Source organism: Sebastes umbrosus, chromosome 8 (assembly GCF_015220745.1).
Source record: "Sebastes umbrosus isolate fSebUmb1 chromosome 8, fSebUmb1.pri, whole genome shotgun sequence".
In the NCBI taxonomy this organism is placed as follows: Eukaryota; Metazoa; Chordata; class Actinopteri; order Perciformes; family Sebastidae; genus Sebastes; species Sebastes umbrosus.
In genome coordinates this window covers 23,315,604-23,555,288 of record NC_051276.1, presented here as the reverse complement: position 1 = coordinate 23,555,288, position 239,685 = coordinate 23,315,604, and the positions used below count along the sequence as shown (strand labels likewise).

The 239,685-nt window shown below is 40.9% G+C and overlaps 5 protein-coding genes and 2 long non-coding RNA genes across 7 annotated transcripts; 5 read left to right on the top strand and 2 right to left on the bottom strand.

The window, feature by feature from the left end:
- Positions 1-5,698: 5,698 nt before the first annotated feature.
- si:dkeyp-14d3.1 (transmembrane protein 132C) lies at positions 5,699-170,884 on the bottom strand. The gene is made up of 10 exons (XM_037778985.1): positions 169,921-170,884; positions 136,093-136,981; positions 87,945-88,091; positions 54,459-54,645; positions 35,379-35,522; positions 26,406-26,614; positions 14,105-14,378; positions 10,694-10,885; positions 6,384-7,519; positions 5,699-6,305 (listed from the first exon to the last, which is right to left on the bottom strand). Exons 1-10 carry the CDS (start codon positions 169,964-169,966, stop codon positions 6,266-6,268), a joined length of 3,264 nt encoding a protein of 1,087 aa, XP_037634913.1. The 5' UTR covers positions 169,967-170,884; the 3' UTR covers positions 5,699-6,265.
- On the top strand, positions 10,090-14,220 carry LOC119493556. Its single transcript, XR_005207985.1, has 5 exons — positions 10,090-10,347; positions 10,466-10,592; positions 10,712-11,358; positions 11,463-11,522; positions 14,089-14,220. It is a non-coding gene; the product is annotated as an uncharacterized LOC119493556 (long non-coding RNA).
- On the top strand, positions 68,890-70,415 carry LOC119493557. Its single transcript, XR_005207986.1, has 3 exons — positions 68,890-68,983; positions 69,039-69,093; positions 70,244-70,415. It is a non-coding gene; the product is annotated as an uncharacterized LOC119493557 (long non-coding RNA).
- Positions 170,885-181,782: 10,898 nt separating the features above from the next.
- On the top strand, positions 181,783-189,841 carry asb6 (ankyrin repeat and SOCS box containing 6). Its single transcript, XM_037778670.1, has 7 exons — positions 181,783-182,046; positions 182,580-182,721; positions 183,824-184,005; positions 185,808-185,914; positions 186,297-186,405; positions 186,500-186,586; positions 188,995-189,841. Exons 2-7 carry the CDS (start codon positions 182,612-182,614, stop codon positions 189,714-189,716), a joined length of 1,317 nt encoding a protein of 438 aa, XP_037634598.1. The 5' UTR covers positions 181,783-182,046; positions 182,580-182,611; the 3' UTR covers positions 189,717-189,841.
- A 20,206-nt stretch (positions 189,842-210,047) lies between these two features.
- On the top strand, positions 210,048-211,704 carry LOC119492269 (immediate early response gene 5-like protein). The gene has a single exon (XM_037776601.1). It carries the CDS (start codon positions 210,746-210,748, stop codon positions 211,625-211,627), a length of 882 nt encoding a protein of 293 aa, XP_037632529.1. The 5' UTR covers positions 210,048-210,745; the 3' UTR covers positions 211,628-211,704.
- Positions 211,705-212,661: 957 nt separating this feature from the next.
- On the top strand, positions 212,662-221,342 carry zgc:154046 (uncharacterized protein LOC562075 homolog). The gene is made up of 14 exons (XM_037778209.1): positions 212,662-212,856; positions 215,090-215,359; positions 215,497-215,615; positions 216,770-216,823; positions 216,947-217,112; positions 218,136-218,310; positions 218,457-218,635; positions 218,723-218,823; positions 218,901-219,020; positions 219,114-219,236; positions 220,150-220,285; positions 220,373-220,435; positions 220,525-220,662; positions 220,772-221,342. The coding sequence occupies exons 1-14, from the start codon at positions 212,830-212,832 to the stop codon at positions 220,985-220,987; spliced, it is 1,887 nt and encodes a 628-aa protein (XP_037634137.1). The 5' UTR covers positions 212,662-212,829; the 3' UTR covers positions 220,988-221,342.
- Positions 221,199-239,325, bottom strand: adamts13 (ADAM metallopeptidase with thrombospondin type 1 motif, 13). The gene is made up of 29 exons (XM_037778208.1): positions 239,165-239,325; positions 238,823-238,877; positions 238,506-238,639; positions 235,180-235,263; positions 234,886-235,010; positions 234,656-234,802; positions 233,277-233,411; positions 232,281-232,431; positions 232,080-232,184; positions 231,829-231,980; positions 231,652-231,715; positions 230,897-231,023; positions 230,129-230,277; positions 229,896-230,016; positions 229,693-229,773; positions 229,431-229,612; positions 229,127-229,277; positions 227,169-227,298; positions 226,910-227,089; positions 226,595-226,793; positions 226,414-226,516; positions 226,203-226,332; positions 225,899-226,075; positions 225,611-225,815; positions 224,051-224,318; positions 223,835-223,978; positions 223,361-223,540; positions 221,771-221,946; positions 221,199-221,682 (listed from the first exon to the last, which is right to left on the bottom strand). The coding sequence occupies exons 1-29, from the start codon at positions 239,240-239,242 to the stop codon at positions 221,527-221,529; spliced, it is 4,089 nt and encodes a 1,362-aa protein (XP_037634136.1). The 5' UTR covers positions 239,243-239,325; the 3' UTR covers positions 221,199-221,526.
- Between the last annotated feature and the right edge of the window lie 360 nt (positions 239,326-239,685).

Genomic DNA, 239,685 nt, shown 5'->3' with positions numbered 1-239,685 from the left:
GGGAATCACGGATTGTGCCTTTTAGAGCCTCTGTGATTAGGGCTACGGTTTGTCGCTCCTGAGGGAAACCCAAAGTAGACTGTGTGTAAATGATTTATATTACAAAAAACACACCCAGTGGCAGGCTGTTTGGGAAAGGGTTGCAAACACAGAGGTTTAAAGCATCATTTTGCATTCCCATTGGGGTAGGCAGTATATTTCTTCTTAGTTTCATCAGACGCAGATTGAAATCAACACGTCATCATAGATCATTTTTTTAATGCAAAAGCCCTCGCAGCCACGAGGCTCGGGGAGGGCCATTTCCTGTTTAATTTGGTCAGAGAGCCCACATACCCGTGACTGAGCAGACAGCTTGATGTTGGAAACCAACACAATGCCCTCAGGCCATAATTCCAGTGTGGCGGCTTGTTTCTCATGTTGAGAGGAATTTTCTGACACGTGGAAGTGGTTATGGAGGCAGAATTGCGAGGCAATAACATCGAGATATATAGTTTTGGTACTGACCTCCAAATATTTTATGTTGATTTATTGGCCAGGATTTAGGAACAGAGAGCACCAGAGAGCACCAGAGAGAACCAGAGAGCACCCCCAGCACACATTTATACCTGCTACTGGTTTTGTTTTTTTGTTTTGCTTTTTTAAGCATGATGGAAGCCAAGGTAATGCATTGCCATTCAAGTTTATAGAGTTCTAAATTGATAGTACATACAGTGCCTTCAGATGGGGTCGTGCTTAGAGTGTTCATGAGAAGAGTCCATATGAACGCCCCCTCAAGTGCTATTCACGACCTCGTAAGTGGAAGTTTTCTGAAAGGTCCGAGTTTGCGACTTGTGACGTGTTGACGTTGTCAGAAATAAGTTAATACATTGTAATTAAGAAGACGGCAAGGTAAAGCAGGGAAAATATTCTAAATATAGCGTACACTTAAACTGATATACATTTTTTTAGGTAAGCTTTTCTTTTAAGTGGCTAAAATAAGTTTTGCCGCTGGCCCCGTCCACTGCAGTACATTGCTTTGCTCCCGTGCGGTAACTCCTGTCTGCTTCTCCAAACTGGCGGCGTGCCGACCGTCATCTACTATAGGTAATACACTAACTATGAATATGTACCTCATACAACCCCACTTCAAAACACCCAAACTATCCCTTTAAGCAGAAAAGTTTTAAGAATTAAGAAAAAATGAAGTTGGTATCTCCGTGACATAGATTTATTGCTTAATTAAGACCATTCTCCATGCTGCCCCACTTTTTAGGGTCCTGTGTCAGTCTTACATAATCTACAAAATACTAAGCTGCTTTTAATTGTATTACTGAGTCTTACCTGTGTAATGAGCGACTGGCAGATGCTCCAGAAGATGCTCCTCCAGTAATTGGAGGATTAGGAGGTATCATCGCATGTTAATTAAGATAAGCTAATGCCGACACAATGTCTAAGAAAACGGCCAAGCAGACAAATCGCCCATCTCTAAGTACTAATCATCCACATTTACACAGACCTAATTATCTTATCTGAGCTGTCTTTGTTGGTCGGCATCCTGGAGCCCTTTCCGTGCGAAAACGGACAGTGTTGGTTGGACAAAAGACAAGTTGTTTAAACTCAGGGTATAATCTATCCAACACACTATCCCCCAATGAAGTCATGCTGAGAATATGAGCAATGGAAAAAGAAAACATATGTAGAGCCTCTCACAATCTCCTGTTCCAGATAGTGTCCTGGTCTTGTCACTTGAAAGACCGTTTTCTGTGGGATTGAGCACGTCGGCGGGGTTAAGGCTGTTCATTCAGACGGATGATCTGTGAAATAAGCAACCGTAAAATGCGTTTAACGGCGTACATCCATCTGGATTTATGGCGTCAACCTCGGTTGTTATGTGCAGGCCCTGTGGTTTAGAGCGTCTTAGTTGTACAGGATGGGGCTTGACTCCCATAAAACAGTACAGGTATCAAAATCAATTTTTCACAGCCACACTGAGGAATAGCATTCGTGCTAGGCGTATCTTGGTAACCCTCTGACCTTTCTTTTGTTTTACGGCGGGTGGAAAAATGCCCCGGCCCTGCTGATATGTCGCTCCCCTGTGTGCGGGTGCTCCGCTTGTCCTGCTGGGCCGATATATCTAGATGACATGGTCGGGCATTCACCTCATGCTGCTGAAGGGCTTCACCTGCTATTGTTGTTTCTGCCTTTTATGTGGTGCATACGTTTATACCGTTGTGTGTGAGTTTGTATTTATATCACATTGCAAGAATCAGAACCTGATTGGTGTTGTTTATATTGAGGGACTTGGATTTAGGGTTAAGGTTAAGGGTTGAGGGGATAAGGCTGGTTGTATTCTATATTTTCTTACTGTCAACAAAACAACAAAACAAACAATGAATTGATGTCCTCAAAGTCTGATATATTTATTCCTCTCTGCCATAGACTTCCATTGTTGCTCAAAAACTATTAAAGGTGCAGTGTGTAGGATCAGACGGCATCTCGCAGTGAGGTTGCAGATGGCAACCAACTGAAACTTCTCCCGTGTGCCAAGCGTGTAGGAGAACTATGGTGGCAGACACGAAAACATGAAAACGCAAACGGCCCTCTCTAGAGCCACGGACTGGATTACAGACTAAAGAAAACATACTTATTACCTGATCAACTTCAAATTTGGTCAGTACAGTTTTAAGACCTCTGTGATGAAAACTTGTTCAAATGGCATCAGGAAGTCAGCGTTATGTGACAAACATCATTCGATTTACATTGTGTAATCTACACTTGATATAGAGCAACACAATGCATGTTTAACGTGTCTTCTCTAGCGCCATAAAGTGGACACAGGAAGTGGTGCAAAATTTGCAATCTGTCATTTCCTCTGCCACTCAATCCACGCAGGAAATAACATCTGACTTGTGCGTGCAGTGTCCGATGGTCACGGAAATGCACATTTGCTTCAACCTGTGGTGTCCCGCCAGTATCCCCGATGTGCGCAAAGGTGCGAGGGCCCGATCATCGCTGCTTGGAGCTTTAATTAATATTATATTCCATTTATGCTAATAGATCCCCCTAAATGTAACACACTGTTCCTTTAAAAACATGTTACACTGGTTAACATGTTCCTTTATTATGATGAACACGGGCACTGTAGTTTAACACTGTATTGTTGTTGTAAATACTCACCGGAGCACCAGATGTGTATTAATCCACAGCTAAAAACAGTCCCCGTCAAATGCTCTGTTAACTCCTGTTTGAGAAGTGTTTGCTAAAAACTATAGAATAATGCCAGCCTAATCCTGTAAGGGGTTGAGGTAAAGACTGAGGTAAGGGGCTAGGTTGAATGTACTGTAGTCAAGAGTCCAAGAGCCGTTACAAGGCCAGTGAGACATTGTGTGTGTGAACATTTCTGTGTGTGTGTGCTCTGGAATTTGTCTTCCCACTGTGGCACGCTGGTCAGGTGGGACATTGTGTTTACAAGACAAAGATTGGCCACAAGGGTGTTGTTTATGAACGCTGTTGTCTTTGGTTCCCTGTGGCTCCATCTGTAAAAAATTGGTCAGACCGGAATGTCAGACTGACCTTGTCATTCCTCTGAGACGGCGTGTTTAGTCGCTGTAAAACTACTGTGAACTGATTTAAAAAGGAATTCAAAGGAAGGGACATAAATCAAGCAGCGAATAATCATTTGGAAATTGCAAATACAGACCCGGCACATTAGGACCACAGGGAGCAGTGCTAACCATTAGTGTGAGTTTGTTGGTCTCACATCATCAATTTAATTAAAAATCCATTTAAGATGGAGGCCTGGGGAAGGCGTTTTCTTCTCCTTTCAGGGAAGTCAAGACATCAAGGCCAACGCAAATGAGTCTTGAGTTACCGTGCTCTGAGAATGGAAGCGAATACAGTCTTTATACCTCCTGTGCCACAATCCCAGCAGGTGTGAACACATGTCTGAAACCGGAGCCCGGGGGAGGGGGGGGGGACGGTGGCTCTTTTAATGGGCTCCTACCTGAAGAGGCTGAAGCCACCGACGACGGTCACGGTAAGAGAGTCACAGTGGTGTTTTAATTACACGGGACCCTCCATCAATCATGCCCCTTGTGGCTGACAGTTAAATCCCTCCCAGACCTGCACTGGCTCTCCTCGCCCTTCACAGTCCACAGGCTGAGCACAGCAGCCACGGTCCCAGCACACAGAGCGCACGCTGCACATGGATGGAGCCGCTTCAATCCCCTGCAGCCACCGATAGAGCCACAGAGGCAGGAAAAAATCACACAGGAGACAGCACAAAAAAAAACACAAAACAATTCAGGACAGTAGAAACAGAGACAAAAGAGTGAGCAGGGAGAGTTCTTCCTCTGTGTGTGTGTACGTGACTGTGCCAACAGCTCATTTAACAGTTAAACTGATGAACTGTGGATTTAGTCTTTATAAGTAGAATGGCTAAGCAGAGGTCGTAATATATAAATATATTAAATATATAAATGCAAGTCCATTTAAACTCAGTTTAAAATACTGTTACACCAGAAAATATTAGTTTGACATTTTTGGAAATACGCTTTTATGCTTCCTTGCCGAGAGTTAGAAGAGAAGATTAATACCACTCTCATAATTGAGAGTGGTATTAATCTTCAAAGAAAACAAATAAGCACATTTCCCAAAATGCAAAAATACTCCTTCAATTATATGACTAACTATCATGACTTCTTATCTTTCTATTTGAAATCTATTGATTTCATTTTCGTGTTAATTCAGTGTCTGAGCATGCAGTGGATCAATAGCGGCACCGTAGAAGTAGAAAAGAGAATCAGGCGACGAGCTGCTTGAACTGATTAAATAAAACTAGAAAAAGCCGGTAAACTTCCGTACAGGTGTCTGGAGGGGCTCCATTCAGCGCTGACTGTTGACATAACCGACCTAATCTAAATTGCATCCCATAATTACACTCAAGGTGGTGCTACCAGTCGCTTAAGTATCTCACCTCCCTTCTTCCGGGCGAATATTGCGAGCGTTGCTGATTAACAATCTGATCCATGCCGCAGCAACAGTTAACACAATGTGAACATTTCTCTGCTTGATGGAAAATAATAACACACAAAAAAAACGCAATCAGCCAACACCACTGTGATGATAATAACGTTCACTGAGCAAAATGCAATTTTTCAGCCGACTGCCTTTGTTTGGGAAGTTTTCAGCGATGATTATTATTTGTGCAATTATCCGAATAATAAAAGATCCATTTCCGAAAAGGAAACGTTTCCCACCTTGCCTGTAATTATCCCCCTTTGTATCTCCGCTGACTACTGGAGAGATGGAGAGCACATTTCATCCCGGTTCGTCCATCAGTATGCTTTTCCTGGAGGCTATGGGACGGAGGTTAACGAGACCTTAATTGGCATTTTCTTCAAAGCTCACTTAACTTTAAACTTGGGGGTGGCGGTAGGAAATGTCACATTACCATGTTGTCCAGCCATTTGGTTTTAGAGCCCCTTCATACACCGGCTGTCATTTTAGTGAAGTGAGTTCTAATATACGAGTTGAGAGTATTAATGGCCACTGCCTTCCTCCGTTAAAGAGGAGCAGATTGTGTTGCTTGTGGGTAAATTGCATCTCATAAAACACTCTTGATACAAAGATGAATGTGTAATTGGCTCCCCTTCCTCAACCACATCCCTCAGCTGACTTGAGAAATGATGCTGTGGTCAATAAAAGCTGATACACGCTTTTGACATTGTTGTGTATTTCTTAAATGTTATGAAAAATACATTATACAGAGCAACAATACAATGCTTTGGAGACTGTTCGGTATATACATAACTGGTCTTCTGCCGTGTTAAGGAGGATGATGAATGAACCGGAAAGTTGTGCCTTGTTTTTTTTTTTTGTTGTTCCATCGACATGCAGACATCTTATCGTTGCTTACTTTGGCCTCTCCAGAACTCTTCCACAGAATAAGGACCTGGCGTATAAGAAATTAATATCCAAAATGTTACAAAACTTTCCAAAACCATTTAATGTGCACACACATTCGGAACATCTATCTAGTCGTGTTACTGTTGGTTTTTTTAAAATCTACATCTCTGAATATTACAGGTCATAGTCCTGGGATCCTTCTAGCGAAACCCTGTTGTAATAAAATGACAAAAAGGGAATCATCCGATAAACAAATGAACAAAAACCTGACGTCCTCATTCATTGACTTTTACTTCGTTAGCGATCCATCATCAGTCTCTTGTGGAATATCCTCTTTAATTTAATGACCCTTTGGCAGTTTGGGGGGATGATTCTGAAGTCAATTTCCGGGTCCGGTTTCTGTCCAGACCCACTGTCCTCTGAAAGGCATAAGGGTGAGTTTGTTACAAGAGCACACACTACATTATGCCACCTCTTTTAAAGCACTGTCATTTAACCTTTCCATGTAATTGCGCAGCTCCTTGGAGTCTCCCAGCTCCATGTCCTGGCACACCCACTTAATGTCCTGGCTGTGGCTTCCAGTCAGTGTGTTCACAGTGGGGTAGCTACTGTCTGAGGGGATGGTGGTGAACGTGGTGAACTTGACTCGCTTCCTCTTGGTGGTGGGGGAGTCTCCTTTGCTGTCCTTGGCTACGCACCCCGTGTCCGCCGCCCGGTGCACTTGGCCCTGCACGTTCTTCTGGGCCGAGCCTCCGTTCAGCAGGTGGCTGCCTTCCTCGAGCCCGCTGCTCGAGTCCATCATGGAGGTCTGCTCCTCCTGCTGGGGCGACAGGCTGATCTGGCTCTCCAGCAGCTCCGCCTCGTTCCCCAGCCACACCCAGTCGTGGGCGTGGTTCATGTTCTCCTGGCCCTCGATCGACAGCTCCTTGTGGCGGTACTTCAGGGTGTAGGAGATGCAGTTGATGAGGAAGACCAGGATGGCGAGGCAGAAGACCCCCAGCAGGGCGTACATACCGATCTCCAGGTCTGTGAGCCCGCGAGCGGTCTGGATGAGGTCGTCGTCCATATTGCGGCCACGCGGCAGGTCCACTTGAGCAGGGAAGTCGGCAAAGTCGATCGGCATGTTCTGCCTGCCGTCATCTGAAAGTTTATCTCCATTGGGTCTGCGCATTATTGCGCTTCTAGTGGTGGTGGCTCTCCTCAGCACCCCGTCCTCCATGTCAGAGATGGAGCTGCCGTAGTAGTGAGTGTCAGGGCCGGTCCTGTCCTGGGAGGGGGAGAGCCTGCCTCTGCTCTCCATATCGTCTCCATCAGGGCCGTAATCGCTGCCCCCTCCCCTTGCGCTGTCACCGTGACCAAACTTCACCCTGACGTTACAGTTCCCTGCCGCCAGGACGCTGCGGCGCTTGAACTTCTGGCAGACCTCGCAAACGGTCATCTCAACCCTGACCAGCAGGCCTTGGCCCTCCGCCTCCGTCACGATGACGGGCCATTTCCAGGAGGGGTTCTGCTGCACCGTCACTATTTCCTCGTCCAGGGAGGTGGCCGTCAGGACAAAGAAGTCGGGGTTATACAGGTCTAGAGGAGCCACGGAGCCGTCGCTGAACTGTAGCCAGGCGCTGATCAACGCCTCCTGCGAGAACACAACAACAATATGCAAAGAGAGAGAGAGAATAAATAGTCAGTGACACATAGACAACTTGTTGTGCTTTCATATTACAAAGAAATGGAGTGCAAATTACTAGCCTCACTACATGAAAACAAACTGGAACAAATTGTTTTCAATGCACTGAAAGTGTTATGAAATTGCAAGGCCTCTTTGTTGGGCAGTTAAAGCATCAACCAGATTTTGTTCAGGTAATATCCCACTGCTTGTTGCTACTGGCTTTTACTCTCAGGAGTGCAGTGAATTGGTAAAAATGAGTCACACAATGATAATTTGCATTTAATGTTCCTTTTGTCCAGGCCAATTAGACTGGGCTATTAAACAGACGTTATCAGTCGCTATCAGCCCGATAGAGGTAAATTTGTAGTTTTGTTGCCTAAACCTAAAGATGTCTTTTTGTTTGTGTTCAAAATGTTAGAACGAGTTGGTTTAAAGTTTCACTTTCACTTTTACAACATAGTAGGCGTAGTAGGCCCCTATTGACCCACATCTATGGCTTATAGCGACTGATAACGCCTATTTAATGGCCTGATAACAGTTGAATCGTGTGCAGCGTCAATGCACCACATAGACTTAGAATAAACATGGAGCTTTCTAATTGTGGAAAACACTGTAAGACCAATACCAGCTCCTATCTCAGCGGCTATTCTCTCTAAACTAAGAGGGGATACAGAATAAAAGATGGACTGAAAAGATCAAACAGTAACATTAAACATTGTTCATCGGGTGAGGATTTGCCATACATAGGCATCTCAAGCCCTTCTCCTACTGCGATTCCACAATTTGCCTTTTAATGTTGCCGAAGGACAAATCCCCAAAGGCGCACAAGTAGATCCCCGCAGTGGTCCGTCAACGCTCCCTAATTACTGACACCAGAGGACTTACAGTGCTGCGCTGCCTGCTTATCTTCACAGTTTGCCGCTGGAGATAGGGGAGATAAATGGTCTTCCTAGCTTTCCTTACTTGGAGGAAGAAGGGGGATGTAAAGGAGCAGTTCAGAGAACTTGTGAGGGGGCTTGATGGGCAGATCAAAGGGGCCACAATGAGAGTAGCCAGGGCAAATGAGAAAAGGGAAGCAAAATATGAAAGTTTGGGCTGTAAGACAGCTGTGGTGTTGCTTTTGCATGCTCCCAGATTAAGCTCCCGTTTCTATTAGCTGCCCAAGGAAACACGTTCTGTCACACTCTAGCTTTCAGGCCTTGGAGTTAAGAGGGTTAGTGATGGTGTGGAGCAAACAAACAGACACGTGTACACGAGCACACGCACACTCGCGGCTTTCTTTGATTGTAAAATTGCTCATTCAAGGACCCTGATGCTGTGAAATAGAATCTGGAAGTAAGTCTTTTGTTTTGAAAAGCACAGTAACCAAGGCTGCAGAATGCACATCTCTTGGCCTCAGTAGAAATACAGTACAGTATAAAAGTCTGTCTTTCATTGAATGGCTAGTAAAAAATGACTGCTGAGAGATAATAATTACTAGTGTAAACTAATTAACATAATTCTCTGTCTTAATAATCAGACAGCGCTAAATTGTGTTTGCAAATAAGTACTGGTCTTTGTTTTTAATCTTTTCGATTAGAGGCTTCGTATTAAACCGCAACTAAGAGAGACAAGAGCTAATTAAGCATAACTCTATTCAGGCTTAATTTCTATTTCAAACTTTACCTCAGGTCTCTGAAAGAGCTGCAACAATTATCTTCATTGTCTATTAACCTGCTGATTATCTTCTCAATTCATTCATTAATCGCTTGGTCTATAAGATGTCAAAAAAATTTGAAAAATGCAGCCTTAAGTGATGTGAAGGTGATGATCAAAGTGCTTGTTCTATTTGACCAACATCTCCAAACCTATAGATATTCAATATACTATCAGATATGAGAAATAAAAGTAGCAGATGATCATATTTGAGAAGCTGGAACCAGTAAATGTTAGGATTTTTTGCTTGAATGATGACTAAACCGATTTAATCGGTCAATAAGGGCTGTCAAAGTTACGCGATAATAACGTGTAAACGCAAATTTGTTTTAACGCCACTAATGTTTTTAATGCATTAAAGCAACTTGCGATTCCGCGATTGTAGCAGGCTCCGTTTTAAAGCTAGAGGGAAGATACTGGCATCATATGAAACTATAAAACCTATACCGTATACATAACGCTCCAAACGTTTTGGAGAGGACAAACTCCATGGCCATTTTCAAAGGGGTCCCTTGATCTCTGACCTCAAGATATGTGAATGAAAATGGGTTCTATGGGTAACCACGAGTCTCCCCTTTACAGACATGCCGACTTTATGATAATCACATGCAGTTTGGGGCAAGTCATAGTCAAGTCAGCACACTGACACACTGACAGCTGTTGTTGTTAATTGATTTCCAATAATTAATATAAACATACATTTGCATAAAGCAAGCATAATTGCCCACTCCCTTGGTGATAATCTCCCTTTAAGGTACATTTTGAACAGATGAAAGATGTGCCATTAATTGCAAATTAATCACACATTAATTATGGACAATCATGTGATTATCGCAATTAAATGTTTTTATTGAAAGGACATATATATACAATCCCTCCTCCGTGACACCTGCATGCCTATTGTTAGTGTGTTTTTGTTGTTTCCCCCCCTTGCCTTCTCTCTTTCTCCCTCTCCCTGCTCACCCGGCCATGATCTGCAATCAACACTCCTGCCCGTCACCTGCAATCAACACTCCTGTCTGCCAATCAAGCCTGCTCCTCTTCCCTACTAAAACCCTGCTCCGACAGCCGGTCTCCACCGGATTGTTGTGCCATCCGTGGTTTGTCAATCGCTTCCAGCCCTTTAACTAGTTTAGCTTGCCAGTTTGACTTTTCTGTCAGTTCGTTTGTTTGTCTGCCTGCTCGCATAATCTTACACCTCTGCTCTCTTCTCTCCAGGAAAACCTGCCTGCCTTCCCTGTTTGTCAAGCCCGCCAGCCAGCTCTCATTTCTGGACTGCCTCTGCCAAGCTTTCTCCCCTGGATCCTGTTTCCCTCACCTCAGCCAGCCTCCATCTCACCTTACTGTAAATTAAGAGGCTTGTTTCTCACCTACCAGTCTGTCCAACGTCTGCATTTGGGTTCTGCCTCATAATCTGTGACCTACAGTATATTACAGTATCCTGACCTGTTTGGGGTTCTGCAGGATCTCCTGTGTGGTCGTGGTAGCCAAGATGGCTCTGTTGCTTCCCTGGCTGAGCTGCAGACTCATGGAGAGGCCCGTCACCAGCTGGACGCCCAACTCTGTGATGGTCACTTTGTCGTCCACCACTGTGACGGTCTTCTCTGCCAGGATCGAGTCTGACAATGGAGACAACACCTAGGAGGAGCAAAAGTGACATTTCAGATTACGTCTGTGACATTAAAGGAATTTTAAAAGGAAAAGATGAAGAATTAGATTTTCTTCCACAACATTCCCCTCGAATACGTGATTATCGAGCAATAACCTGTGACATTCTGGTGTGATCAATTACGGCTGTGCTACTCCACAATAGCGACTCAACCTATTGTATACCCTGTTCATGAAAGCTTTTTCATTTCCTGCTCTAAACACCCAGGGTTGGGGAGGTCTTTCCCAGGAGAAATCAGCAGCGACAGCAACAGAGAAAAAGAGCACTACCTAAACTAAACTTCATCAACAGAAAATCCAAGCAGGAATAAGTCAACGCTGGTCACGCCGCTTGATTGACAAGGGATTCCTGGCAGGTGGAACGCAAACACATCCCATCAATGAGCACTTAGCAGTAAGAATGTCGCGGACACGAAAAAAAAGCGGATTACCACGAGTTATAGGTGATTTAAGAAAATGTCTTTCCAAGTGTTTCATCTAAACATAAAAGGCTCACAAGCCCCTGCGCAATATGCAAAAATACTTTTTATTTTATCTCTTTTCTCAGGCTGTGTGGATCAAACAACAACTGGACTTGGCTGCCATCCAACCCCAACACCTCCTGTAGGTAAGAATCCATTCCCTTTGATTAGTACTAGTAACCCAGAAGAAAGGCTCACTTTAACCCCAATTCAGAAGAAGGAAGTACTTAGGCTATACCAAACATGGCATTCATCCTATGTGTAACTTTCTCTGCATGCATATCTTTACAATCGTCTCCTCGTGCATCAGTCTGTTTGGCGCGTCAGCCGATTAGACTACTGTCAGGCTATTAAATAGGCATTATCAGTCTCTATAAGCCCCATAGATGTGGGTCAATAGGGGCCTACTACAGCCACTAGTAGGTTTTATCATCTATTCACATGGTAGATCACCGAAAGAAGGTATAGAAGAACATGACAACAACCGTTGTAATTATAACAGGAGCAGAAGCGGAAGTCAGGCGTTTTACTATAGACACTATGAAACTTAATAAGGTGTGGAGGTTGGGGATGATGGATGGGACACAAAACCAGGGTTTTCACCCAGGAGACCGGAGTTTGCATCCTGTGTGAAACCAACATTATGTAGTTGTCTTTGTGTTCGTAGTTACTTTAACCAAAAACGCAAGTGTTTTTTACCTAAACCTAAAGAAGTTGTAGTTTTGTTGTCTCAATCTAAAGAAGCCTTTTTGTTTGTGTTCAAAACGCGATGTTTCATTCAGTTTTACAACATTGGATGGGACACAAAACACAGACACGCTGTAAAACAAAACAAAACACGTTGTAGTTTTGTGGCCTATACTTAAAAGGAATTGTAGTTCTATTGCCTAAACCTAAAGACGTTGTATTTTTATTGCCCTAAGCCTGAAGAAGTTGTAGTTTTGTTGCTAAAATCTAAAGAAGTCTTTTTGTTTTGTGTTCAAAACGCGACATTTCATTCAGTTTTTTAGAACGTGTTGCTTTTAAGTTTCACTTTCACTTTTACAACATAGTAGGCGTAGTAGGCCCCTATTGACCCACATCTATGGCTTATAGCGGCTGATAACGCCTATTTAATGGCCTGATAACAGTCAAATCGGGTGCGCATGTGGCACAGGTAGTCACAGCTGTCAGACCTTTGCTTGTTTTGGGAGAGAGTGGATGAGTTTTTTTGCAAAGGTGAAGACACGTCTGCACACAGACAGACAGATGAGTCCTTGACTCAGGGGAGCAGATCCCACTCCCACTCAGATGCCATTAGGAGGCTGATATTCATCCAGTTAGCCTGAAGAGCATGACAAACCAAAAGGGCCGAGGGGGAGGACCCACTCACTCTGAGAGCCCGCAGTGGTACAGGCTGTGACACACCAGTGAGCACCTATCTACACTAGACAAAAGGGGGTACTAGTCAAAACGACAGCAGTGGCATCTGTTATTGTCCCTGGAATATACCATATGTTCATATTCCTACGGTAGATTATTACAACATGTATTTGTGTTGACAGCAGGTACTTTCATACATTTTTTTTAATATCATATTTCAAATAATTTTAATGTTCCCAATTTGGTGATACTTTATCAGTAATAAAAACATTACCATTTTAGAATAATTGCCACATTATATTCTATAATTACTAAAACAGGCCTTTGCCCAGACCATTGGAAGCCTCCAGTGCCCTCTGCACTGCATTTCACATCATCAAATTTTGGCAGGAATCTGTACTATAAGAAGCAGGCACCGATCTTCTAGCGCACACGTGACTGAAGCTTTAAGAGATTCTCGCAATGGCAGATGGTAGAATCATGACTGAATATATATATTCACTGTTATAGCAAGAGCTGCTTCTGGATCCTCTTCTTTCTTTTCACAAAGCATTGACGGGGAGAAGGAGAAGTGGATCTTTGAGACAGGAAGCAACAGGGTTCACTTTGAAATATGGTTTTAATTTGGGAAGCGATGGCACAAGTGAAACATTAAAACTGCTAGTGCTCCCTAGCACCTCTATAATTAACAATGTTACTAGCATGAGGCAAGAGCTGGTGAGAATAGTTTGGTCTTATTTTCATAGTTTTCACCATCATTTCTATCAATTATGACATTTTACTCACCAAAGTGTGCTGGAAAAACATTCGGAAAGTACAGTAAAAATTGAACCAGGAAGTCTGTCATACTATGAGAGATATTTGCATTTACAGTTTTGCAGAGGTGTGGACTCGAGTCACATGACTTGGACTCGAGTCAGACTCAAGTCACAATGGTATTACATTTGGTGAAGAGCGCATTATGACTTGTTTAGGACTCGAAGTTCAAAGACTTGGGACTTGACTCAGGACTTGCCTGTCTTGACTTGAGACTTGAGTGCAAAGACTTGAGACTTACTTGTGACGTGCAAAACAATAACTTGGTCCCACCTCTGCAGTTTAGGTCATAATAATAAATTTTGGCTAACCTGAGAGTTTGTTTACTGACTGTCGTATCAACTTCATTTTAGCAATGTCGCAGCATTCCCAGATCTCAGCAATTACCTCGGTGAATACAATTGTGTCATTACTAATAGTAATGATGTCCAGCGCTATGAAAATAAGATCCTAGCTGTAATAAACTGGAATTATTATTTAACAGTAACTGTGATATTTCTAAATGCTACACATGAAATCCTTTCTCTTTTAAAGCTAAAACGTGGCCTACCTGGATCGTGGTCATCCCCATGTCCAGTCCCACCAGTATCCTCCTGTCCAGTAGCTGTGCAATCTGGGGGTCCTCTACCTTCAGGAAGTCCCACACCAGCTCCGTGATGTCCACTTGCCAATCAGAGCCCAGCATGAAGCTGGTCTGGCCTCGAGGATCGGCTGACTCGGCTACGAAATGAGTCAGGACTCTGACCATGGCGTGCTGGTACTGCAGTGTGCAGCTTCGTCCTCGTCTGTCTTCGTCGTCCTCGTCTTCGCTGTCCCGTGTGGACCTGGAAATGAAAAATAAAAACCTGATGTGTAAACTGGGAGTGAATTCAATCAGTTTTTAGCTGTGCTTGCGATGGGGCTAGAGGGATGGTAATGTTGGTTGGTCCAATACTTTGGTCCAGACTGACAGTTATTACTGAATGGATTTCCAAGAAGCTTGGTACAGACATTCATGATCCCCAGAGGATGAATCTTAATAACTTTGGTGATCCCCTGACTTTTCCTTTAGTGCCACCATGAGGTTGACATCGTGGTTTTGAGTAAAATGACTCAACAAATATTGGATGGATGCCATGAAATCTGGTACAGACATTCATGTCCCCCTCAGGGTGAACTAGAGTAACTCTGGGGATCCTCTGACATTTCATCTAGCGCCATCATCAGGTCAAAATTTGAATTGCAAAACTAAAGACATCCCACCCCCATTTAATAAGATTTGGCTTCAATCCATCTGAAAAGATTTAGTTAGATATGATGAAGACCAGAATTCAAGTTGTCAACTACAGAGAACTGTGGAGGAAGTGAAACCGATGATCAGTATAGTCACTCTTATGACTCTTACTCACATTGGACTCACTTCTATAGTGAATCAAATAGTGAAAATAATATTCCCCATTTTTCTGGGGACCTCCTGGAACTCCGTCAAGGACCCCTTTGGGGTTCCTGGATCTCTGTTTGAGAACCATTGTCTTCGAGCAAGTTAGCATGCTGACATTAGCATTTAGAGACTTTTGTTCATTATGTATGCTACTATACTTTAAAACATTATAGAAAGTTCTATTGCTATATTACAGTCAAACAAAGGCAGAATCTAAAATAATATATATCTATATATGTGTGTGTGTATGGTGTATCTATAAATACAAATATAGTGAATAAATATAGTACACTTAAAGGTGCAATGTGTAGGATTTGGCAGCCTCTAGTGATGTGGTTGCAAATTGCTACCACCTGAGTACTGGCTCGTTGTATTTTCAGCAGGATTTAACTTAAACTGATCTCCATCAAACGTTCACACAGGGATGTTTACCGGACCAAGATCAAGCAATGATGCAATGTTGTTGATTAAACCACAAAGAGAGGATCAATGGCTATCATTTTTCTTTCTCCGTGTCTCCCCTTCACTATTTCGGAGCACCTGGTCGGGGTTGTGAATGTGCATACACCTCCTTACTGCTTTACTTAATAGGCTCCCTCATTGCTCTGTTGCTAGGAAATCTAATTTTATTACTTTAGGCAACAAATCAGCCAACAGAGGCTCAGCTCTTTCAAACCAGGAAAATTGCTTTGAGTATGACAAACTGGGCTTAAATGGTAACAATACAGCTGCAATATCATTACATTTTGCCCATAAATGTGTTTTTTTATTTTGCTTCAACAAACAACAGATGAAGCAGACTATAGATGTTGAGAAAGCAATGTTTGAACGGTTGATCTGGGAGAATAAATGCTGCTGCAGCTCTTCAGTCGTACACTGGGGCACAGTTGGGACACTTTCAAAGAGGAAAAGTGCTTTGTCAACAAACCTACTAATCATATACTGCACTGTAGACTTCACCCTTTGCATCATCATTTGTTCCTCTGTCTTTCTCACACACAAAACGCACTACAGCAAAGGTTATGATCATGATAAAGGGGAGAAGAAAATAAATTAATCTCTCAAACTGTTTTTCTTGCAATTATGTGCTCTGCTCGTCTCCTTTCTGTCTGAATCCCCCGAGAAATCTGGCTGCACGCGAAGCCGTGGGAATAAAGATGTTAGCTGCACGCTCCAGAGAAAAGCCCAGAGTAGCTACAGTGAGATTTGGAGTTAAGGGCTTAAAGCCTTCACTGGCAAGACCAATTTCACATGCAACTGAATGACAGCCATTCACAGAGGAAATGATTCGACTGCGGATATTGTGGGATCACAAAGAGAAAGCCTTTGGATTTGGATTCAGGATTCAACCAGTGATGTGCGGTAAGGGTAGGCAGTACCTCACCACAGTTAAAAAGAAATGTTGAGATTACATGATGGTTGTATTTATTGATAATGTCTTCATATTCATAATTTAATGAATTCTCTTTATTTATTTAATTTTAAATTTTCATACAGGTTAGGTTAATTGTTGACTTTAAATTGCCTATAGGTGTGAATGTGAGTGTGAATGATTGTCTGTCTCATGTGTCAGCCCTGTGATAGTCTGGCGACCTGTCCAGGGTGTACCCCACCTTCTCCCATTTTCAGCACCCCCATATCCCCAGATAATTTAGTTCAATAATTCAGATGTGCAATAATCTGGATTACTATGGCGTTAACACTGCATTTATTTAAACTAATATTCTTATTTATTTATTTATTTATAATATTCTTGTATTTTTACACACTTAATGATAGATCCTATTTTTCACCATTATTATTTGCACTGTTGTTAAATTTCTGTTATATATATATATATATATATATACTCGATTGTGATTGGTTAATCACGGCGTTCTGCGGTCTGTTATTTCTTTATAGCATACCCTTGCTATGGGCGCAGTTCTGATGTCGGACCATTTTTATGTCAAAGTATTGATTTCTTCAGTAACTAGCGTGTAATAAGCGGGATAATGTACAGCTAGTGGGTCATTGTTGTGAAAGCAATCCAACCCAGGGGTCAGCAACCTGCGGCTCCGGAGCCACATGCGGCTCTTTAGCCCCTCTCCAGTGGCTCCCTGTGGATTTGTAAAAAAATGAATGGAAATGTATAACGGTTATTTTTTAACATTTTTATTTGTCATTCTTAAAGGTCTATAGCAGGGGTCTCAAACTCGCGGCCCAATTGCAAGACGATATTTTGTGGCCCCCACCTTGATATGAAAGTTTAATGTTAGTGCGGCCCGCAAGTTTTTTTTTGGGGGCATTTTTTCATTTTTATTGACAGGACAGTGGATAGAGTCTTGAAAGGGGGGAGAGAGAGAGTGGATGCGGAAAGGGCCACAGGCCGGATTCGAACCCGGGCCGCCGCGGTCAGGACCAAGCCTTGTTATATGGGCGCCCGCTCTACCAACTGAGCTAACCACGCGCCCTCAGCCCGCGAGTTCTATGTGAATGGCAGTTTGCCGTTGGAAGGTCCCTTTGTTGCGCGAGCCCGAGCTGAACGAACCTACCAATCACAGCGGGGTATATGGCTCCCGGGGGCGGCAATCAGCCGGGCTTGATGCAAGCAGAGAAACATTTCACAACTATGGCGGCCCGTGTAACATCGCATAAGCTTGATTAAAGCTTGATTTATACTTCTGCGTTGAATCGACGCCGCAGCCTGACGTCACCTCTCCAGACATGGAACTACACGTCGCGGCGACGCAGACCGCAACAGCTGTGATTGGTCCAGTCTCTCAGCGACGCTGAGCGGCCAGGACCAAGTTCTACTTCTCTCTGCCTCCATCTGTTCAATGTTTGTTCACACAGATCCACTCAGATATATGTTCTCTTTTCGGCGTTGCAGTAATGTCAGTAAAAGTTCTGTGGTTCAACAGTTATTAGCTCCAACTGCGCTCAGTTTCTGTTTGGAGTACAAGAAGAAGAAGAAACTCATAGAGACGCCGCCGCCAACTAGCGGTTTGGTGGTGTAACTGCAGAGCAACACAAACACAGCAGGCACAACTTTATTGCGGAGTGACACCAAGTGGAATGAATATATATCTTGTCTTTTTCAAAGCCTGCAGTGAAGAGAAAGGTTGGTGACGAGCACAGACAATTTCAGGAAAAGTGGGAGACGCAATAGAGGCCATGTTCAGAAGAACCGTTCATGTTCTTCAATGTTCCATTCATGTTCAGGACAGTTCATGTTCAGAAGAACCGTTCATGTTCAGAAGAACCCATTCAAGTTAAAGAATTGTTAATAATGACGTTTGAGAAGATTGTTTTTTTTTTAACAACGCTTTTTTTGTGGAATACCTGATGCGGCCCAGCCTCACCCAGACTCTGCCTCCAGCAGCCCCCAGGTAAATTGAGTTTGAGACCACTGGTCTATAGGGATTCCTACAATCTCCAGTTGCAAAAATCTGTAGCCTATACACCGAATATTTAAAAAAAAAGAATAATGTCAGTCAACCAAAATGTGTGTCAACTACGGCCTGGTGCCTTATCCTCTAATTTTGCCGAACCTCAGCAGCTCAATAGGCTGGCTATGGATTCTAAATCCCCAAAAAGACAAGTCTCGGAGGAAAATAGAGAGTTTAATAGTCTGTGGACAGATTCGACAACAAAAAAAGTAATTGAAAGACATTTCCAGAACAAGCACACTGGATTTGCTGAAAAGCCAGCAGCAGCTTCCAGCCAAATGTCCTGAGATGTTTCTTCAATGTCCTCCCTTTCATTTGCACTTTGTTTCCTCACTGCATTAGACTTAATAGGCTTCATCACAATGCTCAAATGTTTTGTGGCTCCAGACAAATTTTGTTTTATTTTATTTGGCCCAAAATGACTCTTTTGATAGTAAAGGTTGCTGACCCCTGACCTAAATGAACTGCAACCGTTTGGGGGGCATGTCCTGAAGATCACGCTGCCTCATGTCACGTGACATCCACTCCCTCTCGCTCGAGCTAAAGGGCTGCGGTCCTTATTTCTTACTTTAAAAACATTTCAACACTGTATTATGAAGAAAAAAGAGATGTGGTCGCTAATGGGAAACTAACGGCGGAAGAGGCAAAAGATGACATGGACTTTATCTAACAGAGTGTTAGGGAAAGAAGGAGCGGCTACAAGTTGAGTGGCTAGATGGCACCAGACTAGCAAGCTGTTTTTGTTTTTCTTGCCTCCTATAATATATAATATCAGAATATGATTTGGATGTATTGAGAGGTATGATGGAGCTGCAGTGTTCCTGGGTACCAAAAATCAAAGCGAAAGTGCCTGATTTACGCATTGCTATACACAAACTGAACCATGGCTTCAGGATTTGATCTCTGGCTCTTAAAAACATCCACCTGTCTGTTTTTCTCCTGGTTGCATTGTAAACTGACAGATGCGCTGTTTCGTCTCCTTCAAAACAAGGATATGGATGCCAGGGGTCAGAAACCTTTACTATCAAAAGAGCCATTTTAGGCAAAAAAAAGACCCAAAAACAAAATCTGTCTGGAGCCGCAAAACATTTCAGTATTGTGATGAAGGTAACACTGTTTATAGTCTAAGTATATAGTATATAAGTCTAATGCAGTGAGGGCCAAAGAGCTAATCTACTACGGAGTATTAGGGCCACATTGAGGGAAAAAACATCTGAGATTTACAGAATAAAGTCATGACTTAACGAGAAAAAAGATGTAATATTAAGAGAATAAAGTCATAACTTTACGAGAAAAAAGATGTAATATTACGAGCATAAAGTCATAACTTAACGAGAAAAAAAGTCGTAATATTACTAGTATAAAGTCATAACTAAACGAGAATAAAAGTTGTAATATTACTAGTATAAAGTCATAACTTTACGAGAATAAAAGATGTAATATTACTAGCATAAAGTCATAACTTTACGAGAATAAAAGTTGTAATATTACTAGAATAAAGTCATAACTTTATGAGAAAAAAGTTGTAATATTACGAGGATAAAGTCATAAGTTAACGAGAAAAAAAGTGGTAATAGTATGAGAATAAAGTCATAACTTTACAAGAAAAAATGTATTATATTACTAGTATAAAGTCATAACTTTACGAGAAAAAAGTTGTAATATTACTAGTATAAAGTCATAACTTTATGAGAAAAAAGTTGTAATATTACTAGTATAAAGTCATAACTAAACGAGAATAAAAGTTGTAATATTACTAGTATAAAGTCATAACTTTACGAGAATAAAAGTTGTAATATTACTAGAATAAAGTCATAACTTTATGAGAAAAAAGTTGTAATATTACGAGGATAAAGTCATAAGTTAACGAGAAAAAAAGTGGTAATAGTATGAGAATAAAGTCATAACTTTACAAGAAAAAATGTATTATATTACTAGTATAAAGTCATAACTTTACGAGAAAAAAAGTCGTATTATTACGAGAATAAAGTCATAACTTTACAAGAAAAAAAGTTGTAATATTACGAGAATAAAGTCATAACTTATCGAGAAAAAAAATAATAAGTAAAATTACTACTCTATAATATTATGACTTTATTCTCATAATATTACGACTTTTTTCTCGAAATCTCAGATTTATTTTTTCGTACCATAGACCTACAACAATGATGAATAAAAAACAGTTCTTCATTTCCATTTTTAAAAATAAAAAGAAGAGCCACACGTGGCTCTGGAGCCGCAGGTTGCAGACCCCTGGCCTATATGCTCTGTGCGCGTCAGAGACACCCTGTGTGCTTTAATCAGCGAGTAGTTTGACAGTTTTTATGATCGTTTGGAGCAGAAAAGTAATGAACTAAAACCCGTCACAAAACGTTTAGAGCTGGCTCTTAACCAGCATATACCTTCTACCATCGGATCTGTGGAGACTAGAGGACCTTTTCAGCGTCAAAGCGCATGAAGGCCAACAGTCAGAACAGAATGGAAACAGCACAGGCTTTCGTCCTTGGCTCATATTTCCATTGAAACTGAGGAAAACACCTAACAAAGAGGACTTTTACAACAAGTCATTGATATCTGTGTCCAGAGGGATAGGCGCATGGACTTCTTCTTCTTCTACTTCGTCTACAAATAAAGTAAGTGCCTCCTATTATGTATTTTTTTAAAACCCTCTTATTGGCATTGTGTATAATACAAAAATGTGAGAACTGCTTTAACACTGCAACATGTTTTAAACATGTACTTGGTATCTGTTCTGTATGTACAGTATGTCTCTGTGTACAGAAATCAGCACAGTGCAAATGGTCAGTGCAGGAATACACAGGATTGACAGTCTTCATGGTGGTTTTATTCCATTGGATGCACTTTTCCTGTCACACAAATGTTGCTGCTGTGTTTTTCATATTGCTGTATTTCCCCCAGCAGGTGTACGTTTTTAGTTATAAGTCATGTTTTCAAAATCTTTTGTGATCTGTAGGATGTATACAGTATGTCTCTGACGTCTTGCTACAGTTGGCAGGTAGATAGTTAAAAAGTGCAGCTTGGTTTCCACCTTATGTTGTGTGCAGTGCAGTGACAAAGGTTTCCTTAGTTTTGGGTCGGTCACAGTGGTCAGGTATTCTGTCACTGTGTATTCTCTGTTTAGGGCCAAATAGTATTCCAATTTGCTTTGGTTTCTGGTTGACTTTTTCCAATGTGTCAAGTAGTTTTTCTTTTTGTCTTCTTATAATTTTAGTCTAATGGGGCCTCTGTCTGGGGGCTCTGAACAGAGTCCTAGAACCAGCTGGCTTAGGGGGCATTTGTGTCTCTAGAGTCTCTCTGTAGGTGAGGGCTTTGTTGTGGAGTGTGTCAGGGTCACTTTCTTTTAGGTGATTATAACTAGAGATGCACCAATCCGACTTTTCCAGTCTCAATACTGACAGCGATATCTGGGCTTTGGGTATCAGCCGATATCGAGTACTGATCCGATACCAGTGTTTAATCAATAAGCTGTTTGCCTCACTGTGTGGAAGTGACTAATATCATTCTTTTATCGCCTATTACTTGCCATTTAGTTTCATTCCAGATGTCCATGTCGTTATGAAAAATATCTGTGTACTGGAATGATCAGATGAGATGAAGATGATACTCATTGGCTTGCTTTCCTCACGTCCATTTCTCTTCCCTTGCACTGATTCGTTCAAGCTGAACAACCAATTGGAGTGATTTCTCTCACCGAAGAGCACCGCCGCCGATTCAACATGCTTAATCTCCCAAAAAAAAACTCCATTACGGGCGGCCTAGAGCTGACGGTGTGGGACACACTGCAAAAAACTATAGGCCTACAGACACTCACCTATGGCCCCAAACTGTCTGACTGCCGGCCGTCGGCTTGGTGTGTCAGGGCCTTTAAAGCTCCTGAAAACTTCATATCATATTTCTCCTTAATATTGAATATTCATGATGACCGAATAAGCAAAAATCTAAGTTAAAATTAAACAAGACTTTAACAAATTCAACTTTATAAATAAGGACACGGTCAGATTCATTGTAGTTTTGGGAGCAGACTACAGGAAGTGGAGATGAATGTGTTTGCGGTTGTCTTATCACTGAACCAGACTTGGGTGGATGTCTGCTGATCAGTTTGTAGATCTGATGTTTGTCCTTTGCTTAGCACAGCTGGACACGTCTCTGAATTGTGTTTTCAGAGTTTCCTTTTTGTCACTTCTTTAGAAATGCTTGTAACACCAGATTAAAATAACAGATCAGTTGTGCCTAAGCAGGCCCTTCATGACACATTTAATGCATATTCATGAATGCTAACTCCTCCACTTAGGATTGTAATGTCATTTTCCACACAGAAGTGGAACACTGCGTTAAATTCCCATGCAGGCGAGGATGTTTTTTTTTTAGTCCTTCTTCTGGTCTGTAATATTTTGAGTTTTATCAAACACATGGAGCTTCCTCTCTGGGTTATCATAGTCCACTATGGCTAATGAAAGGCCAACCTTCGAATTCACATATAAATAAAAGAACCACCTTCTGCATAAAATGCAGCAATTCCTCAGATACCTTGTTCATTTCAACTGACTAACAAGGTTTGTGATTCATGGATTTGTGATCAAACATCCATTTTAAAACTTATCCTCTCATAGATTCATGTTCTCTACTGTCTCTCCGCTCATTTACATATTACATGTAGAGGAGAAAACCATCTGCCAATGATTTCAGTCACCATCTCCCAATTATTCCACCAGCAGTAATTGAAAGTTTCTCACCGCTGACTGCTTTGGTTAAATCCTTTTGGAATCATATTGTGTTTTGAGCGTAAACAGAATTTGTTATTTGACATTCACGGCCAACGAGTCGACGAGTGGTGCTGATGTTACAACAGGAGCATGTACTGACACATTGACTGAATCAGCGTTTAAACAGTATATTCATAAGGACGTTCATACACGCAGGTATTAGTCAGATGTAATGGATTCAGGAGTAAACAAGCTGATAGTGAAGTCCGACCGTTTTAGCTCTGGTATGAATCTGATATGCCAGTGTTTGTGCAGCCATCACAAAATCTAATCTAAGGTTAATCTAATAAACAAATCACACTCAGCGCCGAGAACAACCTGCTTCACAAAGCAATTTTCCTTTCCGCTCCGTTCACTTTCAAGCCCAGTTCTGACTTCAGATGAGACGGCTGCATATTAATGTGCGTGTGTCATGCTTATTTTCGTTGTGCCCCGTGGATCGTGTGCTGTATTTGTTTTGGCATTTCGCTGCATTTTATTTTCTGCTACAATAACATGACGAAGGTCATTTGGACGGAAATAGGCAGTTCTATATATACACAGATGCAGCTCCGTCTTTTTTTTATTGTTTGAATCTTGTGTGGAATTCAAGTACAAGTTTGTTTTACAGTAGAAAGAGAACACTCACACAGTTTAAGCCAACTCAGTATAAAAACAACATTAAAAATTGAGTATTAAGAGGTAACTGCGGGACATTTTTGGAAACACTATAAAACAAGGGGAGGGAAAAAAGCAATCTACATATCTTGAAAGACGTGTTGTAGGAGTGGTGCATGTCTGAGTGCTACACCTACACTTAGGTTTGCTGTCTGCGAAGGCTTATCTTGTCCCTGTTTTGACAGGGCTTAGGGAGGGAAGAGGTGAGCCATACAGGCGGTGCCAGTCAAAAACTGTGCGAGGAGGAGTGCTTTTGCAACTCACTAACTTACAGGCCTGATGTCTCTTTATTTTTCATCCCCCCCCCCCTCCAATGTGGCCCCGACTTGCCAGCCTGGCTGATAGAGGAAGGTCCCGCCACTTGCTATTGTCGCTCAGTGGCTCAGTTCCTTTGTGGGCTTATGGACAGTGGAGCAGTGCCCATTCTCGCCAACAGGCATAGTGCTACTTTGCAAGGTCACGCCTGTTATCCCCTGATAAACAAAAGACGAGTGGAAGACAGGGAGAAGCAAAGCTCTCTGCTGCCCATCAGCAGTGGCGCCGGCGTCCAACAATGACAACACAGCTCGGCTGTCCCCGCTGATAAAGGCGTACCAGCAGCAGCACACAGCTGGGAAAGCAACATCCCCGACAAGCCACGGCATTAGTCGAACACTGTACCTCTGTCACTCAAAATAAGAGGGGAGCAGCGATAATTAGAGCAGCCACACTGGCGCGTGGGATGACTCCAAGTCCTAGACCAACCTCGACGCTTTTCCAGAAGTAATTACCGCAGGTAGGCTGATGGCTTCTCCATCGGCTGATGGATTTCAACAGTTGCAGAGAAGCGCTGCACAGCGGCGTTGGCAGAGGTGCTGCCGGTGATGAGGCTCCCCTGGGAATGGTCGGATCTCCAGGCAGCTCTAATAATGTTCGGTTCTACTGATGACTAAGAGTCAAAATGGCAGGCCACCTTAAGCAGGTCGTAATGACAAGCTGTAATGCACAGGTCAGACATTTTGTTATCAGCCAAGAACTGTCAGCAGGACTGAAGTCAGGAAGAGACAGGCGGAGTGGTGTTCAGTCACACGTCTCATCATTATCTTATCTAACGCTGCCATGATCGAAATCGAATACATCACCTGGAATAAAGGCCATTCGTTACCCTCTTAAATGAAGCTAGTGCTGCTGCAAAAGTGGACAAAGGGCTCTGACCGTGAGCATTTATGTGATGCCGACAGGAAAAGCTAGAAGCACAACACTATTGTTAGAGAATGGAAAAAACAGATTAAAGTGAATTTATTTATCAAACTCGAATCCACTCAAATTCTAATTTGCAGCATGACTCTGATGCTGTTTCATTGGATAATTGGAAGTTTTGCCTGTATTGCACTTTGCACAGGAGATGACACAAAAGTATTTCAGGGAGAAAATGAGCCCTTGGCAAAATGTTGTAACTGTAAGTAAGGCCTGAGCCAAATTATAGTCAGCCCAATTAGCCAAACAAATACCTTCCAATAGGGAGAGAAATCAATACAGTATAGTATCGCAATATTTTGCGGGGGAATATTGTATCGATACACGGACGTCAAGTATCGATATTCTATTATTAGGAGTGTCAATTGATTAAAATATTTAATTGCAGGATTGTCCATCATTAATCGCGATTAATCGCAGATTTTTTGTCTGTTCAAAATGTACCTTAAAGGGAGATTTGTCAAGTATTTAATACTCTTATCAACATGGGAGTGGACAAATATGTTGCTTTATGCAAATGTTAGCATAAAAATGCGCTCAAATCATAACATGGCAAAAACTCAAGCCCAACAGGCAACAACTGCTGTCAGTTTGCTGACTTGACTATGACTTGCCCCAAACTGCATGTGATTATCATGAAGTGGGCATGTCTGTAAAGAGGAGACTCGTAGGTACCCAAATAACCCATTTTCATTCACATTATCTTGAGGTCAAAAGTCAAGGGACCCCTTTGAAAATGGCCATGACAGTTTTTCATCTTTGACAGCCCTATTTATTACATCTCAGTTTTAAAGCTAGAATGAGTGTATCATATGAAACTAGAAAACCTAAGGAATCCATTGGTACCAACCATGTCCTGTTAGCTACTCGGGAAGAACGCTAAATAACGCTCCAAAGTTATGCTAAAGTTTGGTGAGGAAAAACTGGCATGGCCATTTTCAAAGGGGTCCCTTGACCTCTGACCTCAAGATATGTGAACAGACGTTGACAAGCTGCATAATTTGCAGCTGAAAAAATGTAATAAATTGCTAAATATTGCAATATATCTTATCGCAATACTCAGCTAATCGCAAAATGTTTAAAATCACAATAAGATGGTATCGTGATATTGCATCGTGGTGATTCCTACCCCTACCTTCCAATTGTTTTTATTTCTCTGGTTTAATCTCATCCTGACAAATCCAGAGAAATGGTGAATAAACTACAAGATACTTCATCATTGAGTGTGTTAAAGGGGAAGACCTCTGGTGTATTCTGATAAATCTAGTGTGTTAAATAAGAGACCCATTGCCCTGTAGCTGACGGACACATGCAGCACTGTACCTCTGACTGGCAGCCATGATGGGCACCCGCCACCCTTTGATCTGGCTCAGCTCCGTGTCGGACACCTCAATCTGGAGGGGGAGTCGAGGGATCCACACGTTGAGCTCCAGCTGAGCGCTCAGGTATCCGTAGGTGAAGTTCACCATCATCCTCACCTTGCCCTTCATCTCCTTGCCATTCACGAAAACATAGTCGCACCTGTCTGACACCTGCGTGAGAGGAAAGGGGAGGATTAAGAGAGACGACGTTAAGCCCTTCTAGACGGTTGCACTAGATGACTACACAGTGAATTACACAAGTGCAATATACAGTACGGCGTTCACTGTAGCCCAGGCTCTCCAAGTTGATTATAAGGTTTACACTCCCCACTGATGCAGGATTCCTGTAACTACTTTGAACAAGATGAAAGGTCCTGTATGTGCTCCACACTCAGGGAAAGAGGGAGCGAAGGGGGGAGACGGCGAGGACAAGTTTGAACCTGAGGGAAAACAGGTCGTGGTCTGCTCTTCTATTATAGTTCTGCCTACAGCTAAAAGAGGAACCAGCAGATGGAAACTAGTAAGAGGAGAGCACTTGTCTCTTGATAAAATGACCAAACTCAAAGCCATCTGTTTCATAAAATTGCTTTACAAAAGGAGCGAGCGGGCCAAATTTGAGAAAGACACAACTCCTTGTTGCTTTAGCTCACTCTCTTTGAACCCCCAAAGCTTCTTTCTTCACTCGTACCAGCGTTTGATTAATGTCCAGAATCCTCTCTTTCTCAGTTCTCGCTTCAGTTTGAAAAACATTATGGTATGGCATTGCAAGCAAAACAAACACATAACATACACAAAAAGCCAAAGAGGATCTCAAGATGGATATCAAGCAGAGAGAGAGACACACACACACTCACGGACGTTATTAATCAGTTTGTCTTAAACAGAGATACCCTGTTTTTTTCCGGGCACTTTGTCAATCCTATTGATCCCATCATATAGTCGGCTACCACGGCTGGAACCAGATGGAATTAGATGGTCTGGGGAAATATCTTTTTTTTCTACTTCCAAGTTATATCTTCACAGCGAGATAAAACCAAAAACAGCCATTAATCATGAAGCCGCGGCAGGATATCCTCTGTGACCAGGAAGACAACTTTGTGTGTGACAGATTCCTTGTGTGAGCTCCCTCCACGCCACATCACCTCTAGAGGAAAGCCAACAGAAGGCGTTCAGAGGGAACTAAATTTATACATAAAAGCAGATATTTGGAGATTTGCTGCATTGATTTTACACTCTGTACTGTGGTCCTAAAGAACCAGTGTGCGGTTGAACACAAGTATCATAGTTAGGGTGTGAATCTTTCAGTATCTAACAATTTGATTTTGATTCTTGGGGTCACGATTTGATTCAAAATCAAGGGACTTTTACTTTGGAAAATATCTTAAATTAATACAGTAAAAATGTTGATTTTCAGCAAGTATGTAGTCAGAAATGTCCTGAAGTCAAATATATCAGTTATTGTCAGGCATTATTTATTAATTTTATTTATTTATTAACAACCCCAAAATCAAAGAAATAAAGACATTTCCCTCACAAATTAGTGGTATTTTCTTTTTAATTTATAAGGGTCATGTAATATTTTACACTTCTGGTAAATGTAATCCAATCAATCTTATTTCCATGTATATACAGTTCCCTTTATTAACACCTTATTTTGAAAACCGCACATAATCACATGTGTATACTTTCGCTAAGTTTGCCAAGTCCGTCTCTAGCTCTCCTCATCAGCCCCGTTCTCTTTAAACATCTATGGTCAGCTCCATCGGGGCCGTTTGGATGCATTTAACATAAAGCGATCACAGCAGAAAAAATAAGTAAAACTTTAAGGATATTTATATTTATTTCTTAGAAAAAATGCATTTTAATTTCAGTTCGGCTTTAAACTTATTTTTTTTCCAATAGAGGTGGCCATTATTAAATGGTACAAAAAGGTTGCAAGCTTACAAAAGCAGGATACTTATATCTGTGGCCTGAGCACCAGACAAGAATCTCTAGGAAGCCCTGTGAGAAAGCTGAAAAGCTCGCTGCAGGGCATCCTTCAAGGCTACAGCCAACCATCAGAGAACTTGTGTTAAGGACTGCACAAGCCCTGCATCCTCAAGTGGACGCACGCTGGATCAGTGGATATTTGTTCTATATTATTACAGCCAATAAAAAGAACACAGCATAAAAAGTAGTACATTGCTCATGCACTAATGCCGCCTGACCACAGAAATAGAATAGGAGTAGAACGTAAATTGAACTGTTTTCTGTGGTCATTTGACGAGTACAAAAGAAAATGACGATGGTTGTTAGTTGTTATGACGACAAGACATGTCAGTGAGGCCGTAAAGTGTGGTCGCAGCCCGCCGGGAAGAGCGCGGACGCAGCTCCAGAGACGGATGGCTGACTAGTTAGCTAGGTAGCTTGTCCCTCTACGGAGGGCGGGGAGTGAGGCGGAGGGACCGTTAGACCAGCTCTAGCCAGTTTGCTAATTCCATCATGCTTTATTGGTTTACAGAAAATGAGCCGGAAAAGTTGTTCTCATCTGGTGACAGCAGTCTGCTTTCCTAAACTGTGACTAGAGTGTGTGGATGAAGCAATAAGTTGTTAAATTTAGCTCATTAACTCTGGCTTGCTATGCTTCGTAATGTTACTGCTTCACTGCTGTTTTAGTTGTTACTGCAAAACCTCACCTCAGTGAGTCCACAACTTGCCGCAAGTTGGTTTAGTTTGTACAGAAGTTAGCACGCTACAACGGTCACAATGGCAATGGTACACATAAAAACGGCCGCCACTCTGACCATCCTGCTCATAAACTGTATATAAGAAGTGGACGTAGTCACCGTGACGTCACCCATTGGTTTGTGGACTGCAGTTTTGAAGCCTTGAGTTTGGCATTTTTGGCTGTCGCCATCTTGGTTCTTTGCAACCAGAAGTGACACGAGAGGGTGGAGCTATGTACATCGAACGCTGAGTAAGATATTTTTAAGCGACTAAAAAGGTTACAATTAACTTTCATGAACTGAAAAACACACTGTGAAAGGGTTAAAGTTGTAAGATGAAAAAACAGACAACTCCCAGACCGGACGATGCCGTGGTAACAACCTGTCAGTCACAAGGTAGCCACGCCCTAAAACATACCCTGCTTTATGGTCTATTTGACTCTAAATGGGACCATAATTTAGTAAATGAACATCATGCTGTATTGAAGAAGACTTGAAACTAGCGATTGAGACCATAAACTCTTGTTTACAATGTTTACTGAGTTAATAAATCAAGTGAGAAGTAGGCTCATTTTCTCATAGACTTCTATGCAATCTTTTGCAACCAGAGGAGTCGCCCCCTGCTGGCTATTAGAAAGAATGCAAGTTTAAGGCACTTCCGCATTGGCTTCACTTTACATACCCGGTGGGTGATTTGAATGGGGATGTCTGTTCTACTCCTATTCTATTTCTATCCGCAAGACATTGCAATGAAACAGGGACAGACAGAGTTGCTTAATGAAGCCTTTACACATTTCTACAAGGGCGGTGGCGCTCCCCTGACTACAGTCAGTCACGGATCAGATTGGGCTCCGTCAGGGCTCCCAGTGTGAGAGTGTGTTTGAACTGATAAAGATGTCAGAGGAGTCCCTGCTCCTTATCAGCCCTCATTGTTCGGCTCTTTCTCTCTCACTGCACTCAGTCGGCTGATACTGAAGTGCCTTTGACAGCCCGTTTCGTCTCCGACCTCTCTCACAAGTCGGGGCCCTGCAACCTGTCCGCACAAGCATTAGCTTGCAGGCTAAACAACACCATCTGACTGGGCTCCATGTGAGGCTCATTGACCAAATCTAACCGTGATAAGGATGATCAATAAGATGGATGTTGCTGACAAATACGTTTATCCTATCAGTCTTATTTTTCTTGCCGCATTCACAAAAATCTGCAGGAAGTCAGTTCACCCTTATTTGTTGTAGGAAAATAATCTGTAAATGAGTGTGGGATTTATTAACATACGGTCTGCTACAGTATGTCCCATGACAGGCAAATAAACTGCCCGCTGGCATTTCTCTGATCTATTCCCAAACAATCTCAGCAGAAACAATTATAGCAAACATGGCAGCCGACTTCCAGCCATCCCAACACATTACACTGACATGCTTAAACCCTCCTGCTGTGCTGTATCATCGGCCGACATGGCTCCAAATCAATATTTTAACATAAAAAGACACCCCAAATTAATCAGCGGCCCCTTTAACCCCTCGTGCACCCTGCCAGCGGTATGTGTGTTGTGGCGGACCGAGGGTGGGGACTGTCTCTGTGAATTACACACTCTCCGTCATTCTGATTCACAAAGTATCATAAACGTCCAGGAGGATCCTCTGCCACATTAATCAGACGCATTAGGCAGCTAACGGGAGAATACTTACAGAGGACATTAAGGCTGTCTCTGGATCTAACCCAGGAAATTAACAACTCACCAGACGGATACAATCCACGGCAGATATGAGCGATGGGAGTAGGGAGCATGAAGGTGGGGTGAGCCTGTCTCTGGCTTGTACACAGAGTTGGCTTGACAGAAGCAATTAAGCCGCTCAGACTCCTCTGCATAAGCTACAGGACTCACTTCAATGCAAGGCGAAGGTCTGTACATATTCTAACAGCCCTGCTCTGTGGAAGCAGTGGTTATGAGAGCCCACTTATAGCATGACCTTGAGTAAGTAGAGTTCATGGCTAACAAGTAGTCTGGAGGTTTGCTCTGGGAATTCATTAATACATAACGTAACTGTGGAACGTGTTTGTGCTGTTTATTTTGCGGTTTCAATATTCTTTTTTTTGTGTGTGTGTGAGCAATTGAAATATTTTTCCTATAAAAAATTCCGAGAAGCCAAAAGTAAATTCTGAAAGGTGCTTTATGCCCGAAAATGTAAACACAACGTACCTGGAGAATGTTTGGACCTTTCCATTTAAAGAACCAGACGGACAAAATTATGCATTTAAAACTCATATCTAACTGAATTTGAAACCTGCAATAACCAATTGACTGAACGCTGGCCCACACTAAACATTTTCAAATCTTAACAGATTTTGAAAATGCAAGAGACCCCACACATAACCACATGTTATGTTCAATTTAACTGTTTTGTTCCTTTAGTGTGTGGAGAGCAACGATTTGGCCAAAACAGCACAACACACACTAACAGATTCATTCATGAACAACAAGAGTCCTGACACTCAAAACCGTAAATCACGCAAAATCACTCGTGATCAAAAGTGACTTTAGTATAAACAAACATGGCGGACGACAGGCAGGAACAATTAGCGATGTTAGTTTTTGGCACATGGGAGAAGTTTCAGTTGGTTGTAATCTGCAACCTCACCACTAGATGCCGCCAGATCCTTCACACTGCACCTTTAAGGTGATATGGCAACGCTGTTAGCTAACAGTTGCTTAATTACACATCTGGCCGATACAGAGCAACATTATTGTTTATTTGGAGTCCTGTGTCAGTCCATATTCACTCCGTTTTAGCTCTGTTTTTGGCCTCTACCAACTCCTGACGGGAATATCTTGACCCATAGCTGTCCAGGTTGACAGTATATGTTTGCTTTATGTCTTTGTCCCTTTTGACTCTAAGATACAATAGTGTTGAAACGTTGGTCTGCGATATTATAGGCTGCAAATCAATCGGTGGGCTTCAGTCCCTCGTTCTCACTTGCGTCTTGAAACTTCTGTTATAACTTGATGCTATATAAAAATGAATTTAATTGAATTTAACTTGCTGTCCTTGACCTGAGACCCCTTTCACGTACAAGTAGAGATCCATTGTTAATATAAAGATATTGAAAATGTCCTCACTGTACATGCAGCTGCTGCCCATTCACATGCACCCACATCTGACACAGTCCATACAGTGAACTAAGCTTTATGCATTGGCCTTAAACTGAACTGTCAAAAAAACAAATCCAGGAAGTGCAACATGTGCACACCAAGTGATGGAGACAGAGCCTTATTTCAGCCTGTACTGTACGTGTCATACAAAGTTTGTTTAAACACGACAAATCTCCAAAGAGGTTTAAAGAAAAAGCATGTGACCGGAGGTATTTATTTCAAATTCACTGTAATTATAAGGCCACGAGTGAGTAGAAGCATCATTTGATGTGCACAGTGATTCATTATTCAGGTTTAATGTCACTGTGTTTACTTCTCGCTTATTCCCCAGCTCAAAATTAGATGAATTAGTCATGTTTACATACATGATCGCAGGCTATGATCAGAGTGAGTGAGCACCAGTGAGCATACAGGATGGATGCTCTGACCAAGAGATGTCAGCGGCAGAGCTGTGGCTTTTTAAAAAAACGTCTTTGACTGCTATTTAATGTCTCTCTGGAAGACTCTTAACCATCCCTAACTCACGCATCAGACATGATAAAGTGAATCCATGCGGCAAAATATCCTCCTCTATTTTAGTTTTTGATTTTGTTTCATTATTTACACTACACTCTTTAGTGTACATTACATGAGTTTAATTTGCTGCATCCTACTATCCTTTCTGATCTTGACAGATTCGTGAGCCCTTTGCACAGCAGGGTGCCGTTTCTAGATACCGAGCAACATCTCAGCCACTTAAATTGGATACAGACCTCAGACAGATGTGATTTATTTCTCCGGTTTTTCATTGAGTCGTTCCATAGATTATTAAGAAGGCATTGGGATTCTGTTGGAGAGTGACTTCTCTCTTTTATTTGGAGAGCAAAGCCACTGATACCAGGGCTCAACTTTATAACACTGTGAGGGACTTTTTCCTCTGTTGTGCTTGGTGCCCCAGGTTTGAAAGGGGCTCTAAAAATAAAGGAACACTTGAGCAACCTGTCAGCAGTCACTGCATATCAAACACATACTTTCATGTTGTTTGTTTATCCTTTCTGGAGGATTTATATAGACGTGCTAAACATAGAAAATCTTCTCATCTGTCGCAATTTTAATATTCACAGTATTGCTTTCAAATAAGCTCTAATGCAGTGTTTGTAAAACAATACCTGCATGGGGTCACTGAATGCACATATTTGTTTGTTTTTCAGTTCAATTTGATATTAACTAGGTATTGCAATTAGCAGAGCCTAGTTCTGCCCAAGGTTTCTACCCATTAAAGTTTATTTTTATTGCCACTGTTGCACCAAATGCATTCTCATGGAGGATCTCTTGTTGGGTCTCTAAATTAAAGAGTACGGTCTAGAGCTGCCCTATAAGAAAAGCACTTGAGACAACTTCTGTTATGATTTGACGCTATATAAAAATAAATTGAATTGAATTAATATTGCTCTAATAAACAAGATAGACTTGCAAACAGTCTATTATGGTAAATCCAAGTGATTGCACACATTTTAAATAATACATTTATCAGTATTTTAATTAATTAAATATAAATCAATTACATGTGTTATGCAGGCAAATGTACAAATTTGAAACAAATTACCAGAAAATCTGATCAATATGCATTCCCATCGGTCGGCTGCCAATAAAGCATTTCAGAAGAAGACACATTTCTGTTTGTTTAATGCATTAATTTGAGGAAAGTTACAGTCTTCTCATCGCTCCATCTGATGGTTTCGTTGCTGCTATTTCTTGTCTCTTCAGTGGACGTTTAAGTCACATGCTTCATGCACGTCATGACTTGGTTGCTAAGTCTGTTTCCATTGCACTTAATGCAGTTTTCTTTATCAATACACCAACTTTTCCATCTCAACCAAATGTAAAACCCTTTTTGTGATATTTCAGGGTTGTTGTTTTTTTTTTTGTAATTTTCCGCATCTCCACTCAGGTTTTGTGCAAATTGAAAATGTATATATAAACCAGTAGGCAACCTCTGGGTCTGAAAAAATTAATCATTGTAAACATTGTAAACATATGTTTATGGTCTCAATCTCTAGTTCCATGTATTCTTCAATGCAGCTAAGCAATAAACTCTACTTACTCAAGGTCATGCTATGAGTGGGCTCTTATAACCACTGCTTCCACTGAGCAGTGCTGTTAGAGTATACGTTTGTACAGACCTTTGCCTTACAACTGTACATCTACAACCATGTTACAGCTCCCCATCTGCATCTACAGTGAGGACATTTTCAAAGACTTAAAGCAGCTACAATCAATATCTTTATATAATTAACAATGGATTACATGACTACTTCACTACTACTATGTGAAAGGGGTCTCAGGCTCAGGACAGCAAACTTCCAAGTGAAAAAAGGGACCGAAACATACCGATTGATTTGCAGCTTATATTAATGAAAACAGACAAACGTTTCGACACTACTGTGTTTTAGAGTCGATATGAGTGGGCTACCTCGGGGTCTGAATAGTGATGCCAATACAGAAGTGCCTTAATCTTGCATTCTTTCTAATAGCCAGCAGGAAGCGACTCCTTTGGTTGCAAAAAGAAGTCTGATTGTATAGAAGCCTATGAGAAAATGACCCTACTTCTCACTTGATTTATTACCTCAGTAAACATTGTTAACATGAGTTTATGGTCTCAATCACTAGTCTCAAGTCTTCTTCAGTACAGCATGATGTTCATTTAGTAAATTGTGCTCCCATTTAGGGTCAAATAGACCATAAAGCAGGATATGCTTTAGGGCGTGGCTACCTTGTGATTGACAGGTCACTACCACAGTGTTGTCCGGTCTTGGAGCTGTCCATGTTTTCCTTTTACAACTTTAACCCTTTTACAGTGTGTTTTCAGTTCATGAAAGTTCATTGTAACATTTTGGTCACCTCAAAATGCCTTGGTTGCTAAAAGCCAAGATGGTGATGGCCAAAATGCCAAACTCGAGGCTTCAAAACGGCAGTCCACAAACCAATGGGTGACATCACGGTAAATACGTCCAATTCTTATATACAGTCTATGATATAAACAGGTTGATTGAAACTTACAGAGGCTCGTTTCTCTTTCAATATCAACATCATTACTGACCTTGACCACATCTTCATCTGTAGAGCGACACTTCACTGCTTCGGAGACGTCAGTGACAGAAGCGTCTATTCCGATGGTCACCACCTTTACTGGAACAGCCACTGTCTTCCCAGTCAGCACGGCGGTGTTCAAAATCTCGGAGTCCTAGAGACACAAAGAAAGAGAGAGAGATCAGCACAGCAGTGGTCGAAAGCCTGGCAGGTCTCTAATCCACCCAATAACAGACAGCCAGTGATTAGTAGCTCAGAAACAATGGAAAAGGTGCAGGTAACAAGTGCGTTGTATTGAAAATGTCCTAAAGAGGTTTTTCACAATCAGCGCTCAATACGTGATTATAGGGAAAAACTGCTGTGAAATAGAACCACTGCTGGGTGGAAACAGCTAATGACTGATGGCAGCTGGTGAGCACATTGTCCGGGACAATCTTAAAGCAGCTAAAAATACATGTTTTTGTTATTTAAATTCGATTGTGCCAGGTCCACTGTACACCTTTGGTCTCCTGGAAATGATTTCTTCACCCTTTTAAAGGTGCAACGTGCAGCGTTTTGTGTGATTTTTGAATCGCTACTTTTCAGTTTCTTAGCTGAGTTGCTAAATATAAAATTAACAATAATAACCATAATTATTCAGGGGTTGTTCTAATTATTGTGAATGCAATTATCAGGATAAACACAAAACGTTCCCCTCACTGCCACGCTCTTCAGCCAGCTAATTGATGAATATAATTAGGATAACATTGTGGTTGGCTGGTCACCAAAATTACGGATAACGTTTTGATTTTACTTGATTATCGACAGGAGACAAATGAGAGGCTTAAAGAATTCTATTTCATGTTGGGAGATTATTCACGCTCTATTACATGAACATTTTTCTAGGAATCATCTGCGTCTCTTCTCAAACACATCATCACGTGAAGTCACTGAAGGTTTCTGTTGCCAGGGTCGATCCGGCTTTCATTCATCCTGGATCCACAGCAATTTGAAGGCACTCTTTGCAGTCTCTGTGGTTGTTGCGATTACCCTCCTCTCTTATGCATGTGTAATTACCTAGCCATTTGGCCAATAGGTGGAGCTGTAGCAGCATCATCTAATGAAGGAAGGAATCTCTGTCTGTCTGGATGTGGTATGTATATATGTATATATGATTGTCCTTTGCATATCTCAAGAACCTTTCATCAAAATCAACTTCACACTTGGCGGGTGCAAACATTGTCCTCGACAATGCTGCAAGTAGCACTTCTGGGGGCCAAGCATCGGCCCGTTCCAGACGGGCACGCGCTCTGAATGGTTAGTAAAATAGGCACCAAAAATTCAGGTCTGATCTCATGTGTAGTTAACTAAATGTATATTTACTGTATTTTGGCAGAATAATACAGTGTATTAAATGTCTTGATGAGGCTTAACCTGCCAGGACTCTGTCCTGTGTAAATTGGTACTTACTGGCCAATCAGCCTTAACTAGACTCTATAAAAATCATCAAGGCTGCAATTTGCCACTGGGCTGCATTAAAGGTACTCTTAGTGAGTGACCTCAGTGATCCAGACAGCCTTGGTTCTTTAAGTTCGATGGCGCGGCTTCATCGCTCTGAACATAAATCTTAACCTTTCATTATGCACACACACCCACACACCACTATTGTCTCAGAGGATAATTGGGGCCAATTAAGATAAGTCTGAGGTAACTTTTTCTCTCTAAAGTCACACATGAACATTGGTTTGAAGAAATTGCTTCACAATTACACAGATTGTTAGGGAACCCTGGGCAGCTCAGTAAATAGCTGCCATTGAGGTCAAAGTGTACACCTCAATACTTGTACTATACGGCGAACATGGCTTTCTTGCTATTGGGGAACTGAAATGACTTTCTTTAGCTAATTGCTCAGCGCGACAAAGGCCTCTCATTTTAAGCTGCTGCCATTGGGATGGTCTCACACGAAAGCCCTGCTCTGATTTCTTTAATTTCAATGGACAGGAACCCTAAGACACCTTTTTTTTGGGCACTGTATTGAAGCTTTGCCAGCACTGAAGACATTTCATTGCTTTTCTGTTGAGGTAGCTACTATTATTTTTCTTTTAACAGAGAAATCTAACTCCGGAGCGATGCCTGTTGAATAAAATGTCACATTTGTTTAGAGTAATATTGTTAAACCTGACAAGCGCAGACAGGAACCAATCCACAGTGCCCGACTTCCTGTCACCACATTCATGCGTATCCCATTGTCGCCGGAGAAGTACACAAGATTTGTACACTGCCCTCTTAACTCGGTTTCTAAAGACTTCCCCCCTGTGTTTGTGAGCTTGTGAATCAGAGCCATTCAAAAAAAGAGAAAAGGAGGATTAAGTTTGGTTGAAAGGAGCCTGGTCGTTTGTAAGCATCAATTACTGAGACCAGTCAGCTTTGGAGTGAAATGATTATTAGTTGAGCCAAGAGATACCGATGAATCACAAAAAAACACTTAATCTTCAAATGGCTTTTCATTACAATTTTATAGACTGTGACAGTGTTATACGGCAATATAAACCCTCCCCCCCCTCCCTTCTCGCTGTGCCTCCGACTTTGATTCAATTCCCCTTAAAATCGAGGGTTGCTGTAAATTAATTCTGTGTCTGCTGGGATTCCTCCATTTCCAGAGGGTCATCTATAATACATGATGGGGTAAATGGCTGGGACCTGGTGAAAGCGGAGGCTAATGTTAGATTACAGCAGCTGGAGATGACCCAGCAGGTTGAGAGCAGCAGAGAGCAGGGCCTGGCAGTAATAAGCCACAGCGGGATCCCACAGTGATGCATCAATGGTCCACACACTCAGAGATAGACGGCGCAATTAAACACAAAATGGAGACCAGCAGCGTTACTCAGTCATCGTACAGTAGTCTGAAAGGAGAAGCAATGACATTTGGGCCTGTGAAACCTGATGAGAGTTTTTTATTATAGTCAGAGATTAATGAGTTTCTTACTTGGGATGTCGTAAAGGGGAATTTCAACAAAATGTATTTTAACCATAGTTCTGTACCTGCTTTGTTTTTATGGTCCTTCGTTTTAGAATATTAAAAGGTGCTACATGTAGCAATGTGTGTTTCTTAAGTGTGCTGCTTGCAGGATATAAAAATGTTACTAAATGCCCACATCTGTCCTATGTGCATTTAAGGGATAAAAGATGATAGTAATCCTTGATAACACCCAGTAGGCTATAAACAATGTTCAGATGAAGTTAACATAAAGTCTGAATTAAACAGCCTGAACAGGAGTTAAGGGATGGAGATGCGTTGCAAAGTAAAACTGGTTTCCGTTTTCTGTCTTAAAGGGACTATTTGTAACTTTCAGAAATGCTTGTTAACAGCGACACCTGTGGTTGTGAAATCAACGAAAGTCAGCGTCAAGCTCGCGCTTGCTCGCTCTAAATAGACATGAACGAGCATCGCTCAAAACAGTGAGGCGACACACGTCAGCTAAAACCACAATATCACTCTATATTTCAATGCTGATCCCAGTGTTGGCTTTTCCTGCCTCAGCGCAGGTGGAAGCAGCGGGGCTCCGCAGTGAGTAACGTTGTCGTCTCCGCCCGCAGGGAGACACCGGCACCCGGTCGGTAACGAGACGACAATGTTTCTCGCTGCGGAACTCCGTCACTTCACAAGACACGGAAAACCTCTGTTGGTCTGGAGGAGCTGCAGCCTTTATTTCTGCACAAACGTCCACTGTACATTCACTAGATATACTCAGAGCTAAACTAACTCTGCAGTGACTCTACCTTTGTATCAAATAATAATCCAACAGCTTTCCAGACAAATCTAACAAAATTACACAATGCAGTATAGCCAGAGCATGTTGGTAATGTCCTCATTTTCTCACAATTATTACACCACATAGTGAACCTGGAGCTTTTGGGATGCCCGAGGGTCTCTCAGGTCCGCGGGCAGTTGCTCGCTGTGGCCGGTTGGCACACCAGCCAAGTAGAAGTAGAAGAAGCCATCGCCTAGTAACACCTGAAACAAGTAGCCTATCACCTGTGAACATTAGTTTAGAATAGTGATGAGGTCGCAAAGTAACAGCTGTGCATATCTGAAAATAATGCACACCGAGCCAATCAGAAGTATGTCCTCTCTGAGGCTATTACATGCAGCACCTTAAAAAAGACCTCTATGAGAAGCATTGATCAGAACTGACATTTTTGTGACTAATTTCTGTCCTTCACCTCTCTGCCTCCCCATTGTCATGTTCCCATCTTTCTGCCTCTCCAGTAAGTATGGTGTATTATAATATCATTTCTATAGCACTTAACATAGAAATTCTTAAACAAAGAACGTGACAGAAATCCAGTTGTACGAACACACTTCTTAATATTTTTAAAGAAGTTTCTATGCATGCTTTATGCTTTGCAGTTCATATGATTCTCATCTGTTGACGCCGGTGTTGGTGCTTTTCTTTACTAGCCAATCTGCCCCCTCACGTCTCACAGATTTTGCTCAATAATCTGTGGGAGAACTGCCTGTCTGCTTTATCAAGGATCCCTCCGTTAGCATTCAGCACACTGCTGTGGCTGGTAATGTGTTCGGGGCCGTAATTTCTGCCTGTGTCTCGGCTGGATCTGAAAATAAGTGAGATTTATGGTGTCAGCCTGAGTGACACGGGCAGCATGAGAAGTAGCGAAGCCGCTGCCCGTCCTGCTGTTGCGATTAGCCTCTGCTTCTGCACATCCACATTCTGGCCTCGCCATCCTGGCTACGACAACAAATGAGCAGGTCAAGCACAGTGTTGAGTTGGGGATTTTAGGGCCTGCATTATGCATGGCGCAGCAGAGAGCAGAGAGGGTGGTAAACACAGTGTTTATGCTTAGTGTATGCCTAGTCCTGTCAGCCCCTTATTGTGGTGGCGGTCCTAAAGCCAACAAGCTTACCAGATAAACCCAAAATCACAAGTCAGGGTAGTAAAAAAACCTGTAAAACAGAACACCTAATCTGGTGCTTTTACCACCACGATTAATGACTTGTCATTGGACACGAGTCTCTTTATGATCTTTCATGGGATTTCTAGAGCGAAAGCATTAAAAGGGGCCATGAAGTATGCCAATAGTCAACTAACCTATTCTAAATGAAATATTCATAGTTCTGATAAACATTTGCGACCCTCGGCGATAAAGCATGCGTACGTGTAAGGAAACCGAAATGCGAGTAGAGGGATAGTGAATTATATGCTGTAGACATTAAACGCCACTCAGACAATGTCCTGAAGCTATTAAGCAGACTAAAAGAGGCATGTCCTTTCATCAGCTCCTCTCTCCACATTGTGCAATGCTCAATGTGGCACTTCCTCCCTTCTATTCCAGTGGGCGTTTAATTGGCTGGAAGCGAGAAACATGGAGGAGAGTGGGAATAAAGGCCTTGGTAGCACCATGCAGAGCGATACATCACTGCATGACAGCGCATTGAAGTGGTGGGATGATTGTGAAGCCAACACGCTGCCTTTTAATGAGGGTCTCTCTCTTGCTCCCTTCTCTTCTCTTCCCACTCTTTGCTCCTCCAACAATGAGCCACTTCCTCCCCGGCCTTCCCTTTCCCCCCTTTTTCCTCGCTTCTTCCCCCGGCGGACCGGATGAAGGTGGCAGCAGTACGTGGCGCACAAAGAGCCCATCTCCAGTGTGTGGCAGTGCCCTGTCTGAGATCTGATCTGCTCAGTACTGTTGGCTGGTAGGGAGAAGACTAACCTGATGACTGCTTTGATAGTGGAGCCGATCCAGTAATAACACTATGCCGAAGAGTTGCTGTGTAGTTGGTTGCACCAACAATAAATCCCAAAACACTGATCTCCGATTTGCTCCTCTACCATGACTTAAAAATTATATAATTGAGGGGCTTTATGGCTCCAAGCTATAGACTATAGCTGTCTATTGACTTTTTGCGAAGTGCCCATATGTGCCGGCCTGATGCATTATCGCCCGAAAAAATCTGAAGAGCAACGCACTTAGATATATATATCTATAGACTAGAAATGCATATGTTGCAATACCCATAATTGGCCACAGAGCGGCGACAATCTATAGACAGTAAGTGCTATTTTACACAAGGGCATGCTGAGATCAATAAATTAGATGAATCATCTGGTGAGGTTATTTTTTATTAAATGACATGTTTATCAAAATTGATGTCTGCCTTTTTCACATCTGAAACAACGACATTGTAGTAGCTTGGAATGGCTGTCTCAAGTCTCTCTCGCACACTCTCTAACGTTACGGGCCGTCTGGCTGGCGGAAACAGAGCGTCTCATCACCCCAAAAAAAACATGTACTTCCTAGTAAACAAACACAACATACGCCGTGCAAAATGTCTCTCTCATATCTGTCTGGTGCTACAGTCATCTCCCAATTAACTTTGTTTAGCATAAAGACTAGGACCAGGTGGAAACAGCTAGCATTGCTCTGTCCAGAAGGTAAAAAAAAAAAACAATCTACCAGCACCTCTAAAGCTAGTTAACTAAAATGTTATTTCTTGTTTGTTTAATTGGTACAAAAACAAAAGAGTAAAAAGACAAGCTGTGGTTTTACAGGGAGTTTTTCTTGGCTGGAAGCAGTGTCTTCCCAGAGTATCTGCTGGTTGCCTGATAACGTCACAGTGATGGAAAGACTCCCAAAATGTCGAACACTTCCTTTAAGGGAGGATTTTATTCTCCCACAGAATCTAACCTCCCTATAACTTCCTTTAAATATTCAGTTCCTTGACTTACTGTTAAATGTCTCTGACTGAAATAAAAAGAATAAAGCATTTTTACTTCTGAACGTCTGACCTGAATTTCACTTATGATGATCGGGCCAGTGTGACTGTGAAAGCAGCACGATAAGAAAGAGAACATCAGACGACAAATGGTTGGCACTGATCCTCCCCGTCACTTCTCTCAGTACCTGAAGGAAACGGCGCTGCAGCTTATAATGGACTCAGTGGTGGAATGATTTATGTTGTATTCTTGTTGCCCTCGCAAACTTCAAAAGAAGGGCAACCAATGACATTTTAGGAACTCGCTCCTCTTCATCTGAGCTGCTTGGTCAGTTATGCAAGAGGATTCACACGGCAGTTCAGGGACGGTATTGATGTTTTAGTCACATCGAAATGCTCCCAACTGTAAATTATTTATGAGTGCACATGATTTACGGGTAAACTTTGACTGTGGGGATCTGTCACTATGACAAGCTGCTGACAGGACAAATCCCCCCACAAATATTAATTACATTATGAACTGTCCCTGATTCCTCAGTCTACACGGGTTGACGGCAGTATAATTCATTTTATACAATGAAAAGAGTTTAAGGGTTTATCTTAAATGCATTGTTTTCAAAAGAGACACTGAGAATGCAAAGGAAGACATTTTCTGTGTGACATGAAATAGTCTAGGCAAAGAGTATAGAAACAAAGAAGCAAAACTCTGGTGCTTTTTTGACAATAGCCGCTAGATGCGCTGCCGACATTGTGGACTGTAAACGCCAATGAGTCCATGGCTATGGATGTATAAAGAGACGTCTGTAAATCAGCGGATACTTTTTTTTTTAGGTAAATCAACATCCCAGTATGAACAGTTACTTTCCTCGGCATAATGAACGTGCATCCGACTCACGGGACCGCACCGCCCTGCACGCTCATATTACATATCCGGTTCTGCCAGCTTCCTGCTAGGGATGTGATGGTGAGGAAATTTTCCCACCGGTTAATAAACTTGTGACACCGGTGTTACCGATTACACCGAACATTTTACAAGAAAAGATGACGGTCAACATATGTAGAGCCTACTTTGATCTTTAACGTCAGGTGGCAGTGTGTCTGGCCTCTCCGGCAGAGCTTTTTAAATCTGCTGGGCGCTGACCGTGCAATGGGATGAAGAATGGACTTTCACTTCTTAGCAATATACGTTCTTTGGTATAGGTTTATGAACTGCTGTTATAGTACTTCCAGTACCCCAAGGGCATCTCTTATAAACACGCCTGTCCAATAATTCGAGCACATTAACAGAGGGCTTATTACTGTCTGTACTTTTAGGACAAAGTTAAGTATTATCGAGGGCTGGTGCTGGAGGGACGGATCCACCCTCTTGAGTCCGGCGGCCACGAATTACACCTCATGCTGCGAAAAGGAGCTTATGAATAAAACATGGCCGGACGTAGAAGTACAATATGTTACGTTGATAGGACGAATCCCCTGCAATTCTCATGAATACCATACCTGTAATACATCTAGATCAATGGGTCAGGAGGGAGGAGCGGGCATCCCTGGTGAATTTCAACAACAGTCAGGAAGAATCAAGGTCAGGCACCAACTCTGTGCTCACCCAGAGATGAGTGAGAGAGCTGCAGGGGCTCAGGGGAGGGGAGCCTGGCGGGTGCATTGACTGAAGCTGGCTCCGGTACCGCGATGTCTCTCCGGTGCCCCCGCTGTTCGCCCATCGAGTCTGGGGCCCGGAGGCTAGAAGGCGAGGAAACAACCCTGCCTGCGCCAGTCTTTTCAATTTCAGCCCAATATCTATCACACTCTGGCCGATCGATGAAGAGTTCTTCACCGACGGCCAACCATGCCTGCAGGGGCTGACCCCCTGATCTCTGGTCTGATTTCTTCACCCGGCTCTGATCGAGATCCATACTGGCAGCTTAGCTTGGCTTAGCTTGGCTTAGCTGCCCTCTGGACACAGACCTCTCTCAGCAGGGACAAAGGTCAGCTCCACTGTAGAGTCCATTACCGCTAAAAAAAAAAATACACACATTCCTCTCAAACCTCAGTGGGCCTAGATTAAAGTCAGAATGAATAGAAGCTGGCCACACTGTGGAGTGGGATGTTAACAATTATTGGGAGATGTGAGAAATGGTCGTGTGCAGACACTGTCACTGTGAGATTGATCTGTCAGTCTGGATCCCGCCCTTCACTTCATCCCTGCTTATTTATTTTTTTTGCCTCGCTGTACAAACTATTTCCACCATAACTGACAGGTTTAGGAGCACAAAGAGGGCTACAGCGACGGGGATGAAGGTTCACAGCATTCAATTAGAGAAACCAGAATGTAAGTGGTTCCAAAGGGCACAGGTCTGCGGTTAGCAAAATAAACTTTTTACACAAATGCGTGAGTCACACAATGCATTGTGGGTCATCTCCCGAGCGCAGCAAACAAGTGATATGACCTCACTTGCCGGAGGAGCTTTCAGAAGCATCGCGGGAAGGTTAGCTTTCTTAATGGCGACTTTTCTGATGTCACCGTAATGAGCGAGCCTTTGCAGAAATAGGCTCAGCGGCGGTGAAATGTATTCTTCTAAAGCTCTAATCACATACTGCACAAGGGAGGTTGTGTGAGTGTGTGTTTTTTAAAAGGTAACAAACCCATCCCACTCACTTTCAGGCCTTTCAATTACAAGAGCATTTCAGGGTATATCGTCTTCCTGAGTGACACTGGAGGAATTTGCTATTAAACCTCTGTGTATCTGCTCTTTTTTAAAGTAACTCCCAGTGTGCGGCGGTGTCATGAAAAGCTACAGCAGTTCACTTACTCACTTCCTCACTTGTTACCACACATGCAGTCACAGTAAAAATGAGTCATGCCAGTCCTCCCGAATACCTTTAGCTACATCCTACTAGGGTTGGGATAAAAAAATAGATTTACCTATGTACCACAATTTTTTTTACGATTTTGAAATATATTTTTTAATGCCAGAATCAATATATTTGCTTCATTTGAGTTTATGCAGAGGTGGAAGGAAATTACCGCTTTTATTGTTGTAGTCTGAGTAACACGACGTCATATCTGTTCCGTATCCGTCAACCAAAACAAACTGCAGCCCGCAGGGAAGTAGAAAACGGGTCTGCGTGGTTACGACCTGCACCCTCACATTTTAAATTCAAAGTGGTAAACACTACACATACAGTAAAGTATGGAAACACTTTGGGTTTCACACATTGCAGGAGAAGCAGAGCTAGACATGATGGCTAAAGCTGCATACTAACTCTGCCATGGACAGGAAACGTTATCGTATTGCGGTAACATGCGGTCAGGCCAGCCGTCACTAGCATCTCCGTGGCCAACGCTACAATAGAGCACCCATATACTGACAATTATCTTAAATGCATTCAAAAGGCCCCGATAGAGCTGACCATGGATGTATAAAGAGAATGGAGCTGACGGGAGTGCTAGCAACGGACTTGGTGAAGTTAGCGGAAGTATACTCGTGTGACTACGTCCTGTTTTCAAAATAAGGTGTTAAAACAGGGAACTGTATATACAAAATACATCTATGGAAATAAGATTGATTAGATTATATTCCCTAGAAGTATAAAACTTTACATGTCCCTTATAAATTAAACAGAAAATGCCACTAATTTGTGAGGGAAATGTCTTTATTCTTTGAATTTTGGGTTGCTGAAATTCTTTTTTTTTTATAAATAATGCCTGACAATGACTGATATATTTGACTTCAGGACATCTCTGACTACAAATGTGCTGAAAATCAAACATTTTTACACTATCAATTTAGATATTTTCCAAAGTAAAAGTCCCTAGAATTGCATGATTCAACTTTTTCCCATGGTCTAGTGTTAAAAAAGTTAACAAAAATAGCAATAAATCGTAATATAAAATCGCAGTACTTGTAGAATCGCAATACTTAAAAAATCGCAGTACATATTGAATCGGCACCCAAGTGTCGTGATAGTATCAAACCGGGAGATAGGTGAATAGCCCTACATCCTATGATGGCAAAGGAGTTGAGGAATGTGTAAAATGTGAAGCCATACAGAGTCAAGGGCTTTAATCATGCTCTGGATTAAGTGACCATTTGTTACAACCTGTTGTCCTAATTAGCATTACATGTAGCACGCCACATGTGCACACTGCGGCAGCATCAATTAGTACTACCACTTCATCATCAGCCTCTAAGCTGTAGTAGATGTTAATGGATTGCTCGCTTGGGGTCCATCCATCAGCTCCCTTATTGTAAACTGTATGTATGGGGAAAAAAAGCTATGTTTATTCTGTTCCACTAAAACAGCAAGGACCTGCAACAGAGACTCAGCACTAGCAGAACTGAGTGGCTGAGGTTATTAGATGACTTTCAAGCAAGGTGTACAGTACATACTCTCTTGATAAACAGCTTGCATGATATTACATATGGCATTTCTGCAGGATTAGCTGGCACATAAGTGCTTGTGTCTGTGTGTCTAACTATGTACGTGATGAATGGCTCTCCAGATCTCACTTGCCTGGCAAAGGAGATGTGCATTGCAACAGAGGGAATGGAATCGAAAGGAGTAAAATGAAACATTCATCGGAGGATGTTGATAGATGACTTTATCATGTGAGAGCAGAAGTGGCCAGAGGAGGCCGGGGTGATGATGTATTGTTTAACGATACATTGGAGCGGTGCGTGAATACAAACGGCCGCTTTCATTTCTCCTCATCTCTATGCCCGCGAAACACTCGTGTGAGTGAGCACAGTTTGGTGTCTCGGCAGGAGCGGGAAGACTGATGAGTCCAGATATGATGTATGCCCTGTCCTCCTGCTCCCTCTCCATCACAAGGCGTCCACAGCATGGGTAATGATGATGAGGGCAGCCCAGACAGGAGCGTATTACTCCACGATGGTAAAAGATAATGGACCAGCCTCCTACTGTGCAGAGGAATCTGCTCAGGCATCCAATTACTGCCTTTAAGATCCATCTCTAGATGACCCAAAAAAACACACATCTCTTTCACACTTTAAGTGAAATGGAGGATGCTAACACAAGGAGGCGGAGGGAGACAAGGGAGGCAATTAATCACCATTGTTAATATATTAAAGCTAGGGTTGATAATCTTCTTCAAAAACAGCTTTTGTTGAATTTGTTGGAATTCTCATTACATCCCGACAGCGATCAATAAATCAAATGCTCTGACAAAAAAAAAAAGAACAAATACAGTATCTGTGCCTGTTGCTGTACTGTGATAAGTCATTTCATTCGGCCTGAATGAAAGCCGGCCGATGCTACACTATGATTGGCCAGTCTGCGTTCGAGGGGTGGGACTTAGCGAAGGGGTCAACTGTGTTCATGTGTGATGATGTTGGTCCTCATAGTAGCCATTTCATAAAGTGAGACCATTTTTTGAAATGTTACCTCACTGTATAAAATGACCTGTGGTGACGTCTGGGATACTCACAGCCTCATGAAACTTTACAACCACAAACTAGAGACGTAGGGCATTCAGAGGATGAATGGCTTTCCTACGTGTGTTGACAAAAAGGGGGTTTCTGAGTAGTTTCCAGAACAGAAGCGCTCGCCATTCAATCACAGAAAAATGCGAGTCTTGCAGAAATCTCCAAATGTCAAAAGTTTTTGTTACTAAATCACAGCATGGCTTTTTCTATGGTGTTTATCAAGGTGTTGGTGTCTTAATGTGGTATTTTGGAGGGATTATTGATAATTTTTTATCAATTCTTGAGTGGTAAAAATGGTTAAGTTTAGCACCAAATCTGTGTAACAAATGGTGTCAACCCCAAAATTGCTGCAACAACTTATGAGACATAATATAGCATGGGGATGGTTATCATATACTTAAATCATAATGTTCTATGCCCTGTTCTAAACACTTTCACAATTTATTTTAATTAATTAATTACTTTTTTTTATTTATGATTTATGACTAGAACAATTTGACACATAGTGTTGAGCTGCTTCTCAAATTAATCTTCAGGTTCCCATCTTTCAGATGATGTACACCACTTCTATGTGGCATCTACTGCTATCTCCCTCTACCCCCCTAAAATAGACAAAAAGGGTCTATGGTAAAGATGGTGGAGTGAAAGAGGTTAATGTATGTTTGTCTATAGGGATAGAGGAGAGGTGGAGGAAAAAAGAGGAAATGATCTTAAAGAAAACTAAAGCAGGTGAAGAGAAGACAAGCCAGGACACGCAAGCAGTGTTCCAGTTGACAGAGTTCTGAGGCGCCTCCTCGCTCTAAAACTTTTGAGTACTCTTTTCATTTTCTGCTTTTGAAATAATTGCTGCATTTGCAGAACTCCTGCTTCGCGGTTTGAAATTGGTGACAAAGTGGTGAGCGGCGCTCTGAGCCGTCCCAATGCAGGTGGGTCTGTGGCAACACACACAGGAGGAGCCCGCTTCAAAGGGAACGGGGAAAAAAAAGAGAGTTTCCTTTTTCAAAACGATGTCGCTGCTTTCCCAGAGGTGTCACCCGTGGCGGAGCCCGTCACTTGGCTGGGAAAATGCAATAAAAAGATATTTTTATAATAATCAATCCAGCAAGGGCACGGTAATTTGGAACACGACATAAATTGGGCTGGGGAACGGGTCGGAGGAGCCATTGTAGTAATAGGCCATAAATGTGATCAAACCCAAAATAAGCTTCCCATTTCTAATAGTCATTAGCTTTATTACATTATAACCTTTAGAGCCGTGGTCAGTTATGGATCCTCCTTCAGTCTATGAGATTATTTCTGGTCAAAACACAATTATAGCGGCTTTTCCATTACGACAAAATACAGTCTAGCTTATTAGACTAATTAGTGCTAATTACAGATGAAAGGACCTTCTAGAGCAAAACCGCAGAGCTGTTGTGTCAACAGATGCCTTCAGCATGCTCTGTGAAGTCTCCCCTCTCAACTTGATTAAAAAAGAGTGGAGAATTTCTCCGTGTGTTTCTGCCTCTCCGCTATCTCTGAAAACACCCCCCTTCTTTGTCTCCTCTGCTCTTCTTCTCTCTTTCATCTGTAACCTTGATTCATTGTCTACATCGCTGATCACAACAATGATTCACTATTGCAAAAAATACAGTAACCCTAACAACACCAAATAGTCTACATTAAAAAGGGCTTTTAGTTCATCTTTACTTGGAGTCACTACAAAGTAACTACAAAGTCAGCGAGACTTTAGCAAAGTTCCGTGAAGCAATATTTTGTGATATTAACGCTGACTGTCTGTGATGTAATATTGCTATAATATAGTCTGCAGCACCAGCCTTTGGCCATGTTGTGCTCATTACTTTGGCTCTCGGAGACACAGATTTGTATGCCTCCACGCCGGCAGCGGCCGTAGCCGGAGGCATTATGTTTTCGTGTTGTCCATCCGTCTGATAGGGGTGTAAGAAAATATCAAAAATATACAGTATCGCAATATTATGTTTTGTGATACTGTATCGATTCTCAAAAACACTTTGTGGATTTTTTATTACATGCAGTACTTTAGTCAGAACTTTATTTCATTTGCAAAGAGATGTGCCCACTCAGTGTATGAGCCCTCTCAAAGTAGTGCTATGAAGCTTGATGTTACAGGGACTGTGATGACGCGATATCAACTCCTTGAGGGAATTTCTTCAAATTTGGCACAACTTGACTCAAGTATAAACTGATTGGATTTTGGTGGTCAAAAGTCACTGTGACCTCACAAAACATGTTTGAGTAGCAGTAGTAGCAGTAGAAGTTAAGAAAAAAAGTCAAAATTCTCAGATTCCAGCAATGTGAACATTTTCTGGATTCTTTACTCCTCTATGACAGTAAACTGAATTTCTTTGAGTTATGGACAATAAGGCATTTGTCATCTTGGGCTTTGGGAAACACTGATTGACATTTTTCACCATTTTCTGGCATTTTATAGACCAAACAACTAATCGATTAAACAAGAAACTAGATTAGATTAATCATCAATGAAACTAATTGTTAGTTGCAGCCCTAGAATTCACACACATCTAACAAGATAAAATGATGAAGTGATGACATTTTTGTACAGACATGGATGTAAACTGCAGCTTGTACGGTTGGCGGAGGCATACAACCGCGAGGCGGTAATTCTAGTTTTCTCAGGACTTGAGGGAATGAAACAAGAGGCATAAACACGAATGAATATTGGACTTGCATTCGACCAGGAATGTTTCTGCTAAGTGAGTGAGTAATGTTTAAAGCTTGCCAAATCGATATATCTGAGCTCATTTGCTGAATACTGACTAACCGCAGTCTTAGAGATATCCACAGAATTTAAACATCACCATCATTTACAAGGGCTGCCTTGTAACTTAAAAACCTGCAACACTTGCATCCAAGGCCAATATACTGAATATAAAGAGCCATTTCCTTGTATAAGGCTTCCAAATCTGAACCTCAGAATAGTGGGAAAATGCTTTGTGGTCGATCAACTTGTTCTCTTCCTCGTCCCCCCCCCTGATGTACATCTGGAGAAAAGATTACACTCTGTAGCAGAAATAGTAAAAACATGCTGTTGGATCTGCGCCAACATCTTTTGAGTTATTAGGTTGGACCACTACTCTGCGTGGTTTCCCCTTATGATATTCCCATAGTGCATGATTGGTGTTCCCCCTCTTAAAGATATCCGACATTTGTTTCATGGATAACGTTGGATAACACCCACTACATCCTACATTCTTATCAATATATTCTGTCCACCAACGTTTCACATATCAAGTCTCTGCTCCATTTCCATCTTCACTATTCCATTAGTGACTTCAGGTCTTGTGCAGAAACTCGCTTTCTATTGGAATCGCCTATTTTGTTTTCCCTTCGGTGAAGGCAAGGTGGTGACGGTGGGGGGGTGATGCGTCTGTGTATGTGTGTAAGACAGGTTGACGGCACTGCTCTTACATTACCTTACTTCCTCTTTTCTATCAGCGAGGAGTGTAGCAGAGGGAAGGGAGAGGAACTTATCTGTGGGCCTTTCATGCCACAGTGATCCCGAGTAATCTAATTCAGCCTTCCTCTTTCTCGCTTGTGTGCTTCTCTCATATTGGCGCATGCAGATTGCAAAAGCCTTATATATGCTAGTGTGTGTGTGTGTGTGTGTGTGTGTGTGAGTGTATAAGAGTGAGGGCGAGAGAAAAGGGGACAGTGTGAGACACACGGAGTTAATGAGTTCTGAATGTGTCTGCCCGTATAAGTATTTGTGTTGTGTGTTAAGTACCGTGGGGTGGCTGGAGACGCCGTGCACCTTGGGAAGTTCTCTGTGTGGGAGAAGCACTTTGAAGGAAATAAAGTAGGGAAGCGAAGAGAAGGTCTTGTGGCGGAGCAAAATAAAACTAAATAAAGTTGTCCCAATCAAGATGTTTTCAGTTAGAGTCCGATGATGAAAACGTTTGAAATGTCAGTATCAAAGGTACACGCTGATCAGTGGACCTGATCCGTTTCAATACACAGTATCCTCTCTGACATGATCACAGCTGCTTCACTGACTCTACCTGACAGGTCCTCTCAATAGAATAGCAAATCAAGGTGAGGAAGCCTTTCTGAACATGTACATGCAGGGCACGCACACAGTTTTAGTACATATGAAGCACTTCATCTTTATCTCCTGAGAGGCTCCTGCCCAAATTACCCTGCCCCTAATTGATTTAGCCAAGTTTAGCAAATAATTGTAATATCAGGTTAATTGAGATGGATCTTTTGCCACTGTGAAAAAAAAGTTACATGATTTATAGTGAGCCATTAAAATCCCTTCATCCATGTAAAAAAGAGCAGTGACAGTTTTAGGATTGATTGAAGAGCGCAAGTTAGATTTTGAAGTGGTCTTTTCACAGAATTCATTTTACACAAACAACTGAGTAAGTGTTTCCTCCTCCGTCTCGCACAACATCCAAATAAAATCAACTTAATCAAATGTGATTTTCATTTCGCAGACAATAGCAACCCCTTCTCACTCCCAACTCGTCAAATACCGCCGTTTGGTAAGTGCCCCTCGGCATCGGAAACCGACGCACGGAGGCCCCCTTTAGCAATTGTATGTGACGAATCGGGCTTTCAACTAAATCCAATGTAAACCCACCTGCCGTGTTATTTGGCGGTCGGAGCAAGTGAAGTAGTAGTGTGAAAGTCCGTCCAGAGCTGCGGAAAGGGTGGTGTATGGGTCAAACAAACACAAGAATTTCAACCAAGAGACCTGAGTTTGTGTGAAACTAAAATGAACGTTGACTTATGTTGTCTTTTTGTCAGTCTTTAGTCAGATGACTCGTCTGTATCGTCAATCCCGTTAGTCCCGTTAGTCACGTTAGTCACGTTAGTCACGTGAGTCGTTAGTATCATTAGTCCTGTGAGTCACGTGAGTCGGTAGTATCATCAGTCCTGTGAGTCACGTGAGTCGGTAGTATCATCAGTCCTGTGAGTCACGTGAGTTGTTAGTATCGTCAGTCACGTAAGTCACGTGAGTCGTTAGTATCGTCAGTCACATGAGTCGTTAGTCATGAGACTCGTATCGTCAGTCCTTAACGACTCACGGTACTGACGATACCAACGACTCACATGACACACAGAACTGATGAAATGACTCACGTGATTAATGACTCACGTGACTCGTTTCATCAGTTCTGTGTGTCATGTGAGTCGTTGATATCGTCAGTACCGTGAGTCGTTAGTATCATCAGTCCTGTGAGTCCCGTGAGTCGTTAGTATCATCAGTCCTGTGAGTCACGTGAGTCGGTAGTCACGTGAGTTGTTAGTATTGTCAGTCTCGTGAGTCACGTGAGTCGTATCGTCAGTCACGTAAGTCATGTGAGTCGTTAGTATCGTCAGTCACGTGAGTCGTATCGACAGTCCTGTGAGTCATGTGAGTTGTTGGTCACATACGTCATTAGTCAGTGAAGCTAACGTCAACCACGACTGTGACACACCGTCCCTGGGAGACCCCGTGCGTCGGTCTCTGATGCCACGGGGGCACTGACCAAGAGGCGGTATTTGACGAGTTGAAAGTGAGAGTGGGAGTGACAATGTGTTGACAGTAGAAATTTCTGGTCAGTTGTCTTTGAGTGCAGCGAGATACTCATGCAAATCAACTTTTTGTCAGTAGAAAGTGTGGGAGCAAACTCTGTGTTCCTAGAGCAAAGGCAAGCAGGCTGTTGATACATCAGTGACATGAAAAGGATGCGAGAGAAGGAAGTCGGAACAATACTGCAGCTTTAAACACATTGCTTCAATTATCCTGAGAATGGATCAGTGGGTGAGGACGCTGCGCATTCCTCTGAATCCAGGAACAGCCACCCACATACATCTATCATCTACACAGCTACGGGCAATACTTAGAGAATAACACTGAGACACCACAGAGGCACTGAAATAGAAGTGAATGCTGTTTTTTGTTTTTATAATTAGTGTTGATGTGACAGCACGTCTTTCCATTAAGTCAACACAAATTGATGTCGCTCATTTGTTCACATGAATTCTCTTGATCTAGATCAGAAGCGGTGCACTCTGGGTCGCCGAACAAAGCTCTCGATGTGGAGTTCTATAGGGGAACTTGGCTTAATCTACATAACATAGTACCAGCGCCTGACTGAGGCAGACACACAGCTCCAGGCATACCCTCAGGCCAGAGCCAGACTCTGGACCCCGTCTGAGGCCTGCTGGGAGCTACAGATGCTCTCCTTCTGCCCCGCTCGCTCCTGAAACACAGTCTGCAGCCACAGACTTTAGACGTCATAGCTCTTCCTTTTTCCAAAGACCTATCCTAACCCTACCCATTCAAGGCCTAACCTTAACCATCTCGTGAGAGTTCTGCAATTTGGGTGTTACCTTCTAGACACGACCCCGTGAAGAGGACCCGCTCAGTACGTAGATATTAACAGCTCATTCTAAGGTAACGAAAACACAACAATTCTTATTTTCCGGTTATTATACACTAAAGGAAACATACTTATATTCCATTTCTGCCAATAGATTACCATAAAAGCTATAGACTTTTCTTTTAATATACATGTACTGTTATCAGTAGTATTTCAATGCCAGGAAACCTAGCAACGTGAACTCTGCAAGGTGTAAATGCAAAGATCCTTACATCCCAGCCTGCTATACAAATGTTGAGTAAAACATCCTTCTTTTACTAAATCAGTCTTTGAATATCTGTAGAAAACACGTGACCAGCTGGTGAATACGTTCATCTTTCCCCTTCAGGCTGCCAGCAGTCATGATTAAGAGTGCAGCAATTCTGAGCCATCTCCAGTGCAAAATATTTCATTCATGTGCTGGAAGACAACATATGCAAATGTTGATTCAAAGTGTATATAGCGCTCCATTTTTCACATTCAAGAGTGTTGAGAGCGCAGCCTTCTATTTGGGTGTGGCGCTGAGTGGCATTACTCACCATGGCCAGGGGCACGATGCCCGCCAGGTCCTCCTGCGCCAGTTGGATCTCCGTCTCAGCCTCTTGTGTGGCGGCGCGACTGGCCGGGTACTCCACCTGCCAGGCCATCCAGCGGCTGCCCAGCGGCTCCGGAAAGCTTTCCATCTTCAAATCCACCTGGAGCACCCTCTGAACTCCCATCTCAGACCTGCCACAGAACGGGGGGAAAAAAAGAGAGTGTCAGTGAATGGTTAAGCAGATGGAGGCTGGGCGAGAGTTTGAAAAAGAGTGTGGGTGTTGGTGAGCTCATTCAACCTACTGTCTGCTCTAATGACGACAAACAGTAAAGGCTGATGAATGTGTCAGTGGCTGAAATCTATGACATTTTAGCAACTGAGATTCTTTAAAATGTCAAGTCCCTTTGTGTTTGCCTCTCTGGTAAACCCTCTGCTTCAATATCGCAGCCCTTTTCTTTTATTCCTCACACACTTTTCCACAGGTGAAATGCACTGTAAATAGAACCAAATCATCTCATGGCTGGTCCTCAGAGCAGTTCAAAGGAATGCTTCACCAGGCGTCACCCCCGCTAAGGTGTTGATGGTCGGGCGCCCTTGTTTGCCGTAGCGGAGCGTAAATATATAACATGCTTTGGCACGATCTACGGCGGGCCCGAATTAAGTCAGACAAATGGAGAGCGTTGATAATAAAATTTCCCCATGGCGCCATAAGTCTCTGGTGCTCAGAGTTTAAATATAGCCCTGAGGCAGGAAAGGTCAGCTTTACACGGGAGCCGGAGGAGATGGGAAATGGCACAAGATCTGTTAGCCACGTCTTGCGTGTCAAATGGCGGGACTCGGGGCCAATAAATTTCATGCATGGTCTCTGTGGCACACCGGCACAAAACAGCATCTTGTAATTCGAACATGGCGAGGGAGGAGAGAGGCAGAGAAGAGGAGAGATGAATAAATCCGGTTGGTACTTTGTTTGGAGAGGACGGTGCGTGTACAGCACAGTCTCACGGCAGTTCATGAAATAGTCACAGAATTTAATGTGTTTGATTTGTGTACATAGACACAAATTTTTCTTTTTTTCGTGACGCTCAGCACGATTTCCAATGTATTTTTTGTGCTTTTTCCTAAGAATGTCCAGAACACTTTACCCATGTGTCTTTTCAAAATAAAACAACTTAGTTAGGTTTGGAAAATATCAACTTGGTTAGGCTTAGGCAACAGACTACTTAGTTAGGTTCATGAAAAGATTGTGGTTTGGGTTTAAATAACACTGGAAGGGGCATAACTTACGTACGGAAGTTACATGACAAAAACTACCTAGGTTTAGGAAAAGATTGTGGTTTGAATTGAATTAACTCCGGAAGTGGCGTAAGTAACATTCAGAAGTTCCGTGATAAAAACTACTTAGTTAGGTTCAGGAAAAGATCATGGTTTGGGTTAAAATAACACCGGAGTTACGTGACAAATAAATCAACTTTGACTTCTGGTTTCACACGAGATACGTACACTAGTCTCCTGGGCGAAAGTCCTGTGTTTTTTGTCCAACCCATCCACCCTGACCGCCCGAGGCGACATTCGCTGCTCTTTATACTTCCCAGTTCACAATTACGTGGATTACATATGAATTTTAAATTCGTGTCTATGTACACAAATCAATACATACAATTTCGTGACTATTTCACAAACTGCTGTGTGACTGGGCTGGCATATAACATGTAGTAAATACTGTAAAGTATGAGGCAGAAAAAAAACTTTTACAGCAAAATTTAGTAGAGCAAACAAAACGATACCAGAGGGAGATAATAAATATATGAGGTACATCTTGGAAAGACAACAGAGCCAATGTATAACATCCTAAATTATGAATGTAGGGGACTAAAACAGTAAAACAATAAATAATAGAAAATGTTTTATCCACTACCTTCATATTCACATACTGTAGGTCTGACACTATTTCCGCATCATTCTCCTATTATTCACTTTTATTCTGAGAGAATGACAGATTTGTCGCGCAGCAGAGCACAACAACCCAATTTTCACATCCAACAGAGGTGCGTATGAATAATTAAGATGACAACCAAATAACTTGTGTCACATTTCATAACAGCGCACCAATCAGAGCGCCGGGCCACTGAAGGCGTAGTACGACACCGCTGACTTACATAACCGTCCCACAATGCTGTGGGAAAATACAGATGCTAATCTTGGACCGGCGAAGCCACGAGGTTTATCAGGCAAAACAAAGTTAACGGATGATACGCCGAACGTCCAGAAATAAACCTTTTGAGAGCTCCAGAGTCGGCGCGCGTCACACAGGACCTGTGTCAGCCATCAGCCCAAATGGCCTACTTTCTACAGCACAGGCAGACTCTTGCTCTGTCAAGCGTCACGCACTTTATGCATGCAATGAGACAGACATGAAATCCTGATTATACTGCACATACACTACCAAGGAGAGGAGCTAAACTCACACCTTCACAGAGTTAAAGGGCCTCCAGAAAAGACAGAAGAGTTGACTGTTATTAGCTTTTTTCCCCCCTTCAGAGATGTCAATTATTTCCCTCCTCGCATGATCCAGTTGGCAGAGTTTAATAGCAGCTGCGAATGCTATGAATTTTATGAGATTTTTTATGTTTCTTCCTACAATAAAAATGCCAACAAAATATTGAGGTTATACGAATTTACATTGTCGGGTGAAAAATAGTCCCTCTGCTTCATTTTAACATGCAGACATGCTGTTAATTTAGCATTTTTGTGACAGAAAACTTCAAAAGAGGCCCTGAGAAGATGACAACGATATAAAAAAGAGGCCGAGTGAAGGGAAGAGAAGAAATAGGATCTTGGGAGTAGTGTAACCAAATTGAGTTGAAGGACATGCAAAGACATGCATGGTGATTCTCTGACTTTGGATTGACATGGAAATGAATGGAAACTACTAGAGATGCACTGATTTATCGGCCCAACATTGGTATCGGCCGATATTGGCCTTGTTGACTGCCATCGGCCTATCGGCAAATAAGATGACATTTGGCGCAGTGGCCAATGTTTATCTATGTTGTGCTGGTGTGCGCATATGGTTTCTTTACAGATAAAAATAAAAGAAAAAGCTGGCCGTTTGGGAGTATTACACTGTCTCGGAGAAAAATCAGCAACAAGAACATTATGTTCAACGGAAAATTAAGCAGTAAAACAATGTCTTAAAAGATTTTTTAAAAACAGTCACTGAAGTCTGGACCCCGTTCCTCGGGTGAGCTGAGTGCAGCAGCTCATCGGGGCCGCCGCATCATAGTCCTGCGGCTCCGCCATGGGTCCGTCCAGCCTGGACAGCTGAGGCAGCGAGGCTGCACCAGCAGATCAAGGCTCTTCACCCGCTCCCTGATGGAGTTCTGCTGCTGCTGGTCCACTAGTTAATCGATCGCAGATGGCGTCGTTGTCTCAGACGGATAAAAAAATTGAAATGGGTCGCCAAATATACAGTAGGTGGCCGTTAATATATGGGCAACCCGCCTGAGTGAAGTGTTTGTGTGAGAAACACTGCTTATGTTACTTATCACTTTTACATTTACATTTAATTGATGTTTCACAAAACAAATATTTTTGTTGGGCTGTACTGAACCATTCTTCTCATTGAGGAGGTAATTGTAGGCTATAGCAGCTGAAAAGGCTTGCAAAGCAGTTTAAAAATATATATAAATATATATATATTTCATGTGAAAAAGATTCTATTAAATGTTGTCTCATACATTTGTCTGATTGAATTTGTACTCATTCAAAGACAGTGTAATGAAGCTCAGTTTTTTTTATAATGAAGAGGTCGTTCTTTCCCTGACAAAAAAGGGAAATAAATAACAGCAAAAACAAAATAAACAAAAATGGTATCTCTATTAGCTATCAGCTACATTTTTATTTCAACATTGGTATCGGTATCAGCCCATAATTTTGCAATCGTTGCATCCCTAGAAACTACATGGCAGTGCACGGAGAATGTGTGTGTTTGTGATTCAGTAAAAAATCGTGAAAGCTGCAACTACAATAAATACAACGTTCATGGTGAAAGAGGTTTATTTATAGCATTTTTTACGACGACTCTTAAAAAGCAAAGCTGCTGCAGGCTGTATATCTAGCTGGCCAATAAGTTGTAAAACAGATGGCAAATAGAGGAAACAATAAACAGACATTTTGGGCTCTTTACCTCACACATAGAAAGCCTGGCAGCGGTCCCTTTTTTTCATTGTCTGCTGTACTTGACCCCCATTGACACATGTCATAAAATGAAACGTGACGGAAGCATCGGTGTCGGGGTGAATGAGACTCAGACGCTGAGTCACAGACGTTGACCGTATACACCGGCGTGCCGTTATGAGCCGGCATCCCCTCTCCGAGTCTGCTAATCACATGGCTCACTGGGGGAAACTGTTCATTTCTCTGTCACTTCCAGCATGGGGTCTAATTCAATTAGCAACAAAGGGCCCGTGGATGCGCGCCACACAGCTGTTCTCAGCCTGATAATTATCTGTAAACTAGCTGTGGTTTGACTAAATCTGAGGCCAGACAGATGACCGGAGGGCGGCCAAAGGCAATAGAGAGGGGGCTCGGTAGATAACAGGCCCTCAAGTTGGAAGCAGCTGGCCCTCTGGCTTCAGAGACCAAACTGGAGAGGAAATCAGACTTGACAAGGTGCTGCCCGAGACCGCTGACAACTGACTCACTGAGAATAGCGGGGAGATTGCTGCGAGGATTCTTTTTAGGCACATTCAGGATGCCCATTAATCACAACCACACTAGCAGAGATCTGTAAGACGCGCTGTGACACACAATGAGACATAAGTGAATAGCTTAGCACCATAATGCATCTATTTAAGATGCTATATGTAGCATTGTTATACATCAAATGTAAAGCCGATGGTTGACATAAAGAGGCGGTTGTGACGACTGGTGGCCGTAACCTCCCACACCACTGGTATTGTTAGTTCTTTTCATTTCCAAGACATTACCATAAACCCTGTTTGCTCCTGTCACAAAAAGAGTGTTGCATCTATGGCCAAATACAGAGGATTTCCCATCAAATTCAACTACACACTTATGTGTGGACATGCTTTCAATCTTTTCGCTGATTACTTTCTTTCTTTGCTTGTTGGCAGAGCTTAAAGTGAATGACTGCGGGAGTAGTCATTTCCACTAAATATTTTAAGGCTAAATTTCAATGCTAAGCATCTTTACTATATGTGACTGTACTCACTATATATACTATAATATTGATCTGCTAATTAATTTGTCAATTAAAGGAAAAGTTGGACATTTTGGGAAGTATACTTCTTTGCTTTCTTGAGAGTTAGAGGAGAAGATTGAAAACACATTTATAGCTCTTGGTAAGTAAGCAAATAAGCATATTTCCTCAAATGTCCAACTATTGCTTTAAAGGTGGTCTATACGATATCCAGAGCATTAATATAGCATCAAACAACTATTTGCTAATTAAAGATATAGAGGAGTAATTACTACCTGAGCAGAGAATGAAGTCGCTTTCCTTCTGTGTGTGTTGTAATCCGAGCGTTGTTGACTGCTGCATGTGCTTTTAGTGCATGTTAGTGCTCTGCACTGCTCTCATACGGCGGTTACAGCTGATAACGCCATCCCGACCAACGGTGTCATCATAGAAGCGCAGCGCCCAACCTCTAGTTCCCCCCCAGGTTAACATTGTTAGCTCTGTTGGCAGTGTTGCTGTTGTTTTTGCTGTTAGCAACGTTAGCTGTGACCCGCCGACTCAGCCGTCGCCATGTTGAGAACCATGTGTGGGTAATAGAAATACCAATCTTGCATTTATCACCTTTAACTGTTTGATTTAAAATGTCAGAAAATACTGAAAAATGGCCATCACACATTTCTAAAGCCCTGCTATGATATATGAACAATAGCAAACCCTCACAACTGGAATAGAAAATGTTTGGCATTTTTGCTTGAAAATGCAGTAGACTTTGATGATTAATTTTCAATTAAATCAATTAATCGCCTAATAATTGCAGCTAAAAAGGGCTAAATTACCAGGTGTTAGCATGTTGGCAGGTAGCTTTCAGGTTTGCATAAATAGAGTAACTTGGCATAATATTCTCAACATTCAACATTCCAGCCCTGTCCCATAAAAATTACATTCTCATACAACGAAACTGCGGATTACGTTTATTTTTGACATATCACAAATACGTTTTTCATGATAGTCCGCTGAGGTCGAGGTGATGTACGGGTCAACAAACACTGTAATTTTGCCCAGGAGACCGCTGTTTGTGTCCAGCGTGAAACTAAGTCAACGTTCACTTATTTTAGTCATGATGTGCTTTTTTACCAAAACTTATCAAGGCAGTTTTGTTGCATTTTTGTTGTGTTTTGTTTCAATTTCGTAGTTATTTTAAGCCAAAACATGATGATTTTTTACTAAACCTTGTAGTTTTGTTGCCTAAACCTAACGTAGTTTTGTTGCATTGTTTTTTGTTGTTTTTTGTTTCAATTTACAACATTAACCACATGTTTAAAACTGTTTAAAAGGGCGACTGTAATCCGGGAGAAAATACATTTCCCTCAACAAAGAATGCAGTTTAGTCGTATGGGAACGTAATTTAGTAGGAGACAGGGTTTCTCAACGTGCCATCAACAAATCCAAACTTCTATTGTTCAACTTCTGTCTTCACTAATTACACGGCCTAAAAAGCTCTTTGCAGAGGTGATTCAGCTCCATCTTATCTTGATGGAGCACGTTAGAGCGCTATTGAATTCAGGCTGCGAGAAGGTTAAAGAAAGATAGATTTAAATGTCAGAATGAATAAACAGAAACAGGACAAAGTTATTGGAGGAATTTCCTTTTAGGCAGATTTCTCCAGAGAAAGAGCTGTAATTGAAAGAGCCTCTATTGTCCCATTATCAAACTCACTGTGTCACTGTGACACCCCTTGTTTAATCTCCCCATGATGTGATAGGATCCTCTTGCCCACCGCCGCACCCAATGGGGATTAGAGAATAAGAGAGAGATAGACGGAGAGGCTATGTGGGATAGATAAAGTGACATTTTCGGGTCCAATGTCTTCATTTTTTTAACTTACATCAAGCATTCCAGACATCTGTCTCTTTTCATATTAACATTAGAACAACAGCACGATGTCTGGAAAAACCATTTGCGGCTCAGACCAGGCTTTTGTATGTTTTATGTATAAGATACATAGAGTAAGATGTAGAGTACATACCACGAAAGGCCATAACAAACCTCAGCAGAGCAGCAAGTAACGCTGCTGATTCACTGTAACAAGAGATGTTGAATGGAAACAGAATGAAGATGCATAATGCAGGCTGCTGGAACCAGAGGTTGTCCGCAGAAGTGTGTGTGTGCGAGTGTGAGGGGGGGGGTCTCATACAAACTACTTGTGGAGGAAAAAAAATAATCAAATTTGTGGCTTCAGTGGTGCCTGAAAGCAGCACCTTGAAGCTCTGCTGTTCTCATGCTCCGTCACCTGGAACAGCAATAATCCAGTCAGCACAATGAAGCCTGGACACACACACACACACACATGTACACACATACGCTATGCATACATGTATGTGCATACACGGTATATACTGTACCCGAGAGCCTCCATGCACCGTGAATCTGTGCCTGCGAACATTGTGGACATAATCACTCATGCTAGATGAGGTTTTCTGAATAGAATACAAACATCAATATGCAACAGATGTCTTGACTGTGAAATATAATGGCAGCAACACGTGTTTGCATCTCCACAAAACGTTATACTGCATGCAAGTACTACAGTTTGTCAAATGCACAATGCAGCGCATCAGTTTGTACATTCAAATGTTAATATGCAATTGTGTCACCAAGCTCAATTGCGCCGTAGCCCTCTGCTGAAAACAACGACAAGCAAGCCCCCTCTCTTTAAGACACTTGAAAACAGATATTTCATGAATTTAATTTACACAATTACAAAAAGCTTGATTTTAGGGCCACAGCAAACATTTTGCCGATTATTTTCTCGATTAATCGACAGTAAAAAAACATATATCACAATTCCCTTCATTCCAATGTGATGTCCTCAAAAGACCAACATTTCAAAACCCAGAGATATTACATATAAATTCTCACCTTTGAGAAGCTGGAACCTGAAAAATGTTTGGGATTTCTTTTTACTTAAAAACGACTGAATTGATTGACTGATTGATTACACAAATAGCTGCAGATTGATTTGCCATCCATCAATTAATTGACTAATTGTTTTGGCTCTACGCGATTTTGTGTTCCGGAGATCCTGAAATAACACTCTGTATTCTCATGTAGCAGAATTATTATGAATGTATGGATTATGGGTCTGATTAATAACATCTTACCAACATGTGGTGCCGCATGTGAATGTGAATGAATAAGTGTAAGATTTCCCTTTTCCACATTTTTGTATATTAATCCAACTAAATATATTTTCTGCAAATTTAATTTTTCTTATTTTATTTCAAAACCTTTCAAAGACGATAGAGACGTATGAAATCCCCTTATTTTAAATGTTTATGTCAATTTTAAGAATTTGAACTGGTTGTTTTAAACCTACAGATTAGGGCTGGATGATATGGCCAAAATCTTCTATCACGATACAGGTCATGTCTTATCTCGATAACGATATATATCATCATTTAGCTTGTCTTGTGCTAAATTAATAAAAGAATAAGAAGTCTATATGAAATAACCACAAGGTAAAGCCTATTTTGTACACTCCTATGTGATAAAAAGTATTGACAAATGAGTATTTTCTAATTTTTAGAACTTAAGTGCAAAATGAACATAACAATTTTACGTGAAACTATAGAGAAAATAGAAATAAATATAGGCCTAGCCTATATCAAGATTGAAACAATAGAAAAATATATAAAATAGATATATTTATATCGTTTTGACGATAAATATCGTCATATTTCCCTGTCCCTGTCTATTAAACTGATCACATTAAATACAGAATTAAGGTGAATGGGAAGGACAGATGGAGGGAATGATGAACAGACACATAAACAGTTGGTTAGATATGATATGTCATATGATATGGCAACAATACTAGTATTATTATTCAAAAGATATTTGATACAGAACATCCTATCACTGTGCATATAGTTTGTGAAGCCCATTGGGAGTGAATTATCCCGGGCCACTTCCAACGAGCCTCTTTTTAGGCCTGATTTCTGAGAAAGGACTACAGTGGTCACAGCGTGAAGCACAATCTCTCTGCTGACGGAGCCCTGACCGGAAACCAGAGTGAGTCCATAAGTCACATAGTCTCTGCCCTCTGATTAGCCGCTCTGCAATCGAAGCAAATCACTCAGACCCTGAATGTATTATCGTCACAGATACATTTCAAAAGCCTAAATTTCAGCATAGACAATAGTGAAAAGTATACGGAATTGATTTGAAAAGTAAAGAGAAGAAACACTGGATATGGGTTGGAGTTTCCATGGATACTTTACATATGTATTACGGGTTTTTTTACGATTTTTAAATACATTTTTATCGTCCCAGACCTAATACTTTGATTTATTATCGGGCCAATTCCATAGAGGAGTTTGAGTGTGGAGAGCTGTACAGAAGAAAACTGTAGAGGAAACTTGAGTACAAAGCCAGGTATGGTAAGTCCATTAGTATCTTTATATCCCCAAAAAAATGTCCCAGTACGTTTCTGTGAAAGTACACAAAGGGAGATGGGGGAATGAAGGAAGCCAAAAGGTGGGAAGTGGGGGTTGCGGAGCTGGGAGGGAGCGTAGGAGGAAAAGCACCCTCAGACGCCTATACCCAGCGGACCTTTTCAATTCAGCCTTGTCCAGAATAGAAAGAGAGATAGTGACAGGAGGAGAAAAAATAGGTGTAAACTCCCCCTGATACACTTTGAAATAAAGGGAAGACAGGGGTGAGAATAATAGTGATAAATGTCAGCGAGGTGTAGCTGCCTCCGTGGCTCTGGAGGTTCATGGTTATGCAGAGATATATGGTGCGTAGTGGCCACAAGAGAGTTAGAGCCGGGTGGAAGAGAGAGAAATCAGACAAGAATACAGACAATTTAAGATAAAAGACTAGACTGGATTCAAGTGCAATGCCGGCTGACGGTGAAAACGCCAATAGAGATAACACTTCTTTCAGTGTATTCGATTATGAAATCTACATATTGTGGGAGATGAGAGTAAAAAGTTTATTATGCTCTCTTGGTGCTCAATGTGTTGTGTCACCGGTAGGTAAAAAGTACACAAACTGACACCCTCTGCAGTAAGTCAATATTTCAAGAATCGCATTCATAGAAGCTTTCTAACAGATTTAAAGTATTCCTTGGCTGAAAAAAAGTGTCAATACAGAATTTCCCTCTAGGTTATACACAAAGTAAGAAAAGAAAAACACCAAATTCAAAGCACCTTTTTTTCCCTTTCACCTGACAGCAGCAATACATTGCAGTATGCGAGTGCTCTTTCCATCCTCTCCAGGATGTAGGCTATAAAGATCCGTCTGTACAAAGTGCCTGCTGACGGGAGGCACCAGCGCCCAACATTAACTCGTCAATATGACATTCACAACGACGCCAATTTTACATTTGATTAAACTTTAATACCAAGCTGCCTCTGAATGTATGGGTTTATATTGGGCGTGTGGGCGTATACACATTCATATATATATATGTGTGTGTATGGATCAATGTGCGTGTGCAGGATTCCGGTATTTCAAACATGTCGATTCGAAGTGTTTCCTACATGAAGGCTGCAGTGAAAGACTGGTGATACAATCAAGCGAGCCGGAGCATCCCTCATGTTGCTATCATTTCCTCCAAGATACTAAACCAATATCTTTGATTTATGGCGCGTCAACTGACATTAATTTACACTCCTCTAAACTGGCAGAACAAAAATAGAGGAAATACTAAACTGGGCTGTTAAAAGAAGCTCTCTGTTGTGTGCATGAATCTTTTAACACATCCCTGTTATGGGGCATATACTCCTCTTGAGTACAATCCACACTGTCATGCCATAAAATAATCTCCTGAGCATGACCAGTACACTTTGTACCAGTGGCCACTGATGTTAAACAGGAATACAAATTAAATGTTTTAAGAAGAAGCACTGTTGTGAGGTTAAGTGGTCAACTTATTTGTAAGTTCAAAGCATAGACTGTATATATAGATGGACAACGTGCCTCCACTTCCTCCTACTGTACAAAAATGAAGTCAGAGTTTGGAAAGTTAAAGTTACGTCTCCTCTCTCGTACAATTCAGAGCCTCCGGCTGTGTGACTACTTCACTCAGAGCAGTTATGACGTCTCACCCCCTTTTTATAGCATCAAATAATTAATTAAAACCAAACTTGTCAGAAAAATAAACACTTGAACATACATCAGTGTGACAAGAACTACCTAAAATTACAGAAATCATCTTTGGGAAAAATGTATTTGACGTGTACTGTGACTTTAGCCCATGTCCCATCTGCTAACATGGAGGGGGCGGGATTTATGACCTATACTGCAGCCAGCCACCAGGGGGCGATCGAGATGTTCTGGCTTCACTTTTGGGGAGCTGTCATGTCGTCCATCTTTATATGCAGGTTCATAGACATTCATTTTTAGAAATCTTATTCTGGAAGTTAACCCTGAGGTCAAGAGTTAGAAGAGTACTCCAATTTCCTATAACTCCTATAACATTGTCAGACTCATGACGGATAGTTTAAATAAAGTCAAAACTGACACATTTTTTATTCCAAACATTCTTATTCCTTGTCCAAAACCTGCCGAGCTACTTTACCCACAATGCCAGTCAACAGCAGATAGTTCAAAGATGCCGGTGTGTTAGTAATGTAGCCCTGAACTCCACAACCCCAGATTTTTTATTTTTTTTATTTTCAAACGTGTAGTCTTCAGCCCAAGCTGACCCAAGTGACATCACTTGATGCAATATATCAGCTTTCACGCTGCTCCCTCTGAAGCCACAAAAGGCTTTATACAACTTTTTTCACATATGCAGTTGAACTCCCCAAGACCTGTAAACAGACTTTGATGTGTAAATTTGGTGGAGTGCCCCTTTAAATTATGTCTTTTGTGATCCTAACCAGTAGTGGAAAGTAAGTAAGTACATTTACTCAAGTACATTACTGCTTCTTTTTACTGTTACTGTACTCAAGTACATGCTTAGTTGCTAGTAACTTTGCAGATTGAGATTTAATGTAGATTTTTACACATTAAAGTACCGGACAGTAGCTGTAGTAGTTACATTTAACTCCTTTGACCAACTACAGCAATACAAAGAAACATATTTTATATATCATAAATATTAATTAATAATGATAATCCAATACTGTAATATGTAATGATTTAACACTTGGACCATGTTTTGCCACTATTTTTTGCTGAAAATACTTCTATAATGTACTTTTAATGCAGGGCTTTGAGTTAAGTCAAGTCAGTTTTATTTGTTGTATTTTTTTTTTACTATATTTTAATACTTCTGCCACTACTGATTATAACAAACCAGTAAAATCCAATGTGTTTGTTTTACAGGATGAGATGTTTAACGTCTAGTACTTTCACAACATTATTAAGTAAGACACATGAACTTATAAAAGTGTTCTATCGGGGGAGCCTGATGGCCTCGGGATTAGGGCGCTGACCATGAACAGCAATGCTCTCGGTCCGTGTCCGGTCGGGGACCCTTGTTGCATTTCGTTGCCCCTTCTCTGTCTCCCCTCATCTCCTGTCATCTCTACGGTCAGCTATCCAATCAAGACATAAAGTTATAAAAAAAATAATGCTATAATACCATAAGACACTTATACTTTCAAAAAGGTGTTTAACACCGTACTGCTTTGTTCTTCCCAATAGACCAGAATTACATTCTGGGAAATGTAATTTCCATTTATCTTATTCTCCAGGAGCTCATAAAAAAAGATCGGGCTGTTACATTTCAAATAACCTGCAGTGCCTGAATTAAAACCCACTTTTAATAGGCATGATCGGATTCCCTTTAATTTAATCATTTATTCTTTTTCCCCTTTCTAACGAGCACACAGAGAAGAGGGCTGAGTACTATTAATTATACGATTTATAATGAACCATGGGCGCAAACCGAGGGCTTCTGGCTTGTGTGCATCAAACCCAATAAGGGGATCAAATTTCCGATTAGCTTAACAGTGTTCTGCAGCATTCATCAGCCCACGCACTCACTCGCTGCTCTCCCTCTCCCTCTCTCTCCTCAGCGGGTCTCGCTCCCTCGCTAAGTCGTGCAAACTGTCACACAGATGATTAAATGTACATGTCAAAAGGCAGAAATCAGTCTTTCTAAATCACTAACTGACACATATGGCCTTGAATTGGACACAGAAGGGCTTTTGTCACTGCTTTAATTTATATCACTCCAATCATTTACTGCCACTTCAGTAACAATGTTTAGTGGGCAGATTGGTCAGCTTCTATACAGAGACAGACATACATTTTAACAGTGCAATAATGTGCTGCAGCAACAAAGTAGAGACACTACATCTCCAGACAGTCTAGGCTGGTTAAAAGTAGATTTGTCTTGGGGGGATAAACAGGGGAAGGACGCTGGATGCAAAAGGTAGAAGAGCGTCAGACGGGGGAATATTCCATTATTACATTTGTTTCTTAACTTGCTTCAGATTGCCTTGAGGGACGCAGGGCGCAGTCTGTTAGCCCGGGCTCAAACAGTGGCATATCAATTCCCAGACAACAAAATCTCATCTTGGAGCTAATGAAATGCGCCATGCCAACAATTGTCTAATCAAAACTAAATGCTTTTCTGCAGTGCAACATCATTAGAGTCCATCAGCTGAAGTAGGCTCCATGGTGTAATGGATCCCTAATGACGGCAGTTATCATCACCGCTGACCTCGGACCTTTGCGCATCACTTCCCAGTCAGCTGCACTCTATATCTGTCTCATTCATAGCAAAGCCATCTAAATGGCAAATTGCAATATAATAAATTGCTACTTGTCCCGACAGTTACACTCAATTTTCCCCACATCAGAGCACTCATCTCAAGGCCGGATAACAGGCATTAACCACGGGGAGCGGCCAGGACAGCTGCTGATAACTCATCCACACACACACACACACACACACACTGACACACACACACACACTAGGGGGCAGCAGACACTGGGCCCTGGGGCTGTGATGCAAATGTTTGTGCAGATAAACTCTCCCTCCCTTCCCCCGTCTGCATGCTCCCCCTGGTTGATCTGCGGGTGACATCATGTGACCGTCCGGGCCTGCCCTTTGCACCTGCAGGTGGTGCGACACTGACGGCGCCTGTCCTCCTCGGAAAAGTCCTTAAAGACCCGCAAAAAGCTGGGGGTCCTTTCAGCACTGCCAGCGTTGGCATGGCAACAGAACCTAGAGAACACACGAGTTATTGACCAGAGGCGCCCAGACCATCAGATCAATGGTACTCTATTGCAACCTGCAACCCCTCCTGCTTGTAGGATGTGTAAAGTTAAGCTCCAACTTTGTGAGACACAAAGAGGGTGAAAGAGTCAGCTCAATATTACAGCAGGCAGGTCGGTGGTAAATAAGGACAGCGGAGCCAGATGTCGAATTTGCTGTAAAGGCAGAGCGAGGAATGTGCCAGCATCTTAAGAAAAAGTAGTGCAAAGATCTAAATGGTGGGGGTGTTTACCATCATGTAACTACAGCAGAGACCTTTTAAAAAAAAAAGTGATAACGTATGAAGTCATGTTAACCCTCTGAGACCCAGAATAGATCTGTTTTTATCTTTTTCAGGAGGGTACAGGGGGTCTTTAGAGGGAGATAGCAGGTCAACAGTAGATGTCACACAGAAGTGGTGTACATCATCTGAAAGCTGGGAACCTGAAGATTAATTTGAGATGCAACTCAGCACTGTGTGTCACAGTGTATTACTGTGAAATGTATAAAGGCTTAGCATTATGATAGACGTATATGATGGCCATCCCCATGCTCTATCATGTCTCATAAGCAATTTTTCGGGTTGATACTATTTGTGACACAGATTTGGTGCTAAATTTAACCAATTTTACCACTCAAGAATTGATAAAAAATGATCAATAATCCCTCCAAAATACCACATTAAGACACCAAGACCTTGATGAACACCATAGAAAAAGCCATGCTGTGATTTGGTATCAAAAACTTTTTGACATTTGGAGATTTTAGCAAGAATTAAATTATTCTGCAATTGGATGGCAAGCACTTCTGTTCTGGAAACTGCTCAGAAACCCCCTTATTGTCAATCTCTCTAGTAAAGCCATCCATCCTCTGAATGCTCTAGGTCTCTAGTTTGTGGTTGTAAAGTTTCATGATGCTTTGATTATCCTAGAGGTCACAACAGGTCAATTTTATACAGTGATGTCAAATTTAACAAATCCATAGAAGGATCCACAAGAGTCTCAGTTTTCCAGTCATACCCAGTTTATTTTATTACAAGACTGTCTGAAATATTCAAATACACCATTTCTTCCTGACAAGCTAGCTTGCCATGATTGGTACCAAAGGATTCCTTAGGTTTTCGTATGATATTTGTACCTTCACTACGTCTAAAACTGAACCTTCTACAGCCTCTGAAAGACCGTAAAGTCGGTCGGGATCGCCCGCAACCCAGCGGGTCTCAGGAGGTTGCATGTACTCTGCATGTACACAGAATATACACATGTGCGCTTTCACAAGCATACGTTCACACTTAAATTTAAAAGTCTCACTCCTGCTGTTTCATATAAAACACGTGTAAACAGAGCTGCTTTGTTTTTGATAATTACAGTGTTGGTGAGGAAGTGATGCGGAGGCTGTGTGGGCATGATTGCCTTGTACCTTAGTTTTAATGCAGTGCCGTGGATCAGAGGAGCGAGAGGCAGCTCCTGCACAACTCCTACCTTCTTAGAGAGTTCTTATGAGATCCATTTTAATTCAGAGACTCACAATAAATCTATGTGACACCCACACACTGGCTGTATTTTGACATTAAAAATCTGTTTTCCTTTAGCGTATACGTTGTTTTTCATGCTCACCTCGTAGAGAGGCTGGCTTCCAAAATGTGCTGAGAGTTTCAGATAAATTCTCTTTCAAATAAATTCTTACATTTCACTGCACATTTATTACAGATTATGCAAATGATAGTCTGTGTTCCAGCTGTCAAACAGTAAAAAGTTCAGTGCATTAGCAGCCTGTTGAAAGGCTGCACAGTAATCACAAGTGGTCAATTTGCATCCACTTTGAAGGATGTAATGAGAATTTCACTGCTCATTTACTGAGAAAACACAATAATTACATCACAGATTCTTTGATTACTTCTTGGCTTAATCTTGAATTAAAATATTAGGAATGCACCGATCTGACTTTTTCAGTCCCAATAGGGATACCTGGGCTTTGGGTACCGATCCAACACCAGTGTTTAATTAATAAGCTGTATGTCTCACTGTGTGGAAGTGACTGGGATCATTCTTTTATGTGTAAGGCAACTTCAGGCCTGACTTAAACACTGCTCTCCTAAACTTGTTAAACACATAAATACATACAGTATATATACATTTACAGAATTTGTATTTATTATTGAAATAATAAATCGCACAGAAAACAACTTGGTAGATAATCTTCAAAATTAACAGAAATTACAATTCAAGTGTAAACCTTTTTCAATGCAGCAACAATTTGGTCTAAACAGGAATGAAAAGTCCAGTATATAATGTATATAGTATATAAACATAGAATTAAATTGAATAGATCGGCCCCATTGTTACCGATACTTGATCCAGCCATATTCAATATCCAATATTGATATAGATGCATCCCTATAAAATATACAGCCTTGTTATATGGGCGCCTGCTCTACCAACTGAGCTATCAGTTGGCGCCCTCATTAAAATATTTAATTGTGATTAATCACATGATTGTCCATAGTTAAATTAATTGCACATTTTTTATCTGTTCAAAATGTACCTTAAAGGGAGATTTGTCAAGTATTTAATACCCTTATCAACATGGGAGTGGGCAAATATGCTTGCTTTATGCAAAGGTGTGTATATATATGTATTATTGGAAATCAATTAACAACACAAAACAGTGACAAATATTTTCTAGAAACCCACACAACAAAATATGCTCAAATCACAACATGGCAAACTGCAGCCCAACAGGCAACAACAGCTGTCAGTGTGTCAGTGTGCTGACTTGACTACGACTTGTCCCAAACTGCATGTGATTACCATAAAGTGGGCATGTCTGTAAAGGGGGGACTCGTGGGAATCCATAGAACCCATTTTCATTCACATATCTTGAGGTCAGGGGTCAAGGGACCCCTTTGAAAATGGTCATGAACGTTTTTCCTCGCCAAAATTTAGCGCAAGTTTGGAACGGTAACCTCCTTTTCATTTCAATTCAACATTGACAGCCCTATTATATATTATATAAACACAGAATTGCATTGAATAGACTGGCCCCATTGTCACTGATATCCGATCCAGTTATTTGAGTCGGTATCGATCCAATATTTGATATCGGTATCAATGCATCCCTAGAAAATATACAAACTATTCTAAATGTATGGATACAAACATGAATAATCGAGAGGATGAATAATAGTCTGTGTTACGGTCTGTAGATAGGTAGAAAGATCATTAAACCTTGCGTGCTCCAGATTCTGATGTTACCTGACTGCCCTCAGCACTCTCAATCAATCAAATCTGGAAGCTTTCCTCATCTGTAAATGCCTTTGTAATCCCCTTGCACACGAGCATTAGTACTGCACGTGGACACATTGATGATCTCAAGCCAATTAACAGAAAGATTAGTTAACGTTTCGGGTTCCTAAAACCCCTGAGCGGCTATCACGGGCTCTAGGAGCTGAACCCACGGACCCTAAAGGCCACTTTTAAAACACATGAGTAGCATTTCACAGTCTCAAAGCGCTATATCAGCACCTCCTCCCAGTGTGCACCCAACTCCCAGTCAGGAGTGCATTTAGGTATTAAGCATAATTTAGCCCCCCTCTTATGCACCATTTAATGAGCTCAGTGCTAAATTACTACCAGAGCAATTACACACACACATCCGCCCTATATTCTCCGACACACCACATCCACTGTACACACATCAACAGTACAAATCCAGACAGGCCAGTCCATAAATCAAACTGCATATTTGTTGAAATGTGATCAGGTCCATATTGAAAAAAAAGTCCTACCGGTGCACATAACACACATATCTTACAGCAGCAGAATTTCTCATTGATCAGCAGTTAGGGAGCGTGATGTGGACGGCCGTCGTGGCAGAGGAGAAATTATAAAGCATTTTGTAACAGAAACACTGCCTCCACACGTCCAGAGGTCCGTGTGCAGAAATGAGACATTGATCCATAATTGGAAGCACTCAGTCATGAAATCTAAAGACTAATTAAAGACAGAGAGCTTTAATGGCGCCCATTTACATATTCAGCACAGTCATTCAGCGCTGCCTGCCGACTCGCAGCCTGTGGGAGACGGAGGATTGATCTGGAGGCTGCGAAGAGTCGAGTTAGATCACACTATGATAGACTAACGACAAGTGTCTGAGACTGTCTGACTGCATCAGCGTGACTAAGATGCTGTTGTGGCTTCGCCGTCACCGACAGACACGTCGGCCGTGAAAAACATGCACATATGCATCAAGGTCTTTTTAATAACGGCTAATCATAAACCCACAATAGACCCATTTTTGGTATTTTTTAGGGGGGAACAGGGGGTCTTTAGGGGGAGATAGCAGGGCAACAGTAGATATCACATAGAAGTGGTGTACATCATCTGAAAGCTGGGAACCTGAAGATTAATTTGAGATGCAGCTCAGCACTGTGTGTCAAATTGTTCTTGTCATAAATCAGAAATAAACATGAATTAATTATTTCGTTAATAAATTAAGATAAATTGTGAAATTGTATAAGTACTTAGAACATTATGATAGAAGTATATGATGACAATTCCCATGCTCTATTATGTCTCATAAGTTGTTGCAGCAATTTTTGAGTTGATACCAATTGTTACACAGATTTGGTGCTAAATTTAATAATTTTTACCATTTGAGAATTGATAAAAAATGATCAATAATCCCTCCAAAATACCACATTAAGACACTAAGACCTTGAGGAACACCACAGAAAAAGCCATGCTGTGATTTGCTATCAAAAACTTTTGACATTTTGAGATTTCTGCAAGAATTGCATTTTTGAGCGATTGGATGGCAACCGCTTTTGTTCTGGAAACTGCTCAGAAACCCCCTTATTTTCAGTCTACCTAGAAAAGCCATCCATCCTCTGAATGCTCTAGGTCTGTAGTTTGTGGTTGTAAAGTTTCATGAGGTTGTGATTATCCTAGAGGTCACCACAGGTCATTATATACAGTAAGGTCAAGTTTCAAAAAATGGTCTCACTACAATGAAAGGGTTAGTATGGGGACCCCTTTGAAAATGGCCATTCCAGTTTTTCCCCGCCAAAATTTAGTGTAACCTCGTAGCGTTATTTAGCATTCTTCCCAACAAGCTAGCATGACATGGTTGGTACCGATGGATTCCTTTGGCTTTCTAGTTAGTTTCTACCTTCACTCTAGCTCTAAAACTGATCCTGCCACAGCCTCTAAAAGACAGTAAAGTCGGTGATCCTGCGGGTCTCAGAGGGTTAATATAGTCTTGGAACAAATGACAGCGAAGGCAGTAAAGTCATCGCTTAAGTGGGGAGCTTCTGCTCTTTTCAGTGTGACCTCCACAAGCCGAAGATGTCTTCCGATGCTTCACTATCACCTGGAACTTGAATCACTCGCATGAATCTGTCCCTGTGTGTAAACGTGAATGCACAAACCATGCGCCGAGTGTTTGCGTGTGCATTGTGGAAGAGGTTACATGTACAAAGTGTGGCATCTCATCTGGAGGCGTGGACATGTTGGCCGGTCCAGCTGCGTCGAGGCGCTCGGGGTGCAGCTTCTGATTCCCCCGTGGCCCACCGAGGTGTACACGCCGCCTGATTACGTGTCAGGGCTGGTAAGTCCTGCTAAACACGCGAGAGGAGAGAGGGAAGAGCCCTACGGTGGCATCCTATACTTTTCCTTTGCACGTTATCAGCTGGACTTTTGCTTTCAACCTGTTAGGCTGGGAATGATAACAGAGGACAGCAAAAGATTGCTTGCCAGTGTTACCACGCACAGGTGCTGTAGTGCAGACGGAGAGGATGGGAGTCGTGCCTTCCCTGTTTGTCTTCCGTGTGATTGAATCGGCTTCTGACTGCAAGCAGAGCTGCCCACTTATGTTCCATGTGCTGAGTTCTTCGACATCCTTTCCTTTTCTCCCCCTTCTTGTATTTTCTTTTTTTATAATACTGCTTCTATACCTTTCTCAACAGCCCAGGGCTTGTTTTAATAGGCTTATTTAAATATTTCTCCTGTGCAGGTTAAAGAAAAGAGACAGCTTCGGTGCCAGACCGGGCGTTTCTTTAAGTGGAATAGGCTTCGGCATAAAAGCCAATCATCTTGAAGGCCAAGCTAAACTGAGGTTAATTGGAGCCAACAGCGGGCCAGTGTTTCTTTTGCCTATTCAGTTAGATAAATCTGAGGGGAAGGAGCTTTTGGGAGAAATCTCCCTGGCGATAGATATTAAAGACAAGTGGAGCTTATTCTCACGGCGCGCTTGTTGCTCATCAAGAAGAGTGCTGAATGAGGGAAAACCTCATTGCAATGCAATCCAAACTGAGTGCTCGTTCAATAGCCACTACAAAGACGTAATTAGAAGAGAAACAACCAGGATGTTTGTCAGAAAGCCTGTAGACAATGGCATGTTTACGTCTCAGCCCACTTTGCCTCCCTGACTGAGTGCTACCTGCAGCGAGCGCAGCAACAATTTTGATCTAACCGCAGGTCTAAACTGTGTCTGTCTGTCTGTCTCAGAAAACACCAGGAAATTTCAGCAGAGGGGTACAGTTATGCATTCATTTATGGGAAGAAAAGCACGGGAAAAAAAATGCACGCTGTGCTTATTTGTGGCTTTTGTTTCAGACTGAAGCATTTTAAAACAAAAGCGAAAGCTCATGATGCTATTTTAAGATAATTTTGTTGTTGTTGTTGCCCTGTCAAAGTTTGCATCGCACTGCTGAGAAACGGCTTTTATTCCTTAAGCTATTGGTCTTTCTCACTTCCTGTCTTCTTCCTGGTTTATATATTCAGTAAGTACTTTATTGATACCCCTCATGTACAAAATAACTGTCATTTTTTAAACAACAAAAGGATTTAAAAATGGCACATCATGGCGACACATTAGGATGGATTTAAAGGCATAATGATCCGAAGATGACTGCAGCTAATCAGATGAATATGCCACCTTTTTAGTGTGTTTCATTTTTATGTAGGATGTCTGTAATCTTGTATAAACTAACACCAAAAAGAAAGCAACAGAAGATAAAGCTGACTTCTAGGTATGACTGTGGAACCGCTCAGTTTTGCGTACAAATGTGCAATTAAATCTAAAACTGCTTTATAAAACATAGAAGATAAAAAAAATCAATATATAAATGTGTTGACCTACAAAATAGTACTTTAACTTGTGCAGTTTTACTGTAAGTAACCACTCACACACAACAAGAAAACCTCTGGTAATGCAACAATCCAAACATTGGTGGCCCCGATCTAATCCTCTGGGGGGATTAACCTCTAAGAGCAGGATATTCACTCATAAACCTTTATAAATCTGAAACACATGAACTCTCTGGGACACATGCAAACCTCAATCTGTCTCTCCGCTGCACATTATACACTATCTATCTACTACAGCACACGGTGTGCGACCACAAACAGATTCTAATGGACAGCATCCACCGTGGCGTGATTTGAATCAATCTGAGCTATTATATATGCATACAAACTGAACTATTTAGGTCACTATATGAAGCATACGACAACGGTTACCTTAGCAACCTCACAGTTACTTGCTGTAGATGTATACAGTTCAGATCAGACCTTCCCCATTGAGTGTTATTACATTCTTATTGGTGAACTGGGGGGAAAGTGCAATGAGGCACACTGGAACATTATTTCCCCATATTGTTTCCTTGGCAATGGAACAGAAGAGCAGCTTCAACAGTCAGATGTAATCTGGGCTGACTGCTGTAATCAGCTGGCTGTCCTGGGGAGACAGAATATGGCACATCTCTGCTCCGGTCCTGATAAAGGAAACCAAGTCACATCTATTCTATTAGGTACAATTTGAGTGTTCCTTTCGCATCAACCTTAAAATATGGCACCTAATAACCCCCACAGTGTTCAGTCCATCTTGGTAAAAAAAAAAAAGAAGAGCATTGATGAAAAAGCTGTTACATGGCCGGGCTGTCACACATGAGCATTGGTCGCACGTCATTTCTATCATTAAGAGATGACTAATGCCGACCTCACACCAAAGGACTTTTCAAGCGATTTCAATGTCGCAGACTTATTTTCAATGTCGGAATAAAATCATAAGAGTTTTGCTAGGGTAAGGTGGTCATAAAAAACAGTCCAAGCTGTCTTAGGTCAGTCTTTTTCTCGTCTTGACGTTTTGATAAAATCAAACAGTTCAATTAGGGCTGTCAAAGTTAACGAGATAAAAATGCGTTAATGCAAATTTGTTTTAACACCACTAATTTCTTTAACGCATTAATGCAATCGATCTTTCGGAGGTTGTAGCAGGCTCAGTTTTAAAGCTAGAGTGAAGATACTGCTATTATATGAAACTAGAAAACCTAAGGAATCCATTGGTACCATGTCATACTAGCTTGTCGAAAAGGAGGTTACCGTTCCAAACTTGTGCTAATTTTTGGCGAGGAAAAACATTCATGACCATTTTCAAAGGGGTCCCTTGACCTCTGACCTCAAGATATGTGAATGAAAATGGGTTCTATGGGTACCCACAAGTCTCCCTTTTAGAGACATGCCCACTTTATGATAATCACATGCAGTTTAGGGCAAGTCATAGTCAAGTCAGCACACTGACACACTGACAGCTGTTGTTGCCTGTTGGGCTGCAGTTTGCCATGTTATTATTTGAGCATATTCTTATGCTAAATGCAGTACCTGTGAGGGTTTCTAGACAATATTTGTCATTTTTTTGTGTTGTTAATTTATTTACAATAATAAATATATACATACATTTGCATAAAGCTGGCTGCAGCAATTTCTGTCCACTTTTTTCTCAGCAGTTTTCCTTCCTGCAAATTTCTACCAGGAGCAGGATGTGACATACTCTGCAAGATCCCCACGTCTTTGCAAATATCGACTGTGACTTAAAACGCATTGTCTTTAGATGTGAGAGACTTCAGTCTTTCAAAAGTCTTCTCAAAGTCTCCTAGTGTATGGTATAGCATAAGGAAATAGAGCAGTGTAGACAGTTGTGTATCTGTAAATACTGCCAATGAGGCTCCAGTGAGTGTTTACGGTAAATGGAGGCCAGTGGGAATAGGGCTGATTCATTATTAAGGGTGTTAGCATTAAGACTGTCAAGTTAACATTCCTGTTTGGCCCTAATGTAATTGGGCCATTTCATTTCAGCCTTGATTTATGCACCATTATACGGCATTAAATCCCACGGCCAGTGGCTCATTCTCAGGGCTGCTGCACCCTTAAAAATATAGCACAAGGATTTAACAACTGATTTCAAATCAAGGTTGAAATCACAGAAATAGCTCTGACCTGTAGCCTACTGTACTGAAAGTGAAAAGAATTGTGCTTCTCCTTTTCATTCGTACTGTAACTTGACTTTTTCACATCTCTGGAGCAAAGCTCATCGGCACAAATTTAGTAAGATACAGAAGAAGCAGTGATGAATCCATGTATTGATATGGTGAACATTTTTTTCAGGGGCATTGAGGTCTGAAAAAAACTATCCTGGGTCCTTTGTTTCATTGCAGTAAAAGTCACAAACTATAAATAATCATGTCCTTAAAGGTTCTCTAGACTTTGAAATTGAGATAAATTGTGAGGTCGCTGCCAAATCTCACCCGTTATTACATAGCTGTATGATTTCTTTCCCTCTGGGATCCCAACCATTCACACTGATGAGATTTACAAGCTTGCTTTGGAGGAAAAGTCATGTATCTTTACAGCGAAATTAATGTACGTTGAATTTAATTATATTAATCCCGACTCTATGCAGATTTGATTTAATGTAAAACAGGCCCCCGATGAGGCTGTTTGAAGTTTGGAAAATTAAAAAAGATATTTAAATATATATGTCCTCCCCGCCGACCCCCTCCTCTTCCAACTTGGACGGGCTCTCTCGTGGAGTGGCTGTAATGAGTGGACGGCCTGCTGTCCCTCTGCTGGGTGTGGTGTGGGGGATTAATGAAGTGGTGGCTCACGAGGGAGATCCATCTGCGCCCAGACAGTCTTAATGAACTACCGAGGCCCAGACATGGCACTTTTACTGAGGCCTCCACTTATGGCTTATGACATGCTGAGGAAGCAGGACTGCTTTTGTTTTGAACGGGCGTGCCGTTAATGGTGACAAAGTGAACTTTTCAATCTACCAGAGTGCATTCCAGCCAGTATTATGTGCACTACACATAGCAATTTTGTCCCTTTCTATAGGGACTCATTTTCATTTCTTTGATGTGCGGTAGCACCATCAAAGAGAATCTCAACCTGTCAAAGGAAGGGTGCCATGTTCCCTTCAAAATACATTGGCAGGTTAAAAAATAATCTGCATATATATCTGGCTGTAAATGCACACTTATACCCGAGACTGTCATCTCTAATCATGCTGGCTCATATAAAAATAGAAAGTCAGGTAAGGAAAACCGTGCTCGCTTTATTTTACAGCACATCAATTATTGAATGAAGTATTTGTAAGATGACAAATGGCATACAACAAAATACTACAGCTGTCAATCGATTCAAATATTTGAACGCAAATTAATCGCACATTTCTTCTGTTCAAAATGTACCTTAAAGAGAGATTTTCAAGTGCTTATTAGCTCTGGAAAGAGGAGGTGAAGTCTAACATACCTGTGTTGGGTAAGGGCGACATGCTTATACAGCAAATACAAACTGAAGCAAGTTTTGCAAACATTTCTGTCAATGCAATGTCATTTTAGTATCCTGTATAGGGCTGTCAATCAATATATAAAATAAATATGAATATTTAATCGCGATTAATCGCATGATTGTCCTTAGTTAATCGCGATTAATCACACATTTTTTATCTGTTCAAAATGTACCTTAAAGGGAGATTTGTCAAGTATTTAATACTCTTATTATATTCTTGCTTTATGCAAATGTATGTATATATTTATTATTGTAAATAAATTAACAACACAAAAAAATTACAAATATTGTCCAGAAACACTCACAGGTACTGCATTTAGCATAAAGAAATATGCTCAGATCATAACATGGAAAATTCAAGTCCAACAGGCAACAACAGCTGTCAGTGTGTCAGTGTGCTGACTTGACTATGGCTTGTCCCAAAACTGCATTTGATTATTATAAAGTGGGCATGTCTGTAAAGGGGAGACTCTTGGTTATCCATAGAATCCATTTTCCCCTTAATCTCCCTTTAAGATACATTTTGGACAGATAAAAAATGTGTGATTAATTTGCAATCATGTGATTAATCGCGATTAAATATTTTAATCGATTGACAGCCCTAATAGTTAGCCAACCTTGCCCCTTACCTTCAGAAATAACGCTAGGTTACTGCAGAAGGCACAAAGAGAGTTAACCAGGCATGCTAAAGTTTGCAGCTTACATTACACGAACACAATGTTTAATCAATTCCTTACACAATGGTGATAAAAAAAAGACACCAAACTCCTCAGGTGTAGAATATCAGCCCCATATGCACTGTCTCAGGCCTGTCGTGCAGAGTTACTGTATGCTAAGCTATGATTGGACAATCGCTGTTCAGGGGCGGGGTTTAGCGAGCAGTCAATTATTTTTAAATAAGAACATCCATCTCGTTAATGAACATATAAAAGCCCTCAATAATCAATCAATTAATTACTTAGTCGTTACAGTAATAATGCACAACATTATCCCGCAGTAGGAATTCGGTGATGAGAAGTCATTTCAGCTAATTCCAGCTCTTACTGGAGGTCTTCATGAACAAGTGTTTCGCCCCCCCTCCACCCTCCCAAAAGCCTTTGCTATAATATTCGATATGATTTGGCTGACTGCAGCTTTAAAGTACTGTGTGTGTGTGTGTGTGTGTGTGTGTGTGGGGGTGTGTGTGTGACCCAGCATGCAGTGCAACTGGAGCAGATCTGGCTTTTCATTAAAACATCTCATGACAAAAAACCCGGACAGCTATTAACTCATTATTGCACGCTCAATAGGTTTCTTTCACTGAACTGAAAAGGACTGACATCAGCTGTTTGGTGGCGTTTCCTTTAGGGTGAATTCAGCTCTGTTATTTTCAGTCAAAAGCCCAAGCCGTCTTTACACTGTAGCACCCCCTGATGAAAAACTGTCACCTCAGTATTGCTTTTATTAGTCTGGATGCCTCCAGTCTGGGAAAGTGTACAGGTTTTGCATCACCATAGGAAGCTTCCAGTGTCTGCGGGGCTGAGAAACACATTCGAAACATGCCGTACCTCTGATGTTTTGTGTGATGAGTATTTGCACAAATCTATATTGTATGATGAATACTGACAAAAATGTAAACAATGTTTAGCTGTAAAGCAGATGTCATTTTGAAGCTTGTGTGTCAGCAAGAACAAATGGCGTTGCCTATTTGAGTTCTGATTTTTAAATGGATATTCACAGCCAGCTGGGTGTGGTTGGAGCATCAGCTGTGGATGGGAAGAAAGGAGCTGTTCAGCTGGCAAGGGTGAGCAGCTTCAAGTGACTGAGTGAACCTGCTCCGGGAATACACCTGACCCATCGGCATCGCAGTGCTCTCATGCTTGCAGTGTGGCTGGGCTCCCATCATGGCTTCAATTAGCAGTCCCACACACATTATTCAATGACACTTAAAGTCCAGTCCACAATCCAAGGTGCTGTGGCAGTGCCAGCGATCCATTTGTACCACGGCTGACAGTCTGAGCTCCCAGTCCAAGTGTTGTGTATGAGTGTGTGTGTCTGGCTGGGTATGACTGGACATGTAATGCAGGAAAGGGTAATGATTTAAACAAAAAGCTGGGAAATTGTGAGGGCAGATGATTTCATACCGATGCTTAACTTTGAGTGTGCTTTGAGTAATTGTAGCAAACACATCCAGCAAGTTGAGCACCCTTTTAACAGGATTGAAAGTGAACGGCTTTCAGTAATCTACTAATTATTCCTCATTTTTCGTGCGTTTTCTTAAGAATGTCCAGCAACACAATTGTTAATTTCCACTCATTACAAGCATACAGTCTTTTCAAAATACACTTCCATCTTCAACATGGGAGTGGGCAAATATGCTTGCTTTATGCAAATGTATGTATATGTTTATTATTGGAAATCAATTAACAACACAAAACAATGACAAATATTGTCCAGAAACCTTCACAGGTACTGCATTTAGCAAAAAAATATGCTCACATCATAACATAGTACTCAAGCCCAACAGGCAACAACAGCTGTCAGTGTGTCAGTGTGCTGACTTGACTATGACTTTCCCGAAACTGCATGTGATTATCATAAAGTGGGCATGTCTGTAAAGGGGAGACTCGTGGGTACCCATAGAACCCATTTTCATTCACATATCTTGAGGTCAGAGGTCAAGGGACCCCTTTGAAAATGTCCATGACAGTTTTTCCTCGCCAACATTTAGCGTAAGTTTGGAGCATGAACATGGTTCGTACCAATATTTTCCTGTAGCTCACTCTAGCTTTAGAACTGAGCCCGCTACAGCCTAAAAAACTCAAGTTTCTTTTAAGAAATTAGTGGCGTTAAAACAAATTTGCATTAACGTGTTATCGCTTTAACTTTGGCAGCCCAAAAAAAAAATGAATTAAGATGCAAACAGGATCCAAATGTTTAACCTGCTGCATTCACACACCTCATCATCCTCCTATCCTCAAGGATGAAGCAGAAAAGAAGAAAGTAGGCTGACTGACAGCCCAACAGATGAGATAGCTGCGTCTAATCCCCTCCTAAAAGAGCTTCATTGAAATGACTGGGAGCGGGGAGGACAAGACGAAAGAAAAATTGGAGCATTGTGTATTGTATAGCCATCACAGGGCGTCTTTGGTCTCCTCTGTGAAGTGACTTTGACAGCTTTGGGGATTAAGGAGCAGTCCATCGTACATGGCCCAAACAGCAGGGATTAGACTAAATATGCTCACTCTTGTCTCTGGCTCCTCCACTTAGTAAATCAATAAAACATGATTTTTCTACAGTAACGGAGCACATCTGTGTGTGTGTGCGACAGAGAAGGTGAGGTCGTGAGACAGAGCAGGGAGAAAAACACCTGCATAAAGGGGGAGAACGGCAAGGAGGAGTCAGCAGCCAAGTGTTGCTGCTCAATGCTGCAGTTTGCTGAAAGCTCCTTTTTATGTTGTTGCTGCAGCTCCGCTTACAGCCACACGCAGGCATAATGTATTGTTAAAGGCCAAGAATTCATCTCGGACAAACTCGGCCATCCCCCTCACATATTCAGGCTGGCGAGTACTGTTTGGGGATTTTAAGAGAAAATTTTATTCCACAAAAAAAACACCCTTAAACACGTTCTTGCTTACTGAATTTCCATTTCCAGAGAAACTGCTGACACCAGCTGCCAAAGAGAACCAAAATGGCTTTCAGCATTCAAGCTTACTATTATATAAAACAAACATATAAAATCGGATGTGTATGGCAACAAATCTGATAACACAAATCATTTTCATCTTACAGTTGTAGCTCCTGATGTGCTTTTAGGGTTTTATTCAGTCACGATATTCTGGACATTATTTTTAAGTCAATTAAAAGAGGGTGGGTACGGAAGCTCTGAAAGGCAAGCGAGAACATTTTTTTTCTGGTCCATTTTCTAAATCTGATATTTCTTATTTCCTCTCCTGTGTTATATGGTGTTTATGACTTAAGAACAGGTAAAAAAGAAATGTTTTGCCAGGATATTCTTTCTAAGTTCTTTTTTTTTTCTTTCTGTGAAACAGGTGAGGAAAAAATAATTACAGGCTGATTTTTCTAAGTTATTTTTTTCTTTGCCTCTTAGTGAAAACAGGTGGAAGATAGGCTGATTTTTCTAGGTGTTTGTTGTTTTAATACTTAGTTTGACCACCAGCGTGCACCACTACCCCATGTTTTAAATAAGATTAAGCATTTAGGTTTTCTTCCAGGTGAGTTTTGCACTCTAAACACAAGGTACATATACAGACGTAGGCAAAGTTGTTGGTAACGTTCCGTTAAAGAGAGAAAAACCCACAATGGTCACTGAAATAACTTGAAACTGACAAAAGTAATAATAAATAAAAATTTACTGAAAATGAACTAATGAAAATCAGATATTGTTTTTGAATTGTGGTTCAACAGAATCATTTTAAAAAACAAACTAATGAAACTGGCCAGGACAAAAATGATGGTACCCCTAGAAAAGATGTAAAATAATGTGACCATAGGGACATATTAAACTAAGGTGTGTCCTGTAATTAGCATCACAGGTATCTTCAAACTTGTAATCAGTCAGTCTGCCTATTTAAAGGGTGAAAAGTAGTCACTGTGCTGTTTGGTATCATGGTGTGTACCACACTGAACATGGACCACAGAAAGCTAAGGAGAGAGTTGTCTTAGGAGATCAGAAAGAACATTATAGACCTTCATGTTAAAGGTAAAGGCTATAAGACCATCTCCAAGCAGCTTGACGTTCCTGTGACTACAGCTGCACATATTATTCAGAAGTTTAAGGTCCATGGGACTGTAGCCTACCTCCCTGGACGTGGCCGCAAGGGGAAAATTGATGACATATTGAAGAGACGGATAATACGAATGGTAACCAAAGAGCCCAGAACAACTTCCAAAGAGATTAGAGGTGAACTCCAAGGTCAAGGTACATCAGTGTCAGATCGCACCATCCGTCACTGTTTGAGCCAAAGTGGACTTAATGGAAGACAACCGAGGAGGACACCAAATCATAAAAAAGCGAGACTGGAATTTTCCAAAATGCATATTGACAAGCCACAAAGCTTCTGGGAGAATGTCCTTTGGACAGATGAGACAAAACTGGAGCTTTTTGGCAAGTCACATCAGCTCTATGTTCACAGACGAAGAGATGAAGCATCCAAAGAAAAGAACACTGTACCTAATGTGAAACATGGAGGAGGCTCGGTTATGTTATGGGGCTGCTTTGTTGCATCTGGCACAGGGTGTCTTGAATCTGTGCAGGGTGCAATGAAATCTCAAGACTATCAAGGCATTCTGGAGCGAAATGTGCTGCCCAGTGTCAGAAAGCTTGGTCTCAGTTGCAGGTCATGGGTCCTCAAACAGGATAATGACCCAAAACACATCTAAAAACACCCAAGAATGGCTAAGAACAAAACATTGGACTATTCTGAAGTGGCCTTCTATGAGCCCTGATCTAAATCCTATTGAACATCTGTGGAAGGAGCTGGAACATGCTGTCTGGAGAAGGCACCCTTCAAACCTGAGACAGCTGGAGCAGTTTGCTCACGAGGAGTGGGCCAACATACCTGTCGACAGGTGCAGAAGTCTCATTGAGAGTTACAGAAATCACTTGATTGCAGTGATTGCCTCAAAAGGTTGTGCAACAAAATATTAAGTTAATGTTACCATCATTTTTGTCTAGGCCAGTTTCATTAGTTTGTTTTTTTAAATGATTCTGCTGAACCATAATTCAAAAACAATATCTGATTTTCATTAGTTAATTTTCAGTGAATTTTTATTTATTATTACTTTTGTCAGTTTCAAGTTATTTCAGTGACCATTGTGGGTTTTTTTCTCTTTAACGGAACGTTACCAACAACTTTGCCTACGTCTGTAGACCCTTTCAACGGCTTTGCTTCAATAATAAAAATTCAGGCTGATTTTTCTAAGTTACTGTTGGGGTTGCTTGGGTCCATGTTTACTTCCTGTCAGTTATGTCATTCACATACACTGTAACAGGAAATAAACTGGGACACATTTGGAATGTGTGTGTTCACAACTGTGAAATGGTCTAACCTTATATTGTCTATTAGCGAATTATGTAACATTACTGTCATGTCTTTTTTTTTGGCCAGAAATGTATTTTAATCGGCGCTAATTTGCCGTTTTTTTTTTTCTGACTTTCTTAAGTCATGAACACGGGAGAGAAAATAATTTAGATCAGACTTAGAAAATGGATCACGAGAAAAAAAAAATCTTGCTTGCCTTTCAGGGCTTCCGTAGTGGATGAGGCAGATACAAATTATTATCAACACCTTTTTTTACATCCCTGTATATTTCCAGGCAGCCGGTACCTTTGTGTTTATAAGACCGAGCTGTTAAACCTTCTTACACGACTGAATGGAAGTTATGAAAAGAAGTTTCACAGCGGAGGCGACTTTGAGCTCCTAGGGCAGCTCGTGTTTGAAACCGACTGCTAATAAATTCTAATAAAGTTGCACTGTATGTTCTGAGAAGTGGAAATATTAAACCCACGTTAAAAAAAAAAACACGCCACCGAGATCTGAGTGTAACCATCAGCAACCACCATGGCACAACTGAGCTGCCGGTCTGAACGTAGCTCTGCAGTATCACACAACAAATAACTGTATGAGACGTCTATTAAAGAAAATCTTTTATTAGCTGCTTCTGATTTTACAGCCGTTCAAAGGCAGGCCCATATATCTTTATTTAACGCCCTGTGTGCATTGCAGTTACGCTGCAATCATTCCTCCTAGCAGATCCACTAATAGCAGCATGTCTAAGCAAATGACTGTACCAACAGATTCAAATTACATATGTTTAGACTGCTCTACACTTAAATAAGCCCCTTCACGACTTTGATTATAAAGTTGCAGTTGCAATGTCAAGTGTCCTGTTTTCTTAAGGGAGTGGTTTAGAATCTGCTAAGTGGAACGAAAGCTAAAGAGCAAATAAGTGGAGCTTTACCAAACCCCAAATCTGCCCCTAATCCATAAAATTACACCTGTCACTAGAAAGTCAGATCTATTAAAACTACTTCCTGATCCGAGAAGGAAAAACCATTAAAACACACAAAGGCCTTCAATCAGCACTTAATTAACACAGCAACCTTTTTTTTTCCCAGTGCTGGCAATCACTTCCCTATCTGCAAGATTAGTTTAAGGACGTGAATACAGATTGGAAATGACCAAAACAACTTTGAGGATATGGACGGCGGAGAAAATAAGTATTAAAATAAAAAAGAAGGAGGGTTGAGGATGAAGAGAGAGAAAGAGGAGATACCGCTGTGGTCTGTTAACTTCTCCCTCCCTACAGTGGTCTGAACAGACTTATCCCATGGCCTTTATGTCAAGTCAAGTGTGTCATTTCAGCAGAGGGACCATCACTCTCACTCTATGCATCAGTTCCTGTGTATTTCTAGCAAAATGTGAACGATCAGCGAAAACAATTTCTAAAATGATGGTAATGTAAAGGACTATAAAAAGGTTTTAGGAGATTGAACCACTACTCAGTCTAAGTGATGGGTCTAACTCAGTGGTTGAGTATCACAAGAGGGAGAGACTGAGAATTTGTAGCAGCTGTAAAATGTATTGTAGCTGTTTTTTTGCATAAATATAAAATAATATTACTAAAAAGCAGACAACAAAAGAATGATATCTGCCAACTAAATGTAAAAATAGTGGCCTGTATAGGAGACTTTATACAACTAAATATCAGTAAAGATCAGATGGATATACGCGTGTGCAATGCATATGCGTTTTTATATCAACAATGGAAAAAATGACTACTGACTACACAACACAGTCTCATGGCAGTTCGAGAAGTAGTCACAACTTTCAAAAAATGTATTTTTCGTGCGTTTTCCTACAAACATCCAGCAACATATGACGCACGTGTCAATTCCCGCTCCGGTCTTTTCAAAATAAAACAACTTAGTTAGGTTTAGGAAAAGTTCGACTTGGTTAGGTTTAGGCAACAAAGCTACCTAGCTAGCTTTAGGAAAAGATCGTGGTTTGGGTTAAAATAATACCGGGAAGTGCGGAAGTTATGTGACAAATAAATCAACTTTGACTTGTGGTTTCACACGGGACACAAACACCGGTCTCCTGGGCAAAAGTCCTGTGTTTTTTACCAATCCATACACCCTGACTACATATGAATTGATTTTGTGCTGACCATCACAGAATTTTTTTTATTTTTTTTGTCTATGTACACAAACTGCTGTGCAACTGTGCTGGACTACAACATGATTCTTCAGTGTTCATCTTATCACCTTTATGAGATAATAATATGTCAATGCTGTGTTTTGTTGCACTGCTCCAAAGTGACCAAAAATATCAATGCACGCAGGTTCCTCTTATCACTTTACTGAGGAAAAGTAACCAATGGGTCGATCTCCCAAATACTTGGCGTATTCCTTTAAAATGAAGTAATTTATCTGCTGACCTTTGCTGATCGTAGCCGGACTCCTTCCTGCGGCAGTGGAGAGTCACCACTCGGTGGCCTTCGCTCCTCACATCCTGGCTAACTATCCACTGAGTGGGATTGCTGGGACGAGCCCCGAGAAACGTCACTCCTTCTTTCAACTTCACTCTGTGGAGAAAGAAAAGACATGTTTATGAAATCATTAGGCCGAAAGATTGTTACCAAGAAGATTCTCATTTCAGTGAGTCATTGGATGTATCCAGCTGATCCATGCATGGCAGCTGCGTCCACACAGACAATGATTTTTTTTTTCATTCTGTCTAGCATTACATTATCCAGATGGTTCACTGCAGTATCTTGTCTTCAAAAGATGTCCCAGCTGTTATCTCGGTTTTGATCCGGTGTCTTTGTTCCCCAAGAGGACAATTGGCTGTTTTAACATGTGCGTTATCTCATGTGTTCCACCGGTCAATCAAATCACAGCAAACAGCTGCTATTTTAATGCACAGTTAGTACATCCTAAACAGTCTGATACATGTTGTTGTTAGGGGTGGGGGAAAAAATAGTTTCACCTATGTATTGCAATCTTTTTTTTTACAATTTTGAAATTAATTTTTTTAATGCCAGAATCGATATATTTGCTTCATTTGAGTTTATGCGGAGGCAGAAGGAAGTCACTGCTTTTACTGTTGTAGTCAGAGTAACATGACATCATATCCGTTCCGTATCTGTCACCAAAACAAACTGCAGCCGGCCGCGGCGAGCCGAAACAACAAAGCAGAAAATGGCAGAGGATTTCCGTGGATACGACCTGCACCCTCACATTTTAAATCTAAACACTACACATACAGTAAAGTATGGAAAAACTTTGGGTTTCACACTTTGCCAGGAAAAGCAGAGCTAGACATGATGGCTAAAGCTGCATGCTAACTCTGTCATGGCCAGAAAACGTTATTGTGTTGCGGTAACGTGCGGTCAAGTCAGTCATCACTCTCATCTCCGTGGTCAAATCAGCCGACGCTACAACTGTAGAGCACCCACATACTGACATTTATGTTAAATGCATTCAAACGGCCCCGATGGAGCTGACCATGGATGTATAAAGAGAACGGAGCTGACGGGAGAGCTAGAGACAGACTTGGCAAGCGGAAGTATACACGTGAGACTATGTTTGGTTTTCAAAATAAGGTGTTTACAAAGGGAACTGTATATACAAAATACATATATGGAAATAAGATTAATTGGATTATATTAACCAGAAGTATAAAACATTACATGTTCCTTACAAATTAAAAAGAAAATACCACTAATTTGTGAGGGAAATGTCTTTATTCTTTGATTTTTGGGTTGCTGGATAAAATAATAAATAATGCCTGACAATGACTGATATATGTATTTGACTTCAGGACATCTCTGACTACATACATGCTGAAAATCAAACATTTGTATTGTATTAATTTAGATATTTTCCAAAGTAAAAGTCCCTAAAAGTGAATGATTCAACTTTTTCCCATGGTGTAGTGTTAAACAAGTTAACAAAAATGGCAATAAATTGTAATAAAGCATCGCAATACTTGTAGAATCGCAATACTTACAATACATATCGAATCGGCACCCAAGTATCGATAGTATCGTATCGATAGATTATATCCTCCCAGCCCCCGTTTTTGTACATCTTTGCTAAAATCAATTTATTTTTACTCCAAATAGAGCTTAAAGCCAAAATGAACTAATCACGAAGTCACTTTGAGATCTGCCATCCATTGTAAATGTGCTGTTTCCCATAAAATCAGGGTGCCGTATAAGTTGGATGACCATCCCATTATGCCACTCCTCTCCGTAATAGATTATCTCTCTCGCAGGCTGAAAAGGACATTATGAAAAGGTTTCTTTGACTGCGGCAAAATTACAGCATCAATGTCCTTGGCTCGATGGACTACAAAGGAGGAAAATGTCCATAAAAACTGTAAATGAAAATCTCCCTCACAGGTATCCCATATTGTAAAGTATATCTACTGTATCCACAGAGAGGGATGTAAGGGTGAAAGTGTTGACGTAAAATAGATTAAGACTAATGTTCCATAACATGGGAACCGTGTGATTTTGTCTGAGGGTGACAGTGAAGTTCCAGGATTGAAGAGAAGACTAAATTATAAAAGAAGGCCCAATCACTTTCCCAATCCAATCCATACCAGGTTGGCAGATGAGACCAAAGATAGGACTTTGCTTTCATCTTGAATTTGTTGCTCCACTTTAACATGCACTATGCGATTGCCTCTCTGTGCGCCAATGAATATATCTGCCCTCTCCAGTCAAGCTTCTTCCTTTGATGTAATGTTATGTTGTGATGGGGGGTTATGTGTGAAGTGAAAATGGGTAATATGGCAGATGGTATGCTTCCCCTCTCTATAGGAATTAAGATAAACACTACACCTAAGGGTCAGGCGGAATGTGTTTGTAATCATCTTTTTGTGTCGCAGTCTTTCCAATATGATTCGATGTCTTTTAGCAAGCTGCTTCCCTCTCTGTTGTTCTTCTATGAATAAAAGCCCGCAGACATTTATAGATTTTGCCACAGCATCACACATTTAGTCTTATGATCAGACTACACAATATTTGTGTCCTTTTGAGATGAGATCAGTGTCAGCGTTGGCAATCATAGAGTGAATAAATTCTTGCCACGACTTGGCTGAGAGACGTGACCAAATGCTGGACCCCCGAACAATCTTTGCTTTCTTTCACAACTTTCGTGACGTGAGGTGAACTGTAAGGTTACTGTTCCATCTGACAACAACAACAAAATATTCTGTTTATGAACGAAAGCAAACCTTGAACCATTCAACATCACTCAGCAGTGGAGTTGGTTCCTTTGCAGTCCGTAGAAAAAAGAGCGCAGTATAACTGTGTGTGCAGGGAGTGATGTTGCACCCACAGGTGTGTTTAGTTTGGTTTAATGCTCCTGACCAGAGAGGGTGACCGTTAAAAGGTTACGGGTTTACTGAAATTAAAACATCTCATATTCATAGTTGTGTACTGAGGAGCGCTCTGTGCTCAAATGGGTGAACATAATGGAACAGAATAAAAAAACAAATTAATTTGGATAAATAATTGACTGAAAATAAATTATTAAACAGGGTTTGATACCAAATAACATATAGGCTGCTGATTTTTCCCACTACAGTAGGATCTATGGCTTATAATACAACGCAGCCACGAGATATATATTTGCAACCTCAAAAGTCCCCAGTGTTCACAGTGGTTATGTGTTCCCTTTCATCCACCTTTGGCTGAAAGTAACAACAACCTGCTTGCTAAACTTAAACATATTGGAAAAGCAGGAAATCACCTCAACCTGCCTACTTTAGCTTGGACAGGTGGAGAAGTGGCTACACTAAAAAGTAAATTACAACACTTCATCTTAAACCAGTACAAATGCTGAAATACACAGGACATCACTAAATAAAAGCTTACAGTGTCAAACCAAGGGTGGATTTTTTCCCCCCACTAAATGGAAGAGCCGCTGTTCAAGCCGGAGTGAAAGGAAGTGCTGAGGAGGAACTTACTGGCAGTGAGCATACAACTGTAACACAAAGAGCTCATGCACAGTCCTCCTCGGGTCCCTGTGGGAGCAGCGGGGTCTTGTATCTGGTTTCTTTACACTTCACTGACCAGGATGTCTATCAGCGGTTTCCAGTGAGGCTTCAGAATGTTTTAAACACAGTCGAGTCTCAGAGGGGAGCCAGTCATTACTCCACCGACCATATCCAAGCTTTCTGAGTAGGTGTTAGAGTATGGTTGAAGTGTCTTTTATTGACTTGATGGTCAATTTGGCCCTCATAACCAGCCAGCGAAGGAGTCTCCTGCAGGTTAAATAGCAGTCATCCAATAATGACTATTAGATTCATGTTGTAACCTTAACCAGCCTTCAAATAGACCAGCTCCTAAAAATATAGCAATCTTCATATTTAGCAAAACTCAGTTGTGAAATGACTCAATTACTGTACTTAAGTACAAATGTGAGGTACTTAACTTGAGTGTTTCCATTTTATACTACTTTACACTTCTACTCGACTACATTTTAGTGAAAGGTATTGTACTTTTACTTCCATTGTATTTATCTGATAATTACAATTACTATTTATTTTTCAGATCAAGAATTTATATTTCAAACATAATCAGTTTATAAAATATGCATTGTCATGCATGAATCTACCAAACAGTACGTACAGTTGTTAAAGCGCTACCTTGACAACATTCATATGCTGCTTAGGCGGTGATGAATACATCTAATATCACAAATCATATTGCAATTGCAATATCAGTCAAAATAATCGCAATTGTATATTTTTTCAAAATCGTGCAGCCCTAGCTGCTGGTTGTGCTTCAGGAAAAGTCAAAAGGTAACTTATTTTGGTGGTTACCAGGATTCATACCCTGGAGACCATGAATGTCTGTACAAGGTCCATGTTAATCCTTCCAATATTTGTCAAGACATGCTCAGTAAAAAACAAAAATGTCATCACGCTGGTGACGCTACAGGAAGGGGTAGGGTATCACCAACATCCGTAGGATTCATCCTCTGGGAACCATGAATGACTGTACAAAATCTCATGGGCTTCCATCCAATAGTTGTTGAGATATGTCAGTCTGGACCAAAGTGGTGGACTGACCGACAGACCATCCGACAAAATGACATTGCCATACCTCGAGCCATGTCGGCAGTATGGCTCGTAAAAAAGTCTTGTAGAAAATGTGTCCTTTATGCTTCAGGTAGCTGTATTATTATATACTTTCCTTAATCTTGCAGTCTTGTGTACACATTTAATACAATTAAACTGTATCAGTCTGTTGGGTGGCATTCCAGGTCACAAATAAAGAGTGAAGGCGAGGGCAATCCAGGCGACAACTGTGTCAAACTCTCCTCAAAGTTTGACAAGCTGGCTCCCCCCACGAAAAATGAAGGAGGAGGGAACACTTTGTATCAATACACCTGGGCCCTCCTCGGCCTCTGAATAGGTCTCCTGTGAGGCCGCCGAGCTTCAATCCTGACTGGCTGTTCTGAATATCAAGTATTGCACAACTATGGGGGGAAGTTAAGACACAATGGCCCACAGAGGGAACGGTGAAAAAAGGCAACAGCGTTTAGCTGACAGTTTAAAGTCACGCTGGAAGTAACTCCTCCAAAACTGTCAGAAATCATACGAGTATTCATCGGCATCATAGTGAGTCTGAGCCGAACAAAAGGAAATGGTGCAGGTAGTACAGAGGCAATCAGAGAGCACAGAGTGGTCCACCCCAGATTCTTATGCCGTTTCATGTCGTCACAACCCTTTCTTGGATAAAAGGTGAAGACAATCATGCTGCAACTACTGTATATTCTATCTTCTTCTATAACTCTGTCCCTCTACTATCTCTCTCTCTTCCCTCACACACGATTGTAAGCCTGGACTCCTCAGGGGCTCCCTTAATAAATAGTGATGAGATAAGTGAGAGCTACTTCTCAGCGGGGCAGTGAAAGGAATAAACATTTCCGGAGAAATCCAATAAGGTCGAGGCTGGGTGACAGTGGGAGTCCCCAACCAGTGGTCTGTGTCCCAGCGACCTTAGCTGCACTCCAGTTACCTCTGTGGCCTGCTTCCATCTGGCTCACATGCATCACAGGGTTTGGTTCTGACCATTTCCCTCCACTGACTCCTCTGAGGCCCATATGCATCCACAATCAGCCTCTCCCAAAGGAAGCGTTTCCCTGTTTTATTGTGCCATCCCGCCTACATAAACAGTGTGCAGGGAATGCAACGGCTCAGTGGGGAACGGGGGAAAAGAGAGAAGCTGCAGTGTGGAGGGGGGGTAGCAGAGAGACAGCGGGAGGACAGCACTTTGTGATGGTTTGTGGTTGACGGCTAATGGAACAGTGTAAAGCACCGCGCTCATCTACGGGTCTGCTGCTTCACAGACCATAACTGCTGCAAGAGCAGACACTGGAACGAACACACACACAAACACACAGTGGCAAACAAAAAATAAATCAAGCCAAACGCCTACACTCCCAATTCCGAAGCGACACATCAAAACAGACTGATTTTATTTCTGCAATGTACCATAAGACATGGAAACTTTTGCAAAGTCGTAAAAAGGATTTTCAATGCTTTTTCTTTTACTGATTTTGTGTTCGTGTGTGTCTGAGAGTGTGTGCAAGGGGTCCGGTGTTAATACATTGTGGTATTATTGATGGATTTACCCCACCAACCCCCCCCCTCTTAGCTATTAGACAGCATTGAGCTGGGATGTGTGCCTGCTTGCTGATTAATGCATGCGAGTTAGATTGCCACTCTAGCTGCAAGGATGTGCAATGTGGCGCTGGCCCACCACTTTGACCGAAGTATCTCAACAACTATTGGAAGGATTGTCATTAAATTTGGTACAGATTTCCATTTTACCGAGACGATGCATCCCAATGACTCGTGACTTTTCATCGAATGCCACCAGAAGGTCTAAGTATGTATATAAGTTCTTGGCACAACATTTTGTACAGACATTCATGGTCAGAAAATGTGTCCGAATGGCTTTTGTGATGGTGACTCCTTGACTTTTCCTAACCTAACTAAGTAATTTTGTTGCCTAAACCTAACCAAGTCGATCTTTTCCTAAACCTAACTAAGTAATTTTGTTGCCTAAACCTAACCAAGTCGATCTTTTCCTAAACCTAACTAAGTAATTTTGTTGCCTAAACCTAACCAAGTCGATCTTTTCCTAAACCTAACTAAGTCATTTTGTTGCTTAAACCTAACTAAGTTGTTTTTTTACCGAAACTTAATCAAGTCAATCTTTTCCTAAACCTAACTAAGTAGCTTTGTTGCTTAAACTAACCAAGTTGTTTCCTGTGAAGACAGAAGTATATTTTAAAAAGACTGTCTGCATGTATTGAGCGGAAATTGACACGTGCATCACGTGTTAGTGGACATTCGTAGGAAAATGAGGAATATCTTTTCGTAAGATATCATTCAAACCGTTGTATGAGGATACGTTGTATTGTGAGCATGTTTGTATTAAAAAAACGCTGTGTTTAAGTACAGCCTTACAGAGACGATGGCATGGCTGTAGACTTGTTTCTTTTCAAAAAGAAAAGGACAAGAGACAGAGGAGGAGTTTAGGTAGATAGAAAAACAGTGAGCAAGAAAAGGCAGGTTAGAGGAGAGGCTGAGTGCCTGAGTCAGTGTGTTTGCAGGCACAGACCATGACTGTGCACTCTGCAGTTACTTAAATCAATGTGCCGTACTGCTCATCTCGACTATTCAACAGAGGAGGAAAACAGATACTATAGATTACAAGAGGACGAGTACCGACTGTAGACGTACAGGAGCTCAGAGGCTCTGAACAGTTAAAATCATCATGACATGTTAATAGGACAAAAACAGTGAAATATTTAATTCTATTCAATTCAAACTACTGTATTCGTCCCTCAAGGACCAATTCAAGGCACGCATGTTGCCACTTGAGGGACGAATGAAGTATTTTGAATTGAATTGAATATTTAAATCACTCTGTTGTTATCCTATTATATAATGCACTGATGCAGCACTTTTGAGTCCCTTTATGAAAACTGTAATATAAGCATGAGAGACCATGACGAGGCTTTCACTGTCTACTGGCTTTCACTGTCTGCTGGCTATAAGCATGGTCAGGTAAACATAATATCCTCACTCCATCAGCCTCACATCAGCCTTTTCTCTTCGCCTGAATTGTTCATTTGCTCCTTCTTTGTAAGCAACATAATGTCAACGTGAATGATAAGAAAGCATTTAGAAATATTAACATTCATTGCAGCATATAGACAGCCATATTTTAAAAACTATGCAATATATTAGACAATTATGTGCCTGCAGCTCATGCGTCAATAGAGTGCTGCAGGGATGATGTGTTTCTGTAGGCCGACCAGGAAGTTAGCATCTCCCTGGTTCCCTCGACAAAAAGCCAATAGGATTGTTCCATTGGATTTTGGATTATTTCAGAAAATAAGCTCTTTGGCAAACAAACATTTATGATACTAACACGTTTTGTTCAGCAAGATAATCTCTAATGAACATATTTTTTTATGATTTTTGAAGCGTAAATGCAATTGCCAGAAGTAAAAAGCTAACGTTAGGCTATAAACAAACTACACCACGGTCGCATGAGCGCGAGTATAAACAACGAGGCTGTAAAGGCGGACAAGTCAGCGTGAAGGCGTTTTGTAGTCTCATTTAACCGCCTTTTTTAGGACACATAAAAGCTTCAAAATTCACGAGTGGGATATTTACTGGTGTATTTTATGTCGTAGAACAAAACGTTAAAATCTCTTAAGCTTGTTTTGGGTTGTAGTGGGCTCAGATTTAAAGCTAGTGAAGATACTGATATCATACGAAACTAGAAAACTTAAGGAATCCATTGGTACCAACCATGACATACTAGCTTGTCGCAAAGGATAACACCCCAAAGTTAGGATCAATTTTGGCAAGAAGCCATTTTAAAGGGGTCCCTTGACCTCTGACCTGAAGATACAGTACGTGAATGAAAATGGGTTCTATGGGTACCCACGAGTCTCCCCTTTACAGACATGTCCACTTTATGATAATCACATGCCGTTTGGGGCAAGTCATAGTCAAGTCAGCACACTGACACACTAACAGCTGTTGTTGCCTGTTGGACTGCAGTTTGCCATGTTATGATTTGAGCATATTTTTTATGCTAAATGCAGTACCTGTGAGGGTTTCTGGACAATATTTGTGATTGTTTTGACTATATACATACATTTGCACAAAGCAATCATATTTGCCCACCCCCATGTTGATAAGAGTATAAGATACTTGACAAATCTCCCTTTAAGGTACATTTTGAACAGATAAAAAATGGACAATCATGCGATTAATCGCGATTAAATATTTTAATCGATTGACAGCCCTACTAAAAATCCATTGAAAAAACCCATTGACTTCCAGACGAGGGAACCGGAAGTGCAAAAATGCTGACTCATTTCCAAGTTTTATTAGTCATTCCTGTACCACTCTATTGAGGAGCCACTAAGCGCTGGTAACATGCTCTACCAACAGTAGCAGTCATGTTCCCCCCACATGCCTGGAGACACATTTCATTGGCTTTTCATTTCTGAATCACACAGCAGAGATTAGAGAAGTACCCATTGTTATGCTGAGTGGCCATAAAAGAGATGGGAAACACGTTTTGTATGGAGATCTGTTTGCCAATTACTCTATCTTTTGTGTAGACACGGTGTGAGCAACGAGAGGGGGCGCATCGAAAATCCCATTTGAAGGATTCATATGATTGCTATCATGGAGCGCAGATTTGTGGTGTTCTCGCAGAATGTGTCCACCTAATTGGATTTTCACGACATTCAAGAGCACAGCGAGAGGGGGAAACCGTGAACGCGGGAGTGGGAAAACAAGCGGCAGAGAGAAATAGAAACAGTCAATAATACTCGGATGTGAGATAATTTAAGACTTTCCCTCTCCTGTTCCATCAGATAAAATGTTTTTTCAATCTAACAGACTGTAATTTAATTCAACACATTGAAGAATGTCTCTTTTCATTAATGCGACATGACTGACTGCAGTTAGTTAGTTTGAGGGTTTGTGAAATGGTTCCTCTAGCAGGTGAATTTCAGTATCAACTCTTCCATCCGTAACCACTTATCCCACTCGGGGTCACACGGGTGCTGGAGCCGATCCCAGCTGACATTGGGCGCCAGACTATCACAGTGCTGACACATAGAGACAGACAACCATTCACTCTCACACCTACGGGCAATTCAGAGTCAACAATTAACCTAACCTGCATGTCTTTGGACTGTGGGAGGAAGCTGGAGAACCCTGAGAAAACCCACGCTAACACGGAGAGAACATGCAAACTCCACACAGAAGGGCCCCAAGCCGGATTCGAACCTCAGCCCTCTTGCTGTGAGGCGACAGCGCTAACCACTGCACCAACATGTTTGGATGATATTAAATTGTATTTGAGAGGAGCTGATTTAGAGTGAGCAGATAGTGGGGCTCAACAAAGGCTGCTGGGAAGTGTGTATTTCCACTCTCCCTGCATGGGGGCAGGCAGGCAGCCGCAGGCTAATTGTGCGTGTGTGTGTGTAGGTAAACATGATGCCTTTCATTTTGAGCACAACAGCAAAACTCACACAGGCCAAGCACAGGGAAATGTGTTGCTACACACACACACACACACAAATATACAAATGTGCATATGTGCTCATGCATGTATGGCTTGCACATGTATGTGCACACATCCTCAAACAAAGAAAGGCAGAAACTCATAGGCCCCTGTTAAAGCCGTGACGAAGAGATAATGTCACAACGTTGCCTTCGGCGATAGAGATTAACCCTCACACTTGTTTTCCTTTTTTTTTTCTCTACAGTTTTTGCTCCTTTTCATTTCATTTCCAGTCTTGAGAAAATGGGAGGAATAAATAGTTGCATGCCCAGAGGACAGTTAGTAAATGGGAAACTACGTTGAAGGCTCTGCCGCTCACACATTGATGCCTCATCTCTGGTTTCATCTGGTGTGTTGGTCAAAGGGCTCATTACTAGAGCTGCGTATTGGCAAGAATCTGGCAAATCTACGGTACGTATCATGATATAGGGGTTACGATGCAATATATTGCTATATGCTGTCAGCCAGCCAAAATACTGCGATTTTGTTTTACATCTAATTTTAGGAAAACTGTTGTATAAAGAACACACAAACCATGTGTATTAAATCTGAATAAAAAAGTTAACTTTTTTATGCAAAACATTGGGATCTGCATTTGCATTTATCCCATTCCCTGTAACATCCAACATCTTAGCACTACTTTGAGAGGGGACATCTCTTAGCAAATTAAATAAAGACCAGCACATACGGGTACTTCGCAAAAAGACAAGGCTGCTCCCCCTTTTGGCAGATAGAAAACTGACGATCCCATACCAATTGACCTACGTTTGGATTGTAATTTTGTCAAATTCGTATGCATTCGTCTCCCGTTATACAAATGTTTGTTTTATACAAATGTCTAATAATTATTTTGCAACCTTGCCTGAACTTGAGCGTTTGTGATACCTTAATAAATTAAGGTTAATCGCCAGCATGTCTTTCCCCGTCCAACACAGTGGCCAGATATTGCTTCTCCAGACTCCTATACATATATAATTGAATCATGTTAGACTAAGTGTTGTCTGTAAATAACCAACCTGTTAATAACCAACTGTTTTATCTATAGGCTGAGATTTAGTTGAAGACGACAGTCTGATGCTGCTATAACGTTAATGTGTGACTGTATTACTGCAGCATCTATATCGTATTTTTTCAGTTTTACATTTAACGGCTGTGGCTCAGAGATAGAGCCCAATTAACCCCAAATTGCTCCTAAAAGCTGTGCCATCGGTGTGTGAATGAGTATTTAGATTAGAGCCTAATGAGCAGGTGGCATCTTGCATGCTAGCCTCTGCCACCAGTGTATGAATGTGTGTGTGAATGAGTGAATGTTGACATGTAATGTAAAGCGCTATATAAATGCAAGTTAATTTACCATTTACAGTAGGATACCATAGTTACCCCATGTGATAAAAAAGTTTGGATGACAACAGACGTGCATTCTTCATATGCAATATGCGTGCACACCTGTATGTGCACTGCATGTAAAGTTAGGTAGTGTTGTTCAGCCTCCTGTTGCTGCATTCTGGCTGAGAAAATAGCCAAATGGCTTCCAACGGCAAGTTGTCTCTGAACTGAAACGGCAAACTGGTATGCTGCCACCATGATTCTGACAAACAAGAGGTGTAATTATTCCATGTTGACGCAGTGGAAATTGTTCCACTCTAGAAATGAACAGGCGACAGAGCGGTGAATTGGAAAACTTAAGAAAACAAGGAAGGTGTTTTTTGCATAACCATTATGAAAGACATCTGTTTCATCTTCCCAATCACGTTAGAGGACAAAAGTCTTGCCTGAAGTTTGAATTGGCACTTTGTTTTGCTGGAGTTTAAAAAACGGCTCCTCGACTGGTTACTGACAAATAGAGACCTGTATGCGCTGACACACTGATGGGATGCCATCATGGCATGGAGCTCTGTGAGGTTGTTGAGGACAGGGTGGTTGCAGAGGAAACTGGGTCCTTCAGGGACAACACAGCATGGCGTTGGCTTCTTAACCTTCCTCCAGAGCCCAGGGTTATTTACACCAGCCAGGAGCTTCCTGTCTTCTTTCACACATCGCCTCATCCCCCCGCCCCTATGTCTCCCCTTCCCATGGGGGGGTACGGGAATTGCTAAAAGATAAGCTTTGTGTCGTGGCAGAGGCAACTGACACCGCTTCAACAACATGAGGATTTAGCCTCCGAACAGAGAACTAATGCCCTGCACGTGCGGGGAATCTCTGATGCACACACCCGCGCCCATCTGCTCATGTATGCCTAAACATGAATGGAAAGGCACGCGTTGGCTCATGCACATGCAGACACACTCAGAGTGTAACGGAGGCACCCAGGAGTTCACACGGAGATGAGCGTGTACACACACACACACACACACACACAATGAGGTAATGAACAGCCTGCCGCAGTAAACGGCTCCCGGCATGGCTTACTCTAATGCTCACAAAATTGCTTTTAATTGGTGGAAGAGAATAAATCAATGCAAACCATGTTTAGAATACCGGCGAAGAGGAGAGGAAAGAGGGCAAAAAATGAACAGAGAGGAACAAAGGCTGCAGTGTGCAGATCATCAGACGATGCTGCTCTAGAAATGAAAAATGTTACAGCACTATGTTTTGTTTTTTTTGCAGTTTTCCTCTCTCTTTTTAAGCTGGTGTTACATGTGAATTGCAACTTTTCATAGAGCTTGTAGATTGTAGATCTGAGCAGACTGCAGGGCCATATCTCCACACAGCGAGTCAGTAAGCCTGATAAGTAGTGGAGGATCCTCAGAGAGGCGAGAGGCCTCCGGGCGTCCTGCGTCTCGCCCTCCCCCCTCACCACAACCCTCACCCACAGTTGCTTTGATGAAAATTAGCTGTCAGTCTGCGGCACTCGTCTGATCGACACAACTTCATCCTCGGCTCGCTGACCTTTACAGAGAGAGCAAGGGAAGGACGGCCGTCCAGCTCGCACAGAGATCAACAAGCCGAGAGATAAAACAATAACAATCTCGGCAGCTCAATGAGATGACACAGCAAAGGGTTTGACTTCTCACAGAAAGACTGGAGCCGAGGGAGGGGGCGGGGTGAGGTGTACAAAAGGATGTGTGTGTGTGTGGTGCATGGTAGTGTAAGAGTGTGTGTGAGTCTGTGTTCCAGTAACGAAAAGCAGCGGGTGAGAACATCAAATGGCTTGAGGGAGATAAAAGCCCGAACCACAGGCGAGAGGGACAGTGCTTTACCGAAGACGCATCAAACTGAACTCAAGGGATAGATTAGAATCTCCTGTATGTCACCGTCTCGTTACCACATGCGCACAAAATGAAAATTGCACCCTTTCTCTTCAGTTACTCCGGAGCAGTTGATATGCCTTAAAATATTCAATTTGCAGGCTCACCAGGTAAAATCCATTAAAGCCAGCCGGTAATGTCAATTGAATTAGGGCTGCTTGGTATAAAGCATGGATTCCCTGTGCCTTCAGCTGAGTGGCTCTGCTGGCACCTTGTTTGTGACCACAAGGCAAATGGGATTAGAAGGAGACACCAGGCGCTAATGTAACAACATGACTTTCCTAATCATGCAAAACCACAGAGAGCCACTAACGGCCTAATATTGCACAGAGAGAAAGCATTGTAGTCTATTAAAGACTCTATTCGTGTCTGGAAAATTGGCACCTAAATTTATGAAACCCTGTCATCCAACTGGTACTTGTTTACGTGGTGAATTAAATGGGTTGAGGACGTTCTCTTCAACTAGAAATTAACTGTGTGAACGCTTTAGGGCACTGTCTAAGATGCTAGATGGGTTTGTTATAAGTTTTGTTTGCATCTGTATAGTTTGTAGATATTCCATTCTTTACAAAAAAAAATGGAGCCTAAACTTAATCTTGATTAATTGCATGATTGTTCATAGTTAATAACTAGTAATCGCACATTTTTTATCTGTTCACAATATACCTTAAAGGGAGATTTGTCAAGTATTTAATACTCTTATTAACATTGGAGTGGACAAATATGCTGCTTTATGCAAATGTATGTATATATTTATTATTGGAAATCAATTAATAACACTCGTGGGTACCCATAGAACCCATTTTCATTCACATATCTTGAGGTCAGATGTCAAGGGACCCCTTTGAAAATGGCCATGCCAGTTTTTCCTCGCTCCTCCAAGCTAGTATGAGATGGTTGGTACCAATGGATTCCATTGTTTTGTTAGTTTCATATGATACCAGTACCTTCATTCTTTATTTAAAACTAAGCCCGCTACAACTCCCGAAAGATTGGTGGCCCATCAGACTTTTAAAAGGTTAATTAAAAATCGCAAATTGCGTTAAAGAAATTAGTGGCGTTAAAACAAATTTGCATTAACACGTTATCACGTTGACTTACAGTCCTAAATGTCACCAATGCCCAGCTGCTTATAAAAGACTGATATTCACAGTTGCGATGTGCCTCGATCAAGGAGGTAATGGTAGCCACCGACTAAGTGTTTATTCTGACATCTTTATGGTGTCTGATTCTGACTCCGCTGCAGGTATCTTGGGCCAATATGACACGATGAGCCCTGAGCTTTTCAAATTATACCTCTAATTTTAGATATTTTTCTGCATCCCAAACAACAAGATGACCTTCCCTCGTAAGAAGTGATGGAGCACTGTCCCCTCCACTCCACCACTGCTGTCTGAAACCAGCGGTATGTCATTTTAATCATGCTGCTCCTCATGGAGGACAATTCTTACCTAATGCCAGAGTTACAGTGGGGTGTGCTGACCCCTGCTACATGACTCAAAGGTCTTCTGCAGAGTTAATTATCACCACAGCTAACGTGCCCTTGGCCTGTGCCCATGACAATACATTACTCAGCTGTGATTGACAGGTGACACGGCCTATAACAGGCCAGGTGACGCTGTATTGAAGTGGGCAGCGTAAGTTGTGTCCTTGTCCTGTATATGTGGTCAGAGAGCGGGGGAGAGCTGATGGTCTCACCTGTCAGAGCAGCTGCCCTAGAGCTCTTAAGGCACAAGGCTCTTTGCTATCCCTCCAGGGACAAGTGTCCTTCAGGTTTCCCACTCTAACACACACACACACACTCACACACACACACACACACACACACACACGCACACACTGATAATGCAGTGCGATTGTAAAGAGAGGGCCCATGTTCTTTGTATCACCTGCACGTGCATAAACACTGAAGATTGAAGCATGACAAAACACAGGTCTTAAAATCGCAGCTGAAACAAAAGTAATCACCCCTATACCAAGTTTCTGAATATATGAAATATAAACATCTGCCCTCAAGCATCTTACGATCTTACATATTTCACATAAAAGCCTGGCAGCAAAGAACACAGGCTTCTTTCTAGGTCTGTGCAGAGAGAATTCCACCATGAAAGAAGAAGAGACAGACTTAGACTAGAAGACCACATAAACCTTTCAGGAAGGTACAGTATATGGGCGTCTCTTTTTAATTTAATTTAAATTAAATTTTTTAAATTTTAAACAGAGAGTACAGATTTGTTCCGCTCACTCGTGACTAGCAAAGCGCCCCATGAACGAGTCTTTTGGTTCTCTATTTCCTGATTCTCCCCGCCCCCCTATATAGTTTATATATTGTATAATATTAGGGCTGTCAATCTATTAAAAATATTTAATTGCGATTAATTGCAGGATTGTCCATAGTTAATCGTGATTAATCACAAATTAATCGCATATTTTTTTATCTGTTCAAAATGTACCTTAAAGGGAGATTTGTCAAGTATTTAATACTTTTATCAACACAGGAGTGGGCAAATATGTTTGCTTTATGCAAATGTATGTATATATTTATTATTGAAAATTAATTAACAACACAAAACAATGACAAATTCTAAAATAAAAACCTCACTGGTACTGCATTCGAATCATAACATGGCAAACTCAAACCCAACAGGCAACAACAGCTGTCAGTGTGTCAGTGTGATGACTTCACTATGACTTGCCCCAAACTGCATGTGATTATCATAAAGTGGGCATGTCAGTAAAGGGGAGATTCGTGGGTACCCATAGAACCCATTTTCATTCACATATCTTGAGGTCAGAGGTCAAGGGACCCGTTTGAAGATGGCCATGCCAATTTTTCCTTTAGCGTAAGTTTAGAGCGTTACTTAGCCTCCTTGGTGACAAGCTGGTTGGTACCAATGGATTCCTTAGGTTTTCTAGTTTCATATGATATCAGTATCTTCACTCTAGCTATGAAACGGCCCGCTACAGCCTAAAAATTGCAAGTTGCATTAATGCGTTAAAGTAATTAGTGGCGTTAAAACAAATTTGCATTAACGCGTTATTATCGCGTTAACTTTAACAGCCCTATATAATATATTATAGGTGCAATTACAAATCCATCTGCTACTTCAGCACCACGGACAGTGCCCTGGGTTTATCAATATACAGCACAGGCTACTGATATTTCAGAGCCATGGTTGGGACCATAGATTCTAACTTGCACTAACCTCAGTCAGATAAAAGATCAATGAGTCAGGTAGAATAGACTAACAGATTCAACTAAACAACCCCCCCCCCCCCGCCACCACCTACCCCCCACCACCGCACTCTAGGGGATAAATGGCAGGTTAACAATGGGTATGCATTTTGGTCTTTTTGCAACAAGCTGGATGGCATGCCTCATTCCCCCTCATATTGCCTACTGCAGGGTTTTTTTTAAGTACTGTACTTATTGTTAAAGCTGCGATAATCAATATTTTTGCACTGGCATGGGATCAACTGACTACTCAGCTTCACACGACTCTGCAGCTCAACCCCGCACCTTTACGGAGTGTTTCACTCACTTTCAGCTCATTGCTTTAGTTATAAGACCCACAACTTTACTGTTTTGGTTCACTTTCACCACTCAGCTCATCAGCTTTGTTTCGAGAGGCAACAGCTGTTTTCAGTCACTAAAAAAAAGCTCTAAAAACACATTGTGCGAAACAAACTGCTGCTAAAGAGACATGAAATATATTTCAGTCAAGAGTTAGTGGAGACTAAAATGAGAGAGAATTTCTAAACTTGCCTTCATACTGTAAAATAACCAAAAGTTCACTATTACAGGTCTAAGTAATTAAATACCAACACAACTCACACTTAAGGCTCCGGTCACGCCAGAAGGTGCAACCATCATGAGCTACTATTTTTCCCTCTCATAACCAGGCATTATGCTCATTTGTATACAAACTACAAAATGCTTCATGAATAATTCAACGCCTTTAGCGATGCAACAATAAAGAGAGGATCTATATGCATACACGACGTGACAGAGGACAGAAAGAGGCGGACCTACACCATCCCCATCAACATACTGTCACGGTGCAGGGAATACTCAAACAGGGATCGGAAACGAATGCAGAGAGTTGAGGAGGCGGCAGGATTACTTCAGTGATTTATAAAAGTTTCAGCAGGTGAAAGAGTCCAAATAGGCAGGTTACAGGCAAACAGAACACCACAGGTTATGACACATGCACAAACATACAAGACATCCAGCTCCAAAGACACCAAACCTAATGCCAACACACCCGACATTATTATTATTATGCCATACTGTGTGTAGCTGGAGCAGTTAATGCACGTGGCAATGCCTATTAGTAAGTGGGTGTCATGTTCTTTGTGGATTAAGGATGCACATTAACTGATGCTTATTTCACGGCTAGTTATTTCATTGACAGGAGTGTGTTAATAAAGAGGCTGATTTATGACCATCTGTCCCTGATTACACAGTGTCATGACGGGCTGAGGAGACGAAGGAAGAAGGAGAGGAGAGGAGAGGAGAGGAGAGGAGAGGAGAGGAGAGGAGAGGAGAGGAGAGGAGAGGAATACTGTTTTAGTAAGTGATGATGTTTCCATTTCCTTCTGTCTGTTTCTCTGTTTTCCATTATAATTTATGTTCATTCCCTCTTAAAGGTACAGTGTGTAACATCTCGGGGGATCTATTAGCAGAAATGGCATATGATATTCATAACTATGTTTTCATTAGTGTATAATCACCTGGGATGAAGAATCGTTGTGTTTTCGTTAGCTTAGAATAAGCCAGCAGACGTGCACGACTTCTCAGACTCTAGTGGCTCCATTAACGTTAGTCTGTTTATAAACATACATAATACAATGTCAATCACGCTGTCATATTGCTTATTACTAATGCAATACAAGCTGGATTTAGCGTTGTGATGCCCTTCGCACCTGTTGCTGATGTCCTATACTTTTTAATTTGCCAGAACGTGTCATAACGACCAATGCCGGTCCAACCGGTTGGCATGAAATCAAACAGGTGTGAGGTCGTATACTGGACCGGACCAGCAAAACTGGAAATCAACCCAACTGTAGTTTCTGCAGTAGCACAGAACGGACAGACCTCGCTCTGGCAAGAACCTTTTGCATTTTTACGTTACCTGAAGGCCACCATAGTTCTCCAACATGCTTGTGAAACTACGGTAACATGAGCCGCAAAAGAGTGAGTGCAAAACCGTGGTACCACCTGCCTGCCGCCGTCTGACTTCCGTTGCTCCTAAAGTAGTGTTATTCTGCAAAGGATGGCCTCTGAGCGAGGCGTTACCACGGTTTTGCACTTAGCAGCTCACGTTACCGCAGTCCTGGAAAGGGAGGAGTGAGCAGAGGGGTACTCGGTTGGTTGCAATCTGCAACCACACCACTAGATGCCGCCAAAACCTACACACTGTGCCTTTAATTGTTCATCCTCGCCTCTTTCTCTCCATCTTTTCCACTTGATGTCTGTAAGCAACCTTGAGCCAATCCATTGTACAAAACACCCACAAAGACACCCACATACACACACACACACACACACACACACACTGTTTCCACTCACTGCTAAGTGCACATTTTGCAGTATGCTCCATTTCACCTTAGCGAAGTCTGTTTACTCTGTATACACTGTGAGTTAATGAGACTGTGACAATTAGTGCCACTTGTATACAAAGTGCCCCTGAATTGTCTGTAATGAAATTCTTTTCAGTGGCAACCGTGAACTCCACAAAGTAAGAGAGGTATTCTAGAGCTTGTGTGTACTTATTGTTACAGTGGCAAACGTCTGCAAATAACACACTTCGCCACAGTAGAAGGAAAGGCCACAGAAGAGACTTCTCTCTCGGGAACAGGTGTGATCTGTACATTTGCAAAGAGCAAACACGTCTCTGTTTGCCACACGTCTAATAAATGCAGCAGATCCACATTACGAACTTTATAGTTGCGAGATAACGACCTGCCCTTCTTGTATGATATCTAAAGGTGGCAAGGTGCCCTGCATAACGCTCATGTCGCATTATGATACAGTGTGACATGAATACACTATCAACCATCTGCCTTTTAGAGACTTGCTTTGTTTGAATTTGATTCTAGGTGGAAAAATCACCTTCCCGCAATGTTTAGGATATGATTTCTTAAAGCTATCTCTGCTATCTGTCTGCAGCGAGGAAACAGCACAGCTCAAGGTTTTTTTCTTGAGCTGCCACCCGCTTAAAACATCAGATGTGCAAACAAACAATGTCAGGGCCTCAAACATTAGAGACCCGAGAGCGAGCTGCTTGTAACCGCGTTGGTCTCCTCCACTCCTTTGCAGTGTTGAGAGGAGTGCTGCAGTTTGTGCAGAAAGATATTGTGGCATTTTACCAAGGCTCAGGAGGATGGATATAGCTGACACTCGCGTCCTCTGCTCAGCAGCAAGGAGACGGGGACGTCACACAGTAAATTGCCGACAGAACAGGAAAGCTGAATCCTGTGAAATTTGCATTTTAACAGCTACAGTACACAAAAGTGTCAAGAGCCAGTGCCATACAAGATGATACACTGAAAACCTGGAAGAGGTGAGGGAGAGAATATCTGACTGGTGAGAACCAGTGGGAAAGAAAAGTATCATAGAAATTTTTACTGTATATGTTGGCAATTTTACTGTCCCCTCTTTACTTCTATTAACTGTCATAAAGAACTAAGACTACAGCGCAACCACTGCACGGGTAGCCGTATTTTTTTTAAGCTCGCGTCTCATGAGGCTCCTCTGGTACTCGGGGCTATGTAAGCCCGTGCATAAAGGCGCCATTGCATGGGTACAAGTGGTGGAATGTATCGGGCCAAAAACTCACAACAGCTTTTAGACTTTAGGTGAGCAAAGTTTTCTTTTCGAATGTTGCTATTGTGATCATTTCCATAAATCCTGAATCAGTCTTGCCCTTGCACTGAGATAAAGTGCTTGGCACGCTGAATATTCTTTCATTGCCCCTTCACTAAAATTACAAAGGGTGAAATGTTGCATTCAGGATTTTATTCAGGCTGCGATTTCATTTTGATTACTTAAAAATGTCCTTGAGTAGCGTATTCAAGATATCAAAGGTGAGACAAATGATTAACCTGCGGATGCAATCATTTTCAGTAGCCACTCGTTTTTGTGTGTGCTCCCTAGTTGCACACTTTTGTGACATGTCTTACCACCCGTCGAATGTGAAAAAGGTTTGGATTTTCTGACCGGATGAAGCTGAATATGTTCATCCGATAATAACAGGCCAAAGAAGCAGATGTTCAGTGAGTATATACTATATTTTTAGGAGATAAAAAAATATCTATTAGGATATGTAGGTCACTGTAATCTCACTAGGCCAGTATACAAAAACATCATGTTTATAGTTACTGGTTTGACTACAGATTTCAAAAGAGGCTGTGTTCTGCAACTATAGGCCTACAGATATATACTATAAACTACACACAAAACCACATCTCGGCCAATTTTAGCACACACATACTCTAACCTGTATTTGACACTGGTGGGTAAAATCAAAAGCTGGGTCTAAACCAGTGAGCAGCCTCCGGTTCTGAGAAGTTAAGCCAATGCTGAAGTGCTTTAAGCTTGCATTCTTTCTAACAGCCAGCAGGGGGCGACTCCTCTGGTTGCAAAAAGAAGTCTGATTGTATGGAAGTCTATGAGAAAATGACCCTACTTCTCACTTGATTTATTAACTCAGTAAACATTGTAAACATGAGTTTATGGTCTCAATCGCTAGTTTCAAGTCTTCTTCAATACAGCATGATGTTCATTTAGTAAATTATGGTCCCATTTAGAGTCAAATAGACCATAAAGCAGGGGATGCTTTAGGGAGTGGCTACCTTGTGATTGACAGGTCGCTACCACGGCGTTGTCTAGTCTGGGAGTTGTCTGTGTTTTTGTCTGACAACTTCAACCCTTTCACAGTGTGTTTTCAGTTTGTGAAAGTTAATTGTAACATTTTGGTCGCCTACTTATGAGGTGCACTAATCCAGCCTGGTTGCATGACACGATAATGCACAAGGCAAAAAGCGTGTGATAAGAACGCTGTTCTTGCTTTAGGCATATCATTTTCATGCCATGTAGTCTGAACTGACTGCAATGTAAATGCATTCGCGTGATTATGCTATGCTCAGTGCTAGTGGTTATGGCGGGGTGGGAGCAGAGGTGGTCCATCAAATACAGGACTTTCAACCAGGAAACCGGTGTTCGAGACGACCCGGTGTTTTGTTTTGTAAGTTATGGTAGTGACGTTTGTGGTGTGTAATTTAGTGACATTTGTGACATGTTTTCCGTACTGATGTGACGTTGTTTTCGTACATATTTTACTTAGTTTACGTATTTATTTTAAGGCCAACCATGACGTCTTTTTCTAAACCTAAGTGGTTTGTTGCCTAAACCTAAGTGAGTGATTTTGTTGCCCCCTGCTGGTAGCCTACTGCACCTTCACGACATGACACTGACACGCTATTTTCTGGTAGACAGGTGGGTGTATTAAACGCGGTGTGACACAGGATAAGGTGGATTTTCTCCGGCTTCCTTCCACAGTCCAAAGACATGCAGGTTAATTGTTGACTCTAAATTGCCCGTAGGTGTGAATGTGTTTCTACGTGTCAGCCCTGTGATAGTCTAGCGACCTGTCCAGGGTGTACCCCGCTGGATCGGCTCCAACCCCCCCAGTGACCCTGAATAGGATAAGTGGTTACAGATAATGGATGGATGGATGGATGAGGATACGTTACGTTGATCAGGTTGATACCTTGGGCCATGCTCAGACTTAAAGTGCACTAACAAGAACAAGTTCCTGATCTTCATCATCTTCTGAGATAATTAGAATTTCAAATTTATCAATGAAATGGTTGTTTTTGATTATAAAACACCAGAAGGGATAAAAGAGGCTGAAATTAGTGACAGTACCAGAAAAAAAGCAAAGAATGGCTTAGTGACCATCATAATTAGCATTGAAGCTTACATAAGCAGGTTTTGTCTCATTGTCGGTACGAAATACGTAATGGTGTTCATAAAACAGGGTGAGGGTTCAGCTTTATTTTTTCTCCAGCGTGGAGGCTTCGGAGGAACCTTTTCACATAATCATTGGCTCTGCTTTTTCTCTGTGGGACAGAGGACACTAGGGGAAGTTCTCACACACACACACACACACACACACAAGTACACACACTCGCAACAAAAGCCAGTGAAATTGCTTTTGAAAGTCCTTTTATATCAGCTCAGATTAGAGTTCTTTTAAAACAGATGTCACCTTGAGGGCAAAGAAAAGAGATTATGGATTTTTTTTATTTGATCACCTCTCTACTGGGTGTCCTTTACCATGGCAAAAAATCAAACCCCTCCAGGCAAAATGGCCCTTAGATTGAATAGCAGTAATTAGAAAAGGTATCCCTCCAAGATGAGTGTTTATTGTAGCGGTGTGAGTAAAATGGGGGACAAGTCATTAACAACCTAGATCAGAACAATGGGAGTTGGATGTGAAATGCAGGTCTGTGGAATAGATGGATGGGAAACTAGTTTAAGAGAAGGGTGGTTGGCAGAGAGGATATATTAAGGGCTCAGCAGGCACGTTAAAGTAGAATCCTTTTGGCTAAAATCATTGATAAAATATAATCATCTTCATGTCAATGACTTCACTGTAGAGTCCAGTACATTTTCAGTTGCTTTATGTCATTTTCTCCTTGTGTTTCTCGGAAATGAAGTATCAATACACTTCAGAATTAATCCTCTCTAATTGGGAAACAGATTCAATTGTTTTTTTGTCTCTGCTGACAAATTATTGTTTCCTTTACTGTCATGATAAATGTGTATTCGTAGCACAAGAGGGGCTTTTTTGTTAGATATATTGATAGTGACGGCAGGAAAAACTATACTGTGCTAAGTGACCAGGAAATTAGAAAACATTCATTCATTCAGTCCTGTGATGAATACTAGCGGTACTTCATTTAGCATTTATAAGCACTATATATACATGTCATTAAGGAATTATAACCCACTATAATGTAGTTATAAGCAGATTTAAGTGTTTATTAAATTGTTGTTTAGTATTTGTCAACAACTATAACTCCTGAAACATCTTGTAGTGTACTGTTTAGCTGTAAAATGAGAAAGTTTGCTCTGGCTGGTGGGCGGTGCTTGGTATTTCCCCAACTGACCTCAACATGGCTGCCGGGTCACAAACTTTCTAATTTTACAGCTAAACAGTACACTACAAGATCATTCTGAAAACATTTGAGGAGAGAAATAGGCATTACAGTAACAAAATATTGATTCATATTTGATCAACGCTGCCTAGTTTGATCGGAGTTCGCGAGTGATTGACAGCTGCTCAGAGACGGCAGGCTCCAGCTCTGCTCTGATTGGTTGTTTTCCTCCGGTCTGTGAAATCTTGCAGATGCCATTAGGAGCACCGGAGGACTAAGAGGAATATGATTTTTTTCAGATTAACTGTCTCATGCACTACTGTCAGGATATAGTGACCGTTTTATAAAAATAAAAATGTTTAACATTTGCTCCATTCCTACCCACTGAAGCTTTATGTACGTAACAAACGTAACAAACGTAAGGTAAAGTAGGCCAACATTGACTTTTGGTTTCACACGGGACACGAACATCAGTCTCCTGGGTGAAAGTCCTGTGTTTGTTTGACCCATCCCAACCTCCTCCCTATGCGGACTATGTAGCTCTTTATACTGAGTCACCTGACTTCCTTAGCGGCAGCCCTGCACGTCCTGGCTTACAATTACTACCTACCTACTTTTCGAAGGTATAAGTAGTACAAACAGTGAATGAGAACAGCCTGATCTGTGAATGAGAATGGCTGCTAAACACTGAATGCTCCTGTGGCATGCAGTAGCTGCGTCCCCGTCCCTGTCTCCAGCCAGCTGGTGCCTCCCCCCCCCCCTCCTCCCTCCTGCCTGCTCCCTTGGCCCCCCTCCCACCAGTGTGGGACAGCTATCTCCCAGTATCAGCTGGAAATGTGATGGACGACAGGTGGAGGGAGAGGGAACAGGGCTCCTCAGAGCCCGTCAGGCTCGCTCCCACTGCCCATTAGTCTTCCATTTAGCCCAGCGCTGTGCCAGCCACCCTGATCACACACAGACTTGAATTTTCTGGTCAATGATGAATCCCTAACCTTCCTGCTGCAGGGTGGGCTGTTTTCACGGGAGAGAACGAGGCCACCACGGTTCATCTCTCTCAGTCTTTAGCCACTCAGACCAACCACTTTGCTTTGCTTCTCCTTCCCCCCCCTGTCAGATAGTGCCTAATGCTACAGGAGGAGCTGTCATAGTCTCAATGTCTGTCTATGGCAGATATATACTGCAGAGGACAGGACTACTCTCTGCAGGAAAGCCCCATTCTGTTGAGTGCATTGCACAAGGAAAAAAGCCAAACCGCAGTGAAACAAAAGAGGGTTTCTGAATGTTTAACTTGACAGGGATAAACTTGGGGTCAGCTGTTTTTTTTAGTATGTTGTTTGTCTCTTGCTTCGGGGCCGATGGGCTTGTCAAAGATTCCTTGCCGTGCACCGACGATTCTGCAGCCTGTTGGATAAACCTTCGGTTCATTGATTAGGCCTGGAAGAACAAGGGGGGAGTGATGTGCAGAAAAGATCACAGAGGGCCTGCTGAGAATTGATTGTTGGCGCCGATCAGCCGCCTCTGAAGCCCTAATAAGGTCCAGACCTCTGACATCTGCCCCGGAAAAACTCATGTTGAACACAGACATGTTGACACCGGAGACGCCAAATGAACAAGTAAAGGTTGTGACCTTTTGAGAAATGCCAGACAGTTGAATAACATAACCAAATTTGGAGGTGCATGTAAAATGCCAGAGTTCGGCATCTGAGTGGTCAAATCCCGAGGTGTTGGGGTGAGAGTGAGACAAGCTGGACATATCGAGCAGAATCTACTTCAAGTTGACTGGAAAACGAGAAGAACAATGCTGTTTGATTTGTAGTCAGAGTGCATGTTAGCAATATCAAGATACGAGTCAATCAAGGCGAAATACATCCCCATAAAATTGGCCATAGAAACAAGAAGCACCATACTGTACGTGCAAGCCAAATATTGCATTATCCCACCGCAACTTCCCGGCATACAATCTAATCTTTAAGTCATTTCACTTTCTTTCTCCATATTCCTTTTACGAGAATAATGTCCTCATCGGGTTAATAATAATAATAATCTTCAATCTTTGGAAGAAACAGTTCCTCCTCTTCTTCCTGTAATGATCATTACAGGAAGAAGAGGATGAAATGTAAATAAGGGCATTTTGATAATGAAGAGCTCTGCTCCATTTCCATCTACGGGCTGAATGTGGAAAATGTTTATCAATATGGTATACTTGACAAAGGAGCAATGGATATATTTGACACGCATACACAGACATGCATCCCATTTAAATGCGTTTCACTTAGATACATTGAGAGAATGTGCATTTTCGCTGCTTTAGAGTGCTTTTCCATATAAAGGACACAGTATGTTGCCACTGGAGACATTATGCACTGCATGATGCTATCTATAGGCCCTTTCAGGCAAGCCTTTCACTCAATGAATATACTGGCAAGCTAACATGTCAGGGTCATGTTGGAAATTGTGTGTGTGTGTGTTTTTTTTCTTGCGATGCAGTGGAAGATTAAAAATCCATCTTTACCTACAAAGTCAACAACATGTGAGCAACATTAGACCCAAAATGTATGAGCCGTTTCCAGGAACTGTAGTGCCTCGGGTTCAGACAATTCTATTTTCAAAATCTAATAAATGATATACTTTGTGAGAAATCTTACTGGGAGATTACAGTGTGCTTCCTTCTGGGCAAGATTCCCCTCCCCAGCTATAGATAGTCAGCAATCAAGCTGTGAAAATAAACAGTTTGTCATTTTAGTCACTGAGGCAGCCCGTGTGAACGCTCTTCTTCCTTGATGACATTATATCTCATGTCGCCGCTGTTCTCCAGTAGCGCTGCCACTGTTTTGAAGAGCAAAAAAAAAAAGGGTTGTAGATTTTCCTTTATCATCCAAGTTGTGGCTCTATCAGCAGCAGCCCTGTCATATTTTAACAGAGTCAGCATGGAGCTTTCCATAATGGGGATGTATGTTTAAGAGCCAAAAAGACATTGTTTTTCACAAATGGAGGTAAACACAATTGAACATACCAAACAAGTGCAACATTGTAGGAAATACACAGCCCAGCAGAGAGGAGGGCTTGTGTGTTTAGCTGCATCAATACAACAGTACAGTGGAGGGTGTGCTGTACTGCTGTGGTGTGTATGAGTAATGTAAATCCATACTGTGTTAGCACGCAGAGATCTGTGATAAAATAAATAAATAAATAAATAAAATAAATGGAAATAGCACCAATAAAAGCTTAAGGTATGAATCTTGGAAGCAAAATACTGGTTCATTTATTAAAGTATTAATTTCATACTTGTTCATTTAATGTCATTCATTAGATTATATATTAATTCTATGAATCTGAACTGTGTCAAAAAGCTTCTTTCTAATAAGGAAGGTTGATTTATTTATTCTTGCTTAGTGTAGTATCATAGTTCATAATAATATGTAATAATATGTGAATTAATTTGAAGGATAAAAGTTGTTTTCCTCACTCCTAATATTTGGGATACATAACATTTGGAACAAGTAAATATATAGATATATAGAAAATATAGATTTTTTTATGCCAGAATCGATATATTTGCTTCATTTGAGTCTCGTCGGAGGCAGAAGGAAGTTACCACTTTATTGTTGTAGTCTGAGTAACGTGGCATCATATCCGTTCCGTATCTGTCAATAATCAAAACCAACCGCAGCGAGCCGAAACGAGAAAGTAGAAAACGGCGAAGGGTCTGCGTGGATACGACCTGCACCCTCACACTTTAAATCCAAAGTGGTAAACACTACACATACAGTAAACTATGGAAACACTTTGGGTTTCACACATTGCAGGAAAAGCAGAGCTAGACATGATGGCTAAAGTTAGCGGAAGTATACACGTGTGACTACGTGGAAACAAGATTGATTGGTTTATATTCACCAGAAGTATAAAACGTTACATGTCCCTTATAAATTGAATAAGTCCCTTATGGAAAAAATTTAATAAATAATCCCTGACAATGACTGATATATTTGACTTCAGGACATCTCTGACTAAATACATGCTGAAAATCAAACATTTTTACTGTATCAATTTTAATATTACCCAAAGTAAAAGTCCTTAAAAGTGTATGATTCAACTTTTTCCCATGGTCTAGTGTTAAAAAAGTTAACATAAATTGCAATAAATCATAATATCGAATCACAATACTAATATGCAATACATATCGAATCAGCACCCAAGTATTGTGATAGTATCACATCGGGAGATAGGCATATCGTCTCAGTCCTAGAAGATGCGTTTTTTAGATGCGGAGGATAAGTCACAGGATGGGAACACATCCATGGGAGGCCATTAACATTATTATTATTATTAACTGTGCATATGCATAGTCTCAGAAAGGTATGCACAATGACTCATCCTGTTTTTGCACCCACACAAATGCAATCACACAATCAAACAGAGAACACTTAAATTTGATGACACCAACATAAACCTAAATGTCTTTCATTCCCCCGGTCCAAGTCTGAAGCTATGTGGAATAATTATTCTGTTAAATATAAAAATGCGAATCACGATCCTGCCTTCTCCTGAGACCTCAGACGAACTGCGGTATGTCTCCAAATGTTGCCTTTCTTGTGTCGTGTTATTATTATGCTTAATGTAGGATTATCCCTCACTGATCTGGTTTGGAGCGGTTCTCATTTCCCCACATTCAGGTTAACATTATCAGGCTGTCGACACATGGTCAGTGTCTGAGCGGTCGCCGCTGGGTCAGTGCTGAGAGTTCAGCACGGTGATGCCAATATGTCATCATATAATCCATACACACTGTTATAATCAAGAGCTACACATTTTTATACACCAGGACTGCTATTAATAATCTGAAGAAAAGCGGATGTATTTAAAAATCAGACGGATTACATCACAGACGCTTTCTCTGTAGCTTCTTTCTCAGCTGTAGTCTGAATGTGCTTTAAAAAAAGTAAAGTGCAAGCAGGGATAAAGTTAAAATAATGTGATCTTTGAGAACAACAATGAAGATTCATCGCTCTCTCATGCCACTTTATTCGTCTACTCCACTACTATTCAGAAGGGATGAACTTTTTACTCCATCACATCTATTTGACAGCTGTAGTTACGACATACTTTACAAACTCTACAAAGGTTTTACATACAAAACTTATAATGAGCGTACTTGTTAAAGATATAATGCATTATAGATTACACCACCCAACGGCGTGTAAAATACTTAAAGTCCCACTGAAACTTAAGTTAGAGCGTCTTTAGCTTTTCTACGGCGTGTATTCAGTGAAACGAAATATTTGAGCGGTGTTCAGTTACGAGAGGGATTTCACTCAAATCCTTTGCATTTGATTGGAACGCTTAAAAGTGGGCGGGTTTAGAATGTAGTGCGATACGGAGCTACAGCGCACACCCACCTCCCTTGTTGCTAAAAGTTGCAAGTTGATGGAAGGATGTATATCATGATGTTAGTGGTTGAAATTGGTTGGTACTAGCTTACGTAAGCACACGTCGTGTTGTTTTACAGGAACAAAAGATGATTCGATTTTGATATAGAAATACGAAGAAATTTGTGTTTTGTAATTTTTTTGTGCACATATATGGCCGGGATGTGATTTAAAAAGGATTAAAATGGCATTTTTCATTTAATTTTGACTTTAACAATAAGCTCCACCTCGAACAACAACAACAGTAAATTACTACTTAAACATTAAAGGCGCTAAATGCGAGATTGAGAGCATTTCTATTGCCTCTGCACGGCTCTCAACATGGTGACGTCTGAGCCGGCGGCTCGTAGTAAACACTGCTAACAGCGCTAACAGTGGAAACAGTGTTTACCTGGCGGGGGAACTGGAGGTTGGGTGCTACGCTTCAGCAAAGGCACCGTCGGTCGGGACGGCGTTATCAGCTGTAACCACTGTATGAGCGCAGTGCAGAGCGGCAGCCGTGAGCATGCTCACATGCACGAACATGTTAATAGCATGAACGGCTAGCCCGGCTATGTCAACAAAGCACAGAGAAGCTCGGACTACAACACACACAGAGGAGAGTGACTTCCTTCTCTACTCAGGTAGACATCACTCCTCTATATCTTTACATAGACAATAGTTGTTTGCTGCTAATGCTCTGGATATCATATAGAGCACCTTTAAGTCCATTTTGATAAATATCAGCCGCGACAGCATGTGGCTTGTTTTCACCTTGTGAGTCTGTGTGTGTGTCATCATGGCAAAATGTGGTCTTGAATACAACTACTGTAGTGGAAACTACCATAGAGGCGGTTTTGAGTACTTTGCCAGGTGTTTATATTTCTGCGGACAGATGTTGTCACTGTGTAAGCGTCGCAACCGTGCAAGACGCAGTCATGAAACTTGACAGGTCTGTAGTTGAGATCAAAATGAAGGCCAAGTTCAAAGATGGGTGTGGTCGGAGCAAGGAAAGCCAGAAGTAGGGGGGTAGGAAGTGGGGAAGGGGCCACTTTACACCCCTGGCTTGATTTGGCGTCGCAGCTGGTGTGATCCCATCTCTTATTTCAGGGTGGTATTCCTACTTTTACTTTTAAAGTCAATTTTAAAATACAAATTTCCTCCACAACTGCATTACACCATTAACCTTGAAAGTGAAGGTTTCTTTTAATTCTGCATTGTCTGTTGTATAATCCAGTTTGTTTCTGTCGTAGTTTCTTGAATTATTGTTTTATTCCATGAAGTTGTGGAGTATTGAGTTTGGAACTGGACAGTGTAACTCACTTGCCCTGAGTGCTAGTGCAACATCATCAGACAGAGTAAAAAAAAAACATCTTCCTTCTTTAAAGCTGGCCATGATTGATGGTCAGTCGCAGGGGAAAGAATAGCTCTGAGAACAAGAGCCATTTCACCTGTGGCAGAGAGATGAGCTGGTCACTATGGAAACATCGAAAAACTATCCAACATGTTTGGATTTAAGAGTATTTGTAGAAGGTTTTCCTGCATCCTAATTAACATGAATGAATGTGGGTGAATGTGAGTGTAGTGTTTGAGGGCCACTGCATGGTGTTGTACAGTATCTGGTTTTAGTATCATGCATTTGTTATATGCTTGTTGCCTCCACTGCACAGCAGCTAGGCAGGACAGGAAAAGGGAACAATCTGCCTACGATATGGAGGTATAATGGCGCTCTGCCTGAAACCATTGATTTGATGCGGGTCTGAGGGGGCGGGGCTGCGCTGGGGGACTGTGATCACAGGAGCTCCGTCTGTCTGTCTGTGGAGAGCAGAGCTGTTGCTAGGTTTACATTTTGCTTCCCTGATCCCTGGATGCAGCCAGCCAGATACACACTACAATTGACACACACGGTGGGGATGAAGCGAGTAAATCCTACATCTGAAGTGGCTCCCGACAGGGTTTCTTGGACAGAGGTCATCAGAATCAGGACAGAGATTATGTGTAAAATATCAGATTGGAAAGGCAAACTGTAGCCAAAGAAATCCAACCTGAGGATCATGAAACTGTCAATATTGCGATATGAAAAAAACAGGAATATTCACTCTTAATTTTGTAGGCTACATTTTAAAGTAAAACGCATCAATCTGGTGCACTTCGAGAGCAAAGTTTAGAGGTTAGATCAATGAAGAACTTTGTGCTCTTGTAAACAATTGAATCATAAACACAGTGTTTGTATAGAGATGAACGTTGATGACACGGCAAAAAAGTAACACCCACAAAACATAGTTAACAAGACGCGCTTCGTGTTTCAAGATGTGTCAGGAGGTCGCCGCAGTACCCTGACGCACTGAGGACAGTCCACCCCGGTTGCCAGTCAATCCGGGAACCCCGTCTATTACTGCAGGGAGAGAGAGCGCAGCAAGCAACGAGGTCCGGGCGAAGGGTGCTGTAAAGCTCATGGAAATGTTGCCGAGTTGAATCCCCCAGGCAGACGCACCCGTCTGATGGTCAAAACGAGAAATATATATTGTAATTTATATTACTCTTCATCTCTGGGTTGTAGAGTTTCTCACTGGCTGCCGCTGTAGGATGCATCCCCAAAAGTGAAGCCGAAACATCTCGATCAAGTTTTGGAAGCGCTTGATTTGATATGCAACGGAGTTTTCTATGAGCGGAGCACGCATTTTAAAAGTCAATATCGCAGGGGTTCATATTCATTTAATTGTGGGAATTCAAAATTGTGATCGCGATTAATATTCGATTAATTTTGCAGCCCTAATTTTAAGACGACTAGTGCTGAGAGTGTAGCTCTTAGTATTTGAGCATGTTTATTGTTTGGGGACAAAAAACACATTTTATTTAAATGTTTGGCAGTCATAAAATCTATTTTAAGATGCACAAATTGCTCAGTTGTAGCTTGACGACTTAAGCATGGATCACACTACATAAAAGTGTAATACAAGTTCTTCTTTAACTGTTCACAGATAAAGTGACAGAATGCACAAATGGAAAGTTAAACATGCTCACATTGATCTCAACGGAGGCAACAGCATGTTCTCAAACTCAAAGCTTAAACTAAAGAGACCGAACCAGAGGCCATCTGCGATATGTTCCCCCACAAAGGACAACATTATGTAAAATGTAGTTCATATTCTTTGTGAACAGATGGATAATATACAAATGTGCAACATGTTTTGTTTTGATTAGTAAAAAGGGAAACAGGCACAATTTACAAGCAGCTGTTCTTCAACAATTCAATTCTTAGTTATTTCATTTGTTGTTTGTATTACAGGAAAAAGTCCCAAAGTGAAATTAGCAGCCCTTAAAGGTACAGTGTGTAGGATTTAGCATCTGGTGGTGTGGTTGCAGATTGTATCCAACTGAATACCGCTCCGCTCACTCCTCCCTTTCCAAGACTGCGGTCACGTGAGCCGCCGAGTGCAAAACAGTGGTAGCACCATTCACCTCACTCAGAGGCCGTCCTTACCATAATATCACTACTTTATAGCTAGTTCACACTACACAGCTTTAACCCTTATTTTCTGCTCCCCAACAAAAGCTCCAGATCAGAGGCAAATCGGAGTTGGCTTGCCGCTCGCAGATTGGCGTTCGAGTGTCATGTGTGAACTGCTCAAAGGCGCGAGCTGAGAGGCAGATACCTGTCGGGGACTCTGGCTACGAGCTACGGCCAATGAGAGCGCAAGCCACGGGATGAGGGGAAACCTGTGGGAGGAGGGGTCGCCTGTAATAATAGGAACTTGCTGTATATGTTGCATTTGCAACACGGAGCAAAGTTGTTGTTGCACCTTGAGGAGTAAATAGTAAAAAAGAGCGTGGAAACCTGTGGAAACAGGCTATTTTGTGAACACATATGCCAACGACAACATCAGCAATTTGTCTCGTGCATGGTATCCAACATTTACCGTGTATTTCTCGCTTGTTTTTGTGACAAAACGTAGTTTGGAGACCTCATTGGGGATTCTCACGGTGAAAGATCTTGTAGTGTCTCACCCCCTGTCGCCGGTCAGTAGTGTAGTGTGAAAACCAAAACCACTTCTTGACTCCCAATTACAAGACAGCAAGTTGCGTAGTGTGAACAGGACTGCGATCTGATGACTTTGAAAGTCTTGTAGTGTGAACTTTGCATTAGGAGCAGCGGAAGTCAGACGGCGGCTGGTGGTACCACAGTTTTGCACTCTATGGTGAGAACTATGGTGGCCTTCAGGTAACATAAAAACGTGAAAGGCTCTCTCTAGAGCCAGTGTTTGGTTTGTCCGTTCTGGGCTTCTGTAGAAACTTGACGGACTCCGTGAAGAGGGGCTCATCGATATGAAGGGCTCATTCTAAGCTAACGAAAACACAACGATTCTTAGTTTCAGGTGATTGTACACTAATTAAAACATAGTTATGAATATTATATTCCATTTCAGCTAATAGATCCCCTGAAATGTTACACACTGTTGCTTTAGAGGAAAGGTTTGACATTTTGGGAACACATGCTTGTTTGCTTTCTTGATGAGAGTTAGATGAAAAGATTGATACCACACTTATGAGAAAGAGTGGTATTGATCTTCTCTTCTAACTTTTGGCAGAAAAGCAAATGAGACTATTTCCAAAAATGGCAAACCATTTAAGGACAGACTGTCATTGGGATGTATTTGGAGATGAGGCATCTAAAGATATATATAAAAAAAGAAACATTCACACACAAAAATGTGGTACTATGTCTTCCAAATTTAATCTAATAAGCATCTGATAAATTTGACTGCGCTTCTACGTGGTGGAAAAGATAATCCCTTTATTTATATTCTTATCTGGATGTCAGAAGAACGCAGTAGTGAGAGAGCCCTCGAGAATTACCATGTTTCTAACTGCTGACTACTTTATTTACTTCCCCGTAACAGCAAGAATGCAGCTAACTGAGATAATTAGCCACTGTCAGGGAACAAGTGGCTACAAGTGTCATGGAAGATATAATACCACCAGTTACGGTGCCAATTACAGAGTTTTAAGGGTACATTAAAGTCCATGAAAATGAATAAGGAAACCATTCCATTTTGTTTCATTGTGTGTTCCCTCCAAGAAACCGGCCTTAAATCATATCTCTGTTCTTCCCGACCGCTAATAAGTCGAGCATCATTCAAGGCCGAATGAACGATACAATCAAAGTGAGCCAAGGAGTCGAGGTTTAAGTGTAGTCTGCGTGACATACTGTATCTACGGGGGAATCATGAGGGCGACGGATGGATGGTTCTTTTAGTAGGTTTTATAAAATCAAATTAACCTCTATTCTCTATACCTGCTTTGCCGTAGATTGTGTTACGTAATGCATATGTTCATGGATGAGTGTATTAAACTAAATCAATACTATAATGAATTCATTTATTTAAGATTGCTCGGGGCGCCCCGGGAGCTCGCCCAGTAAAGCGGGCGCCAAATGCACCAAGGCAGAGGCTGTATTTGAAACAGCATACTATACTAGTAGTACGTACTGATTTGGACAAAATGTAGCATGTAGTATGCAAACAAAAGCAAAATCTACAGTATGGCAAACATACCCGGATGTCATACTGATTTGGAAAAAATCTCCATCATGCATCCCACAATGCGAAGCACTGGAACTGTAAAGGCTATGGTCACAACAACAGCAGCCAAAAAGGGCTTGTTTTTACATTTTTCGTAGCTATTTCATCACTAAATTCACTTCTGAGAATTTCTGAGGCGAGAAATCAACTGTGTAGATTTTGAATATTGTCAGTTTTACGATATTAGATGGCGAATCAAATATTTGCTCCGACGTTTTCGGAGGCTCCACAGACTGCTGTGACAGCTAGCTATAGCGCCTGCCGGGGTCGTTACCTCGCCAGCCGGGCGGTCACACCCACAGACCGCGCTATGAGCTGGCTGAAGCTCTCTAGAGACCGGTCTCGTAGACAAGAGGCTTTTATTTCCTTGTTGACGGATGATTCGTTTCAATATCGCAACACAAATGTCCGTTATAAAATGAACCTATGATTATCTGCCTTTTTGGAGTTAAAAAGCGCCACAGTCGTTCACAGACCGGCTACAGAGCAGCAGAGTGGCGAGGGAAGACGCGAGGGAAAGAGCAGTCTCTGACGGGGCAGAGAGATACCTGCTGAGACCACATGACCCTTTTTAACATTACTCTAATATTTGTAGGGAGATCATTCCACTGTTTTGTTGATGTAACGGAAAAAGCAGTTTGAGTTAATTTTGTCTAATTTTGATGATCCTGTTTGTCTTATTTCACCATGAGCTGTTAGAAGAAATTGTTTAAGGGGTGTTGGAGCGAAAACAAACATTGGTCACGAACAAAAAAAATCGAAGATGTATTTTTCGATAATATTGCAATAGTGGTACGAGTTTGTTTTTTTGTCCAGTGCTTTAAGAGCTTGTTTAAAGGCTAAAGCCTGGTCTGGCATACTGTAACTGTTTCATACCTCATACTGCATCAGTAGTATGTAGTAGGTGGTTTCGAATACAGCCTTACCGCAGTAGCCCGGGTTTGAATCCGACTTGTGGCCATTTGCGGCCATGTCGTCTCCTCCCTCTCCCCCTTTCACAACTCTCACTGTCACTATCAAATAAAGTAAAAAAAAAAGAAGAATGCTCATCTATAATAATAAATGGCCATTCATTTGAAAAGACAACTGTATATCAACATTTGACAACTATTATTACAAGCCTGCAAAAAATCCATAAAATAATGACTGTAAATTAATCATGAAGCTACACGCCAACCGGGTCTAGCTTAGAGACTGTAATTAATTAAAGAAAAAAACGCTTTGATCATGTTTATGCTTAGAAAGGAATAAAAGGGGCAAACGAAAGTGTAAGTAAAAGACTGGGGACTGAATAAGCTGACCCATTAATTAGTACTGAATAACAGATTGAAGTGTGAATTATTGTAATTTAATTCAGTCATTCTACAAAGAAATAATTACCGCTGCATGTATAATGTGGGGAGCGGGAAATGCATTGTGATCTCTGAGGCTCTGTTCTTGTCAATATATTCATCAGCGGTGTGAGCGTGGCCTCTATTAGCCTTCATACAACATACAATTAGCATGCTAATTTTACCTGTAACAGTCAGTGACGAATGCAATCAGTGGATCAAACTGAAAGATAATCTTGAAGTAAACTCTGGATGATTGGTGGCGACGGAGTACCTTGGACAACACTGAGACAGCCGCTGAAATCCAAGACGGAGTTACTCTATTTTTTAGTGCTATCAATCGATAAAAATATTTAATCAGGATTAATCGCAAATGAATTGCACATTTGTTATCTGTTTAAAATGTATCTTAAAGGGAGATTTGTCAAGTATTTAATACTCTTATCAACATGGGAGTGGGCAAATATGCTTGCTTAATGCAAATGTATGTATATGTTTATTATTGGAAATCAATTACCAACACAAAACAATGACAAATATTGTCCAGAAACCCTCACAGGTACTGCATTTAGCATTAAAAATATATGCTTAAATCATAACATGGCAAACTGCAGCCCAACAGGCAACAACAGCTGTCAGTGTGTCAGTGTGCTAACTTGACTGACTTGCCCCAAACTGTATGTGATTATCATAAAGTGGGCATGTCTGTAAAGGGGAGACTGGTGGGTACCCATAGAACCCATTTTCATTCACATATCTTGAGGTCAGAAGTCAAAGGATCCCTTTGAAAACGGTCATGACAGGTTTTCCTTGCCAAAATTTAGCGTAAGTTTGGAGCGTTATTTAGCCTATGCAGATCCCACTGTTGTGATTGCATAAATAGCTAATTTTTTTTTACTACCATGCATCATATGCATATGGTGGTGTGATCTTTATACTGACAGTTTTCCTAAAATTTGATTAAAAAATTGCCATTAATCAGTATCACAATATATCACAATATACTGAATCGTAACCCCTGGATCAATATGTATCACATAGCCAGATTCTTGTCAATACACAGCTCTAATTGTGAGCAGGAAATGGGACATTTGAAGTATTCCCTGCAAATAACGTCCTCTAATAAACCCTTTTATTTACTGTCTTTATATTATAACCTATTTTCTCACTGTATATTTTTGCTGAACAGGTTTTATTGTGCACGGATACATTTGCAGTGTTAACCGTAACATCAGTACTATTGAATCGTGTGATGTTCAACAATACGAGACAAAGAAGTGGATTCCTTTTCTGTGCTGAATATGTTTCATTGAGGCACAAATATATCGCCATACATTCTGAATGTAATCATCGAGTTGCAAAGGAAAAACGTCTCCCTGCGTAACAAGTAAGCCAACAGTATATCTGTGCTGCTATCTAATTATATATGAATGCTATTCCTGGGTGAGCAATACTCTATTTTCCACTAAGAGAGCGACTAGAAGGAGCCGAGGCAGATGATAGGACCCCCCACGGAGCTGTGTGGGAGCATAGGGGGCTAGATGTGGGAGCTATGCACCACTCTGCTCTGCTCCATTAAAGCGCCGCCACCTCTCCGTGCACCCACGTTTTGGCAGCAGTGTTTGTTAACAGGACCTCGGTCGACCGCTGGCAACGCCGCGCGCTCTAGCAGCTAATAAAAATGTAACAAACATAATGGGACACATTTAAATCGGCAAGCTCAGCATCAGAGACGGTGATGTTTGACACCTCGTGGCAGCCGTCGTGCTGCCTTAATGAAAACGTGAGGAGACTCCTCGCTACAGGAAAACAAAATAGCACTTAAGCATTCACAGTGCTGTGCGTCGTTAGAGTTATTTTAAGGCTAAGAGGGCTCCAGATAGTGTCTGCTGTTGACACTATTAGCCACTTTAACTGGAAAGAAGACAGTTTGTTTTTGGAAATGCACAAGCAATCTGCTGCAGGTTGCCAAATCACACGGCAAACTCTCTCACAGACTAAATGTAAACAAACTACAGAGAAGAAATTATTCATTATGACTAGGAGACATCTGACAAGATTTATTTAACGCACGTTTGAAGCCGCTCTCTCAGATACGTTTAGCCTTAATCGTCTATATCTGGTCCCCGGAGTGCTTCTTTCCCCCACTTTCAAATGGAGAAGCTGTTTTAGGAAAATGGCTTATGGCTTCAATGCCTGCCAATAAATGACAAGGCATTTTCTTAGTCTTTCATCACATATTCTCCCCCCTGCAGAAGCACTCCAGTGGCTGTGCTGATTCAGGGGCCTGTTTATAGCCAGCGATGATGATGGCTCTCAAATGAGATTGCACTATAATGAATGGAATGTGAGTGTGAGACCACTGAGTTGATGTGTGCATTGTGGTCATATGTCTTATACTTAAGCCAGCTATACCATTATATGTTATATTATATACCATTTCTCAACCGGAGCAGTTATTCCTTTATTTCTATCAAGTATTACTTTTATTGGGACTTTTGTCTCAAGTCATTAGTGATCAGCAGCTTCAAGCCTGGAGCTGAAACAAAATGCTCACAGCCAGTAACGAAATACATTTACTCAAGTACTGTACTTAAATACAAATTCTAGGTACTTCTACTTTACTTGAGTAATTCCATTTATGCAACTTTATTGTTCTACGCCACTACATCTCAGTGGTAAATATTGCACTTTTCACTCCACTGCATTTATCTGACAGCTTCAGCTACTGGTTACATTACAATATTTCTTACCCTTCCTGTCCATGACTTTACAGACATGCCCACATGTCTGTAAAGTCATGGTTTATGATAATCACATGCAGATTTAGGTCAAGTCAGCACACTGACACACTGACAGCTGTTGTTGTCTGTTGGGCTTCAGTTTGCCATGTTATGATTTAAGCATATGTTTTTATGCTAAATGCAGTACCTGTGAGGGTTTCTGAACAATAGTTATCATTGTTTTGTGTTGTTAATTGATTTACAATGATAAATATATACATACATTTGCATAAACCAAGCATATTTGTCCACTCCCATGTAGATAAGAGTATTAAATACTTGACAAATCTCCCTTTAAGGTACATTTTGAGCAGATACAAATTGTGCGATTAAATTGCAATTAATTTGTATAATAATTAATTAATTAATAATAATATAATATGAATTAATTATTATTATTAATAATAATAATAATAATATATTATATATACTGTATATATGACTGTATATACCTTATTGAAATATTCTTAGACTATACTATGTATTAAAGTGTATAAGATGGAATGATAACTTGTACCCTAGATAATGTTTTTAACCCTTTTCGTGATAATTATTCTTTTCTTTTCTATTCTATTCTTTTCTATCCCGCCCCTGCTGATATTTTAGGCCATTGCGTCTTGCATACATTAGTCTCTGTTGTCCATCAGCACACATAATGAAGCGTAATGGCAGATAATTTGTTCACTGATGCACTGCCTTGTAAAGACGAGGCAAATTGATTCCATCCCAGCCGCTCATACAATACTTTTAGTATTCACAGTGCGAGCATGGCACGGCGCTCAGATGTATCAGCAAACATACACAAACACTTCTGTACACACACAGACACAAACACGTGCGCAAACACTCCCGCACGCTCACAGACACACATGCATACACAATGTGATTGCGAACGGCTGACAGTTTTATTGAAATCTGTTTGCAAACAAATGTTTGGTGGAGTGTTCTCCGAGGGAGGCGAACAATTAAACAAACTGCATGCGGAAGACCGGCAGTGTGTATCTGGTTGGCAAACGTGTCAGCTGAAACACACGAGCAGTCACGTACGTGTACACACACAACACACCTGCATCTGCCATGCTACATCACACACACAGACGCACAGAATGAATACATATTAGCACAGCTTCCACATCCTTTCACCACGTACAAAACGTAGATGGAAGCACGACCACAGCAATAACAGTTATTATCCTCCGCGCTGATGACGGCGCAGAATTTTGAGTCATTGCAACCAATTTTATCCCAATCTTTCCCATTTCAGCGCCATTTAAGGGCAATGACGCCCGAGGCAGCAAGATCAAACAAATTATTTTTTGGAGCCACTTTTGAGATCTAAATGGAAGGTAATTCTCAAATGCACACTTGAAGCACTTTATACCAGGTTAGGCAAAATGAATTTGTTGATTGCACAAAAGTAGAATGGTTCAGATGCAGACGAGGGAGGATGTTTGAAAGTTTCTTCTGGATAAAGGGAGGATAGTCAGGAGAGCACCAGTGGGCCTTTTATCTTTTTCACCTCCTAGATTAATGTTTCATTTAAACCTTCCCTGTGAGATTTATGTCCGTTTTGAGAAACACAGTGCAAAGTGGATCTTTACAGTTATCTGTTAAAATAATTACTTTTTCATTAGCCAGTACACACTCATCCCTAGGGCTGTCGCATTAAGCACAATATTGCGATACCGCGCTATTGACACACCAACCAAACGCTCCAACTTACGCTAAATTTTGGAGAGGAAAAACTGGCATGGCCATTTTCAAAGAGGTCCTTTGACCTCTGACCTCGAGATAAGTGAATAAAAATGGGTTCTATGGGTACCCACGAGTCTCCCCTTTACAGACATGCCCACTTTACGATAATCACATGTAGTTTGGGTCATAAGTCATAGTCAAGTCAGCACACTGACACACTGACAGCTGTTGTTGCCTGTTGGGCTTGAGTTTGCCATGTTATGATTTGAGCATATGTTTTTATGCTAAATGCAGTACCTGTGAGGGTTTCTGGACAATATTTGTCATTGTTTTGTGTTGTTAATTGATTTCCAATAATAAATATACACGTACATTTGCATAAAGCAAGGATATTTGTCCACCCCTAATGTTGATAAGAGTATTTTAAATACTTGACAAATCTCACTTTAAGGTACATTTTGAACAGATCAAAAATGTGTGATTAATCACGATTAACTATGGACAATCATGCGACTAATCATGATTAAATATTAATATTTCAATCGATTGACAGCCCTAAAAAATATATATACATATGAAATGTTGTGAAGGGTCGGAAATTTATAAGAGCAAAACTCCGATGTAGAGGTGCAAGTGAATGCAGCAAGAGATGACGCTACCAGCATTTAGCGGGCAGCAGCTCCGTTTTCTCCTTACCCCGGCAGCTTTCTGTGAAGCCTGTCTCGGTCCTGGCCGTACACAACGACTGCTGATGCTTTTTTTCCTGCTAAATGTGTGTGTAGGGTTGCCAACTTCCACTAGTAGAAATACAGAATGTCGGCAGATGGATAGTGGAGAGTTGTTTTGTCAAAGCGTGTTTTGTTTAGTTATAGTAACTTGTGTTTGTGTGAGGGACAGATTAAACTTGACTAAACCCAAATATTCACCGGTGCTTACAAGTGTCTTCTGATGGCTTACAGCTACCAACATCTCTGAAACTGCTCATTCTGCAGGCAAACATGTCCACATTAGATCAGCCATGCAAGTGCAACATTAAAAAAGCACCCAGTTTAAAAGGCACTAAAATCAGTCGCTCCAAGCCCCGAACAAAAAGCCACATTAGTCAGCAGTTCATTCAAAGCTTCTCAGAGTTTGCACTTTCACCACATTTTCAAATTGAATCTCACAGACAAAGTACTTTTGCCGTTTAATCAGCATTATTGGAAAAACACTGGGTATCTTGGATCATTGGCAAGACTAAATGTGTGGCTTCACAGAATATAAGTGACACAATTGTTGAATATCGTCTTTACTGTGTAAGTCTCTACCTAGAAGCCAATTTAAACCCTTAAAGAAAGCTTGCATTGTCATAATTACTGATCACTTTGAATCTTATTTCAGAAATCCGTTGGGAAACATTGAGGGGCATGCAGGAGGTAGGGCTGTCAAATTTACCGCATTCATTTAGATTCATTTTAAAAATTAAAAAAATGTAAATTAACGCATAGAATCTAATGAACGGTTATGTTCACATTTTAGGTTAAGTGATTATGTTCAATGAAAAGATACATGTATGTCTTTTTTCGTTGAAAAACTGTCTAAAGATTTGGAAATACAATAATTTATTGATTTCTAATGCCACCTTTTGGTATTTCTATTCAATGCTTTACTCATGTGCCACAATGATGTAATGTTTTTGAGTTAAGATATCTTCATTTTGGGGGCTTTTCTAAGCAAATGTGATAGTTTGCGATTAAATCATTAAAGATATTTCTGCCACCCCATGAATATTTCTTTAGATCCCCCCCTGTTTACAGGTCTTGTGGTTCTACATAGATGTGAAAAATGTTGTTTAAAGCCTTTTGTGTCTCTAGAGAGAGCTGTACGAAATTTGATAAATTGCCTCAAGTGATGTCACTTGAGTCAGTGTTGGTTGGGGTAAGTTCAATTCGAGCAATTTTTATTTTTTTTTTTATTTTTTTAAACTGTCCATCGTGAGTCCAACAATGTTATAGAGGTGAAATGCTAAATGAAGCCTGTAGTGACACGAGAGGGTGGAGCTAAGAACGACTGAACACTGATACATTTTAGGCAACCAAAAATTAACTTTCATGAACTGAAAACACACTGTGAAAGGGTTAAAGTTGTAAAACGAAAACATGGACAACGCCAAGACCGGACAACGCCGTGGTAACGACCTGTCAATCACAAGGTAGCCAAGCCCTAAAGTATACCCTGCTTTATGGTCTATTTGACTCTAAATGGGACCATAATTTACTAAATGAACATCATGCTGTATTGAAGAAGACTTGAAACTAGCGATTGAGACCATAAACTTATGTTTACAATGTTTACTGAGGTAATAAATCAAGTGAGAAGTAGACTCATTTTCTCATAGACTTCTATACAATCAGACTTCTTTTGGCAACCAGAGGAGTCGCCCCCTGCTGGCTATTAGAAAGAATGAAAGGTTAAGGCACTTCTGTGTTGACTTCACTTTTCAGACCCAATCAGTTTCCCACTGACTGAAACTTATTTGTCTGGTAGGTAATATACAAAGAGGTGATGAATACAGTATATCTGCTCTCCTGAAATGTTGTGTTACTGGACTAATGTATTGTTAAAATTACGGCTGAGCCCGGCCAGGGAGGACGATGCACATGTAATGACCCTCACTGTACAGTGACTCATGCTGTATGGCAGCACTGCACCAAGACAGGAAAATAGAGCAATTTCCTTTTGTGCTCTGTTTTTTTTTTCTTTATACCACCAGAGACTACAGGAGGAAAATATCCTTTAAGATAATTTCCTACACTGCATTTGATTTGCATATGAACCATCAAATACTGGGGGGTAATAATGAATCATCAATGACATATAACAATCTAAATTGCTCGCCTAGAAAACATATTATGATAATGAGCCCAACTTATACATTACTTGCATATTAAATTTAATGGCCTTACAGTCCTAAGTGCCTTTTCAATGTCCTTTCCTTCACTCGACTCCCCTTCAACAGTGCACAATGTGCTGCTGTGCAGAAATGTCTTCATTGTTTTAAGGAGTAACTCCTGCTCATGATAAAACAGCTCTACAGTAGACTCTGATGTGATACTGTTTCTCATCCAGCGCAATAAAGCAGGGAGATATCAAAGAAGGAATACACTGCTGCCAAAGACTTAATCCTGTCTAATCCAGCTTTGTTCACAGTAATTTATATTTTCATGATGTCCTTTGACACTGACAAGACATTTTAAAACCATCACAAGATGTAAAAGAAAGCAGATTTTGGGCACCATTACGTTTCTCTCAAGACGTATTTTCTGTATTATATAAATTCAATGTCCAGGAGACAGGGTCGGGTAAGCCACCTAGATCCTGACACATCTTGTCTAGTCATCAATTTAGTTTTTAAATGACGGCCTAAATGATAGCCACATGGCATTTGCTGTGTGAAATATCATCTCAGCTCTTTTCGTGGAAGATTAATGCTTTAATTCATAAAAGTAGGAACTTTTTTTATGATGTTAATGGAGTGGTCTTGGATGCAGCCCACCTCGGCTTTAAACCACTGCAGGAAACCCTGTATGAAAGCACCCGAGGCTGGGACGTTGCAGTAATTATAACACATTATAAATTACAAATTATAGATATTTAGGCAGTTTTTTCTGTTAATTCACATCTAAATCATGTCATGTTTCTCCAGCGGACTGGCTTATCAAAAGGAGAGGGGACAGGAGATAGAAATGTACTCATATGTCAGGACGACTCATGATAGTGACTATTTGACGCTCCACGCCAAAACCCCTCCAAATCCGAGCAAAGTAAACTACAGAAAAAATAAGTAAAACTTTTCCATTTCTGAGTGACACAGCCTATTAACACGGAGGAGGTCAAATCAAATCAGAGCCCATCAAATTAAAAGTAGCATGTCAAGACAGAAATACCCCCAGAAAGGCATAGCATGCTGGGAATCCACAAAGCAATAAATTGGCCGGATGATTGGCTATTAAAAATATGTGAAATTAGCTTTCATTGCGTAACGTCTATCTCAGCATGAGCCTTTCAGCATAATGGACGAGACGAAGGTGGAAACTGAATTGGAGAGGAGGAAATGATTACTGAAGGGCTCGGTGGCCATTTTAATTTTCTTTTTAAATTTACCCTTTTCCAGGCGTGTGGAGAAAGAAAGTGAGCATTTTAATACTGATATGTTGTTTACACATGCCCACGCTGAAGGAGGGATAACACTATGAATACGAAGGACATGGATTTTGTTATTAAACGAACGAAATTGTGGGATCTAATAAATATTTAAAACTAAAGTGACGGCGGGTCTGCTCGACAGATTTCACAGGATCATAAGCTCATTGTGCATTCAGGGCTACACCGCCAACAACGGCTAACACAGAAGTGTGCGGCACACAGATGATTATGATGTTGTGAATATAGAGATCAAAGTCTGTCTCGCTCTGGTGATTAAGCGTCCCAACAAATGCATGTATGAGGACAGCCTTATCACCTAGGACCACACAGAGGCCTTTCCATATCTGCCGCTCTCAGATGGCCAACCTGCGCCCGCCATGCGCTCCGCTGCCAAATAAAAACACCACAGGCATCGCCTCTGTGGCCAGCCTGGTCTGCTCAATTTGACTGATGAAAGACGAGTTTCTCAATTTAGAAAAAGGAAAAAAAAAAAAGTTCCCAACGCCTTATCACTTCGGGACAAGTATTTGGTAATTAAATGAAGCACAGGAAGGACACACGTCTGGGGAATTTGTTTGGCTTGTTAAAACTTCACAGCTATTGTGAACTTGTTTACCTTAACTCCAATTTTAGAGCCTAAAGCACACACTGTGTATCTTTTCTGTTAGCCGAGTAAATGATCTTCATGAGTAAACAACTGGAAAATAAGAGTGGAACAGCTTTATATAAACATTAATATATTTCATTTTAAAATTGCCTCTGTGCTTTTTCACCTTGCCTAAGCAGAAAACACTCCTATTCAGCATACAGCTTGTTTTCTTTTACACACTTTGACGAATTGGCTTGACCCCTCGTCGCAGCTTCTCGGAAGGTTTGTGAATGTTCCAAACCGGTGCGATTAAGATCGGCTTCAGTCATTACACTAATGGACGTGCATTGTAATTAATGGCATCCTCATTTGCATCTGACGTTAATTATCTAAATCATTTTGTCTCATCTGTTCACTGTAATTAGTACCTATCAACAGCTTTACTGAATCAAGCTATTTCCGAGAGATAACCCTGCTCTTACCCTATTTCAATGTGGAAGAACTGCTTGGTTACCTGAATGAGAGGTTATGATGTTTAAGGTGGCAAGATCACAAAAGAAACTAGCGCTGTCAATCGATTAAAATATTTCACATCGCAAATTAATTGCAAATTTTGTATCTGTTCAAAATGTACCTTAAAGGGAGATTTGTCAAGTATTTAATACTCTTAACATGGGAGTGGACAAATATGCTTGCTTTATGTAAATGTATGTATATATTTATTATTAGAAATCAATTAACAAAACAAAACAATGACAAAAATTGTCCAGAAACCCTCACAGGTACTGCATTTAGCATAAAAACATATGCTCAAATCATAACATGGCAAACTGCAGCCCAACAGGCAACAACAGCTGTCAGGGTGTCAGTGTGCTGACTTGACTATGACTTGCCCCAAACTGCATGTGATTATCATAAAGTGGGCATGTCTGTAAAGGGGAGACTCGTGGGTACCCATAGAACCAATTGTCATTCACATATCTTGAGGTCAGAGGTCAAGGGACCCCTTTGAAAATGGCTATGCCAGTTACTTACAGTTAGATTGAAGCGTTATTGACGTTACAGAGCTGTCTGTCAACGTCCGTTATGAACGTTGTCGTTACTGCCGCATTACTTTGTGGGATATTTATGCTGCCGTAGTGTCCAGCGTTGCATACTGTAATATTTCACAGGAAATAGTATGCAATTTGCGTACTATTGGTTTCATACTAAAGTTTCGGATAAACCAAAATATCTCGCATACTGTTTAAGCGTACTAAATAGCATGTCAGTATGGAATTTCGGGCGCAACCTTTTTCTCTTGTTCGGAAAAAGTAACTTCCTGGAATATCCACTGGTTGCCTAGCAACTGGTCCCGGCCATGAACTAGTCCAGCACATAACCCCCCTAAAAAACTTAATTATAAGTCCATGTTTGTTTATGAACAGTTCATTGCTTGGTCCCTTGAATGAGTTGTTCTCCTTTGTGAGTGTTTGTGCAGACTTGTTGTCATTTTTTTTATAAAAAATGTGATGAAGGTCACTTGACTGAAAAATAGTCATTTCATTAATTTGCCATTAGTGTCAACAGTGTGCAGGGGCAGATTTTTGCAACTCATTCACTTATTCTCCTACACACCTGTCTGAATGCAGGTGATGATAAAGATCACTTCTCTAAGATGAAGACACTTGCCTCCACAGATGTAGACTTATGCTAAAGATGTGCAAAGTCAAGAAGCCATCTTTCCTCTAACGCGCCCTCTGATCACTCGATTGGAATTCCAATACAGCCAATCACAGAGTCGAGTTGTCGTCATTAGCCCGTGTTTATACGTTTATGTTGTCAAACGACTCCACGATCAATACTGATTTGATCAACGGTCTCAGCGCAGCAGCACAGGAGCTGCTGTTTACCTTGGTTAACGGGTGGCGTTTATGAGCTGGGATCAAATAATTATTTCATACTCATTCAGTTGTCAATGTCAACAAGTCAATGAGAACAAGTAAATTGTGGTTATAATGAAACACAATATGAGTGATTATGGCGAGCAGGGGAGAGAACGGAGGTTTAACCTGCTGAGACACAGGAACCCGTGTTTGCTAATAGAAAGAAGAGAATGAAAATAACATTTAGCCACGTTTCAATGTGTATATATTTTTTTAGAGCTGTTAATCAAAATAGTTAATTGTGACTAATCACAAATTAATCGCACATTTTTTATCTGATTAAAGTTTACCTTAAGAGAGATTTGTCAAGTAGTTAATACTCTTATCAACATGGGAGTTGGCAAATATGCTGCTTTATGCAAATGTATGTATATTTTTATTATTTGAAATCAATTAACAACACAAAACAGTGACAAATATTGTCCAGAAACCCTCAGAGGTACTGCATTTAGCATACAAAAATCTGCTCAAATCATAACATGGCGAAAACAGCTGTCAGTGTGTCAGTGTGCTGACTTGACTATGACTTGCCCTAAACTGCATGTGATTATCATGAAGTGGGCATGTCTGTAAAGGGGAGACTCATGGGTACCCATAGAACCCATTTTCAATAACATATCTAGAGCTCAGAGGCCAAGGGACCCCTTTGAAAATGGCCATACTAGTTTTTCCTCGTTATTTAGCCTCCTTCCTGACAAGCTAGTATGAGATAGTTGGATTCCTTAGATTTTCTAGTTTCATATGACCAGTATCTTCACTCTAGCTTTAAAACTGAGCCAGCTACAACCTAAAAATCGCAAGTTGTGTTAATGCATTAAAGAAATTAGTGGTGTTAAAATTAATTTGCGTTAACGCGTTATTGTCGCGTTAACTTTGACAGTCCTCATATTTTTTGAAAATCCTTTGTGTGGATCCTGCCTCAATCTTTAAGGGAGACTATAATGAATGAGTCAATAGACACTGACTGCAGGATTCCACAGTCTGAGTCTGACAGAGAAAGTCTGCAGGCAGACACTTCACAGAAGAACAAAAAGAAAGCATCCTTACCTGAGAGTAAACATCTCCACAGGAGACTCGGCTGACACAGTGATAAAAGCAGAGATGGTTTCCCTCCGTCTCATGGGTGTGGCTGGCACCATGACCATAAAGTTATTATCCAGCCTGTGCTCAGCGAGGGGCGGTGGATTGGGGTTCTGGTAGAGCCTCACACCCCCGATCCTCCGCAGCGGTGTGGAGGTGTAGGAGCCAAACAGCCCTTCCTGGCTTGAGCGGATGAAGTTGTCCTTCCTGGCCTCATCCGAGTGGCACTCCCCTGCCTCTGTGGACTGCAGCATGTAGTAGAGCTCCACCGGCGTGCCCTCGGACGCTTCGAGGTTCCTCTGGCGTCCCGGCACTACGCTGGGCGGGCTGAACCAGCCGGCCAAGGGCTCCAGCTCGGCCACGCACAGCCCCAGTCCCCCCTTCAGCAGGCAAGTGCCACGCACCTCCTGGGTCTCGTGGAAAGCGAACATGTGCACACAGGGCAGCTTGTCGATGGCGCTGTAGTCGTCCCAGTCCCTGCCCACGATGTAAAACAGCACCTGGACTCTGGGCTTGGCCAAGTGAATCCTGGTGTTCATGATAAAGGTCTGCACCTTCCAGTTGAAGGTGAATACAGAAGAGGCAGGGAACGTCCCCGGGCTCTGTAGGAGCTCTAAAGGGACGGGCTGCTCCACAGAGAGAGGCCCGTAGCTGGTGTTCATCGAGGGCAAACTTCTGGCCTGGTAGATAAAGAAGGGCTCAGTCCGCGACATCAGGCTAGAGTTCCTCATGAAGTCCTGGTTGGCTTCCTTCAGGAAGAACGCCAAGTCCGCGTTGAGCACCTGGTAGTTGACAGGCAGGTATGTGGGGATGGAGGAATATCTCTGCAATCCCTCTAAGACTCGACAGTCGGCTACTAAAAGACAGAAGAGAAGAGCTGAGTCAGGAAACGCTCACAGACAGCCTTTAAGCAAAACTAGAAGCTAGTGGTGAGTGAGAGCCATTTTACTCATAGTATTGTTCATAATAGTATCTATTCATAATGGGATGTTACATAATGTTTTCCTGCCACTTACTATCTCTGACTCTATGTGTTGTAGGACATAAGGTTGTGAGAATGTGAAGGTGAGTGTAGTGAAGTGTTTGCAGTGACACTTTATACTAACAGTATAAAACAGGACAAAGAGAGGATCCAGTCATCTGGAATGATTACTGTGACTGAGTTTCTCCATCACATCATAATTAGTGCTGAAACGATTAACTAAAAAAAGCATAAACTAATTAACAATTTTTACAATCAAATGATTGATTAAGTGTATTCACTGGTTCCTGCCGTGTCTCATTTGCTGCTCTATCACTAGAAATTACATATTTTGGGGTTTTGAACTGCCAGACAAGTGCAATAGTGCAACGTCATACATAGAGTTGGAGCTGGGAATTGAAACCTGTTCGGGGTAAAAATTGCAGTGGGACCCCTTCTGACCCCTCACCCCTCTGTGAATTGTGTATGTATCAAAATGTACTATATGCTGCAATAATACTACCTGGCCCGAAGATATGTGTAAAAACTCTTAATGCAAAACATGCAAAATTCTTACATTTAAACACAAAATAATGAAATTGCACACAAAATTCAAAACTCTAAATGACATGCTTTGTCTTGTTGCATTTACTGTAGTGTAAAGTCAGACTCTATGCTACATGATCTGAAACAGCATGTAAGGGGTCGTTCACATGTAGCGTCCAAAAACACGCGGAGAATGCCAGCAGTGCCGCTTTCATCTTTTTATCCGAGGTACTTGGGAGGTTGCACTCCTGTCGCACCTGCCGTTACTAAGCAACCAAAGCCTGCATACTGCGATGATAATGAAGTTGCGTTAATTTGGCAATAAGCCTCACTGACTTAACTAAACAAAGTCAAAACAAAGATAAATGGATATCCAGCACTGTCAGTCCATCATAGAACCTTTACTGCTAGATGTCTCAATTGTGTCAATTTGGTTCACCTTTCAACGGGTGTTTTTCGATGAAGAGAGTGAAGCAAGTAAAATAGTCTATGAAACAGATCATAAAGCTCTTGGTAGCCCTGCACTGGAATGTATAACTTCCCCTCCATTTATTTACCGAAGGCTGATATTTACAGAAGAAAGAAAAGATATCTGCTGACATTTTATCTCACGCCACAGCTGTCGCGGCCTGAAAAATAGGGGCTTGGGAACACTTGCACATTGTGCGTTTGAGCGCGCCTGACGCACGTCTACATTGACAACAATGGATTTCAGGGAGCAAAAAACATGGCATGTGAACGGCCCCTTACTCCATATTACTTTTATTTTCAAATATTGACTTCTGCGTGAATTGCCGCAGGAATTTTGCAGGAATTGAACGTTGACTGAATTATTTATTGTTTGACAACATTATTTCATAGACCTTTTTAAAAATTTTAATATTTTACGTTAGTAATGTATATTCCATAAGAAATTTGCAATACAAGTCAGACTTTTGAGGCCCCTGGGGGTCTGGTGCCCTGTTGGTAATCCAACCTGATCGAACCGCAACAGTCTTTTGGTACTGATCGAAATATGTCCACAACGAATATAAAAAATTGTCAAGAAATAATAGCTACCATTTAATTCCTGAATGGATTCATAATCTTGTTCTTTCCTGATGGAAATCATTACTATGCCAATTATATTTTATTTTTATGTTCACTGGTGTATGCAACATTTAACAATTGTGAACCTGTGCTTCTGTTGATAAACTAGGAGAAAAATATTTCTATCGTTTTTGGTACTGACTGAAAAGTGTAGCTACTATTAGTATTAAATAGTCTGTAAAGGGTCCAACACAAGGAGGAGATGTTATTATCGGTCATGTTTAGATGCACAGTACAGATAACTGGTAAGGCTGCTTATCAGATCATCTAAAGATATAATCATAATCAGAATTAAGCCCACTGTGTGCAGTTTTGCCCTCCAATGTTACAGTTAAGAACAAATTCACAGTACAGACTCCTTTATTATCAAGGAACAGGACCAACTCAGCCCGCATAAAAAAGGTTTTAATCACAATAAGAGTGGGCTTTGACCTTCTTCTCAAGAGCAATCTGCTGTGTGATTACACGCCCTCAGCATACCCCCATCTTCCTGCTGGCTGCCAGAGGATTTCTTTCCTCTGATCACCCGTGTAAATCAATGTCCCAACAGTTTACAAATCAGACGGGGATTTGTGATTCATGGTGCCCCTGCTTGACCTCAGTGCTGCCGTCCCCACTGGGGGATGCAAGGTTGCAGGCAGGCTCCAACCCTCAACCCAGGGGCAGCACCGGTCCTACTTAAAGCATCAGTTAGCTGCTCCAGAGTAAACACTCTGATCCAGACCTCGTGTTTTACGACAGCGAACACAGACTTCTGAGCAGCAGAGCACCACAGAGCAATTTGTATTTTTCCTGAACAAGCAGGAGCCTTGTGCTGTTTGTTGGCAAGAGGCATTGTTGTATACGTGGCATTGCGCTGCTGACAAATGAAAAGCTTGATAGTCCGGTAAGACAGAACAGCCAGGAACAAAGTTGTCCTCTGGTCCCTGGGTGCTGTAGTAATGGTACTCTCATTCTCATGTCTGGGCCCTCGTGTCTCAGGTAAAGTGAAAGCAAAGTGCTCTCTCCCCAGGACTGCACCTTACTCTCTGTGTTCAAATGGGATTTATTGTTTTCACAGCTGACATAAAGGATTAAAATGTGTCCACACTTGTACTTATACACAAAAGCTGGAAATATATTGCATAACATTGGTCAGTCCTAGGGCTGTTGCGGTGAAGGAATTTCCCCTGCGGTGATAATTATTGCTATATAGCTCAACAGCACGATATTATTGCCTCTTTTTTTTTGTAAATGTATTCATTTATCCTGATTTTAATGCTATAGAAATAGCCTTTTTTGTTATGGCTATTATAAGGTATATTGTTGCTCTTAAATAACAAAGATGACAGTTTCAAAACTAATTAAATATTGTTTATTGTTAAATGCAGAGCACAGAAGGGAAGTTGAGATGCTTTGGTTGCGTCTAGTTGCTATGATACGGAATATCCGCAGAAGTAAAAATGTCGGCACAAGGTAGAGTACTTGCTCAGGATGAAGGGAAGGAAGGGAGAAAGGACGGACCCGCTGGTCTATGTGTACTAATTTCTCCTCCATGTTGTTCAGCACTTGTACACATAGGATGTGACAGTTGGTATTTGTGATATTGGACAGCTTGTTAAAAAGTGACAGTGACAAGTGCAGCGTCAGTTGTAGATTTTTCACGTCACTGCAACTTGAAAAAAACACCAAACACGCAGTGCTCAGCACAGAATAGACGCTCAGCGTCTCGTCACGCTGCTGGTGTTTGTAGTATAGTATAAATGCATATCATTCCCATCGCAAAGAATTCAATAAAGCATGTTAAAGGTCCTCTATATGATATCCAAAGCATTAATATATCAGCAAACAACTATTTGCTATGTAAAGATATAGAGGAGTAATGTCTACCTGAGCAGAGAATGAAGTCGCTCTCCCTCTGTGTGTGTTGACATAGTCGGGCCAGCTGTGTGTGCTTTTAGTGCATGTTCATGCTTATGAGCGTGCCCTACTGGCTAGATTACTGCTGCCGCTCTGCACTGCTCTCATACAACGGTTACAGCTGATAACTTCGCCCTGACCGACAGTGCCATCAGGGAAGCGTAATTTACATTTTGGTGCATTCAGGCTCTATTCAGTAAAAATTAATTGGTCAAAGTTAAATACTAACGTTATCATGATGTGTTCAAATGTAATCTTGTAAAATGTAGTTTTTGGTGAGAAACTTAAAATAAATACAGTTGTTTCAAGTGTTTGAAATAGATAATAGAGAGGGAAATATGACCTGTTTAACCTCCTAACAAAAACCAGTATGCAAACAGTAATAAAGGAGTGTATGTTGAAAAATATGGGATTTAGTTTTTAGTTATTTTACCATGGTATCAAATTGGTATTGAGAATCGTGGAATTTCCCTGTTGAGCTGTACTGAGTAATGACTGTCAAGTAAAGAGTAATGTTACTGATTACTTTTCTGTAATGTAATTACATTTTCAATAATATGTAATGTGTATTGATTACATTGCATATCACCCACTCTCTGGTTCCCCCCCAGGTAAACACTGTTAGCTCTGTTAGCACCATTCGTTACAAGCCGCCAGCTTAGCTGTCGCCATGTTGAGAGCCATGCGGAAGCAATAGAAATGCTCCCAATCCCACGTTTAGCATTTTCAAGTAACTGATTTTCAACTGGATCCATCATTGTTTTATTTAACTTACAGATTTTACATTGTGCAGCAACAAGAGGCATTTATCTTATCTAAAAGGACCAAAATATCCACCATTCAAAATGTGATCCAAACATTACAAATACAAATGTAATTTTAAAAGGCTGCTCTGATAATATTTGATGCCAGCAAACTAGAAAAAAAAGAACCAGACAAAATGAATGAATCTCTATTTACAATTACAAGTAGCAGCATCTGAATAAAACCATGTGAAGAAAGACCTTGTTCGAGAAACACAGGGTTTTTTCAAACTACAGTACCGTGTGTACCTATCAAAGAAGTTATTAGAATTCTATTTAGAGCAAAGCAATGAGGCACAGCTTGTGTACAAACAAAATCTAAAAGCGCAGTCATCTCTTCATAAGATGAGCAGGTATTCTAGTGGAAAGGAGGAAATGGAACAGAAAATGGAAAATCCAATACAAATTAGGATCTTAGTACATCTGCACCAAACTGTGTCTGTGTCAAGTAGTAGAACACAGTGTGTATAATGATTACTTATGGACACTCAGATGATCAATGATAAACAAGGATTTAACTTGATGTTGATTTGGCTCAGATGTAACTTAAACTCTCTTTAAAAATGATTTAATGCATGCTTTGTTTTTAATTACGACAGTCTAATCAGGGAGCTTAAATTGTGGATGTATATGCAATTGGTCTTTTCAAACAGCCCCCCAAACAGTTGAGAGCCAGTTCACCTACTGTAACAGCAGCATAAGCATGCAAACCTTGTTCAGGACCAGCGCCTGAAAACTGATACTGAATTTATAAACTGGAAAATAATCCTATCTCAATACAAATAAAGCCTGGAAATCTCTAAAACCCAGATCCAGCATAATCAGAATCAGCAAGCCTGTGCTATAGATTGGAATTAATAAATCATACAAAGCTATTTCGAGATGAATCGCTCCCTCTTTTTGTTCTGGGGAGGAGAAATTGAAAAACACAGTACAAACCTACTTTCCGAACTCCAGTCGTTCTTTGTTTTTCTGTGCAGCAGGGGTGTAGCTCAGATAACTGGACCCCCTGAGAGAATATCGCTCTCGGCACTCCTGTGTAATACAATCTTTCTTTTGGAATCTGTGTGGGCCCTCTCCTGCTGTGGCCCCTACAACTGCCTGGTTATAGTGTCCCTATAGGCCGGCTCTCACTTTACTTCATTGGACTGTATATTAGCAGTATTGGCACTATTGACAATAGTGTGCAGCGGAATTATCTGTGTTAAAGGATTAGTTCGACATTTCGCAAAATAATGCTTTATGTTTTCTTGCCAAGGGTTAGACGAGGAGATTGATACCTCACATGTCTGTACAGTAAATATGAAGCTACGGCTTTTTACATTTGGACGGAGCCAGACTAGCTGTTTCTCCTAGGCTTTACGCTAAGCTAAGCTAACCTCCTCCTGCTTCATACGTGTCACTAAGTAATGTGTTATTAATGTGATTAGTAACTCAGTAACTCAGATTCAGTAACAAATGGTTTAAGGGATAACAATTGGGAAAAAATGTAACCTAGTCATTAAAATAACATTGCAGTTAGGCTACGAATCCCAGTAACGATAACGCTCCATTACTTCGACAATTTGAGGGTTGTTTTATTTGTCCTGTCTTACCAGGAGTTTGAGAGAGGGTTGATATCAGATTTGTCTGCCTTCAGTTGTCTAGTACAGTACATGTCTAGTACATGTTAGCTCGGAGCAGGAACTGGAGGTCTGGATTAGGGATGTCACGAGAACCGATACTTCGGTACCAAGTTGATGATACAATTCTGAAAATGTGACAGTACTCGTTTTTGGCAATGATATAAAATGTGTTTGGGATGCAGTAAACATCTTATTTTTCCCTGATAATACTACATTGTGAACAACAAATCTGTGTTGAAATCAGCAGGAGGAGAGCTAGATAACGTTTCCTGGTAGCTCCGTTCAGGACCGTGCTGCTTACCGGCTGCAGTTAACGTTAACTAGCTCTTGTCTTGCCAATTTCAACATGGGAGGTGCCCTTTGAGTGATTATCATTATGATGTTATCAGGCTCTATTCAATAAAAATGAGTATTGGGCGAAGTTAAATTATAATCGCAGGATGTGTTCAAATGTAATTTTGTAAATTGTAGTTTTTGGGGAGAATCTTGATTAAATCCATTTGTTTGAAGGAGATGTTTTCACAGCAATATAAAATAGAAAGGAGTGTATATTGAAGTACATGGGATTTATTGTTTTACTTTTGTTTTTTATCGTGGTATCGAATTGGTATTGAGAATTGTGGAATTTCACTGTTATTGGTATCGACTACTAAATTTCTGGTATTGTGACATCCCTATTCTGGATTGCTGCGTGCAGTCACTGGGGTAAACATTAAGCTAGCTGTTGATGGTCTGGGAGGTGACATAGATGTGCTGAGTAACGACAGTCAAGTAAAGTGTAATGTAACTTTACATTTTCTGTAATAAGTAACATTGGTAGTCACCCATCAAAAAGTATTTAGCACTACTTTTCATCAGCTGCCACCAACATATCAGATCTATAAACAACTCTCAGTCATGTCAACCTCTGTCAACTCCAGAATAATTGTCACTGTATGAGCCGTGTGATAGTAGTAGCAACTGTCAATCGTCATAGCAGCAATATATGTAGTATCACTAACTGCACTTGTACTGTAGTAGATATAGGCTAGATAAATAAGGAATGTTAAAAGATACCACATTTGCAAATCAGATTTCTTCAATATAGGGAGGAGTGGGGAGGGGACACACATAACTTTCAGCTGGCACAGAAATGCAAAGACAAAAGAAAAATAATGATAATTCAACTGAGAAAAATGTCTATTTCAGCACACACGTTATGATCCACATCATGTATAATTAAATTTCCCTATTGTGTGGCATTAAATTGTAAAACGATAGGCAGCATTATGCTGAGCCGGATAAATTGAAATGTTTGAGGCTCTTTCTTCATTTCCAGTTTTTAATAAAATGGGATTTTTTTCTCCCTCTCTACATGGAAACACTGTTGAGGCTTTGTTTTCCTCATGGAACAGCTGTCAGGACCTCTCGCCAACGAGACCTCGGTGATTGCAGCATCGAACAAATACAGCGGATGGTTGCATCATTAAATGTTGTTGGTGAATGGGCATTATGAAAGCACTTTATGTCTGCACATACAGAGTTATTTAGATTTTTAGACAGACTGAGTCGGTCGGTCCACCATTTTGGCCCAGATTGAAGTATCTCAACAATTTTTTAATTCTTTGTCATGAAATTTTATACAGACATTCATGGTCCCCAGAGGATGAATCCTAATAATTTTGATGATCCCCTGACTTTTCATCTAGCTCCACCAGCAGGTCATAATTTTCACTCATCCAATGAAGTACATCTACTGGGTCAACGTATCCCCATGCAGCATGGTTCGTATGATATCTTACGAAAAGTTATTCCTAATTTTTCGTGCGAATGTCCAGCAACACGTGACGCATGTGTCAATTTCAGTCTTTTCAAAATAAACTTATGTCTTCACAGGAAAAACTTGGTTAGGTTTAAGTAACACAGCTACTTAATTAGGTTTAGGACAAGATTGTGGTTTGGGTTAAAATAACACCGGAAGTGGTGTTACTTAAATGTGGAAGTTACGTGACAAATAAATGTACAACATATGTACAAACAATATAACGTTGACTTCTGGTTTCAGACGGGGTACGAACACCGGTCTCCTGAATGAAAGGTGGTTTTTGAAGTATTCCCACATCTACTGGATCCTTGTATCCTCATACAATGATTCGTATGATATCTTACGACAAGTTATTCCTCATTTTTCGTGCGAATGTCCAGTAACACGTGACGCAAGTATCAGTTTCCTCTCCACTCTTTTCAAAATAAACTTCCTTCTTCACAGGGAACAACTTGGTTAGGTTTAGGTAACACAACTACTTAGTTAGGTTTAGGAAAAGATTGTGGTTTGGGTTAAAATAACACCGGAAGTGGTGTTACTTAAGTACGGAAGTTACATGGTTTCACACAGGACATGAACACCGGGTTCCTGGGCGAAAGTCTGGTGTTTTGACCCACCCATCCAACCTCTTCCCTGTGCTGCGTTTGTCGCTCTTTATACTTCCTGGTTCATAATTACGTGGATTGCATACAAATCGCTTTTGTAGGATATATATACGAATTACAGTGCTTTAGTTTTTGTAGGTATAGCTCCGAACGGTGTATGAGAACAACCTGACTGGATTGCTTGCCACAAAATTCTGTACAGACATTCACAGTTACCAGATGATGCATCCTAATTACTTTAAAGATCCTCTGACCTTTCCTCTAACGCTACCATGAGATTTACATTTGTGGTTTTGAGGGAAATAACTTAATTTGAGAAGACAGACTTTAGTTCTGGCCATAACACAGCTCAGTGGAAAACAATCTTAAAGCCTAATAGAAGAAATGGATTTACAATCTGTCAGCACTGGCCTAGTTTCTGTGTAATCTAGTTTCTTATATATATAAGCGTGCAGCATGTAAAAAGCCTTGCAAAAATTTGAGTTCCAATCAGTTTAGTTGTCACTTTAAAATATCTGATGCCGCTCTTGCACATACAGTCAATTTAAGCTCTCCAGTTTCTGAAGTTAACAGTCAGAGTCTCTTTCTGTCAGACACGGCTGTGTAGAGGTGTGCAGGGGAGAAAGACAGGTCTCAGATGAGTGCTAACTAGCCAAGCAGCACCCCTCCTGTACCCAGCCTCATACAGACTCACTCATCCCACAGCCGGGGCTCCACGCTAGGATATGTAGAGCTGGAATAGGACTGGCGGAGCGAAGAGCAGCCTTCACACTCGCAGAGGCTGAGTAAATGAAAAGCCACAATAGAGGACACCAGGGAAGGAGAGGCCGCGTTGCTGCTGTCCACTCCTGGCTGTAATAACATGGGTGGACACAGAAGTGAATGGCCGCCCGTGTGGCTGTCTGGCTGGCTGGTCGGTTGCCTGTCTTTATGCTTCATCACACACACGTCAAGACAGAAGACAAGAAATAAGAAACAGAAAGCTGAAAAGGAAGTAGATGGTGAAAAGCAAAGTGATAGAGAAAAGGGTGGATGTTTCTGTGATACCTGGATTCTCTTCAGAGATTCATAATCTCTTACACAAGGGGTCACATACAATAGGGGTTACGGCATCATTATAGCAAAGCTGCTGTTTGTCGAGGTTTACAATTACACTCCCTTTCGACCCTCATCCTGACCCTGAATCATTCTGAGCTTTTGTCATGAATGACAAACAGGACAGTCTTAAAACATGAGGGATGACGGAAAAGCTCTCCAGTCCCATTGAATTACCCACATCATATTTCTCTCCATGTACAATTAATAAGGGCTATTGAATTTGTGACCATGCGTCAAGAATAATAATTACACTATTTCCTTCAAGGATCATTTGCGGATGATTTATGCTTTTCGGTCACCGAGAAATTCAAGAAAGAGGGACTGGGAAAAGAATCAATACGTGACACAGTATGGTATTACTTCATGCCAGCTTCCATAGAAAAGAAATCATTCAGGCAGATAGAGGTCCGCCCAGCTGATAAGTAAGAGTCATGGGGGAGGGGGGTAGGGCCACAATACAAAGTTTGGAGGGAATATGCTACGCAGGTGACTCTTCTTTGTCTTGGAGATGAGCTGAATTCAATGCACAATAATTGCTCTTGATTAAGGGTCAGTTTAAATTAGTGTGTGTGTGTGTGCGTGTGTGCTGGCTACAAAGGGACCTGCTGGGGATGTTTGTTGCCTCTAATGGATGGCCACATTTTAAGACGCTAAGAGCTAATAAAGAGTAATGGGCCCGTGGCTTCACTGGGGAGGAGGAAGAGCTATTTTGAGTTCATGAGAGAAAGCATCATCTCGGGGATTAAAGAGTATCGACCGACGAAGAGTAAACACTGCAATGCCGTGCCGCCGGCCTGTTTGGTATAGAGCTGTGGATGCAAGAGACTAACCCAAATCGGCGCCGCTGCTATTGGCTGGGAAGGGTCAGCGGGGATGTCATTAAGGGATGCTAAGAAAGGCCTCCAGGTGCTTGCGAGGAGGCATGATATGTCTGGAACGGTGTTACCACAGCAGGAGGCTGCAGACTGGGTGGCAAGAACCCTGGGCATCCTGCGGGCAGAGAACAACACCTCCTTTGTGCCGTCCAGCGCACATGGCTGGAGGGGAAAGGGGCTGAGAGCTTTTGGCTCGGGCTGGGAGGATGAGACAAGCACATATCTGTGTGCCAATCAGTATTCCCGCGGGCCCCTCCGGACTTCTCTAAAACATAAACGGGGCTCCTTAATGAATCTCTTCCCCTCACGCTGGCCTTTATTGCGAAACGATATCGTAAATCAGGCTAAGTACAGAGGCATTCGCGGGGCAGAGTCAGGCGGCCTCTTTGTGAGTGCAGAGGGACATTTAATGGGGATGTAGCTCTGTTAGGACAGGGGAACAAGTGGATACAAATCCACCCAGGACTTATTGACCACCTACTGATTAGAGCTAGGTTAGAAATTACAAAGCAAATAGCATTCTAGTGGAGAAATACATGCCAAACGCACGGGATGGCAAGCAACCGCCACAACCGCTATGTTCACTTTTTTTTCTTTTTTTAACTCTTTGCAATGGCCACGCTGCGTATTTAAATTCTGCCGCAAACGCCGGCTGTTTTTTTTTATTGTCGCCGAGCACTGAAAATTGTTCAACTTTGCATAAAACTCTGCGCTCGTCACTGTCATTTTTTACCCAGCCATCCAATCACAAAGGAGGAGTACCACACAGACCAGATCCTACATGTAGGCTACAACAACAATGGAGGAGAAGTTAATACACATAGACCAGCAGGTCTGTCCTCTCTCCCTATGTGCTTCAGCCTTCCCTTCATCCAGAGCAAGTACTCTATCTTGTGCCAACATTTTTACTTCTGCAGATATTCCGTATCATAGCAACCAGACGCAACCGAAGCGTCTCAGCTGCCCTTCTGTGTTCTGCATTTAACAAAAACAATATTTAATTAGTTTTAAAACTTTGTCATTTAGAAAGCAACAATATACCCAATATTTAATGCCTAACAATAAAGCTTATTTATATAGCACTCAAACAATAAATTCAATGAAGTAATTTGCACAAAAAAAAGGGCAACAATATTGCATATCGCGCTGTTGAGCCAGTCATTATCACCGCAGGGGAAATTCCTTCACTGCAACAGCCCTGATAGTTAGATAGATAGATGGATAGATAGATAGATAGATAGATAGATAGATAGATAGATAGATAGATGTACTTTATTGATCCCAAACTGGGAAATTCTTGACACTTTTCAGTGTTCTACAACTCTATCATAGTTCCCCTCTTCACCAATACATCATGTTAACACTGCACCAAATCAAGGAAACCAAAGAAAATCACAACACCAGTCAAGCAGACTGATTATGGATGGATTACGCCTGTCTGTGTTTTTTGGGCTTGAAAATGAAGCGCTGTGCCTCTATTATGATGAGTGTGAGGAACAAGCCGCCGCCTCCGATAATGAAAATGGGTGTGAATGAAGCCAAAAACATGTTTTTTTTTTTATCCTCCCAGGGTCAAGACGCATCAATCCAAACTTTTAACAAAGCCAGCAAACTTCGGAGTTCAACTATGGGTCCATTTAAAAAAACTCTCACAATGAACTGTTGTTACCGAGAATTAGTTAAAGCCAGAATCGTGAAGGCTTTAGAGAGTTTGCTGACGAACCTCAGGATGATAGCCGTAAAATCCGTAAGTTAATTAAATCAGTTTATATAGTCAGTACAGAGGGAAGATTTTCCCCTCAAATCCCTTTATTTATAGCAAGGTGTGAAAAACAGAGCTAGTAAATGAAAGAGTTCTGTAGCGCAGTGTCTCTGCATGCTTAAGTGCCTCTTTATCCAAACCTGCTCCCTCCCCAAATTTACTGGTAAACCTCTCCCCAAGGTCACCCACATATAGGATGATAAATTCTGCCTGGAGCTCTCCTGACAAGGCTGAATCCCTGTAAATGCTGCCACACTGCGAGACTTGGCTACGCAGTGTTTATGAATGTAGTGTAGACTTTTCTCTGAGTTCTTCCTCTTCTATGCTCCGCTGCACCAGACCTTAGGTTCACTGCTAATGAATAGACGATAATCATGCTGATAATTGACCCTGATTGGATAATACCTCGCAGTACTATTAGACTGTAAATGTCTTCATTTGAAAGCTGAACGGTGCTTTCAGATAAATTGCAAAGCAAAATTTGGAGGCGGTACGAATGTATTCAACGTCAACGGAAAGATGTGAATGGAGAGAATCAGGTGTAGATTCAATCAATGCGGTGTGAACTGAGGCAAAGATTTGTCTGCTTAAAATTGAACGTTTCATCTCGAGCAAGAAATTAAGAGTTTAAGAGAAATTCTGTTCATTCGCCCAACGCAAGCAGCAGAAAGTAAAGTGGAAAATTAGAAGATGAACTATTGAAGAGTTTCTGGTAGGTTATAGAATCCGTCATTACTCAGCTGTCAAACAGATACACAGATGCATTTGGTGTGTGTTGTTACTGTCCGTGAACTGTCACTAAGGAGAAAACAGCCGCCGGGCGTATGTGGCTAATAAACATGGACTGCAAAAACATTTGAGCTCTTAAATCCATACGAATACAGAAAATACCGCATGAGTCGACATCAAACAATGGAGGCTTTGAAGTGCTTGTGTGAAGCTCCATCATCTGAAATTTGACAGTTGGTAGCCAAACAACATAAGCAGTGTCTCACTGTTACAGCACAGTATTACTTATTCTGAGTATCTGAGTTGTGAGTATTTAGTGTATTCGCAGTGATAAAGTAACAACATTAAGTCAGACACGTCAGTTTGCACACTAAATGTGCTTAATTTGTATGCCTCCGCGACGGCGACAGCTGTGGCCGGAGGCATTATGTTTTCAGGTTGTCTATCCGTATCATTCTAGTGAACGCAATATCTCAGGAACGCCTGGAGGGAATTTCTATTAATTTGGCATGAACGTCCATCTGGACCCAAGGATGAACTGATCAGAATTTGGTGGTCAAAGGTCAAGGTCACTGTGACCTCACAAAACACGTTTTTGGCTATAACTCAGGTATTTATATGCTAGTTATGACATTTTCAAACACATGTCTCATAGGATAAAATAATGAAGTGATGACATTTTGGACAGACATGGATGTAAACTGCAACTTGACTGGTTGGCGGTGGCATACAACCGCAAGACCATAATTGTAGTTTACTGTGATATTGTGGACATAATTGTCCACCAATGCAATGCATAACAGAAATGTATTAGCTGCTTGTAGCTGGACAAATGCATTGTGGTCTGACAACTCCATAAACATGACAATAATACATCTACGGAAACACTTTGCTTTGTCTTTCTTTTGTTTAAAATTGGTATTTGCTTTCCAGTTGTTCAGTTTGAGTGATATCATCAGTGTACTCTTATATAGTTTCCTGTTAATGTAAATTGATAAACTTATTTCTTTTGCCTTATTTCTTTCTCTTTTTTTAACTGCTAAAGGGCACTTTGACAATAAGCTCTGTGTACTTCATAGTGTGGAAGTAGGATACAGCTATTGGGGGCACAAGGTAGCCTACTGTGTGTTTTTATAAAATCAAACCTGAAATCCAAACATCTTTGTGAAATATCTACTTGACAGATTGGGACAAATTTCGGCACAGATAACCATGATTGCCAAAATAATGACATTCCCATCAGCGTTCGTTGTTCATTACTAATAAACAAATGTCGGCATGTTAAGCATGAAGTAAAATATCTGAAGCAGTGATAGGGCTGTCGTGGTAAAAGAATTATCCCTTTGGTGATAATGATTGGCTCAACAACAGTGCACAATGCAATATTATTGCCTTTTTTCTTTTTTTGCAAATGACTTCATCCATCATGATTTTAGTGTTATATAAATACGCTTTATTGTTAGGCTATTACTAGGTATATTTTAGCATTTTAAATGACAAAGATGACAGTTTAAAAACAGTTTTAATTAAATACTTGTTTGTTGTTAAATGCGGAACACAGAAGGTCAATGAGGTGCAGCGTCTTTTTCAGCTGAGACGCTTTGATTGTGTCAGGTTGCTATGATACGGAATATTCGCAGAAGTAAAAATGTCGGCACAATGTAGAGAGGGAGAGGACAGATTCGCCGGTCTGTGTGTATTCATTTCTCCTCCATCGTTGTTGTTTAGCACTTGTACATGTAGGATGGGACAGTTTGTGGTATTTGCCACACCCCTCCTCCATTGTGATTGGACAGCTGGGTAAAAAAGTGACAGTGACGAGCGCAGCGCAGCGTTTTACCCAAAGATGAACATTTTTCTACTCTTGGCGACCAGCAAAAAACACCAAACGTGCAGCGCTTTGCGTAGAATAGACGCTCAGGGCCTCGTCAAGCTGCTGACGTTCCCATTGCAAAGAATTAAAAAAAGAAAAAAACAAGAACATAACGGTTGTGGTGGTTGCCTGCCATCCCCTGTGGTTGGCTTGTCAATAGCAATTGCAATATTGTGGTTATTGCGCCAGCCCTATGAAGCACTATTAACAATGTAATGTGACAGGTGGAAAACATGAACCAGAACTTGAAGTCTAAACCTTGAAATTACATATTTTGTCCCAAGGTAAAGTTGAGAATATACCGTCCTGCAAGCCAAAAGACTAAAACTTGAACTAAAATGCTTTTTTCTTGAAACTTCAGAACTTAAAATAAGTGTCAAAGCTTACTGGAGGCCCTGTAACAGACCTGCCCCTTAAGTCTAGCTAAACATAACCTCAAATGAAGATAACATTAATTAAGACAAGGCAAGTGACATTTACTTGAATTAAGTCAAACAGCCTTGCATAGTGAGCACTAGATAATCCAATCCATACTCAAAACAAGTTGGACTAGATTTTTAAACCATTTTAACTCAGCTGCCAGGGTTCTCACCCGCACTATGCCCTGGCAGCACATCACCCCTACACTCATCCACCTTCACTGGCTTCCAATCAAGTCCTGCATCAACTATAAACTCCTCCTTCTCACATACAAATCCCCCCATGCCCTTGCTCCTCAGTCCCTAATCAACCTTCTCCACCCCTACACTCCATCCCGGAAACTACGATCCCCTGACACTGATCTGCTCTCAACCCCTCACACCCGGCTGAGAACATTCGGAGACAGAGCCTTCAGCGTCGCGGCCCCCGCCCTCTGGAACTCTCTCCCTCCTGAAATAAGAAATGCTTCATCCCTGGACACTTTCAAAAAACACCTCAAGCACCACCTGTTCATCAAGGCCTATGATCTCAGCTGACTTCTGCTACACATCACTCTTTAATTACTTAGGTATAGTTTTTCCTCTGTTTTATTTATTAGTAAGATTTTGTGTGCCCCCTTTGTAAAGCGTCCTTGGGTTTCTGAAAGGCGCTATATAAGTCCAATTTATTATTATTATTATTATGAACTCAAATGAAAATGTGCGACTATACAACTATCTTTCAAGAACTACAAAAGGTTTCTGTGTCAAAGAGAGTTAACCTACCACAGCAAAGTAACATATTAAAGATGATATAACAGTACGCTGGTGAATTTATGTGTTCATCCTCATTATTTTGGGACAGTAGTGAGTACAATAATAGCAACGCTTGATGTTGCACTCTGCACAGATGTCGTCTTACTTTCTGTACCTGTCTTTTCACCTTTGAAAACAGGTCAAGGTGCCTCCTTTCTGCTCTGACTCAGCGTTGCACATTCTGCACTAAACTGTTCCAAGGGACAAAAGAAAAAAAAATACATATAGATAGAAACACCAAAAAAAAAATGAACCCCTAGCCTCTAAATCTGGGGACTTTAAAGTTTAAACTACACACATATCAAGATCCAGCCTCACTGTCAGAACATGATGGGTTTGGGGTCTTCTCCAGTGGGTTGTGTGTACATTAATACATACAGCAAGGTCAGTGCATATAATAGTTGTATATATTTAGACTTTTGAATCCTGAGAAAAATACAGAAGTGTCAATCCAGTCCACACACACTTCCCTTCTGAAAAGAGCTTTTATTGCGGCTCCAGATGGACTGGCTTTAAATCTGCAGTTTAACCCAAAATCTGTCAGAGTGGGAACTAACTCCACGAACAAGTGGACCTATTTTGGGCCAGGGAAAGAAAGCTATTAAGGCAAGGGGAGTGAAATGTTTCTATTTCAGACTAGATCAGAAGGAAAAGCAGTGTGCTTTCACACTCGCTGACAAAATCTGTTAGTTTTAAAGAAATATTTCCAACTAGCAATGCGGCAGGGCACATTTTGTTTACAAAAGCTCCAGCTGCCAAGCTGAATTGTATTTCACCAAACTGACAGCAACTCACTCTGCACGCCAGCAAACTAGTCTGTAGGAATCCTAGAAGACTAGATGATTCCTCTTGAGCCAGCTTTTCAGACGTGGGCTTTCTATTGTGTTGGAAAAAATAAGTAAGGAAACAGAAGCTAATTATAATTTTAGTTCTACAAACATTGCTTGGATGCAGAGCTGCTCTGCAGGCAGAACTAAATAAATATCTCAGTGTTTGAGTTAATCCTCAATAGGCCGAGCTAAGGCACCACAGGTTTTCCTGGCTAACTAATGCTAGACTGAACCCCTGTGAAAAGCAGAGAAGGGAGGGGGGCAGTAAATATTATGAAGCCTTATACTCTTGCTGTTAAAAAGGGAGGGAAAGTAAGGTAGTCTTGGCATATTTTATTAATCCGGTTAGCCATTACACCTAGCTGCAAGGTGAGGGCCATGAGGGATGAAGGAGTCGTAGGCTACTTTCCGTTAGCCTTGCTAGCTAGTATACTGGTGCTGTAAGAAGCTAATCAATGAAGAACGCAAAACAAAACTGTTCCCTTGTTACAGTATTTAGTACATTGCTGCAACATTTCTTTAGTACCTTACTGTGATATTAGTGTAATCAATACAAATATGTTCAAATGTAAAAACGATTACTAGAAACAAACTAAAGACTTTTAGCAAGTCACCCTCCCTCCAGAATATAGCAATAGCCTACCGTTCATTAATTCATGCGCACATAACTTCTACTTAATTAGATTTTGAAAACTTCTCTGTATTAAAGTCTCGTCGCATATTTTTTTCCCTTGATAATGTTTAATGTGTGTGCGAATGTCTGGCTGGAAAAATACTGTAGGTCTTTAAGAGGAAACAGCTCAGTGCTATTGTAGTAAAAAGACAAATATCTTTCAAATGTACATTCTTACTAAAATCTATTCATTGTCATATTAAAATCACATAAAACAGCACTGTCAAACCCACAGCCAGTGTGGTCCATATAGACTGCTGCAGGAATGAGTCCTAGAACCCAGAAATTAGTTAGCATTACAGCACTTCCTGTTCTCTCATCTGGAAGTCAATGTTTTTTTTAATTGGGTTTTTGGTTTGATGTCTCAAATAAGGTCTTTTTAAGATTTTAACATTTTGTCCTACAATATCAAATACGTCAATAAATACCCTAGTCTTGAATATTGAAACTTTTACGTGTCTTTAAAAGGGTGGTTGCTAACCAGTGGCTAAATGAGACTACTAAACGTTATCACGCCGACTACTTCTCCTTTACAACCTTGTTGTGCATACTTGCACTCACGCGAAAGCAAAACGCAACTATTTACTTCTGCCGATTGCACTATTCAAAAATCATAAAAGTGGTGTTCATTTGTGAAAATTATCTTTCTGAACAAAACATGTAAGAATCATAAACATTTGTTTTACACAGAGTTAATTTTCTGCAATAATCCAAAGTCCAATGGAAAAATCATATTGGCTTTTTGTCGAGGGAACCAAAGGCGACGCGAACTTCCTGGTTGGCCTACAAAAATATGTCATAATGTCAGTAAAAATTAGCTCAATAGCGAAAGTGCTACATCTGTCAATCACATGACCCAGGTGTCCCTTAAAGGTGCTAAATGCGAATTTGGGAGCATTTCTATTGCCTCTGTACGGCTCTCAACCGACTGAGCTTGCGGCTCGCAGCTAACGATGCTGACAGAGCTAATAGTGTTAACCTGGGCGGGAACAGGTGGGTGTGTGCTACGCTTCTGCAACGTATGAGCACAGTGCAACAAATCACGGAGAAGCTTGGATTACAACACCCACAGCTGGAGAGCGACTTCATTCTCTGCTCAGGTAGACATTACTTCTCTATATCTTTACATAGGAAATAGATGTTTGATGCTATATTAATGCTCTGGATATTGTATGTGCACCTTCAACTAAAAGTCCAAAAACAAACTTTGAAGTACTGTGATGTGTAGCAGTATTACTGCTGACAATAATTATTTCTGGCCTCCACAAGCTCTGACATTACTCTGAAAACCTGTAAATACTCAGGTGGGGGAGTATATTATCTATTCCTTATCAACTTTATACTGCTGCAGTGGAGTTGCTCAGCCGCTATCAGACAGCTGAGGTTGCGGTGCTTCCAGGTGTAAAATATTACTAACTGTATAACTTTGACACAGCTGGCTTCCCTTCATAAATTAGATGATGCACTGAAAAATGTGCTATAAAAACATCATCATATTAACAGTGATGCCAAAAATCTGTATGCCTACTGTGCCCAAGACAAGACAGTTATATCTTATTAAATGTATTACTTAAAGAGCTGTTCATATTTGAGAACATGAGCACGACCTCCAAGAATGTTTTCTTATTACATGCAATGGCCTTTTGGGGCAGTTAGCAGTACTGTAATTTGGTTTCCATTCTCCACACCAGAAGAATTCAGCATTTCAGTTCAGTGCACTCAGGGTTCATGCTGCCTTATTCATAAACAAACCAAGCATGAAATCACATGGACTGACAGCAAACTCGCTCATTGGGTGATTCCAGTGACTTGTCAGCAGCAGCGCTACATACTGTAAAACCAAGGCCAAAAACAAAACAAACCATATTCAGACGACTGGCAGCAAGTCATTCTATGTGCTAGAGGGTTTAATTTATTTTCTCTAGTGGTCTGAACCACAATGAGCTAATGAAGAAAAAGTAGGGCACAGTTGGAGCTGCAGACAGTCAAGAGTACAGTGTATCAGGTGAATTTGTCTGGATTAGCTTTCAAAGAAATGGCACATATGCATATCCAATATCAGTGTCACTGGTCCATGTTCACATCACACCACGGTTTGACTGAAAATGGATCAAGCCCGTCACTTTGTTGGTGGTTTCAATGAGGTTGTTTGTCCTGCACTGGGATTCAAATTAGCAATATTCAGAGCAGATTAAATAGACAACATCCCCGGAGCAGTTTAGGATAGTCTTGTTATGCCTCCGCACCGGCGACAGATGTGGCCGGAGGCATTATGTTTTTGGTTCGTCCGTCCGTCCAGTCCAATCTCGTGAACGTGATATCTCAGGAACGCCTTGTGGGAATGTCTTCAAATTAGGGACAAACGTCCACCTGGACTTAAAGATAAATTGATTAGGTTTTGGCGGTCAAAGGTCAATGTCACTGTGACCTCAAGTCCGTCCTTTTCTCGTGATATTTCACTAACGACTTGAGTGAATTTCTTCAAATTTGGCACAAACGTCCACCTGGACTCAAGGATGACTTGATTTGATTTTGACTGTCAAAGGTCACCGTGATTTCAGAAAACACGTCTTAAACACACCATAACTCAAGAATTCCTATCCTAATTATGACAATTTCACACAAATTTCTAACAGGATGAAATGATGAAGCAATGACATTTTGGACAAACATGGTTGTAAACTGCAACTTGACTGGTTGGTGGAGGCATGCAACCACAAGGCGGCAATTCTAGTTTTATTTGTGTGGTTTTTATTCTGTGATTTGAATCAGCGTTTAAAAGGAGACATGTAGTGGAATTTCTAACCAGAGTGTGTAAAAACGTGGCTAGACTGGTTCAGTCACACCACTAACATTAATGTGATTAAACCTTACTTCAACACTGAGTTCTGTGTATCGCCGCCGCCCAGTCGTTGCAGCATTGCTCTATTTCTTACAACATGAAGAGATATACCAAAAATAAATCACAAGTTCACTTCCCAGTTCCCTCTGTGAAATTGTGTGTGACTAGAGATCCCTTATCAAATAATTGATAGAATTCTCCTATACCCTACGCATTCAGGTCTTATGTACTTGGTATGCTTTTGTATGAAAGGATCTGTACTTATGTGTTTTTTGTCTCTTAGTGTTTGTCTCAGAGATGAGCTCATGTGTACCGTGCCATATCACAGAGAGTGATTCTTCTCAGAGATCGACACACCTCTATCTGCCGGTCAGCTCACAAAATATTTCCAGACATATTTCTCATTCAGACAAAAGTTGCCTTGTCGACATGCAGGTCAGATCCTGAATATTTCTTTGGATGAACCGTTCTGGCTCATCCATCCCTGAAAAGACCAGATAAGTACACCTGCCATGCCTTAGTTGTTTTATGGGTCCTTTCTCCTTATCATGCTGTACATTTTTCTCACTGCTTTCCCCTGTCCTTTGGCATGGATATTGTTGAAGCGGTCATGCTTGCTTCAGGATTGTTTGTGTGATAAACTTTGCATCCTCTGTCAAAGCAATATACGCTTGTTGTGTTAGTTCCAGACAGGCTATAAAAAATACAACCCGACATGCCATATATGAATTTGGAAAGCATCTACTGGTAAAAAGCTTGCAGTTTTTCCCACTCTCGCGGGATAAATTAGCCGTCCTACACATTGCATGTGCAATTAAGGATGGAGCACCGATTACATCACTCTGAATTTCGGCGGTTGCCTTAGTCCCAGAACATCTAATTACGGGGCCTTCACACAACAATCTTCAAGGTTCTCCAAGAATACACAAAAACAGCATGGAGCAAGACAACAATAGTAATCAAATGCAACCCAGCAGGGCAAAGAAGCACTTGCCAACTGCTTGTTTGCACTTATCTCTGGCTTATACAGGGGAATAGTTAGCGTGTCCTCTGGGTGAATCATATCAAGGCCTCCATCATACTTGTGCGTATCCCTCTGCCAAATCGATTTCAGAGCCAAAACAGATTCAAATCAAGTCTTAATATTATTTTGGCCACGTGTTAGCTGCCATATGACTTCTATGCTGACAAAATGCTTGTATCGTTATTCAAATCCATACGCTTTATTATCTATACAATACAGTGGTAGGCGAAATACTGCTGAGCTTTTAATGGATGCAAAGACAACCACCATATTAGCCTGCCTCCACTGCCTGCCAATAAAGGTCAGAGTCAAACTCTAAGGTTTTACTCAGCACCTTCAACACAGTCAATGATCTGCCTCCAGCCTACATTTCTGAACTTTTAACCCCTGAGTTCTCTTTAATTATTTTCATATTTTGTCTGGTATAGTAGTTTATTTTTTTATGACATTGCGTAACCTCTTTTAGAAAAATGCTAAATAACAAGACCACGAGTTTAAAACCACGCTAGCGGCTCTGTAAGACTGTACTTTGGCACAGCGGTGCTTTGAGCTAAATGCTATATGCTAACAGGCTCATATACTGATATTAAAGAGATAGGTGTTTTGAAGTGGGGTTGTATGAGGTACTTATCCTTAGTGGGCGTATTACTTACAGTAGATGACGGTCGGCGTGACCCCAGCATCGAGAAACAGACAGGAGCACCGGCACCAGAGCAAAGCAATACAGTGCTGTGGACGGGGACGGCAGAAAAACGTATTTTAGCCACCTAAAAGAAATGCTCACTTAAAAAAATTTGTATCCGTTTAAGTGTACGCTATATTTAGGATATTTTCCGATGGCGAACTCAACTGAAAGTGAAACGTATCTATACTGTTTTTCTCATCCCTTATCAAAAGGAAGTATGCTATTAGTATACTTCTTTCAAACTTAAAATAAGAGAGTATACTTTCAGTTTACTTTTTATGTACTTATCAGAGATATACTTAACAAAAAATATACTTAAGTATACTTGGCTCATACTGACAAGTATACAGAAAAGTCTGTAGATAAGTTTCACTTTCAGGTCAGTTGCCCGTTGGAAAGGAAAGGAAATAGCTGTCTGACAGCAAGATAAAGCGGTGAAAATATTCAAAATATAGCGTACACTTAAACAGATATACATTATTTTAGGTGAGCCTTTCTTTTAGGGTGGCTAAAATACATTTTTCTGCTGGCCCCGTCCACAGCACTGTATTGCTTATCTCTAGTGTCGGTGCTCCTGTCTGTTTCTCCAAGCTAGGGGCCCGCCAACTGCCTTCTACTGTAGGTAATACACTGACTGTGGATAAGTAACTCATACAACCCCACTTCAAAACACCTGAACTCTCCCTTTAACTGGTCTTATGTTTACCGTGTTAGTTTGGCGCGTTAGCATGTTAGCATTTGCTAATTAGCATTTAAGACAAAGTACAGTTGAGGTTGATGGAAATGTGATTATTTTTGCAGGAACTTGTTCATAAATCAAAGTAATGGACAAATACAAATTTTGACCTGATGATGGCACTCGATGAAAAGTGAGTGCAATTCACCCCGAGGGAAACATGAATTTCTGTAGCAAATTTCATGGCAATCCATCCAATAGTTGTTGAGACATTTCACTCAGAGGGATAACATAAGTCATGAGGATTCATCCTCTGGGGACCATCAATGTCTGTACAACATTTGATGAGATATTTCAGTCTGGGCCAAATTGTTGATCGAGAAACCGGCAGACCGACATTGTCATCCATAAAGCCATGATACTAGTACGGCTAATAAAAATGATTATGATATCATATATTAATTCAAATTCTAATTCTGAGCAGGTTGGAAAACAGCATTCAGTGTTGCATTAACATCCCAATTTGAATTAGACTGTAAAAAAATTTAGGCTAACCCTTCATTATCACTGGGGTCATTCTGTCAGTTCCTTCCAATTTGTGTGAAATTGAGGTGCCTCGGGGGTTAAGAGGAGAATCTGCAGGAACAGATAGCGGTTCAGAATGGCAGGATGTGCTAACTGCCAGCGTTGCCCCTCCTGGCCTGGGCGACACCACTGAGCACCACAGCGCCAATGACTCACTATTGCCACACTGTCCATGTTGTGACTGGACAAGTCTAATCCTCCCTCGTCATCAGCTCACTGTCCCCTAGCATGAGAGAAACAAAGAAGCATGAACACTCCGGGCTGCCAAAAAGCCGAGGACTGCAGGCTGCCGGACAGCCAGGGCGAGATGACAACATGAAATCATCGCTACACATGTAGTTGAAGATCAGGATGTATAAATACCAGGGCAATGCTTTTTAGATCCAGAAAGTTAAAGTGCGTTAGAGGACTTTTGTGCTCTTTGTCTATTAACGCAGTCATGCTGACTCAGTGGGTTCACTGGAGGGAGTTCATTAAGTTAGAGCCACTCCTGCCAGACTAACTTGTACACTGATTGTACTCTGAGGTGGCCATTACTTTCACACTGATTAGGAACCAGTGATTGTGTCAAGACTGATTGGGGACGCACACATACACTGGCATTCCAATTACACCAAGCACCATCTAGCCAATGGTCAGAGTGTACTTTAGGACATTTACATTTAACTGAGTTGTAGTGAACGAACAAATGATTGTTCTGTAGAAGTATTTCTGTTGAGTATCAGCTTTAAAAATCAAAGCAGCAAAGAATCATCCCATAATCAACACACAATATATTTGAAAGTGATTTTTTTTTTTACTCTTTCACCCCAGTTGATCCAATTTGAATGCAATACACTGTTATCTCTGTCAGCACTGTTAGCTGTGAGCCGCCGGCTCAGCCGTTGCCACGTTGAGAGCCGTGAAGAGGCAATAGAAATGCTCCCAATCTCACATTTAGCACATTTAATATTATACACCATTTTTGCCAACATATCCCCCTAAATGTTATACACTGTTCCTTTAAGTCTATAAGCTGATAATATGTCAGTGTTGTGTTTACAGCTCGTTGTGCTGCCCCCAAGTGGCAATACAAAATCAATTCATGCTGATTTCAAATAATTATCACCAAGATATTTACTATGGGCTATTTTACACCTGAAAAATAAACTTGTCAGTGCTCTTTGGTGGACAAATTATGTAATTGTAATTTCATTTTACTATTTAATGGCCTACAAACCAATAACAATACATCTGCAATAAGCTAATGTCGGCCCGGACGATTTATCGGTCAGGTTCTACTGTGGATTACTGCATTGCAGCAGTCCATGTAAACTGAATCATACAGCTTTCCTAAATTCTCTCATCATGTAACGTTTTTTGAAAATACAGTTGTGATGTTTAAGGATGAAATTACATTTCAACATTAATACAAGTTTTACTTTAAGTAAATATATCCATGACTTTTGCTCTAGAAAGCATATTTTTAATAAAAGATTGACATTAGTTGATTTGAAGTTGTTTGCTTGGATGGTAGCTGATATTGTACCATATTTTTATTACCACTGTGAGAGTGCTTTGTTGCTCTGTTTATGTGTATCTCTTATACTTTATTCCTTATTAGCAATATTATAATAGAAATGATAATTTATACTAATAAAGCAGCTTTAAGACACCACTGTTACTCAAAACATGTGATTCATTCAGATAACGATGCCATTATTTTGAACAGAAACAACAAGCCTCAGTCAAAGTGCCACAGAGCTGAGATTTTAATCTGTGATGTCACGCTGATGTAAAGCCCAGAGCTGCTTCACTGACAATAAATATGTTGATTTCATACAGTGATTTCTTTTTACATCCGAACGAGTTTTATATCAGGCTTATTTCAAATTATAAAATGTGCTGTGTCAGAGGCACCTTTCCATCTACCATAAGTCATTCCTCATGCAGCTGTACGTTGGTTTGCCGTCACAGATGAGAGGGCACAACAGACTCTCCGGTCTCGTTCCAGCTGCAGCAGACAATAGTGATTATTCACAAACAGAATGGACTGCTCGAGGGATAAAACAATATATTTCAAAATTAAAATTCAATGGTAGTTTTAAGGCTGCCGTTCGACATTACTGCATGAGCACACCACTCTGAGTCACAAAGAGGCTCACGGCTCCCATTTTAACATAATCTCGGCAATCAATCAGCCACACCACAAAGAAGTCAATGGGCCCTGACAATATGTACCTGTCAGATCATTGCCTCTAATGCATTAAGCTCTGATGCCTCTGATAGACAGCGACAGCTCCGCTGCTCCACTCTCTCAGATGTAGTGACAGCCTTTTGTCCAGCCACCTGCCTGTGATTACGCAAATCAAAAATGCATAACCAATTGGAGTTATGGATGCATCTCTGCTGACAGGAAGGAAGCAAGACCCGGCTATAAGAAACTGCACATAAAAAAACGCTACGTTGGAGAAACAGAAAATATACCTGTGATACTAAATATTACTTTACAGTGTGATTTTAATATTTTAATATGTTGTTGTTTTTTAATTCAGCACAAATGTTGATGTTATTTTGTGCTTGCAAAACCCAGAGATACAAGGAAATGAAGTTCCTGGGTGTATTCATATTGTTTAAGCCTTGATGCAGGATATATTACATTAATATCTAATATTGTGGGATGCTGTCCTAGAAGTTTCCAGAGAAAGCTCCCAGGCTAATGACATTTTATTAATGTGTCGAATGTATAAAAACATAATCCACTTCTTAGTCTGGTGTTGTTGTTGTTGTTTTTTGGAATGTCTTATGATTCATATTTTCTCCCTCCTCTCTCATGCAGAATAAAAATATTCAGTAAAGAAACAGGTTACAACATAAAGACAGGAAATGCATAGAGGTTTTTATAGAGGGCGTTATCTGCAGGAAATAAAGCATTATATCTCAACACTGTTAAGATGTCTGAGCAGTGAGTATGGGAGAAATTGTTCTTTATACTTATAATGTAGCTGAGTTTGTGTTAAAGCCCACTGAGCCAGAACAGAAGAGAAGAAGACATCAAGGCATATGTTTAAGAGCTGAAACCATTACTAATAAACTGCATGCCAGTGTCTTCTACTCTAAGCTGTCGAGTATTAGGGGAACAGAATTACAATTCTTAACATTTCTTTTCATCAGTATTCAAAGTGAAAGAAGAGTCTCTTAATTCTGCTGAAAAATATTTCTTAAGAAACTGTAATGTGATCTGTTAGGTGACTTCTCAGTAATAGATTTAGCCAAGCCGGCGGTAGGGCTCTAAGGATAGCAATGGTGCTTTGGTCCAGGAACACATTTTGTACATTTGTCATGGTGCCCTGAGGATGAATCCTAATGACTGATGTGATCCCCTGACTTCTCCTTTAGCGCCACCATGAGGTTGATATTTTTGGCTTTGTGTAGAATGTCTCAACAACTATTGGATGGAGTAAAATGACATTTTGTACCGACATTCATGGCCCCCAGAGGATGAATCTAAATTACTTTTATGATCCTTTGAATTTCCATTTAGCGCTAACAGTATTTCAAAGTTCCCAAAGATCCTTTTAAATATCTCAACATCTAATTGATAGATTGGCACAACATTTTATACTAGGGCTGCCCCCTCTTAGACGATTAGTCGACTAATCGGTTGTTTTGGTCTTAGTCAACCAAGATTTCTTTAGTCGATTAGTCGTTTTTTTATCCTTGTTTCATGTTGAATGACTTATTTTAATAACTTATGAGCACATCTCTAGTAAACACACAATTTAAAGTGGGGCTTTTGTGTGATTGTTTGTGGAGATACTCAGTTTTACAGATATGTTTATTAAATCAACTAATTGAGAATTTCGTTGGTCGAGGACAGCCCTATTTTATAAACAGCCTTTCATGGTCCCCAGAGGATCCCACTGACTTTGGTGGTCCTCTGACTTTTCCTCTAGTCCAACAATGAGGTTGACAATTTTGGTTTCGAGTGGAATGTCTCAATAACTATTGGAGAGATTGACTTTTAATGTGGTGCACATTCGTGGTTACCTTGCACAGCAGCTGGATTCTCGCAATGTCACGAGATCACATGAGAATTGCTGGCTCCGGCAAAAGTTTAATCGACAGATGGTTCATCCAATCACCTGCCAAGTATTTTTTTCAAAGTGCCTGCTCTTTTCCAAACAGTTCCAATGACGGCTTCTCAGATGGTTCTGTGTAACAAACCATCTGATAGATCAGGTTACGTTTGTGGTGCCAGGACAATGAATTGTAACAATTTTAGCGGTCCCATAACTTTTAACTTAAAACTTTATTAAGAAATTTGACCTCTGCATTTAACCCATCCTTTTTTTTTTATATAGGAGCAGTGGTCTGCTGTAAAGTGCCCCGGGATCGAAACGCCAACCTTGTGGTTAAAAGACGACCACTCTACCCACTGAGCGACAGCCGCCCCAACTAACACCACCATCAGGTCAAAATCTTAATTTGTTCAATAGTTTGGTTCATGACCAAATGTCTGTGAAACTAATGACATAACATCAGCCTCAGTTGTACTTAGTGTTTAGTGATAATTAGTCAGTGTTAGGCATGCTAACACATGTTGAACTTAGATGATGAACACAGAAAGCATTGCCTGCTAAACATCAGCATGTTAGCATCGTCTTTGTGAGCATGCTGATGTTACAGTCTCACAGAACTGCTTACACGGCTGAAGTCTTGTTTTAACTTTATTCTACCACACAAGACAAGTTTTTCAAATCAATAATTCTAAATCCGATACCAGTTCTAAATTGAAATTTTCTGTGCAGCCTGAGTTTATGATTAACAGTGAATTTACATTAAAGTACGAGTTTGAGACAGTCTGCAGTCTGACACGAGCTGGTGGTCTGTAGTGTTTTCCCTCTGTTGCACCACCACACCTAGTTGACGCAGCGCCGCTGGAGCAAACAGTCTGGCCGTGAACTCCCCGATAGATTTATGACGGGGAAGTCCTCCATTGAGACACTACTATCCACTGATGAGAGAGCGCACAAATACTGCATCAGCATGTTTGTCAATTATTACAATGACCCCCCCTACACACACACGTACACACCTCCCTTTAAAGCTTTTACACATTCACCTTCCTTAATCATTAAATCTGATTAAATCGAATGTGAGATCACGGCAGTTATAAAGAGCCAATTAACACAGGGGCAGATGTGCTTTGTGGGAATATTAAAGGACATTACACTGATGATGTATGAATTTATGGTGGGCAAAAACCTTTTTTTGACTCCTTGATTGGAAAGCTTCAATGTATGCCTCCCACACGCACACTTTAAGAATAATGAGCTTGAAAAAGCAGTACAACGGATCTAAATGAGAGTCCACCTACTCAGTGTGTTTATGGGCATTAAACAAACAAAGGTGCACAGTTTAACTCACAAACCAGCGGCGTAAAAACATTTGTGATGGCTGGTAATTACACAGCAGAGAAGTCCAAACCCAGCTTACGCCTCGCTCGCTGCTACTGTGATTCTCTTTTCCTTTCTCCCTACATACTGCAGAAAACACCCGAGCCACGCCAAAATTGGATTTGAGAGAAGGGAAAAGTCTGCCTCTTTTTATCAGTGTCCTCCCTCACAAATCTAAAAAATGCACACCACAGTGTGCTCAAAGCGTATAGCTGTAAGATAGCCATGATAAGAATACCACCGAGCCAGGGATTTTCTTCTGTTCTTTTCATGTTCTCTGATCCATAAATAACCGAGCTAACGCCAACGAACCAGAAAAATGGCATTACAGGTCTTCATCCAATGCACGCTCTCTTGAGACAGAGACTCATTTACATCTTCATGGCCATATGCTTCATATACAAGTATAATTGATGAGCTGTTAAACAGAATTTGGGATTACTAGTTCTCGTTGACATTTCCTGGAATCTTCCAGTGCATTAAAACTCTGTGACGAGGAGTAAAGTCCACTGGAATGTTGATGAAATTAGGCCTTATGTTTGTCTTTATTTCAACCAAAAAACAGCTTAATTTCAATTTGACATTGTACAACGTAAACCAAAGTAGAGCTGCAATGATTAATTGATTAGTTGTCAACTATTAAATTAATTGCCAACTATTTTGATAATCAATTAATCGGTTTGAAAATTCTCTGATTCCATAAATGTGAATATTTTCTGGTTTCTTTACTCCTCTATGACAGGAAACTGAATATCTTTGAGTTGTGGACAAAACAAGACATTTGAGGACGTCATCTTGGCTTCGGGAAACACTGATCAACATTTTTCACCATAATCAGACTTTTCCTAGACCAAACAACTAATAGATTAATCGAGAAAATAATCAACAGATTAATCTTCAATGTTAGTTGCAGCCCTAAACCAAAGAGACACAAACATGAAGGTATAAGCGGGAGTAGGAAAGAATGTTTTTGGCATCCATAATAACCTTTCAGCATATTGTAATTCAAGTGTTCTGAGAGAAAGCTAGACTTCTGCACCTCCTCATGGAGCACTGGAGGACACAGAGACACATGATTTTTTTTCTGTCTCATGCACTACTGTCAGGATATAGTGACCGTTTTATAAAAATAACTTTTTCTAATCATATTTGCACCAACCTGCCTACTACCGCTTTAAGTCGCAAAACATTAAGACAAACAGTCATATCAGCATCGTGTGCTCTCTCAGCTGGAAGTCAACATGTGTTTGTACCGTTGAGATTTCAAACTGAACTCACATCTCATATACAGATAACTTTTTGTCTATTAATTTGAGTTATATTTTCCTTTTACACACACACACACACACAAACCATTTTCTGTGCATGCCGTATAGCCTATATGTCATCTTTCTCTCTCATTTCTTGCTCCTTGCTTGCTCAAGGACATGAGTTGCGAGGCTTAAAATACTGCCAGGGGCAACAGAGAGAAGCAGCTGGATGTGTGCCACCACAGCACTGGGGTGCAGGACCACAGCAGTGGATCTTTCTGAGGACAATTACAGATAAAAAGTCTCTGCTGAGAAAGAGCCAAAGTGTCTCTGCTGGGTTAATAAAATGTTGGCGTTTAAAAAAAAAAACAAAAAAAAAAAACAGGACAACAAGCCCAATCCTTTGACGGGGATATAGACGCATGAGGACAGACGCATAGCGGGGACAAGGCTGTGTGCTTAGTGCTTAAAGATGTAGACTGAAGGCTATCCTTGCTTGATCCCCTTTTGGATCTTGTTAAGCTCAAGGATAAGACGAAGGGAGGGAAGATTGGATATTCCACTCAGGAATCCCAGCGAGGTGTCTCACTGGAACACACCTGGTGGCTTCAGTCAATAGAGAGGACGGGCTTTTTAAAATAATAATAAGAAATAAAGCCAGACTTTTAGTCTTTATCTGTCACAATGACATTTTATTCAAGAGATTTCAAGGCAGTGTTTTAGGTCTACTAAGTCTGCTTTTCCAAACAAAGTGTGTATAGTCACAGTCGCACCAGAATACCAGAAGGTCTACCTCTCTAATTACGCTTTCATTATGCTGTGCAGGCATTTTTCTAGCGCCGATTTGATCCTCTCATTTCCTGGAGTGTGTTATCAATTCCCATCACTATTCGCAGTGAGAAGCTGTGTCCTGCAGCTTTATGACACACATTGCTCAATTAGGATCACACTGTGTATGGTTACTGAGAGGGGCCTTGGCATATGGCAAACATCATTACCGTGCACTTGCAGCCAGTGAGTCAGCACTCGTAATAGGTGAGCTGTCGAATAAGAGACATCCTCGGAGCTGCGAGGAAGAGGCGCTAATCAAAGTGTACGTGCACACGCAGATGTGCGAGGTGAAGTTTGAGAGTGTTTGGCGTTTACTTTCTGGAAATGTGTGACCTCTGAATAATGCAAGGAAATCAATGCAGGTGTTTCTTTTATTTGAAGCATAAGTGATGCATGATTGGCTGCAGGCTTTTACATGAATATAATCAGATGATGATTCTTTGCCTCGAGGCACAAAAAAAGCCAAACAAGGTACGGTCAGTGAATGAGAAAAATGTTTTTCATCGCAGTTGATGTTAAGTTGAATTTGGGCTGTCAAAGCTAGGTAAATTTGTTTTAACGCCACTAATTTCTTTAACGTATTAACATTCTTTCGGAGGTTATAGTGGGCTTATATGATACTAAAAAACCTAAGGAATCTATTGGTACCGACCATGTCTAGCTTGTCCAAACTTACGCTAAATTTTGGCGAGGAAAAACTGTCATGGCCATTTTCAAAGGGGTCCCTTGACCTCTGACCTCAAGATATGTGAATGAAAATGGGTTGTATGGGTACCCACGAGTCTCCCCTTTACAGACATGCCCACTTTATGATAATCACATGCAGTTTGGGGCAAGTCATAGTCAAGTCAGCACACTGACACACTGACAGCTGTTGTTGCCTGTTGGGCTTGAGTTTGCCATGTTATGATTTGAGCACATTTTTTATGCTAAATGCAGTACCTGTGAGGGTTTACGGACAATATTTGTCATTGTTTTGTGTAGTTAATTGATTTCTTATAATAAATATATACATATATTTGCATAAAGTAAGCATATTTGCTCACTCCCATGTTGATAAGAGTATTAAATATCTCCCTTTAAGGTACATTTTGAACAGATAAAAAAAAAGTCTGATTAATTTGCGATTAATCATGATTAACTCTTTTAACCAACTGCCAGCCCTAAATTGAATTTTTGCAGCTGTAAAGTTGAACAAATCTAAAATTAAAGACATGACTTGTTAAGTTATTATCCAGAGAAAATATTCACAATATAGTGGATAGGATGCATTATCCAAATAGCATTTTCCCACAAGACAGAAGGGTTTCATAAGCCAGACCAGCAGCTGTACATTCTGGTTGTAAGGCAGCCAAAGTAAACGCTGCTCTCCTCCTTGTGGCGCTTAACGACTGATGTGCAAATTTACATTATCATTGTTTTAGCAAGATGTCAGATAGATAGAGAGGAAGTCCTGCAAAATATCTTATCCTGCAACAGTCAACTGTTTATGTCATGTTGTGATTTCAAGCCATGAAGAGATCCCTCACCAATGCAGCAGGTCTCTGTAACTTTCCCCATCAAATAATTATGGCCTCTGAGATGAATTTTGATGTAATAACCTGACAAGCCAAGAGGTAATAAAGCCCCGACGCTTCTGTTGCACAAGAGATTCCCTGTCATGTTGAAATATTCATGAGATAAATGTTATTTAAGGCCAGAGCTGCTCTGGGTGTGTAGTACAGGTGCAGTGGGTTCTTCATAATACATCATTGTACATCTGAACAGATATGAGTTGTTGTCATGGGGCATAACTTAATTACAGCATGCATAATAACACTGTGTGGGACATATATTCAGATGTGAGTTAGAGCAGACTGATATTCACATACACAGCAGTGTGTGTGTGTGTGTGTGTGTGTGTGTGTGTGTCTCAGGTAGGATGTGATGTGTCCCTTCTACCTGGTTTGAACTCGTCCTGCGTGTTGGCTACAGTTTCTGTTTAACTTCTTAATGTCTGGCTGCATATTCTTTGTAAGAAAAAGCACATTCCCTCAGTTGAAACTAGAAGGACTATAGAAGACAGTTATTGTGCTTACCTGCAAAAAGTAACACCGCCGACTGAAGCGCAAGGATATGCAACATGTTTCTTGGAGTCGTTAGGCGAAAACAAGAATCCCCCAAAACACTGTATGGTGTGTTAATTCAAAGACAAAACAAAATCCTACTTGCAGCATCGTTATTAAAAAATGAAAAAAGCATATTTTTCTGGTCAAAACGCCATGCTTCCTCATCCAGTCATTTTGCACACAAAAAAGCAATAGTGCGCGTGGAAAAAGCAACGTTTCACTTTGTGTCTTATCTACTTGTTTTTATCTGGGACTTGTATCACTCTTTGAAGCATTTTGTTTTGGAAGAGAAAGACGCTCAGACGCCTGATAAAATGCGTAAAACCAAAACCAAACGTCTATTGTGATGCATCCTGCACAATGATTCTCGGTTGAGCTCCCGAAACAATTTTTTTTTTTTCCAGAATTGAAAAAAGCTCTTCAATCCCTCGTCCTCAGTTGGTCTAAAGGTTTGTCTTTCTCTGCATCCTCCGCATCACCAGAAGGCACCTGAAGTTGGCTGTTATGCGGTGCGTAAAGTCCAACACAGGAGCAGCTCCCAGCCGGCATCATGCATGGCATCACATAGAAAAGTAAAGAAGTTCAAAATTGCACCATAGGTCAGTATACATCCGCACCAAGGCAAGTCCTGAGCGCAACTCCAGCAGCAGCAGCAGCAGAGCGCACAAAGCTTCAGCCAAAATGTTCAGCTGCCACTTTCTAATTACACTTTGGCACCGAGTGCTTCAAATATTCTGCGAAAGTCCGCGTTCAAGCCTTCAATCTTTCGATGTTTATGTAGACAGGGCAATAATATAGGCGACAGTTTCAGTGGAAGCTTACGCACAGTCAGCCGTCCAATGCGCGTCGAGAGAGAGGAGAGAGAAGAAAGCAGAGCGGTGACAATAACTGGCACTGGCACACATCAGGGGGGCGTGTGGCTCTCATGCAACAACACACCATTGTTCACAGGTATAGTGGTGAGAATACACCTACATGTTTATATTAAACACTTTGGATTCACATTAAACCCCAAAAGGCATCCCCCCCCCCCATCTTCAAATAGGATGCACTTTTCACCAAAAGTAATTTATCTTCCCTCCTCACTAGACACCTTATACCCTCCCATCGACACCTTTGCCCTCTGTGGACAGAAAAAATGACTTCAAAAGTTGTTATCGAACATGTTTCAATTGATTGCATGATTGCTCCACTCTGCGGGCACTAGTGCCCTCGTGTGGAGAGGGAAGTGAAGTGAACCAGAGCTGCTCAGGTGTGAAGGTGGAGGACAGGAATGATGGACACTTAACACTGTGGAGCAACCATAAAGATCCAATTATTAACAGGTGATTAAAGTGAGAAGATCACCTATTTGATGGAAGCATGTTACTGATGAGGTCTTGTCCTCCTGAGAGAGATCAGTGACTACAGTGTTTTCAGTTAGGTGCATTTTCACCTCCTCCGTTCATTCATTTTATTTTCCATACGTATTTTCTATTCAAGGCCATGATGGATATTATTATGTTCCATCCCAGCATGCATCTTGAATATGTGTATAGCAGCTTTTCTAGCAGACTACTTGAGGATTACCAGGGGTGGATGAAGTACCTGAAGGACACACTTAAATAAAAGCACAGAAATCTAACCAGAAAATGACTTTTGTAGAAGTTAAAGTCACCTATTAGAATATTACTTGAGTCCTAAAGTCTTAAAGTGTCTGATATTTACTGTACTTAAAGCAGCAGTGGGTAGAAATGGAGCAAAAAATAAGTTATTTTTATAAAACGCTCTAAATACTATATCCTGACCGTAGTGCATGAGACAGGTATCTGAAAAAAATCATGTGCCTCTGTGTCCTCCAAAAATATGCGTTACCATGTGGTTATTTCATACAAACTATTTATTTATTGAATTACCAGAAAACACTGTGATATATATCGTTATGGAGATATGAAATTACCTATATATAAACTATGTTTCTATAGCCATATCATCTCTGATGCAAGCGTTACACATGGCTTCATATAGATATGCTCGTGTTTGAAATAATTATTTGTGACTCCACAATGTAATCGTTGCCACCGGATTCTTCAAAATTAAAATAACTTGAGCCCAGGAAATGAAATGAAGTATGGTTTTATTACCGCAATCTGGTGATTGATTAAACCGTGAGCCAGATTTTTTAGTAATTTTTTTTTTTTTTTGTGCAGGCCAGATGGTGTTGTGAAGGAAAGATAAAGAAAGATCCATGAACGCTAAATACGGAAATATCAGATGAGTCACCCAGCAGTCTAATCAGTCTTTTCATGAGTGTTTTGTTTCATTGCTCTGCTTGTCTGCCATGCTGTGATCACTGGAAGGCGAGGACCCAACATTCAGCTGGTTGGTGCTTTGATTGTGCAGAAGATGCTCATGCTGTTTTCAAATGTAATTAATGTAATTTTACAAAGGAAGGCCATGTTTATTTATCAAAAATGAATCGCGCACCAAGGGCGGCAAATACTAACCTACAATACTTCATGTGGAGATATAAATGCATGTTTTGTCTACAGGTACGCCACACACTGTTAACAGCAAGAGCACCAATTTTATATATTTTAGTTATATGCATTTATCTTGCAGGCCATACTCACAACTCATCTCACATGCTGTCAGTCAGTTTATCAGGACTGTCAAGCTAAACGGAAGTACATCAGTAAAGCAAGTTGTGGCCTAAAAGCGATATCACAACCTATACTTTGACTCTGCATGCAGCATTCATGTCTAAAAAGGCCTGTCAAACCGAGAAAGGAAATCACCCAGAGCACTACTTAGAAAGAGTGTGTGGATACTACTCCAATTAGTTGTCGTGAAGATGTTCTCAAAGGTAAGAGCGGGTTTGAAATCCCTTTAACCACTAAATCATAGTTACAGCCACTGCATGCGTTCTCATTTTAAGGCATCCTTTCTACTTCAAATTCCTTTTTCCTCCTGAAGAAGCCAAGCTTTTTGCTTCCTTCTAAATGTGTGCAATTTGATCGCAGAAACTAATACACTCTTGTACAGCTGCAAAAAGCATTAAGAGCAGTCACTTCCCTAGCTGTAATGGTTGGGCTGGAACATCACTCACACCAAGGCTTGTAGCTGTCCAAAAGTAGCCCTTCTCTATAGCCTGACACTCAAACAAATCCCTTGAAGCCCACACTACACTGCGGCCCATTCAACAGCTGGAAATCAGAGAAAGCACCAGACAGAGCCAGAGTGGCTTGGGTTACATTGTCTGTAGCTGCAAGTCATTAAAAAGAAAGTAGCAGAAACCCTCTCAGTCCTGCACATGGTAAGTCCATTTCCTTGGCTGACTCACACACCATCCATCTCCCTCCTAAAGCTGATAAGACACATTCGATTCGGGGAAAATTGGAGTTTTTTAAAACAGGTAGAGCACTTGTTGGCGATGTTTAAAGAGATATCTAGAAGGCAAAAACACAAGCAACTGTGTCTTGACACGCGTGACGTTTCGAACCACAGACCTCTCCGAGGACAGGTCATGAGACTTTGATGTCTGGAGAAAGGTCTCAAGTCTTTGATGTCTTGGAAAAAGATCTTGAAGCTTTCATACCTTGTAAATAGACCGAAGACTGAAATGTCAGACACATGCACATACAACATACTGTGTTTCAAACTTTGAGACAACGATCAGATTTTACTTTGGAATGTTTGGTGGTTTAGTTTCCTGCCAGGGCTCAGATTTTCTGTCAAGAATACTAAAAACAATTTCTGGTCAGACGGATGGACTGTTATCAGGTCCTTTAATGGGTGTTATCAGTGGTGATAAGCCTCATAGATGTGGGTCAGAAGGGGCCTGCTACACCCACTAGTAGGTTTTATCATTGATTCACATGGGTGATCACCAAAAGAAGGAACAAAAGAAATTGACAGCAACATCTAGCGACTGTAGTAATTATGACAGGAGCAAAAGCGGAAGTCAGGCGCTGTAGTACAGACATCGTGAAACTCCATATGGGGTAAAGGTCGCGGGCAATGGATGGGACACAAAACACAAGGCTGTCAGCCAGGAGTCTGGGGTTTTCATCCCATGTGAAACCAACAGCTTGTAGTTCTCTTTGTGTTCACAAACGTAAAGTTTCACTTTTCAGACGTAGTTCCAAAACACACTCCTTTTCCTTAAACTAAACCAAGTAGTTTTGTTCCCTAAACCTAAAGAGGTTGTAGTTTTGTTCCCTAAACACAAATAACTTGTATTTTTGTTCCCTAAACCTAAATAACTTGTAGTTTTGTTCCCTAAACCTAAAGAAGTTGTAATTTTGTTCCCTAAACCTAAAGAAGTTATAGTTTTGTTCCCTAAACCTAAATAAGTTGTAGTTGTGTTGCTTAAACCTAAAGAAGTTGTAGTTTTGTTCCCTAAACCTAAATAAGTTGTAGTTGTGTTGCTTAAACCTAAAGAAGTTGTAGTTTTGTTCCCTAAACCTAAAGAAGTTATAGTTGTGTTCCCTAAACCTAAAGAAGTTGTAGTTTTCTTCCCAAAACCTAAAGAAGTTATAGTTTTGTTCCCTAAACCTAAAGAAGTTGTAGTTTTCTTTCCTAAACCTAAATAAGTTTTAGTTTTGTTCCCTAAACCTAAAGAAGTTGTAGTTGTGTTGCTTAAACCTAAAGAAGTTGTAGTTTTGTTTGTGTTCAAAACATAACGTTTCATTCAGTTTCACGTGTTAGAACATGTTGCTTTTATTACACTTTTACAACATAGTAGGCATAGTAGGCCCCTACTGACCCACATCTATGAGGCTTAATGACTGATAATGCACATTAAATGAGCTGATAACAGTCAAATCAGGTATTCTGGTATATAATGTTTACACATTGTGGGATACTCAGATATTAAGAATACCATATGGGTGAGTAGAAACACACTACAGGCTGTGTTTTTGAACTTTTCCATTGCCCCCCCGTGACCTTCGGTAGGTCCCTGGGGTATATACTATCCTGTCCTCTATAATGAATCGTCCCCTGTGTCTTCTTTTGGGTGGTATCCTTCATCTGTGACCTTAACCAGCCTCAGTGCCTTGTCCTCCAGTCAGTTGGTAGACAGGAGGCCCAAATTCATCACCACCTTTCATTCTCCTCCCCTGGCCTATCTGATCTATGATAGCATTAATAATAACCGCTGCAGAATGCCCTGTCGCCCTCTGTGCCTTGCCCACTGCCGGCCTGCGCAGATTACCACCAGCCATTCACAGCCCATTAAAACTGTATTTACTTATCAGCCTCTCTGGGGCCGTCACTCTGTTTTTCAAGACTGATGCCCAGAGGGAAGGCAAAGAGTGACCTTCCTATAGCCCACAGTGCTGTAAGTCACCAGTCCCAAATGATTTGTCCTTTATTTTGCTGCCTACTGAAATCAATGTTAGCCCCTTTCCATAACAAGACATAAACACTTTAATAACTCTGTAAATAGAATGAGACAAAAAGGGTGTTTATTGTAAGTGGGTATATTATCACAGTTTTTATGTTTAATTTCTGGTGAATAGTTAGATAAAAAAAACATTATCCAACTCTTATATCTGTTCATTGAATATGAAGTTTGCTTAGCTCAGCACAAAAACAGCTACCCTGGCTCTATTCAAGGATTACTAAATCAGCCCAGCACCTCTAAAGCTCACTAATTAACACCTTAGGCCTGTATCTTGTTTGTACAATAACTTACTTGTAAAGTTCACCGTTTTACGGGGGGGGGGGGGGGTTATATGTGCCACACTATTTATAGCTGGGAAAAGTAACTTCCTGGAGTTTGGTTGACCAGCCCAGCCGCACATCAGTTTGTGAAATCACGGAATCACGAAATTGAATCTATTGATTTGTGTACATAGACAAGAGTTTTATGTTTTTTCGTGATGGTCAGCACAAAACCAATTTGTATGTAATCCTTGTAATTGTGAATCGGGAAGTATAAAGAGGTGCGAACGCCGCATAGGGAGGAGGTCAGGGTGGATGGCTGGGTCAAAAAACACAGGACTTTTGCCCAGGAGACCGGTGTTTATGTCCGTGTGAAACATGAGTTTATGGTCTCAATCGCTAGTTTCAAGTCTTCTTCAATACAGCATGATGTTCATTTAGTAAATTATGGTCTCATTTAGAGTCAAATAGACCATAAAGCAGGGTATGCTTTAGGGCGTGGCTACCTTGTGATTGACAGGTTGCTACCACGGCGTTGTCCGGTCTGGGAGTAGTCTGTGTTTTCCTTTTACAACTTTAACCCTTTCACAGTGTGTTTTCAGTTCATGAAAGTTAATAGTAACATTTTGGTCGCCTAAAAATGTCTTATTCAGCGTTCGGTTGTACTTATCTCCACCCTCTCATGTCACTTGTGGTTGCAAAAAAAACAAGATGGCGACGGCCAAAATACCAAACTGGAGGCTTCAAAACAGCAGTCCACAAACCAATGGGTGACGTCAAGGTGACTACGTCCACTTCTTATATACGGTCTCTGCATATGACCGTGCTGAAATACTTAAAAGACGAATGTTACAAAGCTATCAGGCTATAGTGACTTCAATGCATCAGTCTGTTTGCCTCAAAGTACGTTAGCCAGACCAAAGAGTTTCCTAAAGTTGGGGTCGACTGCATGTGTGTGTAGTGTGCACATTATATTTGACTGACAGTTGAGCAATCATGATAGCATAAATGGGACAAGGTGAACTCTCCTCTTTCTTCCTTACACAGACAGTTATTTCTTATCAGCTAGAATGTGTCATGGTCTACTTTGGGTGTGCTTATAACTTCCCCTGACCTTTAAAAGGGCTGATTATTTCCATCCACAATCTTTACTCGGCAATACGCTGCCAGCACAAAAGAATATTAGGCCCAGACCTGCTGCTCTGATAATTCCAGCTCTCGGTGCGGAACTGAGGGAAAACCAAACCACAATGCCCTGCCACTTTATTATCATTTCACTGCCACCACCTTCACCCTCACCACTGCTACTCTATCACCTTTCACCTCAGCTTTTTCAGGAGCTGAAGAGTTCTCTCTGTGTTCACTTTTATTACATCTTAAAGGTACTTTGTATCCACTGTAATTAAGTTCTCCTTTATGCATCACCCTCCTGGGACAAACTACACAGCTTTGCCCAGAATACTTTGTAGCTGTGTAAATTTCCTCAGTGTTGGGAGGTCCCCCATGCCTCCAGTTCCCCTGACAGCACTATTTGATAGAAATAGAGGGCACCAACAGGTCTAAATGTTTAATAGATTTTTATTTTACTTGTGGTAATCTTGTAATCAGAGGTTCGAGGGGGGGTTACATCTATCACCAAGGGAACAAATAAAAGTCGTATTGTCTCCTGCTCCCTTTCACCAGGGGAGGAAATGTGAACCAGATAAATGATGGCCTTGTTTCAAGAGAGGCGCAATCTATTGCCAACGATTTGTGGCCAACAAAGTAATTTCGATACCGTTCTTTGTATTGATAGATGGGGCCTAAATTTGATAAAGAGCCAATTTACTCGTAAGGGGTATAGGAATGGAACTGCGGTTATCTTCCCTCTTTTTTCCCCTCTTTGCCTCCATCCCACCAATCCAGTTCGAAATTAGACCGAAAGAAAAGGACAAACAGCACAAAGGGTAATATTTTTGACAAAGCTGTGCTCCTAACTACCACCATTACTCTTCGATGCCTACAATCCCTGTGAGTTGTTTCATCACATATAGTATATTGAGAGAGGTTAAAAATACTGTATCAGTGTGACATGTTTGTGACTTTGTGAGTTCATATTTTGTTGAATTTAATTTTTTGGGTTGAATGTTAGGCTTTAACAGAGGACCACAAAGCAGTCAGTAGCTCAGGTCATGTTAAAGCTGGGGTAGGCAGAATGTTTTTTGTATCATTGGGCAAAATTTCCATAATAACCTTTTAGCATATTGTAATTCAAGTGTTCTGAGAGAAAATTAGACTTCTGCACCTCCTCATGGCTCTGTTTTCAGGCTTTAGAAAAATCTAGCCCCATTTCAGAGAAAGAGCATAATTATTGGCTGTTCATTCAACGGAGGCAGCTGTCAATCACTCGCTAACTCCGATTAAACGTCAAACCTGGCAGCGCTGAGACTAGAAATGGCAATTGTGACTCTCGTTGTATTTAATACAATGACAATGAAGCTTTCTATTCTATCTATTCTGATCAAATATGAATTAATATTCTATTACCTTTATGCCTATTTCTCGTGTAAAATGTTTTCAGAAACATCTGGTAGTGTACAGTTTAGCTGTAAAATGAGAAAGTTTGTGCGCCGGCCACCATGTTCTAGTACACTACAAGATGTTTCTGAAAACATTTTACACGAGAAATAGGCATTAGAGTAACAGAATATTGATTTATATTTGATCAGCGCTGCCTAGTTTGAGGTTGCGAGTGATTGACAGCTGCTCAGAGATGGCAGGCTCCAGCTCAGCTCTGATTGGTTGTTTTCCTCCAGTCTGTGATATTTTGCAGATGCCATTAGGAGCACCGGAGGACACAGAGGCACATGATTTTTTTCAGATGACCTGTCTCATGCACTACTGTCAGGTGACCACTTTATAAAAAAAAAAATTTTTAAATCATATTTGCTCCATTTCTCCCCACTGCAGCTTTTAAGCTATAACTAATAACACAGTAGCTCAGGTCATGTTAACTTAATTTCCTCAGAGAGAATACATACAACAGTGGCTCAGAGGATTTTTGTAAAAGCCTTTTCAAACTTTACATTCTGATGACCATAAGCACTTGAAATGCAACGCTTTGTCACCGACATTGACACTTGGTGCGCCATAGTGATGAGTGATGTCCCTAAGCTTCCTCAGGAACCTGCATGAATGCTAAGCCTCAGACCTGGAAAGGGGGGGGGCGTGTGTGCAGCTGAGATTTTTTTTTCATGGCCAAAAACGCCGGATGTGTGTTGCCACCTACTGTTACCGTTGTCTGACGAGAAACAGTATGCTCCCTGCAACCACATGGTGGCAAAGGTGCAAATTAACCTCAGAGTGGAAAAGAGAGATTGCATGCTTCACCCGGGGAACCCCCGACAGGTGTGTGCACAAAGACTTAAGCACTAATCGCTGGCAGATTTGTTAGAGGAGAGGCAAAGTAGATTATTCATGAGCACATGGCTTGAAATATCGAGGGGAAATTGAGCGTGTTTGGAAAATAGCATAAGAGATTTCAGCCACATTAGAGGGATGCTGAGCAGGCCGCCATCCGTTCAGGGAACAATGCTTTATTGATCGGGTGACTTGGACGTGAAAATAATCATTTTCCTGAAAGTGACAAACATTAGAATTAATCAAGCCTCGATTAAATTACTGCATTATTCTGTCTTCCACTTCAGAGGAGGAGCTCTCAGTATGGCGAACAGATTTTCCCAGTTTGTTTGCATTTCTGCCCATGTTTACTTTTACATGATGGCTTATGTTTGCCTCCATGCATGTGTAAAGCTTTACACTCATGCATGTGATGTACAATAACAGATGTGTACCATTGATTCGTAGCTCAGAGCCCTGGCCTGTGATGCACTGCTGCCACCTAAAGACAGAGTTTGAATCAACCATTATTTGGTCAGCAATCATACAGCAAACATGATGCACACACAGCTGCAGTCAAAGCATTCAAAATTATTCCAATCTTATTTATTTATTTGACATAATGTTAACACATTTTACACAACAGAGTCTCTGGTTTGCATGCCTTATAAGTACAATGTAGGTACAGTATGGGCTTAACATAAAGCGTTATCATTTCACCAAAATAGCTGCAAACAGAAACTGCATATTCCAATTTTTCTTGTTACTGAATGTCGATTTGTTGAAGTCAGTTTAAAAATATCCACTTAGTTTGGCAGCATTTATCTTCACGCTCAACCCCCACTATCCAAACATCCCAAATTAAACACATCCTCTTTCACCATTCAAACAAAAGAAAGTAGCATGTCAGTTTAACTAATGTGTCTTCCTCAGCGAGACATTGGCATCACTTTCCAAAGCACAGTACAGTATGTCAGCAGCAACATATGTTGTGTTAAAATGCACTGTCATTATGCCACGCTCAAAATCAGACTCGCGGATGTGTTAAAAATGACATCTTTTGTAAGAGAGCACTCGTCCGCAGCTCTCGAAGCGAGCCATCTGTCACCAAAACCCAGACACGGCAGGGGTTTGTTTGCTAAACAGGACAAAGGCGACTGTTAGCAACCAGATGCTGTCAGCATAATGGAGTAGTTGTCAAAAAAATATATGAAGCTGCTGTCTTAGATTAATGTGCCATATGGACAAAGTACATTTTTTTAAGAACTGTTTGTGTAGGTGGTAAAATATTTTGTTTGCCATATTTTGTCAGTAAGAACAACAAAATAAGAAAAGCCAAATGTTAATTGATCTCTGGAAGAAGTAGACGTAATGAAAAATGGTCTTTTCTTATGGGTTGACATGACAGAACATGTCAAAAATACATACAAAAATTGAATTATGATCTGTGAAACTTGACATAGACATTTAACACATTGTTATACAGATTTAAATGATAAAACTTGCTGATTTATTTGCCTGATTACTAACATGGCACATTAATCTTGTCTGACATATGTTCACAGTGTGTGAAGTCTGTCAGAAGGGGATGTTTTTTTTAAAGTCTGTGCTGTTTCCTGAGTAAACCTTTGTAATTATCCAAGCGCATTGCCACAATTTTAATTGTGAAGCTGGCAATATGCCTCAGGTCCAATATTGTGCTATGATCTGCCAGATGCTGTTGAATTTTTCACGTGTCATATTGCTGTAAGCCCCGCAGGTGAGCACTATTATTTTAGGACACACACACACCACCCACAGCAACCAGTACTGAGTAAATATTCATATTATTGTGACTTATAAGTACAGTTACAAAGTAATTACAACTAGTGTTGTCAAAGTATCGATCAATACTAAATATCTGAAACGGTTTCAATACTTATTTTCCGCAGTATCAATTCACAGGTACCAGCTGCATTTTCTGCTCTATCCTCTCTCCGACAGCGAGTTGACACACACACACACACACACACACACACACACACACACACACACACCGCTAGTTATCTTTTAAAGGTCACATATAAAAAAAAGTGAGATTTTCATGTTTTTTTATTATAAAGCAGGCTTAAGACTGTGAAAGTATCGAAACACTCAATCCACAGGGAAATACACACAGCCCGTATTCAGAAACTCTGCGTTTGAAACAAGCCATCAGGATTTCTGCCCATTCGTGATGTCACGAATATACAATATTTAGACCCTTGACACAATTTTAAATGTAAACATTCTAAATGTGTCCCAGTTTATTCCTGGTTGCAGTGTAATGTGAATGTCATCAGCTGACAGGAAGTACACATGGACCCAAGCTGTTGCCTAGTAACGCAATTCTGTTGCAATTCCGTCAAATTGCGCTAAAATGGAGCGTTTCAGACAGATGGTAAATACAAGTATATTCAGGCTGACAGTATGAGGAAAAAATGAGAACATTACAGCATGTAAACATGTTCTAGTAAAAACACACAATACAAGTATGAACCTGAAGATGAGCATAATATGGGACCTTTAATAAAAAATCTTAAATGTCATGCCCTCAATGTTGTGCCAATGTTTTCCCATAGTATTGAAAATGGTATCGAATATTGATATTTTTCAAGGTATTGTATTGAAGTTTGAAATTCCAGTATCGTGACAACAATAATTGTGACAATATTTTTCATATATGTTCCCTTGGATACAAACAGTTACATACATATACATACATATTTTGAAAAGAAAACTCCTGACAACCTGGTGTGTTCAAAGATCAATAAGAAACTACTGTTCAACTGAAAGAAAAGAAAAAGATTTATGTCTTTGTTTATTGAAAAATGGAGTAATATACCTCAGATGCCTGTTTGCTTGCTCATTTATTCATGATTCTCTCATAAAGTAATAAAGTAAACACATCTTGTTTAGTGCAGGAGAGAAGAGGAACCTTCGTTAGCCTCCTCGTGCTTCAAAGGGGGAATGAAAACACCGTCGGACTCATGTGCGCATGTGCTGCGGCCAGCTTCCTGTTGTGCAGGCTGACGGCTGTCTGGTGTGTCTGAGTGAGTTTACAACGACTTCTCTTCTTTAAGTCATTTCTCTCAAAGCACTTTAACTCATAATTTAGCATTTGAGTGCTGCATTTAGTCACCAATACTGGCGTTGACTGTGACGCTTAACACGTGTCTGCTAAGTTAGTTAGCTCACTGTTAGCTACGATATAACTTATAAAGACAAAGAAACATTCATTAGGATGATATCATGTTTTATACAGAGCTGCAAAGCGTTTATTAAGCTGTTTTCTAAAGATATTTGTCAGCTGAAGTTGATGTGAAGTGAAGGAGCTCCTGATGTGACTTGTATTCTCTCTTTTCTTCCTCTTCATATATGCAATCCTCTGTTCATCATTACAACAGTCTATAAACCAACTTTCAAGTACACTATAGAGAAAACAACCTCAACATCAAAACCGAAACAAAACCAAGAAAAGAAATTTAAAGTTTAGAGTTTAAAAAAAAACAAAAAAACAACAACAACAACAAAAAAACATATAATAATAATACATGTATTGTCTCTTCTACATGTGTTTTTTAGGGGTTGACATATTGTGAAGAGCGGAGGAGCGATGCCTTTCCTCCATGGGTTTCGTAGGATCATATATGAGTATCAGCCGCTGGTTGATGCTGTCATGTGTGTTCTTGGACTGGAGGAAGGAGACCGCAGTCACGAGGACAGGTACAGCTAAAAAACACAATCTTGTTTTTATTGCTAGTTGTGTGCAGATTTAATTCCAGTATGTTTTACCATTGAGTCACTGTTTTGTAACGGTTTGAGTAAGATTTAATTTTTGACAGCAGCAACTTAACTAACTTGATCTCATGTCTGATTCATAACTGGAAAACGTAGTTCTGTCTTAAAGGGACTGTTTGTAAGAATCAGAAATGCTTGTTAACAGCGACACCTGTGGCCGTTAAGTCAACGAAAGTCAGCGTCGGGCTCGCGCTTGTGCTCGATCTACATAGACATGAACGAGCATCGGTCAAAACAGTGAGGCGACACACGTCAGCTAAAACCACAATATCACTCTATATTTCACCTGCCTGGCAGTAATGTTAGCTGACCAGACGAAGGTCTCTCCATGAATCACTGCTGATCCTAGTGTTGGCTTTTCCTGCCTCAGCCTCCCGACCGCGGTCAGAAGGAACTGGGGAGACACCGGAGTTTTGGTCGGAGACGATAACGTTTCTCACTGCAGAGCCCCGTCACTTCACAAGACACGGGAAAACTCTGTAGGTCTGGAGGAGCTGTAGTATTTATTTCTGCTCAAACGTCCACTGTACATTCACTAGATATTCTCAGAGCTAAACTAACTCTTCTGCAGTGTGTAGTGTGCGCGCATGCATGTGAGGTGGAGCGAGCTGAGTGAAGGCAGAAAGCAGGCAGAGGAGCAAAGTACAGCAGAGACTCCGGCCCTGGAGACCAAAGCTACGGTCTCCCCAGCGACCTCCAACCGCAGCCAACACTGTTTAGCAAGACGGGCTTCACTAGATATAACTTTGCGGTTTTAGTGCTTCCGTGTTTGTGTTGGAGTCTGAACAGCGTAGCCACACACGAGCGCGCATGGGACACCGACCCAGATTGATTTATACGTGTAAAAAGTTACAGACAGTCCCTTTTTAAGTTTTGACAGCAACGAAACTAACTTTTCCTCACGTCTGATTCATAACTGGAAAATGTAGTTTCTGTTTTAATGTTCAGTTGTGTGTAGCAGTTTTGTTTTACTCCAGCTATAGTATCATCACCACAGTTTTGACTACTTTCTGCTCTTGTGTTCCAGAGTCAGGAGCCCCGAGGACGAGTCTGGTCTCTGTGACTCTCTAGCGGAGCTCCTGGAGCGGGAGTCCCAGTCAGAAGTGTTTTCAGAAGGCATCAGCTATTCTCTGTTTAAGATGGCAGAGGGGGGACTGATGTTCGCCGCTGTAGTCCTTCTACGCTATGGAGCTGATATCAACTTTGAAGGTTTGTGAGTAGGCTGTAAATACATTGTACAAGCTTTTAGTAAAATAACAAGGCACCTAAAAAAGTCTAATATTGTAATAATATTGTTTACTCTATTGTACTCAATCCTGCTTGTCCTACAGTGCACCATGCATAATGCTGCATTTCTGCTACTAAGGCCCTTTTAAGACCTGGCATTGACATGCATCCTCAGTTATCGGATCACAAGAACGGCATTAGAATGCATCTCCACATACGTCTCCAGTGACCACTCACTTCACCACTCTATATGCAAATAAACACGTAGTAAACACATGGCTAATACAGCAGATGTTTTGACGTAATAATTGAGGAATCGGTAGCAATAATATCCTACATATTTGTGAATTCAGATACATTTTATTAATATAAAAATAGAAGGTAATTGGACCGGTGGACCCCGGGGACCTCCGTGTCTACAGGGGCTTGTTTGTAAATTCAAACATTATTGTTTATTATTTAAAACAAAATACTATTTTGTCCTCTTGGCAAGTGAAGTGCAATACTATCTCTATAAATGGGTTTTATTTAGTCACACTTCCCCTATACCTAGGATTTGTTTCTGTGACAGGAGGTGTATCATTTCTTAGTAATAGACCTCGATTTAACAAGTTAAGGGTCAATCCCACTTTGGAGGTGACTACAAATTTAAAAACTTTAAACCTGTAATTAGTTTTTATTCCAAAGGGAAATATACTTTTGCTGTGTTGCCTAGTGACTAGCCTTCTACAGAGGCTTCCATATTGCTCCAGTTTTAATGGGTGATAGTGAGTCTCTGCTACATGCACAACAAGTTGTCATGTGAATTCATAAAGAATATTTAATGACAGATTGTACTTGAGAGGACCTGCCATTTTTACTTTTCACACAAGGAACTGCATATTGCAAATTGAGCAAGTTGTTGTCCATATACACTTGAGAGAACAAGTCTCCCTTTAGCAAATTGCAGTGGAAAGAGTGCCGTGTCTTGTGGCTGTGATGAAACCTGCCAGGGCTCAGCCAGACTCTGCTGTGGTGACCTCTGGTGGTTGTAAAAATGTCTTTCCCCTGGGACATAATTAGGGGATCCTGGCAGAGGCTGCCTCATTCATCTTTTACATTTCTTGAGTGCCTCTTTCCACAAAGTTAACACTGACAAATTCTCCCACATAGCATGCAAAAATGTTAAAGTTTCTCTATTCTTTTTCAAGTATTTGTCGTCTTTTGCCTTCATGTTTAAGAATAGCTTGTGCCAGCTATCAGACAGGCGCTGTGCTGAAGCATGAGCATATATAGTTATGATAGTTACTAGTCTCTTAATTGGCACTTAATAATCTGGACACTGATCGTAATTTATACGTAAAAGAGATGCATGCAGTAAGTAACAATCGGTTCCCGTGCCACTGAGAAAACACAGTCGGGTACAGGTGCTCTTCTGTTACATGTAAAACTGAGAATTAACTAGTTTATAATCTGCTTTTATACTGGATTGCTGCCAGCTACAGGGGGCGAGAGAGCCTAACACACAACAGCTTGAGAAAACATCACCAGTTTGTCAACACATATGCTGCATTTGGAGCACTTGGTAAATATAGGAAACACAAGCACATGTAGAGAGCACCCATCAACAAAATCCCTTCCAACATATGCATTGGTTTGGGGCCAGCATTATACAGTGGGTTGTGGAGCTTTGCCCAGACACATTCAAAGAAAATGAAGTATTGTCAGAAGTCCTCATTTGTGAGATTTTATATTTCATCTCTGGGACAAAGACTCAATTTGTTTGATGTGTGTCCTCTCTCCAGACCCAGTGTCTTACTACAATCCTCTACATATAGCAATTTTGAGGAACAAGCCAAACATGGTGAGGCTGCTGGTCGGGTACGGAGCAAACGTTGAAAAGAGAGACAGGGTGAGGCAACTGTCGAGCTTGGATTCATGTCCTGTCTTGTTCTCATTGCATACCCTCTGTTTTCTTAGCATTTTATGCAAATATTTAGGGCTGTCAATCGATTAAAATATTTAATCGCGATTAACGCCATGATTGTCCATAGTTAATCGTGATTAAGCACAAATTAATCACACATTTCTTATCTGTTCAAAATGTACCTTAAAGGGAGATTTTGTCAAGTATTTAATACTCTTATCAACATGGGAAGGGGAAATATGCTTGCTTTATACAAATGTATATATATATTTATTATTGGAAATCAATTAACAACACAAAACAATGACAGATATTGTCCAGAAACCCTATAAGCAGCCCTATAAATAATATTAATATTTCTTGGTAGATCCATGAGAGCAGTCCTTTGGATCTCGCCAGTGAGGAGTCGGAGAGGCTCCCCTGCCTGCTCGCCCTGCTGGACCTGGGTGCTGATGTGAATGCAAGGGATAAACACGGTAAATTTACATTGCCCGGCCTAATTCAAATATGTTAATTCTGCCGCTCATTCGTTCAATCTGAAAACTGATTGCTTTGGTCTCGTCTCCAAAGGAAAATCACCTCTGCTCCACGCCTTGGCAAGCAGCGATGGACTCACTGTGCACAACACCGGGAACATCCAGCTTCTTCTTCAGAGAGGTACTGACTGTAAAACACCCTTCATCTTCACTTTGCCTTCTTGTCCACTTTCAAATCGCGGTCAAACCACTACATTCAGGAACTTGTGTTAGTATGCATACCTGTATGCATTTTGAGATCAAAGTAAACTGTCAGCGGTCGTCAGGCTAAAATATGCACATAGAGTTCTTTAACGCAAGTGAAAATGGAGCAGAACCAATCCTGTGATCCATGCATGAAGCGACTGACTGACAAGATGTTTAACTGCAGGACGGTGAGGACTCAAAATATATCTTTTACGTCTTCACAGTATAATGGTATCATCAATCTCCTCAGTATACTCATAGTTTCATGAACAGTGTTACTACAGGGGGGCCTCCTGTTTGACCTCATGGTCTTGTTTTTTTAGGTATTTACAACCAGTAAAAAACAGATTTCTTTTCTTTTTTTTTAAAAGCCTGATCTTTTATGGGGGATTTTCTCAAAAGTCTTTTCATTCAACCACTGTTGAGACATATTTCCAGTTCTTCAAGTCTCTTGGCTGTGACCATCCCAAACATAACCGCCTACTGTACATTAAAAGGCAACAGCAAAGCAGCTTCTCACAACAGCCACAAAGAGCCGGTTCATCATACACATGCATCTTTCTGTTAATAATATCAGGTTACTAATTGAAGATATCGTTGTAAAGTATTTAACAAAAAAGATGAGTACGCGTACCCTCATCTGTCAAAGAGGTCAAATCATTTATTTTAATTTAGTTATTAAGAATTGGCGGCATGGTGGTTAGCACTGTCGCCTCACAGCAAGAGGGTTCCGGGTTCAAACCCAACTTGGGGCCCTTCTGTGTGGAGTTTGCATGTTCTCCCCGTGTTGGCGTGGGTTTTCTCTGTGTTCTCCAGCTTCCTCCTACAGTCCAAAGACATGCAGGTTAGCTTCATTTTTTACTCTAAATTGCCCGTAGGTGTGAATGTACTGACAGTGAGTGTGAATGTTTGTCTGTCTCTATGTGTCAGGATCTAAACAATTACTCAGTTGTCGAAAGAGTCATTGGGTGTTTCTCAAAGTCGAGGAAGGATCCTTCAACGACTGAATTTCAAGGATGCAACGTCATTGAATCTCGCCGAAGGACTTCCAATGTCGAGGATCCTTCGAATTCTACCGAGGACTGAGTCCTTCATTCAGAGGATTTTCAAGGATGCATGTGTGTGTCCTCTGCGCTCCTAAAACTAAAACTTTTATTTATTTCACCTCAGCAGTCCGCACAAAATAATAGCACAAAGAGGTCGGCAACGGCAGAGAGAGAGCGTGGTGAAGCCAGAATATTTTCACATGAAACTCTGTGAATGAAGGGTTTATCTAGACTAAACCAGAGTTGGTGATTGTTGGAACAGTGGAAAGACTATGCCAGCCAAGGTGGTTTTGTTGTTGTTGAGTTTTATTTAGTTTCTGTGGAGTTTGAATGAAGTGTGTTTTACAATCGCCGAGGTGAAATTGCTGTGTTTTTCACTGGAGTCTGTTGGCTTTGAGGAGAGTATATTAATTGTATGTTTTGTACGTTAGTAAATTATAATAACAGTGGAAACTTTTGCTAGGGATCACATCTGTCCGGGTCCAATTGATCACTATAAGCGGATGATTATTATAACCGAATCTTTGTTGATGTGCATCATTTCTCATGCAGATTACCATCTAATTGACATTTGTATATTCATTACATGAATACAAAGTAATGAAACGGGCCGCTTCGCTATTTAATGGCTCGCTGCCAATTCTTCTGCCTTTTCCCCTCATTAAGTGTTAGGCGTTGCCATTTTTGGCCGGCTCTGCAGCGCAAGCGTGCATGCATAACGGTGCCCCTTTCTCCAGTAGCAGCATGGAGGGAGACGGGCGCCGGTCTGCATGTGTGCCGCAGAGCCGGTTGAGGATCTGGAAAAAGTTTCACTTTGGGGGCATTACGTGACCAGGCATTGTCAATCTTGACGAGGGTGCTTTCCCTGTGCACATTCGTTTTTCAAGACTTTCCTTTTTCCTGTTATATCAGTGTGCACAGAGCACAGGTATCCAACTGGAAAGCAGACATTCCATGAGTCGAAGTATCAAGGGAGCAAAGAAACAAAACAAAAAAAATATTCAACTGACGTTAGTCTAACAGTTCTAAAATGTTTTTCCATATGTTGTCATGTATGAAAAGACCCAAAATGAACACTGTAAGCGGACTACTTATTACTATAAGCAAATTATTAACAGCGTTTGTATCAGAATGATTCTGTCCCAAGCTTTTTGATCACTATAAGCGGTTTCCACTGTAGTTGTCCAAATCCCTGTTGATTTTATTATTATTTTTTAATACACATGCACGTAACCGTAGTTAGCTATTTCAAATTTGATCACAAATGTGGTTCTGAGTGATGCTTCCTTCACTACAGGTGCCGACGTTAACGCTGCTACTGTAGACGGTGAAACAGTTGAATCCTCCTTGGTGTTCCTGGTTAAGGAGGCTCTGGAGGCCAACGCGGAGGACGCTGCTGAGATCGGTAACTTCTGCTTAAGAACCACACGGCTGCTGCTGGCTCACGGCGTGGACCCCAGCTGCTGTCTGAATGAAGACGGCGAGCCCTCCCTGACGCAGACGAGCCTGGAGCACTTTGACCTGCTCTTCCCTCTTGCTGTGCTCTTAATCCAGAGCGGAGCCTCTTTGGTTTGCTCCTATCACGGCGACTCCTGTTGGTCGGGTTACAGCCTCCTTTTCCAGCGGCTCCAAACGGCCCTGCAGCAGTGCCCCGATCAAAGTCACGCCTCGGAGCTTCTGGAGCAAGCTGAGGTGTTGCTCGACTTGGCGAGGGTGGACGACCCCGGGCTGCATCTGCCTCTCAGGCTGGAGCTCCCCGTGCCCGGTCGGGACCCTCACCCTTACGCTCAGGCTCTGGCAGACCTGCACGACCGCGTAGTAGAGCAGGAAACGAGCCCTCCTGCTCTGCGATGCCTTTGTAGGGCATTCATAAGGAGCCACCTCCAGCCTTGGCCCATGGAAGACCGAGTCAAAGCCTTGCCATTACCAGACAGACTGAAAGACTTTATTCTTCCTGAGCGCACGTATACACCAAAGCCCGGCTGGGAGTGCTTTAAGCCCCAACATAGCCAGGGCTGACGATATAAACCACTGACCAGTGTGTTTTACCTAAAAATCTAAGTTTAAATTGAAAGACTGAACAGACCTGTAGTAATTTGAATAAAACGTCTGAGCCTTTTCACCATAAATTAACCTAAACCTAACAAACCATTGAGGCCTTTGTTGAATTCTTGTTGTGTGTTGTCCGTGCCAAATTAGAGACAAATGTGTGTATGTTTACTTTAAAGGGATAGTCTGGGTGATTATGAGGTACGTATCCATAGTTAGTGTTTTACCTACAGTAGATGACAGTCGGAACGCCCCCAGTTTGCAGAAGCAGACAGGAGTTACCACATGGAAGTAAAGCAATGTACTGCTGTGGACGGGGCCGGCTCTAAAACATATTTTTTATTTTTATTTTATTTTTAAAAAATCAATATCAGCTTAAGTGTATGCTATATTTAGAATATTTTCGCCGTTGTGACAAGGGATGACAAAAACAGTATAGATACATTTCACTTTCAGTTCAGAAAATATTCTAAATATAGCGTACACTTAAACTGATATTGTTTTTTTAGTTGAGCCTTTCATTTAGGAGGCTAAAATACGTTTTGCTGCCGGCCCCGTCCACAGCAGTACATTGCTTTACTTCCATGTGGTAATTCAGTTTCTCCAAACTGTGCGTGCTGACCATCATCTACTGTAGGTAATACACCGACTGTGGATACGTACCTCATACAACCCCACTTCAAAACACCCAAACTATCCCTTTAAGACAAGTTATATCCCTACAAATTAGCCTTATGAATTGTAACTGTAACTTCACTGTTGAGATTAAACTGCTGCTGTACAGTTGAGTGAGTCATATCAATGTTTAAAGGGAGTTGCAATACAAAATAAGAGCCACCAGATGGCAGTGTTGCTCTTGCAAATCCAAAGCAGCTCAGATGTCAGGGTCAAATATTTAGTTATTCACAGTGCAGCCTATTTAAGTTGTTCCAGCGCAGTAGGCTCCATCTATATTTCATCTCCTCAACATGATGGTGGTGGTGGTGTATTGTGGAATTTGTGCGTCTTCTCGCTTAACATGAAGGTGGACTGATTAAACAGCCATGTGTCCTGATTATGTGGCCTGATTATATCCAGTAATATCCTTATTTTATGTTTGTCAACATGTTCCAGCTTGTAACTGACCAGGCAGTGGCACTGCAGCGCTGAATGTGACTCTCAGACTCTACTGGCTACCTGTTTATAGGGGGAATAATTGCTTCTATATTTACCTCGTGGTTGTGTGCGTATACACCAAACATCAGTTGAGTGAATGCTAGAATAAAGAAGCGGGAATATAATGCTACAACGAGGCAGGACGCCTGTAGATGTTGTAGCTGCAGTGGCTGCTGGCGTGGAAAGTTTTACCAAGCATTCTTAATGCTTATGTTTAAAATTCAGATGAATTTAAGGCCCCCACTGCTCCTTTTTTTTTTTTTTTTTTTTTTTTTTTTTTTAGCTCCCCCACATTTCCAAAACCCATCCCGTCTTTGATAATAAACAAACAGTGCCTAAAAAGAAACATGCTATGGTTTGTACAGGAACACCATAGGGTACGTATGTGTTTGCGTCCATGTGTGTGTGTGTGTATGTGTGTGACGAGCAAACTAAATAGGACATTGTGTTACACAACTAACCCCTTCCTGACATTGCTGAAGCTGGAGTGGCTCCAAGGCTTGCAAGCGCTCCAGCTCCTCTTGGTTATCTAGGTCACAGCCTCTGAGGAGAAGAGCCTCAGCAGCAGCAGCAGCAGCAGCAGCAGCCCTGCATGACACACGCTTCACTCTCCTGTCTGTCTCAATCTCTTGACAAAACCTCAACACTGGCCCTGGTCGAATGAGGGAGAGAGAGAGAGAGAGAGAGAGGGAGGGAGAGAGGGAGGGAGAGAGGGAGGGGGGGGGATGTAGGGAAGGGGGAGCGAGGGGGTTTTGCAGGAGGCAGAAAAAAAAGTTACAGACATGGCATATGTGGAGTGGTTGTGGGAGCACTCATGGAGGACGCATGGAAATGGAAATGGCAACGTTGGATTACATTTATACAATACACTAGCTGTAGGAACATAATCCACCCAACCAACAATCACAAAGCTGGAAGAAAAAATAAAAAAACAGCCTTCTTCCGTGGAGTCCAATCCGTGCTTGTGGAAGGTGATAGAATAGAGATAGTGGGGGGAGGGCTAAGGCAGTTCTCTCCATCCAGCATTTATTGGAAAACAGTGCGAGTGAAGCTCGGTACTGAAATTAGTTATTGATCTATTCTCTCCCTGAAGCCCATGGGTCTTTCCCACCACACCTGCTCATTCTCTCATAGCCCTTTTCTTTCACTGCAACCCATTGTATCTCTCAACCGCTTGCTTTCCAGCTCCTGCACGTTTTTTGCCGGTGTTGTAGATCTTTTATTTTCTTCCAATCATTTTGTCAATTCATAAGTCATTCCAAAATAAGATCCCGATAATAATGTGACATCTACTCGAAAGTTTGATATTTACAAACTAAAAACACTTTGGTTGACAAAATAACACTTTAAAATGCTTTATAGTCAACAAAGTATACACAATAATTACAAAATGGACCTTCGGCATGTTGAAAGAAAACCTTATATAACATGTTTGGTATGTTCCCCTCTTAATTTGAAATTCTTTATTTCAGTTAGTTATTATTTCTTGATCTATTTTCCCAATTCCTCTTGGTCTTAACCAGTCCCCTTCTCTCTTTTCTTTAGGTAATCTATTTACCATGAAGTATTTTTCATTACGAATTCTTCTAGTCAGACTAAGAGAGGTTCATGTCATACTTTAAAAAAGTAAAATGCCACACAATGGCATTTAGCACCACATAGAGTAGATGTTTTGAGGGATAAACCCACAAAAAAGTCATTTTATTGATATCAATTCATAAAAGAAAGAAGCACTAGGCTCTTTGGTGAGATACAATTGAACTACTGCAATGCAGCCATGAGCATAAAACCTGGAGAGTTAAATCCATTTTTTGTTTTATGCTTTTGGAAAATAGCTTTAATTTGAAATTTGCTGGAATTTACACACTAAACTTAATCTGTTTTGGTTGGAAACTCAATACTTTGGTTGACGAAATAACACTTTTAAATGCTTTATAGTCAGCAAAGTATACACAATAATTCCAAAAATGGATCTTCAGCATGTTGAAATGAAAACCTTATATAACCTGCTTGGTATGTTCTTCTCTTAATTTGAAAATCTCTCTTCCAATTAGTTATTTCTTTAGGTAATCTATTTTCCATGAAGTATGTGTTGTTTTTCATTCCCAATTCTTCTTGGTCTTGACCGGTCCCTGACATCGTATCAACTTCAGCAGCACAGACTATGAAAGGTTCATGTAATACTTTAGAAAAAGTAAAATGCAGTACAAGGACATTTAGTACCACAGAGTAGAGTAAATGTTTTGAAGGATAAACCCACAAAAAAACTTATTTTATTGATATCAATTCATAAAAAGAAAGAAGTAATAGGCACTTTAGCGTGATACAATTGAACTACTGCAATGCAGCCATGAGCATTAAACCTGAGTCAATCCATTTTTTATTTTATACTTTTGGAAAATAGCTTTACTTTGAAATTTGCTGGAATTTACAAACTAAAAGTGAATGTCTTTTGGAGGGAAACTCAAGATTTTGGTTGACAAAATAACACTTTTAAATGCTTTATAATCAACAAAGTATACACAATAATTCCAAAAATGGATCTTCAGCATGTTGAATTGAAAACCTTATATAACCTACTTGGTATGTTCTTCTCTTAATTTGAAAATCTTTCTTTCAATTAGTTATTTTTTTAGGTAATCTATTTTCCATGAAACGTGTTGTTTTTCATTCCCAATTCTTCTTGGTCTTGACCGGTACCTGACACCGTATCAACTTCAGCAGCACAGACTATGAAAGGTTCATATCATACTTTAGAAAAAGTAAAATGCAGTACAAGGACATTTAGTACCACATAGTAGAGTAGATGTTTTGAAGGATAAGCCCACAAAAAAACTCCTTTTATTGATATCAATTCATAAAAGAAAGAAGCACTAGGCTCTTTTGTGAGATAAAAAATAACTACTGCAATGCAGCCATGAGCATTAAACCTGGAGAGTCGATCCATTTTTATTTTATGCTTTTGGAAAATAGCTTTAATTTGAAATTTGCTGGAATTTACAAACTTAACTTAATCTGTTTTGGTTGGAAACTCAATACTTTGGTTGACGAAATAACACTTTTAAATGCTTTATAGTCAGCAAAGTATACACAATAATTCCAAAAATTGATCTTCAGCATGTTGAAATGAAAACTTTATATAACCTACTTGGTATGTTCTTCTCTTAATTTGAAAATCTCTCTTCCAATTAGTTATTTCTTTAGGTAATCTATTTTCCATGAAGCATGTGTTATTTTTCATTCCCAATTCTTCTTGGTCTTGACCGGTCCCTGACACCATCATCATCTTCAGCAGCACAGACTATGAAAGGTTCATGCCATACTTACACAATAAAATGCAGTACAAGGACATTTAGTACCACATAGTAGAGTAGATGTTTTGAAGGATAAGCCCACAAAAAAACTCATTTTATTGATATCAATTCATAAAAGAAAGAAGCACTAGGCTCTTTTGTGAGATAAAAAATAACTACTGCAATGCAGCCATGAGCATTAAACCTGGAGAGTGAATCCATTTTTTATTTTATGCATTTGGACAATAGCAGCTTTAATTTGAAATTCACTCAAATAATTTCAAAATAATGCTGTTTTTTTTTTTGTCCATGTCATTGGCTGAGTTCCTAGTCCGGCCCCAACCTTTTCATTTGCCACCAACTGAAAGACATTGTGGTTCTGTACCCGGCCTTTTCTTCTATAGAGCGCACCAGCCTGTGCCGAATGTGCATCTCCTTGTCTTCCAGTAGACATTGTCTAGACACGGGATGATTGCAGACATCACTGAACACTCAGCTGCTGCCTGAAAACCTCATGGGACTTGTGGTGGATGTTAGAGGGGAAATGGCCAGCAGTCAATGAGGGGGTCACACTTACATGCACCTCTTTAGATTGTGTGTTTTGCCCATACATACATCTCCGCACTGTATGTGTTTTGTGCTGGTGTGAAGGCGAGCGTGGATTCAGATGTGTGGGAGAGAGCAGAAGAAAGAGCGAAAGAGAGCGTAGACATTGAAACACTGTGTTCATAACCGCAGATGTGGTGACTTCATCTGAAAAAAATGTACCCCGTCCTATTGCTCTGCTAGCGTCGATGGAGCTCACCAAAACGAACGGCTGTTAACACTCAGACGAATAAAAAGCAACATACAGATATCAACATTATGCTGGCTTCCATGCAGCATATTTAATCTCCTATAACATTATTGTTGTTTGGCTCAGGCACTGTTAAATGTGGAGCTTTGACTGGGTGTGTGTTAGGGGAGGGGGTGTCGGTGTGAGATGGTCGCAGGTCGCCGGGTTCAATCGGGGCACAGGACTAATCTCAGTGGGGGTGGATTGGATGCAGGATAGCTGAATCCTGTTGGGGCAAGCCACCTTCTCATTCTGCTCCAGGTGTTGGTTCCTCCTTTAGACTGACGCATACTGTCTGCTAAGCTCACCAGTCTTCATAGTACTCATTTAGCTGAAAGCTTTAAGGTTACATTGAAGGGTTTTTGTATGTCTTCCTGTATGTTTTGAGGTAAAATATGTCAAGATTTAAATTCCTTACTTGTTGGAAAATGGTGAGAAATTGTCTTTCCCACAATTACCCTACTTTTTTTGCCCACTTTTATACTATTTTATTTATCTCTTCCAGGTTGTGTTTTACCTCATGTCGGTAGCTTTTTGTTAATCTTAGATGTTTTTCAAATCTAACTTGGAAAGAAAACTTCCCCCAACAAGTAAAGTAACCATACTGCTACGCACCAGTTTAACACAAAGCTGTTCTTTCTCTTTGAGAAGGGAATCATTTGAAAGTGTAAGCACACCAAAAAGTTACGCTTCCACACTCCCAACTCCTATTTTAGAAGCGCACAAATCCACCACCCTCTACATTTCTACAACTGACGCCATTTCACAGAAATTCCAGACAACTGGCGCCTGAGCTCTGCCTCAAGAAGGACATGATGAATAGGACACACCCTTGGTATGCTAGTGAATGGTAGAATATATGGCACACACTGCAGTGTTACAGCCTAGATTCATTACAGCCTCTCGTTCCCCGGCTCTTTCAGAGTGTGGTTCTCACTGCTTTTCACCCCCTTGCCGCGTTTTCATGCCGCTCGCCTATTTTTAAAAGCTTCGAATTTTGAGTGAAATGCACTGAGGCACCAGCAAGGCGAGCTACAGCTCTTTCCAGCGCTGGTTCCTGATCCACCTCTTTGTTGTGGTCTATGCATGCCTGCTCTAGTCACATGACTGCGTTTCCATGGCAACTCGGGTTTGAGTAATCATTTGCGTTACGACCTTTATTCCCTTGAGGAAAGGGGAGGGGGAGGTTAGACTGAGCCTGTAGAAAGAGGGAGCAAGAGGAAAGAGAAAAGACAGGCAGAAGGGGAGCGGCGGAGAGGCACAGGGAAAGAAAATAGGCAGAAAAACAGCGGCTGTGGAGGGAAAATTCTGCTCTTTCTCGCCTTTATATTTTGTATTTCATCTTTTTTCTCTTCACATGCAACCTCTACCTAACCTTATTCAGTAGTTGGGTGGGTGAGCAGAGAACGAAGCCCGCCACTAAACACTGGGTTGTATGCTTCAGTTTCACCATAATATCTTTTGTGTTGTTGTGACTCACTCGGTGACTAGGACAGGCGAGCGAGTTTGGTTGGAGAGGCAGCAGGCATGTATGTTTCATAAGGGCCTACACACACAGACACACACACACACACACACACACACACACAGACACACACATACACGCCTCCCCTTCACTTCTTCTCGGAGGAAAAGCAGCACTGTGCCACATGTGCAAGTCTCAGCAGAAACAGATTCTGTATGTTCCTGTTTCTTGCTCTCCCGGCTGCGTTGTCATGGTTACCGAGCTAGTCCACCAAGGCACGCAGCTCCTCTCCCTCTCTCTCTCTTTCTACCTCTCTCCCTCTCTCTCTACCTCTCTCTCTCGCCACCGTTGGGTGATTCAACCCATCAGTTGGGTTGTGTCATCTCCTAGATGGAGTTTCGAAGCTCCCACATCTCCTAAATGGAGTTTTTCAGTTTGGACTTGTGTTCCAATTGGATTCTAGTTTGTAGAAAAATGGAATAATTGTGTGTTGGTGGATGGGTGTGTGTGGGGGTAAATGGGTGGGGTTCTTTTGCGGGTGTCTTTTACCAGCAGTAGGGCGATCCAGCATTGACAGGAGGTGGGCTCCGAACCGGGGGGCTGGTGATAGACACTGTGGGGGTTGTGTGGCGGCGGCGGCGGTGGTGGTGGAGGTGGTGCTGGCTGCTTCCAGGTGCCCGCGACTGGGGCTGAATATGAATGAGGGGCCCCGGTTCTCCAGAGATGGCGGCTGGGGAGGGAGAGAGAGAGAGCTGCTAAAACCAGAGACCGGTGGAGCCTGGGCTGGTTGAGAGGCCCCCACAAGCTGCTGACAGGAGCTGGAGCTAGCCATCACGTTAATTAGCGTTTTTTACTCGAGCAGCGGCGAATAGGGGGAGTGGGTTAGAGAGGGATGTGGGGGTGGTATATGACTCATAGACACAGTATGGTTTATTCATGATGGAGGAAGGGGATGTGTGTGTGTGTGTGTGTGAGAGAGAGAGAGAGAGAGAGAGAGAGAGAGAGAGGAAACAGACATTTGATTTGCACACAGTTCTATGTGTGTGTGTGTGTGTGCATGTGTGTGTGTGTGTGTGCGGAGCCTTAGTAGATCATTGATTGGCACTGAGCCAAGATATTATTATGTCTTGAACATAATACCAGGCGTTCATTGTTGCTTTCATTGAGTTTTTTTCTATAATTTTGCAATACACACTGAAATTAATTCAATACATTTGAAACTAGATCCTTCCTTTGATTTTGTAACATACATGTTAACAGGACATTTTACACAACACATGATAAAATAAAGATAATACGAGCCGTTACAACGTTGATTTATTTCAGTTTCTACTTTCTACCGAGACATTATTGATCACAGGCTTTTTGAGGCCTGTCTGGGAAGCATCAGACTGATGAAATGGGTTATGGGTGCCTCTCTCATAGGTGACCTGACCTTGTCTCCTCCGCCTCAGCCCCTGACAGTGATCCTCGACCCCCTGAGGGATGCGCGGGATCGATAGATTGGTCTTTTTTACCCACACCAATCACCCAGTTCTCCCCATCCAGGTCGAGCAGAGCCGCGGAGGAGAGCTGCTGCAACATAAAGAACATTCCAGAAGAAGCGTCTCCTCCTCAGTCTGTTCGCTCGCTCCACGCCAGAGCAGGGATGCGAGAGGCTTGTGTGTTTGTTTGTGTGTGTATAAGAGGGTGTAAGGGGGGGGTTACATTACAGCTATGCTATTGTCTAATTGTCTCCTCTTATCATTAGTGACAACCATGACCTCTGTTATTGGCATATCTGCATTCTGCCTGCACTGCAGAGCCTCCACCACACTACTCGCAGCGATTTCTCTCCCAAGAGCGGCAGGGCCCATGCCTCATAAATACAAACACAATCTCTCCTACACCTCCTGACTGCAGGACAGGACTCCACACATATCTGCCCGTGGAGCGCAGCCCATTTGCATACATATTAAAGTGACGCCTCAGAAAAAAGGAAGAGAGAGAAAGAGGGGGAAGGAGGGGAGGGGGGGGAAGAGAGAGCGGGTATATGCAAACAAGGCTTTCATCTAATATGCAAGAACCGGCATTGCTCTGGCATAAATCTGCATCTGAGCTCAGGCAAAGAGAGCGGAGCCCATTTGACAGTAAATGGGCTGGGGATGGCTGTCAGATGCACAGGGGAACACTGTGTTACCCCACAGAGTACAGGGCCGATTGATCAGCATGGCATGTCGCATATAGCAAGAACTACAAAGTAACAATAGTACATGCTAAGTGAGACCTATGGATGGTGTTAAAGGAAAGAAACGGGGGATAGACGATAGAGTACGGCAGGAAAATATGGAATGCTTAAAGGAAAAGTTCGATATTTTGTGAAATATACTTGTTCGTTGTTTTTGCACGGAGTAAACAAGCGAGATAAAACATGTTAATCGGTGAACTTTAAAGGTGTTGGTTGGCATATTTTGTTACCTTTGGACAGAGCTGGCTGTATCTGCCTGTTTCCAGGCTTTATGCTAAGCTTAGCTAACTGACTGCTGGCTCCAGCTTCACATTTATCAGATGAGATTTACAGAGATGAGAGTGATATTCATCTAATGAAAGCAAAACAGCGTGCGGAATTAGAAAATATTAGCATGCTGGCATGCTAAACTAAGATGGTGAACCCATAGACTGTATATAAGAAGTGGATGTAGTCACCGTGAGGTCACCCATTGGTTTGTGGACTGCCGTTTTGAAGCCTCAAGTTCTGCATTTTGGGCGTCGCCATCTTGATTTTTTGCAACCAGAAGTGACACGAGACGGTGGAGCTAAGTACAAACCGACCGCTGAATAAGACATTTTTAGGCAACCAAAATGTTATAATTAACTTTCATGAACTGAAAACACACAGTGAAAGGGTTAAAGTTGCAACCTGTCAATCACAAGGTAGCCACGCCCTAAAGCATACCCTTCTTTATGGTCTATTTGACTCTAAATGGGACCATAATTTACTAAATGAACATCATGCTGTATTGAAGAAGACTTGAAACTAGCGATTGAGACCATAAACTCATGTTTACAATGTTTACTGAGGTAATAAATCAAGTGAGAAGTAGGGTCATTTTGTCATAGACTTCTATACAATCAGACTTCTTTTTGCAACCAGAGGAGTCGCCCCCTGCTGGCTGTTAGAAAGAAAATATATATATAAAAAATAAATATATATATATATATATATATATATATATATATATATATAATTAATGCATTATTTAAAAGTTTTCTGAATCTGCTCATTTGATTTACAGAATATGATTTTACAGGACAAACATTTCCAAAAGAATTAAATGTTTAGACAAAGGCTGTAATTTGTGTAAATAATAAAATAATCATTTAAATGGTAATAATAATGGTCCAAAATGATGTCAAATTGCATAGTTTTAAGTTAAAAAAAACATAAACTTTTCTTGGGGGAGGACCACCAAACCCAATGTCTCTTAGTATCCTTTATTCACTGTAGAAATTCAGAATATGTCTCTTTATCCTGCTGCATAATACTGTATGTTGGAGCATCCTGACTGGGACACTGCTCCTTAAACCTGAATGACACCCTACTATAGGCTACAAATAACAAAGGAAAGCACTTTAAATATTAACACTATGGAAAATATACAAACTCACCACATTAACCCTATAATTTCCAGTTGGAGTATTATTGGAGTATTATAGGCCTGCTACAGAAGATGTAAAGCCCAAGTATAATAATATAGAAAGAAAATCTGCTTATGACTGACACAGTGTAACATGCTTAAAGAAATAATGAACTAGAAGTGCACTCAGAGAGCACAGACCTCCGCCAAGGCAGGTTAAATGTACATCGCTATGTCTTAAAGCCTGTGGTGTTAATGCAAAGGCTGAGCGGAGTTATTAAAAAAAATTCCCGAAGCTGGATCATGACCTGGATCACCACCAAAACCGAATGGAGTGTTTTTTGTGCCACACCCCACCCCTCCAGAAAATTTCATTCAAATCCATCGCGGACTTTTGGAGTAATCGTACAAACGGACAAACGGACAAACCAACAAACCAACGGCGATGAAAACATAACCTCCTTCCTCGGCCTTCGGCCTTGGCGGAGGTAATAAATAGGAATAAGTCGACAGAGATTGCTGATACTGGCCGATACTCACGCCAACATGTGAATAAGAGAGTTCTGGCACTTATTTTTTAACCCTTCAAGCACTGGTCTTTATGCAATACTCATCTAAGCTAACTGTCCGCAACATACTTATCACGCCAACATCAAAGTGGTTTAGATCTATTCATCTAACTTTTTATAAGAAAAGCAAAAAAAAAAAAAATTCCAAAATGTTGAACTGTTCCTTTAAAAAGGCAATGCATTTGTTATAAAAGCATACTGTAGGCCTCCTGTATGTATGCCGCATTATGCCATTAACGTGTACTGAATTGTACGTATCATCCGGCAGTTTTTAAACACTGCTAGAACTTTTTTTTGCACAGGCAAAAGTAGAGCACATGATGGCGGTGCTAAAGCAAAAGTTAAAGTGCACTAGTGAAACTTTACTTACTGTCTTCAGAAACTGGAGCGCTGCCACAAGCTCTGGGTTTCCCCTAACTGTGAGCATTTCATGTCGGACACCCTTGAACTCCCTTTCCTGTTTTCCTGCCTGAGCATGTCGCATTGAAGCACGCCATTCTGTCTGTACAGGTGATCTTACGCACAGGAAATGGAAACTCTGAATGTGTGCATGTGTGTGCGCGTGCGTGTGAGAGAGTGTTGGAACGGGGGTTTGGTGGTGGTGGTGTGGGGGGGGGTTGAAACAGGATATGTTGGGAATAACACAAAGCACAAAAAAGTGTCACATGATCTGAAGCACAGAGTTGATTTATTTGGCTTCAGAAAGAATCTGTTGCATGTGGTTTGGAGGAGAGAATGTTTTCCTTCTTTGCTCGCAGTGTGCTCAGACACAACACATGGAAACATTTTCAGAGAGGCCATGGGTCTGTGAAAAAAAAAAAAAAAAGCTCCAGACATTTTATTTCTTCTCTCTCTTTTCATAGCTTTTTCGGTTCTTTTTTTTTCTTTCTCAAACTGATTGAATTACATACATCTGCTTGCCACATGTAGAAATATCCCCCTAATGAATATGTGCGATGCATTCAGGGGTTTTGACGTGCAATTAGTTTATACGTTAATAGTTTATTTTGGTAAGAATCAACTGTCAGAGTGGCGGACCAAGTGGTATTCCATGCTAGTGTGGCTGAGATATATCAATGAACATCCTATTTACAGCCTCTATTTCAGTCTGAAATAAATACTCTTCCACTCACATGAGACAGTTGCAGGTCTGCTCTATTGTCTGCCATAAATATGCTGGAAGGGTTGGTTAAATATTGATAACACCAATTTTCTGCCTCCCCCCCTCCTCCTACCCCACACACCCTCTCTCCATCACCACCACACACACACACAAACACACACACATCACTCGAACGAAACCCCTCCTTCTTTCTCTCCTTCTATCTCGCGGTTATTTCACCCTCTCAGTAACCTTGCTTATGCATATTGCATATGTAAATAAAGCACCCCGCCTCTGAAGTAATTGTGTGCATCTTCTACGGAGCTGCATATCTCAGTGCTGTGTTTAAGAGGACGGTACTATGGAAAGGCTGAATTCTCTTTGTTTAGAAGGTGATACTTTTCTGTTTGGACTCCTCCACCAACTCCAGAACTATAGATTTATTGATAGAAAAGTGCTTGAAGTACAATTTTTACAACTCTTCTTCTCAGTTTTTTTGAGTTCAGAAGGAGTTGGTTATGGGCGGGGCTGAGTCCCTTGTCCAGGATTTCTGGCACATACAATTGTACCTAAAATCATTTATCAACACATGTAGTATGAAGTGACTATACTATGTCATATTTAGGTTGAATACTAATGCAGTATCTTAATTGTTAATTGTTTTTAGATTAGAACATCTAAGATGCTGGAGTTTCAAATTTCCATCCTCCATAATTCATATTTTGTTTGTTGCAGCTCATAACATATACAGTAGTTCAATTATTTAAAGGTGCTATTGATGACATTGATAACATTCATCCACTAGATGTTGCATTCTCCCTTCCCCATTCCATTATGTTTACTTCACAACAAATCGTTGCCAGGCACCGTCAATCTCAGCCATTTATTTATTCGTTTTTTTCCACACTAACTGACGACCCAGAGATATCACGTGATACCAACGTTGTTTTACTATTGGCTAACAAGACTTTTTGGAAGTGGGCACCAAATGTCAGATATCTTCCACAGAGATAAACAAAACATTAATTTTGGACCCGCCAACATTTTTAAAATGATTCATTCACAATCATAATATTTTTTTTTTTTAGGAAAAGCCATACTTTTATTCGGCACCTTTCTAAAGGCTCTGTGGATGTATTATTGTTTTTACAAAATATTTGTCTACAAATTTTTTTTATCAATAATACCTTTAACTAACCTATATTCAGATGTATTTATTCTTCAAAGTTACAGTGGTATTTTTCATGTTTTTACAAAACTCTTTGTCTCAAGTAAGACACATATCTTCAGTGGCCAATGCTGGTACAGTTTGCTGTCCTAAAATAGGCTAAGAGGCTTTCTCTTTGTCAGTTGTATACGTGGTTCATTTTTAGTTGAAAAAAAAGTTATGTTTTCTCTTCGTCTTCGTTACAGAGCTCATTTTCTTTATTTAGCAAAAATGCACAGCAAAAATGTCATTAGAAACATTGCACTATGCTATACTCAACTCAACTTTATTTATATAACATCTTTCATATAATCATGCAGCCCAAAGTGCTTCACAGAGCAAGATGAAAACAGCACAGGCAAAAAAAAAGGCAACAATAAATAGAATTTTGCAAGACTAAAAATTACAAAAAAAAGCAATAAAATGTTAAAATAAATAAAGATCAGTAGAATGAATAGACACAAGAGATATAAATAGTGTGAAAAACAATTAAGTCTTTGGCACATTTATATAAAAATAGAAATGTATATGTCATGTATTGTATATATCTGTATGTTTCTCTGTGGAAGCAAATGTCATATCTATCTAGAAGTTGAAATCACTAGAAGTCACTACAAGTCTTAATTTCAGTTTCTGGTTTGGTGTAAATTGTAATGGGATTAAAATGGAGCAGTATCAGGAGAAAATAAATAAATTAAAACAAATGACTGTTAAATTAAAGATAATCATATGTTTAATCTCATTCAAATTGTATGTGCAAACATCAAATTGCATATTTGTTTCAGAGATTAAGAATCAAGTTTAATATTACAAAAAAAAATCATGAACATAATGTTCAGTTTAAAGATCAACATTGACAGATAGGGCTACTGTATTTGACAATGTAGTAGTACATTTTTTGCCATTTATAAGTTTCTGCCTTGCCTATTTATGAGCCAAAGTGAAAGAGCCACAATAAATGTTTGCAGTTTATTAAACTGTCCCAAAAAAATATGGTTATTTCTTTTAATTGTATCTATGATTCATATTTAATCCACTAATATAGAGCATTTTTCAACACTATTTAACCTTAAAATGGCAAGTTGATTTCTTTACAATTATTTTTGTTATGCACACTGAGGTCCAAGTGATCAATGAATAGCCCCTATTCTTTCCATTACCACTGGATGGATGTCTTTACCGAGCAAAGCCTTCACTGTCTTATGGGTAAGATTACTCAAGTCAACACGAGTGTGTGCAAGTACAGCAGTGTCTTCAAAACTGATATTAGGTCCATTTGACATTTGGTCTGACCTTTGGTTCTGTCTCTCACAGATTGTTGGTTGTGGTTTCTCTCCAGTGATGCTCAATAAAATGTTCGTTACGGTTATTTTCTTTTTCCCAGTGTGACATTTTGGCACTTACCCTGTTTTTTCCCCCACTTGTATCTCGCTGGCTTTGCCATTTAGCCACCCATAATGCAAAAAAATTATACAAAACATAATATAAAAAACTGTATTAAGTGCATTGTTTTTGCTCTAAAGGTAAATGTACTTGTTCCGACCTGAGTATTTATCTCTTCCTATGTGTTGTTATAATAATTACAAATGTGTTTTGTGATCATTAGAAAAAAAACAAAGATGTTTCCACAGATACATTTTGCCCTAAATGTCACTTTCACCTTGTTGTACTATACCATATACTGTACTATACTGTACTTTACTACGCTATATATTATATTGAGTTGAAACAGTGCAAATAATCCAGGATCTTTCTTTCAGTGTGACTTAGAGAGTGATAGTAGTATGATAATACTGTTTAACAGCATGAAGAGAGGCAGGTTATTACATTAAGCTTTAACTTTCCTTCCATACTTAAAGGGTTGTTTTGAAGTGAGGTACGTATCCATAGTCAGTGTATTATCTACAGTAGATGACGGTCGGCACGTCCCCAGTTTGGAGAAGCAGACAGGAGTTACTGCACGGAAACAAAGCAATGTACTGCTGTGGACGGGCCGGCAGCGAAACATATTTTAGCTACCTAAAAGAAAGCCCCACCTAAAAAACTGTTTATGTGTACACTATATTTAGTATATTCTCTCAGCTCTACCTTGCTGTCAGACAGTCCTTTCAGACAGGGAACTCAAGCTACTGTATCCATCTATGCTCTCAACAAAGCCACTAGACTTCATTGAAAAAACTTGTAATTTTATCTCACAGAACACGGGAGTTGCTGGTCTACCGCTGCTTCGATCGGTCAGTTAGTTTGTGCTATTGATCTGTAGCGTGGTGAATCCAAACTAACCAAAGTCACACAATAACACAAACAAACTAACCCATCGAGGCAGCGGTAGACCAGCAACTCCCTGGTGTTCTGTGAGGTAAAATGACAGGTTTTTTCAATGGAGTCTGGTTGCTCTGGTGAGAGTATAGATAACGGCTTAATTTCCCCGTCAAAAACATAGACTGTATAGCTGTCTCACGGCAAGGTAAACCGGCAAACATATTCTAAATTGACGTACACTTTGAGAGATTTTTTGTGTCTAAAATACGTTTTGCTGCTGTCCCCGTCGACAACAGTACATTGCTTTGCTTCCGTGCAGTAACTCCTGTCTGCTTCTCCAAACTGTGGGCGTACCGACCATCATTTACTGTAGGTTTACTGATTATGGATAAGCACCTCATACAACCCCACTTCAAAACACTCAAACTATCCCTTTAATACCATTAGAGATACATGAAAGGCAATTAAACAAATGTATTCTATACTGTACTATACTATACTACAAATTGCTGAACTACACCATAAAATACAACGCTATGCCATGCCATAACACGCTGTACCATAAAACATGATATCAATCTGCTCTCTGCCATTTAAACCATATTCCAGAGAGAGCACACATGTCAGACTCCAATTTACGCCATTATCAGAGCATGATAACCATAATAGTGGCTGTCCTCCTGATTCACGCATTTGGCAGGAAATCAAAGTCACATCCAGGTGTTCAGTATGATGTCAGCCATCTGTGTGTGTACACACAAACAGATGTGGGGCACGGATGACAGATAATCTCTCTACAAAGAGCTTTTACCTTACACATCTGAGTGTGGTGACAACATTTCTATTATCAGAGGCAGTCCTAATGACATCATTGTCAGGTCCAGACAGTCCAGGCAGTCCATTCATAATCGACTCTCTGTGTGTATGTGTGCACTATACCTATGTGCTATGTATTTATGAGAATATTTAATTTGATTTGTGAGGAAATATCTGTTTTACTTAGTGTAGTATAGTATAGTATGTTAGGCTATTATAGTACAGAATTGTATAGTGGTGTATAGAAGTGCTCTTCTCTGTGTGTTTTGGGCTATGGTTTATGCTTCGTAGTGAGGCTGCATTCAGAAGCTCTGGCCCTGCTTCATGGAGCAGTGATCCAGAGGATCTGAGCAACGTGTGCAGTCTATTCTCGATTGTTTATCCTCTAATATCCTTCTAATTCTAGGATTGTGTTGGTGACGTGGTATTTGGTCCTCCTGTCATTTATGGTTTGAATTGCCTTTACTTGTAGAAAAAGAGCTCTATTATTATGTTTGATATTCTATACTATTCTATTACTCTCTGCTTTATTCTACTTTATTACTCTATTCTATTCTCTTACACTCAACTCTATTATATTCTATCATTTCATTACCCTCTAGGATATTGTATTAAATTATATATCATTCCATTACTCTCTTGTATGTTTTAATCTATTCTGTTACTCTCTAATATTCTTTATTCATGTCTATTCCATTCTATTACTCTCTAATACTGTATGTTCTATTCTGCTCTATTTGGTTACTCTTTACTATATTCTATTCAACTCTGTTCTATGCCATAACTCTCTACTCTATTATTTTCTATTCTGTCACTCTACTGTATTGTATATATTGTGTATTCTATTACTCTCTATTCTATTCTATTCTTCTTTTCTATTTTTTTCTTTTCTGTTACTCTACACTTTTCTAATCTTTTTTATTACTCTATTCTATTCTATTACTCTCTATTCTATTCTATTCTGTTGCTCCCTATTCTATTACCCTCTATGTTATATTCTGTTCTATTCCATTACTCTGTAGTGTGATCTATTCTATTCTATTTCTCTTCAGTATGTTCTATTCTACTTTATTTCTCCCTATTCTATTCTAGTAACCTCTAGTATGTCATATTCTGTCTATACTATTGCTCTCTATTCTATTCTATTACTCTCTCATATGATCTATTCTATTATATTCTATTACCCTCTAGTATGTTCTATTCTGTTCTATTCTATTGTTCTCTATTCGATTCTATTACTTTCTCATATGATCTATTCTATTATATTATATTACCCTCTAGTATGTTCTATTCTGTTCTATTCTATTATATTACTCTCTCATATGATCTATTCTATTCTATTCTATTCCCCTTTAGTATGTTATATTCTGTCTTTACTATTGCTCTCTATTCTATTCTATTACTCTCTCATATGATCTATTCTATTATATTCTATTACCCTCTAGTATGTTATATTCTGTTCTATTCTATTCTATTGCTCTCTATTTGATTCTATTACTCTCTAGTATGTGCTATTTTATTCTATTGCTCTCTATTCTATTCTATTAGTCTAGTATTTTCTATTCTATGCTATTGCTCTCTATTCTATTCTATTGTTCTTTATTCAATTATACATTATTATGCTTTAGTATGTTCTATTATATTCTATTGCTCTCTATTCTATTCTATTCTATTACCTTCTAGTATGTTGTATTCTGTTCTATTCGTTTGCTCTCTAGTATGAACTATTCTATTCTACTATTGCTCTCTATTCTATTACTCTCTCGTATGATCTATTCTATTATTCTATTATATTGCTCTCTATTCTATTATGCACTAATATGATCTATTCTACTCTATTGCTCTCTATTGTATTATTCTACTCTATTGCTCTCTAATCTATTTGATTACTCTCTAGTATGATCTGTTCTATTCTATTCTATTTCTCTTTAGTATGTTTTATTCTATGCTATTGCTCTCTATTCTATTCTATTCTATTCTATTACCCTCTCGTATGTTATATTCTGGTCCATTCTATTGCTCTTTATTCAATTATATTATGCTCTAGTATGTGCTTTTCTACTATATTGCTCTCTATTCTATTCCATTCTATTTTATTACTCTCTAGTATGATCTATTCTATTCTATTTATCTTCAGTATGTTCTATTCTATTCTATGGATCTCTATTCCATTATATTTTATTGCTGTCTAGTATGATCTATTCTACTCTATTTCTCTTCAGTATATTCTATTCTATTCTATTGATCTCTATTCTCTTCTTTTACTCTCTAGTATGATTGATTCTATTCTATTTATTTTCAGAATGTTCTATTCTATTCTATTGATCTCTATTCTATTACCCTCTAGTATGTTATATTCTGTTGTATTCTATTGCTCACTAGTATTAACTATTCTATTCTATTCTATTGCTCTCTAATCTATTACTCTCTCGTATGATCTATTCTATTATTTTCTATTGCTCTTTATTCTATTATATTATTCTCTACTGTGATCTATTATACTCTATTTCTATCGTATTAATCTATTCTATTGCTCTCTATTCTATTATGCGCTAGTATGATCTATTCTACTCTATTGCTCTCTATTCTATTATTCTACTATATTGCTCTCTTATCTATTCGATTACTCTCTAGTATGATCTGTTCTATTCTATTCTATTTCTCTTTAGTATGTCTTACTCTATTCTATTGCCTTCTATTCTATTCTATTACTCAGTATATTATATTATATTCTATTGCTCTTTGTTCTATTCTATTACTTTTTAGTATGTTCTATTATATTCTATTACTCTCTGTATGTTCTATTCTATTAATCTATATTCTATTCTATTTCTCTCTATTTTATTACTTTCTAGTATGATCTATTGGATGGTAAATGGACTTGCATTTATATAGCGCTTTTCTAGTCTTCCGACCACTCAAAGCACTTTACACTACATGTCAGCATTCACCCATTCACACACATTCATACACTGATGGCAGATGGCTATTGGTGCCAACTTTGCCCATCAGGATCCAATCTAAATACTCATTCATTCTTGTATGATCTATTCTATTCTATTTCTCTTTAGTATGTTTTATTCTATTGTATTGCGCTCTATTTTATTTTATTACCCTCTAGAATGTTATTTTCTGTTCTATTCTATTGCTCTAGTCTTGTATTCTATTACTCTCCAGTATATCTTATTCTATGCTATTGCTCTCTATGCTATTCTATTACTCTCTAGTATGTTCTATTCTATGCTATTGCTCTCTATGCTATTCTATTACTCTCTAGTATGTTCTGTCCTATTCTATTGCTCTCTATGCTATTCTATTAGTCTCTAGTATGTTCTATTCTATTCTGTTGCTCTCTATGCTATTCTATTACTCTCTAGTATGTTCTGTCCTATTCTATTGCTCTCTATGCTATTCTATTAGTCTCTAGTATGTTATATTCTATTATATTGCTCTCTATGCTATTCTATTAGTCTCTAGTATGTTCTATTATATTCTATTGCTCTCTATGCTATTCTTTTACTCTGTAGTATGTTCTATTCTATGCTATTATTCTTTATTCTATTCTCTTGCTCTTTATTCAATTATACTATGCTTTAGTATATGCTCTTCTACTCTATTGCTCTCTATTCTATTACTCTCTCGTATGATCTATTCTATTCTGTTGCTCTGATTTCTATTGTATGTCTCTTTAGTATGTTCTATTCTATTCTATTGATCTCTTTTCTATTCCATTACTCTCTATGATGATATATTCTATACTTTTCTATTGCTCTCTTTTCTATTCTATTACTCTTTATTATGCTCTATTCTATTACTCTCTAGTATGCTCTATTCTATTGCTCTCTATTCTATTCTATTACTCTCTAGTATGTTCTGTTTTATTATATTCTATTATATTGCTCTCTATTCTAGTATACTCTAGTATGTTCTATTCTATTACTCTCAATGATATTTTATTATATTCTGTCACTCTCTACTCTGTTCTATTCTATTGTACATACTAACTACTACAGTCTGTCTCTATGCTATCACTCTCTACTCTGTTTCGTTCTATTGTAATTACTAACTGTTATATTCTACTCTATTCTACTCCTCTCTTTCTATTCTACTCTATTCTACTCTACTAGTCTCTACTACTGTAGATGTGTTCTATTACTCCTCCTTCTGGTCTATTCAGTTACTCTTTCCCATATTCTATTACTCTCTCTTCTATTACTCTCTATACATTCTAGTCTATTTCACTTATTATGTTCTACTCTACTCTATTCCTCTCTTTCTGTACTATTCTACTCTGTTCTTTTCTACAAGGACAATAATTGTGATGGTTTTTTTTGTCCGCACTGAGACTTAAAAAGCCAAAAAGAAGAACACATTTAGTGAAATGCAGCATGCCCAGCTCCTATACGTGCATCCTGAATGAGGCTCGTAGTGATATATTTGCGTATAACAGAAGAAGCACCGCCTCCCTCCTATTGGACAATGTCTCTGCGAGGGCGTGGCGAGGAAAGATGAGAGTTGCAAATCCATGCCCTTACTGGGAAGACATGGAGAGCCATGGACACAGTCTACAACGAATCAAGTAGGGAATCTCAACTAAAAGACATATTTCTTCAGTGAAGAAACAACCAATTTTGAGAGACTGACTGAAGAGGAAAGGAAAGGCTTGGCCCGGTTGAGGATGGAGTGTGCATTTGACGCACAGAATCTGATCTCCATTTCTTTGAGGAAAATCCAAAGCTCCAGGACGCAGAGAGGAGGCATCAAGCTGCACAAGAACTTGCTGGTAACGTACGTCCTGAGAAACGCCAGGCAGTTTTACATGAGCAAAAACTTGTCGCAGACGCAGCTGAGGACGCACCAATACGAGGATGTAGCTGCAGTCCGTGAGAGGCAAGACTATTTTGAATTGACCGGGAGCTTAACGGAGTTGTCCGATGACTTCTACTGCAACTTTACTGGCGTTGAGTCGGACACTTGGCAGCACTGCGGAGCGCACCAGCCTGCAGAAGTGGCGCACCAAGACGCGTCTGGATGCGCAATGCTCGCACCAAGTGACTCTGACCTCATGGTTTCGGAAGCCTGTTGGAGTTGTGCAGACAAATCCTCCTGGGAGTTACCTATCCCAAACGCACAAGCCAACCAAAAGACCGTCCTGGACTTGGACACGCATGTGGTGACTACTGTCACGACAGGATACTTCCACTCAGACTGTTGCTCCGCGCAGCAGTCCAAACAGCCGCAGCAGAATAAAAAGCGAAAGATGGACACTTCAAGTTATCACATTGTTGAGCCAGAGTTTTACCTGCCACCAGACTTTGGGCCGGTGCCGTGTAATAATAAAAGGATGAGGACTCAGGAGGAGGATTTAGACTCGGAGCAGTTGGACAGCTCGAACATCTCCAACCTGATCTCGGTGTTGGGTTCAGGTGGACTATCTGAGTTTGTGAGTTGGCAGCAGCAAACGGACCTTGAGCAAATATTCGCAACTCAGACAATTTGTTTGAAACATAAAACACTGTTAACAGGCAGCGGTTGGACCAGAGCAATCGAAGCATTTTGATTATTTGTATGATTGTTTTTTTTTCTTTGTATCGTTTTATTGCTTTCAAATAAACCATGACACGACTGCAAATTCTCTCTCTTCTCTCCTCTTGTTATTGAACAATGTTGATGAAATGTGAATATATACTGTATATAAAGCAATCATATCCATTTTGGGATTACTTCTGCACATTAACATCCTCATGTCAAATATGATATCATTTCTTCACACAGTATAAATTAACTAATTTAAAGCTTATTTTCTGGTGATTCATATTGGGGGTACATGCTGGAGTCTGCTGGGTTTGTATTCCTGAAGAAATATAGTTAACACTGTTTCTCTGGAAAAGATGTTGGACGAGCTCCATCATGTGGCCAGTTCAGATCTGTACAGCCTCACATGCACCAGCTCAACATCAGCAGAATATCATTCTGTAAATGTATTATTATCAGTATTATTATTATATGAGGGCCTGCTTTTATTAATCAATAAAACTATTTTTTTAAATCACTGATGCATTGGCTTTAAATCCTCCTGATGATTTACATGCACTATTTAAGTGTGCACAAGGTTTATCATAGATATACATCTATGGGGTTACAGTGACCTTGTATTTTTTTTTATCATTTTACAAGTCTTGTGGGATATCATATAAAATATATATAAAATATAATAGTTTATAAATGGCTCATTGATTAATGTAATCTATTATTCCTTTTAATAAAATAAAATAGGAGGATTAAAATGCTTATTATTGCTGACAGATTTTGTGTTTTTTTAAACAGGCATGCACCAAAGTCCACTTGTAAAAAGCAGGACTTTTATTGCTTTTTTCCCATCATATCTATAATTAATGACTCTGCCATAACTAAAAACTCAAATATAATAGTTTATTAATGCCTCATTGATCACTGTAATCTATTAGTTCTAATAATAAAATAAAATAGGATGATAAAATGCTTATTATTGCTGAACGATTTTGTGTTTTTTGAAACAGGCAGGCACCAAAGTCCACTATAATCAAAGCAGGACTGTTATTATAGTGGAGAGTTCAGAGTCACAGTCCCAGTTGTCTCTGCTCGGTGTGTCCGAGGGGGTTGGACAGCTGATAGCTGTGAGACAACAACACACAGGGTATTTGTCCTTGAGACATGACTGCCCGAGGGTTTCCCATCATCTATATTCCAGCCAGAGACTTTAACGCGTCTGTTTGACACAACATGTTGGGCGTTCTTGTCAAGGCCGCGGTGAGTTGATTGTTTTTCGTCTCCATGTGTGTTTTTAAGTGCGTAAAAAGCTAAACGCATTACGTTACTGAGGGTCGGTGGGTGGAGCTGCTGGACAGTTACAGGACAGCACCAATGTGACAGTATTAGGTTGATATATAACTCGTGTTTCACCGCTGTAGGTTGTCGAAATGTCTGCTATTTGTTGTGTTAATAGTGTTGATGCAGAGCGTCATTTAGCCGCTCCGCAGTGTGACATTACGCACAGCATTAGCCTAGCTTAGCCGATAGCATACCGTTAGCTCACTTAGCTAGTTTACTGCGTATGCATGCTGGGAAAAAAAATAAAGGACAATCGTAAATAGCAGTGTAATAGTAGTTTTATTCGCCACAGTATGACTCCCCCTCAGTATTATCATTATCTTTGTATTCTTAGTTGTGGTATGAATTGCTAAAAACACAACAACGCTGCAACATACTTATGTCCTAGCGCTTTTATTTTGAAAGCGTTTACCGGAAGTTCTTTATTGTATGCCCAGAGGCACAAATAAAACATGATATCACTACTTATGAATTCATTAGTATACCTACTGTAAATGTATGAACATCAATTTATAGTATTTTTTTATATGGGATTCCACCCAAATATATTTTTCAAATCTTATCATTATTATATCAAATACAATACTAGGTAGTACTAGTATATTATTATTATTATTATTATTATTATTATTATTATTATTAAGGAAGTAGTTCTTTATTGTATGACCTGAGGCCCACATAAAACATGTTATCACTACTTATGAATTCATTAGTATTCCTACTATAAATGTATAAACATCAATTTGTTTATGGCAATCCACCCAAATTTATTTTCTTATCTTATCATTATTATATCAGATACAGTACTAAGTAATACTAGTAAGTAGTACACTAAGTACTAGTGCTTGGTAATCACCAGTGAGCATGAGGGCACACATCTTGTTTTCATGTGTGTTTATTTGCCCTGAGGCACAAATAAAAAATGATATCACTACTTATGAATTCATATATATTTTTCATATATAGTATTTTATTTTATGGCAATCCACCCAAATTTATTTTAAAATCTTATCATTATTATATCAGATACAGTACTAGGTAATACTAGTAAGCAGGGAATGAAATTAGCACCTGCCACCTGCCAAATAACAGGGTAAATGTTGGCTGTGGCAGGTGAACATTTCAGGTCACCTGCCATCATGGCAGACAGGTTTTCCTTATATTAAGAAATATTATTTTTAAAAAGCAATTCTAAAGCCTAAATTGAATATATGGTAACACTTTATTTTACAGGTAATTTGGCAGTAATTCCAAAGAAATTCCAAATAGGTAGTAGCTAATTATCACCTAATTACCATGAAATTTGCGGCCCTGTAAAATGAAGTGTTACCAAATACAGTATTGGATTAAGGTTACATGATATATTCCATAATTCTACAGTCTGTTACCACTGACTCAGTGTTTACAATTTTAGAGCGCTCTACCTAGTTGGCAGGTGAGGAAAAAGGTTAATTTCAGACCCTGTTAGTAAGTAGTACACTAAGCACTAGTGCTTGGTAAAAACCAGTGAGCATGAGGGCACAAATCTTGTTTTCATGTGTGTTTGTTTAGCTACCATTTGAAAAGTTCAACTGTGTCAACCTTCTATTTGTAAGATGACACCAGTGTGGGTCCAAACAAATAGTATGACGGCTTAGCTCAGTTGTTTTGGTGTCAGTTTTTTCAGTTTAATTCACCTCACTGTAAAGTATATGCCTTTTGAAATGGTGTTCACAGCACTAAATCCTGTTCTTACTTGAACCCATTTGCACTGCAGTCATTTACTATTTGAGACTTCGATTGCATGCACTTAATATTTAACAACATGTCGACACCTGGATTTATGAGGCAGCATCAGTCAGCTTTAGTCCAATTAATCTTCTGGTTCAACTGGTGAGATTATCACAACACACTTTGACTTTGATGTCAAGGCAGCAAGCCTGCGGTATGGCCATGTGGTCAGTTGTGACACTTTCTTACTGTTAGACCCTCCAGTGTCCTCGAGCGAGACACTTCACCCCCACGGCAGCCTACTTCTCCTTAGGATGTGTTAAACGCAGAGGTCAAATTTCATGTATGTACCTGTATGTGACAAATCTAATGAAGTTTATTTTACCTATGTAACCTCTAATGGCAGAGAAGAGTTTGCGCTTATCAACACCATGTCTTCCAGCTGCGGCCTGGCGTGGTGAAGCCATGTCGCTTTTTCAGACCAGTGACACAGATCCCAGAGAGGTCTCTGGTGCACCAGGAGGGTTTACCTAAGCTGCCCGTGCCAGCCTTGAAGGAGACGTGCGAGCGCTACCTGGCTGTCCTGGAGCCCATCGTCAGCGAGGAGGAGCTGGAACACACCCGGCAGCTGGTGAAGGAGTTCCTCACGGGCGGTGTTGGAGAAAGGCTGCAGAAAGGCCTGGAGCGGCAGGCGCGCAAGAAAGACAACTGGGTAGATATCTGGGTGCATTTAGCTGAATGTTTTGGTGTATTAGAAATCTATATGTTTGTAATCCTGCCTTGAAGACTGTAGTCTAAACAAGCATTGGGGAAATATATACAAACATTTCTGACTACTGCTTTATGTAGTTGTCAGAATGGTGGATGCAGTCAGCTTATCTAGACTGCCGTATGCCGGTGGCGGTCTACACCAGCCCTGGGGTTGTACTGCCTCGCATGCACTTCCAGGATCGACAAGGACAGATGAGGTGAGAAACCGGGATCTACTGTAAAACCACAGTAACTGTTTGTCTTACTAAAATGTTGGATTTTGTGCACACTCAAAAAGTCATTACCAAAAGTGATTTACATTGTGTTGGAGTGCAGTATAAACAAGCTCGTATGAAACTGGAGTTTCAAGCCGACCTTTGCGCAGGCTTCTATCCACATGCTGGCTATTTAAAGCCCTTCAGCCGCTCATAGGATTGCTCAGCTGTTTTTGTCTGCTGTGACCCATGGGATATGCAGTGAACACGGTGGCCCCCAAAGAGAAATACTCCACTTCTACTTCTATTACACTTCTATTACAGAACCCAACCACCCTGGCCACAAACTGTTCTGCCTGCTGCCGTCTGGCAGACCGTACCGCAGCATCCGGTCCCACACGACCAGGCTCAGGGACAGCTTCATCTCGCTGGCCATAAGACCGCTGATCTCTTGAGCTCCTGAGCTCATCACTTGTCACTTTACCTTTTATTTAATTTGATATACTTTACATACTGTTTCACAAACTGTTACACCTCTGCGTATATACATATTTACTACTTCTCTATACATACTACATTCCTGTCTGCATATATATTTTTAGTAGGGCTGTCCCGAATACCATTTTTTGGGCTTCGAAGCTATGATGGGAAATCTTCGAAGGTATTCGAAGCTTCTGGCCAGTGCTGATATCCGTGTGGGAATAACTAATAATAATTAATGTCAAATATGAATAATGAATAATGTTCTGGGATTATTCCTTATTTCATGGGCTATTTGGGGATTTAGACATTATTATTACATTTATATTTTTTTAACTGCACTATTTTATGCCTTAGATTATCATTTTGCGTTTACTGTTACTTGTGTGATTTCCACATTTGTATATACATATTTTATGAGCATTGTTGAAGGGACCTGAGACAAAAGATTTTTATTGCCAATAATTGCTTTGTTGGAGTTGACAAATGACAAATAAAGAACCTTGAACCTTGAACCAGTGAAGCCGGTGCTAGAGTTTTAGGTGAGCTGTGTACAGTAGGCCAGTGACACTGGTAGGTCTTATGGGAATGACATTCACTTGTAAATGTGTCCATTCAGAGCTGATGTTCAGAATCATCATATGTCTGCTAATAACACAATGACGTCTTCTGTGCAGGTTTGCGGCCAAACTGATCGCAGGAGTTTTGGACTTCAAACAAATGATTGACACGTGAGTTTGAACTGAAACTGGTAGAATTATCATAAGGTTGTAACAGAGAGCTCATTATCACCATGACTTTCAGTTGGTTTACAAAACTGCCAACGTATAATGTGATGTGCTGCTGTGTCATAGTGATACACTGCCTGTGGAGTACCTGAGTGGGAAGCCGCTGTGCATGGACCAGTATTACCAGATCCTGTCCTCCTGTCGTGTCCCTGGTCCAAAGAGAGACACTGTTGTAAATCACAGCATCGGGAAAACACCTGTCTCTCATATCACTGTGGTCCACAACTTCCAGGTACTCTAGATGGCACTGTGGTTCTTCTCCTTCTTGTTCTCCTTAACATTTCAGCTAGACACTTCAACAGAAACTGATTCTGATATGTCATTATCATTGGTGCAATTGCTAAAGAAATACCGGTGGCTGTATGAAAGTTTAACTTAGGTATTTTTCAACCTGGACCCTATTTTCCCATATTTTTGTGTCTAAGTGACTAATGTGAACACCAATATTTGAAATTGATCCAGTATTGAGGGAGAACGCTGTAACCAGCAGCCACAAAACGAGCTGCGAGGGAAAGTGAGCAGCGTCAATGTAACATTACGTCCACTAAAAGTGCTTGTTTTTGCCACTGACAGGCCCAGATTGTTATTATAAGTGTCTGACAAAATTATGGAAAAAACGCTAAAGACAAATTTAACGTTTTTCTTACCTTTCACTTGATCCGGTCTGTTTGTTATTGTGTCCAAGTCCCGTTCAAGGAGAAGTCTCGTTGTGAAATCTGAATATCCGTATACTCTGGCTCAAATAAATACAGGCGGCCATCGAATTCATAGACCTCATCCACATTGTGGAAATCATCTAAATATTCAGCCATTACATTGAAAATATTTTAGATAACACTAGGCTTCGCTTTCTGTACTCCAACACAACAAACTCTGCCCGCCTGGCTCTCGGGTTTCCACCAAGTTGTCTTTTAGCAACTCGTCACCTCGCGAGATTTCAGAACGAGACTTCTCCTTGAGCGAGACTCTTCCCATAATGTCAGACACTTATAATAACAATCAGAGCATGTCATGGCAAAAACAAGCACTTTTAGTAGACGTAAATGACGCTGCCAGCTTGCCCCAATAGCACCATATTGCAGCCTGTGAGCAGCTGCCGTCTACAGCGCTCTCCCTCAATACTGGACCAATTTCAGAAATTGTTGTCTCTATTAGTTAGTGAGACAAAAAAACACATACATCCAGGTAGAAAACTACAGAAGTTACCCTTTAACTTAACTCGGTCTTTCCCCCCCCCCCCCCCCCCCCCCCCTAGTTCTTTGTCTTGGATGTGTACCACAGCGATGGCACCCCGCTGACAATAGACCAGATTTACATGCAGCTGGAGAAGATCTGGAACTCCTCTTTGCAGACTAACAAGGAGCCTGTTGGCATCCTCACATCACAGCACCGCAACACCTGGGGAAAAGCCTATAATAATCTGATTAAGGGTGAGCAGAGCAGAGACAAAAACTTAAAAGAGCCTATGACAAAACGCTTCGTATCAATAGATATACTCTCTTATTTAGAATAAATCTAGTCGAAAGATTCTGTTGTGGAAAAATTTGATCTTAAAGGTGGTTATATTCCTCCTCAGATAAGATAAATAAGGAGTCAGTCCGTGCCATCCAGAAAAGCATCTTCACAATTTGCCTGGATGCCCCGATGCCGCGGGTGTCAGACGAGCTCTATCAGAGTCGAGTGGCCGCCCAGATGCTGCACGGAGGAGGAGCTCGTTGGAACAGCGGCAACCGCTGGTTTGACAAGACATTACAGGTGAGTAAGCGACACTTTACATTGAAAATGATCAACAGTATTGTGGTAATGGTTGAGAATTTGAATGTGCTTGTCAATCATCCTCAGTTCATTGTCGGAGAAGACGGCACATGTGGACTAGTGTATGAACACGCACCTGCCGAGGGTCCACCCATTGTGTTTCTCATCGATTTCGTTGTTAAATTCATGTAAGTTTCTTTAAATTCTTAGACGGGTGTTTTCCCCCGTTTTCAAATGGACTAAATGTTTCATATTTTCTCAACAGGCAGAAAACTGAAACCATTCGCTCCCCCATGTTTCCCCTGCCCATGCCCCTGAAACTACGTTTTAACATCACACCTGAGGTCAAGAGAGACATTGAGAGAGCCAAACAAAATATGAACATGTATGTAAAGTGCAGTTATGATTATTATTATTATTGTCTCATCTTTGATGTCAAGACATTTTATTTAACTCACTCTTTTTTTTCTTTCATCAGAATGGTGCATGACTTAGATGTGAAGGTGCTTATGTTTTCACATTTTGGCAAAAAAGTGCCAAAGCAACATAAGCTGAGTCCAGATGCCTTCGTGCAAATGGCTCTCCAACTGGCCTACTTCAGGTAAGAAATCCATTTTCATAGTTGCTGAATCCCTTTTCAAATTATGCTGGACAAGGACATTAAGGGGATAGTTTGGTGTTTTGAAGTGGGGTTTGTATGAGGTACGTATCCATAGTCTGTGTATTACCTACAGTAAATGACAGTCGACACGCCCCCAGCTTGGAGAAGCAGACAGGAGTTACCGCACGGAAGCAAAGCAATGTACTGCTGTGGACGGGGCCGGCAGCAAAACGTATTTTAGCCACCTAAAAGAAAGGCTCACCTAAAAAAAAAATCAATATCAGATTAAGTCTATACTATATTTAAAATATTCGTACTGCTTTACCTTGACGTCAGACAGCCCTTTCCGATGTGGAACTGAACCCGTTGTATCAATCTATGCTCTCGCCAAAGCCACCAGACTCCATTGAAAAAACTGTAATTTTACCTTGCAGAACACGGGGGTGTTGTAGCTGGTCTACTGCTGCCTCAATCGGTTAGTCTGTTTGTGCTATTGTGTGACTTTGGTGAATCCGAACTAACCAAAGTCACACAATAACACAAACAAACTCCTCTGTTCTGCGGGGTAAAATTACTGTTTTTTCCAATGGAGTCTGGTTGCTTTGGCGAGAGCATAGATTACAGCTTCAGTTCCCCGTTGGAAACAGACTGTATAGCTGTCTCACAGCAAGGTAAACCAGCGAAAATATACTAAAAATAGCAGGGTCAGCCCCGTCCACAGCAGTACATTGCTTTGCTCCCGTGCGGTAACTCCTGTCTGCTTCTCCAAACTGGGGGCGTGCCGACCATCATCTACTCTAGGTAATACACTGACTATGGATACGTACCTCATACAACCCCACTTCAAAACACCAGAACTTTCCCTTTTAAGCGCATTACATCATATATCCTGTGTGCTGTTTTTTAATTCCAGGATGTATAATATTTGCTGCTCTACCTATGAGAGCGCATCGTTACGAATGTTCAAATATGGGCGAACAGATGCAATCCGTGCGACTACTGCAGACTCGGTAAAATTCGTTGAGGCGATGCAAGACCCAGCCAAACAGGTACTGTTAAAACCACGAGAGTTTCACAATAAATGTACTATTTAAGGCCTGTAAGCTGTCTGACTGAGCAGTAAATACTGTCAACAGAAAACAGAGAGGCTGGCACTGCTGCAGAGGGCCAGTCAGAAGCATAAGGACAACGCGTACGATGTGAGTTTATCAACATAATAAATCTTATTTTTTTTAAATCACCATCCGATGAATCTCAGTTCTGCACATTCAACTTTTTATTTTTTTAGGCAATTCATGGACATGCCATAGACAGACACCTCCTCGGGCTGAAGATGCTGAGCATTGAAGACCTGACCTCCATGCCTGAGATTTTCATGGATACCTCTTTTGCTGTGGCTCAGCATTATAATCTCTCCACCAGCCAGGTATATTTGTATCTAAGAAAGCCAAAAAGTCTAATATTACTGAGCAAATGATTATTTGTCATCGTGTTTGTTTTTGCTTGCCCTCATCTTCTCCCGTCTCCGTGTCCAGGTTGGCTCCAAGACAGACTGTGTGATGTGCTTCGGCCCGATGGTGCCAGATGGCTACGGTGTGTGTTACAATCCCATGGATGAGCACATCAACATCGCCATCACGGCCTTCAACAGCTGTGACGAGACGAACGCTGCCAAGTTTGCCCGGGCTGTAGAGGACGCTCTGTTGGATATGAGAGCGCTCCTGGAAGACACAGCTACAGCCGAGCAGTGATCCCAGACACTGGAGCCTGGCACGGCGTTTGCGTCCCGCCGGGGTTGTACGGTACGGGAGCTGGAACTGAACCGGTGCGGCGGAGTCGTTGGCAGAACGCCACGCCGTCAGAGACGCACAATTTAGCGAGTGTGCTGGCGCTGAGTGGAAACCTGTTATCAGAGGGTTGTGGGATGTGCAATGTGTGATGAAAAGTAATTATTTACGATGATATTTCTATATTTTAATATATTGTGTTATATAAAATTTAAATTAACATAATTTGATTGTAATAGTATAATAATATTCTTTGTTTTTACTGGTGCAGCTTTTAGAATGACACTGTCCTCATTTGACTTAAAGATTTTGAGTGCTATGGTTTGTTTATTATTTATTTCAGGTCAAAATAATTACCCCATAGGAATGAAAACAACAACAAAAAAGGGTATTTCTACTCAACAGAATAGAAGTTAATGGTTGTCACAGAAACGTATGTATTGTAAACTTAAGAAATGTGGAACAGAAATTTCGAACCTCCTCAAAAGAGTTAATATTTAGTATCAAAAACGCATAAAGGAATATTCAGCTCTGAAGCTCCCTCTGGAATGCAGGTAGCCTCCATGAAATTCAATCTCGGCCATATTTCCAGAGGACTGCCACTGAAACAGCTGTCGGCCGTTAAACACGTTGGTCTTTAACATATTCATGTCCTGGATCTGAACAAGAAACAAAATAATGCAGTCGTTTAATACACTATAACATGATAACACAATATTGTACCTGTGTTAAAAAGCTTGTCCGTACCATGATGTATGTAGACTGGGAGCTGGTGGAGTTGAATTCCAATCCTATGTGCAGTGCTTGGATTCTGATCTTGACTGAGGGAGGGGCGTTGATGAGGACTCGGCAGGTGTGGTTAGTGTTGGACGTTGTCGGATTCTCAAAGACGCCAGTCGGGGAAAACAGCTGAATGTCACAATCTGTGGGGCAAAAACAAAATATCATCAACACCTGTATAGTTAAATGCAATCCAATGCAATGGCCAGGCAATGAGTGTTACATTAAGGGAGCTCAAAATGGTTAATATTTGTTTAGACGTGTCAGGTGCTGATTCAACTTTAGTCACTTGTTAGGCAGTTAAAGGAACAGTGTGTAACATTTCGGGGGATCTATTTGTAGAAATGGAATATAATATTCATAACTATGTTTTCAATAGTGTATAATCACCTGAAACTAAGAATCGTTGTGTTTTCGTTAGCTTAGAATGATACCTTCATATCTACATAACATCTGTGATGTTTCTAGGTAGTGTCTAGAAGGGAACCCATACCTCGGGGAAACTCTTGCGAGATGGTTACGGTTAGGCATTGATCTCGAATAGAGGATAGGTCGTCGGGCAGCGTGTCTCACAATAGTTTTTGCAAGGTTTTGCAGATCTCAGATCCGATTTCACAATTTGCAGGTTACTTTCTAGATACAACCATGTTTCTACAGTAGCCCAGAATGGACAAACCAAACACTGGCTCTAGAGCAGTGGTTCCCAAACTTTTCCACGTCAAGGACCCCTAAACGGACACAAAATAGACCACGGACCCCCATTTGATAAGATTTTGTCCCAGGGTCCCCCATCTGATGAGATTTTTTGCTTTTAGATGCTTTATTACAGAAAGTGGATGAAACCCATGACCAAAATAGTCATACATTCTGTCATTGTGTTAGTTATGGATGGAATTATAGGGAAAATAAATATTGCTCTTTTTTGCTGGGGACCCCCTGGAACTCTTTTCAAGGACCCCTGGGGGTCCCTGGACCCCACTTTGAAAACCACTGGCTCTAGAGAGAGCCTTATGCGTTTTTACGTTACCTGAAGGCCACCGTAGTTCTCCGACACGCTTGTGAAAGTGCGGTAAAGCGCCAGCCGCCGTCTAACTTCCTTTGCTCCTAAAGTAGTGTTACTATGGTAACGATGGCTCACGTTACCGCAGTCTTGGAAAAGGGAGGAGTGAGCGGAGGGGTACTCAACTGGTTGCAATCTGCAACCTCACCTCTAGATGCCGCCAAATCCTAACCACTGTCCCTTTAAAAGTGCTAAAATGTTGTCACTATTGTAGTTGTATTATATTATTATATGACAGTATTTTCTGCTTCACTGTATTTATTGCAGGGCTTTTGTATTGGATTGCATTAGACTGTACAAGTGTTCACACTATTGCGTACATCTCTCCAGTTTCAGTTTTGAACCTTTATGTTGCAACATTTTATAGCTGCAACTGTTCCAAAAAGTGAAGCCTTCTCTCATCTAATCTTTGGAGATATAAGATATATCAGCCTTTTGGATTGCAAAGAAAAAAGAAAATCCACCTCTGCACATGCAGACCACACAAACGCTCTTACCCTGATGGTGGCTCTTCTTCGTGTTGTTCTGTGAACTGTAGGTGAACACGACCCCGTTACCTGGAGTGAGCACATTTTGACGCACCAGCAGGACGTTGGTTCTGGTGGTCAGCTCACTGCCCGCCACCTGCTCGCACTTCTTCACAAATTTCATTCGGTCAAAAAATGCGATATACTCCTCTGTAGAAACACGTGCACAGAGTGACAGATGTTAGTTTAGCTGCAAATAGTCACGACATAGGAAATGTCATCCTTTTACATATTTGATAAAATGGTAACACTTTGCAATAAGGGACAGAAAAATGTGAGTAGTTAGTGGGGAACGAATGAGGATCTACCTGCTAGTGAGCTATTAGTTAATGAGTAACTCTGTCAAATTTAATAGAGTAGTTAATGATTACTTCATTAAAAAACGAATGAGGAACTACTCACATTTTTGTGTCCCTTATGTAAAGTGTTACAGATAAAACTTACTTTTTCTGCAGTTCAAGGAGCCAGATTCCACTTTAATATGAATGACCTCATTTATGGGTCGACCTATGGATACCGTGCAGCGACCGGTCACGTCTTTCAAATCCACCATGCCCGATTCCTCCAGGAGTAGCTGTCCACATGCACCTAGGGAAAAGCAGACGTTATAATGATAATCCTTCAGCTCTTGCTGAGAATGGCTAGTGGATGTGTACTAACTGGGTTTAGATGTTGGGATGGTCGTTGCAGTGGCCTGTGGGATGATGATCGCCTCTGTTGGACTGGGAGAAGGATGGCTTGCTGGTGTAACTGCAGTGGTGACATCCGAGGTGGGCTGCACATCTCCGCAGCTGCCTATGGAGCAGCCCTGGATGGTGATGGGTTTAGGCATGTGCATACAAAACAGAGGGCTGAGGGGCTGCGGCTTAGAGGGGCCTATGCAGGACACGGGTCTGGACTGGATCCCGTATCCACAGGGTACTGAACACTGGAAGAGCAAGATTTCACAATAATTATATGGGGTTGCATGTCTGGGAATAAGGAGAGGAGTTCTGTCCTAGGAAAAAAAATGTCTTAAAGGGCCATATCACTGTGTTTGCAAGCTATAAGCTCTTTAATAAGAAGCTTTTTGCTGAAAAGTTTTGAATACATATGTAAAGATATGTATTTTTTTCTATTTTTATGAACATTAATTGGTTATTTCTTATTTCCATAAAATATAAAAATAATTTGGTGTTACATTATCATTCCATGGTAATGCAGTTTAAAGGAACAATGTGTAATATTTAGGGGATCTATTACCAGAAATATAATAATCATAACTATGTTTTCATAAGTGTATAATCATCTGAAACTAAGAGTTATTTTTGTTAGCTTAGAATGAGCCCTTCATATCTACATAGGGAACGGGCTCCATCCGGAGTCCGCCATGTTGCTCCGCCATGTTTCCACAGTAGCCCAGAACAGACAAACCAAACACTGGCTCTAGAGAGAGCCTTTCACGTTTTTACGTTACCTGAAGGCCACCGTAGTTCTCTGTGAGCCACAGAGTACAAAACCGTGGTACCGCCAGCCACCGTCTGACTTCTGTTGCTCCTAAATTAGTGTTATTATGGTAAGGATGACCTCTGAGCGAGGTGAACGGCATTACCACGGTTTTGCCTTTGGCGGCTCACATTACCGCAGTTAGTCAAGGGAGGAGTGAGCGGAGGGGTACACAGTTGGTTGCAATTTGCAACCATACCACTAGATGCCACCAAATCCTACACACTGTATCTTTACGTGTAGACTGATTTGAAAAACCTAGCATGGTCCTTTAAAATGGGAATATTGAAGACAGTAATAAGCTACACACAATCTGAATAATGAGAAAGTGTGTTGCACTCATTTGTCTTTGTTCTTATCTTCTATTATTAATTCTTTATCTCATCTAGGGCTGCAACTAGTGATTATTTTTCAATGTTGATTAATGTGACGATAATTTCCATGATGAATCAATCATCTGTGTAAAATGGAATCACAGTTTCCCAGAGCTCAAGGTGACATCTTAACATTTTATGTTTGTTTGGTTCCAAAAAGCCAAAGTTTATATCAGTTTATATCAGTTTATACTGATATAAAAGCAGCAAAGCATATGATTTACATTTCTGCTTGAAAAGAGGATTTAAATGATTAATTGATGATCAAAATAGTTGCCCATTCATTTTCTGTCAGTCAGTTTCTGTCAATCATCTAATCTCATCCTCATATTCCAGTCCATGTGTCTCCTGTGACATGTACCTGGCTCCATGGTTTCACCTCCCATCTGAAGGTGCACACCTGCACCAGGCAGGGCACCGTGGTGGCTGGTTTCACAGCCTCATGGCAGCTTTCCTCCGACACCGCGCTCTCCTTGCCGTGGACGAACTGGACACAAGACACCGACCTCTGAGCTACGCCCAAATCACAGGACGCCGAGCAGGACGACGAGCTGAAAACCTTCCACCTGGATGAATGACAGTGGTATTTAAATCTTTTTGCCTTTGCAAAAATGGATTTCAGACATTTATGTGTGTGTGTGTGATTCACCTTGCTGGGCAGCTGTGGTCGTTACATGAAACCACTGCTGTGGGTTTGGGAAAGTCTCTGCACTCTGAATCCCCCACCACCACCTCCTCCCCTTCTGTTTCTCCAGCACAGTACAGCACCCGGTTGGCCACCCCTCCTCCACACGTTACACTGCAGACTCCTTGCTTCGAGCGCCACCTGGTTGTTATAAAAAATATTGTGCTGCTGTCATTTTCAAACCCTTATTTTAAACAACTTCTTTCTGTAAAATGGACAAATTTGAGATATACTGCATTATGTCATGCATAAATACTGTATGTCTCACATGGGGGGGCAGGGGAGTGTGTTGCAGGCCTCAGACTGAGGAGGAGGTTTGGTCGAAGCGTCACAGTGGACGTCAGTCACCCTCAGTCTGGTCTGGTGGTCCACGCAGGAGAACCACACCTGCAGGGTTCCTACACAAGCATCTTTGGTTGACCTTATCTGATGAGGCTGTTTCTGAGTGATGGTGGTGAGTATATATTTTCTTCACTTACCATTGCCACAGCTCTTTGAGCACTGGCTGATGACAGGACTCCAGACGTACACAGGAGCCTGTCTAGAGCGTGGCGACAAACCGGACTTCAGCACGGGCTGTTCCTGGTAGAGAAAGACAAATGTTTAGACACACTTTGAAATAAGAGGGAGGTTTTCTACTTTAGTCGTTTTCTACTTTACCTGTCCCTTAGATTCCCAACCAATGGGACAAACATCTACCACACAGGGCACAGAATCAGGTGGTTTGATCTGCAAAGAGCAAAAGCTTTGATCCACTTCAACATCATGACCATCTTCTGGCCGAACACATGACACAACGCGTTTGGCTTCTCCAGGCCCGCACACTGCTGAACACTCCCCTGGATCTGACACATTCCATCTGTGAACACATAAGTGGGTTTCACATTTTAAAAAAACACCTGAAATCCTTCATATTCTGTGGCCATAGGAAGCTATTTGAACCTAATGCTCAACAGTAGAATTCAGACTTCCTACCTGCCAGGACAGTGTTGCAAGTTACATTTTTCAACAGTATCTGGAGCTGCATCAGGCGGGCATTCAGACTCTGGAACCTTCAACACGTCGGCTCCATGTTTCTGAACACATCTCACAGGACGCTCTCTCTCTCCTCCGCCACAGGAGACACTACAAGGCCCAAACATCCCTGTATCCCACCTGTACATTACAACAGTACATTATTAATGTGGGACCATTTGTGCTGAGCTGCATGTGAAGAAACGGAGTTGAAGCTAACCTGGGGGGACAGGGCGACAGCTGACAGCTTGTGTGAAGTGGTACGGGTGGAGGAGGGGTTTCACACTTATGTTCCTCCAAATGGTTGTTGGTATCTTCATCTACACAGACGTATGCATGCTTCTGTACACCTGTGAAAAGAAACATTTACTTAAAGCTGCAGTTTGAGCAAATATGATAAAACGTTAGTTTTATAAAATGGTCACTATATCCTGACAGTAGTGCATGAGACAGGTAATCTATACAAAAAAATAAATCATGTTGCTCTGCCTCCTCCTAGTACTCCTAATGGCATTTGCAAGATTTCAACGTGCCCGAACGAAAACAACCCATAAGAGTCGAGCTGTCTCTGAGGATCTTCTATGAAGAAACTCAAATGTGAACTAAAGATTATATTACTGTAATGCCTATTTTTAAAAAAATATAATTTGAGGCGAGAAATGGGCATTTCATTAACAGAATATTGATTAATATTTGATCAGCGCTGCCTAGTTTGCTCAAAGTTACCAACTGCAGCTTTAATAGGAACACCAGTTTAATTATGCATGATTTTTCCTGAGTTTTGCGGCAAATTTCAGATTTTACACCCCAATTCAAGGGCTTCATTATGAACATTTATGTCAGAGGGGGAAGTTTACAAGTTTTTCTAAAAATTCTAATAATTACTAATTTAGAAGTTGCAGTTGAGGAGATTCACATTCAAACAAAGGTTATAATAGTTTTTAATTTTTAATTAGTTTTAATTTCATTTTAGTTTTGACTTTTCACTTTCATTTTATTCAGAGTGTGTTTGCTAGTTTCAGTTTTTCAGAAAGGTTTAGTTTTTATATATGTAGCCATACTGTATACATACAGTGGTTGGAGAACTGTGTAGGAATGGCCATGATGTTTAATGTTTAATCTTCATGTTACTTTATTGCAGCAATTGCAGCATAGCGCCATCTCCTGGAATGTCAAGTCTGTTTAATGTCTGTGGTTCAATGTCAATGTGAGTTGACGGTAATTGGTTGTGATATATTATAGCTAAAAAAACAAAAAACAGAAATGAATTTACATTACATTTTACATTTATTTTTATTAGTTTTTTAATTAGGCAATATTGTTTCAGTTTAGTGTTAGTGTTTCTTAAAGGATATAGATTTTATTTAGGCTACGTTCCAAATCGCATACTTTTTCTCTTTTACTTTTAGTACATACTGCAGCTGCCCTTTCAAAGTACGTATACTGTTGCATGCAGTATGCATACAATTGGCACATACTACTGCGTCATAGTCGCTGCGCAGAGGATTGTGGGTCAGAATAGCCAGAAAAGCATGCTGGCCTTAATACTGCAAAATGTGACCAGATGTAGTAGGACATCCTGGTGTTTTAGTCATACTGCATTTGACATACTATGTATTGGGACATACTAAATCTATGTCTGGCATACTAAATAGTGTGGTAGCATAAGTATTGGAACACAGTATTTTTCAGTTTACTAAAAATATTTTTCACTGCTTATTTTCATTTTAGTTTCAGTTTTAGTTTACTATAATAACCCTGATGCATTGATGGACAAGGTGAAAAAAACAATATATATTAGATGTTTCATATTATTGCATTTGTTGTACTGTATGTGATCATTTAGTCAATCAGCTCAGTGGACATTTGGTGGTATTCGTTGCTGAAAACATGTGCGATTACAACAATTACTAAATGAATTTGGCATATTCAACTCTGCAGTGTCCTCATAATAGACAGACACTCTAAGTACGGGATAAAAGCTCGCTCAAAAAGGTCAATTTTGCTGCACATTATCATACAAATACCTCATCTCATTTGCAAAACCCACTGGCTCCAAAAACAAGAGAGCTAATGTGCAATCAGCCTGTGAATTTATAATGACATCCACCATCAAATACATTATATTATGCTGGGTTTTGTGCTTGTCGATATAACTCGTGATTAACAGTTACTCACCTGATCCACAGGAGACGGAGCAGGGTGTTGTGAAGACGGCCCATTTGCCTTTAGGTGTGATGTCTGTCAAGTTTCTGGTAGGTACGTAGAACTGGTAGCTAATGTTTGGATTCGTTTTCTCTCCATATTCTTTTCCATATTTGCGATAGACCTGCAAAGAGAAACAGTCAGGTGTTGCACACAGTTTGCAAGAGATGTAATGTGTGAAAGCTCAATTTCTCAGTTTTCAAATGCTGAAGAAAGTCTACCTCTTGAATGCAATCAATTCATTTTTCAAAAATGAATGTTTTTTTTCTCTCCTGACCTGTATGTTTATCTCTTCTGACAGCGGTCCTGGAAGCAGCAGCTCCTCCATCTCTGGCAAAAGGTCAGGGGTCAGGTGGAGGCGGTACTCTAAGCGGTCATCGTCCAGCGCGGAGGGGTGAGTCATATTCAGCGCCATGCTGCCCATCCCGGACACAATGTACCGATCCCCAACCATTACAGCTACGGACACAAACGCCAAAACAAGTTTTAGTTCCTGTTACCCCTGTTGTAGAAATCTCTCGTAAAGTGATGACGCTCACCCATGTGAGTGAACAGAGGTGCCCTGTTGACAATATGAACCTGTGTGGCATTCATTGGCAGAGAGAGGAAGGTGGCGTACTCTGAAACAGAAAGCACTGAATTATAACTCACGATACAGGCTGCGACTATTATTACTAATTCATCTATTGATTATTTTTGCATCTAAAAAATGTCAAACATTCAATAGCTACATATTTGCTACCTCTGGCCTGACCGCCTGTGTAGTAGTCAGAGGTCAAACTGCAGGATGATCCTTCTCCACCACACACCCCACACACATCCCTCACTTTCCCAGAGTGCAGCACACCATCACAGCCAAACAGCTGCTCAGAGACAAACAGCACATTTACAAAGATGTAAGACTGACTGTAAAAAAAACTAAAGTGTGAAAGAGTAAAACTGCATCTGCTTTGTCATCTGCTTAGTCTTCTATACCTGGCACTTCCCTCTCAGACAAGCAGCCGTGGAGCCAAAGTGAGGCGTGCTGTCTGACTCGCAGCGAGTCCCATCCACAAACTGAGAGCCGCGGCTCACTATGAAGTCCTCTCCTTTTGACTGGCACATGTATCGGCACTGCTCGTCCCCTGGTTTACGACGAGAAGAGTTCACAGGAAAAAAAAATGTTAAAGAGGACCTGTTATGCTTATTTTCAGTTGCATATTTGTATTTTGTATTTTGTATTTCTACTAGAACATGTTTACATGCTTTAATGTAAAAAAAAAAAAAACACTTTACTTTTCTCATACCAGCTGTGCTGCAGCACCTCTTTTCACCCTCTGTCTGAAACGCTCTGTTTGAGCTCCTGCCCCCCTCCCAAAAAGCCCAGTTTGCTCTGATTGGTCAGCTGGCCCATTCTGTTGTGATTGGTCAACTGAACCAAACTCTTTGGACTCCGCTCCAGCTCTGCTCTACCTAGCTTTGTTTGAGGGCCTGCCAAACTAGTCGTAATGCAAATATGTTACTTGGTGACATCACCACGTTACGTAAGAAAAGGCGGGACTTCAAGCAAGGTGTTTCAGGCAGATCAGGAGCAGGAGTGTTTCTTTGGCGTGGACTTTGGACTTTGTAACTTTGCAGACCTTTTACATCTACAAATAACTATATAACACACTAAAGGAAAGGGGAAAAGCATAATAGGTCCTCTTTAAGAGATAAAGGTTTTGTCCCTTTACATATGGAGAACAAATGTCTTTATAGGCCCACCTTGTGCAAAGCCTACAGCAGGGATCCAGGTGTAGAAGGAGGCGGTGTTGGGTAGCAGGTAGAGGGGGTGAAAGTCTGTTTGGGAACACTGCTCCGCCATGAAGTCCAGCTGGGTACGCTCACATAGCTGCATATGTGGTAAGAAAAAGAAACTGTTTTTTTTTTTACTTTTCTGGCTTGGTGATGGTGTCTGAATCTAGGGCTGAATCTAGGGACCAAAGAAATTCTTGGTCGACTAACATTCATACGATTTTGTCGACTAATCTAGTTGATTTAATTGACAGATCTGTAAAACTGAGTTTCTCCACAAAGAAACACACAAAAGCACCACTTTAAATCTTGTGCTTGCCAGAAATGTGCTCATAAGTTTCTTGGAAATAAGTCATTCAGCATGAAAAAAAGCATTAAAAAATGACTAATCGACTAAAGAAATCTTAGCCGACTAAGATCAAAACGACCGATTAGTCGACTTGTCGATTGAAAGGGGGCAGTACTATCTGTATCCACCTCTGACTTCAGCCCCCAAACCACTAAACAGACATTAGGGGCTCACTTTGCCCCAAGCTCAATGTCTTCTTTGTCTCTAGTTCTCTGAGTTCGTCCAATCGATGCTTCTGTTTTTGGAGGCCTGTTACGGGAGCACAGGCTGCAAACTTCTGAACAAAAAATCATTAAAAAGGGGGACGATTCTGGGTACAGTGATCCACTGAGTAAATAGTATTGCCTTCCCGAATGGAGGCCCAATGTAAACATACCTGCTGGTGACAAAGTTCAGCCTCAATATCCGATCCCTCGCAATCATTCCCTCCGAAAGCAGGTCTGGAAAATTAGACACACTTTCATCTTGTCATCTATCAGCTGTACACTTTGAAACAGTCTTATCACAGTCACGGGATCTTCAGCACTGACTATGACTGATCACATTTTGTTACCTTGGGTTATTGCATTTGCGTGTGCGGTGAGTGACTCCCCCGCCACACGTCCGTGAGCAGGGCAAGAACTCTGACCAGTTGGACCAGGAGCCGTGCACCACCACAGAGGAGCTGATCTCATTTAAAGACACGCAACGCCCCTTCAGACACCACTGGAAGAGAGGGCCTACTTTTAGTAAATAGCACTCAGTGATTCAACGGGCAAATGATGATGCACCAAAATGACTCAGTGATGACGGAGGGAGCAGTACCTGATTAGGTGCACACTCCGTCCCGTCCAGCAGCGGGACCAGGAGACGTTTGCAGGAGCTGTCGTCATCGGGGTTAATGTGACAGGACAGGACGCGACAAGCCGGCTGATGGAAAAGGAGATTGCAAACTAAAAATGTGGTATTTTGTGATGTGTAAAAATGCCACCTGGTGGTATCAAGCTGCTGTTACAGATGACTTACCAGGTCAGGATTGGTGAAAGAGCAGGCTCTTGCAGTGCTACCAAAAGCTATACGGCACTGGTCATCAACTCCATAGTACAGACCAGGCTTCCAGTCTTGTAGAGAGCCTCCCAGTGCAGGCAGGTCCTTTACACATTCAGCTTTCCCTTCACTGGGAACATTCATACATGTGACATCTCATTATCAAGTCCAGACTACAGCAGATTTGTTCATATACTTGAAGGGACTGTTTGTAACTTCTTACACATATAAATCAATCCGGGTCGGTGTCCCATGCGCGCTCGCGTGTGGCTACGCTGTTCAGACAAGACTCCAACACAAACTACACGTTATATCTAGTGAAGCCCGTTTTGCAAAATAGTGTTGGCTGCGGTCGGAGGAAGCGGGGGAGACCGTAGCTTTGGTCTCCAGGGCCGGAGTCTCCAGACCAACAGAGGTTTTCCGTGTCTTGTGAAGTGACCGGGCTCCACAGCGAGAAATGATATCGTCTCCGACCGGGTGCCGATGTCTTTCCTGTTTACTCCGGCCACGGTCGGGAGGCTGAAGCAGGAAAAGCCAACACTAGGATCCGCATTGATTCATGGAGAGACCTTCGTCTGTTCAGCTAACATTACTGCCAAGCAGGTGAAATATAGTGATATTGTGGTTTTAGCTGACGTGTGTCGCCTCCCTGTTTTGAGCGATGCTCGTTCATGTCTATGTAGAGCGAGCATAAGCGCGAGCCCGGCGCTGACTTTCGTTGACTTAACGGCCACAGGTGTCGCTGTTAACAAGCATTTCTGATTCTTACAAACAGTCCCTTTAAGATGTAATAATGTTTTAAAGAATTTCAAATCAAAGCCAAGTATTACTTTCTCAAAATGCGGAGAGGGAATCAGTTAAAACAACCTATTAAGATATGACTTATAGATGAAATGCCCTTTCAACAGTGCCAGCTCTGTGTGATGAATGAGAGGCGTTTTTCATGCGCAGCTGCTCTGAACCAGCTTAGCCCACCTGAAGAATGTGAGCAGCTGCTGTCTGCTGCAAGGAGACCAGGTCAGATCCACACTGTTGTAGCCGCCGTCAGAGGCCATGATGAAGCCGCTCCTGCTGCAGGTGTTTCCCACTCCGTCGTGATTGATTCCAAAACTGGGTGGAAGTAAATTAAATATAAAATATGTTGAATTTATTTTATTGAGATGCTTATATTGTGTAGCAATCTTAATGAAGTTGTTAAAAATTGGTGGCGATAGTTACAGTTTTTATTCCATTTTCTGGTAAATACACTTGCAGCATGTAAACTTGTGAATCTCCACTCCAAGGACTTGCTTCATTACAACTGTCTGCCAATCAGGGTCCAGTATTGTTACTGTTCTACAGGGGAGGACTCACAGGGATTCACTTGGTGCCCTAGGCAAAATTCGGATTTGGACCGCAACCCACATCAGATATTACAATGGTTTTAAGATTAAAATTAAGATTTTTATTTTCATAAATAACTGTATTTATTATAATATAAATAAACAATTGGTCCCTGATATTGTTGGCTTAAAATTATTTAGTCAATTTCACTACTACTAATTGTATTTCATTATTTATTTATTTATTATATATATTCCTTTTTTCTTTATTATTATTATTTTTATTTATTTATTCATTTTTAGAGGATGACCAATGCCCCCCAGAAGGTGGCGCCCTAGGCGACCGCCTATATAGCTTATGCGTTAAGCCGACCCTGGATCCACGATATTCTTTTGGCCAAGTTACATTAAATTGCACAATGTAATTACATCTTTTTACAAATTTGTTATTTCCTAATGATTTATTAAAAAACTTTCCTGAAAAGAGACATATTTTTGGTGCTACCTATAGGGAAAAAATAGGAATGTTTTTTAAGAAAAAGCTCCATTTAAATGCAAATTAAATATTAATTAATTATATATCTATTATTGGACATTTTATAATCCATATGTGTTTAATTCTATGCTAGCTTGTAGTCAAAACATTTTTGCATGTTTACCTGACTTGCTGTGAACTGACTAAGAGACTGTCCAAGTTAAGGCAGCAATTCATTTGAATTAATTAATTGAAAGTGTACCAATTAAACACGGTATCTTCTTTCCCTATAAATAGTGCCAAATTCCAGGAAACTTCTTGGAAATGATTTGGAAATTACCGACCTGTAAAACAAAATGTTACCTAATATAGTCTAAAAGATAATATTATAAAGAGTACCTGCTCTATATGAAATGCCCTGAGATAAACTCTGTTGTGATTTGGTGCTTCATAGATATAATTGAATTGCATTGAATAAGCTGCTGTGTAAACTTAAAACACTGTATTATAGATAATGTAGATTGACTGTTGATCGTGTGTGTGACTCTCTGCTTTACCTGTGGCCAATCTCATGAGTGATGGTGATCCCCAGGTCGAAGCCCGTGTCCTCTGTGATCACACAGCTCCATTCACTGGAGCAAGCCCCACCCAGCTGAGCTACACCCCTGACCTGCTTGTTCCCATCAGGCAACACCAGGTCGTACCTGTTTGTGATGGTAAAACATGGTTTGTGCTTTCATAAAATAATTTGAAAACATCTACTTTACAATGCAGCCAGCAAACACACCTTGTGATGTATAACAGAAGATCGGCGTGCAATGGGTCTGTGTCGTTTGAGGGGTTTATCCTTCGGCCCCAGTCACACACACTTCTGAGAGAGGAGGTTATGTTGGGAGACATTTGGATCTCTGGCTAGAAGAGTGACCACAAAAAGAAAATAAGGAAGTGATAAAACATAAAAAAAACTGGATGTAAGGTTATTAAACTATTGCTCAAATTACACAAGAAATAAGACTTTTGAAATCTGCTCATTTCTGAACTTGATTCTGCATTGAACTTATAATAACAGGGAGCCACTTACCTCTGGCTCTGACAGGATGATCATGCGGACCAGGTGCACCCTCATGTTGGCGCCAAGGGCCATGTCTCTCAACAGCTCTGAGGCCTGGGTGGAATATAAGTCAGATGAATAGATTTCAGGATGTTCAGAGTGTAATGGGGCTATATATTATTGCAGTGCACTCTATACGTCTGGTTATGGAAACATTTCAACATACATCTGAACTGATTTTTCTCTGTAACTTGTGTTGCTTTTTACTTGTCGTCATTATTTCTTCATTACTCTTCATTCCAGCCTTACAGTGCTGTAAATCGTGTTGGTTTGTTCCAGTCTGAAACAAATTGAATTTGGCTTATTGCTGTAACAAAGTCGTTTTTGTGTCCTTGTAGAGTATTTTTTTTTTTTAAATGTGTAATTTTGCTTTTGCTTAGGTCTAAGTATTTTTTTTTTTATCTCAAGTGTTAAAGCAGCAGTGGGTAGACATGGAGCACATATGATTAAAAGAAAGTTATTTTTATAAAACGGTCACTATATCCTGACTGTAGTGCATGAGACCGGTAATCCTCCAGTGTCCTCCGGTGCTCCTAATGGCACCCGCAGGATTTCACAGACTGGAGGAAAACAACCAATCAGCGCTGATCTGGAGCCTGCTGTCTCTGAGCAGCTGTCAATCACTCGCAAACTCCGATCAAACGGTCAAACTAGGCAGCACTGATCAAATATGAATCCATATTCTGTTACTGTAATGCCTATTTCTCGCATAAAATGTTTTCAGAAACATCTTGTAGTGTACGGTTTAGCACAACCAGCACTGCTCCCAGTAGACCACATACACACCAAAAACTGACAAGAACAGCACTTTACTGTACACCAACTGTCTATCAATTCATACTGTGCAATATAATTTTCCACTTGTGCAATGTTGTTAATAGTCTGTTTATTGTCAATACTGTATATACTGCTACTATTTTTATACTTGCTATATTTATAATGTTTATAATGATGATTATATTTTACTTCATTATTGTTATTCAATTGATTGATTGATTGATTGATTGATTGTCTATTATACAGGGATGACAGAGTAACAAACAGGAACAAAGAATCTCACTGCCATGTCAATATGTATGTGATCAATAAACTAAAACTTGAAACTTGAACTTGACTTCCTTCTATTTAAATGGTTCATATTTTGTTACACTTTGTTTAGCTCTTTTTTTTTACTGTGTTAGCTGATGCATCTTGTTTTTTGCACTATCCCCTTTGCTGCCGAACACTGCAAATTTCCCCACTGCGGGACTAATAAAGGAATATATGATCTTATCTTATCTTAGCTGTACAATGAGAAAGTTTGTGACCTGGCAGCCATGTTGAGATCTGTTGAGGAAATACCAAGCACCGCCCACCAGCCGGAGCACAGCCAATAGGAACGCTCTCTCTGTGAAATGACCTGTGATTGGTCAAAGTCTTTTGACTTGATTTTTTAAAGCCTGAACACAGAGCCATGATGAGGTGCAGAAGTCTAGAACACTTAAATTACAATATGCTGAAAAATAAAAATAAAAATAGTTGCCTACTGAAGCTTACACACTATATTTCACAACCGATCCATTCCAGGATGTGGGGGGTTCAGTCACAACTGCACGGGTCTAAACAGTTTGTGAACATTACAACAATATGATAAATAATGATGTCAATATGGGTTCAAATTAGCATTATTGTACCTCGGCATAGGTAAAAAAAAGAAAGAAAGAAGGTTAGGTTGGGTAAGTGACCCAAACAAACACACCCACAACATGGGTGACCAACAGGTTGCATGCTGGGTGTGAATAACATGCTAAAATGCTAGTGCTGCATCTTCCTGTGTTGACCACTTATCTGCGTCACCGAGGGACTTTTACAGTCAATGAGGTGTGTTAGGACTGCCGCAAGTAAGTACTGGCTATGTATTGAGGAATGAAGGAACAGAGAAGTTGAACCTGGAGCAGACTGTGGACTCCTTCTCGGTGCACAAGACTCGCAGAAAGTCATTCAGACAGCTGAGTACTAACTGTGACACTTTCTCCTGATTTGTTTGTGTTTGGCTGTAGCTGCTGTGGAGTTTTCACTGTTTATAGGCTAGTACAGGAGTCTGTAACCTGTGGCTCTTTAGCTCCTCTCCACTGGCTCCTTGTGGATTTATAAAAATGGAAATGAATAACTGTTTTTTTGTTTACATTTTCATTTTTATTTATCATTGTTGTAGGTCGATGGTACGACAAGAGTATTAGGGCCACATTGAGGACAAAAATAAATCTGAGATTTCGAGAGTAAAGTCATAATATTATGAGAATAAAGTCAATATTATAAAGTAGTAATTTTACTTGTTATTGTTATGACTTTTGGTGGAGATAGCAGGTCAACAGTAGCTGTCACATAGAAGAGGTGTACATCATCTGGGAACCTGAAGATTAATTTGAGATGCTGCTCAGCACTGTGTGTCAAATTGTTCTAGTCTTCAATCAGAAAGAAACATGAATTAATTAATGAATTGAAGAAGTGTATAAGGGCTTAGAACATTATGATAGAAGTATATGATGGTCACTCCCATGCTATATTATGTCTCATAAGTTGTTGCAGCAATTTTGGGGTTGATCCATTTGTTACACACATTTGGTGCCAAATTTAACAATTTTTTACTGCTCAAGAATTGATAAAAATGACCAATAATTCTTCCAAAATACTACATTAAGACACCAAGACCTTGAGAAACACCATAGAAAAATTCATGCTGGGATTTGGTATTACATTTTGATATTTCTGCAAGAATTGCATTTTCAGTGATTAGATGGCAAGCACTTCTGTTCTGGAAACTGCTCAGAAACCTCCTTATTGTCAATATACATAGAAAAGCTGCATGCGACTATCATAAAGTGGGCATGTCTGTAAAGGGGAGACTCCTGGGTACCCATGAAACCCATTTTCATCCGCATAATGGATACCTTAGGTTTTCTAGTTTCATATGATATGTGCCTTCACTCTATCTTTAAATATGAACCTTCTACAGCCTCTGAAAGACATTAAAGTCGGTCGGGATCGCCCGCTCTGTGGTGTGCTGTGTGTAGGTTGACATGATAATGTGCAGTATTTTGTAACCTAAATACCCTCCCTTCGCCTCCCCCAATTAAAAATGGAAAAAGTAATGTTTCTAGCCTACATTTTAACTGACCTACTTTTTACTTTTAAGTACTTGAGTTAAACTTTCTAGCACTCTTTCCATCCCTGGTTCTACATTTTCCCATACATTTGTTTTTAAGGCACACAAATGGCAATCAACAGAACAAATAGGCTGCTGTGCTCAGACTTACAATGTTGAGGTTGGTGAGGATGTATCTCTCTGTATCCTGCTTGTGGACCTGCTGGACATCTGGCCCTACCACCACCAGCAGTTCCAGATGTGTGATATCAGGCATCAGAGCCGACCTACGCGGCCGCCCGCTCACTGTGAACAAGAAGACACACTATAGACATACTCCTATGTGTATAGTACCTGTATTTGTAGCTAAACAATAAGATGGTGTTTTACTGTACATAATATGGCACTTAATTACACCATCACAGAAAGAACATGCATTTCATAATGTGTGAGCCTTCATACTGTTTTTACAGATACACAGATACATACCTGAGGCATCAGGAGAGGAAACTATGTCTCTTTGACTGGAGGAGTGATGAAAACGCTTTAAGAGGACACAAACAGTTACCATTTTTAGATCCTTTTAGAAACAGCAGCTCTAAATCTGTGTAACCAAATTTAGATCTGTGGCCCAAATACTAAATGAAAACACAAAAGCTATTTTAGAGCTTTTGTGTTTTTGGCCATGTAAATCCAGTTACAGCACTCTGCAGGGTTTTTTACAGGACGAGAAACAGTTTAAAGTTGAAGAGTTCAATGTACTTTGCAGAAGTCCCGAGCAGCGGAATCACTAACCGCAGTGCTCCTGTTCACCCGCAGCTTTCCACCTACCTCGTCCAATGGAGAAGTCATTAGAGCGGCGAAGCCAGGCCACAGTAACAGCAGACGGAGCATAGTCGTAAAAAACATGTTTCACCCTCTTCCTGTGCTGTCTACCTGCTCTGCTTTAACGCCAGGACAATATGTGAGCCTCCTCTTCAAGCAGGACAGAGGGTACAGTATGAGTAACATGTGTTTATGTAAACAGAAGGGACAAGGTTGATGAGTGACACACGTCATTTGTTAGTTTGGGACCAATAGGACAGCTGTCATTGGTTGGATTTTCTTTGTTTGTGCTGTGACTAATTTGTGTAATTTCTTGCCTTTCACATCACTGAGCAATGAAAACTATCTTCAGACTATTAGTGTTTGAAACGTTTTGATGATGAAAGAGAATCAGCGGTGGCAGCTGCATGCTTTATTTAGCAACCAAAATCCACCTTTGGATCCATCCAATCTGTATTTATATTTAGGCCTTTCACAGCTGCAATCGCTGCTGAATTAATCCCAATTATTATAAATAATGTTGTGTG

Excerpts from the sequence above, each read along its gene's own strand:
- si:dkeyp-14d3.1 (XM_037778985.1), bottom strand. The coding sequence starts at position 169,966 with ATGTTGCATATCCTTGCGCTTCAGTCGGCGGTGTTACTTTTTGCAG. Across the intron at positions 26,615-35,378 it reads CAGATGAAGATGTGGTCAAG|GTGTCAGACAGGTGCGACTA; the intron begins GTCAGTAATGAT and ends CCTCTCACGCAG. Across the intron at positions 6,306-6,383 it reads CTGCGCAATTACATGGAAAG|AGGACAGTGGGTCTGGACAG; the intron begins GTTAAATGACAG and ends TATGCCTTTCAG.
- LOC119492269 (XM_037776601.1), top strand. The coding sequence starts at position 210,746 with ATGGAGTGTGCATTTGACGCACAGAATCTGATCTCCATTTCTTTGAGG.
- zgc:154046 (XM_037778209.1), top strand. The coding sequence starts at position 212,830 with ATGTTGGGCGTTCTTGTCAAGGCCGCG. Across the intron at positions 219,021-219,113 it reads GCCAAACAAAATATGAACAT|AATGGTGCATGACTTAGATG; the intron begins GTATGTAAAGTG and ends TTCTTTCATCAG. Across the intron at positions 219,237-220,149 it reads CTCCAACTGGCCTACTTCAG|GATGTATAATATTTGCTGCT; the intron begins GTAAGAAATCCA and ends TTTTAATTCCAG.
- asb6 (XM_037778670.1), top strand. The coding sequence starts at position 182,612 with ATGCCTTTCCTCCATGGGTTTCGTAGGATCATATATGAGTATCAGCCG. Across the intron at positions 185,915-186,296 it reads ACGTTGAAAAGAGAGACAGG|ATCCATGAGAGCAGTCCTTT; the intron begins GTGAGGCAACTG and ends ATTTCTTGGTAG. Across the intron at positions 186,406-186,499 it reads GAATGCAAGGGATAAACACG|GAAAATCACCTCTGCTCCAC; the intron begins GTAAATTTACAT and ends TCGTCTCCAAAG.
- adamts13 (XM_037778208.1), bottom strand. The coding sequence starts at position 239,242 with ATGTTTTTTACGACTATGCTCCGTCTGCTGTTACTGTGGCCTGGCTTC. Across the intron at positions 229,774-229,895 it reads CACAGGCGGTCAGGCCAGAG|AGTACGCCACCTTCCTCTCT; the intron begins GTAGCAAATATG and ends TTTCTGTTTCAG. Across the intron at positions 226,333-226,413 it reads CTCAAAGAGCTGTGGCAATG|GAACCCTGCAGGTGTGGTTC; the intron begins GTAAGTGAAGAA and ends ATGCTTGTGTAG.